General features: G+C 38.1%; 3 protein-coding genes and 1 long non-coding RNA gene across 7 annotated transcripts; 1 reads left to right on the forward strand and 3 right to left on the reverse strand.

Moving 5' to 3' along the window:
* The first annotated feature begins 617 nt into the window (after nucleotides 1-617).
* On the forward strand, nucleotides 618-118,182 carry ARHGEF26 (Rho guanine nucleotide exchange factor 26). 3 transcript variants are annotated; one of them, XM_010986550.3, is made up of 15 exons: nucleotides 618-722; nucleotides 1,135-2,263; nucleotides 3,766-3,805; nucleotides 7,554-7,699; nucleotides 26,420-26,476; nucleotides 29,511-29,671; nucleotides 65,812-65,964; nucleotides 69,041-69,170; nucleotides 72,958-73,032; nucleotides 81,184-81,273; nucleotides 87,305-87,459; nucleotides 103,520-103,729; nucleotides 114,173-114,240; nucleotides 115,488-115,592; nucleotides 116,089-118,182. In XM_010986550.3, exons 2-15 carry the CDS (start codon nucleotides 1,187-1,189, stop codon nucleotides 116,229-116,231), a joined length of 2,610 nt encoding a protein of 869 aa, XP_010984852.1. In that variant the 5' UTR covers nucleotides 618-722; nucleotides 1,135-1,186; the 3' UTR covers nucleotides 116,232-118,182. The 3 variants fall into 3 exon arrangements, with proteins under 3 accessions (XP_010984852.1, XP_010984861.1, XP_031305397.1); XM_010986559.3 differs by lacking the exon at nucleotides 618-722 and adding an exon at nucleotides 779-1,020; XM_031449537.2 differs by lacking the exon at nucleotides 618-722 and having other exon boundaries at nucleotides 1,028-2,263.
* LOC135322633 (uncharacterized) lies at nucleotides 99,733-102,404 on the reverse strand. The gene is made up of 2 exons (XR_010383306.1): nucleotides 100,301-102,404; nucleotides 99,733-100,124 (listed from the first exon to the last, which is right to left on the reverse strand). It is a non-coding gene; the product is annotated as an uncharacterized LOC135322633 (long non-coding RNA).
* Nucleotides 118,183-124,754: 6,572 nt separating the features above from the next.
* DHX36 (DEAH-box helicase 36) lies at nucleotides 124,755-167,594 on the reverse strand. Of its 2 annotated transcripts, XM_010986537.3 has the most exons (25): nucleotides 167,268-167,593; nucleotides 161,621-161,745; nucleotides 160,611-160,842; nucleotides 159,049-159,087; nucleotides 157,276-157,446; nucleotides 155,472-155,551; nucleotides 154,194-154,268; nucleotides 153,900-154,066; nucleotides 152,369-152,450; nucleotides 148,435-148,575; nucleotides 148,064-148,166; nucleotides 147,442-147,529; nucleotides 144,570-144,625; nucleotides 142,998-143,062; nucleotides 141,991-142,134; nucleotides 138,903-139,020; nucleotides 137,784-137,882; nucleotides 133,191-133,364; nucleotides 132,955-133,041; nucleotides 131,930-132,013; nucleotides 129,442-129,541; nucleotides 129,256-129,346; nucleotides 126,627-126,747; nucleotides 125,820-125,972; nucleotides 124,755-125,427 (listed from the first exon to the last, which is right to left on the reverse strand). In XM_010986537.3, exons 1-25 carry the CDS (start codon nucleotides 167,523-167,525, stop codon nucleotides 125,242-125,244), a joined length of 3,039 nt encoding a protein of 1,012 aa, XP_010984839.1. In that variant the 5' UTR covers nucleotides 167,526-167,593; the 3' UTR covers nucleotides 124,755-125,241. The 2 variants fall into 2 exon arrangements, with proteins under 2 accessions (XP_010984839.1, XP_064348205.1); XM_064492135.1 differs by lacking the exon at nucleotides 126,627-126,747 and having other exon boundaries at nucleotides 125,287-125,427; nucleotides 167,268-167,594.
* Nucleotides 167,595-174,837: 7,243 nt separating this feature from the next.
* Nucleotides 174,838-238,654, reverse strand: GPR149 (G protein-coupled receptor 149). Its single transcript, XM_010987087.3, has 4 exons — nucleotides 237,313-238,654; nucleotides 236,225-236,417; nucleotides 230,627-231,084; nucleotides 174,838-176,542 (listed from the first exon to the last, which is right to left on the reverse strand). Exons 1-4 carry the CDS (start codon nucleotides 238,327-238,329, stop codon nucleotides 175,970-175,972), a joined length of 2,241 nt encoding a protein of 746 aa, XP_010985389.2. The 5' UTR covers nucleotides 238,330-238,654; the 3' UTR covers nucleotides 174,838-175,969.
* Nucleotides 238,655-288,358: the final 49,704 nt, after the last annotated feature.

A 288,358-nucleotide genomic window follows, 5' to 3' on the forward strand; every position in this document is an offset into this window, starting at 1 on the left:
CCTATATTAAAAAGTGGGTAGGTATGAGTATGGAATCAGCCATATTTCTTTGAACCAAACTATTTGGAAAATTTCATTTTTTAGAAAAATTTCCCTCCTCCACGCTGGCTGTATGTATCCCTCCGGAAATACTCTAGGCATAAACAAGCAAATCTGTCAGTCTACAAGATATTTTAAGCAGGGGAGCAGGGCATCGGATCTGTGTTTTAAGACCACGCGAATGCTGAGAGGCACCTGGGTTTCTGCGCTCAGAGCTACGCGCTCCAGTTCACGCATTTCACAAACCCTCGTCTGCCAGGCTTTCTGGTTTCTACAGGGGAGATCCCCCGGGGGCCCAGAGTTTCGTAAATTACGTCTGGGCAGAGCTCCCACGCTGGTTCCCACGATGTACTCCCGGCAACGACTCTGTGCGCCGGCGGCTCCAACGCCGCCCCCAGCCCACAGCTCGCGGCCCGGAAGCCGGGAGTTCGGCACCCAGCCCAGGTGTGCCGGTATGTTCAACAGGGACTGAGGCGGGAAAGCTGCAGCTCCCGGATGACTGCGATAGAGGCGGGCCCGGGCGTGGCCAAGGCTAAGGGCGGAGTCAAGATTGGGGGCGGAGCCGACGCCTCAGTCCGCTGCAGAGCTCTCCAGAGCTCCCGCCGCGGCGATTCGATCCCGGACCCGGGCCACCCACGGGGAGGTGGGCGCTCTTTAGCCCTGGGCTCTGAAAAGCCCTGAAGGTAAATCCGCCTGGGAGCTGGGCAGCTAGAGCTCTAGGGGATCAACGATAGGGGCGGGCGGCTGGATGGCGGCGGAGGGGAGCGTCCTGCGGCGAGTTTCCCAAGAAAGCTGAACTCGTCCCAAGTTTCTTGTGCATCGGTTTCCACCCGGTGAATTGGTGGCGGTCTCTTTCCGTGCGGGTGGTCTTTAGGCGCGGGAGAGACGCTAAGGGGATTGGATTTATCCGCCTGAGCGCAGCCAGATTTTGTCTGGGACAGTTGCGTGCGGCGAGCACAGTTTTTGCCTAAGAAAGGGCCGGTAAGTGACACGCAGTTGTGTCTCGCGTCCCAGGCGGGTGATCCCCGGGCTCAGAGGACGCGCGTCTGCAAGGCGCGCCAGGAGGCAAAGTTCCATGACTTCTTTCCTCTTTAGGCAAGACTGACTGGATGCTGTATCCTCCGAGGCTGACCCCCGAGGCTCTACTATGGACGGCGAGAGCGAAGTGGATTTTTCCAGCAACAGTTTAACCCCTTTGTGGCGAAGGCGGTCAACCCCTCAGCCCCAGCTGCTGGGCCGAAGCAAGCCGCGGCCCCAGTCCTACCAGAGCCCCAGCGGGTTGCTGATCACGGATTTCCCGGTGGAGGATCTAGGGACGCTCCCCGCGGCGCAGACTCCTGCCCAGGTGCCCACTGCCTCCGACGGCAGGACGGTCCAGAGAAGCCCACTGCTTCTGTGCGCCCACCGAGGGGCAATAACCAATGGGAGGACCGTCTCCCCGGAATACAGAGCTGTCTCTCCTCGGCTCCGACGGCCTAAGTCACCCCAGGTCCCCAAAGCGGCGTCGGGTGGCTCCCCCAAATCTACAGCCAACGGCACGGTGACCTCGCCTGCGCCGCAGCTGCTGCACCCACTGCGGACTCAAGCGCCCGCCCCCTGCAGCCCCGAGGGGAACACAGCCGGATTCCCCGCCAGCCCCCTGCCTTCGCCTACTACAAATGGGCTTACCCCTTACATTGCCTCCTCAGGCGCCCGTTCGCTTCCCGGCCAGGTGGCTAAGGACCCTGAGCGGGGACCCTCAAGACTTTCTCCTGTGCCCCAGAACAGGTCTTTGGAACAAAAACTACTCCTCCAAAGGCTGCCCTCACAGGAGAACGAGCTCCCGGAGAATCCTTCAGTGGTTTTGAGCACAAACAGCCCCGCCGCCCTCAAAGTGGGGAAGCAGCAGATCATTCCGAAGAGCCTGGCCTCGGAGATTAAAATAAGTAAATCCAACAGTCAGAACGTGGAGCCTCACAAGAGGCTGCTCAAGGTGCGCAGCATGGTGGAGGGTCTTGGAGCGCCCCTGGGCCCCGCAGAGGACGAGGGCGAGGCGGAGAACGATGTGGACAGCCCGGGGTCTCTGCGGAGAGGTTTGCGGTCCACGTCGTATCGCAGGGCAGTGGTCAGTGGCGTTGATTTTGACAGTCCTACCACCTCGACGAAGAAGAACAGAATGTCCCAGCCTGTTCTGAAAGCAGTGATGGAAGACAAGGAGAAGTTTTCCAGCCTGGGGAGGATAAAGGTAAGAGTGGGCAAGAGTGTTGCCAAGTCACTCTCTAAGCTGGGCATTCACTAAGCCGCAAATGAAGGTGTTGGGGGTGGGGAGGAGGGGCATAAAGGAAACCCGAAGTTATTGTTCTTTTTAAATTATATTGTTTGGGAGGGAGGGTATAGCTCAAGTGGTAGAGTGCGTGCTTAGCATGCACAAGGTGTAGGCTCAATCCCCAGTACCGCCTCTAAAAATAAATAAATAAACCTAATTATACCCCTCCCCCCAAAACAACCCTATAAATTATATTGTTTGGTCATCAGAGCCGTGCACATTTCTCTTGGCCATTGTGTTGCTGGCAGGGAGGAGCTTTATGGGAGGATCTGAAACCCTTATCACTGTTTAAACTTTCTAAGGTGGGGCAAAATGTGGGGGACAAAGGGGGAAAAACACAGCAAATTAAGTATTGTCTGAGTAAGTCCTGAACACTTTTAATACAGGTAGTTGAAAAGGGAATGATGGGCAGGCAGGGTTCTGCCCTCTTGACTGTGGTCACCTGAGGCTTGTTTAGAAGTGTCAGCCATTGGTTGTTGCTGATTCATCACAGCTGATAAAGGAAAACACTGATTTCCTTTGAACCTATTGATTATTTATGTTAAGTGTTTAATTACTGAATTTCTTTCAGTGGTGATCACGTACTATATACCATTCAGCTAAAGGGTAAATTTCAAGTCAATTGATGGAATCACAAAAGACGCAAATAATTTGTCATATTTGTGGTTGCTCATTTCTGTCACCACTGCTTAGTATCTTATTCCTATTTTGTGGCTACTTAATCCTTGAGTACATTTAACAAGTTGGTAGCTCAAAACTTCAGGTTTGAGTGAACGATGGGGTGTTGCTCCCAGATAAAGGCCTAGGAGCTGACATGGTTAAAATATTACCAAATACGACATAAAGAAATAGGAAAACTAGAGGAGATTTTGGAGCGTGCATGTATTACCTTTTCCAGACACAAGACAGATCTCAGCAACAGGGCAGATACTCATTTTGGCAGCCACATCTTTTCTTGATTAATTGGATAACTGGAACCAGTCTGTATAAACGTTGCATGTGTAATACACAAGCAAGCCTGTTTTATTTTAGATCCTATGGCCTTAAAGAAATTACATAACATTTTATGTGTCCTCTCCCCCACCTCCCCAACTCTGCGAGTATACCAGAGTTCCATTTAACAATGACGGTGGGTGAATCATGAGTAGTGAAGTAAGCTGGACTACTGGTCATTTGAGGATTCTCAAGCTGTCTTGACAGAGTGTAGGGGACATTGTACGTTACATTTCACCTTTTTAGTGAATTGTTAGTCATCTGAGTAAACTACTCAGGGATCATTTGCTATGTGTTTTTGGGACTCTAATGAAAGTAACAACAAAAAAAGTACTTTTTCTTAAGATAGCTGTTATTTTCTGTTTGGCTCATTCATACATAGTTTGCTTTGCTTTCCCCCCTTATTTTTTGCTTTTCTTGTTTCTTAGAAAAAAATGCTGAAAGGACAAGGAACATTTGATGGGGAAGGTAAGCACTTGATTTTCCAGACTTTTATTGCTGTTTCAATGTGGAATATCAATTATAAGTTGAAATCCAACTGAAGTAACAAAAACACAAGGGGAGAAAAATGTACAACTTCTTCCCAAATTATATAGTGCAAAGCTCTGTGCTAAGCTCAGTTTTCATCTAGTGATACCAGCAGTGAATGAAATTAATGGCATTCTTTGTAAGCAGATGACTTTGTCAGACCAGTGTTCTGGGATTTTTACTTCTTCTCTACTCTGGCTCTGTCCCGGCTTCCCACAAAAAAATGGAGTAAGAGGGAGCTCTGGCTCTTCAGTTAAAAATTCTGGGAGTTTGGCATTTAGATCTTAAGTCATATTTCCTTAGACTTAATATTCTTTTCCCAGTATTTTTCTGCATTTTGATATCATTTGTGACTTCCTGTTTCTGAATCAAGTTTCAATTTAGGGGAAATCTAACTCTGGCTGACAGAAACATACTCCTCTAAGAATTTGGAACCCATGCAGTATTTTTGTGACGGATCTCAACACAAAAGCAGCTTCCACCAGGTGTTCAAACCCTAATCAGATTAGTGGACTTTGTGTAAGTAGATGTATTCACTGTCAATGTACTGGACGAGCATGAAGGGAGAAGGCCCAGCTGCAGCCCTAGTTGGGCTGGAAAAGCGTGGTGGAGGTGAGGGTAGTTACTTTCTTTCATGCTCTGAAATGCTAAGATTTTAAAGAATCATGAAGAAGGGTATGCCCCTCTGTAAGTAAATCTAACATGTAACCACCCAGAATTGTATCACCTTGGGTGATGGCAAACATTTCCCCATATAATTTCATAAAAATCAGTTCCCATTGGATCATTCAAACATGACCAATTTCTAAAAATCTACTTATTGTACCAATCTTAGAAAACTGTTCTCTATGGAGAAGAAACTCAGGTGTAGTTTTTTAGCTGATAGGAATAAATTCATCTTCCTGATTTTTATAACTGAGGAATCTGGAAGCTCTGAGAGGTTTGGTACCTTGTCCACTGTCACATAGCCAGTACTGAGACAGAGATCTGGTTCTCAGTCCAGTTTGCTTCCTCTTGTACCACATTGTGACCATGAATTGAGCAGGGTCTCTACCTAATATCAATTTTGAGAGACATTTTGCATCTTTTAGAATTTGATGTTGATTTGGAGACTTTTGCCTCAAAGGGTTAAAAATGTTAAGCTTTTTTTTTTTTTTTTAAGTCAGGGGACAGACCTTCATTATGGCTAGTTTTAAGTTGTTTCCTTTTATAAGGAGCTGTTTCTGTGCACCCTCTCTTCTCAAAAATGATGACCTAGAAATTCTTTTTCACATATATGTGCATGAGGAATGCAGGATTCTTACAGTTAATGACTGAGAAGAATGTAACTCAGAAAGCTGTGTGGTAGACAGGTGAGAACCTATGATAATGGAACCAGAAATCTGGGTTCCTATTCTACTGCTTCTACTCACCAGTTGAGTGACGTTGAGCAAGCATCTTAACTTCACTGAGCCTCAGGTTCATCCTGGGTAAAATGAAGCTGATAATACTATTGCCCACATTTATTTGAGAATGAATGAGACATCATATCAACAATGGATGTGTATATTTTGTGCTAAACACTGAGTACTTTGAAGGCCACTACAGAGATGGGGGACACTCAGTCTGTACCCTCAGAATCTGCTTTGCACGTGCTGAGCAATCAGAGAACAGTGAGATCCGGCACAGACTGCGGTGTTACTTAGTGATCATGCATGCATGCAGCGCATGGAGTAGTTGATGAGAGATGAGGCAGATGTTTGCTGGCTTCAGTAGATGGGAAAAGCGTTTCGAACTTACTATGTCCCAAACCAAATTCACAGTCTTTCCACTAAAGCTGAATCTCTTCTGGAGTTCTCTTTTTCCACTTTTCAGTTATGGTACTTAGCTAAGAAACGTCCTTCCCACCATATCCAGTCTGACCCGTATCCAGTCCATCCCCAGTCCTTTCTAAGTCTCATAGCCCAAGTCTCCATTGTCTTTCATTGACCACTTCAGTAGCATCCTAACTAGTCCCCTAAGTTGTTAATGTTTTTCTCTTCCAATCTAATAAAGTCTTTCCTTTCAGTGGATTCCCATTACAATCAGGATAAAATATAATCTTTACAATATGAAAGGACCTCAGTCCTGTGTACAGAATATTCAGGATAAAATCCAGTTCTTTACCACTGCTTGCAAAGCTCTGCTTGACTTGGACTGTCTGGCTCTTCTCCCTAAACTTACCCTGCACCCTTTGACCACTAGACACCCATGCTCCAGTATGTGACCTTCCTTTATTCCTCTAGGGTAATATATTTCCTCCTGCTGCAGGGCTTTTTTGCATGGGCTTTCTTTTTTTTTTTAGCTCTGTAATTTCTCAGCTTTCAAATCTTAAGATTTTTCCTCTCTGATCCCCCAGACTAGATCGTATCCTTCTGACAGTCAGTTCTCAGAGCACCTGTATATAAATCTCTCGGTGTGTAGGTATGTATTTGTGCAAGATCACTGTGTCCTCAACCCTACAGTGACATGCCTTCGCACTTGGAGTAAAAACCAAAGTCTTTTCAGTGGCGTTGAGACAAGACCATGCATGGTCTGTCCTCTCTATCACCCACCGCTATCTCCTGTACTCTCTCCCCTCCCTTAACCTGTTCCAGCCACACCGGCTTCCTTGCTGATCTTGTTCATGTGGATGCACCAAGCAGACTCCTGCCCCAGGGCCTTTGTATTTGCTGTTCTCTACGGTGGGATGTTCATTTTTTTTTTTTCTAGGGGATTTTACTGGCTTATTTGTTTATTTTATTGCAGTATAGTTGGTCTAAAATGTTGTGTTAATTTCTGGTGTACAGCATAATGATTCGGTTGTATACATGTATTCCTTTTCATATTTTTCATTACAGGCTATTACAAGATATTGAATATGGTTCCCTGTGCTGTAAAGAGGATGAGATGTTCTTTCCCCAGCTGGAAAAGTGGCTCACTTTCTCACCTGTTATTTGCTTAAATGTCGCCTTATTGAGGCTTTCCTAAACCACCCTATTTAAAATTTATATACCCTCCTCCTTTCCCTGTTTTATTTTTGTTCTATGCTACTTATCAGCATCTAATGTATTATAAAAGTTACTTGTTTATTGTCATTCTCTCATCACTCTGGTGTCAGCTCCATGAAGAATGAGATTTTTACCTTTTTTGTTCTCTTTGTATCCCCAGTGCCTAGCAGTTGTAAATGCCTAGCAGGCATTTTCTAAATAGCAGTTGAGTGAATAAATGAATGAATGACTTTGACTATTTTTCTCAGTAAATTTTTAGCTCAGAGGAGTGCAAGAAGTAGCTTTTCTTTTCCATTTACTCGAGCCCTTCTCACATTGTAAATGTACAATAAATGTTTGTTAAATAGATAAATAAAAGGGTGTACATTCAACTTGACGTAAAAAGCAATGATGTAACAGGCATGACCATTCGTCTGTGGGTGGTGGACAGAGATGTGGAAACTTTGCTTCAGTTGGCATTTCATGTGTGGGAACCCCCCTTCCCCTGCAGGTGAATTGGGGACAGAGCTGTGAGAGTGAGAAAATCACTTTTTGGTAATGACCCTTCAGTGACAAAATCCACTTGTCTCTTGTTTATTAAACTGGAGACCAAACATTGTATAGAGAGGGATGTTTATTTAGAACAAGTAGCATCGTGATAGGGAGCAATTAGTGACATGCAGGGTTTGGTTTTCTTGCAGAAAACGCTGTCCTGTATCAGAACTACAAAGAAAAGGCCCTTGACATTGACTCTGATGAAGAGTCGGAGCCCAAAGAACAGAAATCGGATGAAAGAATCGTGATTCACCATAAGCCGCTGAGATCTACGTGGAGTCAGCTCTCAGCGGTGAGTGTATATCTTCTTTTCTATCTGTGGACGTGAGAAAACTAGGTTGTGAAAATTATGCCTGGATGTGATCTTAATTTTTTCTATCAATGATCCCATAACTCTAAGGAGAAAGACCCTTCTCTTGAGATTGTAAAATAATTCTTGAAACTCTGCTGGCACTGGTGAAAACATGCGCTTTGACAGTTCTGATCAGGAAGAGTTACCAGGTTTTTATAAAATAAGGAGCCTTGAGACTGATGATGTCTTATGGACTCTGGAAACTTCCTACTCAGTATCTTTTTTTGTTTTCTGTATAGTGTATATGTAGTGGTAACTTACTATATCCTGAACTTTATCATAATTTTGGTTATATGTACACGTGTGTGTATGTGTTTATATGTACCTGTGCACAACAGGGAACTTATAGTTCTTCCTTGGAAATTTCTTTTGATGTAGACATATCTGTATATTCTCGAAGATGGTTAATGAATGGCATTCTGTTCTACCTCCCTGTGTGCGTCGTTTGTGTGCTAGTGTCTGACACTTATTTTTTGTTGATGAGTACTTTCTCCTCTCTGCATCAAACATCTTCTGTTTTTAGCCATAATTTCTTTTCCCCGTGGCTTAACAGTGTCACAGTGTGATGCTTAGTTTACTGGATGTGAGTTTGGGTACAGCATTTGTGGGCATCTGATGCATTACCACGTGGAAAGGAATTCCCGTGGCAGGCTTGGGGGAGTGGGAGCATTGTATCAGAAACCAGCCAGGGCACCTCGGTGAGTCCTTGGGCAGTGTGGGAACAGAAGTGGTTCCCTCTTAAGCTGAAGTGAGCATTGTTCAGAGTCAGGAATCTCAGGTATTAAGGGAACCCACCAATGTAAGGAAAGAAGTTGTCTAAGTTGCAGCTCACGAACTTGACCATGGAAGTGGGTGTGTGTTGATGTTGGGAATGATGTCTGGCTTAGACTCTTCCTCTCCTCTTCTGCCCTGTATTGGAATCCAGAATTCTAGAAGCCAAGCCCTTTCTTCCTGTCTTCCTCCCACCCCCTGATTTTGTGCAAAGGAGAAGTTATGCATTTCCAGTACCCCCCAAGGTGTGGCACCCTTCATGTTATGCCACAGATTAAAATGCCTGCAGGGGCAGGGCACGTAGTGTTAAAAGTGATGCCAGTGAGTGTGGGTGATGGGGAAGTGGGGACTGGGGTGCACAGGCCTGGTTTATTAACTTGAGCAGCTGCCACTTAGCTCAGACCAGCCCAGTGTTGCCAGATGTTCTGATAGTGAGAAAAGAGCGTACAGAAGTACAGACTTTTACTAATATCATCCTAATTCAAGTTTTAAAAAATGTTGTATGACATTTAACTATGGGCCAGACTTGGCCTCTCTTCTAACAGTTGGCAACTTCTGTGATACTTCTATGAATTTCACACATGGTGGGGATGGTACCATCTCTTCACAGAACTGGCATATTGGTAGCCTTATTCCCTAATCTAGGGATCTTGTGATGTTACACACCAAAGCAGATACTTGGAAAAACTGGCAGAGGCCAACGGTGGCTCTGGGGTTGGTATGGACCATTTGGTAGATGATCCTCGAGAAGAAAACTGTGGCGTTTTTGAGTTCTTTCTCTGTGGAAGCAGCTGCATTTGTTAGCACAGAACTCAATCCTGCTGTTCTCTGAATGCTAACTTCTGTGTCACTCACAGTCTCTTCCAACTCAGCTTTAGTACCAGAAACCAGGCTGCCATGTGTATGCCTCCTGGAGTTTGGCTTTCCTTTAGATTAAAATAATACTCCATATCCTTCAGTACAACTTCAAATACAGGCGTACGTTTTATTTGGCAAGGGATCAACATACCGATGTGCCTCTTGTTCACACGATGGATATCAGAAGACTATCCAGTGATTAAATGTAAACCTGTAAAGTGGGTTGTCACTGCAGCATGTGTTATCTCGGATTTGAGTGTTCCCAGGAGGCTTGTGTGTATTTATTGTGTTGCTTGGCAATTACGGTAAATCAATGTGGCGTGATCGGACTTTGCCACTTCATCTCACTTGGGCACCAGCTTGCATTTTCTTTGTGCTTTTTGTGTCCCTGCCTCGCTTTTAAAGCATTTTAATTTTTTATTATAAAGTACTTCGAACATGTGGAAAAATTCTAACATAAGTTTGGGTAGTAGATTTCCAGGTACCTGCCACCCAGCTTGAACAAATGTTAACGTTTTAACGTTATCGACCGGCGTCTGTTTTTTAAGTCAGGTCCGGTTAACCACTTTACTTTCCAGTCCTTTTCTCCTTTCTGCCTCCCTGCGGGGAATCACCTTCCTGAAGTTCTTGTCTGTCCCTTCCGCGTGAGTTTTCTTTTAATCACTGCCTTCTCTCCCAGCCAAAAAATGCAAGCAGCTCTGGCTTTTAGGAAAGTTGATGTTTTAGGAGGGAAGGGCAGCCATTATTTTTTTAGAAGCCTAGCAGTTAGTAAATATCCAGGTGGCTGTTAGGACTCCAAAGAGAGAGGCGGCTTTGTGAATTATGAAAAATGTCAGGACGTTTTCCACAAGGGGTCGGCACCTCGCTCTTTCTGTCTGACCTCGTGCCCTGACCCTGCCATGAAATGGTCTGCAGTGTTTAGGGCGGGTCTTGGGAAGCTTCTTTCATATTTTTTTGCATCATTTTTCCACATTTAACTTTGAATAATACCATGTTAGTAGGGTAGTCCCCATCGAGTCTTTAATACAAAAGTCTTCTTCGAGTAAAGCCTTGGTCCCAGGAAGAGAGTAGGACAAGGGGTTTTCTGGCAAAGGGTTAAGTCTCAACTGGGCATGGACCTTGACTCTGCTGGGGAGGGGTGTGTGCGCGCATTAGCTGCTGTTGGTTGGTTCATTTTCTAAACTTTGTTGCAAACCCCTGTCTGCCTCCAGAGACGATGTACCCTTTCTTAGTTGACTGTCGGAAGCATTCAGTGTGTGGGGGACACTTCAGAAGAGCAGCAGTTTGCAGTCATTTCTGATTGTTGCATAAGGTCTTGAAGCCTTCAGTCTGTCTGTAATGTGTCTTGGCGTGTTTGTTGATGATGTGTCTCCTGCGGTTTCATTGGACAACCACACAAGTGACAGGTGGTTCTCCATAGACAGTGTTGGGACAGGTTTCACTGTAGTGTAGTCACCTAGGGATGAGGGAGAAAGAGCTGTGTAAGAGAGGCATTTAACTGAGCCTTGTTAGGATAGTGAAAGTTGGGGCTCCCGCTGGCTTCCCCAGTAAGATTAAAGTGGATTTGTGGTGAAGGGTTGTGTAGGCATGGTGGCGCTGCCCACAGGCTCTCCGTGCAGAGGTGGGGTGCTCTCGGGTGTCATGAGCACGACCAGGGCTCCTTAATGTCATCAGATGGTGCCTGGCTTACTCTTCCTTCAGCTGATTGTCAGAATATAGAGATGTGTTCTTCGTTGGAAATACAGGATTTCTTCATTCCGGGGAACATAACTTGATGCTACTCTTCAGGCCTTGACAGACACTTCAGGCCTTGACAGGCCTTAACATTTGAGAAATAATGGAAACGATCGTGGTTCCCAGGTTTTGGTTGGTCATAATTGGAAGGGATTTGAGGTTTCAATCTGAAGTCATTTTTGTCCTCCAGAGACAAAGGAACCTGCCACACACACGCAAAGCCACATGCACAGCCACTCACCTAAAATGGCATCGTGAGGGCTAGGCCGTCAGTTCTTGGATCTCTGGGAAAAGCTTGTGGGTCTGAAGGAAATACTGACTGTGTTACTAGTGTGGGGTGGAACACGAAGCCCTGTTAGGGTGAGTGCAGGTGTGGGCAGCTGCGTCCTCCGTGCAGAGTGCACAGTGCTCTCCAGGCTCTCCCAATGCACATCCTTCAGTGGGATCCCAGAAGGACTTACAGCACTACAGAAGTTAAAAGGAAATCTTGACTGGAGTCTTTTCGCTTCTTATCATAATTGGGCCCCTCCCCCCATCACATACTATGCACTGTACTGAAAAATGACAGTTGCGAAAGCAGTGTTTGTTTTGTTAGGTTCAGTGATAGCACCAAAGCCACGCTCGCCAGCCGTGCCCTGACCCCATTTATTTGCCGTGGGGTGTGTTTGTGTAATTTCCATCACCTTGACATGCCAGGTACCTTTGACAAGGGTGTTCGGGCTCCAGAGGCGAAAACAATCATGCAGGCAAACTGTCCACTTGAATTCAACACCTAATATAGTGGATAAACACCTAATATAGCCGTCCTCTTACTGCACCCTTCCTTTGTATTGGCTGACATGTGGCTTTATCAGTAATCTTAAATCATTTTGAATATTTCTTCAGTTAGTTCAAAAATTGTGAACTCTTTATTCTGGAACTGGTATTTAAAATATTTTCTTCTTCGGCTTAGTGTGGCTCACTAGATTCATAGCAAGAATTGAGACTTTAGTGTCTTGAGTTCGGGACTCAGCTCCTGAGGCACTAATGGTTGGCTCTGGTGACTGTCTGGAAACGCCAAATGAGAAAGGATGATTTGAAAAATGGCCATTTTATTATAGATATAATTTCATTCAGTTGAAAATATAACATAGTTTGGAGTCTTAGCCATTCCATCTGGTGGGGCTTATTCTTTTTAGAATTTATACCACATTTATTTTGAGACATACTGTTTGCCTTCTAAAAAAAAATCAGAGCTTAACAGATGTAATAAACCTGAATATCATTCTGTTTGCAGAAATGCTTAATGCATTTAGAGGTCATAGAAAATTTCATTCTTTTCTCTTACATTTTCACACTTGTCTGAATTAATTTTTAGTTGTTCATTGACTTGCTGCTTAAAATAATCTCTTCAGTCATAGAATTTTCCGTTTACGTTTTTGCGACATAGCAGTCTCATAAAGTTTTTTTTTAACCTTAGATGGTGATTAATGCCTTTTATCATTATCTATCTTTTATGTTTAAAAAATAGAAAAAACATTCTCATTTTTCACGTCTGGCTTACTTTTAGTATTCACAGTGTAAACAGTCAGGGCTTCAGACTCATCCACACTGTTAAGCTGGATAGTAGGTCTCCTGGTGTGTTTGTGTTTTTATAAACAGAACTCAAGGTCCATGTGCCTGGACCTGGGACCCCCAGCAGAAATCCTGGTCCAGCTTAGAGGGCTGGAGCTGAGGCCTGCTTTAGCCTGGGGCAAGGACGGCGCTCTGTTAAGCTCTTGTCATTTCAGTACAGTTAGATTATGGTGTTCCTTTAACATTTTTGAAAAATTAATTTTGACTTATATAAGCAACACATAGCACATCCTCCATGAAAAAAAAAATTTAAATGTTTCAGATAAGACCAAAGTCTCTTGCTCATATATGCAATCCTAATCTCTTTCCCCTTCTCTGTAGGCAATGCTGGCCTCAGTTTGGTTAACACTCTTCTCAAAATCCACAAATATACATGTGAGGAAAAAATAAAGATTACATGTGTTTATGTAAATAATATGCTGGGCAGATATTACAACTTGCTTTTTGTCTGGACAGTGTGTCTTGTAAACCATTTCATGTCTCTACATGATGATCTTCACTGTTCCTTCCAATGGATGCGTTATTCTATAGGATGGGTCTGCGTCTTGCCATCTTTCTTTTCTTGGTGAGGTTAGACCTACTTTGAGAATCTGATAACAGCTGTGAGCTATGAACCTTCTCTTTAGAAAATGTTCATGTATGTGTCAATATTTGTTTATAATCTTTGCTTTTGTGTTTTCAGTTTGAGTTTGGGGGTATTTGTTTTTCTTGACTTTACCTCCAAATCCTGGGAGCTCCTTACTGGAGCTCCCTATATGTTGAGTACAGTTTCCATGTTATTCATATCACCTTTAGAAGTTTTTCTTTTTCTGAATTACAGCGATGATGGAACTTTACCTATATAACCCCTTCTGATAAATATATAGAGATTGAAACAAAAACTACTCTGGTTGGAGCTTAGTGAGTAAAAGGCAGTTGAGCGGTGGACGTGCCAATATTAATGTTATTGTTTCTCCCAAGAGAACAATGGGAGGTGACAGTGAGGGTGTGTGTGCATTAGTCCCCGAGGGGAGGTGGGGACCAGAAGCGACAGGTGCTCCAAGAAAGTGGGACGAGATGAGTGCAGGGATAGTTTTGGTTGGCATAACTACAAAAGGAGATGTTTCAACCAGATCTGGGACCCAGACAAAGAAGGTCTTATTTCATTGAGCAGAAAATCTATGAGAGAGATTGATGAATGATTTCTTCATCCACCTAGTCTTTATGGAGGGCCGCTCTCCACAGAGCCCTGTTCTAGAACCTGGAGAGGGAGCCCAAATAGACTCCATCTTGCTTTCATGTTCTTACACACAGTCTGAATGGCAGCACAGAAAACAAATAATCCCCTAAGTAGAGGCAGAATTGCTATGTTAATGCCTTGAAGGACATGCTTGTGCTGCTCTGAGATCCTGGGACAGGAGGTACCTGTTGGGGCAACATGCTGTCAGTAGAGGAAGGTGGCGGAGGAGGTGACAAGAGCTGCCATCTGAGCAGCAGCCAGATAGATGTCAGGTCAGAGTAGTTGTTGGAGGGGGGCGGGCACAGGATGAAGGAGTTCTAGGCAGAGAGAACATCACGAATGCCAGACCTTTGGGGGTGATGGAGGGTCAGAGGAGTTAAGATAAAGTCAGTGCAGCTGGAGCTTCTTTATGGAGCTCCATTGGCTCCTCCTCATTCCTTCAACCTCAAATAAATGTTGGAGGATCCCCAAGGTTCCATCCTTGGGGCTCCTCTCTTATCTGCACTCACTTGGTGATCTCATCCAATCTTGTGGCTTTAAATACATCATCTGCTCTGATGACTTCCAAGTTTCTATCTCTAGACTGGATTGTTCCTTGAGCGTCAGACAAAGATATCCAACTTAATTTCTGGTATCTAATCAGCATCTCAAAGTTAACCTGCCCCAATGTTTACTTTTAATCATTGCCTTCTATCCCACCCAAATCAGCTTCTCTCACAATCTCTTCTTTTTCTCAGCAGATAATGACTCCATTTTCCAGTTGCAGATCTCAAAAACCTTGGTATCATTCCTCACTCTTCTCTTTCTCCTGTAACCTACTTCCAATCTGGTGCAAAGCCTATTGCTTTTACATTCAGAATAAAGCTTCTCCGCCACTGCCACCGTGTCATCACAGACATGCATAGTCCCCATTGCTTCTTGGCTCAACTCCCTGCATCTCCCTGGGTGCCTTTTGGTCTCTTTTCCACATAGTAGCTGTATAGTTATATTGTTGATTTGTGATTCTGTTAAAATATACAGAGATATTGTCTCTTTATTGTGAACCCTCAGGTGATTTCTTACCTGCACTCAAAGTCAAAGGCCAAGCCTTGCAGGGGCCAGTGAGACTGTGTGTTCTGGCCCCTGGTTACCTTTCTGGACTCAGCTTCTGCTTCTCTGTCTTGCATGTTGCTCAGTCACACTGATGCTCCTCCCGTACAAGGTGCACTCTCACCTTTGCACTTGCTATCTCCTCAGTTTACTATAAATAGCTCTTCTTCCAGAGAGCTGCAAGACTTTTTCACCACTACTTCCTTGAGATTTCTTATCCTCATGACACTTACCCCTCTAATATACTGTGATTTACTTTTCTTGTTAATTGTCCTTCTATTCCCACTAGAATAAAAGCTGCATGAAGGCAGAGACTTTTGTTCACTTTGTCTCCTCTTACACCGCTAGTGCGTGAAGCAATGCCTGACTTAGACTAGGCTTGTGATAAGTATGTGATGAATTTATGAGTGACAGTGTGAATGCATGAATACAGGCAAAAACCTAATCCCGTGAGTGAAAATAACGAAGTCACTCAGTAATGAAAACAGCCAGGAAAGTTCCCATTTAGGACTCGTTTGGAGGCTGTTTTTGATTCTTATTTTAAAGGAAAAATTCTTGATGGTTGTTTGGCTACCTCCTGGATTTAATTAATGTCTTTGATGCATTGGAGAACTTGGCATCTTCATGGTTTAGAGCTGTGTTAGCCCATGGTAGATATTTGCATACTGTGAAATCAAATTGAACTACAGCCTCGTCCTCCACTTGGTATTTCTTTTGGGGAGGTGAATGGGATGCATTCAAGTACAATAGCCGTCTCTAGAAACATAGTATAATTGGGTGAAAGAAGACAAGATTCAGTTACTTGAGGAGTTCTGAATAACTCTAGGGAAGGGCTCTATAATACAGCTTTGGTTTGTGGAAATCATCAATCACATTCTTGCCTTTGCCCTCCTGACCTTAAGACGGCCCCTTGTGGTGTCTCTTCCCTCAGTCCAATGATGAAACTGTTTCTCGGAGCCACATTCACAGAGTGATTTGTCTCCATGGTGATTGGAAATGTCATCACTGTCAAAATTACTATTGAATCTTTACACATGGAACTAGTGCTTAAAAATTTCTCTCTCGAATTTTGTTGATTTATCCAGCATGCTTGTAGCCTGTTGATTTTCTCCAGGATTAGTCTGTTCTTGAATGTCTTAAGATTATTATGGCATTTTTTATCTGTGTATGTATCATTTGGGGAGATAAGGACTATAGCCAGTGCACAGCTTCTGCAGAAGGAAGTGTTGTTGCCGGTGAAAGGAAACTGTAGATTATTTTCCCCTTTGGTGTAGGAGAGGAACTCTGCCACCTATCCAACTGCAATAACATAAAAGTGGCGCAGCTCCCATTTTGGGAGGCAGGAAACCCTGCATCTGGTAGTGATGTGCAAAGGAGTGTGGTTGTTGTTTGCTCAGCTTATGCCCACCTGGGGTCAAGGTCTCAGTGTGAGTAGACAGTGCAGTAGCTGACTTGCAGGATAGCTGTAGCTCTGGGACCGAGACATTGGCATCTCGATACTAATTTGTTTACATGCAGTTAAATTATTGACCCAATATTTGCAGAGGACGTGCACCAGGGATTGTACTAGGTCAATTCACTCAGTTTATGGAGGCCTTGTGACAATACCATGAGGCCAAGTAGCATTTCTCCACTTTATGTTGATTGAAGCACCTGAGACCCTCAGATGTCAAATACTATTACTCTCCTACCACTTTCATTAGGTTCTTGAGATTACCTGGGACAGAGCCTCTCAAGTTTCCCTAAATAATGGATACAGGTGCCCAGAACTCTGGAAGAGCAGGAACCCTATTTCCCTCTGGCACTTGGCCAGCGATGTGACTCAGTCTCAGAAGTGGCCCGTTGGCTCTCTTCCTCGCATGAGTCAGCTTATTTTCCCTTTTTACCATGTCTGTCTTTTCTCCTGGGAGTTCTTGTGTGCTCACAGGTACTGAGTTCTTGTAACTTAGTCTTGAGGTTGCCTAGCACAGTCCTGACTTGCTTCATGTTATCCTTTTAGTTTCCACGTGTAACTACCCAGTTCATTTTCTTGAGAGAGAATCACACTAGCTCAGCCACTTCTCCCACTTTTACTGTTACTTAGTCAGGTGCGTAACCATCTCTCCTCCAGTCAGCCTTGGCCTCCGTGGTGCACCATGGTGTGAAATGCGGCCACCTGGGCCGCTGCATTTGCTTTTGAGCTCTTACAGCTTTTCTTGTAAGAGTCTATGGGAGTGTTGAGCAACACGACTGACATATCTAGTGTGAATTTACCCATGGTGGCATTGACATTAAAACCATGGTCTAGATCAGCGGCTTAACATAATAAGAAATACATTTGACTTGTAACCCAGTCTGTGGGTCCACATATGTGCATGTCTGTGTAGCTCAGACAAACTTCTACAAAGCAGAAGTTACCCTTAATACAGGCAGTGCACTATGGTCTTTTCTTTTTTGTCCTTTCTGTTTTGTTACCTTTAAATAGATGATAATCAGAAATTCGTAGGCTTTGTTTTGCCATTTCCTAAGAGGTTATAATTTGTAGTTTGAAAAATGCTGGTGTCTGACTCCACAATTCATTTGTATTCCCCTGCATCGTGGCGGATGGGGCCAAAAAAACAAGCCTAAAATCCAGAATGCGCGCTGTAAGAACTTAGAAGCTGGTTTAGAAGACAGTAAAAATGAAATGTCTAAGTGGTGTTTTTGAAAGAATGTAGGACAAAAGGCCAAAATGAAGTAAAGGTCAGGAAAGTGCTCTCTAGATATTGTAATTAAAACTTAGATGAGCTCAGTGGGCAGAAGAGTAGAAAATAAAACAATAGAAATATAAAATGTGGCTTGGGTGCAGTTTGACATATAGGAAATGGGAGGACAATGGTAATTCTGTAGACACATTTTTCAGATCTCCTCTCTATATAATAAGGTAACTCCTGTTTAGTGAAACCACTGCATGCTTTGAACATCTCATGAAAAATATTAGTTCACTTTAGTACCCATTGTTCTGGAACAGGTTTTACTCAGCTCAGGTTTTGTTGCAAATCTAAGAAACTAACTTCAGGGTGGGTGTTGGGCTAAGGAACTTACGTTTGGAGTCAGTCATGCCTATCCATCTGTCACTTTGTTAAAATAGCAAAGGAAAACAAAATGGCAACAAAGATGTGGGTACCACCTTTACAAGACAGGTGTCCTCTTCTGCACGAGGAGCCCCCAGACCTGCTCTGCCTTCGTTAGCCCCTTCCTGACTCATACCCTCACTACGTGTTGTTGGCGTCACTGTCAGTTACCCGACTCGAGCCCGATCCTCCTCTGCTCGCCTGTCCACACACCGGCCTGTCATCACTCATTGTCAACACTGCCTCCTAAGCCACTGCTTGGTTTGGGCTTGACTGAAATCTTTCTCGTTGCCTCCCTTTTCTTTCCCTGAGCTCCTTGCTTTCTTTTATCTGGGAGTGGTCCCCAGATAAAGTGGTCCCCACTTCTTTAGCTTTCCTGTGGGCAGCAACAAAGAAATGCAGGTGTTGTTGGCATCCTTAAAGAGTTCCATTGGCCTGCTTACTTGCTTTCTTTCTTTTTTGAGAGAGGACTGTGAAACATTTTAGTTTTTATTAAAAATGGAGCTTTCATTACAAAGACAGGCTATGTTTATTATAGAAAAGTAAAAAGTACCAAGAGATAAAAAGAAGAAAATTAAAATAGTTGAAATCCCTCCTCCATCCATCACAGATGACATTTTGATGCATAACTTTTCAGACCTTTTTTTTTCTTAATGTGTATATAGATAACAGGGTTTTTCTTTTCCTTTAAAAATATTTAATAATACAATAATACTGTCTTATTACTCATACTTTCCCTTTAACAATGTTGTAAATTTCTTCTCAGGTCATTAAACCTGCTGTTTTGTAACCCATTTTTTTTTTCTTAACAGTGTTGTGAATGACTTTCCACATCATTAAACTTTCTTCCACAACAACCTTTATAAAGCCCATACTGTATTTCATCAAATAGGTAGATGTTTGGTTCTTTTAACCAATTCCCCTTTGTTAGTCATTAGTTTGTTCCTAATATTCCGATGTAAAATTCAAAATTTAAATTAAGCTCTTTTAAAACAATTACTTTTGAATTATGAAAATAATGCAAATACATGCTCCTTATTACAAAACTAAACACAACAGTTAAGAACGAAAGTTGCTATGATTTTACCACCATTCCCAACCCCCTCCACTGTGAACCACTATTAGGCTGGTCTACTCCTCATTAAATATTCTGCTTTTTAAAACTGTTCATCTTTTATTAAATAATTGTATGGGATTGCCTTTCCCCCCCCTAAAATCAGCCTCCTTTCCATCCTCTCTACTTCTGTGTATTAGCTTTTCACGTATGTCCTAATCTCATTTTCTCCTCTCGATTGTTGATAGAAAAGAACTGGGTCTCTTGCTTATTGGGGGACAGAGAATGAATACATTTGGGTCTGGGCTCAGTAGCCCGTAGGGGAATGAAGGCCAGGGAGAGCCTCAAGTCAAAGAGAGGAATTTGTGGAGATTCCACAAATGTCAGGACTAATCAACAAGTTAAATGCCAGGCGCCCCGCTGACAGCTTAGCTCTCTCTGCAGTGGAAGCTGGGAATTCAGCTGGAGATGCGGTTTCTGGGGCATCCGGGGGAGGACCTTAGTTTAGGGGGAGAGTAGCTGCAGGTCACACCTGTAAGAAATTCACCAGCATTAGAAGGTGGTACATCGCAATCTTTGAGGGCAGCCGGCTGGCCTGGATTGAATCCCAGATTTGCCACTTATTAGGGCTAACAATGTTTTAACTTTCCTGCCTCTCTCTCTCTCTCTTTGTTTTTTTAAATTTGTAAAGCAGCAATAGTACTTCCTCCCTTGCAGGGTTGTTATAAGGTTTAGATGCATGAAAAATCAGTACCCAGTGCATGGTAAGCAGTGGATATAGCAGTAGTTTGAGAAATCCACGAGGGACCAACCAGAACTCTGAATCAAGAATTAGTTAGGGGAGGATGGGGAATAGCTCAGTGGTAGTGTGCCTAACATACATAAGGTCGTGGGTTCAATTTGCAGTACCTCCATTAAAAAAAAAAAAAATCTTAAAAAAAAAAAGAATTAGATATGGGAAGCTGGTTAGCTGGGGCTGGCTACAAATGAGTAACACACTTATCTCCTAAATCGTATAAAGCACATTTAATGACCTCTCCATTTGTGGTTTGTACTCTCAGCCTTATGTCTGTATTGAAGTAACTTGGGTTCAGTCAGGAATCCTGGCTCTGTCTGTAGAGGGTGACGCAGGCCTTGGTCCTGTGAAAATCTCAAGCCCTGGCCTGCCTTTTCTGAGTTCACCATGGTTCCAGCAGACCTGAGGTTACCTCCAGGAGGTTGGGAGTGCTTGCTGTTTCTTGAGATCCAAGAACTTTGGTGAGGATTATAGAATTAAATTTAACAACTGTAGATCAGAGAAGAGATCTGTCTTTTTGAACAAATGAATGAGGAGGTCCCTGGCAGGTTCCTTGACGTCGTTTTAAATTAAGCATGTGATTTTATTAAAGGGGCTATTGTCCTCTACCTCTTATTCTAAAAAATTGTGTTCTGTCTGTTTATCTACTTCTCCCTGGAAGTATAGCACTGTCTCTGTCTTGACCTGATTTATCTGATCTTGGGTTATGCAGATCCCTGGCCCTTTAAGGTAGATGTTCTGCCAACAGCTTGTAGCTTAGATGGAGTGATAGCTCAGTGATTTCTTGGTGGACGAGGCAGGGCTGGAGAGAGCCTGCGGGGTCTGCTTACAGAGGACGCTGTTTCCGGGCTGTGGCCTTTTTTCGTTTTAGGAACCTCCAACATTCTCTCTGAGAGCCCCGCTGTTCCCGTGTTATTTACAGTGAAAGAACTCTAGCTCATTTGTAATTCAGGGGCTGTTTGGGTTGTATTAAGTCTATAGAAAGGACCTAGGAGTGATTGTGTCCCGTGGTATAATTTTACTTTGCAATTCATTCTCTTCTCACTTGAGCTCCTGAGAACAGAAGCCCGTGAATAGTGAATCACCAGGAGGCATGAATAAACCAGCCGATTTTCTGCAAGTGGATAACTCCAGCAAGTATAAAGGTCTTAGCTCAGATGGGGATTCAGTGCATGTTAGTGCTTTATGGAGCCCGAGTGATCTTGGATTATAAATATCTGATCTGATTTTTAATTGAGTACATTTCGGAGGCTTTTTGGTTGGTCCTTCTTTTGGGGGCCTCCCATTCTGGTTTCCCTGGCAGGTGGGGAAAAATAAAAGGAATGTGCACCCATCCTATCTAGAAACAATGTCAAGTCACAGAGGGCATGAAAACATATCCCTCTCTACCACATAGAAAATGATGATTTGATTGACTGGTGTTATTAATCTTGGCTCACTCCACAGACACAGGGCTGGCTCTGTCCCGTAGAAATAGCAATCTCAGGGCTCTATTTGAGGCGTAGAGAACCTGCCTCATCACCTGTTCCAGTCAGTGGAGTCAGAGACCAAGGAATATTACACAAAGTTCATGGTTTTCTTAGCACAATTCTTTACAAGGGGAAAACATCTGTAACTATGATGAGTGTAGGAGAGGAATTACTGCCTAAAACCTGCCTGTTCCTTCATGGGAACATCTAAGAAGTGCAGACTTGCAAGGTACAAGAAGGATATCGATCAGCATCAGTTTTAGATGGTGTATCTACTGATTTACTTTTGGCTCTAAACTTTAGAGAGTTTGCCCTTTTATAAATTTTAAAACCTGTCTCTTGGGTCTAATTGGACAATATCATACCCATAGATGAAGTATCTTATACTGTTCATTATTAGTTTTAGCCAGTTGTTAATTTCTGTCTCTTTGGACATGGAAAATATATTGGTTACCAAGATCGTGGGTGAAGAATTTCAACACCAATTAGAGCAGTAAAAATATAATTTATAATTATGAATTTAGAACTATTATAACATTAGTGATTACTCTGCATTTGCTATCTTGACAAGCTGCATATATATGTTCATATTTTAGTTGTAGGCTACACTTCTGTTGTTTTATTTGAATTTTTATCCACTTAAAATGTTGACCATATTGACATATAGTTACACTTTCTCCTTAGAGTCTAGAATCTGCCATGGCAAGATTTTTGAACAGTTTTGTGAATTGGTTAGACTATACAAAACCAAGAACCCCAAACTGAATCTAATTCTTAAAGTTTCACTAAAGTAGTTTTGCAATTCTACTTATTGATAACATAGTTAAATAAAAAATTTAACCAGAAATAGAATCAGCTGGAATCTTGATCTTAGACTTCTAGCCTCTAGGACCATGAGAAAATAAATTTCTGTTGTTTAAGTGGAAAAAAAATTTCTTTTAACCAGTGAGTAATGAGAACGATCAGGTGGGGTCAGAAGGGAGCTGGAAAGGATGGTTGTTTGGCTGGCTGTGTTCCTGTCTATACTCAGCCATAGCTCCCACTACAAAAATATATATTTAAGAAATAAAAATAAAGCCTGTACAATTTAATTTCTTTCATTTTAAAAAACAAAATAAGAATCCATTTGGAAGATGATGCATTATGTTTTCTTTTCCACCTGTGGACACATGGAGAAATGTGATGAACTTGATCGTGTTTTAGATCCTCTTGGCAAAAATGTGCAAACTGCAGAAAACATGTTCATTTTAAAACTGTAGGCACATACGTATGCTTTATACACATTTGTATGTGTGTGTGTGTGTGTGTGTGTGTGCAAAAAAAAAAAAAAAAAAAAAGCCTGGGCCTTCCAGTGATTTTTACTTCAGTTTAGCCATAAGGTCACAGTTTTTGAATTAGCAAATTTCCAGACACATTTGCCATCAAAATCTTTGCACACATTCTTTCTCCTAGCTTTCTTTTCCCTTCTTTCCTTCCTTGTTTCTTTCCACTTGACCTTAAGCTGTCTGTTTTCCTTCTCCCCCGGTTGGTTTTTCTCTTGCCTGCCTTCTGCCAGTCTCTGCGGGGCCCTTGTTTATATCCTCCCTCCCCTGCTTTCTCTGGTGTCCACTCTCTAAGCTCCTCAGTCTCTAAAATCATCTTGCCTGCTCTTGACCATCTTCCTCCAGGCACCTGCTCTCAGGTACTACTTCATTTAGAGTTGAATGTGGAAGGTCTCTGGGAGACAGAAAGCTTCCTCTTGGCTCTGGAGAAGAACCAGTTCAGCCCAGCCCCAGAGCAGCCTTCCAGCAGCCAGCCAGGAGGAGCTGATTCGTTGTAACTCTCCAGAGCAAGCTTTCAGGCTCCCTGAATGTGCCGTTTTTCTTAATTGTAATCCAAGAATGCTGAATGCTTCCTGAAATCTTTTTTTTTTTTTTTTTTTTTGGTATGAGCTGCTGGTTTCTTACTGATCACTTTTTGGTTAAAGGAATATTTTATCATTTGTTTGTATTAGTGTGAGTGAAAGAGGATAATTCTGTGCATTTCAGTACTTTGCCTTTTTCAAAACTACGTCTACCTCCCCCTCCAAAGAGCAACTTTAGGTGGGGTTTTTCCTTTCTGATAGGGTGAAGTACTCTTAATCCTCAGTAAATGAGCTGCCACCTGGGTAGGTCTCTAAGTCCGCATGCTTCACTCTCTTCCCCTTAAGGCTTCTAGGTCTGAACTGGGAGCAGTTCTGGATGGGGATGCTTGGGGTGTGGAAATTCTGGCTGGTGACCTTACCTGCAGAGACTGTGGGCATTGTGCCTAGACATCGGTCTGCCAGGACTTTGTGTCAGGCAGGAAATCCTGTGAAATTCCTGCTCAGGGTTAACCAAACGGGAGCAGCTCTGAGCGGTTTCATTCTTTGGCCAGTCTCCTCCCTTATTCAAACTTACGAGGAAGCCTTTTGAGCCATGAATTCTTGCTGACAGGCTGACCCAGGGTCAGGATGGTGGGTAAGGCTAAGAACATGCCATGATATGGGTGGATGGAAGCAAACATGTGGAGAGTTGGTACAGACCTGGCATTAGAAGGGGTCGTAGTGATGATCACTAGAAGAACACCAGGTGATCATTAGAGATGGGGTGCCTCTCATACAAAACAGGGCTCCCTAACCCATGTAATTCCACAGTTAAGAGCGTGACCCCTGGAGTTGACAGGACTGGATGCAGATCCTGGCCTTGCTACCTATTGGCTGTTTGATCTTGGATCCTAAGCCTCAGTTGTCATTCACATCTGTGAAATGGGCATAGGAATAGGATCAACTTTCTAGAGCTCTTTAGAGAATTCACTGGGAACAGGGGTATAAAATGTTTTTAGCACATTTCTTGGCACTCAGTCAATGATTAGATTTTACTGCTGATTTAGGACTCTTTCTACTCTACTGCACTGCTTTCTGACTTTTCCCAAGAGTCAGGTTAAAGACAGTAACATATAGTTGTCTTCATTTCCCTGACCCCATGAGGTAGAGAACTGTGCACCTGCCCAGCGGGGTCTTCACACTAGGGTATGCATTGCACCCCTAGGTGTTCAGCAAAACTATGCTAGGTGGGTAGGGATCGTTTTAAGGAGACCATTCCAGAGCCTCAGCTCCTGGGTATTCTTTTTTTCTAAAACCAAGACTGTTCTGCACTTAAAGTGTTACTCCAGGTCTTTTTTTCCAACTGCCCCTTTCCCATTTGCCTTTTTGCCATTTTTCTAAAGAAAGCCATCTCTCTTACCCATTTCAAATCTTATCGTGGTGTCTTGTCCTCTCGTGTTAAATCAGTGGTGGCACAAGATTAAAGGGGGTCAGTTCTGGATGGAGATGCCGGGGTTGTGGAAATTCTTGCTGGTGACCTCACCGGTTTCAGCAAAGTTTCCTTTAAATTAAACCACCATGCTCCATCCCCACCCCAGGCTGCATTTCACTCAGAGTTGCATTCTTGGTAAAATTTTATCTCTAGGGTTTAATGCATTGAAATTGGACGTAATTTCATTGTTTTGATCATAGGTTATTAATGATACTTGTGATGATTATATATAATCTAGGAGAGCCTTTATACTTAAAGGTCCATGGTCACAGGAAATTTTAGAAAATTAAATTTAAAAATATATTTTTGTGTTCATTCAAGTATGGTAGGGTGACTAATAAGATATCCTAGCAAATATTAGAAAATTTAGGGAGGGAAGTTGACATAGAAATGAAATTTCAAGGAGAAAGAAGAATCATGTAAAACCTCCAACTATCAAGAAAAGCTTATTTATTTTTAAATGGATGATATTGGATATCAGATCATCAAGGTTTTTATAGTTGATTGGATACATTTAAAAGAGTATAGTAACACATGGTTAAAATGCCTAGATTTACAATTAGTAGGAAAATACATCTTTGAAGTTCTTTAAGCTTAGGAGGAAATTTTGAGATGTCAACTGAAAAATAGGTCTAGGGGAACATGGTTTTTAAATTTTTTTGAGAAATATGATAGCAGAGATGTTTGAAGACCTTGTTACATTTTATTGCTATGAATTTTTGACACAAGGGGAAGGCACTCTCCTTTCTTGAGGCTCTTCTTTCTGTTAAGCACAGGATTTAATTGTTTGGAATTTGATATATGCCTGGCCTTGTACTACTATAATTTTTAACTGTGAAACTTAAATGTTTTTCATGTGGCCAACTCAGTGCAGGTGTATCAAAAGAGACGCCAGGCCCTGCCTTCATGGAGTTCATAGTTCAGCGTCTACTCTTTGGTTTAGAAACCACCTTAGGGTAGGAACTGTAGCAGTCAAGTGTACAGGTGTGGCAGTTGAGGTAGGAACTGCAGTTATTCAACTCGGGTTCCAAGAGCATTACTCCAAGTGTGGTACTGGTGATCTTGGTTCTTGTAGGTACTGTTGCTTCTCCAAATAGTGTCAGGTTAACATCTTTATTTGTCAGAATTCAGTGTGCTTAAAGACTACTGCAGCTGGGACTTTGTTTTCTTGTTTGATTGGGTTTTTATAAAGAGCATTGGTATTCTTCTGAGTCTTTATGAAAAATAGTGTTAAAATTACTCTTCCAGTGTGATAAGGATGCCTTATTACTATCCAGGAATCCTGGACAGTAAACTCTCCAGGTGATGCCTTCATTTTCTTTATCAGATTACTTCACTTACGTATTGGGAGATTAATAACATAAGTATTTTAGGGCTGTCCAGAACTAAGACTAGAACAGAGTAACTCAGCCTGATCAAATAGTGTTCTAGACACTTTTCATTTCTTTAGTGTTGAACCATGCTGATTTATTAATGTGATTAAATGTTATTTGAGGGCTGTGAGACTCAAAAGTTATTATGGGCTGAATTTAACATTTTGCATAATTTCTCTTAATTCATTTTTGAAGGACATAGCGTTATGCCCTTACATAATAAAGAAGTTGGTTGTTAAAGTAAACGAGCTCAACTTTATTTTGCTTTTCCCCCTAGGTGAAAAGAAATGGATTATCGCACACGGTTAGCCAGGAGGAAAGAAAGAGGCAAGAGGTAGGTTTGGTACCGAGCAGATGCTTTAGAGCTCTGACTCTTAAGGGGCGCAGGTGCTTTCAGCTGCTGCATTCAGCTTTTTCCTTTGACAACGTATTAATTTTGTTCTTTTTACAAAAGAAGTATGTGATCATTGTCAAGTAAAACTACACAGGAGTCCCCAGAAAAGAAAATTTAAAATATCCCAGCGTCTTTTTAACTTAAACAAGAAAGCACCTAGTCCAGGTATTTACACTGGAGGAAATATGTGGAAAAATGAAACACGTTAGATCTGGGAACTGAAAAAGGATGTTAGTGAAAGAACTGGTGAAATCTGAATAATGTGTGTACATTTCTCTACAGACAAATGTAACGTACCCTGGTTAGGCGAAGCTAGGTGAAGGAAACACAGGAACTCAGAACCCTCTGCAAGATTTCTATAAATCTACAATTATACCAAAATGGAAGTTTACTTTCAGGTTTAGGGTTTCACAACTTGAAGTTTAATCAGTGTAGTTGAAGATTGCTCATTGTAATAATATTGCAAGTTTCTCAAAGCGCTTTCCTTCTGTCGTATGCATATTTGATGCACATATATGTATAAGTTTATGCATGTACATGCATTAAATCAGTTCTACAGAGGACACAAGGTATTCTTTTCTTACTTTATTCACATGGAATAATGCAAAAATATAAGGGCACATTAGAGTGGCATATTTTTTAGATTTTAAAAAAACCCAAAAAGTACAAACATTGGTGAACCTGTCACTGAGAATTAACAAATGTATTACATTTATAATTTTTTCTTCATTTTTTTAAAGTAAATAAGAAAATAAGACTTTCAATAAAGCAGAAGTTCTATATTTTCCTCCTCAATCCCATTCCCTTCCTCTCCTCCAGAGAGGCAGCTATAATTATGAATTGATGTGTATCCAGCCAGTCTGTGTTTTTAAAACATATATTACATGTATTCATGTATGTGTACTCGTGTGGGTGTTAAAATGGAGATAAATGATATGATTCTGAATATATTTTTGATTACTTTTTATATTCAACAATGTTTTTGAGATTTTTTATCCATATTAATGCAAATTGATCTAGATCATTCAAAACACTATATAGTATTCCATTCTATAAATACCACCCTTAAAAAACTACATATTCTCCTAATGTTGGACAGTAGATGGTATGTTTCTTTCTTTATTAACATTGCTGCATAAACAATATTTCTCTCTCCTTATGGACAAATTAAAGAGCTTCTCCAGGTTCCTAGTCCCATTTGAACATTTCTATTCTTTCAGACCTTTTCCATTTGGACTTACTCTATTTCCTTTATATTTTGAAAATTTTTATTCAGATTTGTCATATAGAAAGGTAATGACAGCAGCAAATCTAACTCTGATTCCTTTCTATTCTTATATAGCTGTTTTAGCAGATCTAAACTGATTTACTTGTAAGTAGTTGATGGCTCTATTGCAAGATGTTTTAACAGTTACTACATTATGCTTATTATATTAATAATTATTACATTACATTTATTGTATTAAATTGGCCCAATTTCATATTTTCCTGTAATCTAGTCTATATAGTTCATCACATTTTTTCGAATCTTTGCAATTTGGATTTGGTTACAAAAGCCTTTGATTTTGAAAACATCTTCAGTCATTACAAAGGACCATATCCATCAGCAACTTGAATCCATTATTTTTGGTCAGGAAGGGTGAATTTTCTTTAGTTTGCATTACATTTCCTGGGGATAATTGTATTGGTTGAATAGAATTACACAAGATACACGGGTTAACTGAGACACAATGTTCTTACTCTTTACTCAGTAGATGGTTATATCACTCAAGTCCCTGGAGTACCACAGAGGTTAGAAGGATCCATTTCATTAAGACTTCTGTAGAAGCTTATGGATGCTAAAAAGGGAGGTGAGCACTGAGACTAGCCCCACTGACCTGACTTGCAAAATATGGCCCACCTGGCAGCAGCAGGGCATCCACCTGCCTGAGCCTGCCTGCTCCCACCCAGGCTCAGCTGGAGCACGGAGACTTACGGGAAGAGTCTCCTGTGCCCCTGGGGCCAGGTGCTGAGGGGAGGAGCCCAGGAAGCCACGGTGATGATGGCAGTATTACTAGGGAGGTCTCCAGGAAGGCTGAGAATCTCAGACCTGCGAGGATGTTCACCACCCTTCCCTGAGGAGGAATTCCCCCTGCCTTGCCATTCTTGGAGAATCTGGTTTTGTTAACGAGCTAGATGAATTCCTCACACAGGGCGTTGGTGTCTCTCCACATATGTGGGTTGGTTTTTCATCATTCATGAACACTTATCAGGTAAACCACTGTGTGCCTGACACCAAGAGTTTCTGCCCAGGGTCCTTCGCTCCTACTTGAGACACTGATGAGAGCAGAGAGGGTGGCTTGTGGAATGGACAGAATTACTTTCAATTGTATGAATTTATGTAAAAGAATTCCTGTGGCTGATAAGAACCTTTTGAGGGGAGGTACAGTTAGGCTCTTTTAATACATTTAGAATATTTGCTCTTATTGACTGCAAGTTAGTCAGATTATAAAAAATAGAGAAAAGGCCCACAGGGGAGCAAAGAAACGTATTTGTGAGAATTTTTCTCTGAATCTCAAGTGATGTCCATAAATTTTCGCTGTCCCAGAGTAGCATGCTTTGAAATCAGGGTTGGGGGAGGTGACCCCAAAGGTTAGTTAATGTCACACTGAAGTTTTATGACATACCCTGGCTTCCTCTATTAATTACACCCCCTGGCAAAGCGTGACCTCAGGATGCAATCTCAAGTCATCCAAATCTTCTCATTTGTTTCCTATTTACACTCCAGGCAGTGACTCTGTTTCTTGAGATTTGGGTATACGTGCCTTATATAAAGACAGTAGTTTGGTGGTGTGTGTGTGTGGTTTTTTTTTTTTTTATACTTTTCTTTTTTGTATTTTTAAAGATACATCATTCTTATAGCAGAATTATGAGAGCTATATTTAGTTCTTTAATTAAAAGAATTAATAACACCTTTCTTCTTCCTTCTCACCAGGCTATCTTTGAAGTCATATCCTCTGAACATTCATATTTACTGAGCTTGGAGATCTTGATACGAATGTTTAAAAATTCTAAAGAACTGAGTGATACAATGACCAAGACAGAGAGTCACCATCTTTTCTCCAATATTACAGATGTCTGTGAGGCAAGCAAAAAGTAAGTTCACTTTTGTTTGCCATTGGTCGTGCCAAGACATGACTTACTGACAAACATCTGTGTTATCTCAAAAGGAAGACATTTAGAGGTATGAAGTCTCTCATTTGTTCAGTTGGCTTTGTTCTTTATTTCTTGAAATACGTTTTAAGATCTGTGTCAGGTTGTTGACATATCGGCGGAGACAAAATGTGTGATTCGTTGTGACACAGACGTTTCCATCTAAGGTCTCTTTATTCCTTCTTTTCCCTCCGCTTCGCCTTGTTCCCTTTTGTTTTTCCTTTTTAATTATGCCAGTAATATACCAACATTTAGTTGGAAGGGGAAAAAGTAACTGACAATCATTCAAAACCAAAAATTATTTCTGTTTACATTTTCATAGCCTCATCCTTGTTAAGATATGTAAATACTATTTATAAAACGCAGTCATAGTGACCCTAACAGTTTCTATAGGTTTTCCCTATTTTACTTTCCATAAGCACTATTAGAGAAGTTTTCACTATTATTTTTAATGAGTGCAGGGAGCTCAGTGTGTACATGGCTGGCGAGCTCTTACCTCCTCAGAGTGAACTACACAGCCAGGACTGGAGCCATGTGCCGGCAGGGTACTGAGCTGAGCCATCCCAGTTGCTTGTTTGGTAGGTCAGAACGACTTGAATATTGGCAGTTTTATATGGTTGGGTCCAAGGTGGGTTTACTGTACAACTAATGAAGCTTAAGCTTCAAAGCTTCTCACTTGCAAGGGCACCTTTCGAATGTTTGTTTTTCTGCCTCCTTTTTTCTTAGAGGGCCTACAAATTGTACAGGCTTCAGTGTCCACAAAAGTGGATCTGTCCCTGGGGTGAGTACTTCCTGTGAATCAGGGCATTGCTCGTTTGTCACTTGAGGGCAGAGCTGAGTAGACAGGGATGATAGCACGTTTGTGTCCCTGATACCATCGCGGTGCACAGGCACCTTTTCCTTTTGACTGAACACCCGTGCTGAACAGGTTAGCTTGTGAGTTGGGGCCTCTTCAGAGAGAGAGAATTCGTGGTCATCTCCCTTCCCCTGCGGTGAGCCCTCCAGGTACCTTCAGAAGCCAGGTTCTGCCACAGGAAAAGATCTTGGTCATCTTGTTACTGACATGGATACTTTAAAAAACCTGTTCAGAGGACCCGCTGGGCCTCAGAGAACAGGGCTGAGTAGTGTCCGGGTGATGACAGGCACTGCAGCTTGAGGTCCTCTTTCAGAACCTGGGCTATCGCTTGTGTTCAGCCTTTTTTTTTTTTTTTTTGGGTACCAGTCTTGCCCATTCGGGTAAGAGAGATGGAAAAATCTCCTTTCTCCCTTTAGTGAAGAAGGCAGAACAAGAGCCTTAGATGGTATGTCCCTGTTCAAAAGGTATTCAGATTTCAAAATGAGTCTTTCTCATTTTAACTTTTACTTCAGTTTATCTCCAAAAATAAAGCTCCATATTAGATACATCACTATAAAGAATGATTACTGTTGTGATAACTGTAAAATGTAAGTCAAGATTTTAATTAGGAGATGTTTTCTGAAAACCACAGTGGCGTGTTTTTATTCCTCTACGGAATTACTCTTGGAACCGAGTGGCCATCCGCCAGCTTCTCACAGTGTGTAAATGACTCCAGAGGAGCTGTCAGTAAATTCTGGTGGTTGAGTAACAGCAGGGCTTGAACAGAGGCTGTTTTGGGTCCTAAGCGCCTTTGGGCTTCTGTGGTGCTGCTTGTGTATCAGCGTGCTTCACAGGGAGCCCCGGCCCCAGCAATCGCTTCCTTTTCCTGTACTTTCTTAACCTTGAGAAAGTTGCTAAACCATGCCAACTCACTTCTTATCTAGAAAACAGGGATAAAAACATTCCATAATTGGTTAACCCTGAAATAAGTCATTTTGTTAATTACAGATGAAAATTTTATGATTTTAATTTCAATCAGTTACAAAATTTAAATCTCTTCTGATTTTATTGAAATGTTTTCTGTAGTAACTTATAATAAAAGGCTCTTTTGGACATTTCATTTTTAAAACAAAACTCAGGAACTTCTCAGCCTTCATTCAGTGATCAAGAAATATCCTTATTATTTACATTTTTGTTTCATTTTTATTTGAAATGCACTGTTTTGTTTTGGATAAGTGCCTGTGTAATATTTGGTCTCTGTTGTAACATGTTCAACTAAGAATGTTCAGCTTCTACATGATAATCCTACGTCTGCATCCTAATCACTTACATTACAAAAGTTTGATTAAATTTGAAACAGTCATTTCAGATACAGCCTTTTTAAAATTCGAAGTGCTCAGATTTACAAAACCTAGTTCATTATGTAGTACCTGCTTGTCGATCTTCCGGTGTGTGGTGTCCCACAGTGACTCTTAAGTGATAGATAACTCCTTAATGTGCTGCCCATGAAAGGGTTTCCAGCCTTAAGAAAATGTAAAATGTTAATTTTTTTCCTGACTAAAGCAAATGATCATCGTCTAAATGAATTACTGAAAAAACGTGGCATTGTTAAGTGTGGCATAAGCAAGACCATCTTCATGGTTTTACTTTTACCTGATGAAAAGTTGTAGCTATAGGTGATGGGATGTTTAGTGGAGGCTGAGGTCACAGTATACTCAAGGTTCAGCTTAACAATGTGATGTCTGGTCCCCTTTACAGTGCTCCAGGTTCTTCGTTGTTTGCCAGTAAATGATACCACGAAGCCCTTCTGGGTAAGATGACATTGTGTGAAGACAGCCAGGCAGGGACAAGAGCATTCTGATTCTGGGTGTGTGCATTTATCAGTGGATGTTCCTACTAAATTCTTTTCTGCTTTATAAAGAATCATTCATTTCAGTCAGCACTTGTGCAACCTCCTGTTCTGCCAGATGCCTGGGTTCTAGAGCCTTTTAGCTGGCGGCATCTGCCCTGAGGCTCTTGGTCCTTAGGGGCTGTTGGTGGCTGGTGGAACCTCCACAGTGTGTGTGCAGAGGCATCCTAGAGGAGTGTCCTGTCCCCAGGTGGGCTGGTTTGGGTGGTGCTGGAGATTATGGGCTTTGGACCCTTGGTGAGAATCACAGGCCAAGATGAGAGCAGATGGTGAAGGCCTTTGTGTGCCTGCGGAGGGTTTTTTATTGTTTCCTGAAGGCTGGATGGACACAGTGAGCAATTAAGTTGGGAACCGACATGGTGCCCTGGGAGATGACAGAAGTGGTATTTGCATTTTTGGGGTGAAGATTGTGAAATGTTTGGGGCCATTGCAGTAACACAGCCAGAGAAGATGGGAATCTGATAGGAGTCCTAAGATGAAGGACTTGAGGGGTATTTAGAACATATAATCCTAAGAACTTGGTGAGAGAGAGAGGGAGGAGTTTTGTTTGCCTCCCAGGTTTCTGCCTGGTTGACCGTGGATGGTGGTTGTGTCAGCCAGGGTGTAAGACAAGCAGGCTGGGCTTAGTGAGAAAGATGAGGAATTCAATTTGGGGCAAGTTGAAATAACTGTGATATGTGTAAGGGGAAGGTTTCTAGTTGAAAGGAGAAAAACAAAGTAGAATGCCAGAAAAATCTTGATTTGACATTGATTTGTGTCATATAGGTTCTCGACGCCGTGGGTTTGAATGAGATACTGGAGCTTGTAGCTGTGATTTTCAAGTGGCGATGCTGGTGATTGTGTTTGCCTCCTGGGGCACTGGAAGTGTGTTTTTGGTTGCCCCCGTCACCTGGGGACTGTACTGGCATTGGTAGGTGGGGGCCAGAGGTGTCAGACATCTACAATTGGTAGGACTGCCCCAGATAAGCATGAATTGTTCCGCCTGAGTGCTAGTTGTGCCCTCCTGGAGATGCATGGATAGAATAAAAAGAAAAGCAAAACCAAGGTCAGAATTTTGGCACAGAAACATTGAAGGAGCCTGGGAGTTGGGATAACTTTGAAGCCAACAGGAGAACTGCATAGACCCTTTCTCAAGCCCTGGGCTGCGGAGGGTTTGCCCCCTTCTTTAAAGATGGTATCTTTCCGGTCACCTTCTCAGTTGGTGCCAGGGGCCAGGCAACTGTTTGCTTTGTAATCCTCCTTACAGGCATATGTGGAGAGGCAGCTGGAACCCTGCTGGTCTTGTATTTGTCCCCTCCTACAAAGAGTGCTGCTCTTTTCTTTTTCTTGAGATGATTAGAGATAAATCCTGTAAGTACAGGCAGTACCAGTCTGCCTTTGGTCAGTAAGGGCAGAGCTTTGACCTCTCAGCTCTGGACCTACTTCCTTTTGCCTTTAATTGCGTTAATTTCCCTCTGACTCAGATGCATGAAATCTCCCTGGATTCATGGTCTCCCTGTCTTTTAAGGTCCAAAGATGTCCTAAAAACCTAATCACCCATGAAAAAAGGGAGTATTTCTTTTGTTTAGAAATGAATAGGCTTCATTCATAAGCAAACCCCACACATAGTATATCTTTGCATATTTGTATGTATGCTCTGATTATTCTTTTTTCTGTTCTGCCTCCACATGTCTGTGTTCATTTGGAATAATTTATAGACAATTGCCATATTAATAGAAGACCTACAAGTAAGATTAATTTGCATTAATTTGCAACAGAATATGATCTCAATTCCACTTGTTTTTAAATTTAAGATACACTGATGGCGAAAGACTGATAACAGGAAAGGAAATTGCTTTTTGTATAAGACCGAATATTAACCCTACTTCTGTGTTTAGAAACACCAAGGTCTAAGTGAGGTGTTTTGTGTTAAAAAGTTTTCGACAAAATGAAAACTAGATGATCCTCTGTTTTGATGTTTTATAAAACGATATGTTTTTACTCTTAATTCTGAGTTTTCATTCTAAATATCTAGATTACATTAACAATATTTCATTTGCATTTTTTTCAATAATAGAGTATACTGTTTGTATAAAAATATGCTGCTAAAAGAACTTTGCAAGATGCTTGTTTTTCTTTTTCCCATTACGAAGTTAAAACATCGGTATTTCTTTGGTAAGTAATTTAAAGCTAAAACTATGCTGTCTTCAATTTCTGCAGAGGAAAATAAAAATATCTATCAATGTGCTTTTGTATCCTGAGGAACTGAATTTGTTCCCAACATATAATGAGCAGCTAATACCAAATTCTCCAGTTTCTGCTTTGTGTGGAAGAGTAAATTACAGTAATAGTAAACAGACAAAATGGGACTTACCCAGAATTTGCTTCTTCAGAAGATTCCTTTCCCAAATTTTAATCAGATTATATTAAAATAGAAATATCATGGAACACTGGATACCATTTGAATATTATTTTATAAAATAACTTCATATTGCCAAAAAAATGACATTTTATTCAAATAAGGGCATAGTGTATCTGCATTGTAAAATGTTTTCTCTCTTTGGTAATTAAATTTTTTAACTTTAATTCATTGACAGTAAACTTTCAAAAGTTTGGTAGTATACATATTAGCATTTCATCTTTCCTGACTAAATCTTAAAGCTAAATTTTAAAAGAAAAACACTGAATTTAACCAGGCTACAGAGTATGGAACGCCTTATGTTGTAGAACCTGTTTAATTTTTGCCCTAAAGTAATGGCTTTTGCCATTGTTTTACATTAGCAAATGTTCTTTGCTTACATAGTATCCAGTATAAGTTTACCAAGTTTATTTGGTACCAAGTTTATTTGGTAACTAAAGCAGTTGCCCTGTTTCACTTAATGTAACAAAGAAACTTTATTCTTTTTAAAACCAAATTTCTTCAACTGACGTTTGAAAGACAATGACATTGAGAAGCTACTTTTATGACGTTCTTCCACTTCTCTGTTCTGAGATGACTAAACAAAGAAGTTCGTTTGAAATTCACCTAAAAACCTCCACGTTGTTCAGTTTTTATCTGTAACCTGTGTCTGAAGTAAGAATGAAAGAAATAACTAGTTATTTAAGTATCATTTCAAGTAGAGACATAAAGAAAAGACTACGCATGCTTTAAGAACAGATGCAGCCCTTTTAGTTAAGACTGAGGGAGAGCAGTGGGGGATCTGAAGTCTTTGTAAAGTCAGTGGAAGACAGATGACTGATTAGACACACACCCTTAACATTCACTCCCTTCTGAAATCCCATTAAAAATGATGGGATAGCCAATGCACAAAGGCACAAACATTTTTTAAAAATTAAACAAAAACAAAAGAGACAACAGCAACAATATTTTGAGACCTGAAAGATGTATGGACTGTCAGTAAATACTTCAGTCCATTGAGAAAGTTTAACTGTATGCTGGCTGTGAGGAAAGCCAATAAAGAACCAGATTTAAACCCTAGAATCTCTGGAAGGTGCAGGAATTGATGAAGTCGGGCTTTCATAGGAGTTTTGTTTGAGAAGTGTTCAGAGCCTAGACCTCCTTTTCAGCTCCACACAGGTGAATGATACCCCATTTCACCCCAGGAGCAGAGCAGAACAGATGACGTTGTATAATAACAGTATACAGCCCCAAGTGAGGGCGGGACTGTGGTACAGGAAACAAGGCTAGAGGGACAGTTGCCACCTGAAGCCTCTGGCTCCCTCTCCTTTTGGAGCACTGGTAACCAGGTGCATGGGTAACCTTCACCCTGTTTTTGTCCAATGGTGATTGACATTAGTTTGAGTTAAATAACATTTTATGATTTTCATCAATGGTATTTGTATTCAAATACATTATTATTATCAATATTAAGTTTTGTAGGAGTACAGCACAAACATGTAATGCTTCAAACTTTAAAAAAATGTATCCATTTCAGTAATATGTTAGGCAAGTACTTATTACCTCTAAATCTTCAGTTTCTCCCTCTGTTTAATGGGGATGATAGTATTATTTAACTCCCAAAGGGCTGATATAGAATTAAATGAGATAATACATGTAAATTAATTAGCACCACACTTGGTAAGCTCTCAAATAGCAATGATTTTTTTTTATTGTTACTTTCATCTAAGTCAGATATTCTGAAATATCGCTGGATTTTGTAGTTATTGACTTCTGTATGTATATATATATCCTCTTTTTTTTATTGATGTATAGTTGATTTACAGTGTTGTGTTAATTTCTGGTGTACAGCATAGTGATTAGTTTTATTCCTTTCACATTCTTTTTCATTAGAGGCTATTACGAGTTCCCTGAATTGAATATAGTTCCCTGTGCTGTACAGTAGGACCTTGTTGTTTATCTGTATTATATATAGTAGTTAGTATCTGCAAATCTTGAATTCCCAATTTATACCTTCCCACCCCCGTTCCCCCCCCCCCCCCCGGTAACCCATGATTTTATTTTCTGTCTGTGAGTCTGTCTCTGTTTCATATGTCCTCTTTATGTGAGCCTCTGCCGGCATTGGTCTAGGACTAGGTTAAAGATCAGGTTTTGTTTTATATAGACTCTCGCACAACGGTTTGCATGAGTTTGTATTTAAAGATAATTGTGGCAAGTTTTACAAAATTGTAGTGATCATCTTTATTTTGACATTGAGTGAAGTCAAAATCAATGGATTCTTCCCTAATCATAAAGCATTTTAGTCGGGACTTAGGACTCAAACCTGAGCTGTTTGCTTCCTCCCAGCCTAGTATTTGCTTGTGAGTGGTAACTGCTTGGGACCAGGGCTTCAGAGCAGGTCCTGACATGCTCCATCTGCCAATTAGGTCGTTTTCCTGGTTTTTGTTTTTGTTTTTTTTTTTGCAGACATTTGGTCTATTACGTGCTTTTTTGCCTTCTTACATTGCTTTTGCAAGCTCCATTCTGAGTTGCCACATGGAAATTTTTTAAGTTGAATAATAGTCCTGGTTGGGACAGACGCAAGTGTTACCAAGCTTAGTCATTAGCTGTTACCATTCTTAAACTAGGGTAGAACTTTGTGAGAAAAGAAACGACGACTGGGGTTTAGTTGCAGTGTTTCATTTGCACTGCATTTACAGCTGTGGATTTTGAACCATTACATGGCTTTTTGACTCTGCCAGTTATAAGTTAAACAAATGCAGGACCACACAGTTTTTCTGGCTGATGGAAAAGATTATAATGTAAACTTTGTAATTTAGCCAAGTTAAATCTAGCGCTTGATTTAAGCCCAAGGAAGATGGCTGATGAATTAAGTTTCAAAAGCAAGCTTTTTAAAGCTTTCTGATTGTTTGTTTATTGTGGTATATTGCCTCTAATCGCTATGCATTAATCTTTCACACTGGGCATCAATTTTTTGTTTTTTCAACACTTTTCTTATCTCATGATTTCATCCTTTACAGTATCCTGTAATGTTGTAATGTACCATCATTTCCTTTTTGCAGGTGAAGAGACTGAGATCCCAATTAATTATGTGAATTTAAGATCATTCACTTAAAGGGAATTGAAACTAGTGAGGTGAGGTTTTTGATTCTTCAGAATGCATTCCCCCAGACCACTTTTTCCAAAATACACATATTTTAAGTGCAGTTAAGTTTTCAGTCTAAAGAACTAAATTTCCATTTAGGCTTCTGCTAAGGATTGCTTACCTGGGAAAGTATTAGGATTTGCTCTTTTTGGTGTCCATCCCCCGTGGAGCTAGTCATAGAGAGTGATTAGACTTTTATCTAATATTTGGATGCTTTTGACCCCTTAGAATGTGGAGACCTTAAAGCAAAGAATAGCTTGTTTTCTACACGACTCCTTGGCACATCATAGGCATCATTGTCTTGTTGTTTCCCCTCGGACATGAGTCCCTAACTGAGGGATGTTTCCCAGTAGCTTTATCGTAAGCAGTCTCTGAATGTGTCTCCATGGTTGAAGTATTGCAATATTCTCTAGAAATAAGCCAAGTGATTATAAAAGTGCCCTATAGTTCCTATGTCATCAGACGTCCTCACATGCAACAGTACGATGAAATTAAGAAAGATACCCAAGTTGCGTATAGTAAACTCAAACTACTTTGACAGTGATTTAAGGAAGAGAAAAAATTCAGAAATCTGACTGAATTCTGATTATGATCTGCTTCTTTGAAAAACCTCATGTTTCTAAAATAAACTTTCGTAGAAAATGAGTTTGCAAGTCTTTCTTAGGACTTAAAAAGTGAAAGAAGTCTTTATCCCTTAGTTGGTAATGTAAATACTGAGAAACCTCACAGCAAAAAAATGTTTTAATTTTTTTAAATGTAAACTTTGTGTAAAAGCTGTGAAAATATGATTTTATTAAAAAATTCTGAAATCACTTTCTGTTATGCTAAGAAGACAGGCGAATACTGTTTTAAATATTAATTCAGTATGTTATTACCATACTCTGAGTCTAACTTTTTTTAAAGATGTGGATTAAATCGTACAAGCCTTGTGATTTTAGATTTTACAAGTATATTTATAGAAAAATATCTTGAGGAAAATGTGTGTCACGAATGGTATTTGTTAAAGAATTTAACCGATACTCTATCTATACAGTGTTTTCTTTGGATTTCAAATAGGTTTCAGGAAATGATTTGAACATGGAAAAAAATTTGGTGGAAAGGTTCCATAGAAATGTCAAGATTGGCTAAGATTGACCTTGTCACTTGTGGGGGATTTAAACAAAAGTCCCTTTGTAGCAAGAAAACTGTTTCTGTATCAGGAGTTCATTGGAATTTCTTTTCTAGCAGAGAAGTGATACGAACAACCAGAACAGGGCACAATAGCCGTGTTTGTGTTTATCTGCTTAAGTCGTCCTGCCTGTAACTCCTACTTCTCTTCCATGGTGTGTGTATTTGATGCACGACACAGTTAGATACGTATTTAGGTGTGCGTTTGTGTACGCATGTAGAGATCTTTGAAAAATCTACCAGGAAAAAGATGTTTTCCAGGACATTGTTGATAGCCATTCTCACAAGTTGAAATTTTACTTGAATCTATTCTGTTGAAAAGATATCGGAAATCATTAAACCATGAAGTCATGTTCTTGGGGGTCACTAAGTTGCATTAAGTTAAAAATCTTTAGGAGAAAGGTTTTTCCAAAACTTACGTGATAGATTTTGCTACCTTATTTTTAAATTTTGGAGCATCTGATAGTCATTTGAAAATTCCTATTTTGCGGATTTTAAAACATGTAAAATACGGGCTAAGCGCTTGATTTACCTCGTTTGTAACCGTCCTTGGGGATCTCTGTACTGCAGTGCCTTCTCATTTGAAACTTTGCTTATCCCTTTATCCCTTTTTCTTTTTTAGCCTTCCTGGCCAATGTCCAATTTGCTTCCCCAAAGCAGCTTTTGTGATCAGAATTTAATTTTATTAATTTAGAATATCAGAATATCATTTTACCAATTTATGAGTAGAGATCAGAATATCACTTTATTAATATTTCTGAGGTACACTAAATGATCTTCTGCTTTTGCTCATGAAGTATCCTTTCTGACTTAGAGAGGGAGGAGAGGGTATAGTTCCTTAGTTTCAGAACACTCTTCCTCTGCCTACTGTTGAATGAAATGTGTTCTTCTGGACTCTGAAGATCCCTCTATTTAGAAACTTAGATTTCAAACTGGAGAAACTTTGGCTTGCCTTTGCCTGTTTTATTGCAGAATTTCTTGGCATGAACGTATCCACAACTTCGAAGACTAGTTTTTATTGATCATATTTCTCTTCCCTGAGACTAGAGCAAGGAATCCTCCTAATCTCATCCTTACGCAGATCACTTTATCCCTCTGCATGTCAGCTGCTAAGTGACTTTTCCATCAGCATGGAGCTACTGGTGATCAGAGTAACTGAAGAATCTGAAAACCGGGCCCTGAGGTCCTGCCTGCTGTGAGTCTGTTATCACCCGCTCACACTGGAGAATTACTTATTCCGACCAGTGCCTTTTCTAGACAGTGGATCCTCTCTACACCATTATGAATTCAGGCAGGTTGGTCTCACAGAGGGTGGGCTTTGCAAACACCACTTTAGGCTCAGAAGTCTGACTTACATTAGGGCCTGGATATGGTAAAAGCCTTTTGGGGATGGGATGAAAAAATGTGGCTGTACACATTGCCAGTCTTTTTTTTTTTTAATGTGGGAAGGATTGGCTGGAGGAAGTAAAGATGTGAATACCCTTCTAATAGGAGGGTAATATATGAAAACAGTTTTCTGAGAATGAACATCCAAGCTATGAAAAACAGATGGGGCGAAGGGCTCTGTATGTGAAGCTGCCTTCTCCTTCCACTGGGAAGCATTGAGGGAAACGTGGCGTAACATTTCGGTAATCTCCGTGGACTTTTTTTTTTTTAATTGAAATATAGTCAGTTACAATGTGTCAGTTTCTGGTGTACAGCGTAATGTCTCAGTCATACATGTGTATATATATATTCACTTTCATATTCTTTTTCATTAAAGGTTATTACAGGATATTAAATGTAGTTCCCTGTGCTGTACAGTAGAAATTTGTTTTCTATCTATTGTTTCATATGGTAGTTAATAGCAGGTCTCAAATTTCCAAATTTATCCCTTCTCACCTTCTTTCCCCTGGTAACCATAAGATTTCTTTTAACAAGCCTGGGATTGAGTGGTAGGCAAAGTTTAACCAAGTGAAAGTTTGACTTGTCTGGAACTGCTTTTGGTCCATTTGAAATGCCTGCTGTTCCCGTATGAGCTCTGTAGCTCCTTGTTGAGGGCTGGCTCTGTGGAGGAGGCGGCCCTGCTTTTATCCAAGTTAGATAGTGGGTGAGACGTCCTGCCTACCAGCACCCAAAATAATACAGATACATAGTGAAAAATTCAAATTCTGCCGAAGGGTATGCAGTGAGAACTCCCCCAGTACAGCTGGTTTGTGGTGTAGCTTCCAGAGATGTTCTCGTACACACTGTTATGCACCCAGTACCGATTTGCTTTTCTTTCAGTCTGACAAATAGCCAGCCTTAAATGAAGAATAACAGTGGATATCCCTTTTTTCTCTTCCTCTGCTCCCCTGATAAGCCAGGGCTGCTTCTATCTAGTTACTTCTGTTCCAGAACTTTGAATAAATGGTTCCACATGAGTTGTGGAATTTATTTTCTTGGGGAAATAGTCATTGTCCTGAATGTGAGATTTTTTTTGAGCATTGCGTCTTTATTCTTTAGCAAAATATTTTAGGGTGTGTTTTTTAGCATAATTTATACAGGACCTGCTGGGTACCAGGCAGTATGCTAGGCACTGGAAATATGGCAATGAAGATGGCAGGCAGGATGCTTGTCCTGGCAATCTGGTGGGATAAACGCACATGGAACAGGTGCCTGAGAACAGAGTACCCATCAAAGCAGGACCTTGTAATGGTCTAGGGAACTGGGGAAGTGTCTTCTCTCTAACTCTTAATTACTCTTCTTTCCTTACGCTCGCTTATCAGCTTAATCTCGTAAGATTAATGATCTTTAATAGACTTTTATTTTAATTTAGATTCAATTGACATGTAACATTGTGTAGTTTCAGGAGAAAACATAATGATTCTATATTTGTATTATACTGTTGCAAAATGATCACCACAATAAGTGATATGGTGGTAAATTTTTTTCTTGAGATGAAAACGTTTAAGATCTACACTTTATCAACTTTCAAATGTACTATAAAGTATTATTAACTATAGTCCCCTTGCTGTAATTTATTAATAGATTTTTTAGTTCAAATATAATTCAAGTTAGTTTCTATGTGTAGAAATCCCACACTAGTCATTTGTTGTTAATTATTTTGTATTTGCAAGTAACTTCATTAAATGAGCAATGGGATGTACGAAATGGAGCTTAATAAACTAACATATCTGCAATATAATCAAATTGGTCATTAAACTACAATATGAAGATTTTTATTTAAAGAATAACAGAGCCTAGGTTATGTCTTGGTTAAAATACTAAATGTATTTCTAGTTTGAGTGCATAATTCTTCGATTTCTGGGGAATTTTGACACCTTTAGTTTATTTTTAAGGAAAAGTTGTCCGATTTATGCTTTAAGTTACTAGAATCTCCTTTTACATCATATTCTTAGGTAACATTTGGTTTTGTTAAAATTTCTTATGATTTCAGACATATTTTTAAAACTTCAGGTAATTTATTTGAAATAGGACATAGAAATTGTAAAACCTGCCAATCGTGTTAGACTGGCTAAGAGATAGCTGACTTGCTGTTAATTTATTTCTCATAGTAAATGCTGTGGTGCAGCTGAGCTTGGGTTACTCTGTTCCTTTGTTTTGTGACTAATAAATGATTTCCATGGAATTTAAGGATTGAGAGGGAACTTAGAGGCCATCTGTGCCGTTCTGGAATTTACACCACCCAAGGCCTCACAGCTAAGTAGAATCAGAGCTAAGGCTAGAATCTAAGACTTCTTGGTTCATTGTTTTACAGAAAAGGATATTTCATTGTGTTTTTAACAAGTTCTATATTTACATGGCTTAAGAGTGCGACCATATCAAATGGTATATACTTGGATTCTGAGACGCCTGCTCTCCCCTCCCCTTCCTCATTGACCCTGTTACCCCTTACCTCCTGTTGATGTTAGATGTCTTGGTTCTGCTTCCAGCATTTCTTCATGCACATTCGGGCAAATACAAATTGGTTCTTATTGTCCCTTTTTCCTTAAAAAGTAGCATGCTGGTGATGTACACTCTTCTGCATCCTTTTTTTTTTCTTCTCATTAAAGCTGAAATGAAAGCTTTTGAGAAGAGTGTGTGTCTTCAGAGCCCACTTCATTTGCTACAGTTAGGTCAGGAGCGGGGGGTTCTATTTTGCCTGACTCCATAGCATATGACAGATACAGGGATTTAGCTCTGTAAAGACTGTAGAGAAAAATTATGAGAAGTGGAAAAATAAAACTCAAGATAGAAAGCTACTGAAATTGCTGTCATTTGACGTGAAGAAGGGAAGGTTTGGGGCATTATCAGTTTGTAGGTGAAATAAAGAAGGCTCAGAGGGAGGTACAGTAAGCTGCCCACAGCCACCCTACCAGTGGGTGTCTGACTGGGGACTTGCACTCAGATGTTCCTGAAGTCTCTGTGCTGCTTCTGCTGCACAAGCTTGATACCTTTGTGAGTGAGTGACACATATAGTTGATATGCATTATTTGTGGTTTCCGTGTTTGGGACTTTGCCTCCCACTGAAATTTACTTGTAACCCCAAATCAATACTTCCTGTGCTTTTGTAGTCATTCACACATGTGGTCTATTTAATGCAACATTTTTTGCATTTTTGTGGGGTTTTTTTTTGCCAGTGATTTTGCCGTTTAAAATGGCCTCCAAGTGTATTGCTGAAGTGATGTCTAGGGTTCCCAAGTGCAAGAAGTCTGTGCTGAGCCCTGTGGAGAAAATGTGTGTGTTAGATAAGCTTTGTTCAGCCGTGCGTTGTAGTGTTGTTGGCATGAGTTCAGTGCTAAGGAATCAATAACAATATTAAATAAAATGCCTTTAAACAGAAACACATATAAAGCAAGGTTCTGTATTGATCAGTTGTTGAAAATGCTGTGACCAGAGGCTTGCAGAAACCTAACTCGATATTTCCACTTAGGAGTAATGGCTGAATATTTGCTAATTCAGTGTTTACAGTAACTTTATAGGACACAGCTACCTCAAATAATGAAAACGGGCTACAGAGACAAAACTTAAGCGGCCAGCTCCTTGCTAGCTCGAGTTGAGTTTATTTCTTCTCATTCTATCCAAAGGTATAGCAGGAATAATTTCAGTGAGATGTGAGAGAGAGGAAAGAAAAGTCCCAGTAATGACATAACTCAGGACTGTGAAAAACTACAGTTAAGTTTTCATTGTTTATTCTAAAACTTTGTAAAGATTGAGACTTTGAGAGTGTTGCTAAGCATGGTGTTACTGATCATATTTGCATGGTGAGTGACAGTGTCTGCCTGGGTTCCAGTCTCTGCTCTGCACCTGCCCTGTGTGCCCTCGGGCAAGCTTCCTAACATCGTTGTCTCTCAGTACACACGTGTGCAAAATGGAGATGGCTGGCAGCGGGGTACCTACTTCTTTGGGTTGTTGTGGAAGTTAAATTAGTCAATACATGAAAAACAGTTAGGATAGTTCCTAGTATACGGTAAGTGCTCTGTTAGGATAATTGCACATCCTTATTTGCCCAGGATAATTTCAGTTGTTTGGGTGTAATTATTAATTGCTCCTTTTCACACTCAAGAGGTGTCCCAATTTGAAGGATAAATTATGTGGTGCTGCTAGTCAGCTGTGAAGATGACTCAGATACCAGCTCATACCTAATCAGCGGCTACTTCTGTAAATACACTTTGGGATGATGAATTTCTTTTTCCTCTTTAAGAACTAAGTTGAAAAACTCACTCCTCTTAGTTTTGGGCAGCTGCTTGGAGAAGAGGAAGAGCAGAGAAGGGTGTTCAGATGTGGCATGAAATTGTGTGACTCTTAACTCATTCTGTGTCCTGCTCTGTGAAAGTGTGGCCTGGAGTCTGGTTCTGGCACTAGAGCAGAGAGATCATGTCTTTCCCACTGGTCAGCTTTTTCTCCAGGAGCCAGGGAAGACTTGGGGGAAACACTACTAGTCCAGGGATCTAAGAGATCACAATTTTGTTAAGAATAACAAACGTACATTTTAACCTTGTGGGAAGAGTTGGGGTGCCTGTGGACTCCATTTGATGTAAGCAAGTTTATACTGGTGACTGGGCGACTGGGACCCTCCTTTCTTCTGGAGATCTTTTGGGAGAAGCATCATGCACTTTTCTAGCTGGGATGCTATAAATACACTGACAGGGGAAAACAAATTGAGTGATAAGCCTTTAGATGTCGCTTTTCACTTTGTTCATTCACTGATGGCTTGTATTTTTTAAAATATATTTTATTTTTTAGTGCAGTTTTGGGTTACAGCAAAACTGAGTGGAAAGTGCGGAGATTTCCCATATATATTTTGACCTCCCACAAGGACAGCCTCCCTCATTTTTAACATCCCCGCCAGAGTGGCATATTTGTTTCAATGGATGAACCTACACTGACATCATTATCACCCAAAGTCCTTGCTTATGTTAGGGTTCACTCTTGGTGTTGTGCAGTCCATGGGTTTTGACAAGTGTGTAATGACATGTACCCACCATTATAGTCTCATACAGAATGGTTTTCACTGCCCTAGAAATCCTCTGTCTACTATCTGTTCATCCTTCCCTCTCCCCAAGCACCCGGCAATCACTGATCTTTACTGTCTCTGTAGTTTTGCCTTTAACTGTAGTGCTGAGTTACTTGTTCACATGCCCTGTTCCTTGGGAGATGGCTGTGAGACATCAGGAGGCACAGCTGAATAGGCAGCTTTATGTACATGTGGATTGGGGCAGTCTGAAGGGTGGAGACGTATTTGTATTTGGGAGTGGTTGGCATATAGACAGAATTTCAAGCTGTGGTGCTGGCTGAGGTTACCAGAGAAAAAACAGAGATAGAGGAGAGAGCTCCAAGCACCAAGCCCTGGGGCCTTCCAGTTCTAAGACATTGGGAAGATGGGGGAGGAGCTGGCAGAGGAGACTGAGAAGGAGCAGCCAGTATGGGTAGAAGGAAACCCAGGAGAGTGGGGCACTCTGGAAGCCAAGTGGCATCGAGATTTTGATTTTTCTTCCCATATTCATAAAGGGAAGAAAATCAGCATCCCTTAAGAATGACTTCAGTCTCTTGTGGAATTCTTCTGAGGATCTGTATTTTGCACTATATGCGATGCAAAGTTCTGCACAGGAAGCAGTTGCGGTAGATGAAGTTGCACTTACAGAGTGATCAAGGGTGCACCTTTGGAAGCCCTAAGTCTCAGCGGGGCTTTTGTGCCTGCTGTCGGAATAGTTGGCGTCACTTCTGAACAGAGGAAGGAAAGGTAGAGCGCTGCCCTCTAAATGGCAACAGCGCTGCTGTTGAGGTTTCACTCACAGCCAGACATGGCTGCTTCTTCCTGGTGTCAATTGTTTTCTGAATGCAGGAAGTGCAGGCTGTGTTCAAAGACAGGTTGGGTTAAGATCCAGACACACAGCACAGATACATTCTGAGGGGGAGCATTTCCACCCCTAGATTGCCTTTCCACCCCCCGATTGCCTTTCTTTTTGCAAAATGAACCGTCCAAGATTTTATTGGTCATGTGTAGTGATTTGATTTACAAGAAAAGATTTAGCTTTATAAAAACATCTATTGCATAAACAAGGTGCCTGTTTTTATAACTTCACATTGTTGTGTGAAGGATGGGCTGTGCTTTACTACTGTTGGCTTGGAAGTAAAATGCTTTTAGAAGGATCATAATAGCCCTTGTTTGTATCAGTTTTCATGTATACAGTAGCCCAGATCAACATTTGAGAAATTGTTAAGGCATTATAGCAGTTTACTTAACATCAGAATATAGTGTGTTCAGCCAGGTGCCATTAATACCTAACTATGCCATTGCAAGAGAATTTATTAGTAAGGTTTCCATGGATTCTTTTTCCCTCCTCCTCCAGCCTCTTTAAAAATGCATTATGGACTTTTGCCAGGGTGCTATAAATAATTGGATTTAGCTTCTCGTCTCCTTTCTTCTGGCTCAGATTACAAATATAAGTTGACAAGCCTTTTCTACTGATTTTGACTCACTGAGATTGCATTAAGATTATGAAGAGATGGCTGAGTATCATTTTTCTTCCTTTATTCCTTCTGTAATTGAACTATAAATGTTCCCAATTAATTATAGTTCTTACAAAGATATCAGTTATTGCAATTCGAAAACTCCAAAGGCTTTGTAATGAAAGACAAACATTTTAGAGCCATGCATTTGTTGAAAGTTGATGCTAATTACAGCGATTAATTCTTCCTCATGGGGTAAATAACATTTTACAGACTGATAAATGCTTGTATTCTTTCTTTTTATATTAATATGAGAAACTTATCAGGGATAAGGAATAGACTGATACGTGCATAAAAGTATTTCTAATAAACAATATGTTGCTTTTCTTGGGAATTGATTGAAAACCAAAAGTTACATTTTTCCCCCCACATATGTGGAGTCTGGGCTTGCAGGATCCTGATACATGGAAGCAAAAGTTTAATGAGTCCCTGATAACTTAAACTGTTTCTAAATTATACATAAATTTAAGGGGGTGTAAATAATGATTTCAAAAACCTTTTGACTTGGATGGAAATGAGCGTCTTCTCAAGTATCCCTTGGATGCTTTGTCATTTGATGATGATAATAATAACATCTATCACTACTTGTCCAGCCCCATGTGTCAGGTACTGTGCTAAATCCTTTGTGTTATTTAATGCTTGCCATGATCTGTACAGGAGATAGTGGAGGAGAAGCATAGAGGTTAGGTAAATTGCACCCAAGTAGTAAGTACTCAGATAATAAGGGGTGAGCCAGAATTCAGCCCCACATCTGACTCTGGAGCCCTCCCTAGGGGGGTCAAATTCAAATCTCTGTCTTGGCAGCCAGGTCAAGCAGGACGGTGTGAGGTGGTTCTGAGTGGTAGGTTCACTGGGGTCACTCTATACGGGGGTGTGAATGCAGCCCCAGCCACTGTGGCTGTTGTGGGAACATGAGCTCAGTGTCACGATCTGATATTTCAAGAAAAGTGGGAAATCTGGGTGTGTGGCTACAGTCTTGATTTTTAAGTGTTGGGAAATAATTCACATTTTTAAAATACACATATGTGGCAGTTTCAACCCATCAACCACCCGTTTGAGAGGCTCTGAAGCTCATTTTGTTGGTTTTATCATTTGTTCAGAATTAGCCTGATAAAGTCAACGGACCTTGTGCCTGTGTACGAGTTCCTCAGAGACTCTCTCTATAGCCTCAGTAAGTATTAGAGGAGGGAGGGAGGGGGAATGTGTTTTAATGTATTAGGGTGAACACTGTCACCAGGACTTAGAGAAATTAAGCATAAAGAATTTCAAATAGACCTTTGTCTCTAATAGTATGTGATTTGAGGCATTGAGAAAATAGTATTTTTAATAACACATTCTGATCTTTCCTTTATTTTTCCCTCTGTTAATATTAGATGGGCACTGGAATAATACTCCTTTGTCAAATTTTTGATGCAACTAAAGAATCAGGTCGATTTGCATTTTTTTTAATAGTGTTAACATGGGAGCAAAAACCCTTTTTTTAAAGAACAGGTTTATATACCTACACGCACTTTTTTTCCTGATTCAAAAAATTGAGAAACCTGAGTTGGCTCCTGGGTATTAATCTGGTAGAAGGTAAGGCAACTCCTGAAAACTGAGAAATGCTTAAAATTAGGAACTGTCTTGATAAGAGAAACATACTATAAGCACAGCAAAGAAAGATAATGATGGGGACGCCTGTTAGGCTGAGTCTCTGGGGGTCCTGGATGCCGTGGAAGTGCCCTTGGCGTGCAGATTGGGGCTTCCTGGGGAGGGGACTCCTGCTTACAATGCTGTCGGTGTCTATTTTTTTTTTTTTTTACAACATTGAATTTACCGCTGTGGCATAGAGTGGAGGGTGAAAGTCAAAGGAACAGTGGTGGCATCCCTTTCACCTTGTTTTCAAAGTCTCTACAGAAGGTCACGGTTAGATTTCTGACCTCTGTCCCTCACCTGCAGGTGCACTTCATTCCTATGGTTCAAGTCTGAGGTGGCCTGCAGCCCACACATAGAGCTGGGAGTGTGAGCCCTGCCCCTTCTGGGCCATGTCGACTATTGTAGAAGGGGGACAAGCGTGGTGGTGACTCTTTTTACCTAGAACCTCACATGTCCGTTAACTTTACAAGGAAATAAAATATTTCCCTCTCCTTTTTCTATTGTTTATCTTCAAGCCAACCTTAAAAACAGAATGAAACAAAACAAAACAAAAAAATGTAAGGAATTACTATACAGGAAGCCAAAGGTTTGTAAAAGAAAGGGCCTTAAACATTATATGTTTTTCAGAGGTCTTGAGTTCTTTTGAAATTCCTAGAGAGAAATTCTGTGCACTTTTTTAATAAAGTTAACTGCCCCTAGTTTATTTACGATATCACTGAATAATAATAATAATAAAACCTACAAATGATTTTTTGTTTCAGAAACCACTTCTCTATTGCTGAATTGTGGCTTTTCAGTTTGCCAAAAAAAAAAAATTTATACTGTATGTTTTGTTTCATTTTGTTTTAGAAAGGAGCCAGTGGATGCTTATTTTACCTAGCTATAACGAGTCCTAAGGAGAGCCCTTGGAAAAGGAACTACTGTTTAATAGAAAGATGTATAAAACCACTTGGAAACTGTAAAGCACTATACGAGGTCTAGTTAAGCCATCAGGTGTAATAACACAACAATTCGGTAGTTGAAACTCTGGCTGGCCTTGTTAGCACAGGTGCCAAGGCATTTTCAGTTTCTAGAGAAACCCGAGAAGCTGCTGACATCGCGAGCAGTCACGTGCCTTGGCAGGCCCTGCATCCTGCGGTCCAGTGGTCTGCTAGCACGTCCCTTCCCTCCCACAGGCATGGCCTCTTGCATTCCTTTTAAACTGGAGACCATCACCTTATTAAAGGATCACAGTGCAGTTCTCCTTTGGGTAAACCCCAGGTAGGCAGTTTCTTTAGTCTTTCTCAAATTCGTGCAAGAAGCTGGAAGCCTGCCCTGCTTCTGTGGCAGAAAATGAGGATGGAGGCGGTTGTGGGAGCTACTCTTTGGGAGAGAAGTGACCAAATGCAGGTGTATATGTATCTTGGCGAAAGTCCAGATGAGCTGCTTACAGTGGTTGTCACAACTGTTAAGATGTCAATTAGAAAAAAAAAAGAGGGGAGGGAGTAGCTCACTGGTAGTGTGTTTATCATACATGAGGTTCAATCTCCAGTACCTCCATTAAAACACACACACACACACACACACACACACACACACACACACACACACACACACACACACACACATATATATATATATAAAGAAGGAAAACTAGAGAATCACAAACTCCCTGCAAACTGAAAGTGGTCACCTCTCCACAATCTGGCCACTGTGTATCCTGGCGAATGACGTATTTGTGGTGATCTAGTGTTGTCCTTCTTAACAAGCAATAAAAGAAGGTTCTGCAGTCACGTTGTCCTTCCCCAGCGTGTAGGTGGATTCCAGCTGTAGGTTGGCTTTATGAAGGGCCTCAGAGAGCTGGTTGGGAAGGAACCAAGAGGAGAGGTGCATTGTGGGCTTTTCTTAGAGGGAGTCATATGGATAGAAGCCAGCAGTTAGAGATTTGGTTTGGACAGCTGGGTCTCATTGGCAGTTCAGAGGAACGGGTGATGGGGCCAGAGTTTTTAGTAAGGGGTTTTGGTAAATTCTTTAAAAGTGGATTGAAGCAGGGAAGAAAAATAAAAGTGGGGAATGCTATGAAGAGTAAAATACCACGGCAGAAGCTGTGTATTTAGGGACCAGGGTTTTAGTAGAGAAATAAAGAGAAGGAGGTGGTGTGTATGTAAGACAGAGCACAAACATTGGTGAAATGTGACTGCTCATGGCTTGTAGATTACTGACTGGCAGCAGGGAATGTAGACTTCAGAAGTACACTTACTATAGAAATGTTTCTAAAGGAATAGATAATGTATTTTGTAATTCAAAATTCACCATTATTAAAGAAAGTTAAAGGCTGCCAGCATCTTGGTTGTGGTTAAATGCTAGGTAAGATTTTTATATCCCATTTTGATTCTTTGGGACTCAGCTGCTATCATTGGGCCTCTTTGAAAGTCTTATGGGAGGATGTGAAAACAAACCTGTTTTAGCTTTCTACAAATGAACCTGTTACTCACCCGTCGGAGGGGATCTATGTGGTGAGGAGGTAGAAGGCTGACAGTTGTCACTTGGATCGAAGGCCTGAGCAGTGGGGCCAGGCTGCTTCGGTGTGGACACTGTCTCCAGTGCCTTGGTGTGACTGGGGAGATCCTGGCTGGGTTCCCTCTCGCTGACCCTACAGAGATGCTTAACATTCCCACGTCACTCAGCCCTTTAGATCCACAGAGTGGTTTCAGATTGCGTTCCCAGGGGCCCAGAATTCCCTGAAGGCACTTTAGGGTCAGCCAATTTGGGTGTTAGTCCAAACAACTGGACTCTGGGCCTCCTGACCCGGCCTGAATCAGAACAGCTCTCCTTTATTGTTTAAATCTTGGGAGTTTTCATAAAAGTCACTTAAAAAGAAATGAAACACACACGGAATCTGCTTTCTGGGAAAGTAGGAAAAGAGAGAGCTCTATACATGAGCAGAATGAGTGGGTATCAGCTCTGACCCCTTCTGTTCATTTCCCAGCTGCCCTTTTTCATTAAAAGAGCTTTATTAAGAGAATAATTCACATACCATGCAAATAAACCATTTATGTTATGTAATTTGGTGGTTTTAGTATATTCACAGATTGAGCAAATATCACCACAATCAACTTTACATTTTCAGCCCCTCAAAAAGAAGCCTTGTACCCAGTAGCCCTCATTTCCCCCAAAACTTCCCCAGCTCTGGACAGCCACCAGTCCACTTTCTGTTTCTATGGATTTAGCTGTTCTGGACATTTCCTATTAATGGAATCATTCAATATGTGGTCTCTTCTGACTAGCTTTTTTCATCTAGCATAGTATTCTCAAGGTTCATCCATGTTGTAACATGTACGAATCTTTATTTCTTTTTATTGCTGAATAATATTCCATTGTATGGCTAAACCACATTTTATTTACCCATTCATTAGTTGACGGACATTGGGCTGTTCCTCCTTTTTACTGGTATATTTTAAGCTGCTATGAACATTTGTGTATAGGTTTTTGTGTGAACATAGGTATTCATTTCTCTTGGGTATACACCTAGGAGTGGGCTTGCTGGGTCGTATGGTAACCCTGCGTTTAACATTCTGAGGAACTGCCAGCCTCCTCTTCTCTTAAGTGGATCATGTGCGTAGACGTGTGGTTGGCCTCCTTGCCTGCTTCTTTGCTCCTCAGTTCAGACTTCAGCCCTACATCCTGCCCTTCACCCTGCTGCCTCTAGGTTACTTTCTAAAGTAGAAGAAACCTCAGTGGTTCTCTATTACGTAGGGAAGGAATTAAAACTGCTTAACATGGCAGTCTGAGTTCTCCCAGTCTAGGCCCTGGCTACGTTTATCATTTCATCCTCCACTCATTTCTCAGTTTTTGTGTATCTTTCTGTGTTAGGTTTTTCATTCTACAAAGCCAGTGGTTCTTAAACTTCTTTGTGTCATAGACCCCTGTGAAAATATATCATGAACAAGTCCACCACCACGCTCCTTGGGCACAACCTGCGTGTTCCCATCTTTGCCGGCGTATACCCTCCCCTCCTCGCTCCCCTTCTCCTTCCTGGTAGTCACCTACTGTGAAAGTCTCTTTTTAAAGCGTCTTTTGAAGGACTTGAAAGAGAGTATTTTGTTCTATTTTTCATCAGTCATGCTAACAGCTATTTGTGCCATCTTCCACTGGGGCTCTGAGGGGGTTGAACAGGGTGGGGCTGACCTCCCTAGGAACTGGATGATAGGTGCTACCAAGGCACGGATTTTTGTTGGAATTGCCCTGGGCTGTGTGTTCTTTGTGCCTAGAGTAGAGCCTGGTATGTGGTAGGTGTTCAGTAAATAGTGAATGAGTAGAGGAGAGAGCTGGGTCTGGAACTTTGAGCTTTCTGAGATTGATGAAGCTCTGAAGTCAGGCCCCTAAGTAGTTAAGAGGCCTGCATGCAGATACTGGATGTTGGATATTGGCAAGGGAACAGGAGGTTAGAAAGAGAGAGGTTTAAAACAGATTAAGGGGGTGCATTAGTTTCCTATCACTGCTGTAACAAACTACTACAAATTTAGTGGTTTAAAATAACACATTTTTTTTTCCTTGTAATTCTGAAGATCAGAAATCTGAAGTCAGTTTCACTGGGCTAACATCAAGGTGTCACCAGGGCTGGTTCTTTCTGGAGGCTCTAGGGGAGAATCCATTGCTGTGCCTTTTCTAGCTTCCACAAGACTCCTGCTTTCCTTGGCTTATGACCATTTCTTGGATCTTCAGGGCCAAATGCATCTTGTCTTTTTTCCTCTCTGATTTCTGCTCCCATCCTTACATCTTCTGAGTCTGATCTTCCTGCCTTTCTCCTGGAAGGACCCTTGTGATTACATCAAACCCACCTGGATGATCCAGGATGCTTTCCCAGTGTCAAGACCCTTCATCATATCTGCAAGTTCCCTTTGACCATGGAAGGTAGCATGTTCACAGGACGTGGACATCTTTGGGGACCATTACTTAGCCTACCATAGGGGACTCTAAAAATAAACATGGTGCCCCCTGTGTTTTTGCCAAGAGCATCTGGGCCTTGCCTGGCTTAAAGCCTCTTAATCGTGACATGACTTCTTCCTCACAATGAGCAGGAGGCCAGGGCCAAGAATAGTATTTATATGTAAAGAAATATTCCACCGCTTCTTGTCAGCAAATTGTCAGTTTTCTCTGGTTTGTTGCTTTCCCATCTGTAACTCACTGATGAGGTACCAACACATAGGACCTATAGAGGACTAACTAAGCTAGACCCTCCTCTAATTTTATCATTGATAAGTGCCCATTACAGTTTAAAAAAAATGATGAGGAAGTGTATACCTGTGATTTTGAGCAGATTTGGTGTACGGCAGGATTGTATTACACTTGACTACCCAGACTTAAGTGATGGAAATACAGGAGCTAGAATTGGTGCTCTTGAACGGAGTGGACTGGAAAAGTAAGGAAGCCTACTGGCATTATTTAAAAGATATGAATTGTGTAAATTCATACAGGAGAGAAAGGCATTTTATTGCACTATGAATAATAATGAATGTTAATGAGCACATACCAGGTGCCAGACCATGTTCTAACCACTTAACACGTTTTAATTCATTCAGTCATCCTGAGAACCACATGAGGTCATACCATTATTATTCCCGCTTTACAAATGAGGAAGCAGAGCCTGGAGACGTTGAGTTGCCTAAGGTCACACAGCTAGTAAAAGAGCCGGGGCGGGATTTGAACCCAGGCCATCTGGCTCCAGAATCTGCGCTTGTAACCAAGAGCCTGCATGCATTTTCCAGAGGTGTGGTGTAATTACGATTAGTCTGGCCATGGTAGGTCCAGTGCAAAATGGACTTTAGTTGGAAATGTGTGCTCTTACAGGTATTGTTATCTGATAGAATTTACTCATGAGATAAGAGAGCGCCTGTAGCTAATGTTGGAGGAAAGCATAAAGGCTGAGAAAAAGAAAATGGGAAGCTTGGTCTTTGGTATAGAGGAGGTGATGTGGAGGCTTCATTGCACGTTCTCTCTTTTCATGCCTTCGTGCTCCCCTACCATTGGCCTGTAGGATCTCTTCCCCTCTTCCTGGCATGTTTCCTGCTTCCCTGTGCTGCCAGTGGTCTTTCTTGAGCTGATTACTGGTGTGGCGGCGCTGAGGGTTGACCCAGTCTTCCCCACTCCGCTTGTTCCGTCTCGGTAAATGAAGAAACAGAAATGACTCATTATCCCAGATCCACTTAAAGCCAGGATGAGGATTGTTTACCACAGATCCCGTTCTTTGGATACTGTGCTAGCCTGCGCTAATAACCATCTAAAAAGAAAGTATTTAAAAAATCCTCTGGAAGTTGAATGAGTGGGTTGTATGAAAAGGGATGGACTGGAGCTAGCTGCTGTCAAACTGGAGCACGTTTGAAAAATGTCAGAGGAGACGTGGAATTCTATTTTCCTCGTGCAGACAAGCATCCTTTTTTTGGGGATATTATGGTTTGGGAAACTGGCCTGTAGAGTTTTTCAAAATCCTATGTCCTCCTGATTCCTTTTTCTTCTTGATGAAACTAATGGGCATTTATCAGGCATATTTAATAAAGAAAAACCAAGATGCAAAGATTTAGGGCTTACTTTAAATGCTACTCTTCCTTGTGGATTGAATTTTTGTTAGAGTCCAAACTCATTCTGCTCGCCAAATGACAGGCCAATAAATCGGGAGATGAGGTTTTTGAGCAGGGAATAATGACTTTATTCAGAAAGACAGCAAACCAAGAAGATGGGAGACTAGTGTCCTGGAGAACTATTTTACCCAAGTCAGAATTAAGGCTTCTTTTATCCTAAAAAGGGAAGGGGTGTGGCTGGTTGTTGCAAACTTCTTGGTGTTGGAATCCTTTGTTCTTGGAGCTGTCCTCTTAGGTCAGGTCATGGTGTTCTTGTATACCTCCAACAAGACAAATGTTAGTCTCTGTTCTGCAGCTTTTAATCTCTGTATGAATGGAGAAGTGTTACACTGTTAGAGGTCAGAGCCTTGAGAATGGGCTATCCTGTATACTTCAGGCTATGGACAACATTTTTTTTTTTCCACAAAAGGCACAGAACCAGCATGGCTAAGCTCAGAAAACAGCAAGGGTTGAAGCCAAAGGAACAGGTTTAATATGGAGTCAGATTTGTTCTTCTCTATTACATTCTGACTTGAAATCCCAAGGGTGCTACCTAAAAAGGATCTGGAAATAGTGCCTGAAGAAAAACCTGTTCTTCCCTATGCTGAGTTTATTCCAGAATGACCAGTTCACAATAGGAAAGGGGGCTTCAGCATGAAAAGATGTGTTTGTTTTAATTGACTTTGTGCCAGTGTTCTGTAAATTCGTTCTTAGTGCTGTTCCCAAGCAGCAGTGAAGAATCCACCTCTTCCTGGTTTGTTTATAATTGATAATTTATTCTCCAACTACATCCACCAGAGGCTCAAGGCTGCTGGCAAAAAATGACACGTGCACAACAGGAAACAAGGCAAGGACAGAGAGAGCCTGCCTGCCCAGCCAGCCCTCCCAGTAGAGCTGCTGAGTGAGGGTGAAACACGGCAACACCCCTCCAGGCAGCCAGGGGGAAGAGGTCACAGAACTGGTTATGTAACTGTCATCTAATAAAAGGAAACCGTATCTCAGAAGTCATAAATCTTTTCTAGGTTTGGAGTTTTCAAAGAATTTTTGGCCAGGCAGTGGATTAGTAAAACTGTTCTTGAGGTTACAAGCCCTGTGTCTTGGATGCTGTGTAAGGAGTGTAAACACCCACCTGCCATACTTGCCAACCCACAGGGCTGTGCGAGGCCACCCCAGCCCACCCCCCTCATAAGGACCCTAATCACTTAACTGGCCTGAAGTTAAGAACTCGTGCCTGGCAGATACTTGTTTCATATTATCACTCACTGTTCCTCCCCTTGGAAGACAGCAGTTTTAACAGCAGGGCAGAGGAGGAATACCTGGTATTGATTCATTTAACACATTTTTTGAGTCCTCATTCTTTATTTGATCCTCGAAATCCAGTGGTGAACCAGCATACGTGGTCTCAGTTTTCATGTTCATATATAAAATTGGGGGGGGGGGGAGGATTTTCTACTAGATAGAAATGCATAGTTGTGCTCAAATAAAAAAAAATAATTAAAAACTACAAAACTGTCCATAATAACCCAGAGCACCCCACGCCCATGCATACACAAGCTTTCTCCTCTTCTCAGGACGTTTTGATAAGAGTGCTGGCAAATGGTTCCTGTCATTCATTAGAGTGTGGTCTTCATTTCTGGGAGAAATTAAAATGTGGATGAATGCATGTGAATAGCATTGAAGCAAAAGAATCAGGTATGCAAAAGGTTACCGTGGGAACAAGACCCTTTTCCTCCAACTTCTGTGGAGCAGATTCAGATGATAAATACTTTAAATTCTCATTTTTAAGCAAACACTCAGTCTAATGGTATTAACAATTCAAAATCTTTTCAAATACTGTTTTTCTGTATTTGTGTGGTCCCATTTCTGTTCCCTCTAGTGTGTTTGTGATCAGTGACAGGAAGGACTAGGGAAATGGGAGCCTTCATTGGTGGCAGAGAAGTCTTGGGGGCACTTGGCTCTGTATTCTCTCTTTGCTCCTCCCTTCCCTAGCCACCAGCTCCGCTTTCTTTGGGATTTGCTGGGTGCCTTGAACAGAAGGCGTGGGGAGCTGGATTTAAAACTATCGGGCTCTGTGTTACGTGGCATTAAAGGTAAGAAAACCCTTTGTTTATCTCTTTCACTCAGTCTTTTCTGTTATCTGTCCGAACTGATCTTAAAGATTTTGATAGGGTGATAAGAATCTTTCAACAAAAACCATCCTAGAGGTTTGAAGGATCAAACAAGTAGCTATTGGAATGGGAATGCGGGCTCCCAGAACATTTTTGTTGAGAACGTTTTTTTTCCCCACATTCCCAACCACTTTTAATTCAACCCTTATCCGTTTATTATCAACTCAGAGAGGAAATTTCAGAAAACATATAGTCTGCTGAGAAGGAAACCCTGTGAGACTCTGACTGGATCAGGGTGTAGGGTATTCTTACTGGGAAGCAGCAGCCCTGCATTTTTGTTGTATTACTATTTCCTGTGAGTGTGACTCTGGTGTAGGTCTCACAGATGAGCTTCATCTTGTTCATCGATTTTGATTGATTGATGATGGCTGCCTGGAGTGCAGATTCCGCATCTGGGCAGAGCACCGTAATTAGTTAATGATGCCTGCCGTGCGTTAGTGGTGATACTCTTGCCATGTTGCTCTCTCTGATCCAGTGTGTTAAAAGAAATTGATGCTGATCTTTAGTGTCAACGTGACCACCAAAAAACAAAAACAAAAACAAAAACAAAAACAAAAATAACCCCCAAACAAATAAGCCCAAAATCTCATTTACCCGCAGCAGAATATAAATTCACTTTGGTAGAGTACAGAACGTTCTGTTATTGCTCTGTTAGAAAAGTATTTCCAGCAGCACATAGTTTGCTGCCACTTATCTGGAATATTTCTTTGTTTAGTGAAGGCATTTTATTATATAACAGCAATTTAGACATGGAAAACCTGCCTGGTATGTTACACGTCTCCAGCGTAAGTGAATATGACCCTCTCTGGCGGAATACTGCCGCCACTTAGATTGACAACTCATTCAAATGAGGAAGGAGTCCAGGAATGATTTGAGTTTGCTTTCGGCAGATGGATATTAATGAAGGAAAAGTACCTTGAAAGGATGCCATTCCAAGAAGGGCACAGGAGAACGCTGATTATATCCAGAGCCCTGCTTCCCCAGCTAGAGCGCTGAGTGCTGAGCTTCTTAGCAGCCTGGAATTGTCCGTAAATCAGGTGGGGGAGGGGCCGGTCTGGCAGGGTTTTTGGTAAGTGCAGCTGCCACTGAAGAAACGTGGGCTGGGCTTGGTCTCACGTTAGTGACCGTACTTGACAGGATTGTAAAAGGGTAGGCTGGGAGTTCATGTCTTCATTGGTGGCCCTCACTGCGCCTAGCATGGCTCTGGGAACTCACTTCGTGGTCAATAAATATATACTGACTTGACTTACAAGTGAGTGAAGCACGGTAGAGACAGACCTCTTTGTAGATGTTACATTCTTGGTAAAATAGCAGTAGAGCAGAATTCCTTGAATGAATTCCATTATTATAATTTTCTGTTTAAAACACAGATTTATTCACGCATTAAATATTTGACTGTCTTTTCTCCAAAGAAGACATACAGACGGCCAATAGGTACATGAAAAGATGCTCAACATAGTTAATTATTAGAGAAATGCAAATCAGAACTACGATGAGGTATCACCTCATACCAGTCAGAATGGCCATCATTCAAAAGTCCACAAACAATAAATGCTGCAGAGGGTCTGGAGAAAAGGGAACCCTCCTACACTGCTGGTGGGAATGTAAATTGATGTAGCCACTATGGAAGGCAGTATATGGAGGTTCCTTAAAGAACTAAAAATAGAGTTGCCGTGTGATCCAGTAATCCCATTCCTAGGCATATATCCAGAGAAAACTCGAATTCAGAAAGATACCTATACCCCAGTGTTCATGGCAGCACTATTGGCAATAGCCAAGCATGGAAGCAACCTGAGTGTCCATCAACAAATGAATGAATAAAGAAGATGTGACACACACACACACACACACACACACACACAATGGAACATTACTCATCCATAAAAAGAATGAAATTATACCATTTGCAGCAACATGGATGGACCTGGAGTTAGTCATACTAAGTGAAGTAAGCCAGAAAAACAAAGACAAATACCATATGGTATCACTTCTATGTGGAATCTAAAATATGATTCAAATGAACTTATTTACAAAACAGAAAGAGACTCACATACATAGAAACCAAACTATGGTTACCACAGGGGAAAGGGGGTGAGGAGAGATAAATTAGGATTTGAGGATTAACAGATACAAGCTACTGTATATAAAATAGATAAACAATAAGGTCATACTATATATAGCACAGGGAACTATATTTAATATTCTATAATAAACCATGATGGAAAAGAATATGAAAAAGAATATATTTATGGATAACTGAATCGCTTTGTTATACACCTGTAACTAACACAACATTATAAATCAACTATACTTCAATTAAAAAACATTTGACTGTCTTTTATATTCCAGGTCCTGTGGCTAGGCCCCAAGCATACAGTGTTGAACAAATCAGGCACAGCCTGTCCTGTAGCCCTTGCTGAGAGAGACAAAGGAAGACAAAATCATAATACAATCAATTATGATCATAGTAGGTACACGAAAGGAAAAGCAGTGAGGTTTATTAAAGACATACATACAATAAAGGAGCCTAATCCAGTCCAGAAGGGTCAGAGAAGGCTTCCTGGAGGAGATGAAATTTAACCCAAGACTTGAAGGGTGAGTGGGGCAAAGGGGAGCGCAGTAGGGAACAGGGAAGGCTGAGATGAATGACTCCCAGAGGGTTTCACAGGGCACCTGTAAACCCGTATTTGCTCCTGCTATGTGGATCAGGACTGGAAAACATCACTGGTGGCCACCCTCCTGGTGGCTGCACCAAGGGAGGCTGTCGACTCTTCTGCTGTCCTGCAGCTCTTGCCACAGCATGAATCCACGTCAGAGTCTTTACCGTGTTGATGTATGTAAGTTACTTGCTGAGATGGTTCAACAGTTGGTCTTCTTGGAAAGACATTTTTTTTTTCCATTCCAGCTGCTAGCCTTCTTGCTGGATGTCTAGACTGAAGGCTGGCTGGTAGTTAACAGATCAGTGGACACCTGTGAGCAGAGACAGTAGGTGTGGTAGTTCAGTTGCTGGCTGTGAATTCAGAAAGGCTCCGGCTCTGGGTTCAAACTGAGTCTCAGCTGTTTCAAGTTTTGACTTAAGCTCTCTTAGCCTTGGTTTTCTTATCTATAGAATGGGTATAATAGCCATCTCATAAAGTAGGCTGAAGATTAAATTAAATGAAAGCAGTACATGGGAAGCACTGCGCTTGGTGCAGTGAAGAGTGGTCATGATTATCAATCGTTTGCACCTGACATCCACCAAAGGATGTCATCCTGTGCTAGATGTGGGATATTTTTTGTCTGACTGGTGATGAAACCAGATTTGTTGTCTGTATTAAATAAGCTTTAATTCTTTCTATAGATAGGTGGATTTGTTGTACAATCTTCAAGAGCTCTCAGGAATGAACACTTATCTTTGACATGACCATTACCTTACCAGTTGAATTTTAAGAAGGCTGTTGGTAATGGTATGGGGACACCTGTACCTTAAACATTTGTAGGTCTTTTCTGCTTACTGTGGAAGGGAGAAAGTGACACTCATGAAAGTATATGTGCTGAGTAGACTAGAAGTGGCTGCCCCACTGTTGACTTCGTTTTCCCCGCTAAATCCAGTGTTACATTTAAGACCATCACCTGATAAAGCAACCACAAACAGCCTAAAGAATATACCGTCCCTGCAGTTCTAGGAAATACTAGCGGAGAGGCTACAGGCCTCGAGCATCTCTTCAGACATGGCCGTGCAGTTCTCATGTTGAAGTCCCTTCTCCTGGGAGGCCTCCCTGGGGTTTCTTGGTGGTCTGACCATTCTCTGCACAGTCAAGAAGCTCACCTGGGCAGGCTGCAGTCACTGTCCACACTCGTTTGAAGTATGGGTGTGACTAGGTTGGGGGAGAAGAAGCAGGAAGCAAGTAGTTTAGTGTTGCTTTGGAGATGTCAAACAGACAGCTGAAAATGCACATCTGTGGGACCTCAGAGCCACCGGATGCTGGTGAGGGTTGAGTCAGCAGTCAAACGGGGCTAACCTGGGCTTCTGAGTTAGAGGCACTGCTTCCAGGAAGCTTTTCTGGTCCATCAGAGGTTTTTCAAAATCTCAACGTTAGTAATGAGGTTAGAATTTTGGTAGGTTGTACAGAAAGTTTGTACATGATTGGTTGTAAAACATGATCATCCTGGTAATGCTACAAAGAGGAAGTAATGAAGGTGGTATGCCAGAAAAAATAATTCATAGGGCTGAAATAGATTTCCATGAAAAAATTGTCCTTCAGGGAAGCCAAATTACTTCACAGACTCATTCAATTTCATCCAGGGAACCAGAATGCTTTTACTTTTGCTTCAGATTTCATTTGGATATCTGGCATTCTTGGTTTATTGAAATAATACCTCATTCTTTAGTAATACTTTCTTGGCTTGTTTGTTGCTCAGCTCACTTAGTAAAATATGTAAATTTACCAAAATAACCAGTAGATAATTTAACATAGAAAGCTTTGAATTATGTCAATTATGCTGCTGTCAAAATAAAAGATGGGTGGTTTGGTTTATATTATATTATAGTAAGCAGCATAAACAGATATTTCATTAGTACTTTTGTTTTTAATCTGGTACTTTGGCAAACCTTCTATAGTGATAAATGAATTTTCCTTTTCACTGGGAGAAGCCAAGTTACTGTTGTGTTTGGTTTTATAGTTGCATTCCTTCAGACTGTAACAGTTAGCTGAAGACAAGAAACTGGAAGAGATATTTGCCTCTAAGATATTTATTTCTGAGATTTACATGATAATAACTTAATGGTTTCTTATTTTTTCAGTTTTCTCTGAACATTTTTTAAATGACACTTGGAGCTAAAAGAAATTGCAAATATTTTGCATTTATATGAAAAACCAGCTAAAAATGAACTAGTCCTGACCGTATACTACCTAGAATTCCTGTGGCTCTGAATTCTCACAGATGTGTACTTTCAGCTGTCCATTTGGCTTTGCCAAGGGAAAATTAAACTGCTTTCATCTTGCTACCCACCCCCCACCACCCAAAGTCCCTGTCTTCATGAATGGTTTAATGACCCACCTTGATGCCCAGGTAGAAGCTTTGACTAGAAACCCCAGTATCTTCCTTGACTTTCCCATCTAATAAGTTTCTCCATTCTACTGATTTTCCCTCTAAACTGTTACCCTAATGTGTCCTCTTTTTGATTTCCCACTGCCAGGCTTTATTGTCACTTGCCCAGGTGAGCCATCTCACTGGCCTGTTTGTGGTCTGTCTCTCCCACCTCTCTTCTGTCTCAATTGTCTTTTGTCTGATTAGATGATTTATTGGCTTCAACACCTCCAGCAGGTTCTTGTTGTCCACAGATTAAGCTCCTCAGCCTACAGTTGAAGCTTTGCAGTCTAGCTTTGATCCACTTGCTTTTCAGCCCTCATTCTCTGCCCCATTCCTCCTGTGGTCAACACCTCACCTCACTGAACCCTACTGTTTTCTGAACGAGATTCATGCTTGTGCCCACATTGTGTCTCTGCCTGCAGTGCCCTGCTTCCGTGCTCCCCAAATTGCCACCCTCATCACCAGTGACCCCTCTCCTCACCTCACACCATCAGTCACCTGCCCCTGGACTTTTCATTGTCTTCCTCTGTTATAGGTCTTGTATCACAGTTAATTGGCTCCATGCCTCCCATGGGCCACTCAACTCTTGAGTGTCAGGAAGGGAAGGATCATTTCTTACTCAACCATCATTTAATGAGATAATCTCTCCTTAGTGTGTAACTCAGCTTCTTCTGTATTGGTCTTAGTATTATACTACCACTTCTTGAAATATACTAATAGTGGCAGAGTCAGCGAGGTTGAAATACCACCTCTGGATGCATATCCCGAAGATCTGAAAACTGACTCAGATACTTGTATGAGAATGTTAATGGCAGCATTAGTCACAACAGTCAAAAGGTGGAAACAACCCAAGTGTTCACCAACAGATGAATGGATAAACAAATTATAGTACGTACCTACGATGGAATATTATTCATCCATAAAGAGGGAAAAGTTCTGATATATCCTTCAACATGGATGAACCTAGAAAGCATCATACTAAGTGAAATAAGCCAAACAAAAAGTACAGATATTGTGTAATTCCACTTACATGAAATACCTAGAATAAGCAAATTCATAGAGAGAGAAAATAGATTAGAGGTTGTCAGAGACTGAGAAGAGGAGGAAATGGAGAATTATTGCTTTATGGGGACAGCATTTCTGTTCAGGGTGATGAAAGTATTTTGGAAATAGTGATGATGGTTGCACAATATTGTGAATGTAATTAAAGCCATTGAAAATGGTGAAAATTGCAACTTTTATGTAGTGTATATTTTACCAGAATAAAAAAATATAGTTTATATAATTAAAAAAAAAAAGATACTGCCGCCAACACCCTTATGTACATGTGTTCCAACATGTAGTTATATACAATTATATCATTTATGTTTATCATTCTTACCACGAAATAGTGCAAACTTCTTGAAGTCAGGGACCAGTCTAGATAGAAAATATTCTTTATGAAACACTGTTTTTATTTGTATGGGGTTTGAAGTTGGAGGTTTCTGAAATTCTGAAACTTTTTTGGAGAGGGTTTGATATTTTATTTGAATGTTAATGAGTTCAGTCTCGACAAAGTGACAGTGAAGCTGCCGACGGAGTTCTGAAACTTAGAGGTGTGCTTTCTGGTCTAGGAGCTGCTGTGCGCATTAACCCTGATCCCGTTGGAAGGGAAGCCAAAAACCCCAGTGGAGTGCGCTTGACGTTTCTCCTCTTGCTGATTTAAACAAGGGGCTGGATGACCAGGTCATGTGGATGGGAATCATGCTGATTATTTTCCTTAAATCTTTTTTGAAGGAAATAAAAATGTAAATGCTTTCTCGGATATAAATAAGTTCATTCTTCTAGGGAGTTAAAATATATTTCTTTGTCTTTTAAGTGCCTATGGAAACTTTAAAAAATAAAATAGATAGTGATGACAAGCTAATACAGTTTATACTAAAATGAGTTGAATGTCCACTTAAGTTTATAAAAACAAGACCTCTTAATGTCCTGATTGTTTTATTTCTGAGTGCCAGAATTTTCTTTGAAAATAACTGTTATAAATGTGAGCAAATGTTAGCCCATATTTTCTATTAATCATCCTGTCTGAATTTCTACTGCCTCATTCACTGTTAGCCTTGAATTGTGTGTGATGGACACTGGTGAGGAGAAGGGATGTGCTGAAAGCTGAAAAGCTTATGGAAAACTAACCTTCCCTTGTGCCATTCCAAAAGTCAGCACTAGAAAGTATTGTTGGTTTCATCTTCATCACACTTTTTTAGAAAATGTGTCAGTCCTTGCGTGATAGTTACTCCTGATAGATTTTCCTACCACTCCAGACGTGGTCAGGAAGTGTATTCTAGGGCCGTTCTCAAAGTTCGGTGTACATTCAGATTGCCAGGTGATCAGGATAGAATGCAGGTTCAGACTGCGGGAGGTGGGTGGTGAGATTTGGCATTAGTTCTAATAAGCTTTTAGAGGGTACCAATGCTACTGGTCTGTGGACCGACCACTTTTTAAGCAGGAACACTGTTTCAGATATCTGCTTCTGATGTTCTGTTAAAATTGATGCAATCTAGGGTTGCCAGATAAAATACAAGACGCCCAAGATGTCCTGTGCAATATTTGGGACATAATTGTATTAATTATTCATTGTTTATTTAATTTTTACTGAACTGGACACGGTATTCACGTGTGTGTGTATGCACATGTACGTGCGCACAACATACACACAAGCACACCCTGACAACCATAAAACACAATCTAAATAATTTATGAAGATGTTTAAATGCCATGCATTGTATTAGATTTAAAATAATATGATTTTTTTTTTTTTGAGAGACTGGACACATAGAATTAGGTTTATTTCAGACTTGTTTTTTAGGTACTTACGTAGGCACTCATGCTTTTCAATACAATAAAATACATAAGCATGAATCCTGCCCTCCCTAGTATTTAGGGAATTCTTGAGAAATAGTGAAATCTGTACATTCTAAAATATACCTGAAAGCACAGAAATGCCCTGGATTATCAATGTTTTAAGCCAACCATATGAAGTAATAAGGTGTTAATATGATAGATTTAAATTTAGACTCTTTGTAGTTTTTTTCTTGTTATCTTTCTGAGTCGGTACTATGTACTGTTGATATTTTCAAGCCCTGTTTAATATCATTACATGAGGATAATCTGTTGTCTATTAGAGCATACAGAAGAAAGTGTAAATGCGTTTCTTTGTATTTTCAGATTCTTCACAGAGTTGGAAGCAAGACATCAGAATAATATCTTCATAGATGACATAAGTGACATTGTGGAAAAACACACAGCATCCACATTTGACCCGTACGTGAAATACTGCACAAATGAAGTCTACCAACAGCGGACATTACAAAAATTGTTGTAAGCAACATTGAATATTAGTTTTAATTATCTAACTTTGTTTTAGCTAGATCACATTGATTGAAATTAATCAATTTCTTAAATTATATTAGAAATGCCTCCTGATGGTCTATTTCTCAGGGAGAAAGGATTGCTTTCAGGGTAAGGGTGTTTGAGTAGAAAAATCTAGTTTGTAGATAATTTTGTCTCTAAAGCAATTATGAAATCATAGTTTATTGTTGTTTTTGTTTTTTTTTAAATTACTGCAAGACACCGGGGAATGATCATCATTTCAAACTTAATCCTTATAATTATTGTTATTATTTTTTTATTGAAGTACAGTCAGTTTACAATGTTGTGTCAATTTCTGGTGTACAGCATAAAGTTTCAGTCATACCTGTACATACATATATTCCTTTTCATATTCTTTTTCATCACGGGTTACTACAAGATATTGAATATAGTTCCCTGTGCTTTACAGAATAAGCTTGTTGTTTATCTATTTTATATACAGTAGTTAATATCTGCAAATCTCGGACTTTGAGAAGGTTGTTTTCTAAGCAGTTAGCTGGCCATCAAGTAGTCTGCCTGAGGCCAAGAGAGTTGAGTAGGCTGAGCTAGTGCCTGGGGTCCAGAGTTTCCTCTCGTGTTCTGATCTTGTCCACTCCAGCGACAACTCTGTGCGGTTGTTTATAGGAATTGCTGATTTCCCTGAGGGGTCATGAAGGGTGAGGTGAGCAGGGAAATTCTAGAGGAAGGCAGTTTGTTTTTTTTAATTCTTCAAGGCTTTAATTACAAAACAAAACAGAATTAAGCTTTAAATTTCCCTCCACACCTTTTCCTGTTGTTGTCTTTAGGTTACTGAGAGTTTTGGTGTGATATATATACCATCTCTGTCCTTAAAAGAGTCAACAGTGGTTCAGTAATATCTATATTGTTTTATTTTCGGGGCCCTTGTTGATCACAAGGAGCTATTTGTTCTGCAGTACAGTTGTGCATTTGCTGTAAACTCAGTCTGGGGGCTCACTGGCTGTTAACATTCTCGTCCCCCCCTCACCCCACCATGAGGGACCATAGCATGCACCCCAGGTCAGCTTCAATGCACACGTGAGACCCCATGGAGGGGTCGGGGCTGACGATCGTTACTTCAGGACTGCTGGGAGAAACAGCCCCCTAGTTGGAGAGAAGGGCTGATTATGCCCCTTCCCTCTCCACACCCTCATCAAAATCTAGTATAAGCAGGGTGGAAAACCCACAGCTGCCCAGCCCAGATGAGATGATTCGTATGAAGCCGTATCGATTTGGGGCTGGACAAGTCTTTATTACGGGGGCTGCCCTGTGCGTTGTAGCGTGTTTGACAGCATCCCTGGCCTCTGCCCACTAGATGCTGGTGGCACCACCTCATCCCAGTTATGGTGACCAAAAATGTCTCCAGACATTGTCCGATACCCCTTGCGTGGGAGAGAGGTGGAGAATCAGACCCGTCACTTTCTCTAACTCCCTGCCCAGGATGGGAACACCTGATGTACAGGTTATTACTCTGTAACTGTTAGAAAATCCAAGTTACATATATGCCTTGAAGAAAGAAAAGCCTTCAATTAGAGCTAAATTTCATTTTGTTTTGCAGGATTGAAAAAAAATGTGAATAGGTACTGCTGCACATTTTGTGACTCTTAAGAAATAAAGGCTTTATTTCGGTTGGCTCAATGATACCATCATTTGAGCTTTCACATGGAAATTAGCAGTTGTGTTTTCATGAGCTTTGTTGCAGTTGATGTGAGTTTAAGTTTAAGGCGGTGAATTTCAGCTACACTTTGGAAACTCTAGGGAATCGAAACAAACAAACAATGCCCAGGATCTGTCCCAGACTATTTCATCAGAATCTTTGCGGGTGAGGGGTTGAGGGGAGGAGGGTACCTGGGACCTAAGTGATTTAAATATGCAGCTGGGTTGGAATTTGATTTTTTTCACCCCAACTTCCTAAGCATCTTTTCAAAGCCAGCAGGAAAGGAAACTTTAAAACTCCTCAATTTGAGAAAGTGAAATTGAAAACATTTTTATGTGCTTTCTTTTAATTTGCTATTCTGGGTATTTCCTAATTTATTTCTAGCAGCCTTGAAGGAAACCATCTAAGTTTCAAAGTTTGTTTGTTTGTTTGTTTGTTTTTTTAAAGTTACAGTTGCCACTATACCCTGCTTCTTGGCCCTCCCCTGCCCCCCATCGTGGGATTACAGAGCCCAGGGCCATCCCCTCCCCACCTTCTCCTTGCAGGTCGCACGGGGACTCTACCTCCACCTTGCCCTTGGGGTGAAGTGAGGTGAGAGATGCAGTCTCAGGTCTCCTGCTGAAAGTCGGAAGACCTTAGTTTGACTTCTGTCTTTACCGAATACTAGGCCTGTTATTTGGCAAGTTGGGGACTTTTCTGAGGCTCCATTCTTACTGGAATCCCCTCAGCCTTCCTTAAAAGTTACATGGGTGGTTCCACATGAGATCCTTTGTGCCGGTGTATCTTACAATTCCATACAAATATTGTGGCAGTATTATCACTGTTCTAATGTCACTGGGAGAGGAGGAATGTTCTGACCAACATGGTCAAAAGGTTTTCTGTCTTAGAAGCTTTGAAAGAGTCCAAAAGCCTCCTAGTAAGTAAATTCATTTTGACATTTCTTTCTTAGATTATTATCTAGAGCTGGAGAAGTGGCTTAAAACATATTTGCTGTCTTTTTTAATGAAATGTTTGTAGATGATCAGATATGAGATCTAGTCTGTATAATAATTTATAATATACACATTCACCGTTAAGATACCATTACTTCTTCATTTGTTTACTTTCTACTTCTAAAAATTTCTAGCTCACACATTTCCATCTTACTGTTCAGATTGGTACCCTAAACTCGTCTTATATTCAGTCTTGACTATAAAAGGTGGACAAGCCGTCCTTGTCTACCTACGTCATCGTGTGTTCACATTGTTTATATATTTAAAAATCATTGATAACACATGAATTTATCACAATATTTTATAATACATTTTTATTTGCTTTTTAACTTGAAGAGGAAGTGTTTTGAAGTTTTTTTCTTTCTTTCTTTTTCCTCAGAGCCACCAACCCATCTTTTAAGGAAGTTTTGTCCCGAATCGAGTCCCATGAAGACTGTAGGAACTTACCCATGATCTCTTTTCTCATTCTCCCCATGCAGAGGGTGACCCGCCTTCCCCTGCTGATGGACGTAAGATGTGATCTGGTGTCTCTTTTCTCTGGGGATAGCTGTGCTGCCAGAAATCTGATTAAGAAAATTATTCTTATTCCACTTAAATTATATCTCTTCCATAAAATTCCCCCAATTAAGTGAGAAGGTGCTGTTCGGTTAGAAAACCCTACTTGTGTCTCACTGGTATGTTTGGAAATTGTCTTCAATTTAGGCTTTTGTGGTCGCTCTAAAGAAGTTAGATTACTTCTGCCACTTACTCAACATTTTTTGAAATGGGAACAATATTGACTTGTAGAAGTCAAGAGTCCTGGATTCCTTTTCTGCCTGAGCCACTATGCGTGTGACCTTGGGCAAGAACTTAGCCTCTTTGGGCCTCAGTTTCCTCTGGTTGATCACTAAAATCCTTTTCCTGTAATGTCCCAAGATGCTGAGGTGCTTCCTCTTCACACGGGAAGGAGACCCTCTTCAGCATCACCAGGCATCCACTTGCCTTATTTTGCGTTGCTCAAAATGAGTGAGGAAGTCTGGCATCCTTCTTATGTTACAGAACGTTCATGAAGAAAACGAGTATTTGATTTAGAATAGAGACGTGGCTGGGAGAAGACGAGAGACTGCCTGGTGGGAGACACAGTTGAGAGGACAGCCAGGCGGGGGGTCAGGAGAGCTGCACACTGCCTGGGCTGGACCTGCACTGGCCGCCATGAGGGATGGGGCGGCTGACATAACCCCTGCCATCCAGCTAGTGGGCCAAAGAGTGACTTTTTTTTCAATTGAAGTATTGTTGATTTACAATGTTGTGTTAGTTTCAGGTGTACAGCAAAGTGATTCAGTTATATATATGTGTGTGTGTATATTTTCAGATTCTTTTCCATTATAGTTTATTACAAGATATTGGATATTGTTCCCTGTGTTATACAGTAAACCTTGTTGCTTATCTGTTTTATGTATAGTAGTTTGTATCTATTAATCCCAAACTCCTAACTTATCCCTCCCTCGCCTCCCTTTCCCCTTTGGTAACCATAAGTTTGTTTTCTATGTCTGTCAGTCTGTTTCTATTTTGTACATAGATTCATTTGTATTAATTTTTTCAGATTCCACATTTAAGTGATATCATATAGTATTTGTCTTTCTCTGTCTGGCTTACCTCACTTAGTATAATAATCTCTAGGTCCATCCATGTTGCTGCAAATGGCAGTGTTTCATTCGTTTTTATGTCTGAGTAATGTTTCATTGTATATCTATATCACATCTTCTTAAAGTAGTCATCTGTTGATGGGTATTTGGGTTGTTTCCATATCTTGGCTATTCTAAATAGTGCTTCTCTGAACATTAGGGTGCATATGTCTTTTCAAATTAGAGTTTTTGTCTTTTCTGGATACATGCTCAGAAATGGAAATGTTGGGTCATATGGTAGCTCAGAGAGTGTCTTTTTGGTCAAGTGAAAATATTTTGGCATAGTTCTACTTTAAAATTGGATCATAATGTTAATATAATGTCATTTTAAACATACTTGATTTTTACAAATCAAAACATAGGATAAAAAATACAGCAAAAAATTATGATTGAGTAAGTTTACAAAATGAATTTTTTTCCATCTTCCATTATAAATTCGAAGAGATACTCTAAAGAAACAGTGAAATTTTGAAATGAGTAAAATCGTGTGATCATGGTCACTTGGTTGGCTCTGCTGTAGGGTTTGGGGGAGTTTTGGTGATCATTTCAGAATTCACAGCACCTGCTGCTCCAGGTTCACCTCAGTCTACTACCTTTACACCCTTCCTTGTCCCTCACCTGTAATTTAGGAACTTCTCTCCTAGTACTGGGAAACTTGCCATTTTGAAAATCTAGCCCTGATTTATTTTTTTAATCGATATTTTATCATGTCTAAGAATAGAATGCAGCCAGGTTATAAAAGCAAAGTTTTGGCTGTAAAGTTTATTTCGTGTAACTTCAAAGACATTTGTACAAATAGTGAAGCTTCCATCCACATAGGGAAATACTAATTCAAACTTTAACTATTTTTTTTACAAGAAATGGTTGCTTTCTAAATGTAGCATTTCTTGTAAAGTTCTGAATTTTCACGGTTCTTTCTTTTTCTTCTTCTGAGAACATGTTTTCACTGTGTTTCCTTTGAATCTGTATGTGCTATGATCACTCAGCCTTTTATATAGTCTCTCCCTTTTTAGTTTTGAGGAAATCGCTTAGCTAGATCAGGACTCGCAAAATCTCACGTATGTGTCTGTGTACCATGTTGGAGGTTTATGCTGTGATGACCTAGGGGGCTGTCAACTTTTTGGGGTCAGAGACCTTTCTGAGCTTGTGAGTCAAGCTGCAGCCATTCTCCCTAGAAAATTCATTATGTGCAAAATTTTACATAAAAATTAAAATGTGCAAAGACACTGTGGACTCAGGATGCCTGCCCTCAGACAAGAGTGAGTATTTTCCCAAACTCCTTTCATACCCATGAAATTGATTTTTGAATCGTGAGCTGTGTTTTAAAAAAGTGAAATAGTGTAGAATGAGTGGTATATGATATGTACACAGTTCGTAATGTGGTTAAATAGTATTTCATTAAAAACTTGTTTCGTTTTTGTGTGCATGTGTACTGGTTGCAGTGTAAATGTATTTCTTACAGTGGGTCATGGTCAAAAAATTTTGAGAACCATCAGTATAAACTCACTGATGGTACACTCTGTGAGTCTCCTGTCACACGTAACAATCCTGACACCTGACTTTTGGATCGATAGGCTGGTGCTCGTCTGCATTTACGGTACCAGTGGTTTGCTAGTTCCCAGCCCCTTCTACCTCTGCTTGATGCCTGCTGCCCTAGTCTGTTTCCCATGTGTGCGAATCTGGCCACTCAGGCAGAATCTAAATGTACTTAAAACATGGTCTCCTTCAGTTTTACTTCATTTGGAGATTTAGTGAAATTTGTCTATGGAGGTGAACATTGTTAACAATTGAAATGGTTCTCTTGGCTTTGAGTGGGTGTAGTTTCAAAAGTTATACGTAATTGGGGGAGGGTATATCTCAAGTGGTAGAGCGCATGCTTAGCATGCATGAGGTCCTGGGTTCAATCCCCAGTACCTCCTCTAAAGCTGAATAAATAAATAAACCTAATTACCTCCCTCTCCCTCCAAAAAAAAAAAAAAAAAAAGAAAAATTTAAAAAAAGTTATAATTGGATATACCTTCATTTGGCCCTCTTTGAACTCAATTTTACCATCAGAAAAACTGCACTATAAACATATCAAAAGAAAACCCAGTAGCCATTTTTCTTGATCTTTTTATTCATATCATATCATCTACAAATATAATAACCTCTAGTAATAATGATGATGATGGTGGTAATTAAAGTAATTTTGTCATTCATTGAGGGCCTACTATATGCCAGGCACTCATAAAGAACTTTGCATGCATTACCATTGAACCCTTGCAACAGCCTTGTGACATTGTTGGCATTACCCTAATTTTACTGATGAGGAAACTGAGGCTTATAGAGGCGGGGTAGGTGGTTTGCCCGAGGTCACATAGCTAGTAAGGAACAGATACAGGATTTGAAACCAAGTTTACCCACTTGTGAAGTCTCTCCTCTTATTTAACCATCTCCTGGATTTACGTGGAACCCCTTCATTTAAAAAGACTATTTCCTAATTCTGTAATTGGATTTTAATGTCATATTTATACTCATCCGTAATACTGTGTTCAGTGTTGTTATGCTTGCTAAAGTATATGGCTGGGCATTGGTTTTATTTTACTTAGTACAACAAATCAATTGACTTTGCTCTTCTTTTACTTTATTGCAGACCATCTGTCAAAAGACACCTAAGGACTCTCCAAAGTATGAAGTCTGCAAAAGGGCCTTGAAGGAAGTAGGCAAGGTAACTGTGAACCACTCATACACCTCTGAAGAGAACATACCCGGGTTTGATGCTGAAAACTGGTAGCTTCTCACAGCTGTTTGCACACCATTCCTTAGGTGGCTGAAAAAACAAAATAATGTTTGCTGTACTCAAATGAAATTGGCATTTTTACCATTTCAGGTAGTCTTGGCTTAAGGGCCTTTAGATATCTTATTTTCTTTTGGTGTCTGAATAGCTGTTTATTTATTCTCTCATTCACCAAATATTTATTAAGTATCAACTGCAGTGCCAGCCCCTGAAAATATGGGGATGAATAAGACGGATGTGGTTACAGCCCTCATGGAATGCGCCGTGTGCAGGGGAAGGCAGACATTAAATAAGAATTACAGTAAAGGATGGTGAGTGACATGAAAGAGAAGGACATAGTAACTGCAGTTGAAACCTGCAGCAAGAGTAGCCGTGGGCCCGGGACGGGGGGAAGAGGGTCTCAGGTGTTCGTAGAGACCCAGAGGCAGAAACGCGCTGGTAGAATTGGGAGAGCTGGACTGTTGTTAACGTGACTAGAGCCCAGTCCAGGAGAGAGTGCACTAAGGAGCCGAGTTAGGGGGCTGTGGACCTTGTCCTGGGGTGATGTGGAAGCTGTGAGGATGGCCGTGGGGCTAGGGCGCAGTTACGAGGCCTGTATAATTGGTCAGGCCAGAGATGCCAGTGGTCTACGCTGATGCGATAGTAAGATGGAGGGAAGCAAAGCTGCAACTCTGGGGAGGTGGGCCTGGAGATCATCTGGATGGGCATATATGTGGACAGAATTCAAGGCAGAAAGTTTCTGGCTTGGGTGGCCAGATGGATACGCTTATTTATCTCTGGAGTAGATGCACAGGGGGAAGCTGATGGCTCCACTTTGGATGTGTTGTAACTGAGATCCCTAGAGGATACCCGGGTCAGGAGGTCAGTGGAGAGACTGGAACTGGAGACAGGGCCAGGCCCAGGGGAGCAAAGCTGATGATCGCACCAGGCGCTTCCTAAACATCTCGAAGGTGCGTACCTACCACCTCTGAGTTTGGGATGTCTTTGTACCACTTTACTGTGAAAAGTACTGTTTCTTTTAAGCAACTTTAAATGGACTATTTTACTTATCCTCATCCTTGCCAATCATAAATACAAAGTCATGGGTTTTATGAGCTAGTTGTTTATTTTTCTAACATACATTTTTATATTAAAAATAAGTTTGTCTGCATCTTGGTTCATTTGGGCTGCTAGAGCCAAACACCGCACCACAAATGGGGTGGCTTATAAACAACAGAAATTTATTCCTCACCGTCCTGGAGGCTGGAAGTCCAAGATCAAGGTGCCACCACGGTCAGCTGAGCACCCTCTTCCTGCCACGTTGCAGATTTCCCCTTGTAGCCTCACGCAGCTGAAGGGAGCAAGGGTAAAGCACTAGTCCCATTAGTGAGGGCTCCATCCTCACGGCTTTGAGCACCTCCCGAAGTCCCCACTTCCTAATACCATCAACTTTGGGGGTTAAGATTTCAACATGTATTTTGGGGTGGATACAAACACTCAAACCCATAGCAATCTGTCAACCTGTTAAATGCATCGCCTGCTCCATCAGCAGTCTGCATATCTCACTTTAGGAAACACTAAGTGAAGAAACTTAGCCCAACAGGTGTGACGTTATCTAAGGTCCTACTGCCTCTGGGTCTCTTCTCCAGGACCCCAAATCCTTTTGGGGAGGGGAGGGTCTTTAGGAGAGAAGTTTGAGCCTCGGACATGAAAGAGAGTGTGTCAAAGTTTGTTTGGTTGTTTCTGAGAAGCTGGAAAAGAATTCACAGAGAAGAGAAAGGAGGAAGGTAGTAGGAGTTGGTTGTTGAGTTGGACTGGCAATGATACTTAATTTTTTTGAGAATTTCACGTCCCAGTGACAGGAGAATGCTATGTCCCTTCAGACATCCCTGGTCCACTTGATTGGACACTGGTGCTTTTAGGTAAGGCCGCAAAAATGCACTGTAACTGCCTTAGCTTGACGCGTACTTTATGAAGGACCCTCTGTGAGGAAGTGCGTCCCAGTGACACTTTTTTGTCTCCATAGGGCAGCATCTCTTTCTCTCTCTTAAGCAGGGGTCGTGAATATCAGAATTATTCCCCAGTCTCCTAGCGTTCCAGGGAACTGAGTTCATCAAAATAGCTAGCTCAGGGATTCACCTTCTTCATTTGTGAATGTACTGATGGGTTTTTTTTTGGGGGGGGGGGTAATTAGGTTTATTTATTTTTATTTATTTATTTTTTGATAGAGATACTGGGGAGTGAACCTGGGACCTCATTCATGCTAAGCACATGCTCTACCACTGAGCTATACCCTGCCCTCCAGATGGGGTTTTATAGATTCTGTATTTGTAACAGAAAGATTGTGTATATATAGCATTTATGATTCACAATCAAAATGCAAAATTTCACTTGTTTGTTTGATCTGAAATGAAGGAAATTGAGAGTTCCTAGTATTTATTTTAGGGAGTGAAACTTTGTGTGTTGAGGCCCCAGTTTTTAGAACCAGACTGCACTTAAGGCCCTTGGGCAAGTCTGTCTAGATAATTATTCATTCTTAGAAAAAATGAGTAATATCCTTTTTGGTAATTAGGATGCTAATGAAATTTCTTTGCATAGTGTGAATAATATTTCGGTGAAATGGCTCAAATGTGATGCTGAAATGATGGTGACAACTTAGTGAATTTGGGACTTTTGGAAACTTATTGACCTAGTCAAACAAGTGAAAAACGAGAGATGTTTCTATTAACTGAAACGTGTTTGCTTCCTGATTTTCTGCTCACATGCTGGGGCGGACCCAGGGGGAGGGAAATTTCCAGGGAATCTGATAGTTCAGCTTGTGCAAAGTGGTGTCTGGTTTATAAGGAGTGGTGGACAAGAGATGGTGTCTTATGCCAATGACATCTTCCCTGCTGTGTTCTTCTGTTTACTCTCCTATGGAAAGAGAATAACTGCTTTAACTCTCACCTCATAAAAATTCTGCTTGTATTTGGAGATAGTATTAAGTTACAAGCTTTCCTTCTCATCGCCAAGTTCTCTCTGATCTTTTCCTGTAACTTATTGCTTCAGCTGTTTACGAAGAGGTAGATATAGATGTATTAGCATGAAAAGATCTCTAAGATATATATATATACATATTTTTTTTTTTAAACTGTGGTCAGTTACAGTGTGTCAGTCTCTGGTTTACAGCATAATGTCCCAGTCATGCATATACATACATATGTTTGTTTTCCTATTCTTTTTCCTTAAAAGTTATTGAAAGATTGTAATAATATAATAACTCCCTGTGCTAAACAGAAGAAATTTGTTTTTTTAATCTATTTTTATGTACAGTGGTTAGTATTTGCAAATCTTGAACTCCCAAATTCATCCCTTCTCACCCCTTTTCTCCTCCGGTAACCATAAGATTGTTTTACTGTGTCTGCGAGTCTGTATTGTTAAGTGAAGAACATGAATTTGCAGAACAGTGTGATGACATCTAGATAATGAAGTGTGTTTATATTCATGTGCACGTCATCGGTTCATAGGGAGAGTCCCAGACTCAGACACATCAAACTTTCAACCATGGTTACCGATGGTGAAGGGAGAGGAGTGTGGAAGAGAGGAATTAATTTTTTATTTTTCTCTCTAAGTCGTGCTCTGAAAGAATGCACTTCAGGTTGAAAAAAATACGTTTTTTTAAAAAAGTAGTAAGTATCCATTACAGAAAAATTTAAACAAGAGAAAATAAAATGTATCAGTAACCTTATTAAAGATAATGACTATTCTCATTTTATTGCAAGTCCTTGCAGAGGGTGTAAGTGTACACTTAAACATGGATTCACATGGTACCCATTTCATTTACTCTTCCAAATAGTGCTGCCTGGAATATTGCCTTACATAAATGGTTGTGCTTGTGTGATATTTCTGTCGATGTGTTTCTGGAAGTGGGTTTATTGGGGAAAAAAAGGTAGGGAAGTTTTAAAGGCCCCCAAGTGCCTTCAAGAAGGGTTTCCCCAGGGTTTGTCACCACCAGAAGTATTTCTAAGTGTCTATTGACTGCACACTCCCCAGCGTCAAATATTCTTTTAATCTTTATATGACAGATTGAAAATACTGTCTTTTTGTTTAAATTTATATTTCTTCATGAGAGAGATGGAGCTCTTTTTTTCCGCCATGTACATTTGGCCTAAAACAAAAAATCAGTGAGCCAAATTTAATAAAGCTTTGACAGATGCTGGAGGAAGGCACAACTTTAATATATTGAGACTGATTTTAATAAATACACCCGAGCACACATATTCAAATTACTGCTTGTCCCTTCAAAATAGTCAATAAATAGAGCCCACTGATGATCTCATTGCTTAAGACATCTTGGGAACTTTCTTGTTTTCAGTATGCCTTCTGGAGTGGTGGCTCATGGAATTGGTTTTTAGAAGTTTAGGAAATAAAGATGCTAACCCAAACTTGATAATGCCATTTTTCTCTTTCATTTTAAGGTGGGATAACTATAAAGGAATTTTCCCCCACCCCCCACTTTTTTTAATTGACTTGTTAAGTTATCTCTGAAGGCAGTTTACACAGAAACATTTGCTGAATGTTCATTGCGTCTTAGGTGCTGAGCTGGGTTCTGAGCTTACAAATTTGAAATCTCACCATCTCTGCTCTCCAGTCTTTTTAGAGAGGTCGTACCCAAGATGAGTCCCCTGAAAGACAGGAAGATAATAATGAGTCGTGGGACAGAGTAGGGTGAAGGGTGTTCAGGCAGACGGAAACTCACATGCAAACTGTGAGGGGCAGGACAGAGTGTGGTGCTTTGGCCAGAAATGTGGTAGGACTGAGGCCCCGGATAAAATCAGTGAGCGCTTAGGGATCAATTAAGTGGTCTTGCTTTGAGGGGCTTTTTCAGGATTTTAAGCTGAGGAGTTTCATGATCAGATTTGAACTTAGAAAGACTGAGAGTGTTACTTTGGAGGACGGCGGAGGGTAGGGCAGAAGTGATGGTAGGGAATTTGGAGACCAATAATCAGGGGAGAGGGGTTTGAGCCTGAGTGCAGGGGGGCAGGGCAAACTGTGAATGGATGGCAGGATAGCGACATTAAGGAGATTTTATGAACCGTTTGGACGTGGGGGACAAAGGAGAGGGAGACATCTGAGGACCTGGTGGTTTTTTGGCTTAAGGAAGTGGGTGGTGCTGGGATTGGTTACTGACAGAGAGAACGTGGGGCCGGGGAGGGGGGTGATGCAGGTGGTGTGCAGGTTTGGTCATTCCCTTTCTGAGTTTGAGGTGGCTGTGGGACAGCCAAGAAGAGACACCCTCCAGGTAGTAGGATGTAGAGCTTAGGGAGCAGACCAAGTCTGGGAGCACAGATTTGGGAACTAGGAACACATTCTTCGAGAGAAATCATAAAAATGTCCTGAACAATGGCTGCCAGATTGGATTTTGTTCTGCTCAGTCTTAATCTTTTTAGGATATTTTACGTGCAAGTTGCCCGTAAGCCCAGCCAGGATATTTCCAGCTCCTAGCTTTGATCGGGGGAGTCATCAGTCCCTGCATCAGTGAACTCTGCAGACTGTTCATACCTAAAGATATGCTGTAACCGAAGACGGGCATACCCTGCAAACCTGGAATAGCTGTTAAGCAGTTGAAAGCTGTTTAAGGATTCATCACTGAGGGACTGAATAAATACCTTGAGGAGAGCACATGGGATCATAGCGTAAATTGGGCCATATCACTCCTCTGCTGAAGCCTGCTGGTGGCTTCCCTTTGCACTGAGGGTATAATCCACAGGCCGTAAGAACTTGCATGCTTTCACCCCGGCCTGCCTGGACCACTGTTCTCCCTTGATTCCTTTGATTTGGGTGCTAACTCCCTCTTTTCCTTCAGCGTTCAGCTTCAGTGACCTCTCGGGAAAGACCTCTGGCTCCCGCCCGTCTCATCCCCGACTCCCCATGTTTTGTTGTTGTGTTTTCCCTTAAGATCTCAGTCTGTAATTACTGTGTCCGTCCTTTTATGAGGACAGGGATTCTGTATCTCTTAAGTGCTAGCAACCCTAGTACCTGACACATGCCAGGTGCAAAATAAACTTTTTTTCCCAGTGAATGTTATATTTATAAGGGGAAATATTGGTAAATAAAAAAAATCGAGTCACAGACAAGCACTGAATGATCCACTTACAAAAAAAGGAAGAATTTTTACACATTATATGTGTTTATATGTTCATATAAGCAAAGGAAAACCTGCTTCCAGTTACGACCACAGAACAGGATTAGGTCAGAGCCTTTAATGGCCTGTTTTATTTACTTATGTATCATCATTTTTTCACAGTAGGCATGTATTACCTAATAAAGCATAAATATTAAAAATATTAAAGATAATATTTAATATTGAAATAAGTCTAATCAGAATTTCCCACTTCTGTTTTTAACAACCACATTTGTCTTTATGGCCAATGATCCTTGCTATGGACATTTTTTACAGATTTTTCAGTTAATAAGAATTTGGAAATACGAAGTTTGTTTGGTTTAGGCCAGTAAACTAAGTAGGTGTTAGGTACAGTGTAAAGGAGAAACTCCATGTGTCTCCTCTGCTCTCAGCACTCTCCCAACAGAACACTTCACTTCTGACACTTCTGGTCACCAGATGTGCGGGGGCTTCCCGCACACCAAGCATTTCTGCGGTACCAGCTGGGTGTCTTGGTGTATTCAGGTCAGTTCTCTTTCCATCTGGACGTAGCATCAGATCCTACAGGCTAAGGGCTCAGTCCCACAAGACTACGTCCCTCAACTTCACTTCCGTTACTAATCACAAGTCCAGGTTTTTACCTGAGCTTCTGACCCAACCAGAGTCTCTCTTGACTCCCTCCTTGGGTTTGATTAATTTGCTAGAGGGGCTCACAGAACTCTGGGAAACAGTTTACTTACTAGATTAGCAGTTAAGGGTATTAAAGGATACGAATGAATAGCCAGATGAAGAGACAGGGTGAGGTCCAGAAGGGTTCTGAGCACACAGAGGGTTTGTCCACACGGAGTTGGAGATGCACCCCTCCAGCACGAGCATGTGCTCTTGTTCATCAACCCGGAAGCTCTCCAAATCCAAAGGTCAAAAATATTTATGGAGGCTTTGTTACGTAGGCATGATTTATTAAATCACTAGCCAGTAGAGATCAAGTCGATCACCAGCCCCTCTCCCCTCCCTGGAGGTCTGGCGGTACTGCTTTAAGTTCCAGCCTTCTCTCTCATCACTTGGTTGATTCCCCTAGCAACCAGCCCCATCCTTTGCGGCTTTTCAAAAGTCATCTCATTAACATAAACTCAGATGTGGTTGAAAGGGGCTTGTTATGAATAACAAAAGATACCCATTTCACTTTAATGCCCTGGAGCTATTTTAGGAACTGGTAACAAAATCAATTATAGCCAAAGGTGCCCTGATGGCTCTCGTATAGGAAATTGCAAGGGTTTTTAGGGGCTATGTGCCAGAAACCATGGACAAAGACAAAATACATATTTTGTTTATTATAAACCATGATACCACAGGTACTCATCAAAGGACTGTGATGCATTCTGTTTGCAGATAATTCAGTAGTTCTCATTGAACTGAATTTCCCTCAGCTTGGCCATCCTTGAAGAACTGACCGTCAAGTTCCACCAGAAGTCTTCCCTCTTCCCGGGATCCCCGTTACTGGTCTTACCCTTTGCACGTAGCCTTCTGCTAAGAGTTTGCCTTTGAAGTTGGTAGTCTGCCTTCAGCTGCTCCAGTCTGAAGTGGGGAGAGACTTGCAGCTCGCCCTGAGGGTGGTGAGGTTGCTGTGGGTGGAGGCGAGGAGGAAAGGAACAGAATGGACGCAGACCCGGACATGTGAGGAGCCTGCCTAGTGTCTGTGGAGGGCGTGTGTGATAATGTGCAGAGGATGCGTGTCCCTGAAAATTCTCAAGACATTTCTTTCCCTCTGTCTTTACATCCTGATGACAGCACTTGTAACTGGGTACAGTGTCTCAACTGTATGCAACTGTGCGTTCTCTAACTGTCTGGAATGCGTCTCTGGCGCTTCCAAAGGGCTAATTACTTCCCGCGAGAGATCTGCATTTGAAAGTGAGGTTTCTCTCCTTCACCCCTTAACCCTCCTTATTATTCTGTGCTTGCAGTTGGTTCGACTCTGCAATGAAGGAGCCCGGAAGATGGAAAGGACTGAAATGATGTACACGATTAACTCCCAGCTGGAATTCAAAATTAAGGTATTCTCTCATACTGCCCCATAAACAGATTTATTACCGCTCTTGCTTAAATCTTACATGAATAGAGAGATAGTTGAGGGCAACAGCACAGAGAGGAATTTGCTTTTCAAAGAAGGGCCATAAATTGATTACAGAGAGGCTGGCAGAGGGAGCAGCAGATGCTTCCCTCTGGGCAGTTCTGCCCCTGCTGATACCCGATAAAGTGCCCTTTCTCTAGGCTGCAGAGTAAGGGGCACTTTTTTTTCCCCCTAGGAAGACAACAAATTTGAGAAAAGGGCAGTTAAGAATAATAGAATTTTAGAATGGAAAGGAAATTTCTTCAGTATTCTCAAAGTGTCTTGTGAAACAGTGGTATCCCACGAGCTGGGCCAGGGTGTTCTCCTAAATCCAATAAGGACACTGCTTTCCCAGTTTGCAAAAAAGATTAATAGTGGATCATTCTTTTCAGGTTCGCGCTTCTCCCACAGGTCTTTTCTGTGTCCGTGCTGCCTGTTACTGCCTATCTGGCCTTGTGCAGGGGCAGATGACAGGGTGGACAAAGAAGAAAGTGACAATTGATGGCGAGGCTAGGTCTTGGTCAGCTGAGTTCTTAATGGCTGTGAGTGCTCACGGGTGCGATTCTGTTTCGTCTTTAAGCACCTTAAACTGACTGATATTTTTTTCATGGTAAAAGTGTGTCTGATGTGTGCAGTGGAATTAGAGTGCTCATGGTGTTATGCATGTAACTCTCTACCACGTCATAGAGTTCAAGGACCACTGATGCAATACAGCGATTCCCTTTTATTTTTTGTAATGAGGAAAATGCAGCCCAGAGAATAACTACTTGTTAACGGTAGTTTGGCTATTGGTGGCAGAATCAGGACTAGGGTCCAGATGTCTTCACTTGCTGATCAGCATAAACGCTTCCATTCTAACCCCTGACTGTAACAGTTTACAGAAACTAATCCATAACTCTTAGAACAGAAGACAATGGGCACTTGCTAAAATCAGCGTACACACACACACACACACACACACACACACACACACACACACACAGTTAAAAAGTTCTAATGCCCTCGTATAGAATTTACAGCAGTTTCAAAACACATTTTTCCCATCCTTCAGAAAGTATCTTATCTTTCTCTTTTATTTTAGAAAGTGTATCTGCACATCAGAAGTTTTTTATCCCCTCCTTTTAAAACATGATAAATCTCTAACCATTTCCCTTTTCAAAGTTGATAAATCCCTTCCCCAACCATTTTTCTTTTTCCTTCTTCACTGATGATCATTTGGTTTAAGAAGCCTTTTAAAGCTCTATTTCTCTAGAACCAAAATTAATTTGTAGTTGAAAAATGCTTACCCTAAGGGTTCTTAAAAATAAGTGATTAACATCAGTCGAGTTCATGAGTTTTGGGTTGTTTGTTTTCTCTTGGTTCAGTGATTAGAAGTGAAAGCTTAAAGGAAAATATTCTAAGTTTAGATTTATAATGAAGGACTAAATTCAGACCACTTAGAAATATTACTAAAATCTTAGGACTTATTTCTACAATACTTTATGGATAACAATGGACATTTTTAATTCAGTTCATTTTAAAAATGAGAAAATAGATGTTCAAAGAAGTGATTTGTCCAAGCACATACATACCATGAAAATATTTATCGAGTATTTACTATGTGCTGTTTTCACATAACTTCATTTAATTCTCACAAGAACCCCATGAAATATCTTATTGTTTTCTAGTTTAGAGATTATAGTTTCCCCATTTTATAGTTGAGGAATACAGTGCTAGAAATATTAAATTATTTACTCAAAATCATACACCAAGAAGGATTGAAGCCTGGACTGAGACCTGCGACTGATGCAGGGTCCACATTCCTCACCATGATGGTACAAAAATGCTGGTCTTTATCTCACTTGAAGGGAGTAAAAGCTTGTGTGTGTGTGTGTGTGTGTGTGTGTGTGTGTGTACATATTAGAGATATATACATATATAAAAATACATATATGTATGTATGCATAAACACATTTACATGTATTTCTCATTTTTAAGTTTGTAAGTTTCTGGGAGAATGTCATGTGCGACACATGGTTAATGTGAGGGCTGGAAAGAGTCCACTGGATTGGCACAGGGGCCAGTGTAAGTTAAACGCATGGACTATGGAAGCAGCCTGCCTGAGTTCCAGTTGTAGCTCCACCACTTACTAGCTGTATGACCTTGGGCATTACCTAACTTTCATTTCTCAGTTCTCTGAACTGTAAAATGGGGCAGATAATGATACTTTACCTCATGGAGTTATTGTAAAGTTTAAATTAATTAATAGACATAAAGGGCTTGGAATAGGCCATACCTGATTCATAATAAACAAATGGTTAATGCCACGCAGGTGCTTAATTTTTTATTTTTTTTAATTGAAATATAGTCAGTTTACAATGTTGTGTCAATTTCTGGTGTACAGCATAATAGTTCAGACATGCATATACTTACATATATTCCTTTTCATATTCTTTTTCATTATAGGTTACTACAAGATATTGAATATAGTTCCCTGTGCTGTACAGAAGAAATTTACTTTTTATCTATTTTATATATAGTAGTTAGTATTTGCAAATCTCAAACTCCCCATTTATCCCTTCCCACCCTCCTCCTCCACTGGTAACCATAAATTTGTTCTCTATGTCTGTGAATCTGTTTCTGTTTTGTAAATAAGTTCATTTATGTCTCCTTTTTTTTAAAATTCCACATGAGTGGTATCATATGGTATTTTTCTTTCTCTTTCTGGCTTACTTCACATAGAATGACAATCTCTAGGTCCATCCATGTTGCTGCAAATGGCATTATTCTATTCTTTTTTTTTTTTTTACAGCTGAGTAGTATTCCATTGTATAAGTACACAACATCATCTGATATAAGTCTTAGCAATGTTCTTCTAGGGCAGTCTACCCAGGCAGTAGAAATAAAAGCAAAAATAAACAAATGGGACTTAATTAAACTTACAAGCTTTTGCACAGCAAAGGTGATTTCATCGGAATAGTTTCATAGGCATGGTGGGCGTGTTGCAGTGAGTTGAAGAACGAATGAGGGGGTGAAATAGTTTAAACAGATTTCACTTTCCATTCAAGAAGCCTGGTGGGGAGAAAGGAAGTGAGGGTTGTACAGAAAAAGTTGGTCACTGAACTAAGATCAGAGACGGGGGGTTAGTTTGTGCCTCAAATCCAAGGGTGTTTTGTTCTGTTTTGTTTTGTTTCTCACTAGGCTACAGTTCTCCCTAAAAGTTACCTCACAGATTAGGGAAGAATTAGTTTTTGTCTTGTAATGGAGAGTTTGCCCTTGTAAATTAGCACACAGAGGAGTAGAGGATTTGGGGGCTACTCCACGAGTGGTAAATGAAGTGTGATTGAGTGGGGTGGTGTGTTGGCTGGTGGATGGGTTTGCTGATTGGTGTCTGGGGGCCTTACTAGCAAGTAGAAATCTAAGGTATAACAGACAAAATGAAGAACTTTAAGGTGTTAAAAAGTCTTTGTAGCATAGAGGACAGTTTGGTGGTTCCTCAAAAAGTTAAACATAGAATTAATGTAACACCCAGCAATTCCACTTCTGAGACTACTGAAAACTGTTGTTCAAATAAAAACGTGTGCATGAATGTTCATGGCAGCATTATTCATAATGGACAAAAAAGTGGAAACAACCCAAATGTCCATCAAGAAAATTGGTAAAGTGATAAAATGTGGTCTAGCCATGTGATAGAATAGTACGCAGCCATAAAAAGAAATACGGTTCTGATACATGCTACATGGAGGAACCTTGAAAATGTTATGCAGAGTGAAGGACATCAGACTCAGAAGGTCACATGTTGTAGAATTCCACTTGCAAGAACTGTCCAGAACAGGCAAATCCATTGAGTTAGGGAATAGAATAGTGGTTGCCTAGGCCTTGGGGGAAGGCAGAGTGGACCGTGACTGCTTAATACTTAATATGAGCTTTCTTATTAAGATAAAGAAAATGTGCTGGAATTAGGAAGTGATGATCATTGCACAACACTGTGAATGCCCTAAAAGCTGCTGAATTGTATGCATACTTTAAAATGGCTTAATGATTAATCTTATCTCAGTTGAGAAGAAACTTGCTTTCCAGCACCTCTTCCTAGTCTCACTGGCCCATAAAATTAGTTACATTTTATGCTGAGGCTGGTTTTCCAGGATGCTAAGTAACACCAAAAAGAATGGAAAAGTCTTTTCTCCATAGGAGATTATATCAGTTCCTTTAAGGATGTATTTTTGTTCATGAATTTCTTTACTGGTTTTTGATTTACACCTGGATTCTAGTCTGAGAGCTTCTGAATTATGGGAATTCACTTAGGAACATTTGGAGCTGTTGTGATTTTTTTCTATTTTGGTCATTTTTATAGTTTCTTCTAAAAAAAAATCTGAATGCTTTTAATCTTTCAACCATAAACTCTGAAACAAAAAACATTTGAACATCAGATTTTTGTTTTCAAAAGAAGCATAGACATATTGAAAGCCACTGTCAATTGTAGATATTCATTAGACATTTATTTTCGCCTAGTGGAGTAGGAGACACCCATAAAAATCAATCTATTTTAGAAACAACAAGAGTTTAGAAAACTTTCTTCCCCTAGCCCATAAACTAAGAGCAGTCATAGGGTGGAAGGTACATAATACTGTCGTTGGTCCATCCTGCAGGGGTACATGCAGTAGCGAGACAGCACTGTGTTCCCAGTCACTGCAGCCCTTCTGCAGGACCTGGCCTGACTCGGATTCTTTGTGGTGAACTCTTGTGTATGCTGCTGTAGTCCTTCTGAGTGATCTGAGCAACCTCTCTGTCTGACAGTCGCCTTTTAAGTCTCTGCCATTGTCTGATTTGAGATTTGTGGGCTGCAAACTACATGAACGCCTTTAATAGCCAGTTCTGAAATTTTGAGGTCAGCCATAATCTTACATCTTCCTTGTTAATCTTCAGAAAAACAGTGTATTAATGGATGAGCAACCTTCTTATAAACATCCTTTGTAAATAAAAAAAAAAAAATGAAATCCTTTCCTAGCCTTCTTATTTCCTCTGTAATATCCTCAATTTCCTTTGGCTATTTTTAATCATTCCTCCCTGAAATGGATGGCATTTGGTTCCACCGCATTTACTACAGTTATCTTTTGTGTGTCCAAGAACTTTTGCTCATTTTATGGATGTCATTTTTAAGTCAGATTTTTGGCAGTAAGCATTTTTGGTAACTGGAAAAAAAAAAAAAGAGCTCTCAAGGGTAAGGATTATTCTGAGGTTTTGAGAGTTTTCCAGTTGGAAACAGTTGACTTTGTAGAAAGAAAAGAGAGTATGTAATTCCTTGAATACAGTCTTTTCTATGAGATTCGGATGGGTTATTCTGGAAGAACTTCATTGTCACGGCCAGTGGCACGGTGCTTTCAGGGATGGACTTCCGTGGGGGAAACAACCGCATAAGCTTAAGAACAGGTGTTCTCCAGAATACGGTTAAGCAGCTAATCAACGGACAAAATGTACTTTTCCAGGGGTTTTTTTTTTCCTTTTGAATAAAGTCTTTTTAGTTCATGATGCCGAGGCAGACTGTTTTTTTCTCTTGTTAACTACAGTTACGTGTGTTTTCCTGTATGCTTAGATTCTGATTTGTGATATTTAAAATAACTGCAGTTGCTACCAACAGATTTCATGTTGAGGCTTTTCAGTTTTAAGTGACTCCTTATCAGTCTTTTTCAGCTGAGGGTCGATGGAAGGGAAATAATTTTTGGCTGACCCAGCAATAGTTGCTCATTGAAATTTAGTTGTCATGTAGGCAGGTTGATATTAATAGTTACTTTGTATTGGAAAACAAATAGTTCTTGCTTATTTTTCTCTTGGAGAAGGTACCATCCTTTTTAGATTAAATCTCACTATCACACACACTATTGCGTGAAACAGCGACGCACACCATGATGTGAATCATTTGTATGAATGTGTGTTTTATGTTTTACTTCGAATAATCCTAAAAGGGCTTTGGGTACTGAGTGGTTCTCTTTTTGTAGCCTTTTCCTCTAGTCTCCTCTTCCCGGTGGCTGGTAAAGAGGGGTGAGTTGACAGCCTACGTAGAGGACACTGTGCTTTTCTCAAAGAGGACGTCCAAACAGCAGGTCTACTTCTTTCTCTTTAACGACGTGCTCATCATCACCAAGAAGAAGAGGTAAGCCTTTTTGTGGTGTTGCCACTGTCCACCCAGGTTTAAAGCTCTGTGATTCTAATGCCTGTTGGAGGTGACGATCCTTTAAGAGCTCTGGAGGTTGGGTGTATGGTTTCTGCACATGGAATCATAGTGGTATCTGTGCTTCATTTTTCTGCAATTTCCTCTGCCGCGAGGACGCCGGTCATCACCGGCATCATCGCTCCAGCCAGCCTGTGCTGAGCCTGCACCGTGGGCAGGCCTCTCTTCTAAGCATTTTACCTGTTTATGTAGTTGGATTCTCATGGCATCCCTGGGGAGCCAAGCGTCTTTTTACTCTCAGTCAACAGTTTTCTAACTTCTTCTGCTGCAGAACCTTTGTGTGAAACAGATGGAAGTGGCTCCAGTCAAGAACAAGCTGGTGCGCAGCTCTCGTGCTTCTTGTAGCTTCGTTTAAAGTCCACTGCTCTTAAAGGTCCAAAAGAGTCCAAAGGAGTCTCCCCGTGACCGGGAGGATGTTAGCAACACGCCTGTACTCCCTTCCGCAGCGAGTAAAATCAGTCACGTGGTTGGCAGAGTGTTTATTCCTTTAGACTTTGGGTTGTGTAGTCATGTCCAGCTGTAGGGAAACATCCAGGAGGAAGGCTGTTCTAGTCTTTTCTTATGGCGCTTGTTCTGACTGTCCCCACTCAGAACACACACACACACACGCACACACACGCACATACACACACACTCCCCTTAGCTCTGCCTTTCTCTAGGGAACATTCTCTATTAACTGTACTCGGTATACGCAGGATTATAAAATACTTCCCTGCTGTTCCTCCATAAATAGTCCATCTTTCCTAGAATATGAACTTTGAGTGAAAATATAAATCTGGGGTGTGTTATTGTCACATCAAGGCAATGAGAGTGGGCCGAATTGCCAGCATATAACAGGAGCGGGGGTAGTTAGTTCATGGGGTACAGTTTAGACAAGGTACAGAGAATCATGGAAACGGACTTCTATCAAATCTCTGTAAGATAAATACCCAATTTTATTGTGAAATATTTAATTTCTACTTCTGGGTTGCTGGTATTTTAGCTTGGAAATCAAACTGAATTGAAACAGACGGTGAGCTTTTCCTTCTGCTCCTTTTATCAGACTGTATTATGAATGATTTCAGCTGCTTGCTGTCGAGGTGAAATGAGAACGTTGTACGGTCTGCCCTGAAAAACTGTACTGTGACGGGGATGAGTTCGTAAAGATGCTGGTGGTTATTCTTCACACTTAGGAAAATAGTGTTCCCGTAACTTCAAGAAGAAATAATTTCGCTTACCTGGGGTAGTTTAAATAGTTCAAGCAACTACGTACATTTTATAAATAAAGATGGAGGGGAATTAGGATTTTTGTATTTTTATGTTTTGTTGGTTTCCTATGAGATAGTATGTTTCTTTGGCTTTCTTCACGATGTTTTGTTTTTCGGGGAGAGTTATTATATATGACTCTTCGAATGCCAGAACTCTTGACTTTTAACATCTTCCAGCTGTTGAAATAGTCATTCTGTCTCAGTGGACAAAAAGCTTTAATTAAACTTTTGATTTTTTTGATAAAATAGATATTGATAGTACCAAGCCAGTTTTAAATATAAATGTAGCTTTGATTGTGGTGATGAAAACATTAAGGGTATTTAAAGCAGTATGGTACGCCTTTTATTCTTGACCTTGCATAAAACACAATAAACGTAGACTTCTGAAAGTTGCAATTAAGGTATATGCTACTCTGCTTAGCATTGTACTTTGCCCTGTACAGGACATTTTGTCTTGTATTTAATGTTGCACTCCTGGTTACCCCACATTTATTTCCTTAGGTATGTTTGAATTTGTATTGTTAATAAAAGAAAGAGATACAGCTTCAGTGAGGAGGGCAACCCAGAGTACCTGACTTTGCTTTTACCAAAACTAGGGTTTTCTTGCCCTTCTTAGTTAGCTCATCATATTTCTAAGGTGCTCTTGACTCTCAGAATAGCGTTGGAAGTTCAGGCTGTTGATGACGTGAATATGTGGTCAGGGTGACAAGCAGAGCAAGAGGCTTGATAAACAGGCTTGGGTAAAAATGTACAGAATGCGTAGCCGTATTTACATTGTAGCTTCAAGGAGGCAACTGCAAATGCTTCGCATGCCAGGGGCAGCCAGAGGGAGCTGCAGCGGCTCTGAGCAAGGCAAGAGTGTAGGCTTGGCTGCGAGGTGCACATAGAAGATAGCTAACTACCTGTGCCAGCTCTGTGGGACCGATCCAACCTCCTGCTGCCTAATTAGAATTCCAGGGTTCAGTCAGGGAGCTGAGCTGCTGGGGCTCCGGTGGTTTTCAGTTTCAGGGAGGCTCCCCGGCTCCTGGGAGAGACTGCTGGGGAGGACTGTTTCTCTGCCTCCTCCCCAGATCCAGTCTGGCAGATGGTTTATGCTGAGATGGTTTATGCTGGCAGACGGGGTGTGTGGCCGCCGCCTTGGCTGTACAGGGTGTGTGCGTATCTGCGCTGGGACTGGCAGCGTGGCTAGTGACTGTGAGCTGTATTCTGGGTGAGGAACTTTCACTCTTGTTTAGAATATCAAAAAGAAGTTCGAAGCAGCTCTCGGCTGCTTTTGAGTCACTGTTTTGATATGGTTCTACCAGGTATCAGAAGGCCATGTGATCACCTTGACTACTTTGGATGAGAAAGTGAATTCTTGATGCTTGAGGCTTTGTGGGTTATCTGGATGCTTCTAGAGCAGAGTTTTCAACTCCGCACTACGGAGGCCTCACGGCTTCTTGTTGTGGGGGTGCCCCGTGCTGTGTAGCATGTTTTAGTAGCAGCCCTGGCCTCTACCTGCTACTTGCTAATAGCACCTCCTTCCCAGTTGTGACAACCAAAAGGTCTCCAGACTCTGTCATATGTCCCCCAGTTCAGAACCACTGTACTAGAATGACGGCCAAGCCAACCAGCTTTGCCTTCGGAGGAATGAAGGTGTGCAAATCTATCAGACCTGACCCAGGAGTAGCAGTAATACTGTAAGTAGAAAAGGAGTCAATTACTGTGTTGTACTCAGAGGTTAACGAATAATAACTTGTTATAACACCCGGTTTGTGCCTAGTAATAACTTACTTATGATTACTTTTACATCACAGGGCACAGACTACGCCCCGTGTCCAACCTTATGGATTAAGTACTGTTGTTCCCAGTTTCAAAATGTGAAAACTTAATTGAAGACCTAAATAGGTGCCGACTCCCCACAGACTGACTTTGTAAGGTGGTTAACCGTCTTGTCCTTCTCACTCGGTGCCTTCTCTCTGGCTTCGGTCTTCCTTCCCAATTTCTTCTGAAGCTGAAAACAGTTTTCCTCCCTTTAATAGTTTCTACAGCTGCTGGAGCGAAGGACCACAGACTGGGTGGCTTTAAATAATAAGCATTTATTCTCTCACAGTTCTGGAGGCAGGAGTCCAAAGTCAAGAACCTGGTGGGGCCACAGCCCTCTGAAGGCTCTGGGAGAGAATCTGTCCTTGCCTCTTCCACACGTGGCAGCCCCGTGGCTCCTTGGCTGGTGCAGCGTAAATCCAATCTCTGCCTCTGTCTTCAGCTGTCCTTCTTCTCTCCCGTGTCTCTGTGTGTCTCAAAATCTCCTTCTCCTTATGAGAACATCACTTACTGGATTTAGGGCCCAATGTAATCCAGAATGATCTCATCTTATTTTCCAAATCAGGCCACATGCATAGGGCCCAGGAGTTAGGACCTCAGCATGTTTTCTGGAGGACACAGTTCAACCCCCTGTACTCTCCAGCCCCTCACCACCACCTCACTTAAACATAGAATGAAGAAATGTGCTGTAAGGTCTCAAGCTAGTTCTAGGACACACAGTTTTTTTCTTTTTCTTTGTTTTTTTAACATTGACTGCTGCCATTTTCCATAGATTTCTGAATGTCATCATGGTCATGTGACTTGAACATCTCTGTTTGGAGGTCTCAGAGGTTACCTTCATGTCCAAACCTGTGTCTTCTCCAGGGTCTCTTCCATCCTTAGTGAAAGGCTGTTCCATCCACTCAGTTGCTCCACAATAAACCTGAAAGCCCCCTTTGACTGTCCTTTTCCTCACCATGCTGCCCACCCCGCCAGTCCCCGGTCTCTCCTCACACATTACCACTGCCCTTGTATCAGCACCTTGAACTCACCTGGAAGACACACCTAACTGGATTCATACCACCAGCCCTCCATCCAGTTTACATTCCACAGCCAGGGTATGTTTTTTTAAAAGACAAATCGGCTCATTTTGTCCCCTGCAAACAGCCCTTCCATGGTCCCACCTTGCACTTAGCATAAATGCCTCACTGAACCCTGCTTCTAGCCACGAGGACCTGGCACATGCAGCTTTCTCTGCCTGGAATATTCTGTCTATCCCGTAACCCCATTCTACCCCAAAGCTTTTCTTGGAAAAGTCCTTTCATTCTTTAGATCTTAGATTAACTGTCACATCCACTGGGAGTTCTTATCCATCCCTCCAGAGTGGGTTTATTTCTGCTGCTCTGTGTTCCCATAAAACCCTGCACTTTCTCTGTCATAATATTTGTGTTACTATGTGTTCATGTCTGTCTCGTTTGACCTTTGCATCCTCAATGCAGAGCCTTCGCCTGGCCCATAATGACCATTTAATAAATATCTGTCAACTGTGAGTCAATCATGTAGGTGGTTATATATAAACAATTTGAGTGAATGCATTACTCAATGGGCAGCCCTCCCCCATTCCACTCCCAAGATAAAATTTCTTTGAATTCTCCTTTATTTTTAAAAAGATACGTGATTTTTGTAGTCAGCTCCGTTATATATTCATTTTAAATTAATTTTGGCAAAAAGAAATCTGGAGCTTTGTTTATCATATGGCTTCTCACATCTGGAGTTTTACCAATAAACTAAATAGCTGCACATAAATGTCATGTAACCTCCATTTGGAAACCACTTAAGATTACATTTGCAAAACTGTGCTTTATAGAGGAAGTGTTTTTTGTTTGTTTCTGTTTTGTACTATTGTCAACTAATGTTTTGGGCTGTAAGTAAAAGTATACTCATACAAAAGGGTTTAAGCAATAAAAATGTTAAATTATTCTGCACACACAGACACACACACACATACACACGAAAAGTGAGTTTGGGAAACTCTACATACTCCATTCCCCTTTGGGAGATTTTCTGTTGGGTCACTTTGGAAGGCTTTGGTTACAAATAACAGGATTCCCAAATAGCAGTGGCTCAAGCAATAAAGACATTTACTTCTCTCTCTAAACATGAAGACCGAGGGTGAGCAGGCTGGGTCCAGTGGTCACCAATAACCCACTCCTTCCCGGTCTTTGGCCACAGTGTGCCGTTTCCTTCTACCCCTGTGCACAGAGCTTCATGGTTGCACGTGGCTCCTGCAGGTCCAGGCACCAAGATTTCATTCAGGGATGTAGGAGGGAGGCAAGAGTGGGGAACAGAGGCTGACTAACGGGGCTCTTTCCTCCAGTGGATTTGCTTTTTTATCAGCAGAGGAAAACATTCCCTAGACAGTTTCAGAAGACTTGTTATATCTCATGCATTGATCTTGGGTCACAAGACTTGTCGTTATGAGAGAGGCTGGGGAAACCAGCTTATGATAAAGGGGACCAGGAGAGCCATAAGCATTTTAAGTCAGCCGTGAAGCAGGGAAGGATGGCAGCTGATGAGACAGTGCACAGTTCCAGCCACAACTGGGAAACCTTGTATTCCACAGAACACCAATTGACATGAGCAATTTGGGGAACAGGAAGAGCTCTTTAAAAGAACTAACACCTTGCCTTTAAGATAAATGGGGGCAGGGGATTAGATTTAAAAAAGACAACAGTGATTGGAGATTTAGGACCCACTTCCCTTTGGTTGGCATTGGCCATCCAGCTGTGGTTCGTGCGTGTCTCGACGGTTAATGTCCTTTTGCTCCTGCCCGCCCAGGTGTGCCCTGCAGCACATTCAGAGCAAGTGGATAGACTGGCCTGGTCTGCATGCTGGGCACAGGGCTGAAAGAAAGCGCAAATCTAGTCTTGTCTTGTTATCTATACCAGTAAATGTAATCATATCCTGATTTGTTTCTTTCATTCTCCTGGATTCTGCACCCACAAATGATCTAGCCATGAGGTTTTGGGGCATTGTGTATAGTTAGGTAAGTAGTAATAGCAATAATGATGATAAGAAGCTATGCTATCAAGCATTATAGTGTGCCAGTCCCTGTGCTCAGTGTACGTGCAACGTATCGTTGAGTTATCACAGCCACCTGGTATTATTTCCATTTTACAGATGAGGACACTGAGGCAGGGAGCGCTGAAGTCTCTTTTTCAAGGTCTCTCTGCAAAGCTAGGATTCTAATCTGAGTCTTTGACTCCAGAACCTCCTCTCTTAACAATTTATGTTCATTACCTCTTACTTTCATTTTTCTAGAATATTTTCACCTTTCCCTCATCGGAAAAATCGCCTGGAAACTTGCACTTTTTTTTGTTTCTTGTGATAAACACCTTTTCCAAAGCAAGTTTTTGTTCTGTGAGTATTTTTATACTTCTGCTGTTCGTAGGAGAGAAAGTTAGAAGTGGTACCAAACTGCATTTGTGAGCTGTCCTCTACCTTTTGCTAATCTAGCGTCAAGAGTGTGGGGAAGAGCGTTTCCTTTTCATAACATTTCCTTCCTGCAGATTTTAAGACAGAAGAGTTCCACTTCCTGATTCCCAGTTCCATAAATGCTGTGTATATTGACATAACTCGGACTCTGCGGTACATTCCACATCCTCAGGTTTTAAAGAAAGAATTCTCTGTAATAGAATATTTCCAGATCGTTATCATATGTTCAGAGATTGAAGTAAGAACTTCCATTTTCCTAAGTAGCTTGAATGCCCAGGAGCATAAAGTGGTGCAGGCTCCCTGGGAAGGGTCATGGCTGGTCTGGCCCCATTTTGAGCTTTTTCCAGTTTGGCGGCTTTTCCCATTTTAGAGGCCACCTGACATTGCCCCTCTCCCTCTGCCAAATAAACTCCTTCCTCGGGAAATTAACTTTGAGTATCTTGGATAAAGATATTGACTCTGACTCAAAGCACTTTTATTCCTGGAACATGAAACCTGGTTGTTTCTGACCACTTGGATCGGGTTCTAAAATCAAGATGGAGAGATGGAGTGGGAGAGAAATGAGAGCCCCTTTCCTCTGCCTCCTCCTCTTTTTCCCTCACCACCCCACCTACCTTTGATCCTCTGATGTCGCGAGTCGTGAGGGCATGGTTTCCTCAGTCTGCAAGAAGAGTCCGTGTTGCAGTTCTGTGTTGAAATCAGCTGCACTGGTTGAGAAGCACAGTCTCGATGTCTGCGGGCAGATACAGCTGCGCTCACATCCCAGCCGTGGACCTTGGGCAAGTTGCCGTTAACGTCTTTAGTGTTCTCATCTGTCAAATGGGGATGGCAGTGTCATCTTCTGGAGTGTCTGTGAGAGTCAGAGGAGGTGGTGCACCCAGAGCTCTTACCACAGTGAGTAGTTCCTGTTGAGGGGCTGATACTGGCTGAATATCATCAATATTCCTAGTGTTGTGTGTCTCTCTCTAAAGATTTGGCATAAATCAAGTTATTGCCCTTCTGCTTCTAGGATAGTTTACTGTTTAAAAAAACCAGTTTGAAACCTTAAGCCACTGCTACACGGCTGAAGGTTTGGTGCACTCTTAAGGCCAGACCTGGATTTATGGCCTGTGAAATACAGCCATATTTAAATAAGTTTAACTCCGTGCCTCTCCCTCTCATCAAGAGCCCTTGTGAGATTGCAGGTGAGTGAGGGTTAACCACTGGTCGACTTTCCTTCTTTCGTAAGTTGATGTGAATCACGTGTATGTGTTTGCAGTAGTGATTTTCTTGCAACATCCCTTGCATTTTGATTAGGAGACGCTGGAGAACTTTGTGGCTGAAAGAAGTGAATTTGGTATATTTTACCTTCATTCAAAGAAGCCGGTGGAGATAAACCTGGATTGGAGTGTGGGGGTGACTCCTGTAATTTGGAGTCACGAACTTCAGCGGCTGCCTGCTTTGCTGTGTTCTGGTTACACCAGAGAGAAGGCTCCAGTAATGTGGGACAGCCTCTTGGACCTGCCCAGCCCCTCTTTGTCGAGGACCATGGGTTCAGGATGTCCCCTGGCAGCCAGAAGGGCCCAGGCTGGGGAATCTGGAGCTCCATGGTGACAGGAATGAGGGCTTCCTGGGCATGCTGGGGCTTACTGGCCCATCTTTTCTGGTGCCAGTGAATCACAACAGAGCCTTATCTTACCAACGAATGCAGCCCTCCTCTCTACTATTTGTTATCTTGACAATGAATTAGGAAGCAAGTGGCGTGTTTGTTAGTCTTCAGAATTATTTTGAGGAGCTGAGCAAGTAAGGCTGTTTGAAATCAGTTTCTGGGTAAGTATCTTGCATTGTTTTGCTGGTCAGAGCCCCTGCCAAAGTATGAATTTCTTGCCACGAGTATTTAGCTCTAATTAGGCTTGGTTCACTTGCTCATTTGCAAAGCACCTATAATTATTAGGCTTTTAACAAAATGTCAGGCAATTTAAAAGCATGATGTTCTGTGGGAAGATTTAAAGTAATAGCTGATAACATTTACTGGCTATGATCCAGGCATGACTGTAAGAGCTTCACCTGCAACAAGATAGTTAATGTATTATCTCATTTCATCCTCACAATAATCCAAAGAGATTGGTACTGCTGTCTCCAATTTACCAGTGAGAAAACTGAAACACAGAGAGGATCAGTAACTTGCTGAAGATCACAAAGCGAGTGAGTGATGGACTTGAGATTCTTACCAGACATTCTAAATCAAGTCTGTACTCGTACCTGTTATACTGTACTTTGTTACTTTAAAATTAGGTATTATTCTACTAAAATTTTGTTTGTATAATTCTAAAACCAAGCTTTAAAATGGAAGTCAACTTCAGTCATGTGAAAAAAGTGTTTTGACCTCTTTAAGTCAAAGTAAATTTCAGCATAAGTCAATCCTAGGAACACTTAACTAGAGTCTTCTTATTCCAGCTAAGCACAAGGTCGAGCATGGGGGTTTAGCAATCGTGTTTTCACAACGGGAAGAGAAACGAGTTGAAATCTGCAGAGGAGAAATTCTTGTATTTGCCTTGAAGGAAAGAAGGAAGAATCTCTTTGATCTGATAAAGCCTCATGGACTCATGTGAATCCACCCACTGGGAGACTGGCAGAGTCATTATGAACCCCTGAGAGAAAAGCAAGAGGGTCTAGGAATGACCATAAAAAAGGATGACTTGGAACTATTCCAGAAGGCACTAGAAGAGGAAGATAGAGTTTCAGGATGTCACGGGTGCTCACCCACATCAGATTCTGTAGATGCCAAGAAGGGTAGTGGTGACATCAGGTCATTGGATTTGGTAGGGTGTCGGGTTGCCATGACTCTGGGGAGCAGTTTTGCTGGCATGTGGGCACAAGGGTGTGAGAAAATACAGACAGCTGCTAGCTTGGGAGACAGCTAGCAGCTGTCTTGTCCCAGCAGATTCAGGTAAAGGTTTTATTCAGGACAGGGAAGCTGCTGGGTGAGTGTTTTAAACAAAGCCAATGGAAAGGGAGCTACTAAACAGGTAAAAAAAATACCACTCAACAACAGATGCAGAAAATCACTGTTTTGTTTTGGATAATCCTTGATAGCATCTCTTTTCAGTTTAACTCTTTTACAAAAGGAATATGTGGACGTTCTCCTTGCAGTTGGTCAGATTTTGGCTCTAAAAGAAAGTTCCGGAACAATGCCAAGGTGGAAGGTGAGACAGCTCACAGTTAGGGCTGAGAAGCAGGGGGTGTGGAATTGCTGGCTTTACAGTCTAGCTGTTCCCCTCGCTTCCCCCATCTCCATCTCTGCTTTCATACCCCTGGTTCCATCGTGGTCAACTAGCCTATTTCTCATTCCTGGTCATCCTATGTACCTGAGATGTTTGCTCATAAGGGCACAGGTAGGAGCTCTTCCTAAGGTATTTGCATGTGTAGCCCTGGCCACGAGGCAGGTGCTAATGGGTCTGTGACCCCCAGAAAGACCTGTCCCATCACCACCTCTTCTTCTTGACTCTTATACCCAGAGCTTGGGTCCAAGGAAATGCCCTGGTTTACAGAGTAAGACTAGGATTCAACTTTAAAAAGATTTTTCAGACGTTTCCCCAGATGTCCCAATATTATTTGCTGACTAACCCATCAGTATCCCACAGCTCTGAAATGTCACCTATATCATGTACTACATTCTCATGTGTGTTGGAGGTCAGTGTTCTGTTCCACTAATCCATCTGTCAGCAAATGCCTATCAGTCTCAGTCTTTGAATTACTGTAGCTTTAAAATACGTTTTTAATGTATCATATGGCTAGTTCACTGTCGTTCTTTTTCACAATCTTTCTGTTCTTACGTGTTTATTTTTCTGCATATTTTAGAATCAGCTTGACCATTTCCCATTCTAGCTGCTCCCCCAAACCCTGTTTGTATTTTCAGTAAGATTGTGTTAAAATTGTATATTAATTTAGGAAGAATGGTTATCTCTATAATATCGAACTTTTCTAGCCATTCAGACCTTCTAAAGTATTTGAAGCCTGTCTTCATATAGAAGGAATTTAAATTTAATCCTAAATATTTTGTACTAAGATGACTTCTTCCACTGTATTTTCTGAGTGTTACTCATTCATGTATAGAGAAGCCTTTTTTTTTTTTTAACCCAACCATTTCAGTGAGTTCACTCACACCTTGTAGTATTCTCAGTGATGTTATCTGCCCATAATCAGTTGTTTGTAGGGCAAAAAAGATTCCATTGCCCAAGAGTCACTTCACCTGTACCCACACGCATCCACAGACACCTGGAATGATGACAGTCTTCACATCTATGCATTTATTATTTAAATTTTTTTACCTTGAATTGAGAAATATTTCAAACATACAGAAAATTATCAGACATCAGCATGCCTGTCATCCAGGTTTACCAGGTATTAATTTTTGCTACATCGCTGTCGTCAGAGCTCTTTTTAAACAAATCCCTGATGTAATACTGCAGATACACCTAAAACCTCTCCACCACCATCCCCTTCATCCCGCTCCTTCCCAGCGTGAGTCCTGTGCTGAGCTTGGCGTCTGCCATGCTGCACTCACACCTGCATGTGTCCACAGGCTGCCTTGCTGTTCTAAAAGCGTATGTATGTTGTATGCAGCTGTCAGAGTTGTCCTGATTTAAAAGTAATCAATATACGCCCATTATGAAAAATTCCAACCTTTATAGAAACTTCTGGGTGAGGAAGTCAAAAGTGTTCCATAATAATCACTTGAAGAAGTCCACTCTTCACAAAAAGGTGGACCATTTTCCAGCCCATGCTGCCAGGTTGCATGGAGGGAACCAAATGCTGGCTGAGCTGCTCAACAGAAGAATGCCTTCCAGGGACGAGTGAGCGAGGGATTTATTTATCACCATACCCTGTTCTCTGGGATAGTTTTTTGTTTTTTTTTTTTTATCTTGTTAAAAAAAGAAAAGAAAGGAATCTCAACAAATGTTACTAGGACATTAAGTGGGTTTCGACAGGGAGACCCATCGCTGTCTACACCGCAGAGCAGCTGACTGGTAGGGAGAGGAGCCGCTGGTAACTGAGCGCGCACAGGACAATCAGAGGAAGTGGACATATAAACTTCGCCGTGTGAGGAAAGGTGGCTTTTCCATTTGCCTCTTTCTGAGCAGTTTAACTTCCTAATTACATGATCCAAATTGTTCCCAAGACTATGTAAACCATATGTTTGTTAAATGGTGGAAACAAACACGGGAAAGTCTGATTAGCATCAGCTTCCCTCAGGAAAGGGGTCAGTTCCCAGCCCGGCTGAGCTTGCTTTGTGCTTACTGGGCACGGGTGGCTGGCGGAGGCAGGGACGCGGTTTGAAAGCGCTGCGTCTGACTGTGGCTTCTCCCCTTTACCTTCTGCTTAAGCATGTATTTTAACAGTTACCCTGCTGTATTAACCTGAGAGACAGAGTAGGGGCTGCTGACATTAGGAGAATGGATTTCATTCAGTATTTTGCGGATTCAGAGAGGAGAAAAATACTGTTTTGAACCTTTATGAGATTAAGCATGTAGGTGTATGTGAGTGAGTGTGTGTGTGTGTGTGTGTGTGTGTGTGTGTGTGTGTGTGTGTGTGAGCATGAACATTCTAGCAAGAGTGAGCTCCTCCTCAGTTCTATCCCATTGGGTTTGAAGAACAGCTGAAGATAATCAACATACTTGACAACGTTCAGTGAAATCAAGTTTTTTTCTATTAAATTCATTAAAGGAGTAGAGAAGTTGTAGACATTACTTATTACATAATGAAGCAGTTCACAGGTCTGCATAAAATCATGATGTTGGGTGACACTACTGAGTCAGTTAAAAAAAAAAAACACAGCAAACTTGTTTCCTGCGTCGTATTTTGGATACAGAAGTCAGAACAGTGGGAACATTCAGTGTTCAGGCAGATCCAGTGACCCAGATGTGCAGATGTGTGGAAACTGGTACCTTGAGTGAACTTACGTAGCTATAAATCAGGTAGGTGGCTGCTCTTCTTCATCCCAGCTGGACGTGTGAGAGGACAACAGGCAGGAACTGGGTCAAACGGTCACCCTCGTTCTTAATGGCGTTGTAGTTGTCATGCCTTACGAGAACAGTGAAAAAACATTCTGTTCATTTGTCTGCTTGTTCTGTCTCTAGTTACCCGCCAAAGACAAAGATTTAATGCATCACTGAAACACACTAGCTGGTATTGTTTGTATTTAGGCAAATACTGGGGGAAACATGAACTCTGAAAATTAAGAGGAAAAAAAGACTTACCTTGTTTATTCATATTCATTTACTTTAGTTTCCTGTGAACCCTTGGTCTTGAATTCCATTGGGGTAATAGAAGTGAAAACCACTTAATGGTGAAGACTTTTTGAATATGAGTCATCTTGAGTGATGGCTCTATAGCGTGTAGATTTCTTTGCCTTTTATTTCTTTGGGAATACAGAGAATACGTATGCAGTGTCACTGCTGAGAGCACTGCCTAACTACCTCATGTGCACAACATTTGGGAGCCTGGATTTCTCTGGCTGAAGCAGAATTATTTTTAACTGGAAATAGGTAACTTTAACTTAAAGTTTAACTTTAAGTAAAACTGGTGAGTTGGATCAAGAGTAACTCGGAGGTGCAGACGGAGGACAGTAACAAAGAGGTCCTCATTCATCTGGTTTTCCCTCCTGTTCTTGATGCTGAGGTTTTGCTTTTTTTTTTTTTTTTGGTTTTATCCTGAGTCCTGGGCTATTACATCTCTGTCTGAGATATCTAGACACTGTTAAAATCTTCACCTCTGTATGGTCTGGCCACGCAGGATGGCTGTCCTCTTGCTCTCTACACGGCCCCTGCTGGACCAGTCCCTGCTTCACTTCGTCTTACTCACATGAGTGTGCTCACCTCCTGCCCCAGCTGGTAACTGATCTTGTCTTAGGCCAGAACGGCTCCACCTGCTCGTTTATTAAAGGGAAACATCTGCCCTCATGATGGTTGTTAACCTGAGGGGCTGTGAGGGATGTGCCCCAGCTGCTGGTTTCCCAGATAAGACACGAGCCTGCCTGATGTCATTTCCCCCTATGAATAGCCCCTTCTTCTCGCCTTAGCACCAAAGACTGCTGTCGTGTCCTGCCTGCCGTCTGCAGTCCAGGCTGGAGTGTTGCTCCCGGACCCTTCTGAATGCTTGAGACCCCCTTGCCAATAAACCACTGACGTCTCTGGGCTCTCTCTTGGGGCTCGAGGCCGGGCCGCTACGAGGCTTGCAGGCCTGCGAGGTGCAGCCCAGTACTTGCTCTGTCAAACTCTGCTTAGCTTCTGGTAAACATGGTCTTTTAAAAATATAACATTACTTGTTTGTAAAGGGTATTACCCTGCTTCCTCCTTTTATAAAAATCTCATGGACTTTGAGCCTTATTTTGATATGAGATATATTTTATATATTCTGAATGCAGTTGTGCTGGCCTGTAGGCAGTCTGAGGAGAGCTTTGGAAATGCTCTTGCCATGAGAACTTTCAGTTAATACAGATTATTACCCTAGCAACAAATAGGCTTGACCAAAAGGCAGTATTTTGCTTTTATAGATAATATAACTGTTTCCCGGTTTGGGGAGGTGGAGGGGGGAATCTGTCAAACTAAATTTTTAAAAAGATTATATAAAGTTTTTAAAAGAGTTACAAGGGAGTGGCTGACAGGCAGATGCCACCACTGAATTTAAAAAAAAGTCTAATAAATCTTGAGTAAAATGGCCTATTCTGAAATTCCTAGTAGAAGTGAGCACAAGGATTTTTCTTTTCTCTTAGCTCCCCTGAGATCATACATTTGCATTATTATCAAGTAAGGTAATTATCCAGTACTGTTCCTAGAATATGTTAGAATGTATTGCATGGTCATTCCTTTATCCAGTGGTTACTACTGAGCTCTGCCATGTTCAGCTGTGAGGGTGCAGATGCAGAATAGAGGGGAGCTGCGTCTAACCAGGGATGGGATTTGCCAAGATGAGTATGTGTGCAAGGAGTGATTATTACTAGGTGTCAACAAATTCAAGTTGGATGATTTAGTAAGCATGAATGAGAGACATGAAGGGTTTAAGGGTGGAGAGACAGGTGGTGGAGTCCGTGGGTTGTAGGAATGGGGGTTAACGTTGTTGGGGTTGAGGTTTAGAACAGGTGAGTCAGAGAGACTGGCGGTGCTGGTTAGATGGTGGTGTTTGACGAGGATTACAGGCAGGTGGTGACGATGAGGTCAGTCACCGGAGAAGAGGGACGTCAAGGAACTGAGAGGCCAGGTAATGGAAGGATCTGCTACGTGGAAATTCAAGAAAGTAGTAGTGCTGGAGACAGTAAGCCAGCAGCTAAACTCATGAGTGAGGATAAGGCAGGATCCAGGGGTCTGGAGCTGACTGTGATGGTGGGCTGGAGACTGATGGCATCATTTCTAGCTGAGGACTGTCTGGGAGGAGGAAGCGATCATTGTCTGGAAGAAGTAATGAGACTCAAGCAGGCAGAGAGCCTTCAGCAGAGGCTGTGTTCTCTAGGAAGAGCCAAGTTTCTGTTAAGGCAAGAAGGTTTAAAGGGAGAATTTGGAGATGAGAATGTGGATTTAGAAGAGTTTGCTGGATTCCCTGAGCGAGGTGCATTTCTGGAGGATGCAGTGGAAGGACTCAGCACCCAGCCGAGGGGCTCAGGGAGATGGGGCCAGATCAGGCTCACTCACAGTGCTATGGGGTGAGCGTGCCTCCAGGGGAAGGAAGAATACCCGGGGGTCTTGGGCGGAAGCAGGTGGTGAGGCTGTGCCCGTGGGAGAGAAGGGTGGGGTGGGCATCTTGCCAGAAGCACGCAGACCTCCGGGGCTCTTCTCCCCTCTTGGGTCTGGTGGTTCGGAGGCTGGGAGTGCAGCCTCATTACCCAGAGTGTGAGGAGGTTTGAGACGCCCTCTTTACCCTGCGGACAGAGGTAAGACTGGGGAAGCGTAACTGTCCCAGCGTTACCACGATGTGTGCGTGTCTCACTTGTTATAACAATCTCAGGATGATGTAAGATGAAACCTAGAGGGTTTAATCATTGTTTTTAATACTGCTTTTATACTTAAGATACAACTTAGTGTATCACGGAAGAACAGTAATTAATAGGTTTAATTTTGGAGGGTTATATTGATTCATAATCAGATATAATTCAAAATCCAATTCCTATTTTATTTATTTTTTAAAGACTTTTTTTTGGAGGGGGGAAGGTAATTAGGTTTATTTTATTTTTACTTATTTATTATTTTATTTGTTTATTCTAACAGAGGTACTGGGAATTGAACGCAAGACCTCATGAATGCTAAGCACACACTCTACCACTGAGCTACACCCTCCCCTCTCCAATTCCTGTTTTAAAATAAATCACTCCCTCCCTGTCCTCCTTCCCTCCCTCACCACCTTCCCAAAAATGTGACTTGAAAAATGACAGTGTCACAGCCTTGACCCCTGAATTACACGTGTTCTTTCTCCCCTTCTCTTTACAGTGAAGAAAGTTACAATGTCAATGATTATTCTTTAAGAGATCAGCTACTGGTGGAGTACTGTGACAGTGAGGAGCTTAATTCTTCTCCAGGGAAGAACAGTTCGACGATGCTGTATTCCAGACAGAACTCTGCCATTCACCTCTTCACGCTGACGGTCCTTAGTAACCACGCGAACGAGAGAGTGGAGATGCTGCTGGGAGCTGAGACGCAGTAAGTAATGCCAGGAGAGGTTTCAGAATCTCTGCTCTGGGGCTTCCCTACCCAGTTACCCGTGGTCCACAGACTCCCTGAAAGCTGGAAACAGTACCTCCTACTTGGTTTTTTGTTGAATGCCTGTTACACACCAAACATAGAGTTGGGTGCTTTATACGGATGCTCGTCTTTTCCTTGTGATGCTCTCACGTCCTGAGAGGTGGACAGTGTTATTTTTGTCCCCATGAATCCTGATGGATGCATTGGACTTCAGGTAGTGTGGTTTTATGTTTAAAAGTGGCTTAAACATAATTTTATTTTAATCATTGATAAAAATATGACCCAGGAGCCCTAGGAATATGACTTACTGCTAGTTTGATTCTAGGCCATAAGTTTTCTCAGCCATGGAGTTGAAGTCATTTTTCAGTCATCTACTGTCAACCAGACAGCAAAGAGCCCAGTGATTTCTGTCCAGAGATCCTCAGTTTGGGGAAACATGTTGGTGAATCCTCTTTCCCATCCAGCGTTTATGCAGAGGCAGAACAGTCATCGTGTCTGTACTGCAAACCAGTTAGTACGCAGTCTGTCCTCACACGCGATGAACGGAAGGGGGCTTAAATTTCAAGGCCACCCTCCCGATTTTGTTGACTTAAAGATGGTTGACCAACTTGTTTGGAAACCAGAAACCTGCTCTTAGAACACTTAACATAGGCAGGTGTTATGGTGGGTCAGAGGGTGGGCAGTGGAGGGAAAGGAGAAGTTCCCTAATTCCTGGTCCTCTGAGGCTCCTACACCATCTCCCACCTGTGTCCCCGCGCTTCCCACAGGGTGTGATTAAAATAGATCAGCCGCTGGTCAGTAACAACTCTCAGACTGCAACAAAATCCTAGCGAAAGTCAACACGAAGAGAGGATCTTCACTTTTTTAAGAGTATTTTAACAGGGTCCCTGGATCATTGAAGAGAGACAGAAAAAAAGGCACCACATACAACTAAATGGTCGGTTCATGTTTTTGGCCACTAGAAGTAGCTTTTCAAAGGGGTGAAGAACACCTAGAGGGCTGGTGGATAGGAAGCTATTTGAGATTTAAAAACAGCCAAAAGGGAGTATTCCAAATGCACGTGAGAGCTCACTGATGGAATGAATAAGAAAAGGAGTGTCATCCTATGTGTCTGTTTGTAAAACAAAGAAATGCCTCTTCCTCAGGTCCCAGAATTCTTCTAGAAAGCTGACGGGAAGCCCTGCCACATTCCAAGGATGCTCCTCCTTGTTTGCCCCGGGGAGGGCACCTTAGGGGGAGGGGTGGTCTGTGCAGGAGACACACCCAGGACAGGGCTGAGGAAGGCATTTCTTCGACTCTAAAGATGATTAAACCCCTTGGCTGTGAAGACAGATAGACTTCCTCTGTTTGGGGAAGCCGCTATTGAAAAAGAGAACTGAGTGTCTCTGAGCTTTGGATCTTAAAGGATTTTAAGGATGAAAAAGTCTTAAACACTTTGGAGATTAGCACTTGCCCAGACATTCTAGACAATTCTCAGAAAGAGATTTTCTTTTGTCCTTGTTAGTAGGGGAGAAAGTGTTGTTGGTTTCACTTTGTGTTTTCTTTTTCTCGGTGTTTATCAGGATTGTTTGTTCTTTAAAACATATCAGCATAACTTTTCCTGACTGTCTCATCCATGATTTATGTAATCTCTGCCGCTGGTTTCCGAGATTATTCCAGGAGAGTAGGCAGTAAACCGGCGGGTCCAGCTCTTTCTACACTGAGGCTCCATCTGTCTTCCTGGGACGTTCTGTAGCCTTTGTTCCACCCTCTTGTTTGATCTTGCGTGGACTGAATGCATGTTCATTTCCTCAGTCAGACACGTTCTCAGAATGTCTGGTTATGTCACCCATAAACCCGTAGGGATGACTCATATTTGTCGTTCTTTAATTAATAGCAAGAGAACATTCCAGAAGGGGCAGAGGGGCAGCTGTCTCGGGTACGGAAGGAGTGACTCTGTCACTCCCCTCCCCACCACTAACTTAGTTACAGTCGGAAAGGAAATAAATGGACAAATACTTTTAAACATACAAGGCATTAAATATCACTGGTGTTGAAAGAAAATATATGACAGCCAAGATGCACTTTGCTCAAAAAAAAAAAAAACTGAGCTGTTTAAAAGTCGAGCAAATTGTTCTGTGCTGTATTTGGAAATGCGCAGGTCAGCCCTGGGCTACCTGGTTTTGAGTAATCAGTTCTGGTCCAGGTAGAATGTTTTCTTTGCTTCTGAGATTTGCAAAATGTATAGGTGACTTTTTTAGCTTTTCTCTCTTTCATGGTTTATGTGGTTAAAATGGTCTGCTAGCAATCTAGTTGAGAACAAGGTTTTTCACCATCACTCTGGCTTTGAGTAATTGCAGAATCTCAGACCAGTGGCGTACATTCTTTGGCTACATTGTGTGAAAAAGAGTGGGGTTCAAAGCTAAATATTTACCTTGTTTGAAAACCTGTTCTTAGCAGAGGCCATGTGAGGATACACGGAATGGAAAATCAGCAGTAGGAAGAGTGCAGCTGTTGTGCACAGACATGCAGCTATCACAGGGCAGTGAAACCGGAAGAGCAGAGCGGTAGCTCTGATCACATTAATGATGCAGAGACACTCACCAAAATGAAATGGGGCAAATGCTTTGTGAGCCTCTGGGACATGCCAGGCACTGAGCCAGCTACAGAACCTGAGGGAGGGACCCTGGGTGTGTCTCCAGGCAGAGCTTCAGAGCTTCAGCATCTGAGGAAGGTGACTGTACACCTTGGTTTCTTCGGGACCAATGTTGTATTTGTTGTTCTGTCAAAATAAGAATAGCACCTACAACTCTGACTCTCAAAAGCGTCTTGAGACAGTAATGTATGTGTATGACCCTAATTAGAGTGTGTAGTCCATCCAGCTCCCTCGGTTTTTCCCCAGATGTGAGATGAGACTCACGAAAGTGAAGTGATTTGCCTAAAGTCACACAGGAAGTGAGTTACTGCCAAAGGTGGGACTAAACTTGACCCTCCTGAATCCAGTGTTCTGACAGCAAATTTTAGAGCTTCTTACCGAGAAGCTGCTAGCCAGGGGACTGTTCCACCCCTACCCTGCTGCTCAACTTGGCCTGTTCTGGCTCTGGAAGGGAAACTCCAGGAAGCCACTTGCTATTAAATGTGAGAAACTACTAAAACACGCAGTTTTGTTTTTTTTTTTTAAGTCCACAGACTAAATATCTGGGGGTGATATTTAGGGCATCATATGGTTTGGAAGATTTTATAACAGAATAGGTGAACAGATGTTGCATCCCCCGAATTATTTTCCACTTGAAACTTCCTTATTTTTTGCTCCTGTGCCTGTGTTTTTCCCACTGCCTGGAATGCCATTCTCAGAACTCCCTGAATTACCAAATGTCTCATTCTCAGAGCTCTCGCTGTCTTTCCTCTGCAAGGAAACCCCTCGGTGCTGCTCCTGGTGATCTTGCCCCTGAGAATTCCGAGTGTCTGCTGTGCGTACCACTCCTGTTAGTTCACTTTTCTCCCCACGTTTGCTGTCTCCCCCGCCCTCTGCTGCACTGCTCCGAGCCCGCCCCCCACCTCTAAGTCTCTCCTTCCCTTTACAGCTGCCCTTCTCGAGAGAGTAGCTTTCACGTCTCCCTGTTAACTCCGTGAATTCTAGTTGAGTACTTGTATCCTTTCAGGTGCCGTTCTAAGTGCTGGGATGTGGCAGTGGACAGACAGTAGAGACTGGGTCCCGCCCTCTGGGGGCTTCTGTTCCAGGGAAGAACTTATGTCTGTGTGCCCAGAGTGAGCTGGGACATGGGAAAGCATTTCTTCTTCATCCAATTTTAAAAGTAAGTGCAGTGGAGACAGTAAAGCCAGGTGATGTATTCACAGTGAACGTTAAGTCCTAGAGGTGGGGATACGTTCTCTGAATTAGCTGGGGCAGGAAGACTTCTCTGAGGTTATATTTGTACTGAGCCCTGAGTGACTGACTGGAAGGAGTCCACCTGTGAAAAAGTGCGGGCAGTGGTCCAGGCAGAGGGCACAAGTGCTAAACTCCTAGGGAAACGAGTTCGAGGCCGTCAAACTTGGCTTGAGCATAGTGAGAGTGCCTACGTCAGAACAAGCCAGGGAGAGGGTATGTGATGGAGGGGCTGATGGAGCCAGAGTGTTTCAGCAGAGCTACTCCAGTGTGGTCTGTGGGCTACCAGTCCTCAACCGTTACTGGCTTGGCTTGAGGGACACAGTTAAAAATATATAGCAATTTGACATTTCTGCAGCACCAAAGCATGTGACTGTTTTAACAGTCACTCATTTTTATTTTGGAGCAGGGGTAGGAAAGGGGTGAGGACCAGTTCTTCACCCCAGATATTTTGAGGAGCACAGGTTTAGAGCCTCACAGGCCAGAGTGGGGAGTTCCATGGAAGATTGGTGTGGAGGCAGGAAGTTTCAGTGGGGAAGGCAGTTAGGGTCCTGTTGCGTCAGTCCAGGGGCATCCTGATGGTGGCGTGGGCTGTGGTCTGCTGGAGGAAACATTACATTGTGGAGGCAGAGACAATAAGACCAACTTACAGATTGGATGAGTTGAGGTGGCTGTGGGTGAGAGAAAAGAATCGATGATGCTTTGGGTTTTTGGCTTGAGCAGTGGACGCCGTCCATCGAGGTCTTCCTTAACTGTCTTCAGTATGGGCTCTTCCTCTGCCACCCAGTGGAGGGCGCTCTGTCAGAAGATGGGCAGTGGCTTCCTGGGTACCGTACCCTGCTGTCCGGTCTTCCTGTTTTTACCTCTAATGTCGTTTAATTTTCTTGGCCATCCAGCTCTCTCAGGCTAACTAACCCCCTTTGGAGATTTTATCTGTGCGCTCTTCATTTTGCTCTCACGTGGAACCATTCCTCTTCACTGTCCCTTCAGAAATGCAGCCTGCCTAGAACCAGTCATCACCATGACCCGCTGCTTTCCCTGACACACGCATTTCTGTAAATGGTACCCTCGGTGCTATTTCAAGTTATCCAGTCTGGAGAATTGGTGTCATTTCCAATGCTCCTGGATCTGAACAAATCCATCCTGGACTGGTTCTTCCCATAGGAAAGTCTTTTGCATCTTTCCACGTGTTTCCCTCCCCCTGCCTTCTTCCAGGACATCCCATATATCCTTTATCTTTTGAACCACCCTCATAGCCATCTAACCTTTCTCCTCTCCAGTCAATTCTGCACCGTTTTATTACTCATCTCCACACTCAGCTCCAGTTTTGTCCTTGTCTCACTTTCTACAAAGTAGGTTCCCAATAAGTCTTTTTGGAATTGCCTCACAGTTAATATAATTAGCTTTTCTGTATCCATGGCAAGGTAGACTAGTAGCCACATGTAGGGAAATCCTGCTTCCTGAGCCATCTCTGTTCATTGTTGTGCTGCTAGAACAAGCTTTATCTAAATTCCACTTGTTTTTCAGCCTTTCTATTAAGGATGTGGTTAAGCTTTTTCTAGGATGTAAGTCTAAGCCATGCTGTGTTATATCTATTTGTTCGTTAAAGATCTTAAGTCATTGTATTGTTAGGGAGACAGTAGTCTGTGAAAAATACAGAAGCTCATCCTTTAAAAAAGGACAAAGGAAGAATGTTTTACTGCTGTCACTTCTTTTCCCTCTGGCCTTTCAAGAGGACCGCTGGAGCCCAAGAGCCCCCTTTGTCTGCCTTCATTAAAATGAAGCCCAGACAGCTGCAGCTGGCACCGAGCGAGGCTGCGGCAAGTGGCGTCCTTGGCCTCCTGCGTCCGCCGTGGAATGTGGATGGCATTTGGGTCCAGCCTGTGCAGGGGTGAGGCATCAGGACGTGTTCAGCAATGAACTGCAGACTTTCTTCGGCCATTAGATTTAGTTTTAGGATATAATCACCTGAAACTGTAATCAAAGATCCTTTTCAAAATTTCTCTCTCCCAGAATGAACTAAAAGCCTAATGGATGTGGCTGGTCCTGTCAGCCATTCAGCGCACCCATTCCTGGGCCTCCTGATAAAGGGGCATTGTTTGCAGGCTGTCTTTTGTGCTCTTCCTGCCTCTGTTAATGATTCAATTACCAGGAAGTAAAGAGGATGGAATAAAATTGTAGATAATACATCTGACATACTCTTGAGACTTCATCCTTTAAGGAAAATCCACAATGTAGAGATGAAAATTTATGTGGAAAAAACGTATTACAGGAATCTACGTCGAATACTCTACATTTGTACAGTGCCTTTAAAAAGATTTAATCTTTTGTGATCCTCGTCACTGACTCCAATAAAAGGAGGGCAGGTGATGGAGTGGTCTTTCTTCAGGGAAACAGGTAATTACCCACTTGAGGTTAATGCCAGGTTCTGGACCAGACTAGGTCTCATGAGCTGTTGGAGATGATAAAGAAGAAACAATTGACTTAATTATGCAACGTGTCACAGAAACTCAATTCTAAAACTCTTAGTGGGCTAGGGGAACTATTTTGCTTTGGCTGGATTTTTTTAATCAGTCACTGCCGCTGGTGTTTAGCTTTCTCAGGGTTTGTCGCACAGCATCCTCCAGGACTTTTTTTTACCTTGTGGGTTTCCTTTCATGGGTCAGTTTATTGAACTGGACGTGTGAGAGAGCAAGCAAAACCCAGTGTCTCCACAATCTTAGGAAGGCTCAGAGGACTTTCTGTCCCCAGTGACCATGGGTATAGGAGTTTCAAAAGGAACCACGGGTAAATTTGCAGGCTGTGAGGAGGAGCACAGAAGGTACCTGGTCAAACGCCATTTTTAGAAGGATAAAAGGAAGGTTAAACAGCAGCTGAGATCTCTTGGCTACTATGGAAAAACCAGGGAGACCCCCTCATCGGGGAAGCCCTGGGTGGGCGTTCGTCCCCTTCAGTCTTACCCGCCGTCCTGCCTCACGGTTCCAAAGCCTGCTTTCCACTTTCTCAGTCTGTATCTATCTTTTCTAGCAGATGCCTGTAATTCAGTGAGAAGTCCGATTTGGCTGTCTCTTCGATCTGTGCGCAATTAAGTCTAAACCTCCTGTGCTTACTTACTCATTCGAGGGACGGGACAAGGTGCTATGACAGCTCGCTCCTGAGCAGGGAACTGCAGATGCAGCATTTCCTGCCACGCACAGAGAAGGCTGCGTTTCCAGCTGTTTATGTTAAAAGGGTCTCTTCTCAACCCAGCTTCCTTTCTCTCTCAGTTGAGTGGGTTTTATGTAGAGGGTCCATCCTGCACTGCACGATGTATTGGATTTTGCGTGTGTTTTCTGCTCTGTCTGCTCCTTCACAGTGAGGGCTGTGAAGAGTAAGAGACCCCGTTGTACTCACTTGGCAACCCCAGCCTAGCACGGGGCTGCCGCAGGGACTCAGTGAACGGTGGATGAGGGAAGGCGGGTCCGGAGCGCCCTGGAAGCCGATGTGCCCCGGGTCGCCGTTAGTGCCGCCTCGCTGACTCTGTCGCTTCGTTTGGGCAGAGGGAAATCTCAGTGAACTGGGCGTCGGGTGGATGGTGAATTCGTGTTGACTGTCTCATACTGTCCCTGAAGAAAATAGCTGGCTTCGCGTGAGCCCTGGGCTTGATACCTAAGTTTAATAATGGGTACGTCTACGCCCTGGTTTTGTTGTTGTTGTTCTTAGAGTTCCATTTTATGCGGAGCGAGTCTCCTCCCTGCTTTAGAGATGCCGTGCTTTCTGCCTCTCGATGGGAGGGAGCTCCTTGGCACGGCTCTCGGAAGCCCCGGGTAATGTCGTGCGGTTTTGATGGCATCTAAGAGGGGGTGGGACTGATTCAATTGAAGCCATTTCAAGAAGCGGCTCCTTTCAGCCAGGCAACAAGGAGTGTCTTGTTCTGTCCTCTGGAGTCCCTGTGAGGGGCCGCCGTGTCTAAGGGATGCTGTTAGCTTCCAGGCAGCATGCCACAGGAGCGAAAGATTTCATCTGGACTTCTGGAAGCTGGCTGCGGGGTGAGGCCCCCGCTAAAACCGGCCACTCAGTGCCAGAGACGTTCCACGGCCGGGGGGTCCCACATGCAGGACGGCGGCAGGGCCGTGTAAAGACGCCGAGGTCAGCCCAAGATGAGTCTGACGTGTTGGGTACCGCATACAGAGACGCACAGGGCTCTTGTTAGGTTACTCTCGGCAAACAGCTCTTCATCCTTAAGATACTGTTTAGTTTTCAATTGCCTCTGTGCTTTGGGAATTCTAGTTGAGCCTGAATTTAAAAAGAGATCTTACCCAACAGAGAGATATCAAAGATTTAAGTGTTTGCTTGGGATTATTTTAAAGGAGGTTGTGCTTCTTGTTCTTATAAACCATCCTAAAGCCCTTTGTCCTGTATCAGGGAGAGAGTTTTTAAAAGCAAGATGGTGTCATCAGTTTCTGTGTAAACTGTGTGTATTACTCCTTGACACACCAGCTCCACCAGGGCCCATCCCCATTTTCTTTTAAATAAGTCTGTCTTGCAGCAGACTGCAGCTTCCGCCCTTCCTGCCTTCCCTCGTTATTTTGTAAGCACCTGCTAGGGGACACTACATCACTGAGTCACTGATCTCCAGCTGCCTGGCTTATATTCTGATCTTACCACTTAGCAGTTTTACAATGAGCAGTATTCCAGACTTGAGCTTTGTCCTCTAAAAAGGGTAGAAATAATAAAGGTAATATTTTCAAGATTGTTGTAAAGATTAGATGGTACTTGCCAAATACAAAAAAGTATGGTACCTCGCACATACGTGTTCCCTAATACTATTTACAAGACCCAGTTTCTGCCCTTGGGGAGTTTATGGCCCAATCAGAGAAACAGACAAGGTGATAAAAGATTGGGGATAATGAGTGGGAATCTTATCAGAGGTCAGCATTTATTGAACTTCTGTTGTGCGCAGGCAGTGTTCTAGAGGTAGTGCGGTGAACTGAGTAGGTAAGATGCCTGCCTTCAGGAGGCCCACAGCTGCCCAGCGTGTGACAGAGCTGTGCAGAGGGGAGCGTGGGGACAGGAGCATCAGGAAGGGTTGGGGACGGCAGTGCGAGTCACGCATCAGATGCCATCTGGAGGTGAGGTTTGTGTTCTCAATACTGAGTGGATATGGTGAACAAAAGCAGCCAGGTGCAAAAGCACACAGTATTGTAGGATTCCATTTTCATCGAGTACAAGATTGGAAGAACTTGTGTATATGGTGGAAGTCAGAACAGCGGTGGCCTTGGCGGGTGGTTACTGGATGGACAGGCACAAAAGGGAACCTCCTGGCACGTCTGTATCTTGATCTGTGGCATGGGTATGTGGGTTTCCCTAAATACTCAGATCTGTATGCATTGTAGCACAGTGCTTTAAAATAAAACAATTTGAGATGGTGATGGTGAGTGGGCAGAGCTTGCTAAAAACGGAGAGAAGGTTGTCCTTGAGAGTGAGAAGAACAAATAGGAAAGATGTGAAACAGTGGGAGGCGTTCCCGACTGTAAGAAGTCTGCTTTGCCTGCGTGGAAGGACGGGTGCACGTCAGGGCGTGAAGATGGGGTGACAGAGAGACGCATCTCTCAGCTGCAGGCCGTTACCAGGGGTAAAGGCACCCCTTCTTACGGAGGTGGAGTGGCAGGGCAGACACTGACCTTGGTTTGGATAGTTAATCTCGGAACTTCCTCCTTCAGACGGGCTCCTAGGAAGCCTACAGGAAATGATGGATGTCAAGTGCTGTATGTGCCGTGTATGGGTTTAATAAATGCTTCTTTAAAGATTTAAAGTGTGTACGTGTGTGTATGGTTTAGTTAATCGCAGTCCTAATGCTTCCAAATCAGAAACTCGGGGTTACTGTATTACGGAATAGTGCTTGCTTATCTGAACCTTTAATCCTTTTGTTAAATAATTACTCTGTTTCATGTAATTATAGCTGAATATTGTATAAAAAGTCTTGGTTTTGTCCCTTAAATTTTTTTGGCTGTAGTCACTAAACCATTTTAAGTATCTGAGAACAGTCAGTCAAAGAAAGTCTGTTTCAATAAGGTTTGTATTTGGCAATACTAGTTGTATGAGTAATGAAAGAACTTTAAATGTCAGGTTTCTCTTTTCAAAAATGGTTTGAATTTGGAGGAAAGGGAAAGGAAGAAGTGGAGAGAGACTTAGGATTTTTTTTTTAAATGAAATTTACTTTTCTGAAATGTTAAACATGAGATTGTGAGTAGTAAATCTTTTTGTGATTATGTTATTGTAATCAGCTCTTTATTACATGTTAAATTGTCATATGAGAAATTCCATTTAATCCCAAGGCAAATTCATTTAGAATTGTTTGACAGTGACTCATTTGGGGCCTATTTTAGATCGCTCAGATTATCATTTTTAAGTAACTCTTACCCTTGTTTTGAAGGCCAGCCGCTTACCTCTCTAGAAACTCTCCCGTTTTGGAGGAATGCCTTGGCATTCTCAAACATACTTCATTCTGTGTCTGAGCACCTTGAGTCTCAACTGGCCGTGTCCTTTGTGTTTAGGAGTGAGCGGGCCCGCTGGATAACCGCCCTAGGACACAGCAGTGGGAAGCAGCCTCCAGATCGAACCTGTAAGTACCTGGAGGGCCATCCACTCTGGAACGTGGAGGGGCTCTGCCCCCTGCTGGACACTAGTGGACACATTATTATTAATGGTTAACCATCACCATCCCTGCTTTGTGAGTTTCCTCCAAGGTTTCCTTCCTGCTGCCCTGCAGCAGCACTGGCTGCTCCCCATCTGGAAGTCAAAGGGTCTGGCTTCCAAGGTGCAGTTCTCTGCTGTGTGAACGTGGCAGATCACTGCATAGCCTTCCTGAGCCTCAAAAATCACCTGCAAGTCAGGTGCATCCTTACCTACAACACGGGGTTATTACAGTGAAGGTTAAGTTAAATTGACATTGAAGGCCCCACTTGTTCTGGAAAGCTCTTAAATCTCCAGCTGTTTGCTCATGGGCAACAGTAGCATGTTTAAACCTCCATACTGATGGTCTGAGTCTAAGCTGAAATATACTTTTAACCTTCAAGAAAATTACCCTTTCTTTTGACCTTTTTTATTCAAGTAACATTTTAAAAAAATTGTATTAACAGTAAAGGGTGCTGTCATGTGCTGTGCACCTGAACTTTGATGTGCTGCTGCTCTGGATGATTCTAGCTGGAAGGCCAAGTCCAGAGAATCAGGGCAGCAGAACTGGATATCCTGGAAGACTCAAAAATCAGCTTTAAGTTCAGAGTCAAAGCTAAAGTGATTGGTTTGAAAGTTCCCTAGAATCAAGTTTCATATTAAAAAAAAAAAAGTAATAACTCAGGTCAGCCAGTAGCAAGTCACTGAAGTTAAGGTTGAGCATTTGGGGGAAAGTCTAAAGTGTGTGTTTTCTAACTTCCGGTTGGAGCGCCTTTTATTTCTAAACTTCTTCGACAGCTTTCACATGCTGCTGCTGTTGGGCTGGGGGAGTGCCCTGGACAAGAGCCAGGAGAACTGGATATATCATTTTTGATTTTATCCTCAGTTGCATGGCCTTGCCACATTACCAAATCTGTCTTGCCTGTTTCCCCAATGCACAAGGGCTGTTTTCGAGGGGATTCATGTATCATAAAAGGCCTCTTTTGATTCGATTCTGAGCTCCTAAAATTCTAAAGCTATTAGCCAAGTAAGGGAGTTCCTGGAAAAGATTTTCTGCTTCTTTTCAGAAACCTACCGTGTTTCTATCTGTGCCTGGCTCTGAATTGCACAGGGGGAAAAAAAAGTGAATGCAAACTATTGATTTGTACCTGTCTTGCTCTTCCTCTGCTAGTTTATCCTGTCCCTTTTCCCCCGCAGCACTGACCCAGGTGGAAATCATTAGATCGTTTACTGCCAAGCAGCCAGATGAGCTCTCCCTGCAGGTGGCAGATGTGGTCCTCATTTATCAACGTGTCAGCGATGGTGAGTGGGAGCGTTCTTAGGGGCGCTGGTGGTCCAGCGTGCAGGGCCTCATTTTGTCCTCAGTGCTCAGGTCCCTAGCCCTTCAGTTTTCTCACAGGCATCTGCCTCTCCTTTATACTTTATTGCATCTAAATATTTTTGAACAGGATGCAGCCACATGGTTTCATATTCAGAGGGACCCATGAAAAGTTTTCCTTCTTTCGCACTCTCCCAGTGACCAAGTTCTCATCTCCAGAAGCTCTTCCTTCCTCTCTTTAAAAAAAAAGTCATTGACTTGCTACCCACAGCATCATCCCTTGCGACAGCTCGGCCCCAGTTCACACGGTCTCCCAGCTGACTCACTACAGGCTCTCTCATCACTTTGCATTATCCATGGACCCAACCTGGGGCAGGATGCTGCTGTTGAAACGTGCTCATATCCTCCTCCCTTGGAGCTGGTAAGTCAAGATTCATCTAAATACTTGGTGCTCCATGAGGACTCTGCTCTTCCTTGCAGGCTGGTATGAAGGGGAGAGACTGCGAGATGGAGAAAGGGGCTGGTTTCCTATGGAATGTGCCAAGGAGATAACATGCCAAGCTACCATTGATAAGAATGTGGAAAGAATGGGACGTTTGCTGGGACTGGAGACCAACGTGTAGCCTCTCCCATGGTATTTAGTTACTGCACATTTGCACTACATGGTGGGCTGGTTGGTTCAGGGCTGTTTTTAATTTTAACACAGCCTATTTGTTAAAAGAATGGAAACACTTGCCTTTAAGCTTGCCAGGTGGTCCTGTTCTCTCAGAGGAACAGCTACTGGATCCAGGTAGCCAAACTCAGTTTGTGCACAGCGCTCCTTTTGCAGAAGGTAAACAGGACAGCTGAGCTGTCCACTTCAGGGGTCAGGCAGCCTCAGCTCCTGGTCTTACCATGTTCTGGCATAAAAACAAAACGTATGTAAGACGCTGTGTCCTGGTTTTCTCCAGCTTCACTTCACCCCTTTCAACATCGCCTTCATGTGGTTCTTCCAGTGTTACCAGGGTTTTATGTCTTTAAGGAATGCCCACTTTTGTAAATATTTTCTGCCTCATATTTCAGACCTGATCCTAATGCTGTCTTCATTTCAGGAGGAACTGGTAGAGTTCTCAAGGTGAGCTAAGTTTTTCTAAATCTTTCCCCGGGAAAGGGGAATTGACACTTGAATTTTTGCTGCCTCTTTCCTCATTAGAAGGGAAAGTATGGAGTCTTTAAGATTTTTTTTAAATCCATCTCACCCAATATTGGTCTTAGATAAGTATAGCCTAATAAAAACTAAGCTACTCTAACAACATAGAATTTAGATGGTTCATGCATGTGAGAAAATCCTAAATCTAGGACAGAGGTTCTACTTTTAAATAGTCCCCAATGAGCTGGTAAACTGACATGAGGCTGATTTGCCTTCAATAACGCAAGGTTTTTGACTGTTCTCCCATTTCCAAAAGGAAATTGGCTGAAACACACTTTTAACAATTTAATGATCTCAAGGAAGATAAATTGGGCCTTAAAAAGTATCAAGCCAGCATGGTACCTAAATGAAACATAACATTTTGACCTTAATGGAAACTCCGTATCTTAATGGCAGGTGTCTGCAGAACTTTATTTCTCCCACTAGTGCCAGGAGAGAGAAAAGTCATTGTAATAGTACGTACATTTCATAAGGAGGGAATGCGGGTTTGGGAGACTTAGGGAGATGGAGTGATGGTTCCTGGCAGCTACGTTCCCTCTCTGGCTACTCCGTTCTCTTCCACAGAGGGGGGCAAACCTGGCAGAGGAGGGTACATCAGTCAGGGACTCAGAGCCACATGTGACACGCCCCAGATGCTGTCTGCCAGCCAGTTACCTGCTTGTGAGTAACGTGGCAGAAGGGAAGTGAGTGTGCCGGGCTCGCATGCTCTGTCCCGTCACCACAGCACTGAGCCCACGAGGGGGGCACCTGTGGCCTCCTCCCTGGATTGCTCTTCTTTACCTGTGCACACATTTCTGAGCTCCTTGAGGTCTGGGTCAGTCCGTCAGTGAAGAACAGCAGTGGACACATAGCAAGCGAGGTCTCGGGGCTGGTAAAACAAGAACTCTTGTCTCCTCTTTGATGTCAGGCCTTTTAGAGGAAAGGCTAACAAGTTATAATCTGTGATGTCATTTAGGAAGGAAGGTAAATGTGTTGCTTGCAAAAGGATCATTTTGTATTATTTTTGCTAACAGCCTGTTGAAACTAAAAAGCAGTTATGCGAATCCTGTGAATTAATTTATAAGTAGAGATGTTACACAGTTCTGGAAATATGTGCATCTTATAAGTCAAAGCCTATTTGGCAAGCAGGTTAGTACTGTTGTTAGATGAAGTGTTTTACGGCAGGTATTAACACTGTGTTCCCTTCTGCCGTGAACTGTCGTTTTTACATGACACAGTATTGTTTTTCAAACCTAGTTGTTTCTATGAATAGCTTCTCTGAACTGTACAATGACTTCATTCAGTGACCTGTGGAGAACAAAAATACTCATTTGTGTCCCAATGAATTGAGACTGCTTGTACACTTTTGGCAAATATTTGAATTTATAAAGACTTTGTATATACTTGTTCTTTTGTGCTGGTGTGACTTAATTTGCTGTAGGATGTGTACATTTAAGTATATAGTTGGCTGAATTTTTGGCCAAATCAGAGCCCTACTCAAAAGGTGTCTGTAGCTAACACTGAAGGTGTCTGATCTTTCCTCTATGGATTCATGCTGGCCTTAGGAGCCTGGAGCATTTTTAAGAACTGGGCCAAGCTGTTTCTTCTCATAGTTTTCACAGAACTGCATGACTGAATAGCTTACCTCAAATAGTTCATAAGCACCTGACTGCTGCCGACCCCTGCACGACACCCCCTCACTGACCCCGGCCGCCCAGCACCTGGACCGGGTGCTCGTGCATCTTGGTGGAGGACAGAGAATGACTCCTCCTGCATTAATTTCTTTCCTGCATAACTAACACGTTTCCACACACTCAGTGGCTTAAAACAACACTCATTTATGATCTCACAGTTCTGATGGCTTGGCTGGATTCTCTGCTGAGAGTCTGAAAAGGCTGAAATCGGACTGTTGGTTTGACTGCTTTCAAGCTCACACCTGACTCGCAGAGTTCTGGCTGAGGCCCGTTTCCTTGCTGGCTGCTGTGCCAGGGGGACTGGAGGGGCTCGTGGCTTCCAGGGACTGGAATTCATCGCCATGTGGCTCCTTCCATCTTCGAGGCAGCAGTGGCATGCTGAATCCCTCTCATGCTTGGACTCTCTCACTTCACCTTATGCTACCAGCTGGAGAAAACTCTGCTTTTAAAGAACTCATGTAGTCACATTAGACCCACAGGATAACCTCCTTTATGAGCTCAATGAACTGATTTGGGTCCCTAATTAGATGTGTAAAATCCCTTCGCCATGCAATTAATGCAATCACAGATTCAACACCAAGGAAGAGATCATGGGATCATCTTAGATTTCTGCCTACCACACCCTCTGTAAAACCTTAAAATGCTATTTAGTTACCCAACATCTCTTGCAGCTAAAATAGAGCCATGTGATAGGGTACATAATCAATGGCCTCTTTGTTGGATTGTCACTCACGCCAGTGACGGAAGAGGAGAGATACAGGGACTGTCATCTCTGGAAGTAGCAGGATGCATCCTCCTCTTTGGTCCATCATCCTCCGTCCCAAATTACTGGACTTTGGGAAGCAGCAGAGAGGCAGCGTTATTTGGATCTGCAATACTAAATAACACAGGTCAGAGTTTAGTGCCTACCATAATCTTTGTGTGAGCTGAGTCCCCCAGGGCTTCCTCTCAAGTGAAGAGATGACCCTAGAGGACCTCAAGCCTCACTCTTCGCGGTTCTAGCACATCGGAGTCTAGACGGAAGGAAACAAAACCTCACTCTGGAAGAAGCTACCATCACCTTAGTTCTGTTATTTCCGAAAAACAAATTCTCAAATGAAAGGTTCAGCAAAAATACTTTGAGACACAACATCTGCATACAGAAGACAAAACAAAAAAAAAACTGATACACTTACAGGGACTCGAGAGTGAAATCATTAGACGATAAAATAATCGCTACATTTATGGAGATAAAAGCCAAACTTTAAAATGCAATATAGAACTAACAACTATAAGAAGTGACAGAAAAAAAAAAAACAAAAACCCCAACTAGAAATTATGGAAGTGGGTTTAACACCAGATTTGGTAGTTCAGAGATACTGTAAACTGGAAAAGAGGCTAGAATAAACCCACAGGAAGCATGGAGAGAAGGCAAGGACTGAACTGTGGAGTCTCAGAGGAGAGGGGGAGAGGGAGCTTTGGCAGGGGGTCTGTGTCTTTCTAACCCTGCTCTGACCAGCCGTGGATGCAGGCTGTCTCCAGAAAGTGAAGTGACCCCCTTCACCTGAGGACAAGTCCCACAGAAAGCTGATGAGTGATGGCTGTCACATGGTTACACTTCCAGTCCACTGGCCCTGATAGAAGGCCTGGGCAGAAAGTCACAACGTTCACTACATGTAGCTATGTCAATATTAGATAAAAAGAGTCTTAAAAGGCATGACTAGAGACAGAGAGAGCCTACAGAATGATGAAAGTTTCATTTAACAAGGAACACAACAATTCTAAATATATTCTTCTAATAACATAGTTTCAATATACATAAAAGTTGGCAGAAATGAAAAATTAAATCCAAAGTCATAGCATGAGACTTTAACACATCTTTCTCATTTGATAGGAAAGACAGATAAAAGTGTAGAAGTAGATAAAAATCAGAGGAAGTAGATCTGAAGGACAACAATAGGCATAAAAAAGGACATGCTGCTGCAGTTTCAGCATGTACATTCTTTTCAAGCACAGACTATTTACAACATTTGACTATTTCCTGGGTCATAAAACAAGTTTCAACAATTTTAAAGAACCGAAGTTATACAGAGTGAGATCTTTGATTACAACATAAGTTGGAAATCAATAACAAAAATTAAGAAATATCTAAACTTTAACCTAAATGTAAGGTGCAAAACTGTGAAACTATCTAAACTTAAACCTAAATGTAAGGTGCAAAACTGTGAAACTCCTAGAAGATAACACAGGAGAAAATCTAGGTGCTCTTGGGTTTGGAGATGACTTTTCAAATATAACAGCAAAGACATGATCGATGAAAAAAAATTGATAAATTGAACTTCATTAAAAGATAGGAGAATAAAATAGACAATCCACAGAGGAGAAGGAAATCTTGCAAAATGTATCTGATAACAGGATCAGCATCCACAATATACAAAGAACTTTTAAAACTCAGTAATTAGAAAACAAACAACCCAGTTAAATCACCAAGGAACTACTCTATTAAATGAAAGCTCTGCCAAAATGAATTTTATTTCCCACCAAGCTGCCTTCATTGTGTGAAGGTAACATATTCTGCACGGACTCAGAAATATATCATTCATTGTCTTAAAAAATTACTTGAAAAAAATTACTTGAAAATTCATACCAGACCATCAAGACATGAATCACATCCTACCTAGAAAATGGGCAGTCACAGTTTAAAAGACGTTCCCTTACTCTGCAGGCCCGGTGGGACCCTGACATCTGTGGGAAAGGCCGGCTCTGCGGCGCTTCCACTTCAGCCGTCCTCCTTCGCCCCCACGCCTTTACACTGAGGTGTTTTCGCTCATGCCCTGCTGTTCCCCTCATGGCGGATGTGCAGCACCTTGGCATCATGACCACCTAGAACTGGTGCTATTTATTCCCTTCTGGCACTTGATAGCAGTGGCTTAACACTTTAGCCAACTGAACTAGCCAACTGAAGAGTGGCACATTTTGCCATTTTCTAATCAATGAACTTACGATTTTCTGCACCTCTAAAATTCATAAAGAATAATCCCCTCTCTAATCAGATAAATCCTGGAAGTCCCAACTACTTGATACAAGGCGGAAAATCACAACATATAAGTAAGTATACGACCAAGGAAGACAGCAAGTAAGCACATGAATACACTCATCACTGATCATTACAGAAATACAACATAGAACCACAGTGAGCAATGACTCCACATCCACTAAAGGCCAAACTTAAACAACAAAAAATACCAAAGTAGGGGTGAGAACCTGAAACCCTTGAGACCATAATATATTGAGGATAGGTATTTAAAATGGTACACCCACTCTGGAAATCAGTTTGGCAATTTCTCATAAAGTTAAACACACTTACAATGACAACAACCCTAATCATAGGTACTTACCCAAGAGAAAAGTAAACATCTATCTACACATAGACCTGTGTACACAAGTTCATAGTAGCTTTATTTATAATAACAAAAAACCTGAAAATAACTCAAATGCCCACCAACCGGTGAACGGGAAAACTAGCTGTGGTGTAACCATACAATGCAGTACTACTCAACAAAAAACGAACTGCTGACACAGGTAGCAACGTGTACATCTCAAAAGCATTATGTTAGTGAAAGAAGCTGGACACGAAAGACTGCATATGGTTCCATTTATCCAAAATTCTACAAAAGGCAAAACTAGTGATCAAAAGCAGATCAACAGTTGCCAGTGGGTGGAAGAGGGAGCAGAGGACTGACTGCAAAGGGAAACAAGGGACATTTTTAGGTGATAAGAATGTTCTGTATCAGGATTGTGATGGTAGCAATGACATGACTATATATTTGACAAAATTCATAGAATTATACACTATAAATTGGATACTTATATATAAAACAGCATCTTAAAGCTTATTAAAAGTATGTAACAGTGGTAACATGTTTTTTTTTATTATGTAGTATTTCCAAATATTCTACAATGAGCATGTACTGTTTCTAATTCAGAAAATGCCACATAAAACTAATGAGCATATTATAAATATATGGTTATACCACATGATCACAATTACTTAAAAATAAACATACATAAACTCAGAGCTAAAAGAGGGGAATGAAAATTACCATTTACTTTGGGTAATGGAGTAATAAATAAATTCCTCCTACACTTTTCTAGGATTTCTAGCTTTTAGGGTGGATTTTGTTTTAAAAATGAAGAAGGGAAAATCACTTGCAATAATTGGTATATGTATACCTAAAGCTTTTGCCTAAGTTAATGAATTAAGGTGTCACATGAACTTACCTTTCAAAGACATTTTTTAAAGATTATTCAGTGGATATTTTATTGCTTTCGTTTTTTTCCCCCATAAGGTTCTGTTTCAGGGTTATTTTCTCAGGAGTCGTCCTTGGTATCAGAATGGTGAGGCAAATAGATTTTTCTTCTTAATGTCTTATTCTTTAAAACTACCGAATAACAAAGAGTTCTCAGACAGGGAATACATTTTTCACTAACACCCTATTCTGTAAACAAAAGAAACAACATAAATAGCACCTTCAGTTAAAATTTCCATCCTGATTAGCTGTACAGAAGACATAAATTGAGGGTGATAATAACTGCTTTAATCTCTCTGAGTAGCTCATCCATTAAACAATTATTCAGGAACAGTTTCCCCATTTATGGAGATTAAATACTGGTTTGTGAACACAGAACAAATTAACTAGTAATTTGTTTTTATAGATTCTTTAAATGCTTTCTGCCAAAACTGTTTTGGCTGACGCACTGGATTTAAACTGGATAATAAAAGCAAGCCAAAAAAAAAAAAAAACCCAAAAACATAAACATTCTTACAGAACAAATAGGACCTAATGGTCACCTTGAGTTTAAGGGCAAAACTAACATGCTACAATATGTACAATGCAAGAAGTCAGTGAGAGAAACCATTTTTAGGATGCTAGCCAAGAAAATGGACTTAGGACACACAAATACATTCAAAATCTTGGAAGGCGGTGTTAGGTTGACATGCACGCCCAGAAACAGGAGCAGTACCTGAACCAGTGCTGTTCAGACCATTGTAGCATTAGCCATCAGTCCCAGTCACTGTCTGACTGCCCTTTCCTTTGGCTTCTCTGCACTTACTGGAAGGCACAGTAAGATGTGTAGTTTGAAGGGTGCAGCAGGATGTGCTTCCTCTGTTTCTTTTTGCAGTTGTCCCAGGACTACAACTTGTACAGCTTTTCTCAGACCTACGGGTCCAACAGTCAGATCACAAAATAAATGGTAGAAACAGGCCTCAGCAAACAAAACTTGAGCGATAGTATAGGTTTCAGTTCATGTGCTTTCTGCCAGGTCTTACAAAAGACTCTACTAAAAGTGGCTAAAACAGTGATGGATTTATCAAGTCAGAGTGAAGTCCATGCACAGGGCAGTTGTAGAGATGGGTAATTTAGCAGCTCACTGGCGTCATCAAGGACTCACCTGCTCACTGGGCCAACCTCGTGATCCTCAGTTGCCTGCAACAGCTCCAAGTGCCAGATTCAGACAAGACAGTGTCCAAAGGAGGAGCGCAGCGTTTCCTCCTCCAAGTTTCTCTATCAGTGAGGAAAATCTTTCTCAGAGGCCCCTTGCAGAGCTCTTCTCAGCCACCACTGGCCAGGACAGGTTCACATATTCATGCCTCATCAGCTACTTTTAAGGGGAGTAAGACCATGCGTGACTGGTTCAGAACAATTCGCTTCACACTTGGGGAAGAGGGTCCACATCACTGAGCACAAGGCCACACAGAGAGGGGACACACGAACAAGCAAGCAGGAAGAGAGGGACAAAATGGCTGTTGTACAGCACCAACAGTATCTGTCAAAATCTAACACAGACGGCTGAAAACATACAGTCTGTGTCACACTGGCTTCCACTGGCTGAGAGGGTAAAACAGCACTTAGAGCATGGGGGAAAAAGTGTAACATAATGGACTATTATTAAAAAAAAATTCCAGAAGCCAGTAATAATTTCAATTTGTTGAGTACACAATACATGCCAGACACTAGTCCATGCAACTTTACATATGTTAATATATTCAATCCTCACAATTGTTACTTGTATTTTACAGAGGAGGAAAAGAGAAGCCAAATAATTTGCCTAAGACATCTAAGTGACAGAGCTAAAATGTGAACTTTAGGTAGTCACTAGGCTCCAGACCCATGCTCTCAAGTGCTATCTTACACAAGACAGGGCGATGTAAAAGAGCACAAATATATTCTAAAAAGATAAAAACAAAAATCAAATAAACTAAGGGATAGGTAGAGATGCAGAAACCAAGCTAAAAAACTAGCTGAGATTTACACACTGTACATTTTATTAAATACTGGGCTTTATTACAACAAATTAATTTCCTTCTGATAGAAGTTTCATTAAAAAATGTAGATGTGGTCAAATTCTGATTTGACACTGCTTTTTGGCTAACCATTCTTTTTACTGGTTCTATACTCAGGCATTATGGGTAGAAAGATCAATTTTTTATAACAGAACAAAGGCATTTCTCAAATGGTACAACATTCAAAATATATGAGAAATACTCTCAAAATGTGGACATGACCACTATAGAGTATATGATCAGAGAATGTATTGTTTTTTATGGCATATTTATAATAGCTACAGATAACACTGTTAACTCATGCACATTAAGTCTTTACTACCTACTGAAAGTTTCTACCTTACACATGAGAATGCATGTCCCAGGGTTTGGCATCTAGCCAAAAGGCAAACCAAGATGGAAAAATGGCCGTCAAACTGGGTTTTCAGGCCACCACAGGAAAGCCGTCAGCTGTAGTATCCCTCCTGGAAGCGTGGAGGCAAGTTCCTGGGAGTCGCTTTTTCCTGCGTTTTGATCAAGTCTATGATGGCTGAGAGTACCGCACAGTCTCTGGATTTAGTGTCCTTCCAGTCTACAGGGTGGGGACTTTCAATCTTCTCTTGCAGAAGGATATCGAGTTCCTTTCTTAATTCCTAAAGTTGAAAAAATTACACTTGTTCAAAAAAGGCAGATGAATACCAAACAATGTAGTAAATAAAAGTGACTTTAGCAGGTACAAGGAGTTTCATAAACTAGTATACAAAAAACTGAAACATTTAGTGAGCAGCTAACTAAAGTGTGGTTATGAACTTAGGTAAAGTCAAAAAATTCAAACTTCCATCACACTAAGCCATTTAGAATGGCTGGTCCATAACTATCTCAAAAAACAGTTCAGAAAAAGTATGAATCTACTTCTCAACACAATTTGCTCTGTTGAAATAAAGAAATGTTTAATGTAACACATATAATACTTGGAAGAACAAAACCACAAGACCACATACTAACTTGCACGTAGAATCAAAGACAATCACGTTAAGTCAGTCACCTTAACAAGATGGGCAATTCTTGCTGGAGACTGAAAGATAATCCATTCGTCAACAGCAATAGTTTCCTGATCGTTATCCTTCTGGATGGAAATATCACCTCCAAAGAACAAGAGACAGTATGGGGAGACTTCTGTGCAGTCATACAAGTATATCTATAGTGAGAATTAAGGCAAATTAATACATTAAGGAAACCGGAAGGATTATTGCCAAGTTAATGCAATAATATCACTAATATCAATCTATTAGCGCTTTCTTTCTAAAACAGGTACTATCCTATAGGCGTAATTACAGAGACTAATTTTGAAGAAATACCATTTTAAACAAGTCATTCTTTATTACTTCAGAGAACACAGGAGTTTTATGCTTTTGTTTCAATTCAAACAACAGTACTATTCTTTAAACAAAATATTTTCTGAGTGGTAAAACTAAAACACTAATGTCTCTGAAGTTATTTTTATTTATATGTAAACAGAATCCCACTTAATATTCTGACCAATATGTATAAGGTATATTGACAGGCCAATAAAATTCTTTGTACAGTGTAAACTCTTGTATACCATAAAATGCCAGTATTTCTTGAAAGCAGGCTTTGAAAGAAAAGTATCAAATAACTGTCCCAATTAAAGTACAAAGATCCATCATGACAGACCTGCACATGAATAGTACAGACCTGCCTGAAGAAGTTACAAAATTAGAAAAAAAAATTTTTTTAAGGGACAAATTTTCTTTATAATTATGAAAACTATACAATTTAAAAAGTACAAGGCTGTTTTTCAGATCCATGATTATTTTACACATTCGCTTACACTGCTTGTTCTCATCTTCAGGTGATAGATAAGCCAGTTGTAGTGAAACTCCGTTTGCTCCACATTAACAGATTTAGGATGAATAGCAACTAGTCCGTCGGTTTTTGTGTAAACCTTTACCCTTTAAAAAAGTTAAAATGTAGTTAAAAAAAAAAATTCTGGAGTATTCCAAGCCAATCCCAGAATCAACATAAACTCCACAGATGAGTTTAGTTTATTTCTGCAATATAAATTCTCAAACTTATATTTGAGGAAAGAGAATTTTTACTTTTATTAAACATGGAAAAATATCAGCTAAATATAAATATGCTAAATCATACAACAAATTCTCTTCTCACAGGTATAATTACTCAACATATTAGAGAGGTAACAGAATATTCCCTAATTTTCTTACTATATATTCCACTAAAGGACAAAGAATGAAATAAATACCTGAGGTAATTCTAAGTGATTCAGACCAAGAGAATAGTCTATACATTTTACTGTCCATCATGATACTGATAAATAGCCCTCAATTTACAGAATAGGTCAGTGAAATGATCAATTCAAAAATTTCACAGGTTATGCACCCAGGCAAATGTAAAATAAAAAATGAAGGATTTTGTTTAAAAGGGATTTTAGCTACAACTGATTCTTAAAAACTTATTCTAAAATATGTTTTAAATGGTCTCACATTCATTCAAACCCTCCAATTTCAAAACAGGAATACTTGGAATAAATGCACACAGCTCTGGTTCACTTGCTCCATTCTTAGAGGTCTTTCCTTTGACAGTCATAAAAATTTTTACCTCAATTTGCGGGAGTCTTTAATAAAAATTATCCAGCAGGCAGATGTCTGATGGTTATATAGTCAGTGGTAATTACAGCATTAAGCTGATAATCCATTCATTCTTCCTATTTGCTTTTAAGAGTATCTTTTTCATGGTTCTAGGAATCTATAATAGTTCTACCAAAATCATGAATCAGTCATGAACCATTATTCAGAATAAAATCAGCAATTATTTTTCCTCACTGCACAATTTATCCAATGCCATCCTGCAACCCTACATCACTAGAGCAGTAGGGTTTGGCACACTTTGTACAGGACCAGAGAAAAAGTATTTCAGGCTTTGTGGCTCTGTCACAATAACTCAACTCTGCTAGCGTAGCTGGAGAGCAGGCACAGACAACACGAATGAACAGGCACGGCTGTGTTCCAACAAAAATTTATACAAACAACTTTGTGGCCAGTGTGCTTATGCCAGAATGTGCTGACCCCTGGACTAGACCAAAGCAAAGCATCAATCCAAAGAAAACTACATTTTTTTTATAAGCCTTCCTAGGACAGCAGAGGGATATATAAACTGTTTGTATTTCAAGGAGTCTCCCTGTTAAGCTACCTGTAAACTTAGGGAAAGGTATGAAGGAGGATCCGACAAAGTACTGATGTCAAACAAAGTACTCAGATAACTTAAAATGCGGATAATCCAGCCACATGATTAAAATTCATTTTACCCATAATCTCATACCTGAGAACAGGGTCTCAACAGCAGCATTCTTGACTTACTGACTTCTCTGCTGGGGGGACTGTCCTGTGCACTGCAGAATGCTTAACAGCATCACTGGCCTCCATTTACTAGAGGCTAATGGTACTTACTACTCCTCCAGCTGTAAGAACCGTGCCTGCAGGCATCATCAAATGTCACCGGGGAGGCAAAATCACCCAGGCTGAGAACCACTGCACTAGAGCAATGTCTGCACCCTAATCTTTGAGGTCTTTATTTTTTTGTGTTCATAGAACATCCAACTTTTTCATTTAACATCAGTTCAAATGTTTTATACGTTAATATACAATGTTTTTATATGCCTATTTAACAGAAATGCCATATAATATGGTCTTATAAAACCATCATTTCCCATTGCTACTAGACATCTACGTTGTTTACAATATACCTTTCACAAAACATTTGGAAATTACTGCCTTAGAACATATTAAGTTAAAATGTCACGTATGAATCCACTGGGCCAGTGACTATTTTAACGACTGCGGTTACTTATTTCTAACCTAGAGTGTCTTCCAAAAGGGTGGCACCAATTCACATAGCACTAGGCATTTGTGACTTCCAGTTTTTTTCTCACTAGAATGAGTTCATTTACTGGGCAAAAAATACGCCTTATTGTTGTCTCCAACTACTGCTGAAGCTGACTCTACTTGTATATATATTTAAAAGTTACATTTTATTTCTCAAAACAGATTTCATGAAATTGCCAATTTTATTCAAAGAGCTAAAGTACAAAATTATCTGTTTTGTAAGAGGGGAAAAAAATCCTGAAATAAAATCTACTCTAAGCAGTGTCCACCCAGGCACTGGTTTTTAACAGCTGCCTTGCTCTTCTCGTATTACACTGGTGTTGTATTTTACTGACATTCTTTGTGAATAACGAATGATGGAGAGCTGACTGCAGGGATGTGCTGAGGGGAAGTGATGCCTGTGTTAAACAGTGAGCCCTCTCTTAAACGACCAAAAGTAAAGAACAACACGGCCAAAATACGACTAAGAACAAATGTACAATAGAAGTCCTGTTGCATCAGAAGATTTCAAAAGTTTGAAAGAACTAAAAGTAATTCATAATAATCTTCAATGCTTACATTTTTCTTTTTTTACCCAGATTTAGTCGGATTTTAGCAACTTTGGGATATAAACCAGCACAGATGACAGCTTTAATTATCTTCTCATTATCTATTGGGGGTGGGAAGGTAGAGGAAAAAAAAAGTAAAATACTGACACAACTGACAACAGCAGCAAGTTTACTTACACTGTATTTTCTGCTTTACCTGAATTTATATTAGATTTTGGATCTTTAGGATTTCTACTGCTTACAAATCCAGCTCCAAGAAGATGCTCAGCAAACTGCCCTTTCATGTTATGCAGCATCTAGGGAGCAATGGTAACAGACAGAACTAGAATACCTTTCACACAGATTTATAGGGGTTATAAAGCATGTACTCATAAATAAATTTAGCTATAAGCTTTCTCTGCTTTATAAAAGTTCTGCAAAAATGTGATTATCTTGGAGCAGGGGCTGGTAAACTACAAGATTTATAAAACCTTGTTTTTATCAATAAAGTTTCACTGGAACAAAGCCACTCATTCATCTATGTATTATCTACAGTTGCTTTTGCACTGTAATGACACAGGTGAGTGTTCCAACACAGACCATATTTACTGTCTGAGCTTTTATAGAAAAGGCCTGCCTGATGTAGGGACTAACTGAATATTTAATGATTTTTACTCCATTTTGCAAAAAGATTAATTTTCAAAATTGCTTACCACCTTGTATTTTGAAAAAAATACAGAAAAGCATAAAGAAAACAAACAGCATCTATATAGGTACTACTGAGAATTAACTACTCTTCCATCCTGGCACAAATACTTAAGACCTGTCTCTTGCTTTGTTTCATTTTTTAAGAAAAATCACTATTTGGGTAAAAATGACACATGGCTCATTATAGTAAGCATTCATGTAACACAGAAAAATACAAAAGAAGAAACTTCCCTACACTCAATACTGTCAGAAATTAAGTAAATAATATTGCAGACACTTATTATGCATATAGACTGACAAAACAATTAGGCAGAAATCCTATCCTAAAAATGGGATAATAGAACAGAAACTATTTTTATGAAAGTATTAAAGTTAATTTTAAAGAAGAAAGTTAAATAGAAATGAAACAGAACTAGCTGACTTATATTTTTATAATCACAAAAGATACTTAACAAAGGATCCTTATGAGCTTAAGAGATTATGAAACATAAAGTTGGTCATACTTAAGTATACACCTGTTTCACGAATTGTGACTTTAGTTTCCCCACCTAATTTCTCTTAAAACTGACTCTCTAGTCCACCTCCTGATTTTTATTACCATTATTTTACATTGTTCAGGATTAATAACCATTACAACCTATTCTGTATCTGTAATGCCCAATACTCTTTATATTTTTTCTGTATTTGAATCATCTCAGTGTACACCCCCAGCTGACTAAGCATGTGCTCTCCACTCCTGAATTCTTTTTGATTCCTTTCTCAGCAGGCCACACTTCAGTCTTAGCTTATGGGTGCGGTATTTCCAGTGCTTTCTTGAATGCCTGTCATTTTTCTTCATACTTGGAATTAATATCTTGCCTGGACATAATATTCTCAAATAACACTTGGATTTAGCTATCTTTTCATACTGTAGTTCATTTTTTTCTATTTCAGGAAAAATGTTCTTCCACATATCTCTGAATACATAGTCAATTACACTTAAATTTGCTATGCAGAGACTCCTATTAACTTCATGATGGGTCAGTCCTGTCTTCCTGCTTTGTGGCTGCATCTATAAACTGTGATTATCTCAAGCCTTTCTTCTATGGCAGTATTTTGCTTTAAAAGTCTTCTTTGGTCTTCAATTTGTCTTCTTAGCTCAGCAGTCTTTTCATTCATTCTATTGGTTTATTTTCTTTGTTTTACTGAACTCACATTCTTAAATTGTTCCTTACTATGAAGTTATATTTTCTGTTGAGGTATGTCGGGTTCTATTCTTTTTTTCCATTGTCTGTATCATCTTTCAAAGTAGTCATGACCCTTCTTTTCATTTTGTTACTGTTTGGGCACTTTTGGTTAAATATGCTAGATTCTGGATTCTTTTACCCCCCAGAGATGTGTTACGTGTCCAGTAGAGGGTTCACGCCATGTAGCTGGAGTGTACCTGTAACGGGGTAGACGGAGGATATTCTGACACCCACTGCCTTGAGATCACTTCTCCACCAGTTCAATGAGTCTGAAGTCTGGTGTGCACCTGCGCTGCTTACATTGTTTACTTTCTTCTGTTTCATCAATGCCTCCTGTTCAGTGTTTTCTTGCTATATACTAAGTCAGTTAAAGATTAAAAAAATACCTACTCAAAAGTTAAAGAAAAGACATCCGCCTTGATATTTTAAAATAGATGTTAGGAGTATTAGTGAAAAATTTCAGAATGAATCATTAAAATGGCAACTAAAGGGTGGGTACAGGAACAATAAACAAGCCTCTCTGTGTTTTCCTGCTAAACCCTGGACTCATTTCTTTTCTTAGCTATTAGTTTTTTATTATGTTATGTATCTTTTCTTATTTTGTTGTAGTTGATTTAATAAAGATTCCTTCTATTATTCTATATAATAATACAACTTCATTAGACAAACTCACATAATTAACTTTTTGCTACAGATCTGACTACACAAAATGGATACATATATCCTCTAATCCAACATATATGAGAATCACTTCAAAACATTCACCATTACCTGCAGTGTGTTTGAAGACAGAAAATACTCCCAGCAATAGTCTTTTTCATATCTGAAACCACGTTGTCTAGCTTCTTCCCAGCCCTATGGGGCAAAGAAATGAAGAACAGTATTGATTTTGTTCCGCAAAGCAAAGACGACTCAGTAGTTTGTCTTTATTTTGGTAATAATTTAATCTTCTACTGATATTTCACTCTCTTTGGTAAAAAATTAAAAGAATTTTGAAATTAGCAAACTAAAAAAACATAAACTCCTCATAATCCTAGTCATTAAGAGATAATTGAAACTGAACTTGCAGACCTTTCTTTATACAAATGAGCACAAGTTACACAGTACTATATTCTGCACTTTACATAAAATGGCATCATTCTGCATGTATTAAACAAAAAGAACTCTGTTGAACAAATCTCATTGCTATTATATATTTTCAACTTCACAAATATATTTTTGTTTTGTTTTGTTTTAAGCTAGAAGAGGAGGGAAGATGAGAAAATACCCAATAAGCTCAAAGGAAAAAAATATATACAAACTTTCCCATAATAGGTAGTAAAAAACTGAGCCTAGAACTACAGTAAAAAGATACCGTCCCTATACACCAAATTACATTTAAATGTTGCAAAGATGGATGATCAATGTTTACTTTCAATAAGCCTGACTTTAATAGATGTCTCTCTATCCTGCACAGTGTACATGAGTGTGATACTCTATCAAAACATTAAATCCAAATACAGGTATAGTTTATTGATGAACAGAAAGGGATCTTCTGTCATGAATGCCAGTTAAGACAGACACAAATGAATAATAGCAAATAAAATTTTAAACCAAGTTGTTCACTTGTTCTATTGTTATCAAAACACAAAATTGTTATCAATTTTTTCCAAAAGGGTAAATGTAATAAGCTACCACAAAATTAAAAAATGATGTGCAATTTTTTTCAAATGTTCACCTAATTTTAAACATTCTCATTTGACAGTTTATTTCTGATGATTAAACTAGTTTTAAAAAGTGAAATATATTCCTTTTACCTCAAATGCATTTACGACTGTCAGGTGGTCACTTTTAGTATCCTTTGCCAATTCCTTTCTTCTTGCATCTGCAACTTTTTCTTTTCCCTTAAAACAAATGAAGGCAGCTTAAATTGCTCTTATGGTATATAACAGAGAATTGCATTCTAATAAAAAGCTAACAAAAAATGTACCCAAGCAAACAACTATCCTGCATATCTAAAAATACCTTAGCCTTTTACGGGTATCTTTCTTACCAATGGAATCACAAAAGGGTCTTTGAAGCTGAGACTAGCAGCAATGGTGAGTACTGGGTCTAAGCAACAGAACAGAGCTCCGAAAAGAATCATTTTCCCAATGTGTGGCTCAACTGGTAATCGTGCTAAGTGGACTCCAAGAGGTGTCAATTCTTCCTGTTTATCCAGAGCATTCTGTAAAGTAAGAGTTTATATTTAAAACAGACATTGTAAGGCATCACATTTTAGTTTGTTTATAAAAAACAGGGCACTCCTCACTCTCTTAAGTCCAAATGCCCTAATATTGTTTAGCTTTGATTTTCTTCATCAAAACGTAGGTTTGGAGGTCAGCAAAGGTTAGAAACTTATTTAAACAATAACAAAATTAATCCACAACTCAGCTTTACTATAAATGCTAGGAGAGAAATGAGAGACCAACACATTATCAAGATTTCAATCAGGTAAAGAAAATCACCAAGTACAAGAGTTGTGGGAAAAATAAAACAAAAAATGAGACATCATTATACACAGGAAACTCACAATGCAGAGCCCTCAATTCTAGTACTTTAGGAGACATGGGACAGGAGGGCAAGAGACGAAAGATGTAGCTAGAACCACAACCCCCCCAATGGGGGTGACATCTGCTCTGATGACCAGGGTAATTTGATCCAGTCATCCCACTGAGCACAGCTAGAAAAGCTGCTTCTTGAAGACACTGAGGAGTTACAAAAGAATTGTAAGAACTACAAGTCTAGGATGTGGGGAGAGACAGAAGTCCAGGGAGGTGAGCCCAACGTTGGGGCTACTCTTCCCCGTAGCAGCAACACAGATCCTCTCTGGAGGACGTTATCATCACCCCAAGTTCCAGGCTTTTTATCTACAAAGACCTTTGTAAATACAATGTCCAGTACACATTCAAAATAACAAGATTTGAACAACAAAATAATAAAAAATATAACATATATATTCCATCACACACAGACTTCTAAATGTTTATGAAGGTAATAACTCCAACTTTGCAAAACCTCTTTCAGAGAACAGAAAAAGAAGAAAGTTGTTTTCTGAGCCCAGCATAATCCTGGTACTTACCTGACAGAGACATTTGGAGAAAGGAAAACTGAATCATCTTACACATGAGAAACCCAAAACAAAATAATGGCAAATCGACTCCCAGCAAGTTAGTTTCAGGAATGAAAGTTGGCTTAACATTTGAAAAATTAATGTAGTTCAATACATTATAAATTAAACATGAAAAACAGCATAATCATATACTCTCATTGGCAGCAGAGAAGGTATTTGATAAAATCAATTATTCATGCATAATAAAAAATCCCTTAGTAAACCAAGAAATTTCCTTAATATGACAGTTTCTACAAAAAACCTTCAAAAAATGCTTAATTAACTATTGACAGCCTTCTCTATGAGAATAAGAACACAAGAATACACAGTATTATATCACTTCTGCTCAACACTGTACTGGGGATCCTGGACGATAGTTGGAAAGGAATAAATAAAACTGCAATTATTTACAGATGTGACTGTGTACGAAGAAAGAGAAGTCTAAATATAGTTCTCAGAATAAGTGAGTTTCACAGCCTTGATGAATAAAAGGACAACATTCAAAACCAACTTCATTTCTGTATATCAAGACTCACAAGAAAATGAAAAATTTTTGAATTAGAATAGAATCCAAAAATACCATAACCAAGAAATAAATCTTTCAAAAAGTTTTATAAAACCCCACACAGAAAACACTGAAACATCAAGAGAGATTAAATCAATGGGAGAGATCATGTTCTTGTTTGGTAAGACTCCGTCCTGTAATTAAGGCAGTGTGGGACCAGCTCAGGACAGAAATACACACCAAGAGAACAGAGCAGAACCTACAAACAGACACAGACATCCACAGACACTTGATCTATGGCAGTGGCTGTGGAACAAAGAGAAAGGAAGAACTTTCCTATAAATGGTTTCAGTCAACTGATTACAGATCTGAAAACTGTTTCCTACCTCACCTACACACACACACACACACACACACACACACACAAATCAAGATGCAGATGGATTATATATATAAGTATAAAAAAGAAAACAATAAAGTTAAAACAATATATCTTCATGACTCCAGGGCAGACAAGTGTTACTTACTAAAGGACAAAAAGCAGTAACAATAAAGAAATTGTCTGATACATTTGATTACATTAAAATTATAAGGATTTGTCAGAACACTTTTAAAAAGTGAAAAGGTAAAAAAGTGTACACATGTGTAATACACAGTTAACAAAAGGCTCAGATCAAGAGTACACAAAAATACATAATGATCTCCTACAACATAAGGGGAAAACAGGGATCCATAATTTATAAATGAGACTATACAAATGGGCAACAAACATGGAAAGTTAACCTACAAATCCACTAGTAGTCATGATAATACAAATTTACACCACAAAACTACTACACACCGACCAGCATGCTTAGAATAAAAGACTACTAAGAGTTGCTCACACTACAGAGCAATGAGAACTCTTACCTACCCACTAGCACTGGTAGGAGTGTAAGTAGTTTTGACGACTTTGGAGAAATACTGAATACTGAAGAATATTCACACCAGCACTACATATAATAGCCTCAACATGGAAAGAACCAAAATGCCTTTCAGTAGTCATCTAACAAAATACAGAAAAGAAATGAAAACAAACGAACTATAGCTAAAAGCAATAATGCACATGAATCTCTCAATGTTCAGAGAAAGAACCCAGAACCCCATTCCTCCAAAAAAAAAAACCTACCAAAAATCAAAAAGACAACAAACAAAAAACCCCCACCACATTCTGCATGAGTTCATGTAAAGTTCACAATAGGCCAAATTAAACTTAGCTTTTCATAGATGTATACTGGTATGGCAAAACCATCAAGAAAAACAAGCAAGACAAGTCATGATAGGGATTATTTTGGGGACTGAGTAACACTGGAGTGACTGGGAGAGGGTAGGAAGTGGGCCTTTATGATACTGGAAATGATCTTTCTTCTTGACAAGAATGAAAATAAGTGGCGCTCACTTTGTGATAAATCATTAAGCTGGACATTTCTGTTCTGCTCTTTTATCTTGGATGGGCAATGCTGTATTTCACAATAAAAAGTGTTTCAAAAACATGGGCTTCAGCCCCTACTGTTGACTTGCTGGGTCTTTTCAGTTTTGTTGCCTGGAAATGGCTAAGTGAAGACTGGCTCTTTTTTTTTTTTTTTTTTTTTTCATTTATTTATTGTATTTGTTTTTTTTTGGGGGGGGGGGGAGAAATTACATTTACTTATTTATTCTTGGAGGACGTACTGGGGATTGAACCCAGGACCTTGTGAGTACTGAGCATGCATTCTACCACTGGAGCTACACCCTGCCCCCAAGACTGGCTCTTAAATTCAGCTGGGACAAAAGTCATCCAACTCAGGCTTCAGGGTCCAGCTGTCCTCTGGTCATTTGTCTACCACAAATAATGAGTTGATTTTCTGATCACCACCTAGCTTTCTACCATTATATTCTATTAGATAAAAGTCTGGAGGCAAAAAGAGGTCAGTAGTAAAACCACACTACTCCCTAAAATTCCAGTAACGTCTCTAAATCTATTCCAATTTCTAACAAAGATGGTAAGATATGTTATAATGCTTTTTCATTGGCCAAATTCTCAAAATTATCTATGTGGATGGCTCAAATAAAACTAATATATAAAATACATCTCTGGCATCCTCTAACCCAGCACTCATCAACAGAACCTGTAGTGTTGACAGAAAGTCTATTCCTGCACTGTCCACATGGGTAGCCACTAGCCACATGTGCCTATTAAACATCTAAAATGTTCGAGTATGACTGAAATACTGAATTTGCAATTTAATTAAAAATTTAAATTTAAATAGTCACATGTGGCTGGTGGTTATACACTGGACAGCACAGCTCTAACCTGTATTCCTCTCCACTCTGGGTACCAACTCACAGCCAGTCCCGTGCCTCTTCTTAACATGGTCTTGTGCAGGGATGGCTACCAAGTAAGTGGTCACTTGACTAAGACACTGAAACTAGTTTCTCAAAACACTGACTTCATAAAAGGAACTAAGGAAAAAAAGCTGTAAGAAAAAAATAACAGGCATGGGGAAATGATATTTTGGAGAAAAGCCATCTGCTAGTATTCTTTCAAAAATAAATGTTGCCTTTATATGACGTCCATACTGTCATTAAGCTACTTGGATTTGACAAAAGCTCTAAAAACATGGTTATCAGAAAGAGTGAAATAAACCAACTAAATTCATTTCAAAAATACAAATGAAGATGACCAGTAATTAAAAGATTTCAAAATCTTATATAATTTTAAATCAGGCCTACAAGGAAAACCAACTGTATGGCAAGAGCCCAGTATGATAAATATCATAAAGGTATCATTTTATAACTTTCCACTTTTTTATTCATACTCTGAGCGAACGGGCAAACAGTTAATCAAATTTGTCACTGCATACTCACTGGTCCACCTTGCAGTAATGAAAGTAAATTTTATAGCTAGCTGGCTTACATACTCTTAACCCTCTAAATCTAAGTTAGAATAAAAGAAAAAAAATCAAATTTACCAGTTCCATCAGATGATTTATGGAGAGTGACACTGCTTCATTTGATGGTGGATCCATTAGCCTACTCAGAAAGTAAGCAATCCCACCAAGCCTTAAAATCTGAGGGGAAAAAAATATAATTACACACATATACTGACATAACTGTTTGGTCCTGCCTGTGTCACTCACTCAAATAAAGCATCAAACCTATACATGATTTTCAAGTTAGCTATTTTACACAGTAAGTTAAAATTAAATTTATGATTCTATAAAAACATGTTTAAAAGCCAATATACTACCTTCTAACACCCACCAACTCTATTAATGAGAAGATAAGGTGACAGTTAAAATCTCAACAAACAAGTTGACTAACAATTATCTTCAAGGTAAGGTTAATTATAGCAAAAAACAAAAGATGCCCCAAAAATGGTAAGTAGTTTAGAATATGGGATAACATCTTAAGATGTAATAACCATAGCTAACATTGACTGAATTCTTACTATGTGCCAGGAACTGTTACAAGAATTTTATGAGGTCAATTTAAATAACTTGCCCAATGTAACAGACCTAGCTTGCCACTGGAGGAGCTGGGATTCAGACAGGAGCGTCCGGCTCCAAAGCAGTACATGTGACTAAAAACTGTTTAATAAACATATGAAGGAAGCTTAAAAACAGTTCACAATTGACGCCAGAACAGGGTTGAACTGTGTGAGTCCACTTATATGTGGATATTTTTCGATAGATATAGTACTTGTATTTTCATTTTACAGGTCTTTGTGGGGAAAAGTTTCTATCTGATTAGACATCACAACCTGTAGAATTAAAAGAACTAGGGTCTGAGTCCTTATTCTATCTTAACTGTTCCAAGTACCTCCCCTTGGGTGAATCATTTAACAATTCTTTTTGTATTCTGAGGCAGAGAAGGCAGTAAGGGGATTTTCCACTGTAGAGGGAGGGCGGGGGGGCAGTGCCCTTACTAGGACCAATGTTGCTCAAGGGTCAACTATACAGACAGACACAACAAAAACAAATGCATGGTAAAAATTCTTTCCAGAAGATTAATATACTACTTTCTTCAATAAAAGATGTTGAAAATTAGAACCCCATTCCTATTTACTTTAACTCTCCCACCTAATTTACCTTTATTTGTAAACAAAGTTCTTCCAAAGGTGTTCTCAAAATTTCCGGCAGCTGATAGTCATCTAGAAGGCTGGCTCTAAGACCATTATACAGATGATAGCAATGACCAGGTTGAACTCTTAAAAAAGAAGGGGGGGATGCAGTATTATCAGCGACTTTTTAAGAACTCCAGAGAAAAGAGCAGGTAGTGAAAGTAGCCAGTACCTATTTCTTACAAGACACATCATAAGTAATTTACTTAATTATTACTTTATTTTTATTAATGATATATTCCTTCTCCCCATCTGTTTTGAATAACCTTTAACCCGCTAAGTCTTTTTTTTTTTAACATTTTTTATTGATTTATAATCATTTTACAATGTTGTGTCAAATTCCAGTGTTCAGCACAATTTTTCAGTTATGCATGGACATATACACACTCATTGTCACATTTTTTTCTCTGTGAGTTATCATAACATTTTGTGTATATTTCCCTGTGCTATACAGTGTAGTCTATTCTACAATTTTGAAATCCCAGTCTATCCCTTCCCACCCTCCACCCCCCTGGTAACCACAAGTCTGTATTCTCTGTCTGTGAGTCTATTTCTGTCCTTTATTTACGCTTTGTTTTTGTTTGTTTGTTTTTGTTTTTGTTTTTTAGATTCCACATATGAGCAATCTCATATGGTATTTTTCTTTCTCTTTCTGGCTTACTTCACTTAGAATGACATTCTCCAGGTCCATCCATGTTCGTGCAAATGGCATTATTTTATTATTTTTTATAACTGAGTAGTATTCCATTGTATAAATATACCACATCTTCCTTATCCAGTCACCTGTTGACGGACATTTAGGCTGTTTCCATGTTTTGGCTATTGTAAATAGTGCTGCTATGAACATTGGGGTGCAGGTGTCATCCTGAAGTAGATTTCCTTCTGGATACAAGCCCAGGAGTGGGATTCCTGGGTCATATGGTAAGTGTATTCCTAGTCTTTTGAGGAATCTCCACACTGTTTTCCATAGTGGCTGCACCAAACTGCATTCCCACCAGCAGTGTAGGAGGGTTCCCCTTTCTCCACAGCCTCTCCAGCATTTGTCATTTGTGGATTTTTGAATGACGGCCATTCTGACTGGTGTGAGGTGATACCTCATTGTAGTTTTGATTTGCATTTCTCTGATAATTAGTGATATTGAGCTAAACCCGCTAAGTCTTAGTTTTAAAAATGCAATATTGCTTCCACCTACCAATAACTTGGTTCCCTATTTCTGTTTTACAGATTCCAGACTGCCATGCTCACTTAACAGCAGTAAACTTAGGTTACTCTCTGTGCCTTGTGAGCATTTTATGTAACAAATCCTGCCATTAATCTATGTTACTTAAAAAGCTTTTAGGTATGTGCTACTTATTGAGTTCTCAGAGAAATGCTGGAAACTTTTTTTACTGTTTGCATCTAGTGATCTGAATACTATTCCCTGGACAATGTTACGGACAGAAGTGAAGAGGTGAAGCATTTCATGCATTTTCAAGCAGAATAAGTATTTCTATGGGCTTCTGCTATTATAGCAGAAGGAAGAGGCCCTTTTCCTATAGGAGCAAAAATAAATTCTAGAAGTCTTAGCTATTTCTGTCATGAGTCTACAAAGGCCCATTATCTACTACAAAACATACCTGTAGAAACTAAATAAAGAGGGTAGTATATTTTGCTCTGGTCTTCAAAATAATTATCAATCTCATTAGGCTTCGCTAAAGAAATTTATATCTATGGAGCCTAAAGGGACTGTTTTCCATTTGAATTGAAACACTAACTCCACAGTCAATTTTCCCATTAGGATAGTGCAAGTAAAGCAATTAGATCCAATGTAGTATTTCATTACATTTACTTTATTTCCATGATTGTTTCAGGATCAAACCTAAGTCCTAGCGTGTTTACTATTCATATATAAAAGTGTGCCGAATCATTTACCACAGTGAATACTTTTTGAATCAGTATCCATTGGTGATAGGTCTGCGTGGGAAAACCTCAGTCTTGCTGGGTCCCCAATCAAGTTATCCCGATAACTGATTAGAAGGTACATGTCTTGGACTAAGCCACAACTTGGGCTCAACAGCACTAACTAAATAATCTAACAAACTACCCAGAAATCAAGTTATACTGGGATAATCTGCAAGGATTATAGCGAGTGAGTCAGAGCTTTACAGATAGAGCACAAACTTACAACAAAGGGTTGATAAAATGGTCTATAAAACTTTCTTTCAACTCTCCTTACCTAAGTCAGTACCTGAAGATTAATGGGAATCTTTCTGTTCTATCTTTGAGGCAAAATAAAAACTCTCTTCTACAACACTAGATGACTGGACTACTCATATGAGTAAGGGTGTAAAAATACTGCAAAGTATACACAAAATGAGTAAGCGCAATTACTTGTGTTAAAGGCAGATAATTTTTCTTACCACTAAGACAAAGATATTTTTATTTTTTTATGCCATCAACCACATCAGTGTGAAAAAAGGTACTTTCCTTGTGTTTTCATTGGTAACTGATACCGAAAAACCAGCACACCTGTAAAGTATAGTGATCAGGAGCCCAGACCGTGGAGCCAGATTTCCTGGATTCAAATCCTGACTCTGATACTTATATAGCTGTGTGACTCTGGACAGATCACTTTTAATTTCTTTATTCTTGAAATGGAGATAATAACCTGCCTCACAGCAGCACTGTGGTGAGGATTAAGCAAGTTAATGTATATGAAGTGTTTAGGAGGTGACCAGACATTAAAATATTAGTAGTTATCATCAATATTACTAACATATGGTTTTAAAAAAGAAAATTACAACAGAGCTAATGAAGATAAAGAACACAGAATATTAATTTTAATTAACTGTATTGAGGAAGTACAGGTAGAAAAATCATAAAATAGTAAACCTGGCAGCTATTTTTCCAAAGAAACTATGATTAAAACAACTTTCCCATTTAAAAATGTCCTACAACAAATTTTTTAAAATATGAAAGGTAACGCTCCTAATAAATATTTTGAAATGCCAATGACACATTTTGCTGCTCTAAATTTTTATGTGTTCTAAAGGCTTCATACAAAGGTCCCATCTTACCTTCCAGCTCGACCTTTCCTTTGCTTGGCATTAGCTTTACTAACCCACTCAGCAGACATTGTACTGATGTTGTTCTGTGTGTCAAAGTGTGTCTCCTTTATTTTTCCTCCGTCTATTACATAAACTACATCATCTATGGTAATGCTGTTCAGAAAAAGATATATAAAATATTAAAACACATCAAAAGCTATTAACCTATAACAGGTCTACAGACATGGATTTTAGAACATTTTTTATTGGGTCACATTGATTTTAGTAGTTCAAGATTTTCATCACTTTTCCCACATTTACCAACATTATGAGAATCAAGCCCCTAATCACAGGCAGCATCGGAAACTAAAGTGGCAGCAAATAGTGCCAATCCTGCAGATCACGTGCTGAATTCTTATTTGCCCACAGCCAAACTTCATAGATTGCCTGACGACTTTTGTACCTAACTTTGTGGGATAGGATGCCATGGTTCAATGTCAGCTTCCACAGAACAATCTATTGCAGTGACTATACTGGTATACAAGTATCTCCAAGGAAATACATTTTATAGGCTGTATATAACTAATTACTAAATTACCAAACGATTCCACCCCTAACCAATAAAAGACAAAAGAACAAAACTGGTGGGAAGGGAAATAGCTCAGACTGCATGCCTAACATGCACATGGTCCTGTGTTCAATCCCCAGTATCTCCGTTAAAACAAAGTAATTTTTTTTTTAAATCTTAAAAAAAAATAAATAAATAAAATTGACCTCAGGTCCATTGATTCTTTAGGAAAGCTTTGGAAAAAACCACTTAATAGATTGTTTCTGAAGAGGCTAAAACATTAGTATAAGGTTAAATAAAAAAACCCCAAACCCAAAACCTGTATTTACTACCACAACTAAAGTAAAATAGCTTTATTTTTAAGAAGTTACAAAATATTTTGTAGAAAAAAAGATTAAGGTATGTTAACAATTTATGGGGCTCAAAACTAATGTAATCCTTAGTAGTTGGTAATTAAAACAATTTTTACCTGGTCTCTGCAATATTGGTAGCAATGACTATTTTCCGAACACCAGGAGGGGTTCTTTTAAAAACCTGTAGGAATAAATACATCAAAATCCCCAAAGTGAACTAATTTCTGATTGATCATTCTTGCAATTAGAGGAATTACTTCGATATTATTTATTTTTTAGCATTTTATGTTCATTCATTGACATATGCCTCTTAATATTCATATATATATTTAAATGGTATATTTCGTTTTCAATATCACAAAACTCCCTTTTGGTAAACCAAACTAAATTTCCCACATATGTTAACCTCACCACAAACAAGATTTCAGATGAAATGTGGTAATTTAAATTTATAGAATGTTTTTAAACAAAAGCTGGAGAGTATAAACATCTTATTGTATTGCCAACTTTTAAAGGAGAGGGACGAAAGTTTAGTTTAAGGACAAGAATTATGAATTACCCAACACTGTATAGGTAAAGACACCAACCAACCAGACAGATGCCCACCTCCTCAGAACGGATGTCAGCTGGCTGTGCCACTGTATACTGGCTTTTAAGATTAGACTGGATTTTTTTTAAGAAATCCTTTTCAAATGGTGAATCCCATTAACAACATCATGTTGGCAAAGCCATTCAAGTAGAAAGAAGTCAGGTAGCCAAGTACTACTTGGTTGTAAAGCAAAAATAATAATAATAAAATGCATAAACTTATCCCCTCAGTTGTAAAAATGGTAATCAATAGAGGAAATGTTGTCAGTCTTTTCACATATGATATCTAGCAAAGGAATATATAATTTCCGGTTAGGGGTCAGAGATGGAAGAAACTCCACATTAGATACTCTTTCGTCCAGTCTTTGGAATCAAGAGTTCACTCTTTCCTCTTCTTCCCTCAAGTGTACACTCTGTATCTAATCCAGCTGGCTGAGCCTTACTCAGGATTAAGGTTCTAGCAAAAAGGTTATAAATCTCAGTAATAAATGTCTTGGTATTTTCTTATAGAAAGAGTGGAAAAACTAGAAGGAAACAGAGGTACATTTTCTGATCCATCTCATTCTACTAGGAGCTGCAAACAATGCAGTCTAGAAAATTATCCTGCCTTTGAGAATGCAGTATTCATTCTAACCAGAGAAATCCCTGAATCGGACAGAGCCAAAGCATCTAAAATCATAACACAGTATTGAAATCTCAAACATACTAAAATACCTCCAAGTATATGAATTGTCACATCAAAATTTCAAACATCAAGCAGTAGCATGTCATAGATTATTAATATCTAGGTTGAGTTATTTTTATTGGTACTCACATACCTTTTTCTTTTATTCAGGAAACCCAAACAAGTTATTGGTGAATCCAATCTTTAAACATTTCCCTAATGTTGACAAAACTAATTTGATTTGTGGACTACCCTCTCTTATTCAAGTTTTGGTGCAATCATCCCCTGGAGACTCATTTAAAAAGCTTCTCAAAGAAGTACTGTTTTATGGATTACTATTTGAAAATGTCCCTTAAGAAGTAAAAGAAAATAAAACACAATAAACAGTCCTTAAAGCTTGCCTCAATTTTAAAAACAAATAAATTTAACAACATACCTGTGTCTGGTTAACTGTAGGCATCAGTGAATGTAAAGGTATAATAAGGAATCTATCTGAAAATCAGAAAATTAAATTTTAAGATAAATAGTTGCAGAAAAGCTCCATCAGACATATATAACAATGAATTCATATACTAAACCACGTAACTCTTAATTTATATTCCTCTTTTATAATCAGACCAACTTTATTCTTTATATTGTTTTCTGAATGCTTCAACAAGTTCATGTCAACTTATTCTGTCAATTTATTTCATATTCTCCAAATTCTTAAAGAATGCTTAAAAGTTGGAAGCACTCTTTCCAAATTATACTAGAACATCACTAACTCCATTCCCACCACTAATTAAAGACCAATGGATTGTGCTTAATAAGAATGAGTATGCTTAAAATAGGATTACCCAAAGTCTATAATCATACAAAGAATGTTTACATTTTAAAAGAAAATTACTTATTAAATTTTGATGTCCTACTTAAAAATAATGAAATGGTGCTGGTTAAATGTAATACATTCCAAAAGTGACCCACATTTTAAAACATAATTCTGTTAAAAACATTAAAAAATGTATGTTTTAAGTTTCAGAATGAAGTAGCTCAAGACTATCCATGATTATAAGCCAACCAAGTTTAGTCATGGGAAGGAGGGAGAGTGTTAAGGAAGCAAGGGTAAATTTCACAGTTACAAAAAATGCAGCCTGACTTAAACCTCTAACAAGAATGTCTGAATGACCCAAGATAGCTGTATTTCCCCAGAGAAGAACTACTGTTATTCAAAGGAGATAAGATGCTCCCTAAAGACTCTCTATGACCAACCCTCCTGAACTTAAAAAGTAGTCTAAAGCCATCAAGTAACTGGTATTGCTAAAAAAAAAAAAAAAAAAAAAAGAATGCTCTGAATTACTCATCTCTGTGACACAATATGAAATACATCAACTAAAAATACTTAAGTCGAACTGAATCAAGGCTTTAGATATAATTTCCAGTTTATACGAAATACAGGCAAGAGGATCAAATGAAATAAAGATTCAGACAAATCCAGGAAGTTGCACCTAGTCTTTTCCACAAGTCATTACCACAGGCGAAGTGAGGGGAGGATGGGAGTGATGTTCCAGAAGTAGAGTAAAAGATTAACCAGTTTGATTTTTTCTATAGTTTCAACAAGCTAGATATAAAAGACACTTTGAGGGAAAATGGGAAAATTTGATTTTAGACTGGATAACCAGATGATACTAAAGACCAGGTTAGACAATGGCATTGTGGTTATATAGAAAATTGTCTTTCCTTTTAGAGATACATGCTCATACATTTAAAGATAACAAGTGACAGCTGCAATTTACTTTGAAAGTAAAAGAAATTTTGTTGAAGACAATATAATTGGGATAAAAATAGTTCATATTGCTGATACTGCACAACCAAAGTAGTCAATGGGAATAAAGTATACATTTTTATGAGAAGAAATTAAGAAAGTTGACAAGCATTCAACGGTTTCAAGATATACTTTTCAGTCAGTACAGAGTTTGGCCTATTTCCCCCACTTCTATATGGCTAGCATAATATAAGTGATTATCAAGGCCAAATTTTAAAAATATAATTTATTTGAGAAAAAACGTTCCTATTAAATTTTTGAAAGTTTCTTTTAAAAGAAAGTAAGTTGTGGTGGAAGTATAAATTAATACTTCGCTCCTTGAGAACATTTAATTTAAATTAGAAAGTTAAGGAAGTCAATTACAGTAATCTCTAATATCATACTCTTTCCCCACTCTCCCAAAAATGATCGCCACTGCACTTTTCTCAGAAAATATATACACACTCATTTTTTTTAAAACTAGAAGTAGATTATACAATAGTGTTTATCACAGGGGAAGAAGCAGCTAGAGTTGGAAGGTTAGACAAAGAAATAGTCCAGTTGTTTACAAAAGTAATTCAGTTGTATAACAGAATCACGACTATACTTTTTCTATAGAGAATGGTTATCACTGACAGGGAAAAGAGAAAGTAGCATTTCACTACAAATAAGTCATGGTAATAAGGTAAAAATATTTTTCCACCTAGAGAATAGAAAATAATTTTAATTATAGAGGGTCCTTTTAGGGCATTACCACAATGGGATTTGACAAACAAGAAAAGATATTTTAGCCAATAAAATTAGATCTAAATATTTTTTAGTGTTTTGTAAAAGTAAAATGTATAAAAAGCCCTTAGAGTATGGTTAGAAAGTATATTCAGAACCATAAAATACTAAATAGAATGCTTTGTATTTTACTGTAAAGTCATTTTAGTAATGACTTCTGAAAATGCTTTACCTGAATTTCATAGGCGAAAAACATCCCAATGCATTTCTCTAAGACATAAGTTTTATCTCTCAAAACATGCTGTTAAAAAAATCACCTGAGGAATTTTTTAAAATTTCAGATATTCAGGTCACATTCTAATATCTGGGGTTAGGACGAAATCTGGGTATCTGAATTTTAAACAAGTGCCATGGGTGACTCTGTTGTACAGTCAGAGTTGAAGAATACCAGGCTAAGGGATTAAATTCAAACTTTTTTTCTGCCCAACTAAACGCAGTTGTGAGTGAAAAAACAAAAACCTCAAATGCCAACATCCGAACTAAATTTAAGGGCTCAATTTTATTAGGCAAATTTAGGAAGACAGGAAAAACAGTCTCACCATAATACCAAATATAAAGAATTTCACCTACATACCTACAATCTTCACCTCTGACTTAGAATTTTAGGGGAGGAAAAAAAAAGCTCCAACTTTTGAAAAAATCCAACCTGGGCTAAGCTCACCAAGCTCAAGTGAAAGAAAATAAACTACATATGATTCAAGTACCACCCCTGGAATTGCAACAGAACACATTTCTCTAATACCTGATTTAAACATCACTTGTGACATCAAGAGATCATGTAAAGTGCTGATATTGTCCCAGCCTGGTAGAAAGACCAGTATTGCACCATCCTATATGGAGGGGAAATAACCATTACAAAGGATCACATGACAAAATACACTAAGAGTACAATTCTGTGCACATTTATATCTTCATTAAAATTATACTAGGTCAGGATGATTTTAGTTACTAACTATAACTAAAGAATTGATATTAACTAGCATTCATTAGAAAGATAGTGAAAATATTCTTTAGAATTTCTTTTTAAAATCCTAAATCTAAAAAGTCACAGACATTAGCTAAAACCAAAGAGTTTCAAAAAAGTGAAGCTATTAGAATTTATTATTTATTAGAAGAATTTATTTTAGGATCACTTTTTACAAACAGGATTTACAATCCAGACATTTAATTTGTTTAGTCTTTCCTTCAAATAGGTCAAGTGTCTAAATTTTTTGGTAGTTTGAAATTCCTTTTTCAGGTGACAAAAACCATTTCATCCATAGGCTATTTTTAAAAAGCATTTAAGAAAATTAGTTTTCTTTTTTCATGGCCTTAATATGAAAATAAAATTGAAATTATGTCCCTTGAAGAAAAACAAAACTAACCTCTTCTTGCAAAACAATATATCGAATAAGGGCAGCAATCAAATTCAGATCAACTTTATCATCATCCATCATTTCCATAACATCTACAGTGCTTGCAGAATACCTATCAAAGTCAAATAGAAAATCATGAAATACTTGATAGTTCCCTGAAGTTTAATTTGCTAGAAAATCTTAAATTAACTCAATCTGCAAATGGAAAACGTAATCAATAGACAGGAAAGAATGACTGGGATTATAATAGTGTTTACAAGTCAAATCAGCATAGTATTCAGCTGGAATGAAGACTTGCAATGCTATCCTTAAATATGTGCAAAGTCAAGACAATTCTGCCTTTTGTTTCAGTCTCTCACTTTCAAACAAAATAGACTTACCTTTTCCGCAGTTCTCTCACATAACCTGGCCAGCGTTCTTTATAGATTGCTTCTTTTTCTTCTTTGTCTTGTCTATTTACATGTCCTTGCATGAAACCCCTTTTAAACTGGGATCTGTGTTCTTTTTGTTCTGGAACATACCTAAAATAAAAACATTCTTAAGTAGCTTTTTTGAAACACTTTGGTTTTAGCTAATAATTTTGATTTTTTACATTTAGGATTTAAAAAAAATTTAAAGAACATATTCACTACACTTCCTAATGAACACTAGTTAAATATCAATATATCTGTAAGTATTAATTAACATATGAAATGACATTTTAGATAAGAATCATTCTTCTCTATCAAAGTATATAAACCTTTTGATCATTTTTAGCAATCAAAATTTTAAAAATAACTAGAGTTTCGTCTCTAAGTTTACATTTGCTTTTTGATTTTAACTTACAAATCAAAAGTTAACATTAATATAAGTCCAAAATAATAATGATTGCCTAGAAGGACTCAAATTTTGAATAAAGGAGATTTCCAAACCTGAGTACACACAAGAATTCCCTGAGAAGTTTGTTAAATACAGCTTCCTAAGTCCTATACCTCGTAATTTGGATTCAGTAGGTCTGGCTGGGGTCTCTAATCCAGGAATTTCAATTAGTGCCCCAGGAGATTCAGTGTAGCTATAGACCTACAGACCTATCCTGGAGAACTATTTAGTTCTGCTCAGTCCCACAGACACAGCTAATGGCAGGATCAGAATCAGCATTCAAATCTCTTACATGCCAGTCCAGTGCTATGCTATGACTCCACCATGCTGCAGTGCCTGCTAACAATAGAGGGCATCTGCCCAACAATGCCACCTACCATAAGTGGGTTCTGAGAGGCATGTGGGTGGAGACAAAGAAAAATGAGTCTACACTTTAACCCAAAAGCCCCTCAGAGGTCACCTACAGGACAGCAACTAGATGGAATAGGGGGTGTGGAGCATGGGTTTTGTGAGTCAGACAGAACGGTTCTGATGTCCTTGCTCTGCCACTGACTAGCTTTGTGACCTTGGGCAAGGTATAAACCTCTGGCCTTTAGTTTCTTATTTGAGAGATTAATACACTTAAACCAGTACTGGCATGAGAATTTTTAAAAAGTAATAAAGCACAGTGTCTGAAACATAGCAGACACCCCCAAAGTGTTCATCAATCCCCTTCCCTATTCAGTACCTGTGACCCAGGATTCCCCTAAGTCTTCGATACATATAGAGGCACCAACGTGAGGTAGGGCAACCTGAGACAGAGATTGGTCTAGTCAGCAGGATGGACCCACAGCTGGTTCCCTTCCCAGCAATTCCAAAAATAGAGGTCACCTTTAAACCCCCCCCCACCACCAAACACCCAATCACAACCCTCCATAACATCTCACCCTGCTTTCTTCCTTACTTCCCTGTAGTGCAGCTCTTCTTCTGGGAAGAAAATAGCTGAGGACCTCTGCTAAAAACTTTTTTTCAACAACCACCCTCCTTCAATTCCCCTTTTAGAGCTGACAAGTGCATAGATACCACCCCCTTGCTTCAAGAGATGCCCCCTCCTCTTTAACTACAATGCCTTGTACATTCCCTGCCTTCTAGAGAGCTTAAGAAAGCAATTCATCTTTATGTAATTTTAGATTACTGATCCCTAAAACTTTGCTTTCATTATTGCAAGCTGTTGCCTATTTCTTTTAGAGAATAATTGGTAAATGTGCTTGGTAGGAAGTGGGACACACAGTAAAAGTGGAACTGAGAAGGGAGAGCATACAAATTTATGAGCACCGATGATAAAACCAGAGCACAGAAGACCAACATACACTCTTTCACTTTTATATATTCCACCCTAACATACACACTTCCCTCTTTACTACTCTGAATTTCAAGGCTTTCCTGACTTGTCCAGCCTATCTCTGCTTTATAAATTTATTCCTCAATATACTCTTCAATTCCCAGAACTGGTCAGTCACACCTTGGAGTTAAAGTTTGTATGTCTCCCTATCTAGATATAAGCTCTGAGGGTGAGGGAATCTTTCCCTTGTTTTACCCTCACATCTTAGTGCACAGTGCAAGCCATAAAGTTCAAAAAATATCTGTTAAATAAATGTCCACTCAAAATTCAGCTGACTTTTCTCCACATAAAATATGCAGCCAGATCTTTGTTCTCACCTTCCCACTAACACTTCTTGGTTTTCTCCTTTAACAAGTAAGCTGTGGAGTCTTGAAAAATATCAGCACAAATGTTTCTTTCTACATCTGTAGATACAGTTACTCAGATGTTTACTATAGGTCAGGCACTGTGCTATGGACTACTTACAAAGATGAACAGGACAAAATCCTTGACCTTGAAAATTTGAAATCTAGTACAAGAGGCAAATATAGAGATACGTTACATGTCAATAAGGTAAGTGTTGTAAGAGATATGATAAAAGTACTCTGGAAATATTGTTGAGAAAGTAATTCACTCTGTGAGAGGTATCAGAGGAAGCTTAATGGGCAGCAAAGCTAGGATTTGTTCTTACATCACCCATAATTTCTAGGTGAAAGGAGATGGAGAAGGTGGCAAATATAACTCTAAAAGGAGGAAACAGCATGCAACAAAGCATAAAGTCATGAAAGAAAGGGCACAAGCTGGCACAGGAGGAATAGTGTATTTAGGAGTGACAGACGATGGGATGCATAAGCCTAGAAAAAGCAGGTGGGGCCAGCTGGTAAAGAGACTGGGGGTGACTGGCTAAGGAGCTGGAACCTGATTCTATGAGTCTGTACTTTCCCAGCCCCTCCTCGTCAAGGAATACAGACATAATTTTGTACAGCCTCTCGAGAAGCCTGCTAGCAGCTAACGGCCAGCGCTGAGGGGATCAATAACTTGGGCATACAGCTGAGGTGCTCTGCTCCAGGCCATGACAAACTAGTTTTTGAGGAGAAATCTCAAGAGGCTCGGCCTGAGGGAGAAAGCTCACATGACCCGATCTTTAGGGAAAACAGATGCCAGCAGTTGTGAGAATGAAGACCACAGTGCCAACAGAGGGACTATTATATTAACACAGGAGAGATTAAATTTAAAAAAAGGTCCTTAAGCAGAAGAAATGAAAATGAGACTGCTACAGAAGAAAACTCAGGGTTTTTGTGAGGGAAAGTGGGATGAGATAAGGAATGACTTAGACTAGCTTGCTTACTAAGCATGTAAAGCAGTTAACAGACCCTGGTACATAACTGCTTGATAAATACCAGCTCTTCTGATCGACAGCTCAGCCAGCTGGGTGGAGGATAACAGCAGTAACTGTTACAGGACATACTAAGCAACACACATTGTTTTACTTTTTTTGGTGGAAGCATGATGAGATTTAAATATAAGATCATGATATTTGTTTGAAACATGTGAGGTTCAAGGAATCTGTGGTACTGGAATGCTGTTGAGTACAGAGTTAGGTAGCAAGCTTAGAGTTCAGGAAGAGCTTCAGTTCTGAAAGCTGTGAAAACATGGAACTATGGTCATGGAAATAGGATTGCACAGTGAAATCATAAAAGGCTGAAAAAGTCTAATGAGAACTTTAAGGGAAAACCATACTTAAAGGGTGGGGAATGAAAGCCAGTAAAAGAGAATGAAAACCAGGTAGGAAACCAGAAGAGAGGTTCAGCACTGAAGACAGAGGTCCCCAAACTTTCCTGCCCAGGGATCTGTTAACAACACTGATGCCTGGCCACCAGCCTAGACTTTGTAAGGTAATTAAGGTATGAAGTCTGAACGTGGCATCTGGATCTTAAAAGACTCCAGGTGATTTTAATGCGCAACCAAGTTTGGGAATCCCTGATTTAAAGAAAAACAATGTTTTAGAAGAAGTGGTTTCTGAGACTAAAGTTTGACAGAGGAATGGTGACATATTAGTACATTTTAACCTTTTTTAGTTCGTAATATTTACTTACCTTATTTTCTCAATTATATCTTCCAAAAGATACTCCACAACCGGAAAGGTAAAACCAGGTATGTGTATCATTGGACAGTTTCCTATTATGGTAGATAAAACATAAATCTAGACTCAAATATTCAAAAAAAAAAAAAAACCCACCCAGAAACAAAAAACCCAAGACTTTAAATAACACAATGACTCCATTACTTTTCTTAACTTCAGAAAATGGCACTAAAACTTTTATAGCTCTACTTTGTATTTCCACTATCTAGCTGAATAAAAAGCAGCAGTCTAACCTTTACTCAGTATCAGTTTACTGCTACCGAACTTGTATGCGCATCTCACAGTTCTACAAAGTAACCCAGGATACCAAAGAATAGAACATTTTAAGTTGGCCAAGATGGTGCCATCAGAACCTAAGTTTTAGTGAAATCTACCCCGTGGTACCCAGAGTTAAGGAAAGAAAAGAATTAGAGACCTAACCAAATATTAAATTGTTGCTTACTATTTTAGAATCGCTAGTAATCATAGTAAAAAAAAAAAAAAGTCTCTTAGTACTATTATTTAAATGCTATGTGTTTTGTACCAAATAAATTGTACACACTGTAAACAATAGCCAACAACGCAGCAGAGATCAAAGTATGGCACCACATACTTTGGAGGTGGCACCACAACTGTGCCTCTGCCTTGCCTAAGTTTACTCAGTGTTAGCTCTGGATTTCATCAAAAAGGACAGAGACAAAGACAAAGCCAAGACATAATACGCTCAACTAATCTCATAAGCCTTTGAGGGTCAACTGGGCTGAACAAAATAAGCACATTAAACAAAGTTCTGTTCCATTTTAACTCCCTCCCGTTTCACAACGTTTCCTCAACAATTATTAGCAGGAGAGACAGTGAGGCATAATTTTAAAAGAATGTACTATGAAGCTAATCAAAACTAGTTTCAAATCCTCTTGATCCTGTGTTATGTATGTAACCCTGGGTAAGCCACATTTAACTGCTCTGAGGCTCCTTTCTCATCTGTAAGAATGAGAATAATAGCTCCTACCTCACAAGGTTATTATGAGGATTAATGAAGACATGCCAAATATACTACCTGGCACACTGAAGGTGTTCCAGTATGGTAGCTAGTTATTACTGTTATTAGCAAACTGCCTTCTTAGCTTGTGATATGACATAAGTCACAGAAGAATAACAAAAAAAAGTTTATAAAATTATTCAAATCTATTTTTTGACTTCATTAATATCACCTTAATTATCTGGTGGTAGCACCAAAAGGCTACATGTCTTCACCATGAGGCCAGAGACAATGCCACCATTCTTTAAACAGATCCCCCTCAAAAACAAACCAAAACAAACAAAAAGCAAGTCCAGTTCTCCAATTCGTGAGACTAGAGGGTAAGCGACTATTTAAATGAAATGAACGGCTAAACATTCATTTTGACTACACTGCACCTAGCACTGTATTAGTTTTTTTTTAATTAACTCTAAATTCAGTGGCTTTATGGTAACTTCCAAAAGTAACAATCAAAAATTTTACTCACCGAAGTATTCTGAAAATTTCTCAGCATTCAATGTTGCACTCATCAGTATTACTTTCAGGTCAGGTCGGTAACTGAGAAGATCTTTAATAACAGTCATTAAAACATCCGACTGTAGATTTCTCTCATGGATTTCATCAAGCACGATATGACTAACACTGGACAAATGCCTAAAGCAGAAGTGTAAAGTTGGTAACTCAGCACAAAATTCAAAAATGGAACCATTTTTCTTTTACATAAATTAATAAAACCCAATTTAATTATTTAACTAAATATCCTAGGATGAAACATACTCACGGGTCTGACTGAAGCCACTGAAGAATGATTCCTGTCGTACAATATAAGATAGAACCTTGTTTCCTTGGCAACCGACTATAAATGAAAAGATACGAGTTAATTCTTGGTTTTCTTTACTAGTAAATTACTAAGTACCACAGAAGTTTAAAAGAAAATCTTCAATTTAAAAAATGCTTCCCGTTTTAATGAAAACCTTCATACTTAACTTTTTACTTACAGGAATGCCTACTATGATAAGAGTAATGAGAAATACCGCATTCAAGTTCATTATACATTATTTTTGTTGTTATGATACAATGTTAGTGATTTCTTCTTTTTTTTTTTTTCAACTTGCTTGATGGTTTTATTTTGCAAATTATTTATCAGAGCAAAAGTATTCTAAATGCAATTTAAAAGAGTATTTTATAATTAGTTGGGTTAAAATATTTTAAAATTCAAACAAAACATAGGCTTTAGGGATATCTTCTACTTGGAAGATCTTTTTCTGGGCTCACCAAGCAGCAACTGTACAAAAATATTTTCTCAATTAAAGAAGTATTATGTCTCATTGAGAAGAGTCTCATAAAGAGGTAAAATTTCTATTTTACTGAACAAAATATATAACTTTGGAAATGAATGTAGAAACGTTATGGAATATTTTGATGTTAAGTCCCTACTGAAAAAGCATATACACACATTTCAGAAAGTATCAGTTATATGCTATTAAAGAAAGATATACTGACAAATCGATTAAGTTCATGAATAAATTGGGGGTTTTTTTGATGACTTATTTTAACATTTTTTATTGATTTATAATCATTTTACAATGTTGTGTCAAATTCCAGTGTTCAGCACAATTTTTCAGTCATTCATGGACATATACACACACTCATTGTCACATTTTTTTCTCTCTGAGTTATCATAACATTTTGTGTATATTTCCCTGTGCTATACAGTGTAATCTTGTTTATCTATTCTACAATTTTGAAATCCCAGTCTATCCCTTCCCACCCTCCACCCCCCTGGGTGATTTCTTCTTAAAGGCATAACCATTAACATTCCAAAAAAGACCAAAAGACTTAGGGGATTAAACTTCCGTTTAGTGACTGGGAAGTCAGTTGAGTTTGGGTTAAAAAAATGATTCTGTGGGTTGCAAGCCTCCTATGCTGCAGTTACTTAAAATGCTTATTGTAACAGTAATATCACAAAAATGGGGGAAAAATCTTCCTTTTGAATCTTTCTTTGAAACTTCGAAGTTTCACTAAAATCTACCTGTAAACAGAAGTGAACATACTTTACCTCTGTAGACGAATCTGGTATCCCGTACTATTACCATTGCCACAAGATTCTGCCCTTTCTGCAGCCACTCGTTCTGCAACCTGTAATTAAAATGCAGTCACAAAGAAATCATTTCTTTTAGAACAAATATCCTGAACATCTGTGAAAATCTGGAACTGCTGAAATACAATTTATTAGATTTTCATGTGAGTTAAATAAAATACAAACATATTAAAATCTGAGGTATCTAAAACTGTGTCCCTTAAGAACTGAAGACTACCCGCTGCTTATGTTTAATTTTCATTTCCTCTGAAATTCTCTCTCGTAATTACTTTCAAAGTTACTTTCTATAGGATCCTCTCTACCTTTCTGCCTTTTTAAAGAAACTGGGAAATCATAATCTAAACTTCTAACACTTGTGTATAATTTGAGAGTAAATACATGCTGATACTTTTTTTCATGTTTCTTTAATAGCGATTGATATGCTTAATTCCTAGTGCTTGGTTATACTCTTAAAGTTATGGCAGCCAAAGATAAGCTCTGGATAGATGAAATCTTATAATCCAATACAGATCCGTGTAACTAAAAGTAAGCAGCTGTTACCGTGTGATAGAACAGTGATTTATAACATTAGAAACAGAAAAATGACATTATTTTTAAAAAATAATATTTCAGAAGTAAAATTTACCAATCATTATATCCTGTATACTCTGACAGATCATCACTTCACCTCTTACTACTTATTAAACTGCCCATTCAAATATCAACAAATCTTTGGAAAACAAGCAAAAAAAATAAACCTAATTAGCATTTCTCTTTAACATCTATATATATATGCATATACTAGTGAAAATGGTAAGATCTGATTTTTAGCTTAAGTCTAGCTATATAATAGTGTTATGACAAAAATGCCTTATTTTTCACCGTTTTGTGAACTTACACCTTTTCCAGGAATATGATCCTCCCACAAAGATTACTGCTTTATTTTTAATAGTATCTCTTAAATTAAATTTATACTGTAGTTCTTCCAAAATACTGCCATAATTGGTAATGCAGTTCCTGACCACAGATTCTGAATTAAATCACTTAGAGGTGTAATAAATAGCACAATCATAAAACCAAATACAATCAGAAATCTTCATAATTTAAATTTACACACAGAATTATGTAACACTGAAATAAATGCACTATATACAGTGAATGTTACAAGAAACCCCAAACATCTTTAAAGAATATATAACTCATATTTAGCTAGGTCATCTAACTAAACACAATCCAAAGAATGTGATTTGTAATAAACATGTACTTATACCTTTTACATGACAAACCTGAAACAATGCCTTTTTTTTTAATGATAAATTCCCTCTTATTGAACTGCATTAAAAAATCAGATATACAGTTACTACTAGTTAGTATATTTATATATACTGAAAAAAACAAATAAACAAAAAAACCCCAGCCAGAGAGTTGAAAGAGTACTGAATGAATCAAGTAAAATGTAAAGCATCTAATAATGGAGATCATTTGAAGCATGTAATCAATTCTATAAACACTTAGCAGTTTTTCACTCTTTTAGTGTTATACTAAAAATTGTCTGGATTTATCATTTATCTTGAACTCCTAAATATCTAACATCAGTAAGATAGAGGTCATTCAATATTTTGGTTTTTACTACCAAGTATCTGTTAACCAAATTTTGCTTTCCCAGCAACGTATCCTAAACCTAAGAATCACCCCAACCTTCAAAATCAGTAAGTTCCAACAAGACTACACAAGGAAAATAAAAAAACAAGTGGGGAATTTTAAAAAGTGAGAGATTACGTACTGAAATGGCACTAATTCTTCTCGGCTGAGTACAAACTATCCTGCATGCAGATCCTTTTCCTCTTTCAATGTAGTTATCCAAAATGAACTGAGTAACTTGAGTGGTTTTTCCACAACCAGTTTCACCACTTATTACTGTTACCTGATGGTTGTTGATCATATTTACTAATTCCTGTTTCAAAAGGGAAAATAAGTAAGGGACGTCACATGTTGACACAGTCTGAAAAGACAGTTATCAAAATCTACCAAATTCAAGGTAATTGTTTTTAACAAGCATGTTAATACTTTTAAAATTCTGTTACATGCAATGCTGGCAGTTTGGATATCTGGATCAACCAGTTTTCAAGAGGTAAGCAGCACCAAATTATAAAAAGAACAGAGACAAGGCATGTTAAAGAAAACCACACTGACAAGAACAAGAAGAGACCACTTTTAAGTCCATGCATAAGAATTAACATTAATTAAAAAGAATGTTGACATATGGGGCTATTGCATACCAGGCTAATCCTCAGATACCTAAGTAACTACTGAAAACATTAGGGGGGTTATATAATTGATAAATATGGCTTTGTCTGCAGGACAAGTTTTGTATATTGTTTTTGAGAAGAAGGAAGTATGTAATTTATTTCCTTTTAAATAATTAAAGGCAAGTTTTAAATACCTAAATCAAATGGCTAAAATTCAGACAACTGGAAAACCACCTATTTGGGAAAGATCTTAAAAATTTTAGCCTGACACTAATATTTTTAAATTAATATTCACTTTATTAACAAAACCATCCCATTACTTCAAAGGGGTGTTATGGGTTATTTTTATCTTCAAAACAATTTAAGTTGAAAATCCACCATTTAAAAATTTCTTATCTATACTAACACACCACATATATCAGAACAAGTTCCAAGTTTGAACACTGAAATTATAGCTGACAGGTACTGAGTAGAATGTGATTCGTTCATTCAACAAATATTTACTGGGGGTCTACAGAACGTCAGGCACTATTCCCAGTCGAGCGGCACAGAGTGAACAACAGACTGTCCTCAAGAACTTGCTAGGAGGGGACGACACCTAGATGTCAGGTGGCAATAAGTGCTACGAAGAGCAAAGAAAACTCAAAATAAAGGAAGGTTGCAAGGTCAGAGGAAGATGGGAGATTATATTATTACATTATTCTATACAGGGTGACTGTATGAGGCAGTATCATAAGTTAATTAAAGCACTTATTTTCAGTAGTGCCCCAATTTTAATTAAGATATTTGATCTGTAACAACAGGTTCCTACTGTACAGCGCAGGGAACTATATTCAATATCTTATAGTAACTTTCGGTGAAAAAGAATATGAAAACAAATATATGTATGTTCATGTATGACTGAAGCATTATGCTGTACACCAGAAACTGACACATTGTAAACTGCCTATACTTTAATAAAAATACATACAAATATATATATATGTTTATATATATATAAAGATATTTGGTCTTGAATTAATTAACTGCAAGGATATTTACCCAAAGCAACTTACATGTGAAAATTCTATTTTTTAAACTCTAAAGAGTTTAATCATGGACATAAATATGAGAAAATTTCAGGAAAACTGTTTCACAACTGGTTTTTTTTTTTTTTTAAACCTTCAACAATTCAAAAGAATAAAATGAACTTCAAAGAATACCCTTTAGGGAAATGTTCATTAATTTGTATTTCCTCTTGATATAGAGCTAAAAAAATGTATTTAAGTATTTTGCAAATCAAATTAAATAGTATATATTCATTTTACCTTTTGCATTCCATATGAAGGCAGCTTTTCCCTGAAATGCTAAAATTAAAAAAAAAGTTTAATCTTCACAGAAGAAATGCAATTAAATTACAATCCTGGTAAATAGAATATATCATAAACAAACATGTTAAAGTCCAAAAGTATTTTTATACCTCACAGCTTATAAATGTCAAGACCTAAAAAAAAGGACTAAAAAAAAAAAAAAGAAGAACTAATGAACTTAGCAATGGGATCATAAACTGAGGACAGGGAATGTCTTATTAGTCTTTGGAAAATAGCATAATGACAGGCATCTAGTATGTGGAAAAACAATGTTTATCAAATAAATTATAACATAAAGAAAAAATATGGCATATTACCAAGCAGGATTAAAAAGTTGAGCTCTTAAACACACCTGGATTTTAGACTTGATTCCATTACTAGCTGTGCAATCATAGATATGACATTTAACCTAAGATTCTTTTCCCTCCTTTGTAACAGACATGCATAATCTCTTGTACAGGGGGTTGCTGAGAGGTTCAAATGATGTAGTACATGTGAAGCATTTATAAGTGTCTGACCAACAGGAAGACCATCAACTGTTTTATGTTTTGCACATTTCTTCTCCTTTCTCTGAACTAGATCAGTCGCTCATCTTCAATAATATTTAAGTTCTGTCCTCCATACAAAGCAGAGACAGAAGCTAACTCTTCTTGTTCCTAAGGCTATAAAACAAGCTCTGCTCTCAACTAAAACATTCTGAATTAATTCATCTTGAAATCTCCTCTGTCCTTAAATCGTATTTTCAATCAAAAGGCATCAAAGAGCTACACAATTTGGTCCCTAGACAACCTCAGCTGATCTGTTCTAAGGAGGATATCCAACCTTCTGTGACAGTCAACAGAGCCTTTCTTTCCCACAGATGTGATCCCCTGCCTTTCTCAAAAATGGCAGTACATATTTGCATACTAAAGACACAGTAGTCAGAATTCCCTCTTTTAAGAAAGAGAACGTTTTATTATATCTATCTCTAGAACATCCACAAAGTATTCAATTTTATGTTTTAACAGGAAAGGACCTCAAAATAATCTTGCCTAGCAGGGAAAGAAAATACTGGAAAAACTCAGGAGAATTTCAGCTGTCACAGTTGTGTCTTTAAAATGTTGAACACAAGCATCATATAACTTTTGAGGGATTTAATTCTAACACCTGTAAAAGGAAAAACTTGGATTGGATGTTCTAAAAGAAGAAACTTTACAATACTAACCACCTTGTCTCATGATATCTCATTAAAATGGCCTAAAGAAGTTAAACTTAAAAGAGTGATTTTTTTTTTCCATCTGTACTACCATTTCTCAAATATTTCTTCTCACTATATAAACTGTTGTAGATGAGACAGGCTACTTAGGTGTAATTCCATTCCTACAACTTTTCTGCACTGTAGGGGGAAAAAATTCCCAGAGATTGGCTTATTGAGTAATCTCACTGATCTACATACCATGCAGGTAACTCTAAACATAAATACATTTTTATCAACTGCCAGAGAGGTAAGTAAATTTTTTTCCCATCTTGCTTTCCATTACCTGCATTTCAATATACCGAAGGTCAGTTTTTTTCTTTTGTAAATCTTCCAATAACTGTTGGTCCAAAGTTACATCTGGTTCATTTTCTTGCAAAAGATATTCAGAATCACGGTCAATATATTTGTCCCTGATTCTAAATGGCCTTTTTTCTTGATTTATTAATTTTTTTTCCTGATCCTCAATTTTCTTTACTGAGTTTGGTTTATTCTCAGCAGGAGCTTCAGTACCATATCTATTTTGACACACACACAAAACAAAAGGAAGAAAAAGATAAAAGATTAAATGAAGAGACACTCAAGCCCTGAAACAAAGCAAAACAATATGTTGTTTAATAATTTCAAAGTCACCAAAATCAAAAGCCTTTATTTTTTCTTAGTAGAGCAATTTGAAAATACTTAAATTCTTATAATGAATTCAAATTTTTCCACTATACAAAGAGACCAGATATGTTGCCATATAAGTTAGTCCTTGAGGTAGTTAAAAAAATAAAAATCCACACAATTAGTCATTCCTCCACTGCAATGATTTAGTGTTTTTCTTTATCTAATTTTCTAAGCCTTGTTTCATTTCACAACTTCAGTTTCTTCACCGTTTCTGAGCTATAAATGGTATGTTACATTACACAGTCCCAGAAAAACTACTTCTAATTTTCCCCCAATGATACAGTTCCCATGATTTTCCTAAAACAGCAGCAATTTAACTTCCTGCAGACATCCCCCACAAGAGAATTTCAGAAATACAAAGATGATGGATACGAAGAACAAAAAATAATAATGCAATGAATCTCATATCTAGATAGAGATTTAGCTCTCCTGTGGGAATAAGTCACCAAATTTTTAAATTTTTCATCAAATCTTCTTAATCTACATGAGAAAAAAGATTACTCTGAGGCGAAATTTCACTTATAGAAAAGTCTAGGGATGTTATTTTTATTATCTTTTTTCTAGCCAATGATATAAAAGAAGTATCAGTCTTTGCTCATTTTTTTAAAAGAATACTTTTTGTTTTACCCGTGATCTTCAGGAGCAAACCAGGATATTTGTGCTTCCGAATCTTTATCACTCTTAGCTTGCACAGAATGTAGCAGCTGCACGATCTGCTCTTCTCGACGTTCATCCATATGTACTACAGCTCTCTATTTCGTGCAAAGGAAAAAGCATCCTTATTGACATGAGAAAGCATGTGCAAAACTATTTGACAACTAAAACAATTAAAGGCAAAGTAATATATGTTCAACAAACATATATAAAAGTTAAGCACCCCAAACTTGCCCTCTTGAACCAATTTCATCTCCTAGATCTAATTAATGTTAACATTTTTATCCTTCTGGACCATTTTCTACTGTATGTCTGTAAAATTAGCACTAATCTTACTGCCAAAGAAATTATATTTGTGTCCCTTAATAAAACTTTGGTTCTCTTACTTCCCACCCTCACATAATACTAATTGTTATGATCTTTCCCTATCTTAAATTTTAAAAGATACCTACAATTAAATGTATTAAAACCCAAATGTTCTGGTAAAAACAAAAGAAAAACTGGAAATACTATCTTGGGTGCAATGAGCATTTTAAGAGCATTTAAATGTCTTATAGCGTAAGGAGGAATAAACTGGAGAGTAAGAAGGCTGATCTCAGAATGAATAAATAAAATGATCAGTGCTCATGAAAATGATAATCCAAATGATGCAGCTGCCTCAGAGAATGAGATTTAATTAAAAAGACAGAGAAAAATATGAATTACATTGTTCTCTAGGTATTGAATACATGGAAGAGAAAATATGAGTTACACTATACACAACAAGAACTTTTAAAGACTGTTCTTTTACAATCACAAATTATAATTAGCTGAACTATAAGTAAACCCAGTAGTTGAAAGATTTTTTTTCTTCAAGAGTACAGACAGGAAAGATGGCCAAGGTACTGAATGAAAACAGCAGCTGCAGAAAGTATGTGCAATAGGATCTTGTTTTCATTACTATTAATTTTTTAAAAGGTTATTCACTTTTCAAATTGTATACTTTTTGCAAAATTTCTCCCAGATATAATTCTGGTGCATGGCAGATCCTCCAGAGAAGTCTATCAAATGGATGCATGAGTCTGTCTTTTACAATGAGCATGTATAACCTTGTGTTAAACCATTTTTGTCTTTCAAGAAATAAAACACACACAAAAAGAATGCAATGAGATCTTTGGGGAATTCCAGAAGACTTCTGCTGACAATTATTAAAGGATTTTCTAAAGACATCATTAGGCTCATACAATTGAAACGTCCAATAGAGCAAAATGCTAGCTGATAGGAAAGCATTAGGAAATTACAAACTGCAGCAAAATCTATTTAGTGACAAGACACTAAAGTCCAAATTTTTCTTTTTTTATTAACTGTACTGCATAGAAATCTTTTTAAAATGGTTAATATATTAGACTAATGTATCTTTTCTCTGTAGTACAGGCTATGCCCTCCACTAGGACTGGAACCTTGCACCTGGTTTCTCCTGGACTCTACCCTCTGCACCGTTTGCTTTTGCCAATTTTAATCTGTAATAATTTGCTGTTAATAACAGTCACTGTGAATACACCAGCTTTTCAGAGATTTGTGACCCCTTCTAGTGAATCACGGAACCTGAGGACAGTATTGGGAACCACCACAAAGGTTCATTACTAGAACATTTTTGCCCTATGCTTTAAATTCTCTAATGTCTTCAGCACATATTAATACTTGCTGCTCTGTGTACCTACAAAAGATAGTGATGGATTACTACATTCTTTCTTGGCCTTAGAAATTTAAGAATCCTCAGCAATACTTTGATTAAAGCCTCCTGAGAGGGAAGCCCCAGGACAGTCATTCTCAAGCACAGCTTCCTTAATTTTCACGCCCTTTCCGAACACCTCAAGGGCTCAAAGCCATAGTTTCTTTCATTCACTTTCAAAACGGCAAACATAAGATTAGGTAATTTTAAGAGTGATTTCTTTTCCACTGAAGCTCATTCACACTAAAGCATTTCTTCAATCAAACAGGAATTTACATTTTGAAACTTCTACCTCTACTAGCATCTTATTCTATGAATTTTAGATATCTACAAAAAGGCAGGATGACTGAAAAATGAAACAGCTCCTGAAAAATTTATACTTTTAAATTAAAACACAGTTTACATTTTTAAAAATAAATTATTTTGAATGAGGTTCTCTGCACAATGAGGTCCACAGGCTGTGGGCAGTTAATGTGGGAATGCTTAAGTTCCAAATCTGGACCTGGCCTTTCTTTGCAGGCTGCCTCTCTCCTAACGTTCCTCCAGCTCCACTGTCCTTCACTCTACCTCACCCCCTCTGCCTGAAGAATCTCAGACACACATTTTATATTTCATGGCTAATATATTTTTATCCAGGTATTTGATTTTTTTGATCAGTTCTCTGGCGTTCTGGACATCCTCAAATAATCTTTCTGCTTCTAACTATAAATTCCTGGCAAAGGCGATCTCAATGATGCCCAGCAAATTGTCCATCTCATCAGCTTCTAATTATCAGCAACTGTTTCAAACCTTCCCCATTCTCTGTACCACCCCCATGCCACTTTCCTGTTCACCCTCAATATTTCACACACAAGATTTCATGAAGAAAACAAAACCAAAAGGAAAAGTCCTTAACTGCTTGCCACCAAACCCACACCCACCTGTCTCAGAACCCATCTTTTGCTCTTTTCCTTTCTGCTAAATTGGAAGAGGAGTCCACTTTCCCACTTAAGGCTAATCTTTCTACTAAAGCCCTGCAGCCCACTCCCTTCCACCTCAAGGCTAACTCCTATTGAGATTTATCTTCTCACTCTCTAGCAGTCTTCAGGTTGTATATCAATATATACAAAATATGCTTCTTTCCAGATATAAAGTAGAAATGTATCTCTATGGCCATGTGACTGTGAATGGGAGTTTCTAAGAATTAGGGGCGATTTACTGTATTTCCTCCCTGCTGCCACCAAAAAGTTACACTCCAGATGGGTGGAGGCTCTGTGCACCTCATTCTCATAATGAGAACTCTCAAGTGAACTCCAATGGTCAAGCAATGTGAGGAGAAAGCAAACCTTTGTTGCTATAAGCCATTAAGATCTGGGGACTGTCTACAACTACGGCATCATAATTTAGTCTTCTCTGATTTACTTTTCCTCTCCACTGGCTCCTTACCATCAAGTACATCAACTTGAACACAAATCTCTCCAACTGCCTGACAGTGCCCCATGTCTCTATTTCCCCTTCACCAGCAACCCCACTGCAATCTGGCTTTTACTTGCACCAATCCACAAAAAGGGCTCTCACCAAAGTTACCAATTATCTTGCTGCTAAGTCCAGGACACTCTGACCTCTTATCTTACTTGACATCTGTGCAGTGTTTGCCACCACTACTTCTCTTCTTAATCCACTCTTTTCTCCCTAAGCAATATGCCTGGATTCCATCCATCTCCTTACTTTTCTCTTCTCTGGCTGCTTCTTCCTAGATTCTTTTGCAAGCTTCTCTTCCTTGGCTCATACCTTACATTTTCTTGTACTACACGGAACAGACTGAGTGATCTGCAGACCAGCAGCACTGACATCACCTGGGAGCCTGTTAGAATAATTGAATCTCTGGCCCCACCCCAATTCTACATTTTTACAAGATGCCAGGTGATTCAGGTTTGAGAAGCAGTGGTCTACAGAGTTCAGGCCTGCGTCCACTCCTCCTTCACTTCTATATCCCAACTACTATCCAAAGGCCCACAAACTTTCAAACGTTCACCTGAAGTCTAGATTCCTCTAGGCGTCAGGTCCACGTAGCCTTCTACCCCTTGAAATCATCAACTGTATGCTCTATACTATCAGACTCAGTATTCTTAAGCTGAGTCTGTTGTCTTTCTCCATCAAGCTTATTCTTCATATAGTCATTAAAGTGCCATTCATTCACACCTCTTTCCCCTTCCCTCCAGATAAAATCATTGACTCTGACTCTAAATCACTTCTAGCTGTCCACTTCCCTCTATCTCCACTGCCTGTGTCCTAATTCAAGCTGTCATTTTCCACCTTAACGACTGCAAGATCTACTTAACTGGTCTCCCTATTCCAGGACTGCCTCTTTTTTTATTGCTACCCAGAGTAAATTTAAACACAATGCAATTATTTCATTTTTTGCTTAAACGTTTTAATGGCCTGCTAGAGCTCTTAGGGAAAAGTCAGTAAATTTCAAAGCCTGTTTATTTTCTGGTCCAGGACCTTTCATACTGCCATCTGTAAAATTAAAGGAACATGACCAGTATTAAAAAAGAGGGCAGAAAAGTAAAACCAACAACAACAAAAGCCCCAGGGCAATGTACAGGTAATTAAGTATTAATATTATTTTATAAAACTTTTGTTCAGTTATACACCTGTGAGTACTGGGTTGCAAATTAAAATATATTCTTTTTTATGGGAAGTGGTCAAAAGTGTGAGTCACTGCTCTACCCTCCTCACTACTCTCCACACCCATGCCTTGTCTCAGTTCCCTGAACACGTTCTTCTGACCCTGATAGGGTTTTTAGAAAGTTACTCTGTACATCCTTTAACACTAATTACTCAGTTATTCTTCCAATTTTAAGATGACTTAGATGTGCTTCCAATAACGTTTAAAAAAAAAAAGTTTGCTCAATGAACAAGTTAATTTTTTGGTTGTCAAAGAAATACGCTGTTTTTTTTTTCTTTAAAGAGAAGTGTATAATAAGTTGTGAAGATAAATGGATAATGCCCTCTCCCCATTCAACAAAAATGACACAGATAAAAGAAAAGTAAAGAAATGGAACGATTTAAATGGCGATTCTACACTCTGTATCTAATATGAAAGATGCTTTTAAAGTTACTAAAGTGTTCTAAAGCTTATGTTAAGAAAACTTCGGATTAATCACATACATACACATAATAATAATTATTATTTTTATTGTAATCATCAGAACGGACCACTCAGGGAACTTTAATGTCTCCTTTACTACAACTCTTCAGGATACAAATCAAATGAACACTTACCAACCTGAAGAGAAGAGACTAAGCCAAATCACCTCTTGAAATTCCTTCCACTTCTAGGATCCTAGGTTTCCTTCTCAAAGAGAAGCTGCTAATTAGCAGAAACCTCCCAAGCCCAACGTAAAATCAAAAAACCTTAGTTTGTGCCTATTTTAATACTAAAACTGAAAGCTGGACTACTTTTCTGAAGGATCTATATTCAAAATAGTGCTTGATGGTTTCCGCGCAAGCCTGTATCTTATGTATTAAGCAGCTAGAGTTCATCAGGCAAAGAACTTCAGTTAAAGTGACATTAATTATTTTAAGGGAAAGGGTAGCCAAAGATACTATGACAGTGACACCCCAATAAAGTTACTTTCGGTTGGACCCTGAATTTAACATTTGTTTTGTCCCCGGCTCTCATGTCTTAGAAGCGAAAGTGTACACCCGGCCCGCATAAATCTCAACTGCTTCAAGTGAGATGCTCATGGCCAACGGTAACCGCTTTAATATCCGCTACAGAAAGATTTACCACCTGCAGTTCATAAAGCACATGCAGCAGATAAAAAACAAAGTTAAAAAACAAAAGAAAAAAAAAAGGGGCGGCAGGATGGAAAACAAAACCTGTCCTGCCTCATTTCCCTCCACTACCGAGTCTCAGATTACCTCCTGCCTCTCGGCCTCCTTGTTCTTCTGTCCTTGTTTCCTCGCGTACCACAAGCCGATTTCGCGGCCTTTCAGGTGCCCGGGATGTCGGCCTCGGCCGCCTCGACCACCCCCTCCTCCTCCACCGCCGCCACCTCCGGAGCCTCGGTTCCCCGAATGGCCTCCTCCATGGCCCCCTCCGTAGCTTCCTCCATAACCCCCGCCGGAGCTGCGGGGCCCGCCATCGCGGCCCCAGTTCTGATGGTAGTCATAGCTCATTGTCCCAGCGGACTTCAACCCGTGACAACCTGCAACCGCTGGAAATGGCGACCGGGCCCGGAAGCGGGTGCGCGTCCACTTCCGCTTTGCTTCCGGCGCCCAGCGCGAGGGGGAGGGACATTGAGCGTCACAAGCAGCTATTTCCGGTGACGTCAAGGGCCGCCAGCCCTGTGGGTCCCGGGATCCGCGCAGGTGAAATCCCTTTTGTTACGCCTTCAGTTGTTTACTTTTGTACCTTTGGAGGGATAGCCAGCAGGTGGCTCGCAGGTTTTCTTTCCCGATGCCCAACATGTGAGGAAACGGATTTTGGATTTTACTTTCTTATTTCTCCCGATAAGATCCAGAGTTTGCTTCCTTTAGGCCCTGTAAACGTCATAGGCACAGTAAGAGAACCTGTGGATCGAATACTTTGTCTCCTAAACTCCCTAAAGGAGTGAAATGAGTGCACTATTTTTCTTTAAATAGCTATGGCATGAAAACAGCCAAGCACCTGTTTCAAACATGTAATTTAAGTATAGAAATGTCCGTGCCTCTTTTAAAGGATTATTGTTATTTGCTACCTTTATCCAAAAGCTAAGCTGAGCCTGCCTACCCAAATTCAGTGCATAGCACTTAGGCAATTTAAATGAAACAGCAGTTGAAGATTCCTATGAAGCCATCCATTACTGATTGACCAGAACACTTTGAATGTCTAGCACACGCTGTTCTAGAATAATCAATTGACTGGGCCATACAGGTTTGAAAGTTTACAAGGGAATATCCAGTTCATTTACACATGTAACTGATTTAAAGGTGATAGGGATACTCACTGAACAAGACAAGTATGGCATCAGCTTTCATTTGCTTATAGTCTTGAGAAGATAAAGACTGAAGAACAATGTGTTATGAGTTAAGAAAGGAGAGTGCCTATAAAGGGGGTCCAGAATATATCTCTATGGCATAAAAATTATTTTGAGCAGAGGCATTTGAGTTCCTGAAGTCTCTAATCTGCCTAATAGCAGAGTCTCCCAAAACAATTCAGAACCCTATTGTCATAAATCTCTTCCTTCGGAGAGGAACTAGGCAAGATTGACTCTTACCACTGGAGACTGCAAACCAGCACCACATGTAAAAAGACATTGTAACAAAATTATCATATCTTCCATTTATTCTCATAAGAGCCCATTTATCTTTCCTAAAAGTCATTTGTTTTCCCATAAATACCTTTCTCCTTCTCCCTGTAAGATGATATATAAGCCCCAAGTTCTAACCTGTGCTTTCAGTCACATTTTTCTGTGAACTTCCATAGGAATGTGATTAAATGTTTTAGTTGTGATAAATCTGTCTTTTGTCAGTTTAATTTGCAAGTCCCGGAAAACTAAACATAGGAGGGTAGAGGAAAAGTTCTCTTCACCTAATAGCCATGATATGTTATAGCAAAAAGAATTTAATTTTGGAGTCAGGTTAGATCTCTAAAGAATGAGAGGGAAAGCAGTGACTTTTGAGATAAGTAGACTCTAGCCAAACTAAGGGGGAGGGAAGACAATTATTACAGGTGGATGTAACAATGTGTATGAAGAAGGATGATAAAACATTGAAGAGTGAGAAAATTCTACACTGAAATTTAAGCAACTGATAGTGAAGGCCAAAGAGATAGAAAGGAGTCTGATCATGAAAGACCTTATATGCCACAGAAAGAACAATAATACATTTTAAGTAGGGGAGTGATTACTTTGGCTGCTTTGAGTAGAAAGGAATGGAGGAGGCAAAAGTAGATGTTAAGAGACTGGTTAACAGGCTGTGATGTAGGGGAGACAAAATGGGATGACAGAGTAAGATAGGATACGGGAAGGGCTGGAGTTAAAAGATATCAGGAGATAAAAATTGTCAAGATTTGATGGTTCACTGGATGTGAAGAATTAGAGGGAAGGGTCAAATGATTTCCGAGTTTAAAATCTGAAAGATGACCAAATGGGAAAGTACCATATCCTGAGATGAGGAACATAGGATGAGAAGGATTGGTGGGGGGGGGGGGGAGATTTGGGAAGAGGGTTGAGTTAATGTATTTAATTAATACTTGTAGAGTTTGAGACATGTATGAAACATACAAATTGAGATGTCTAGAAAGCAGTTGGTTATATGAGTCAAAGTTGCAGAGAGCAGACTGAAATACATTTGGGAATTTTTGGCAAATATTAAGATAAGTATTAAGATGAATAGTTCCAACAAATGTACCCATTGGGCGCACCTGATATGACAAGTATGTGAATTATTCAGTAAGTAAGACTGAGTAGTCATACTGGAGTTGGTAGGGGGAAATGAGAAGGGAATATTGTGGACTGTTGGGTGAGAAGATGTAATAGACTGAATGTGTCCCCTCAAAAACCATATGTTGAAGCCCTAAGCCCCAATGTGGCTGTATTTGGAGATGGTTCCGTAAGGAAGTAATTAAATGAGGTCATAAAGGTGGGGCCCTAATCCAATAGGAGCAGTGTCCTTAAAAGAAAAGACACCAGAGAGCTCACTCTCTCTTTCCTCAGAAGAAAGGCCATCTGAGGACAGAGATTGTCTACAAGCCAGGAAGAGAGCTCTTACCAGGAGCCAAATCAGTCAGCACCGTGATCTTGGATTTCCCTGCCCCCAGAAACTTGAGAATAAATTTCTGTTCTTTATGCCGCTGAGGCTTAAGCCTGCAGTATTTTTTTACGGCAGCCTAAGCAGACTAGTACAGAGAGTAAGGCGGAGAAGAGAACTAGCATTTATTCGTCACTTAGTATTTGCTAGGTAGCGGGTTAGGTGATTCACATTTGTAGTCAGCAGAATAATGACCCCCAAAGATGTTCATGTCTTAATCCCTGGAACCTGTGAATATGTTACATTACATGACCAAGAGAAACTAAGTTTGCTGATCAACTGACCTTAAAATGAGGACATTATCCTGGATTATCTGGATGGGTCCCATGTAAGGGTCCTTCAAAGTGCAAAAGGGAGACAGAAAAGTTTATAAAGGTGTGTTATAAGGACTCAACCAACTTTTGTTGACTTTGAAGATGGAGGAAGGGGGCCATAAACCAAGGAATTCAGGTAGTCTCTTGAACTGGCAAAAAAAATGGATTCTCCCCTAGAGCCTCAGAAAGGAACACACCCTGCCAACCCCTTGATCCTTGATTTTAGCCCACTAAGGATCCTTTTCAAAAATTGTACACTAAAGAATTGTAAGGTAGTAAATTTGTGTTAGTTAAGACTGTTTTGCAGTAATTCATTGTGGCAGCAACAGGCAAGCAACTAAATTCTATATTGCACACAATCCTCATGACAATCCCAGACAGAGAGGTAGTGGTATCTCAATTTTTTTGTAAATTGTATTGTTTCTCTTAACCTTATTTTTGTTGATCCTAAACAGAATCTTAGTCATAAATTTAAAATTACTAATTTTTCCTAACTCCTTCAGCATGAAGTAGTATGGAATTGCTTGAGGCTATTGCTTTAGGCAGACGTTTTAGAACAAATGTCACTGTAGTCAAAACCTGCACAAGGAAGATTTTTCAAAGAAAGATTAGAAAAATACTGGTATGAAGAAAAGTGTCAGTTGTTACTTGGGTTTTGGCTTTTTCCCCTGCCTTGGTAGGAATCACAAGAGGAGAAAGTCTCAGCTGGTAAGGAACACTCATTTAACTGCTGTTGCTTCTACTCAACTCTGCCTTCCAAATCCTGTGCAAATGTCTCTTATTGGCAGTTGCTAAATCTGAATCTTGCTGTCAGCAGAGACTGGAACATATAGTTTTCAGTCTTATAGTTTCAGTAATACATGGAGGACTTTAGAAACATTGAGATATTCCAGAGTGTTAACAGAAAATAGATGCCAGAGGTAATTTTCTCCCCTAAAGTTACAGATTCTATAGATAGACATTTGAGAAATGTGTAGGGGGTGAAGGTGTAGCTCAGTGGTAGAGCGCATGCTTAGCACGCATAAGGTCCTGGGTTCAATCCCCAGTATCTCCTATAAACATAAATAAATAAATAAACCTAATCATCCCCTCCTCCCCAAAATAGAAATGTGAACTTTTTTTAGTTACTTAGGAAATCGTCTTTATTTACTGAATTGGAATACAATTTTGTCACCATCTCTGCTGCTAACCCTAGTCCTAGCCAACATCATCTCTAACCCAGACTATTAAGATAGCTTCCTGACTGTTCTTTCTCTAATCATGTTTGTTCCTGTACAGTCTTTCCCCACTGACAGCAGTGATTTTGAAATCAGATATGTCACTGCTTTGTTGAACCCTCCAATGGCTTTCCTCCTCATTTAGATAAGGTCCCATCCCTGGTCTACAAGGCCCAAATGATATACCTCTTCCTGCCCTTATCTGGTTATCTTTATCTCCATCCACTTTTCTCCCCCTCATTCATCTGCATTCACATTGATCTCCCTGATGGTTTCACAGAATACAAAAGGCACACTCACACTTCTGGAATCCTGCTCTTCCCTTTGCTGGGACTGATTTCCCTAAATAATTACACAGCATGTTTCCTCACTATTTGAGTCTTTAATGAACTGTTACCTTATCAGTGCAACCTTACTGACTAAAGTACTTGAAAAAGCACTCCTTCCATCTTTATCCCTTTATTCTAATTCTTCTTAGCATTTTTATTACCTTTGGTACCTATTTACTGTCAGAATACTTAGCATTATATGCGTGTGTTTGTGTGTGTAAATGTATAGTGAAGAACTTAATTCCATCCAAAGAGAGGGCTGGCCTTTGCCCTTCCAAGGAGGTCATCTGTAAACCCTTGGAATATCACTCCTGATTGGAGTGACTTTGTTTGTCTGGGGGCCTTGGACCATCCAGATAGTAACAGTATGACTTAGGATGGAGGCTTTGACTTACTCATTCCATATTAGCTTGACCTCCTGAGGAGCTGGAAATTCTTGTGAGCAGTCCGCCATGCCTCCCCTACTCCTACCATGGCGGAGCGCCTTTGATGACTGGACACCGAGACTCAGATGAGCTTCCTTGTTGGCAGTACTCCATGTGTGTGGTCACACATGGATGCCAGGAAAGTAACGCTGTCCATGACTCCTTGGGGAGAGGAAAACAGAAGCTCCACTTTTGGGCTTTTTGTGGATTCTGCTGTGTGTGCTTCTTCCCTTGGATGATTTTGATCTATATTCTTTTCTTGTAAAACACCACAAGTGTGAGTATACAGCTATCAGTGAGTTCTGTGAGTCCTTCTAGTGAATTATTAAAACTGATAGTGGTTTGGGGAACACCCTGAACTTGCAATTGATGTCAGAAGTGAGGGAAGTCTAGTGTGGGCTGTGTGCTCCACATTTGCAGCTGGCTCAAGCTCACAGTATATATATTTGTTTTGGTTTTGTTTGTGCTTATAATCCTAAGTACCTAGAACAATTTTTAGCATGAAATAGGCATTTGTTAAGTATTATGATGAATAAATGAATGAAAGTAGCGAAATAGTATAAGAAATTAAGAGAAAATCTATTTATGAAATCCAATACTACAGAACTATATTGAGAAAAAACTTCCAAATAACATGTAACCAAGTCTCTTTTTTTTTTTTTAATTATATTCTAAGTAATATTGTGATGTTTTCTGTCTGCAAAATGGTTGCCTCTGTCAGTCACAACTCTTGGAAATCTTTGGGATTATACAGTATGTGTTTATATTATTGGGGGATTTTAGGGATTATGCCTTTTCAGTTTATAGAAGCCACCACCAGATGGTGATATTTTTATGAGATAACAAGTAGTTTTTGTCTTTGGTACATCAATTTATAAAGAAAAGAGATAAACTATGTGAAATAGAGTATTTATTAATAATAAGGACAGTATAACAATGCAAGGGTAAGATATTTAAATATAACATGAGATGTCTATAAGGGTATTTCCTACACCAGAAGTACATTTTTATAATCATAATCACACTGCGAGTAAGTAGACTTTATACTGAAGTAGCCGACCCTTCCCCTCTCTTAGCAGGGATTGGGAGGAGTCATTCATGCTTAGCCATAGCCCTCTGTAGATTTTTCTTGTAGATCCAATTACTGTTGGCTTGGAGTTTGAAGCGTTACAGGTTAGTAATGTGATGCTGATTAGCCTCTTAATCTATGGCTTTGGCGAAATAATCCTGGTATTGCATCAATGTAGCAGAACTTCTAAGTGTATCCATTATATAGTTAATTCAGCAACCCAGGGCAATTAAATGCTAATATCCTAGGTTGTTTTTTTTTTTTGTATTTTGTTTTCAGTTTCTCCAGCATAGGCCCAAGTCCGGTGAAAAGAAAACAGAACACAGGGATATATATATTATATAAATATATATATATTATATAATATACATATATATATACTTTATATAATATACATATATATATACAAATATACATATATAAAATACCAGAGAAAAGGGGTATTACTGTCTTACAATTCTTGTGTTCTTTAAATCTTGATTTTCATCATCTCCTCTCCACTCAAAATCTGTGCAGTTATAAAGGATTTGTCCTCATTTTTTCCTTCAGTTTTATTATAATTCTCTTTCTCATTTCTTTGCTGCCAGGATTGTACTTTAAACAACAAAGTACCTTTTCTCTTTCATACAATTATACATCTAAATTTAACATATCAAAGCTTGTCTTTTACAAAGCATTATTAGAATAGTCAATTCAACCTTTGCTTTTGTAACAGACATTTAACGCTGTTGATTTATAACATCAGAACTGGCCATGTGTCATTATGTCAAATTAACCCTCAAGTTTGGGGATAAAAAGTACTTTTAAATTAAATATATTTATAATGAGAATACATCTGGATTTGAATTTATATGTTATGCATTATTCAAGGCTTTCTTTGCAAGTATTACTAATGACATTACATTTGCATCCCAAGTTTTGATAATGATATATTGAGAAGTTAGATAAGAGATAGGAAAAGTCTATTGCGATAATTATTTTGAAAATGACTTCTTGGTAAGCAAAACTGTCTTCTAAAGGTGAAACAATCTGAAAGCCCATGTCAAGTAATTTAGAATTTTGACTCAATATAATGAAACAGAAGCCAAAATAAAGCATTTAAAAAATAGTTCACTCAGCCTGAAAATAATAAATAATATATGTGAGTCAGGTTAGAGTGTACAAAGTTTAAAACCATGTAAAGTATCAACTCTTAATAATTTTGGAAAATAAACATTTAAGTAATACATTTAATGTATGTTAACAGAATGATTAGAATAAAGCAATTTGAGGAAAAATTGCTTCATAATTTTTCAAATATACATTACTAATACTCTGACAAGGTGATTCTTGCATTTTTGCAATATAACACATTTAAAAATTAGTCTTGAAGTGCATACCCCACAATCACTTAATAAAATACACTGAGTTATTTCTTTGCTTGAGATACACATCCTTGGAAAAGAAATGAAAAAGCACCTAAATTTGGAATAATATTTGAACTAAAATTTTCTGTGCTTCAAGAGTGGCTAAGAAAGTTTGCCATATCTGCAGCTTTAGAAACAGATGCTTTCGTGTGGAGTCAGAGGATTTTCCTCTGCTCTGCTCAGAAGTTTGTTACTCTACTTGGGTGCACCTCACAAAACTTAATCTCACAGTGTTTTCCCCTGGTTTCCGTTCAAATAAACAGAATGATTCTAGAGATGATGAGTCTACATTTAGAAGCTTTTCCAAGAAAGTTAGAGTTAAAGGCTACTTCCAGTTCTACCTGTAACATAAACATATTTGTTTTAAGGGTAGTCTTGACATATTGGAAAGGGGAAAGGAAAACACTCATGTTTAAGAGAGAAAGAAAAAATTCAGTAAACAATTTATATTTTATAGAAATGAAGGAAACAACTATTTACAGACGAGGGGCATGCATGTTTTGAATCGGGAAGCTAAATTTGCCGTTTTACACAGGAACATATTTCCTAGACGTCAGTGTAAAGCTGGAGCAATCCCTGTACTGCGCGGGCTGTGCTGGACGCATTGAGGCAAGCCTCCTCAAATACAGCCCCGAGTTTTGCTACATGTCTTCCATTCCCAAAATGTCATTTTTCCCTCCTTGAAGTCAAGACCCACATTATGAGTAGAAACACGTGCCTGGGAACAGTATGTTCATGGAGTTTATACAGCTTTCTGTTTACTCTGAGGTTGACAAACATAGGCGAAAACATCGGTAAACTAGACCAAGATCTGATTTTAAGAAGATTTTTAGAAATCGGATAAGAAACATCTTTCAGTTACCACAGTGTGTGATCTATAAGTAACACATCAAAAGCACTTAGTGTTTGCACTAGTTCCAGCTGTTTGCACTAAAAGCAATGAACTAGTATGTCTAGAAAGCTTATGTAAACCGACACGTAAAAGAGGAAATCAAATAGCCTCAGAACAGAGTGTTGTTGAGCGGTTTGAAACTGCAGGGCCGTTCTTGCCTTTATTAGGCCAAGTGACCGTTAGTTACCCTGACTTTCTTCTTCTCTTTCCCTGTAAGCTTTATTTAACAACTGGATTTCCTCCTGGTAGCCATCTCTCTCTTGGTGCTGCCTTTTACTGTTCTGCCTGTGTGCTTCCACAGTGTCTGGAATGGAGATGTTGAGATCCCCGCCAGGATTACTTGTGGGTAAGAAGAGAGAATATGAGGCTGTTTCCCCTAAGTCACATGAAACGAATCTGTTTTCTTTCCGTGAGTAGCGCAGCGACGGAGATCTGACCTGTGTGGAGGACTGGCTGATGTTGCTAATGATTGACACGGTGTCCAAGGCCTCTTCGTTATCACAGATTTCCAGGACCTCCAGGTGTATTTTCACACTGGTGTCCGCAAACGTGGAGGGAGAATCTTCTGGGTTTGGCTCGTGGCCGACACTTTTGGATCGATAGACTTCTATTTTCTTAGAGGCTGGGGTTATTTTTTGTCCTTCTGCACTCACCTCATAGGTAGAAAGAGAGAGAGTTTTCCCAGTTGGGGATTGGAGAGACACAGTCCCCTGGAAAGCACACAAGGGAATGGCCAGGGCACCACCGGAACGCTGGGGACAAAAACAAAGTGGTTATTACTGAAAACTAGTGTCTGAGCTGGGCCATTTAGAAATTCATTTTGTTCATCAAAATGGGAAAGTTTTTCTATTTCAAACCCACTTCCCTAGAAACCTCTTACAGCCACGGGACTGAGATCCTGTTGTCAAAGTACTGTAGCCTATCTTCTCCTAGGTCAAATACTACATCTAAGTGAGGGCAATCAGAAATCTTTTTTATAAAATAAGGGACATATTTCCACAGTTGAAGGCAAAATTTATGCACTGTGGCCAGCAGTAGATGGGCAGAACATGGGCATAAAATCGAATGCATATTTAAACTCTGGAATTGCTTTTATATTTTTGTTACATGTTCAGTTACATTTAAAAGTTTCCATGGGTTGAAAGAAATGTACACTGTGTTATCAAAATGCATGTTTTTTTTCCCGTTTAGTCAATTATCAGAGAAAATGATAATTGTGAGACTGTGGTTCAGATTAAGGCAAAGAATATTTCAACTCTTAGGTCTGACCACGCAGAAGAGGAACCAAATGTCACCAGCTGTACTTTTCCACAGAGAAATCACAGTCATTAAAGTAAAGCCACTCATAGAGAATTCCCTCACATCCTTGCTGTACAGCCTTCTTTATTCTGAGAGCTAGTTAACCTGAAAGCTAAATGTCCTCACATTACACTTTATTGCAAGAAGGAAAAACATCCCAACATCAGTACTTTAAAAATTGTTCATAAGTTTCCTCTTGGCATAATACACTGCATAAACAAAGTCCCATAAAGTATACTAGTTTAAAAAAAGAAAAACGTGATGATAAAACTAAGTTATCAGTGCCTAGCAGTATTGGCATATCTATTTTGAAAGAACTTTTATTACCGGATCACAGCATACTCATATCTTTGTATGTACCAACTTGCATCCCTGATGAGCAGTTAATATAAAAGCAAAAGCAAATGTGATTGTTTTGTATCTGATTTTATACATCCATATAATGCAGATTTTAATAGCTCTCCATGCTAACCTTATCTTCAAATGAAAAAGCAAGTTTTATTGAGTTATCAATGGCATCTCATTACAATTGGCATTTTAGGGCTACATAGTGCCAGAGTTTAGCCAAGTATGAAGTGTGATTGCTCTGAAATAGCACAGAGTCCTGAGTTATCAAAATTATTTTGTGAAACATTCAGAAGACTCTATGATGGAGAGTCAGCAGTAAAAACATAGAGACAGAGTATATAGAAATAGATCTGAACATACTTTAAACTCCTAATTAAAAACTGAAAGATTAGTTTCAGCAAAACAGTACTGTCACTTTACGCTAATTCAGTAATTTAAATTTTACTGGTTATGAAAGTATTCAGTGTGTAAGTTGTTTTGGTTTTAGATTTGTGTAAGAACTGTAAGTGTGAGTTTACACCAAATTTTGTTTGTATGTCTTTAAGCAAAATCATAAAAATTTGACTTGACAGTGAAGTTTATAGATTTTTTTTTCTTTTCTCTCATCTATTACTTAAATTAGAGAAACACTGCTCTAGGTTAGGGAACATGGAGCTTGAACTAATGGAGCAATAATAGAGATAGAGATTCACGGAGGGAGGGGACAGAATTTGAGTGAAATCAACAAGATTTTTCACGTCTTTTAGGATGTAGTGGGGGGGCTAAAATGGAGAGAGATTAGAAGCTAGGAGAACAGACTAACTGAACCCCTGTTACGTACTAGGACTCCTTAGCTGGTAGGTTGATAGCAATGGAATGAAGAAGCTCTCCTATCTTAAGAGCCTGTAGAATGCAGAAACACTGAAGCTCATGAGCAATTGTCTTTCCCTGTGATTCGTACTACAATAGTACCCAGGCTGGAGCATTATGAGAATATGGAATAAAAGCACCTAATCTAGGTGGAGTGAGGGAAAAAAAGATCCTGAAAAAAAAATTCGAGATGAATAGGAGACAAAAGAAACAATGTTTCCACATGGGAAAACTCTACATGATAAATATGGCAATTTTCTTCTACTTTATTGGTTTAATACAATTTTAATTAAAATTCCAGTGGAATACCAATGGAATTTTATTTTAGAACTTGAAAAGTTTCTTTTAAGATTTATTTGCAAGAGTAAATGCTTGTGGATAACCAAGAAAATTTAGAAACAGACTAATGAGATGACTTTGCAAACATATGAAGCTACATAATTAATACAGAGTGTTAAAGGCAAGATTTGATCAACCAGGCAAAGTCAAGAAACCTGATATAGTATATCATGAAGATGGCATTTCACAATAAGGATTCAAATGAACTTTTACATATTATTGGCTATTCGTTACAAAATTAAATTAGACCCCTTTTCATGTTATATACAAAAATGATTTCTTGAGTCTTAATAATTCTTTTAGAATCCTGGGTGAAGAAGACCTTTTCAAATCTGGAATGAAAATCAGAAACAACAAATCAAAAGATGGACTGATCTTGATTGCAGAAAAATTAAAAAAAGTCTGTATAGAAATATATGCTAAAAGTAATGGTAAAAGGCAAATGGCAGCCCAGGAGACAATATTTGTAGCACACATAAGACAAAGTTTAACAGTCAAAATATGGAGAGTTTCTTCCAAATCAATGAGATAAACATCCTAGTAGAAAAGTGGAGACAGGAAGAGGGCAAAGCAATTAAAGGAAGAAATATAAATTGGGAATAAACATATGAAAATGTATTTAATTTCACCAAGAATCAAAAAAGGGTGTAAGTAAAAACATTTGATCATTTTTAGCATTTCAGATTGCCCTCCACCAAAGAAAAAAGAAAAAGGAAAAAAAAAAAGATGCCATCTTTCAAGTGTATTTTGATTGTATTTGACTATAAAATAAAAACTACATATACTTCCCAGCAGTTCTATTCCTGTGAGTCAATTTAAGCACCAAATAGTCAACACATAGTAATGTTTATTTTAGCACTGTTGTAAGCTCCCAAAGTAGAAATACCTAAACGTCCACCATTCAGAAAATAGTTGAATGAATTACGGTACAGTTATCTACTGCTAAAGTATCTTGAAAGAATGAGGTAAAGCTATGAGTTCTGCCTGGATAAAATAATTTCAATACACTTTGAGTTATAAAAGCAAATTGCAAAATAATATGTATAGTATGATCCAGTTTTCTTGTAGAAAAATAACCATCAGAAATCAACCCAGAAAATTATACATGTGTAAGAAAAAAAACTGTACAGATACAAACACACCTACATATTATAGGCATAGAAAAAGGTTTGAAAAGTTATATACCAATGTTTTCTCTGTAAGTAGATGGGAGGAAGGATTCCTACTTTTATGTTTTAAATTATTTGATGTTGATGATAATTTTGCTCATGGAAATTGATTAGGTAAAAGAAGAAGCAGAGAATGCAAAATATCACTAGAAAGAAATCTAAGATACAAGGGGAGGGTAATGAGTAAGTTGCCTATGATGGTAACCAGTCTCAGGGTTCAGTTAGGAGTTGTGCTGCTTTGGGGGTTTGTGTTGCATTTGGGGTTTGTGAGTCAATGCTGTATTGCAGTTTGTGCTATTTTTTAGGTTAGAAGAGAGGAGACAAGCTGGGTGAAGGGTACTGTCTCAAAATTTTGCCCTAATAGTTGATTAGAATGAGAATCTCAATTGGGATATACCTTATTTTTCATTCACATATTAAAAGTGAGAATGACACTTACAAAAATTTTTAATTATTATAAAGGAAAAGGGTCCTCTAGTCCTAGCCAGGCACAGATTTATAGCACAAAGTGGCCAGGATCTATAATGAGTCAGATTCTCCTCACTAATTTTACTGGAAAAATTGTTATAAACATTTCAGTCCAACAAGGTGTCAATGTAAATATTACGTTCAAATAAGCAAAGAATTCCACTTCAGGAAAAAAAAAAAAGAAATACTATAGAACTTGAGTCACAAACTACAGTTCAGCCCACAGATTTGCAAATCATTCTACAAGTTCTAAAACAGAGACTAAAAGTAGAAGCAATAAAATCCTATGAGAAGATTAATTTAAAGAAAAAAGATAATGTAAAAGACTTAATATTCCATTTAATTCATCTTGATTTTTGTACTGGGTTGAATAGTGCCTCCCCCTCCCAATTCATATCCACCCATGACCTGTGAATATGACCTTATTTGGAAATAGCATCTTTGCAGGCGTGCTCAAACTAGGATGAAGTCATACTGGATTACAGTGAGCCCTAATCCCAATAACTGGTGTCCTTTTAAGAAAAGAGAAATTCAGACATAGACTCACATAGGGAAGATGGACAGGTGAAGTAGACAGCATTTGGAGTTATGCTGTCATAAACCAAGATAGACTCCTCCCCCAGAGCCTCAGAGGAGCACGGCCCTGCTGAGACCTTGATTTTGGACCTGGCCTCCAGAAATGTGAGTCAATAGGTTTCTGTTGTTTTAAGCTATCCAAGTTTGTGGTAACTTGTTACAGCTTCCCTAGGAAACTAATCCATGTTTTATGCAAAGAACTGTACAAAAATACGTATACATATAAACATACAACTGGCCATTTTCTTGTGGAGACTGGAATTATGTGGCATTTCTGTCAAATCCACATAGAATGTAATCTCCTCAAGGGAAGGGAATTTTTCTTTGTTGACCTTTATTTTCTCTGCTATCTCTAACAGTGGCTGGCACATGACAGCTCCTCAAAAAATATTTGTTGAGTGAATAAACGTGTGCATGAATAAGTGAATCTGCAGCATTGATTTCGTGGGCTTTTTAGATTCTATATTTTAACTTTCTAAAGCACAAAAAAATAAGATCAACTTTTTAAAAGTGCAAATGTCCCCTGCTATCTGAAAGTAGTGTTCCTATGAAACCTTTCCTAAGCTGAAATGGCATAAAGTGAAGAAGCAATTACTCTAGGACATATCTTGCCAATAGATGCACAAAATAAATTGAGATACAGTACAGATGCTCACAGATGCAGTTCAAAGCTATGATGGTCTGATGCTCCGATGCTGAGTGTAGTTCCCAGAGAAGGAGCTGAGCATGCTACTCTCCAGCTCCGAGGCTGCACTACTTCTATAAAGGCTTGTTGCAAAACAAACCCTGAACGTTATTTTCACTTTTCACCTTTCTTCTTAAAAGCGTAAATCCTCTTTGGATTTCCTTCACTTAGTGAAAACCTACTAATGTAAGCCTTTGGTAAAAGCAAAGCGGTGTAAAGTGAATTTTTTAAAATCAGAGGGTAACTTGTATTGCTGTTTAAAATTTATTTTTAAAAAATTTTAACAGCCCTATATAATAAGTGATAACAGTTACAAGTGCATCAGAAGGTCATATTAAAACATATTCCTTTTATAAAAGTAAAACAGAATAATATGGGACTGAATTGTGTGCAAATTTATTGCATGATAAAAAATGATAGATTCAGAGAACATAAAAGTACTCATTTCATAGTTTCTGCTTTCTTTCCATTTAAAAGTCTATGAATTAGCATATGCTGTCAGGAACAATGATAATCCATTATTGCTGTATTCCTGAGTGTAGGTGGCTGGGAGCTTTTTTTATCTGAAAATGAAAAACAGTCTCTAAACCTCAGAAATGCTTTAGAAGGCAAGATCATGCCATGTAAACACATTAGCACAAATAGTCTGCTGTGATAATTGATTCAGACTAACTGACCTTGAGCATAATGAACTTTTTATTTCTTCACCATACGCTTCTAGGTGAATTCAGGGTGAAATTATAAAAGAGTTGTTCCAAAATCTCTCTCCTAATAGGTGAAGTATTCTGTTGATTATCTGAATCACTCAATTTATGAAAGACATGTATTACAGCATGTAGGATCATAGCGATCATCAGAGACCAGGAAGTTCCAATTTCTCATTTTATAAAGGGAGAACTCACAGCCAGAGAAGTGAGATGACATGCCTGGGCTCACACAGGTAATACTAGTAGGACTGGCACCAGGACTCGGGTGTCAACTTCCAGTTCAGTGCTCTTTCCACAGCACCATGTTGTCGCTTTAAAAGAAATCTGCTTTAGTCAGGAGTGGATCATGGGTTTTCTGCCTTGGAAGCTAGAATTCTACCACTAACTCATGAATAATCCAAGTGACTTGACAATTTTAATCTAAAGTAAAATCATATGGATGATCTTTAGGCGATCTAGATGACTTTTAGGCATCTAAAAGTACAGACATTGAGGGATGAAGTAGTTTGGAGGAGAAGAGATGGGGACACACAAAAAAATAGCAGGAAGAGTGAGAACTTCGTAAGAAAAACAATGAACTAGATTTTTTAGTGATTTACTTTTGGAATTTTATTTAAAATTATGTGATTACTATATTTTCATATATTCAAGTCTCCAAATATTCCTTGTGTCATCCTGTCACATTCATTTAAATGTTTAGTAAACCAAAATGAAGAATAAGACACATGAATTGTTCAAAGAAAAGAGAGTAAGGGCAAGAAGATAAGGACCTTTACAAAGGGCCTACTATGCGGCTTGGAGAGTGTTAGGTATTTTAGCACATTTCCCATTTAATTCTCACAGCCCTTTGAGCTATAAATTATGCTTTTCCTTTTTAAAAGTCTCACAACTGAGTAACAGATTTAGGATTGATATAATCATGACAAATATTTACTGATCCTGCTGAACACAGGCCATATATCAGATCTCTTACTAAAGCACTTTCTATACATTTTCTTATTTAATTTTCACATCAACCTATAAAATAGAGACACTCATCATCCCAATTTTATAGATGACATAATTGAGTCAGAGAGAGAGAATTCAAGTTAGTAAATGGCATAGTCAAATCCAAATCCAGGATTATCTGTCTCAAACCCTCTTAGCTTTTAGCTGTTTGCTGCTTAAAGGTATAGTGTTGAGATAAAATATGAATAACACCTCACTCTCCTAATTCAGCTAGAACCTGCAATGTCTTGTGGGAACAGGGGAGAGGAGGGATTCATTCACTTTAGGAAGTGAAGGGAGTGTTTTGAGATCTTTAAGAAAATGGCTTCTAAATAGGGTTCTAAAAGATAATTTAGTTGGCAGAAAAGTGGAAAAAAGAGGAACAGTAAGACCAACGGCAACTGGAATTTTGGGGAAGTGACATAGTAGAGAGAAATGAGACTGAAAACAGAGGTTGGGCCCAGGGCTAAGAGCCCTGTCCACCAGGATAACAAGTTCTCATTGTATCCCGTAGGTAAGAGGGAACCACCAGTTTTTGTTTATGGAAAGGAAGGAAGTTAAGATACATGAAGGCTCTGCCATGTGCAGGCCCTGCATCTTGGCACTTTACATGGGAAATCTAATTTAATATGATAATCCATAAGGAAGGTAACTATTTTTATTTTATAGATAAGTAAATTGAGGTGTAAACAGGTTAATTAACTTGCTCAGGTTATGTAGGAAATTAAGTTTTGAACTGCATGATCTAAACTCATCTCAGATTCCATATGCTTTCTGCTATGCCACTTAAGGTTTACCATGATAACCTGGGTCCCTGTGAAAGATAGACTGAGGGCAGAATGTGCAGTAGAGAGACCAATTAGGGGGTTTTAAAAATAATTGTGTGTAGAAGAAAAGGGGATCTGAACTTCAATACTGGTAGTAGAAAAGACAAATGTGGGATGGACTTTAGGGAAACTGCAGAGGCAAAACTCTTGAGACTGTGGCAGGTTGTGGTGAGATTCGGCTGTGGAGTCATATATACCTGTCTGTGAACTTGGCTGAGTCACTTTCTCCTTAATCCTCACCTCTCTAAGCCTCATTTCAAATGTGAAGAATAAGTGAGTTGATGAGGGTACAATGATTAGCTGAGTGCCTCACACAAGGCAAGTGCTCCATAACTATTAGCCATTATCGGAAGGTGAATAAGAGAGAGGAATCTGTGTTTTTGATATTCAAGTGCTAGTACTGGTGGTTGAGATAAGGAGCTTAGAAGGATTTTGATAATTTAATGCTATTTTAACAATCTTCATCTCCTAATTAGGCAGCATATTCCTTTGCATTTTATTCTAACAGTCTAAATATACCAAATAGTCCACATGTACTAAAAACAAACAAACAAACAAACAAAAAACACCTAAGTGATTACCAGAGAGGATTAAAAACCTGACTCAACAATATATTGCCTAGAAAAAACTCACTTCAAATATAATGATACAGGAAGGCTGAAAGTAAAAGGATAGAAAAACATACAGCATGTAGAGATGGTGTGGAGAAAAGGGAACCCTCCTACACTGCTGATGGGAATGTAGTTTGGTGGAGCCATTATGGAAAACAGTATGGAGATTCCTCAAAAAACTAAAAACAGACTTACCATATGATCCAGCAATCCCTGGGCATATATCCAGAGGAAACTCTAATTTCAAAAGACACATGCACTCCAATGTTCATAGCAGCACTATATACAATAGCCAAGACATGGAAGCAACCTAAACGTCCATCGACAGATGACTGGATAAAGAAGTTGTTGTACATTTATATAATGGAATACTACTCAGCCATAAAAATGAATAAAATAATGCCATTTGCAGCAACATGGATGGACCTAGGGATCATCATTCTAAGTGAAGTAAGCCAGAAAGAGAAAGAAAAATACCATATGATATCACTCATATGTGTAATCTAAAAAAAAAAGAAAAAAGGAAAGAAAAGAAAAAAGAGGACACTAATTACCTCATCTACAAAACAGAAACAGACTTGCAGACATAGTAAACAATCTTTTGATTATTGGGGAAAGGAGGTGGGAAGGGATAAATTTGAAAGTTTGAGATTTACAAATGTTAGTCATATATAAAAATAGATTAAAAAACAATTTTTTTCTGTATAGCACAGGGAACCATATTCAATACCTTGTAATAACCTTTAATGAAAAAGAATATGAAAATGAATATATGTATGTGTATGCATGACTTGCACATTGTGCTGTATGCCAGAAATTGACACATTGTAACTGACTCTACTTCAATTAAAAAAAAAGAAAAAGATATAGCATGTATACCTCAATCAACGGAAAGCAAAAATGGTTATATTAATGTCAGATAAAACAGACTTCAGAGCAAAAAAATTTACTAGATTCAGGGAGGATTATTATATAATGAAAAAAGAATCAACTTATCAAAAAGACAAAGCAATTCTAACTGCATACACCAAGTAAAAGACTTACAAGAGACGTAAACTAATAAAATTGACTTCATCATCATTCTCTTGATAATTGATGGAATAGCTATATAGAAAATTAGCAAGGATATAGAAGGACACCATCAACCAACAGGATCTAATCAACTTTTATAGAAAATCTTATAGAAAGAAAAACTTTTATTTATAGAAAACTCCAACAAGAGGAGAATACAGAAGTTCCCCCTTATCTACTGTTTTGCTTCCTGTGGTTTCAGTTATCCACAGTCGACCATGGCCTTGGAATTGCAGTGCTTGTGTTCAAATAACACTTATTTTACTTACTAATGGCCCCAAAGTGGAAAAGTAGTGATTCTGGCAATTCAGAGATGCCAAAGAGAAGCCACATAGTGCTTCCTTTAAGTGAAAAGGTGAAAGTTCTCAATAAAAGAGGCTACATTCACATAAGTTGCAGCATATTGTTATAGTTTTTTAAAATCATTAGTTACTGTTGTTAATCTCTTACTGTGCCTACTTTATAAATTATATTTAATCATAGGTATGTACATATAGGAAAAAACATAGTATCTGTAGGTTTTGGTACTATTTGAGGTTTCAGGCATCCACTGGGGGTCTTAGAACACACCTCGTGAAGATAAGGGGAGACTACTGTACACATTATTTTCAAGTTCCCATGGAGCATATACCAAGAAAGATCATATTTGGGCCTCTATAACCTCAGTAAACCTTAATAAAATTAAAATAATTAAAATTATGCAGAGTGTATTCTCCAACCACATGGATTCAAGGCAGAAATAAATAACAGAAAAATAAAATAGAAAATCTCCAAACTCTTGGAAACGAAGCAAAACACTTCTAAATAATCAATGAGTCAAAGAGAACGTTTCAAGGAAAATTTAAAAAATATATTTAACTGAATGAAAATGAAAATACAACATATCAAAGTTCGTGGAATGTATCTAAAGCAGTGCTGATAGGGAAATTTAAACCACTAAATGTATACATTAGAAAAGTAGATTAGTCTCAAGTCAATAATGTAAGCTCCCACCTTAATAAGCTAGGAAAAAAGAGCAAAATAAATTCCAAGCTAGTATAAGGGAGAAAATACTAAAGTTAAGAGCAGAAATCAATACAATTGAAAATAGAAAAAGAGAATAGAGAAAATCAATGAAAGAGAGAGCTGATTTTTTGAACAGGTCAATAAGATTGACAAAACCTCTGTCAACACTGACAAAGAAAAAGAAGACACAAAATACCAATATTAGGAATGAAACTGGATATCACTATAGACTGCAGACCTCAGGATAATAGGATAATAAGAGAGTACTGTAAACAACCTCACACATTTAAATTTGACAAATTAAATGGACCTATTCCTTGAAAAACACAAACTACAATGCACTGAAAATGAAATAAATAATCTGAATAGCCTTATAACTGTTAAGGTAACTGAACTCATAATTTAAAGACTCCCCAAGAAGAAATCCCAGGCCCAGATGGTTTCACTGGAGAAATTTAACAGAGAAGTAACATAAATTCTACAATCTCTTCCTAAAAATAGAAGAGAAACACTTCTTAATTCGCTTTATGAAGACTAGTTTTGCCCTGATACTAAAACTAGACAGAGATAATACAAAAAAAAAAAAAAAGTAAAAAGAAAACTACAGAGTGATATCACTCATTAATATAATGCAAACATTCTTAAATATTAGCAAATGGAACCAAGTAACCAATAAGAAAATTGTACTTCATGACTAGGGTTTATTCCAGAATGCAAGGCTAGTTTTAATATTCAGGAATAAGTTGATATGACCCACCATATTAATAGGCTAAAGAAGGAAAATCACATGAATATATGAATAGATGCAGAAAAACTGCTTGACAAAATTCAGCATCTGTTCGTGATGAGAGAAAAGTAAGATTACGTTCCTTACCTTGATAAAGAGCATCTATAAGAACCCTATAGCTAACATTATGCTTAATGGTGAGAGACTGCTTTCCTTTAAGATCAGGAGCAAGGCAAGGATGTCAGTTCTCACCACTTCTGCTCAACACAGTGCTGGAAGTTCTAGCCAATGCGAAAGTCAAGAAAAGGAAATGAAAGGTACACAGATCAGAAAGAAAGAAGTAAAACTGTCAGTACTTACAGATTACATTGGACTAAATAGAAAATACCAAGGATTCTACAAAAACTCCTAGAACTAACAATAAATGAGCTAATCAAGGTTGTCTGCAAGTAAACATACAAAATCATTTGTATTTTTATATATTAGCAATGAACATATGGGCATCAAACTTGGAAATACAGTAAGTACCATTTACAATTGCTCAAAAAAGTGAAATACTTAGGTGTTAGTCTAACAAAACCCGTGTAGAATTTATATGCTGGAAACTACATGACTCATGAAAGAAATTAAAGAAGATCTAAATAAATGGAGAGACGTATCATGTACACGGACTAGAAGACTCAGTATAGTAAAGATGTCAGTTTTCCCCAAATAGATATATAGATTTAATGCAATCCCTAGTAAAATCCTATCAAGATTTTTTTTGCAAATACAGACATGTTTATGCTAAAATTTATATGAAAAGACAAATGAACAGAATAGTGAACTTATTTTGAAAAAAAATGAATATAGTGAGCATAATCAGTTTATCTAACTTCTATTCAGCTACAAAAATCAAGACTGTGTTATTGGTGGGGAATAGACACACAAATCACTGGGGCAGACTAGAGACCCCAGAAGTAATAGACCCACACAAATATGCCCAATTGCTGTTTGACAAAGGTGCAAAACCAATTCCATAGGCTTTTCAACAAATGCTGCAGGAGCAATTGAACATCCATAGACAAAAAATTTAACCTAGAACTAAGTTTTAGAGTTTAGTCAAAAATTGACTCAAAATGGATCACAGATGTAACTGTAAGGTGTAGAATTATAAAATTTTCATTAAAAACATGGGTAAAAATCTTTGAGACATTAGGCTAGGCAAACAGTCCTTAGACTTGGTACCAAAAGCATGATTTATAGTGGGAAGAATGATAAATTAGACTTCCTCAAAATTAAAACCTTTTGTTCTGTGCAAATGCAGATTCTGAGTCAGTAAGTCTGAGATGGTCTGAGATTCTGCACTTTATACAGTTTCTCAGGTGAAGCTGAAGCTACTGATGCTCGGACCACACCTTGTGTAGCAAAGGACATATGATCCATAAGGCTCCTTACAGTTCTAAAGTCACTTGATTTTATACAAGATACAGGTGAACAGATTTTGTTATTTTATAGTGTTAGCAGTTTAGAGAAGTAGAGGAGAGAATTCAATTTCAGTTGAAAGGATAATAGAACCCCCCCCAAAGCCAAATTTATAACTAAATAGAATGAAAAAAAACCTTACCTTTTCAAATGCCTTTAATATATTCCAAGACTTTATTGAAATGACATGTATTACAAATGATGAACCATTCTGATGAAAAATGATCAAATTTCATTTTATGTTGATTTAATGACCAAAACATAAGCTTCTGAAATGAGTATATCATTGCATTTAAATTGCTTTTTTTTTTATTTATGGGAATTGATATTCTCATACTTCCAGTTCATATGTTTTGGCTTTATCTAAGCCCATGAGCACAATCATCACAGGCTGTAAAAAATCCTGTGGGAATTTTGAATTTAAATGTGTTGTAGCTCTTGGGATTATTGGTTATATTTTCCATTCTCTGGTCAAATAGAAACTAAATCTCTTGTCATATCTCTAATAATAACATTTCAGATTAGACATAATATGTATCCAAATTTATTTTCATTTGCTACCAATTCTTTGTTTTTCTAACAAAACAGAGAATAAACTGTAGCTTGAAAGCAAGCATGCATTGATTTCATTTAGAATATACAATTTTATCAGGAATAAATGAATCCTAAGAAAAGAAATTAAAAAAAATCTAGATGGTAAACACCCATTCAATTGGGTATTGTATCAGTTAGGAATATCCTATTAAAAATTGTTGCACAAGATAATTTCCTCATACTTTATGAATCTGAATTAGATTAGGAATGAAGGTATATTTGCATTTGCAAGAAAATTTCAAAGGATAAATACAATGTTTTTGGTAAGATTATTGAACTTCAGAAAAGGTGTTAATATTCATGTTGATGGTATTTATAAAAGTATAGAAAACAAAATGTTTTTATCAGACAGCATAATAGAGTAAAAAGATAAAATCAAAAAAACAAATCTATGGAGACAGTAGATTGGGGGTATCTGGGGGCAGGGGATGGTGATGGATTACGAGTAAATGAAGGATAAATTGGGAGTTCGGGATTTGTAAATACTAACTACTATACATAAAACAGATAAACAACAAAGTCCTTCTGTAGAGCACAGGGAACTATATTCAATACCTTGTAATAGCCTATGGTGAAAAAGAATATGAAAAGGAATATATATATACATATATATATAACTGAATCACTATGCTATACAGCAGAAGTTAACACAACATTGTAAACTGACTATACTTCAATAAAAAAGTAAATGGGCATATGGGAGTTAATTAGTGAGATGAAAATGATCTAAAACAGATTTATCAGAAATCATTGAATTGTACACTTGAAATGAGAATGTTACATAATATGGAAAGAATTCCTTGGTAGAGTTTTTTTTTTTTAAAGAGCATTTGATATTCAAGAGACCCTGAAATACAGTACCTGTTCTGCCAATAAGTGAATAGCTGTGTGACTCGAGGAGAGTAGTGTATTCACTATAGACCTTCATTTCATTATCTATATAAAGAGAGGGTCAGGCAGATGAACCCCAAAGTAATTTTTGTTTCTTCCATTTCAGTAACTCTTTGACTCTATTTCAGCAAAGTTTAGCCTCAAGGAAAGAGCTTTATTACTTGAAAGTATCTAAGCAGGGATACTCTTCTGAAAGAAATAAAAATTTTAAAAATTTCTTTAAAAACTTCCTCCCAAATTATGGATCCAAGCCCCTTCAAAGACCCCCCCCTTTTTTTTTTATCAATAAGGCATTATTGGTGATGGAACACTTTGTTACTTTTAAAATACATGAAATCTAAGCCACCGTGCATTCTGCGTATTATGTATGTCATAGTTAAATTTTCCTGATGATAAAAATAATACACTGCCATGTAATTTTTGCAATTAAAATAATATCTGAAGAATACATGCCAAGCAGTCTCTAGGTTATAGCAAATTAAGGATGACGTCCATATGACTATAATTTTAAGAATTTTAATCTTTTTGAAAAAAGAATCATTCAACTCCATACAGCCTATGTGGATATTATGAGCTATCTAAATTAATGGGATTTCCTTCTAATATTTTTTGCAGATTTTTTTTTTTTTGCAAATAAAGGACAAAATTCTCTAGAAAGTTCTTTTATACTTCTTATCTAGAAAATCATTTCATAAGTCTAATATTTATACCTTAAAAAAAGATAACATATGCCATCAGACTTTGCTCTGGCTGTGTAGCTAAGCTGGGAACTACATTCCCCAGAACTCCCTTCCTTGTATGCTCCCAAGTTAGAATTGGCCAAGATGGCTTGCTCAATATCTGGAAGGTAGAAACTAGGTTGTGGCCATAACCATCTGAAACTCCTTCCACAGGGAGATATAGAGACAGACAGAAGTCATGCCTGGCACGTGCCACCTTGTCATCTTCTCCTGTTCCACGTCTAGCTTTTCTTACTGACTCCCAGCATTAAGTGGCTCAGATCCAGCCCTAGATGCTTGGCTATGGACCCACAGAGGTTGTGGCTTATTCACAGGCAACAGCTTTTCATAGACCTCTACACAGATTCCCACTTCATGTTCCTACTTTGGTGGCTAGACATACTTGGCTTCTCAATTTGAATGGTAACTCCTTCTCTGACCCTCACTTCCCCAGACGTCCCACAATCCTAAATAAGTCTCTTATCCCATAACACTCCTAGTGCTTCTGCTCCCCGACTAAGCCCTGATGGACACAAAATCCTATTCAATGGAAGAGAAACTCCAATTTTAATAGTAAAAAAAATGCAATTTTTAATTAACTCAAAATCCCAAATACACTTAATGGCTGAAGGTGGTAGAATGTAGCCTAACTACAGAATTTCTCTCAGTAATAAAATGAAGGAAAAAAAAAACAAAAAAACCCTCTGTGGGTTCAAGCTGCAACCAAATAGAGGACTGAGCCTCAAGCATAGCTTCCAAACATAATAGCCACAAAAAGAAACAAACGATTCACCCACTTCCACAAGCAGTTGTACAGAAGACGACTGGAAAATACCCTGAGAATTCTGAATATAAATTTGTTTTGGCAAGAGGTAGTTTGAAACAGTGGTTCTCAAAGTGAGGGGGTCTGTATAGTTAAAACCTATTTTCATAATAATACAAAAGCTTCATTTGCCATTTTGCCTGTACTGACATGCTCACTGCTGGTGCAAAAGCAATGATGGGTAAAACTGTTGACACTTCAACGTGAATCATGGCAGTGGCACCAAATTCTACTAGTGGTCCTTGTAATTTTCAATATTGCACACGCATGTGTACATGTACACGTGTGTACACACACATACACAATCTGATTTCACTTAATGCCATTGATGAAGGTAAGTAGTATTATTATCCCCATTATACAGTTAACTGAGTTGCAGAGATTTTAAGCATCTTTTTTTTAAAGTCAAACATTTAAGCAGCAGAACTGAGATTCTAATTTGGTCAGTATGTTTCCAGAAAAAAATTATTCATTTATTTTATTCAATTATTTGATCTAATTCATTCATTTAATACATTTTTATTAAGTTCCTACTATGAGCCAGACATTATTCCAAGGACTGGGGATATAAAATAATTTTCCACCCATCCATCCATCTTTGTCTCTGTATATATATTTAGAGAGCTGTGGTTCTTTCTGAGAAGTATAATTTTAGGCTCATTGTCTCTCTCTTCTTAGTAATTTTTTATATTGCTTGAATTTAAAAAAAAAGTGAGCATATGTTATTTTTATTAAAACAATAAAGTCATTATTCTTAAGACAAAGCCTGATGCGACTCATTTTTATTTTGAAGAAAATACAAAGCAAATTTTCAAATCTTAAACTGAAAGGAATATGAAAAGACTGCTTCGTTTTTTCTTCTCACTACATACAAAAGAATAGAACATGACATGTGGAAATTGCTTTCTCAGACTGATTTAGAAGTCAAGGTCTCCAAAATCTTTCCATCCCACACAGCAAATACTAAAGCAATTCTTTTAAAAAACATTATTACAAAGGTTCTTTAGAAAAAAATTAACTACAAATCTTAGTAATATTAGATCTCAAAGAAGGAGAATGCTAATGATGCAGTTATACATCACCCATATGAACACTCTTTGGAAATTAACCACTTGCCCTCAGAGGAAATGAGTCCTGTAAAAGTGAAAATGGCACATCTGACCAGTCTTCTTATTTCTAGGGAAAGAATAATATACCCATATATCAACATCATGGATAGATAAAAGTCCCTGTCCTAATAAAATCTACCTGTTTGTAACATACCCGATAGTGTGTTTTTAATTGATTGAGTTACTAAGCTATTTAAATTTAAACTTTTCCTGGATTTTGATTTTAAATCACATAAGTTACTAGTGTAGCGGATAATAGGACAACCATATGCACAAATGCACGTTTTAGCCTCACAGGGTGAAAACTGATGAGTCTCCAATGTCTTTTTTTTTTTTTAAATTAGGCCAATGCATAGTGTTTTTTTCCCTCTTCCCTATCAATGAAAGTTTCAGAAAAAAAAATAATTTCAGAGTAAGTTGGCTATCCTAATGTGGCAGTCCTAGGAATCTGCAATAGGGCATCTAGGTTCTTAGAACCAATGATTCTTTGTATTATCAATGTGTTTGAAGGAAATTAAATCCATTGATTGAGACTATTTGCTCTTCAATGAGTCAGGCCTTCGACCTTGCTTCTTCAGTTCTTTCGGCCAGTTGTTTCCAAATGCCAGTATGAGACTGGTGCTGATTTGGACACATAAGAATTACCAGCAGAGTTTGTTAAAAAGATTTTTGGCCTCACCATGTCAGAGTCTAACTCAGAAGGTTTAGAATTGGAACCCCAAGAATCTATAACTGTAAAGAGCTCTCCAGTTGATTCATCTATATAGCCATATTTGGGAACCACTGACAGGAGCTAGAAAATGAAGATAGAGCTGTGATATCACACAGAGTAAATAATTTCCTGGTAATTTACTGAACATTTCAGAAAAGGACATTAAGAAATATCTTGCTACATGCCCCTATTGTCTGATTTCACAAGCTTCAGTCAGAGTTAAAACTAAAAAAAGCAAATGGGTATTTACATTAGCTAGGATGCTTAAAAAACTATTTAAAAATATCAGAACTTCTAGGAGGTTTATCATGAAGGTAAAGTTCCATGAGCTACTTTGAGTACTGATGATTAATGGAAGTTGTAGTGTCCTGAGTGGGAAGGGGGAATGAGGTTACGAGGTTACAATCAGAAAGCAACTAGGCAAGTGTATCTGGGAAACAACCTAAAGAGATCTCAGAAGAGAAATACCCAAATCTCCAAGGTACCAATCCATTTGAGGTGGTTTCTTTTCTTGTTCTAAATAAATATTCATTTTCATACTGAATTTTTTATTCATGATTTGTATACATTTTTAAAAAGATGTCTCCCTAAAAGAGATAATATTCAAGTTTCACATAACCTGTATACATGCCTGTCTTAAGGGTCAGTAGTAAAAAATCATAGCAGGAATATCAGGCTTATTTAGAGACACACCATTGGTGAAGCATTGGACATGAGATCACATAACAGTACACAGTACCAGGTAGTCTTTGAAGAATCCTCTAAGAATAGGGCTCAAAGATCTGAAAGAAAAATCATGGTATATTCAAGAATAAAATTATTAATAGTTAGAAAAACTGAAGGACAGAGTTCAAAAGGAGGTTGAGGAGAGATGAAATCACAAAACCAACTGCTTAAGCCACATTAAGGTCTTTCAACCCTGTCCTGAATGACAAACGAACCAGAAAGTGTTCTAAACAGGGGATTGATATAATGAAAATTACATTTTTGCAAATTTATTCTGGGTTGGGGGTTGTCAGTAAAATACATTGAAAGAGTTTATGACCATAGGCAGAAGGGCCGGCCAGCAAAGAAACCACTGAGAGAGAGAGAGAATGATGATTTAAATTAGGGGGAAAACAATGGCTATGGTGAGACATGGGGATAACATGACATACTTAAGATGTAGGACTTGGTGACTGATTTGATGTGAACTGTGACAGAGAAAGAGGCATCAAGGAGGTTGACCAAGTGTCTGGCTTGGGCAACCAGATGAGTGGTGGTGTGATTTCCAGAAAGAAGGAACACAGAGGAGAAGCAAGTTTGGAGGGATCGAGTCAGGAGAAGATTAGGAGTTCAGTGTTGGAAAGTTGAAATTGAGGTGACTGATGGGTGCCCAACTGGAGAAATTCAGTAGGAATTTGGATATTGGGGCTTAAGGTTCACGGGAGATTTGACCTGAAATCTATATTTGAATAGATATTTAGGTATACATTTGAGATGAAACTGAGTCAGGAGAGTGTGTGAAATGAGAGGAGGATCCTGAAGAATATGAACAATTAAGAAATAGGAAGAGATGGGGGAGATCATAAAGGAGTCTACAAAGGAGTGAACCAAAGGGATAGGACAGTAATCAGAAATGCAAAATGTAAGATGAAATGGAAGCCAAAGAAAGAGTAGAAGAGAAATATCACAGTGTCAAATGCTACTGAGATATCAGGTAGGATAAAGACTGAAAAGTTGATCCCTGGACAGGTAGGAAATACAAGATGGGGAATCAGGCTACCACAAATGCAGCCAATGCAAAGATGCACATACACACTTTCTTCTCAGGGCCCAATATGGGGGCAGTGGCTGATGAAATGTACACTGAGAAGCCTTTGGGAAATTTTAAAATAAGTCCACGACACTTCATCACTGAATGCCACATACCTTAATCAAATAGCCTGGGTTTTATCTGACAGTTCCAGTTTATAAAATCCATTCTTGTCTTACGTGTTTACATTAGCCAGAATTTGTAATCAGATTCTTTGTTATTGCTTATGGAAATATGGTCACTGTATATTTTACGACTAGACATGATGAGAACAAGAGATGCAGTTTATCCCGCTTTCCATCTTCTTGTATACTAAAGGCCTAAAGAGAAGGTACACCACCCGGTACCAGAATTCAGATGCTTTCCTAGTTTGCTCAGGACCCCTTTTTTCAGGTATCTACACATCAACTTTTCTGAACCAGTGGGATGTGTGGGGTTTTGGGTAATGAGTATATGCCACAAAAAGAAGTAGGTGACTATTCATTGCTACATTCTCAGAGCCTAAGACAGTGCCTAGCACATAGCTGGCCCTAAATAAGTACTTACCAAATTCATGAATAAAAGGAAAGTGGATGAAGCAATTTTAATCTTTATGTCTAATAGAAGAGTGGCAAAAATGGGGAAAAATAACTGCTGCAGAAAATATCTTTTGGATGCTTAGAGTTGTCTGTCTGACCAGTTTGAAAAAATTATGAGCTCTTTGAGAGCTTGACCACATCTAAAGTAGCTCACACAAGTCCTAACATTCTCCAAGAGCCCCCAAATGACAAGACGTTGAGGGCGAAAAGTCCAGTCTGTCACAATACCCAAGAACAAAGGGATATTTCAGGCTCAAACCAGGCTTGGCCAAAATGTCCAAAAATGAATATCCCAATATTTTTAATAGCAAAGGTGAGGAACACAGACATGTCAAATTCATTTGGCTAAGTGTATGCAGCTCAGGGATCATGTTTTAGTAGAAGAAACCTTTCTTGGCAAATCTTAGGAAGCAAGGAAAGGATTACAAAGCAGTTGTCTGTTGGCCCATCTCTTGCTTTTTTGGATACCATCATTGAGATGCACTTTGGTCCTCAGAGAAGCTCTTGGAATGTGCTGAGCAAACTTACTGGCATTTCCAAAACCCACTCATCCTTTTGAACAGAATGCTACAGCAGAGGCGCTTAATAGCCTTATTCTCTCTGGCTAGCCTTCCAAGTCTTAAATGATGTGGTACAGTTTGAACAAAGAGAAATATTTAGAACTAGCTCTATAGCAGCTTTTGAAGAGGTTTGTTTCTGAAAGTTCTAATATCCTATGCTCCTTAGGAGATATTCAGTATGAAATTTTAATTCAAATGTTCACCCAAGAGCCACTTCTTAATATTGCTTTCTTTCTTTTCCTTTCCTGGTAGAGGTATGCTCTCTGTGTTAATATGCAAGTTTGCATTAAGTAGGAAACATTACCTTAAAAAATTTAACAAATGGTTTGAAAACATTTTGTCCTCAATAGTTTCATGCCAAAATATTACATTGTGTAAATACTGTATTTTTTCAAATGACTTTCATCTTTTCAAAAGTTTTTTTCTCCCCAGTGAACTCTCTTCAATACCATCATCAAAGCTCACCACAGGGCATCTTTGTCAGTATTAAATCTGTATAAATTTCTGTCCAAAATACCTTTAGGCTATTTTGTCAACTTGAAACTAGGATGTTATTTTCGCCAGAGGACTAGATGTGCCAGAATGTTAATTTTTAACATGCTGATGGATTTTAATACTGAAAGTTATTATGAATTAAATTATATTTTCTTATAACTCATAACCCACAGTAGCAGTCAGTATAAAAATTGTAAAAAATGAGTAATACTGAAATTGGGTGTATGTTCTTATCCTTGATTATGAAAAGTATAAAACAATTTCCTTGTTTTTATCATTTGCTCCTTAATTATTCAACCTTTAGTTGCTGGAAGAGGCATTTTTCACGATAACCATCTCATTGTTTATAAAGAAGTCTTATAGTCAGGCCTTCAATTTTCTTAGAGACTTATTTCCTCTGCTACAACTGAAGTTTCTAAAAATGCATTATAGCAGCTTTGGGCTTTTGTAAACCAATCATCTCTGTTCAAGTTGTTTCTCCTTGTACACATTATACATGTCAGGATGAAGCAATGTGTATAAAGAGATTAGTTATTGGGGTTAAATTCAAAGTTCTACCAGGAGGTCAACTAAACGAGTGTGTGCTATTCATGTTGTATGTATGTATATGTATTTATTAATTTGCCCAATTACTAGAACCAAACAAATGCTACTTTGGAAGAGTGGATAATAAATTTATATAAAGTGCCCACACATTTCATGGTTTGTCTTAGGGGACCAGGAGGGAAGCAACAGAATACATATCACAGGGCATTCCTGTTTTAGAGAGCTTTATGTAATGATACACAAGGCAACAAAGCCCTTGAAACAGAAATGGAAGAGAAAATGCAAAACACTCCCTCTCTCTCAATGCTCTTGAGAGGCCTTTCAGCTCACCGGTTAAAGAGGTTGGACTCTGGAGTCACATCTCAGCTCTACCACTCTGGGTATGGGTAATGTTGGGCAACTTCCCTGTGCCTCCAGCCCCTTTAACATGATATAGGAGTAACAATAATGCTTATTTCATGGAGTTATTTTGAGAATAAAATGAAGTAAGGTGAGAAGTAAATAAAACAGACGTGTAAAGTATTTAGAAGAGGGTATGTTTTAAGAAATGCTGATCATTATTTTAAGTCCTCATCACCAGTAGTCTTGAATTTTTAAAAAATCCAGCAGAAGTTACTAATAAAATCCACAGGGTGAAGGGGGATGGTAAATTGTGACAGGTATTTCAAAAATAATGTGATTGTGATGTGAATTGGCAGTGAAACATAATTTTAAAGTGAGTGGGAAGAAAATATGTTGTGTCATTACTTAAAATCTATTTGATAGTATGGCCCTTGAACAAGAATAAAGTATTCAAAGAAAAGAGAGATTTTAGGTAAAGGATGTTTGGGTTTTAAATTTATAAAGCATGTCTGTGTAAGTCAATATAAGCAGTGTGCTCTGGGCTAGAACATCTTCTTGCTCTGCAATTTTTTTTTTTTTTTTTACAAATAGTTTTACTAAGGTATAATTTACATAGTGCTAAACCTACCATTGTAAATGGACAATGCAATGATTCCTAGTAAATTTAGAGTTGTGCACTCACCACCACAGCCCAGGTTTAGAACATTTCCATCACTGCCCCCCAAAAAGTTTCCTCAGGCCATTCCCTGGTAATCCCTTTTCTGTCTTTCAGCCCCTGGCGACCACTGATCTGCTTGCTGTCTATATAGATTTAAATCTCATGAACATTTCATATAAATGGGATCATACACTATGTAGTCTTTTGGGTCTGGCTTCCCTCACTTGGTATACTATTTTTGAATTTTTTTCACGTGGTAGGTAGTATGTAGTAGTAGTTCATTCCTTTTCATTGCTGAACAGAATCCTGTTGTATGGTTATACCACATCTTTTATCCATTGTCTGCTTGATGGACATTTGGATTGCTTGCAGTTTGGGGCTATTATAAATACTGCTGCTATAAACATTCATGTACCTGTCTTTGCGCATATGTATTCATTTCTCTTGTGTACAATCCTAGGAGTGCTGGGTTGTGCATGTTTATCTTTTTAAGAAATCATCACATTTTTTCCAAAGTGGGTGTACAATTTTACATTTCTACCAGCAGTGTATGAATGTTCCAGGTTCTTTACATCTTCACCAACATTTATTACTGTCTTTTTTTAAAACTGCAAAGCCATTTGAGTGAGTGTGTAGTGGTATCTGGTTGTGGTTTGAATTTGCATTTCTCTGTAATGTTGAGGATATTTTCATGTGCTCATCAATCAATTGGTATCTTTGGCCATATATCTTTTTAGATATTATGCTCATTTAAAAAATTGAGTCATTCTTCTTATAATTGTTTGTAAAAATTCTTCATATATTATGGATATAAGTCTTTAACCAGAAGTATAATTGATAAATTTTCTCCTACTTTGTGGCTTTTTTATTAATCTTCTTAATTGCGTCTTTTGGAATACACATTTATTTACTTTCTTTTATAAATTGAAGTTATTTACTTACTTTCATGTTCAACTTTATCAATTCATTAAGAATTATGCTTTTGATGTCATAGTCATATCTAAGAATTCTTTGCCTAACCCAAAGTTATAAAAGTTTTTTCCTGTTACCCTTTACAAGTTTTGTAGTTTAAGTTCTTGCATTTATATATTTGACCTGTTTTGAGTTAACTTTTGTTTATGGTGTAACATAAGGGTCTAAGTTCTTTTCTTTTCTTTTTTTTTAAAAACATATCAATATCCAATTGTCAGCACCATTTGTTGAAAAGTCTATCTTTTACCCAATGAATTGTTTGGTTTCTTTGTTAAAAACCAATTGAACTCTAATTCAAAAAGATGCATGATCCTCAATGTTCTGTTCATAGCAGCACTATTTACAATAGCCAAAGACATGGAAGCAACCTACATGTCCATCGACAGATGACTGGATAAAAAAGTTATGGTGTATTTATACAATGGAATACTACTCAGCCATAAAAAAGAATAAAATAATGCCATTTGTAGCAACATGGATGGACCTAGAGATTGTCATTCTAAGTGGAGTAAGCCAGAAGGAGAAATAAAAATACCATATGATATCACTCATATGTGGAATCTGAAAAGAAAAAAAAGAAAAAAAAAAAAGGACACTATGAACTCATCTACAAAACAGAAGCAGACTCATAGACATAGTAAACAATCTTATGCTTACCAGGGAAAGGGGGTGGGAAGGGATAAATTTGGGAGTTTGAGATTTACAAATGCTAGTCACTATATATAAAAATAGATTTTAAAAAGTTTCTTCTGTATAGCACAGGGAATTATGCTCAATATCTTGTAATAACCTTTAATAAAAATATGAAAATGAATATATGTACGTATATGCATGACTGGGACATTGTGCTGTACACAAGAAATTGACACATTGTAACTGATGGTTCTTCACTAAAAATAAATAAAAATCAATTTCCCACTAATGTAAAGATTTTTTTCTGGACTCTAATACTGTTTAATTTATCTTTATGTTTATCCTTATGCCAGTACCGCACTGTCTTGATTACTGTGTCTTTACAGTAAGTTTTGAAATCAGGTAGTATAAGACCTTCAACACTGTTCTTCTTCCTTTTGTGCCACTATTCATAACATTCTTTACATTTAAAAAATACAAAAAGGAAACATGAAATCAACCTTGGGATGTGTGTGTGCATCTGTATGTGTCTGCGTGTGTTTTCAGTTCATCTTTTTGGTTGAAACACTCAAAGGAAAAAACAACAAAAACCAAAATACTCCCAACCCTCTTCTATTTCAAAAATCAATCTATTTTGAAAATCAAAAGATTAGGACCACATGGTAAATGAATACAAATGTTTTTGTTCTGGCACACAGTTATTACATTAGCTAGCGCTTTTCAATAACACCTCTGATAAAGTGTGTTCGTGTGTTTTCCTATTGGCTAAACTTGTAAGCATCAATGATGTGCAGTTCCTTATGGAACTGAACTTTTATTCTGACATCTACTTCCAGGGAGCTAACTGTATGCATTACATTCTGCCACAGAAACCCAAATAATTATTGCAAAATTATTGTTTGGTGGAAAAATTTTTTCTACCATTTGAACTGATGCCCATCTCCCCAAACCTCTACTGTTGCCACAGTCATTTAACACAAATAGGGAACAAAGCAAAATAAAATTAAATAAGCAGGAAAACTGTCCTTTTTGCAAGGGAACTGCTTCTACACTATTTACTTCTACATTTATGTGATCATATTAAATTGCTCATTTATGTGTTTTATAAAAATAAACAATATTTTTTAATCTAAGGCCACATTTAAGCTCCCTTTTACATGAAAAAATAATTAAAAGATTACTATGACACATTCTTTGACTTAAACTATGGTGCTCTCCTCCACCTCTCATCTGAGTTCCATCTATATACAGCATGCTATGCTCAGTTTACTGTTATAGGATCACACATGAGCAAAGTACTGCTCTCATAGAATGGAAATATTAAAGCATGAATAACTCAAAAGATAACTCATAAAGGTAATGATCTTATTATCTAGATGCCTGGCATCAGTATTATTAGGTGTGTCCAGAGAACTATGACTAATTCATTGGCTGAAATGTCACAAAGCATTTTGTGATTCTCTTTGTACTGTAATTTAACTAAAATGTAGAGACAATTGTTCATTAATGATAAACATTTATACTGATGAGAATCATGTGGGTCCTAGCATAGCTGAGAAAAATAAAGGTCATTCCTTCCTCAGGTTCTTGTTCACATAGGCTCTTTTATTCTGCAAATAGCACTTTAAGCCCTCCCGAGATTAATTTCTCTCTTTCCCATCCTTCTTTTAGAAATAAAAGTGTCTCAAATTTAATACTTAAACTAATAATTAACCATAATTATTTCAAGGTCAAAATTGTTGTGCCTAAGCAAATTAAATCAAAACTGCCAATATCCAATTCTATAAAAGCACCTAAGGGTTAGATTATTCATACAGAGTTTTTTGGGTTTTTTTTTTTAAAGCCTGTTAGCTTAACTACTTGCTGTTAGGGCGTGTATCCAAGTAAATCCCAAGCAAACCCAAGCCCACCATCTACTGAGATAAGGCAATGTCAGACAAAGGATTTTAAAAGGAGGAACATTAAAGCCAGTGACCAAATCCCAGGGGCAGAAAAAGCAGAAAGAGAATTCCTACAGGTATTTTACTTTTTGAGTCTGGCAGATATTATGCTCTAAACCAGTGGTTCCCAGAAGTCTATACAATCACCGGAATTTTTTCAGGCACATTTTTTCAAAATACAAATACTCAGAAATTTTGATTTAATTAGCCTAGACGCTGACTAGGCATCATCAGGTAATTTTAATATGCAGTTAGGTTTAAGAACTGCCATTCTAAATAAAACCTCAGAAAGGCAGCTAAGACTGACATCATGACTAATGCAAGTGAGACTTTTTTCCAGGTTAAAATATATTGAAAAGAACATGGATGCACATGGGAGAAGGTCACTGCAGATCTTCAAGGTGTATTCACTAGACCTTAACGCCTGTTGCTATTCATGTGAGCTTATCTCTTCCATTCACATTGCCGCGATCTGACAGGAAATAATCTGAAGACTTGGTGTTCTTGTTGCTCATTGTATACTTGTTTTTCAGATAACTATACATTACAAATGCTGCAGATCAACAATCACTACATCATTTTGACTTGAGAAGTCAAGATTTTTCAGCTAGCATTTTTCAAGAGTGCCAGCAAAATAAGGTTTTACTCTTTGAATTGCTATATTTTAAAAATTAATTCAGTTCTGTTGGCCTCCAAATGTTTGTAGAGTTCAGTTTTTCTTATAACTAATAATTGTTTTGAAATGTTCCCTAAAATAACAGAAATGTCTACTTGCTCCACGATATTTAATATAAAGTCATTGTATTTGGTGGTGGTGGGAGTGAGGAACTTCAAGATAAAATAGACTTTAAAATGTTTGATATAGAACTAACTTAATGACTTACTAAGATCTAATTCGAGAAATAATGGTAATGATTTGAAGGCCTTGTATACAAGAGCATGGAAGTTATATCTTGTTAAGTCATAGCTCTCAAAATTGAACTTGCTGATAGGCACTATTTTTTAAAAGATATGATTAGTTCCTAGAATAAGTTTCTTAGGAAGATGCATTTGTCTTTAGGAAAGAGTAAGGGGTAATATTATTTTCAGCCTAAATGAATCAAATTGATGCCAAAATTGCCTATTTTGTGCCCAACTACCTCTATCATCCAAACAATAAGACACCTTCCAACAGAGGTTATTCTGCTAAAAGCCAGAAAGTGTTTTTCAACAGAGGGAGTTAATATGCCCCTGTGGGTTTCCAGGTTTCTGATAACTTTGGCATTACTATAAGAGACTAGTAAACATTTAAAAGCTGTGTGTTTTCAAAAGAAAAACAGGACAGGCATTTGGCTCTGTTGTATCTTGAGATTTGTCAGTGAGGCTAAGCAGGAGGGAGTGAGGAGAGGAGGAGTTGAGTCCATTTGGGTAAGACAAGATAGCCAGCAATGGCACTTCAGTCACATGGGTAAATTCCGGCTATTTCAGGAAGTGGCATTTATTCATCCTGGGGCCAGATGCAGCAGAGTTCAGTCAGGGGTGGGTAGTGTAGGAAATACTCAGAGATCTGGAAGACTGACTATTGGTATAGGAATCTGTTCATGGAAGCATGGACACAGAACTCTGGTGACTCTAGATCCCATTAACAAAAATCATTTTATAGAAAGCCAATTTATTAGAAGATCAATTTGTCAAATGGCCATTTGATCAAATTTTCCAATTATTAAAAGCTCATACTGAGAAACAGTCTTCTTGAATATATTAAATTAATATATTTTAATCTAGCTATATTTTAAATAATCAATGTATTAAATGCTGAGGATCATAAGGGTCATTAAGCTTTCTTATGAGTATTTTCATGAAGAACAAGTTTATAAGAAGAATACTTATATATAATATATTCAAGAATAGGCTTAATTTCCAGAATATACAAACAGCTCACACAACTTAAAAACAAAAAAAACAAACAACCCAATCCAAAAATGGGCAGAAGACCTGAACAAGCAATTCTCCAATGAAGACATACAAATGACCAATAGGCACATGAAAAAAAGCTCAATATCACTAACTATCAGAGAAATGCAAATAAAAACTACAATGAAGTATCACCTCACACCAGTCAGAATGGCCATCACTCAAAAGTCCATGAATGATAAATACTGGAGAGGATGTGGAAAAAAGGGAGCCCTCCTACACTGCTGGTGGGAATGTAGTTTGCTGCAGCCATTATGGAAAACAGTATGCAGAGTCATCAAAAAAATAAAAATAGACTTACCATATGATCCAGCAATCCCAGTCCTAGGTTAATATCCAGAGGAAACTCTAATTTGAAAAGATACATGCACCCCAATTTTCATAGCAGCACTATATACAATAGCCAAGACATGGAAGCAACCTAAATGTCCATCAACAGATGACTGGATAAAGAAGTTGTGGTATATTTATACAATGGAATACTACTCAGCCATAAAAAAGAATAAATAATGCCATTTTCGGATGACTGGATAAAGAAAATGTGATATGTTTATATAATGGAATACTATTCAGACATAAAAATAATAAAATAATGCCGTTTGCTGCAACATGGATGGACCTAGAGATCATCATTCTAAGTGAGGTAAACCAGAAAGAGAAATAAAAATACCACATAGTATCACTCATATGTGGAATCTAAAAAAAAAGAAAAAAGAAAAAAAAAGGACACTATGAACTCATATACAAAACAGAAGCAGACTCACAGACATAGTAAACAATTTTATGGTTACCAGGGAAAGGGGGTAGGAAGGGATAAATTTGGATGCTTGAGATTTGCAAATGTTAGCCACTATATACAAAAATAGATCAAAAAAACAAATTTGTTCTGTATAGCACAGGGAACTATGTTCAATATCTTGTAATAACCTTTAATGAAAAAGAATATGAAAATGAATATATGTATGTATACCTATGACTGGGACATTGTGCTGTACACCAGAAATTCACAGATTGTAACTGACTATACTTCAATAAAAAAAGAAAAAATATATATTCTTGGTTATATTCAAGTAAAATCTATTTTTGAATATATGGTCAATAAGAATATATCCAAATTCATGTAATATATTAAAAAAGAATGTTGATAAGTTGACAAAATTATTAAATTCATGAATTAGTTATTCAGAAAATTGCTACTTCAGGGAATTGATTTTTGGTGAATTGCTGAAACTGGGGGTAGGATTAGGGCTGACATGGGGATGTCAAGATCTGGAAGAGTGGAAAATGGCTCTAGTTTAGATTGTAGCGAGGGTAGCCCAGGACACAGTTCCCATGCCCCATATCTAGAAAAAGGCTGCTATCGGAGGCCTGGATGAATGGAGGCGTTGGGCCTGAGGCTACTTATTTATAGCCGCTAAACGTCAAATTGCTCTGAAAATAAATAGGCCGGATCTGGAGAAGACGAAGTGAGTTGACCCAGCTGTGGAAGAACTGGGGCGTGGGGAAAGTGTGAAAACAGACATGGGGCTGAGAAGTTTTACTGGGCAGGTGAGATCTCAGGCCACACACCCATCTCTGCTCCCTTTAAGTCATGGGTGGTCCCAAGATAGAAGACAACTCAAGCAGAGTTTGGCTGAGGCTGCAGGCACCCCTTCTATATAGATTTCTTTCCTTGAAAGGAAGCAGTATTTTCGATTCTTATTTTGTTGCAATCCCTGGCAGTGAATATGGAGCACTGCACCGGGCACACCGAAGTAGATTAAAAATATCCCTTAACGTGATGTAGTTACCTGTGGACTTGAAAATGCTTGTCAAATTATTTCTGGCCTTTTCTCATGACAAAGTTCTAATTTATGCTTTGTATGGCAAATTCCCCATTAATTAGAGTCCCACAGGCAAATGCTTGAGAAACAGAGGTGCTATAGTTGTACCCTGACCTTTGAGGAAGAAAGAAAGTTACACAAATACTGGATTGAAACCAAGTCCTCTGTACTTGAAAGTTCAGAGGGGGTTTAGTAATCTGTGAAGGTTTAAAAGATCCAGGCATTTTCCTGAAGCCTTAGGTGAGATTTTATTGCCAATAAACTAAATTTAAAAGAAGCAAAGTTATAAATAGCTACTACTTGTAAAGCAAAGGTCTAGCCATTTTCTCACATGGAAACATTTCCGCTCTCTAGTTATTATGAAGTAATTAGGAACACCTAAAACAGAAAAAGATTTATTAAAACCAAAGTCTGTTTGCCTCATCAGTAACTGCCTCAAGGTGCACAGCTCAGTAGTAGATATAAACATCTTCAATAAGAAACACCAACTGAGATGACTACATAGTTGCCATGGAAGCCTGAAATTTGGGCTTACATAACTGGGATAGAGAAAACCCTAATACTTTGGAGAGAAGCTTTTTGAAGTGAAATTCGAGGACAGGGCAATGTGTGAAAGAATTATAGACCACAGCATTTTAGGGCTGGAAAAGACCTGAGGTTACCTAGGTCCGATCTTTTCATATTTCTCAAACGTCTCATTTTTCAGGTGAGAAAAAAAGGGAAAGAGCCTGCCCAGTGTCATATAATCAGTCCCTGAGCCAGAGCTAGAGTCCAAACAAGAAACCCAACCGAGATCCTGGGACTTGTATGGCTGTATGTATAATTACTCTGTGTTGGGGTACAGCTAACTTAGGGTTCGTGGTTGGAATTCCATCATCAGGCTGACTACTCTTCCTGGCTGTAGAATGACTTTAGAACAGTTATTAGTACTTCTCAGCAGAAGAGGGTGATGTGTGAGTCACTGCCGATTCTTCACCTTCTCCCTTACCAACTTCTCTTATGGCCTTCCCCCAAATGGATATGTAAGGAAGCTATAGCCATGAATGCATATCATTTGTTTTGTGACTATGGTTGTGTGCATATCTATGTTTTAAAAAATACTATGTCTTAAATGATACGTGTGTATAGTGTATATCTGAACTTACGATTTGTATACGAGTCAGGCTGTGTCTGGGGTCTTGGTGTTTGGATGTTGTTAGGTAGAAGAGTTATTTGCTGAAAGGAAACTTGACGTATGCCTGCTATAGAGTAGGCAAGGACAATGAGTTTGGAAATTATTTGACTTGGTTATCATCCCCAATTGCTGGGGACACTTTGGAGATGGAAAATCCAGAGTAGGCACTCATATTTTTGTTCTGAACTGGTGGTGAGTACTAAGAAGCTTAAAACTCAGAAGAGGAATTCTTACCACAGGCATGACACCCCTGGGTACAAACTCTTTGTAAAATTCCAATAAACCAATCATTGTCCTCTTGTGGAAGACTGCCTAGTCCTCTCAAGGCTACCACGGGAAATGAGCAGGGCAAGAAGAGACATAAAAGAGAACCCTGGAGTCTGACATTCTGAGTAGAATCTTAACCAGCTTGCTTATGCGATATGATTTTTAAGGGAGCTCCTTTTTAGTTAGTTTGTTTGTCATCAAGTCTACACATGGACTTAGAAACTGGTTGAGGGACAGGCATAAATCCAAAGATCTCCAATGCAATAACTTTCACAAATTTCTGTAACTCTCTGACTCTTTGGTGCAGATAAGGGGAATGACTAATGGTTCATAACAAATATTATTTGGGTGAATACGTGAGTAAATGCATATTTAATGAACAGTCAACACCTAGTATTTGAAAGATGCTTCATACTTTTAGCTTGTTTCACCTCAATACCCTGTTAGGTGAATATTTTTATTTCTCTTCACAGCTGAGGGAATTGATGGTCAAATAGAGGTTGAAAATGGTCATAAATCAGAACTAGAAAGTGCCAGCTTTGAAGCTGCAATTACAATTTACGCGACTGCAAAGAGCTAGACATCATTTCTGAAGACCCAAGAGCATGCATTTACCTTTGTTTGCAACAGTATAGGATCCGCCTGACAAATTCTCCCTAAAAGAGTCAGACCTGGCATCAAGGGAATACTCTTCCGGGAGGAGGATGATACTGTCTCACAGTGAGACTCTGCAATCATAGGAAAGGGCTGTTTGTACAGATGTTTCAAAACAAAATAGATTTCCACAGTCAAGTCTGAATCCATCTCACTGACTAAATAGGAAGCCCTTTATAGTGTAAACCAGTTCCTTAAGGCGACATTCATTATATCCTCAGAAGGGACCACCTCTCACTCTTTGATTCCACCTAGGGGCTTGCCTGAGAGAGACTGTGCATTCTGTATGGGCAAGATAGCTCTGTGAAAGCTGTTGCTGAAGAAAACACAGGATTAGGGAGAAAAGAAAGAGAGAAAGAAAGAAAGAGAGAAAGAAAGAAAGAAAGAGAGAAAGAGAGAAAGAAAGAGAGAAAGAGAGAAAGAAAGAAAGAAAGAAAGAAAGAAAGAAAGAAAGAAAGAAAGAAAGAAAGAAAGAAAGAAAGAAAGAGGAAGGAAGGAAGGAAGGAAGGAAGGAAGGAAGAAAGAGAGAAAGAAAGAAAGAAAGAAAGAGAGAGAGAAAGAGAGAGAGAAAGAAAGAAAGAAAGAGAGAGAGAAAGAAAGAAAGAGAGAGAGAGAAAGAGAGAGAGAAAGAGAGAGAGAAAGAGAGAGAGAAAGAGAGAAAGAGAGAAAGAGAGAGAGAAAGAGAGAAAGAGAGAAAGAGAGAAAGAAAGAGAGAGAGAGAGAGAGAAAGAGAGAGAGAGAGAAAGAGAGAGAGAGAGAAAGAGAGAAAGAGAGAGAGAAAGAGAGAGAGAGAGAAAGAGAGAGAGAGAGAAAGAGAGAAAGAGAGAAAGAGAGAAAGAGAGAAAGAAAGAAAGAAAGAAAGAAAGAAAGAAAGAAAGAAAGAAAGAAAGAAAGAAAGAGAAAGAAAAAGAAACATAGCTACTGAAGATTTAATCCTTGTGGAGCTGACACTAAGACTTGGTCATTTAAAAAATATTAATTTATATTTTTCTTGCAAAGGCATTTCTAATGAATAAAGTTAGGAACGTCTGAATAAGAGAGATAGTATTTTAAAAATATTCTAGTAATCTATGTATTTCCCTTCTATTCATCTAGGATAAATTCAGCTTTTCTCTTTTGGAAGAAGGGTTGAAGTGTATTTTTCTTTTCTTTTTCCCTTTAAAAGAAATATCCAAGAAAATCTCAGGATTATGCTCACTACATGTTAAATTTCAAAATGTATAACTGAATATATATAAACAATACCTATTATTGCAATTTTTGAATAGAAATTTTGTACTGATACAAAATGCGGAAAGTTCCTGGACTTCTCATGCCTCTGTGCGTTGAAATGCACTCTCTACCTCCCACTCATTCTGCAGGGTGAACTAGTATTCCTTTCAAAGCTCACAGTGAAAGCTGTGATTATTTTAGTTCTGTCTTCAGCAGACTTAAGTGTGCCTGTAGCATTTTTGCACAAACCACAGTAATTAATTATCTTGAGATACTGTAATTATCTGTGCCCTTCAGCCTTGGTGATTCCTGGGTTACTTGAGAGCAGGGGCTCTATCTTATTGCCTTTGAATATTAGTACCTAAGCTCTGGGCTCAATGAATGCTTTTTGAGTGAATAATACATACCCAGTCAAAAGTACCCACATATTCTCTCCATACTACCTAAGACTGAGATGCAGTGATCTGACATAAACCCAAACCTTAGTGGGCCTAGGCATAGGTCAGATCTCATGCCTTCTTTAATTCTGGAATAGTAGGAGTCATTGAGCCTTAATTATTTCCTTGGTTCAATCATCTACTATCTCTGGACGTCTTATTAAACTTCAAAAAGCTATACCTTCTCCTACCTCATGGGAACAGTGGAAAATAAATAAGATCACATATAGAGAACCAGGATTTCTTATTAGAGAGCACATTATTATCATCACATCAAGCAAGCTCCTGGCGCTCTCTAGAGTGCTGAAAATTTTACTCTGAGAAGAAAAAAACAACTTGGAAAGATTTGCATTGTACCTGTGCTTTCTATTATTAAACAGTACACATCCTGTGAACCCCTGTGGTATGATTCTAGAAAAATGAAGCAAAAGATAAGACAAACAGTGAGAAAAATAAGCCTGAGCATTGTTTCTGTGGGGGACCAATGGTTTTTTTTTTTAAATAACTTGCCTCAAGGGGCAGAGGCATTTAAAATAAAGAAATAATATTGTTTTCCTATTTTGAGTTGGAGGAAAGTATGCTGATGTGTGAACCACATACATTTTCTAATGACATGTACTTTTAAAAATACCACTGGTTTTTCAGGTTGTTTTGGAAAATTATGTGTCAGTTCATAACTTATTTGGAAAATCCCAATAATCCTATGTTATTTTACATTTTAAGGTATATTTTCATTTAGTTTTTCTTATCTATAAAATGAGTTGGAGAAAATAGCAACATTTCAAAATCTATGGACTCTTATGAACTGTAATATGTGGGGAAAGTACCAACTTAGAATCCAAGTTTCCTTTTGTTTTTCCTGAGTGTGTATCAGGAGAATTTCAAACAGCCTCTCTCTGTCTTTGTCCCCATCTCTCTCTTTCTCTCCATTTTCCCACTGACTCAAAGCTCTTATTGCTGAGTTTTCTGAGTTTCTAAAGACTAGCGCATCCAACTAAATGTCTTACCTGAGGACTGATTGAGGAATGGCTTTCCAGTGACTTGGAAGCAGCGTTCAGAAAATTAACCATAGCAAGACCTGTGGAGCTGACAGGCAGGAACAGGGGCAGTGGGCCATAATTCATTACTTACTATCCCCTGACTCTATTCCACTCAACGTTATTGCCCTGAACTTGACTCCAAGCCATGTGACCTGCAGGTTGACTCTACTAGCACAGAACAATGTCATTCATGGCCCAGAGGGGGAAGAGCAGAATTCTTCCGGATGAATTGGCCACTGTAAGGAAAACCAGGGCCACTGTTGAGCTAAACACTTCACAAATATAAATATACATTCCAATAAGGTGAAGGAACCACTTTGTATGAGGGCACTTCCTAGTGAGTGGGAGTGAGAGTTAACACAGGAGAGGAGGAAAAACAAATGAGTTTCCTCAGAGTTTCAAGAAAAGGTAACCACGAATAAAAAAATCTGGGAGTGTCTGAGCCTCAGATTCATTCAGTTAATTAATTATTATGGAGTATTAAGCTCATACTGGCCACTATACAAGATTCTGGGAGATAATAAACAGTTCAGTCATAATCTAGCAGAGATGACACATAATTACAAAAACACACGATTAGAGACAGGGTAAATGCATTTAAAAGGGCAAAAATTATAGAACAATTGCCTATGCTGGGGACAGAGTCCATCCAAACTTACTGAAGTCACTTGGGAAATGGGTCCAAATCATCTTTGGAAAAGACCCTATTTCCTATGAGTCTTCCAGATCAGAGGTGAACATTGGGTCTGCTGGGATTATTATATATAAAAATCAAATATTTTGTAGATGTTTTAGTGCAGGCTGCAGCTCCCTAAGTTTGGGTTGGCACTAATCTTGGATTGGGAATGGGTAGGATGAAATTTGAGTTCTGAGTCTCTCTGATTTCTTCTTTATAATAACCTGATTTTGGCACTAATGGATGAGGGAAAAAATAAACTCTAGCTATTTAGATAAGCTTTAAAATATAGATGCTATAGAGCAGTTCCATCCAATAGAACTGTTTGCAATGGTAGAAATGTTCAGTGACTTCACTCTCCAATGAAGTAGCCACTAGACACATGCAGTATTGAGCATTTGAGATGTGGCTGTTGACACGAGAAAATGATTTTTAAATTTTATCTGATTTTAATTAATTTAAGTCTAAGTTTAGCTACATTTGGCTAGTGGCCACATTACTAGTGCATTTTTAGACAACAGAAGATGTCCCAGAAAACAGATGAAATGGCCAATTTAGATTAACAACTAAATTCACAAATATGAGTTACTCTAGAATACAACTGGAAGAACGTTTTACATACTGTAAAGCTTATGCCCAAATCTAAATGTTTTAAACATTCCAATTATACAGAAATGCTGATGTTCATTGATTAGCATTAACTAGTCACCTGCCAGAGGCCTTATGGTAACTGTCTTCTAACTAATATTCCAAATCTCCAATAAGCAGTTTCTGTCTATTTTTCAAGCTGACTCCTCCATTTTCGCTTTGTAAAATAAGTAAGTACTTTTTCACACGTTGCAAGTCTGAAATATATTATCTTAGATCAGTAAGTCTATAATTCACATATGTCAAACTATAATAAGGAAGAAATTCTAAAAGTTGGAATATTTTAGAGGAAAAGTGAGTGCTGGGAGACTAGCCTGCTAGGAAGCTAAAATGGACCTAAAGATACTGACCTAAAAAAGCAAGTAAAGAATACTCTCAAAGAACTGACTTATTCTTAAGAAGCGAATAGAAAAGTATATATATATAGATAGGAGGTAGGTATTTGGGGAAATACCTTTAAAATCAGATTGCTTAGTAATTTCTAGAGCAAGACTAAAACCATGGATACCCCCAAAATTATATACTCTGTCAAGTAAAGGTAACATTCTCCAAACTTTGATGAAAATAGCCAAAAAACCAGAGTAGGAAAGCAGGAAATCATGTAAAAGTAATTTTTTGATAGGAAAACACAGCCAAGGGCTTCAAAATACTCATTTGATATTTGAAAGTTGTATATTTCTTGACTATTAATACTTTTCCCGTCCTTGGGCTCAGATAGGGGCAGCAACTATCAAGAATTATAAATGTGCTAACGTGTGTCTAGTTTTGAGGAATTCTATAATGTTCTCACTAGAACATTTCATTCCAAGCAGATTTTTTAAAAGTGTTGCCCAGATGATTTTCAACTTATAAATTAAATTTAATTTTTTAGTTCAGATTAACCTCTAGTTCTTATTAGGGAATCTTTTAGTGTGAGACCAATGTAGCTTATTGTTACCTTTATTATATATTATTACACATTATATTATACATATATATTTATAAATCAGGTAACAAACACTAAAAAACAAAATCAAGGAGCTAATAAACTGTCAAAGAGTGGAGGCCACATGTTATTGTTTCCATTTAGGAATTTATATTTTTATGATATAACTAAAAAAGTGTTCTTAATTATAAATATCTATGCTCAAATATATATGTGTGTATATATATATTCTCTTGTTTTGTGACTTTTTGAGAAATAGATTTTTTTAATTTAAAAAATTTTATACAATTTTTAAAGGTTAGTTTCCATTTACATTTATTACAAAATATTGGCTATATTCCCCATCCTTGAGCTTATCTTACATCCCAAACTCACCACTTCCCATTTATTTTATTACATTTTGTTATCATATATGCTTTTGAGGTTATTTATATCTATTGTATCTGTACGTTGGAAATACTATACAGTGTGCTACTGCACATCTCCTCCTAACTCTGCATTCAGTGATGTTGCATTGGTATCTTGAAATCAGCCACAGTGTGAGTATTCATACCATGTAAGTTAGCAAATGCTACAAATCAGTGATTGATTTTTTTGTTTTATTAATTGCCTGGACTTAAGAAAGTCATGTAGAAAATATTAATAAACCATATTAGAATTAAAAATGTGTCTTGTCCATAACCATTATGAAGATCACAGAAAATTGAAAACTATTATCTCATTCAATAAGGTTTCTTATATCATTGACAAACAAAAGATAACATATGTTTTTGTTGTTTCACTTTCATCTTACTCATTAATGTATGAGAATATTAACCAATATTCATATTAGGAATACATCTATTTGTCAATTGCAACTATAGGTTGGCTATGGATTTTAAATTTTGGCAAAAATCAGTGAAAGTGTTCTGTGAAAATCAAGTGGTTGTATGGGATTTACAATAAAGAGTAGTGTCCATTTTAGTATTACTTGTAACAAGATTGTATGCTACATATCCTTTATATCAGTAAAATTTATTATAAACCTGTATAGTTATATATCTAGGTTTATATTCACACCACTGGAATGTTAATCTCATTTCAATTTATTTATCCTTCAAAGCAGATGAAGACATCTTCTGTGACTGTCTAGAGGTAAGATAAGATTTGGCAATATATGTGAAAGTTCTTTATACATTGTGAAGTGATATAAAATAACAATTAAGATTATGATTAGGGAAGTTAAAGCACCTTTTTTCTTTTCATCCAGATTTTCTCAAAGGATTTAAAAAGGAAGAATTTTTACTTTCTGAATTAAAGACTCACTGGGGAAGAAAGCTGCTTAATGGGGTTAGGTAAAATTGTGTCCATTTCATCCATCTATGATATTTTTCTTGTTTATTTTTATGGCCTTTTACCCTAACCTAAAAAATATATCATTTAGAATGTTTATTTCTATTTGTATCTGAATTGAAATCATGGTTTCCCAGTATACACAACTGAGAACAGGAAGCCTTGGGTGTAATTTAAAAAGAAAAAGAAAAAAGAACAGACAGGAAGAAAGTAGAAAGGAAGGAAGGAAGGAAGGAAAGAAGAAAGAAAGAAAGAAAGAATAACCTTGAAGTATCATGGGGAAATGAGGTAAGCAGAACATAATTACTAAAATTGAAATTTGGCTGAAATGACAAGTTCAAAGGCCCAGGTATTTCCCTATATGCTCTTGGATCTTAAATAATTAAAAGTGGCCGTGATTCATCTCATCAATGTACGAACTGACTCAGAGGAAGCAATGTCATTTGTCCAGAGATACAGTTATTAGCACTTCACTGACTTGGCCAACTGAAGAATGACTGGATCAAGTCAGTCCTGTTTAGTTCTCACCATTTCTTCAGATTAAAGAATGAAATGATGTCTCATCCCACTTACAGAGCTGAACGTTATTCCAGTGGAAGTAAGAGGCAGAGGAAGGGATTAATTACAACTGGGGCAGTTCTCATTACTTTCTGAATTTGGTTTGTAAAATGAAAGTGGTGCTCAACCTAAGCTGCTCATTGGAATCAACATTTTAAAATACATTGAATACTAGAGCCAACCAGCTGAGATCCTCTTTTGGTTGGTTTGAAGTGGGGACTGAGTATTGATATTTCTTTAAAACATCTCATGTAGTTTTTATGTCCAGATGGAGTTGAGAATCACTGGCTGGATTTAGGATATTTTTCTTTATTAGGTACTTCTCCAGAGATTAGGCTTATTAAACATAAGTCAAAGTTTGTATTTATAATGTAAATATCTTGTCAAATATTCAGGCTACAATGGTTTTTTTTCTCACCTTTGTACAAAACTATAATTCTCATGTAAAAGTGGAGTTTAAGTAACATTAAAAAGTGAATAAATGTGGTAGCTCACAGAGAAAAAGAATGTGACAATGAATATATGTATGTTCATGTATAACTGAAAAATTGTGCTCTACACTGGAAATTGACACAACATTGTAAACTGATTATAACTCAATAAAAAATGTAAAAAAAAATAAAAAGAATAAATGCTACTATAAAGTTTATATTTTGAAGACTAAAAAAAGTAAGCTATAACCTATCTTCTCCCATAAATGTTTAAAAATTGCCAATTATCACTTAGTGTAATAAATATCGTCTTTATAAACCAAAGGCTAGTTTTGAATTCCTCGTTTCTAATCATCCTGGAGCCTGTCTTGATCCTAAATCCCTCCTGAAACCTAACTTTCCATGTTGGAATCAAAATCCCCATAGAGTGTTTCCAGACTTGTTGGCAGCTTTCCTCTGGTCCAGAGTTAGACGGTCTCTTTGCTCAGGAAGACTGTTAGAGGTATTTGAAGGCATTGCCTGAGGTATATTTGTGGCACTATTGTTAAGAAGTCCTTGCCATTTGACACTCTGAGTTCTCTTTAGCAGAAAACAGGAAAGTAACTCCATCACAAACACCTAAGTCACCTCCACAATCCAACTGGAAACACAATTACTGTCACTGACATTTGTTCATTAATTCAACAGTACATCAGAGTCCCTACTATATGACATACATACATATCCAGAAGTTTCTCTGCTTGATGTTTTTATATTACTATAATCATATTCATGTGTAAATGGTTTCATGTATTTGAAATTAATTATATCACAATATTAAATTCTCGTAGTGCTCCTATAAGCTTACTAAGGGCAAGAAAAGTTATAATACTTGTCTTAGATGATTTCATGAAATCTACAGTGGTTGTGCAAACGGACAATCTAGGGGATGGTCTTCATAGTCTCCCCAGTATTCTTCACTGATGCTTCCAAAGCCATGTCAATAAATCTGCTCTCCAGTGGAAACCAGTGAGCTTACCACCGCTTAACACAACCAGTGAGTTAAGCACCACATTAAAGTCCTCTAGATGTCCCTCTTATAAGATTGTCATTCTGATGCTCTATCTATATAAAAATCCTGGAGTGTTTTACAGATAATCTTGAATGCCTTTGAGAGAAATTTAAAACTACTCAGTAGATTTGGGGAATCTATTTAGGATGTCTGTCTATCTTCCTCCTTCCTTTATTGTAAGATTATAGAGATGAGGGAATTATGCAAAGAAGATAGCCCTCGGAGTCTGACAGATCTTTTCCTGGACCTGTTCTCTCCCATTTTGCATGGCTGAATCCTGCTTGTTCTTCAGGTCTCTATTTAAATAAATGCCTTACATTCTGGCAAGCCTTTCCCAGGTTTTCAGTTAGACATTCTTCTTATACCCTCTACACATTAAATACTCATTTATTTAATTTTTGTCTTCTATGTTAGGAATTAACGCCATGATGACAGAGAGGATGCCTGTTTTGTTAAATGTTCTGTCACCAGCACCAAGCATAGTGCCTGACACCTGGTATGCATTCATTGAATAGCTGCTGAATGAATCAACGAATGAATAACATAATAGTATCAAATGAGTGTGCTTATTGTGCATCACACACTGAAATTAGTACTTGGTATGCACTATCTTATCTAACCTTCACAGCATCAGTTTTATTATTTTCCTGTATTATCTGTGAGGATACAGGAGGACAGAAAGGTAGAGGCAAGGCAACTTGGACGTGCCTGTTTCCCAAGCCCTTGCTCTACCCACAGCATCCCTTAGAAACTAATCAGCGGTAGAGTGAAAACACGCTATAATCCATGATAAAAACAAAGAATATTAAATGTCATTGTGTTTAGAGTGATGCCTGCTCCAAAATGAATGGATGTTGGTAAGATACTTCCTGGACTTTTACACTAAAATACTACTGAATTTCTGTTTCTTCACAGGATGATCCACATGTTTGAGCCCTCGTTTCACCACATAGAGCTGTCTGATTCATGGGAAGAGAGGGCTGGTTCAAAAGTTATCTTTCTTCGAAGGATGAAATGCAAACAGCAATTAGTTATTTTCTAAAATTCTTAAAAGTTTTTCCCCTTTTATTCCTATATGGCTTAGAACAGGTAACTATCACACATTGGTGACTTGATAGTAAGTGGTTTTAATTTAGTGGTTGTTTCAAAACTGTTCTGGCTCTGCAGATAGTGCCAGTAAACGGGATTTAGGTTTCTAAATCATGGCTTAAGATACAGGAAAAATGGCTCTTGAATGGAGGGATATTCATGAAGGCAGAGTGTCTATGTTTGCCCAGAGGCAAGGCAGTGCTTTCCGATGATTCTCCTTGAAGGTATTTTTAAATATAAAGCAGATCATCTAGCGCATTTTTGCCTTGCTTTGCCAATAGTTTCACCTCACAGAGAGTACAGGGGGTAAAAAGGTTCAGTTTCTTAGATTCTAATTCTGACCAACAAGGGGAAATTATTGGCAAAATTGGAAGAGCTGGACATATAAAGAGAAAAATGATTGTTAATTCCTAGAATACATACTATCTGGGAGAGAAAACTTGGACATAGTCATCTGTGTACCTTGAAACTTTCACAAGCCTAATTTGAAAAAATAAAACCACCAAAAAATAAACCCAGATATGAGCATCAGAATTACATTTCTGGCTATGTAATCATAAGTGATGCAGTTAAAGAAGAAAAGATTGCATCTTAAAAATTTAGTGCAGGTCAGGCTTAAGAGGACCTATAGAATAAATAACTCATCACCAAAGATGGAAAGATCAGTAGTTGGAAGGATAAATGAAGAAAATGATCTGCAGCTTGTGAAAATGCTCAGGGCAACAAAAAAGGCCTTTGGAAACATGTTCAGGTCAGAAAATCAAAGAAAGGAGTGGGCCACTGCTTACAGCCAATGCCATCAAGTGAAGGGATGATGCAGAAAAAGCAGATATCCTCAGATCCTAATTTGCTTGTGTCCTTTGTAAAATAATTTTAAAATATATAAAAAAATACTTGAGAGGATAAAGGAAATACAATTTAAAGCAAGACATAAGAGAGAAACATGCTACTGCAGTAGTGTAATATTTCTCCCTCAAAAGAATCACACTCAGAGTTACTAGGGAAAGGTGCTGTATAAACATGGCTTAAGCAAATGGGAAATTGAACATTGGAAATGTGCAAATGTTTCTCATTTTTCAAATGAGAAGAAATGAAATTAACAAACTAGACAAGTGAAATTTATACCAATTCCTGGGAAGTTTCTAAGATTTACTGATGAAAGGAGAGTTTGAGAGCCAAGGGGGAAAAAAAAAGAAAAAAAGATTTAAGATGAAACAGTATGAGTTCACTAAGATGTCTTATGAGACAAACTCCTTTCTTCCTCAGGGTTACTGGACTTAACTGCACATCCTACATGGTCTAAAAATGCATTGTCTGTATTCTCTCCCCTTTTTTCTTACTGAGGTGCAGCTGTTTGAAAGTCTGCTTCCTACATTTGGCTCTGAATAACCTGAAGGCAGGGAGCTTATATCTTTACATCCATAGTGTTTCTATTAGTAATATTTATTGCATAAATTAACTAATTAATGGCATCACATAATATCTTAATAATATCCATGTGAACAAGAGAGGGTAAAGATATACTGATTGCAAGGGTAACTAAGGAGATTAATAACTATTGCAACCACAATGCTAAAGATATTTTTAAATAAACCAAACTAAATGAGGGGTTTGTTTCTAGTAGTGTACAGCAGGCCTCTTTCTTTGGCTCTGTCTTGCTTCACATTTTTAATCAACAGTTTGAATAAAAACATGAAGGATGACTTGTTAAGTCCATGGGTGATACAAATTTGGGAATTACAATTTAGAAGTCAGATCTTAAAATCAGCATCTGAAAGCATTTTTTATAGCATTAGAAAAGGTTACTGAAAGTAATGGAAGAGTGGACTAAATGGAACAAGACAAAACTGAACAGGGATGGCGAAATAATTGGGTCTAGACAACAGACAACAAAGGTGTAAAATGGCTAAGCAGCAGCATGAGCAGAAAGGGCTTAAGGGTGTCAGCTGATGTTAAAATCAGAGCAGGGTGATATGGCTGCTGAGTCAGTGAGTAACCTTCAGATGCATTAAGTGAAGTGTACTCATGGGGGAGGCTATAGTGCAAGTGGTAGAGCACATGCTTAGCATGCACAAGGTCCTGGGTTCAATCCCCAGTGTCTCCTCTAAAGATAAGTAAATGTAATTACCTCTCCCCTGCCAAAATAAATAAATAAATAAATAATAAGCTGAATAATTAAAGGAAAAAAGAATCAGCATTAAAAAAAAGAGAGAGAAGTATACTCATAGAGTGAAGAAGAAAGGACAACTTGAACGTCTGTTTGATTCTAGGCTTTACATGATTAAAGGGCTATGAGCTACTGTAAATTAATTTATCACGGGGAAAGCATAGATAAGGAAGGATGGCAATGTGAAGAACTGGATAACCACATTTCATTAGCTTAACAGCAAGTGGGAGACGTAACAGAATGGTTCTGGGTGTGCCCAAGAGGCAGAAGCAGGGTGTGAGGAGAGGCCTCAGGCAATGGATGCTCATCAGAATCATCTAGACAAACTTTACTTACTTTTAACTTCTTTAAAATTGTGAAATGTAGCACATGTTCAAGACAGCATGAAGAATAAACAGAGAGTATAAAAGAGCATAATCACTCCCTAAGATCAGAAATGAACATTTCCAGCACCCAAGGGGACCCCGTGTGTACTTTGATGCTTACCCTCTTTCTAAAGACAAACACTGCTCAGACTTCTGTGATAATCACCTCCCAACTCTTCTTTGGGAGGAAGAGTTTGTATGTATCTTTAGTAAAAATGGCAAACCATTTTTGTATGTAACCCTAAACCATTTAATTTAGTTGTATCTGCTTTCAAGCTTTATTAAATGCAATCATTGAGTGTGTTCTCATTTTCTGTTATATTTCTTTCATTATATTTGCAAAACTCATTCACATTTTATGCAGCTCTAATATGTTAAATTGCATTTTCTTTTTCTTGGTTAGGGATTGAAAAAGTTTTTGAGGGGCTTGAAGCTTATATTATTTGTGTTCGTTAAGAAAAAGGACAGAAAAGTCTTGTGTTCATTAATTTTATAAAAAACATATGTCCATATGAGTACATTGCTAGGGCTCCTCCCAGCCTAGGAAGAGATCAGGGCAAGCAAAGTGCCTGAAGTTTAAGCGTCTTTGGCTTCATGAAAAATACACTCTGATTGTGGTATTTTATTGTAAAAATATTCAGCAATTTATTTATCATTCTAATGTTGATGGACTTTTGGTGTATCCCTAAATACTGGTGCTATTACAAAAAGAGCTCCAGGAATATAAACATGTTCTAGGATAGCACTGTTCAATAGCACCACAGTGATGGAAATCTTTGATATTTGTACTGTCTAATATGGTAGCCACTAGTAAAATCTGGATATTGAGCACTTTGAATGGGTAGTGCAACTGAGGAACTGAATTTTAAATTTAAAAAATTTAGAACTTAATTTAGATTTAAATAGCTACATGCAACTAGTGACTACTGTATTGGACAGTGCAATTCTAGGGTGTATATCCAAGAATGGCATTGCTGGGGCCTAAGGCACGCAAATATTTAACTTTTTTAGCTACTGCCAAGCTGTTTTTAAAGTGGTTTTAACAGCTTACTCCACCGGCAATTACTCATATAGAGTTACTATTGTTCTATATTCCCCTCAATTCTTGGCATTGTCAGATTTTTTTAATTTTAGCTGTTCCTGTGGGTGTGCAGTGGTCTCTGATTGCTATTTTTAAAAAGATTTCCATATTCTTAATGATGTGGTATACCTTTATATATGTTTATGGCTATTTGGATTTTCTCTTATGTAAAGTACCCGTTTAAACCTTTGCTCATATACTATTTGGCTGTCTGTCATTTTCTTATTGATTCATTGGTGTTCTTTATAAATTTCATATTTTAAGTATAAGATCTTTGTTGATGATGTGTTTTGCAAATGTCCACACACAGAAAGTTTTACAAAACATTGATACCCGAATCTTAACTCCAAACCAATTAAATCAGAATTGCTGTGAGTGGGTTAAGGCATTTTTAAAGATTCCCCAGGTGATATTAATCTGCCTGTGTGAGGAGAATAGATTACAATATAGTGGAAGAAATGATTTGATAACCATCAAAACAGTCTCTCTGAAGCAGTTATGGTGGTGAATATGTGGACTGTCTCTGGAGTCTGATGGCCTGAGTTTGCTCCCAGGCTCTAATAGACTTTAGGCTTCATTTCTCTGTTCTTCATTTTTTTTCATCTGTAAAACTGGGTAATAATATCTACTAGATAGTCCTTGTGAATACTAAGTGAGCAATGATACGTACTATGTGTGACACGTAGCAAGTGCTCTATAAGTATTAGATATTATAGTCATCATCATAATCATCATCATCAAAAGATTAAATTAGCTGCTTTTATAAAGTAGTGAGAGTGAGAACCAGCATTTTCCTTAATGGGAAAGCATCAGAAACTTTTCAGTAAGATAAGAACAAAGCAAGATTGCCCTGTCTCTTCCACTATTCAACACTGTCCTGGAGGTATTGGCCAATGCAAGCAGAAAGAAGAAATTAAACAGAGGCATAAGAATTGATAAAGAGGCAAAACTACCTCTATTTGTTGCTGATCTGATAGTATATCTAGGAAGCCCTAGATAATTAATGATAATCAATGGTTTTATTTAAATAATAAAATAATTCAGTAGTGTAGCAGATATAGTATTAATAGGCAGAAATCAGTATCTTTAATATATACAAACAATAACCAGTTAGAGGACATGATGGTAGAGAAAAACCTCATTTACAATGAAAACAATGAAGATCAAATACTCAGGAATAAACCTAATAAAAATGTGTAAAGCTTATAGGGAAATTTTTAAAAAAATCTTTCAGGAGAAAGGTACAAGAATAGGCTAGAACAAATGGGAAGACACCCCCTGTTTGTGGATAGGACAAATTAACATTACAAAGATGTCAGTTCTTGCTGAACTAACATACTAACATAAACTTAACACAATCTTGATAAAGATTTTTTTTTACAGAGTTAGACAAGTTGAAAACAAATTGGAGATGGAAAAGCAAACATGCAAGAATAGCAAGAAAAATCCTGAAAAAGAAAAAAAAAATACGGGGAGTGGGGAGACTGGGACTATCAGATATTAAAATTCATGATAATATACTAGCCTCTCTAATTAATGTAGTGAGATACCAGTGCATGAATAGACAAATAGTGGAAAAGAACAGAAAATCCAGACATAGACCCAGGTAAATATGGAAATTTAGCATAAGATAAAAATTATATCTCAAAACACTGAGGGTAATAATTGACTTAGAAAGAATTCTTTTAAAAAATAATACATAAACTTTTGGAAAAAGATAAAATTATATTCATATCTTACACCAAATACAAAAATAAATTCCAAATGGATCTGGGAATCTAAATGTAAAAATTGAAACCATACAAGTACTAGAAGAAGACTTGGGCGAACTCCATTTAAAGCTGACTTTCCAACTGTGACTCAAAATCCAGAGGCAAGTAAATAAAAGATTGATAGATTTTACTATAAACAATTTTTAAAACTGTGCTTGCCAAAAAATATTACACATAAAGTTAAAAGACAAATGACAAACTGGGAAAAATATTTGCAATATATACCACAGAGATCTATTTTTCCTAATAGATAAAGAACTTTTAAAAATTGAAGAATAAAGGGACAAAAACACTATAGAAAAATGGGAAAAAGATAAAAATAGACAATTTACAAAAAATAAAGAGGTAAGGCCCTTAAACAAATGAAAATTATTCATACTCACTTATAATTACATAAATATAATTTAAAACAATCCTCAGATAGCAATTCTCTTTTATCAGACTGGTGAAAATTAAAAAGCATGATAATATATTTTATTACTGAGGTGGGAGGGAAAAGAATCTTCTATTATACATTGCTGGAGGCAGTGCAAACTGTTATGATTATTTTTCACAAAATTACATTTTTGACCCAGAAATTCTAATTCTAGGAATTTATCCTAAAAATGTACTTCCAACAACATGAAAATATATATGCATAAGGTTATTCACTGCAATAATGTTTTTAATTGCAAAATATTAGAAATAATTTAAAGGTCCATATAAGAGTGGTTGAATTAACAATAGTATTCACACTATGGGTTATTGTGCAGCTATAAAAAGAATGAGAAAGATCTCTATGAGCTGATATAGAGTGACTTCTAGGATATATTATTTAGTGAAAAAAGCAAAATGTCAAAGAGTATATGTAAGGAAGAAGAAGATATAAGAAGATATGCATGTATCTACTCATTGTGCAAAAAGAAATACAGTAAGATTAAACCAGACACTACAAGGTTGGCTACTTACAGGGGATAGGTGAGAACAGGGTAGTAAGAATGGGAAAATGGGAACAGGAAAAAAGGAATGAGGGAGGAAAATATACTTTTCTGTAGTTCTGACTCTTGGAAGCATGATCATATTTCACATATTTAAACATAAATAATCAAAATGAAAAAGCATGTGAGAGGAACTCAAAATGTAATACAAAATGAAGGGAATAGAAATGAAAATAACTAACCTAACTAAATGTGGAAGGTTGTATTGTGACTATAAATGATAAAGTTAAAGATAAAAAGAACTATACATAACTACTATATTTTAGTTAGTATTCTTTCCCACAGTGATGTGGGTTAGCAATGCTAGAACTACTTTATATGTATACTAGGATTGAGCAGATAAGTACATATATTTGTAGAGAATGAGAACCAGTTTTCTCACTGTCAGAAGAAGTAACAAGTAAAAAAAAGGGAAGGGCATGAATGAATCCTGAAGTATTTGATTAGACTTGCAGGTTTCAGTATAAACTCATGGTTTTAAATGATTCATACAGAGAAAGTGACAGATGTATACATGAGCATACATATATGTATTTCCTAGATCTGTCCAATGATGGGGTCTAGAAACAAGACACCTCAGTAGCAATCATGTACCTAGTACCTGAATATTGGTTTCTAAATCCTATTCTCCAATAAAAGAAACCACAGCTGCTTAGGAAGATGATTGATTCTAGGGATGGATCAGGGAAAATACAAGATGAGGGTGGAATATCTTGTACTGCTAAAAAGTAAGGAAATGCTAAAAAAGATGAGGCTGGAATGTTGAATGGATAAAGGCATCAATCTGAAGAGGCTCCCAATGGCCAGATTTAAGGTAACTGAAGTAATAAAATAAAAATAGTATGGCTTACAACCTATAGATTCAAATAAATATTTATGATCTCACACTGATATAAATAAACAGGTAAACAGAAGAAAGAACTTTTTCTTATAGGAGAATTCCAATAATAAACACAGAAGGAATTATAGAAATGGAAAATCACCTTCACAAAATAATTGCTGCAGGCAAGATTCATCAATTAATGATAAAATTAGTGGGCAAAAAAGTATGATAGGAAACAGAATATTTGCATAGCCTCAAAATATCTCCCTACAAGATACTTATAAATTACAAAGGAAAAAATAGTTAACTGTTGATAGAGAAATCTGGCAGACATCATCTTTACCAAGTGATCAAAGTTTACATTACCATCGTAAGACAGATCAACATCACGTACCACTTGCTATGATGTGCTGGGAAGGGCAAACATCACTTCTGTGTTATTCTTGTCAAAAATGCCTAATTTCAATTTAATCAACAGAAAACATATGACAATTACAAACTGAAGGATATACTAGAAACAAGCAAAACAAACTGGCTGACTGTCTTCAAAAGTGCCAGTCATGTAAGACACAGAAAGACTGTGGAACTGCTATAGATTGGAAGAGTCTGAGGAGACATGTCAACAAAAACAGTATGGGATCGGGGATTAGATTCTGGACCAGAAAGAGGACATCAGCAGGACAACTGGCAAAACTGAAATAAGGTTTACAAGTTAATTATTAGTTTCCTATTATCATCATGTAACATGTTAACATTAGTGAAGGCTGGATGGAGGATATATTAGAACTCCACATACTATTTTTAAAACTCTTCTGTAACTCTAAAATTAGTTCACAGTAAAAATTGTAAAAGTGTAGTAAGTTTCCAGCTAGCTGATTTCAAGTAAGGGATAACACTCAGTAGGAGTTGTAGAAGAGATTAAAGCCATAACTAGGCGGTTCCAATACATAGCCCTTAAAGCCGCCTTAAACCATGAAGCTTTTTGGAGAAAATTGACAGAATCCTTATCTTAAAGAGTGAATTATAGGATTCTACACAAGCTTTGATCCAATGCTAATCCCCTTGAATCCGTGGCGAGTGAACAGTTCAAAAGCTCAGTTTTACTTCATTTCAGCAAATAACATGTGCTGTGAGGATTACAAAATGTGTTACAAAATATTCAAATTAGTTCACAATAAAATTCCCTTAGTCTGAACTTTCAAGAATTTAAATACTTGAGAACAACTTTACATCCGTAAATGAGTTTTAAGCCACACTCTACATAGCCATCCTAAACTATACCAGATAATTACACAAATGGATCAAACAATTTAAATCAGGTGAAAATTATACTCTTAAGTGGAGAAAAGCAGATTTCAAAACAGTGCTTGCAATATGATCTCATTTTTGTCAAAAGTGAAAATACATGCTTAGGAAAGAGCCTAAAGTTTTATATGATAAAATGTAAACAGTGGTTAACAATGTGTGGTTGCAAGTGGGTGTTTTTTCTTCACTTATCAGCAATTTCTAAATTTTCTACAATAATTATATTGCCTTACAATCATAAAACAATAAAGATTATAAATGTTTTTTAAAAGACAGAAATGTAACAATTTCTTAGGTCTCTGAATAGTGAGTAATGAACTATCCACTCCAAACAAATGGATGTAGCTAAATATAAAATATCTAGACAGTCATTTTGTGTTAGGATGAGGCTGCCTCTTTGCCTTAAGGCTGCAAATAGGAGATGAAAAGTGAGTTTTTCTCCTATGTCACTTCAGTTAACAATGTCAAAAATTACTCAGAGAGCAGGTTTAAGCATTTGCAATTATCAAGCTGACAATGTCATAGGAAACACTAACATCTCATGCCAGACTTAAATTTTTAACAGTTTATTTTTTTAAATGAAAAGAGAAGGTGCACTCTTTCAGGGAGAGGAAAGAGGTATGTGTATTCTTTATGGGGCATATATATTAAATGGAAATAATTAATTTTGCCCTGCTCTTTAAACTAGTCTCCATCTCCTAGTGGTTAGATGCTAAAGCAGTACTTCTTACATTTTAAAAAGTAATACTTAAAAAGAAGTACTTAATTTAAGTGGGGTTGGTTCAGATGCACATTACTGATTCTGTAGGTCTCAGATGGAACTCGATGCTGCACCAGAGTCATCTAGGGGTTTGTTAGAAATGCAGAATCTTGGGTCCCACCTCAGATCCACTCAGTCACAATCTACATTTTGATAATATCCCCATTTGACTTATTTGTACACATTAAAGTTTGAGAAGCTCAAACTAAAGAACTCAAAATAGTCTAGATTGACATTTGATTTCTATAGTTTTCTATGAAAATGATTTAAAGAAATAATTTTTAACAAGATTATAGAAACCAATGTTGCTGCTGAATTCTGTGAGCAAACAACATAATTTTGATTTGTAAAGCTATTTTTAAGTAGCTAAAACATTTTCCTTAAAATAAAAATAAAATTTCTTTGATTCTCAGGTGACTTAAAGCTAGTTCTTACTGGTTTACCTATTCTTATACTGAGTGGTTTGTGCAGCTAATTCAAAAGCTATCACTTTCAAGTAAGCCAGAAAGAGAAAGAAAAATACCATATGATATCACTCATATGCGGAATCGAAAAAAGAAAATAAAAAGGACACAAATGAACTTATTTACAGAACAGAGACAGATTCTCAGAAAATAAATGTATGATTACGGGGTTGGTGGTGAAAGGGGTGGGGAGGAATAGATTGGGAGTTCAGGATTTGCAGATGCTGATTACTGTATGTAAAATAGGTAAACAACAAGGTCCTACTGGATAGTACAGAGAACTGTATTCAAGACCTTGTCATTGTCTATAATGAAAAAGAATATGAAAAGGAATATATATATATGTATAACTGAATCACTATGCTGTACACCAGAAATTAACACAGCATTGTAAATCAACTATTCTTCAATATAAAATATACAAAAACAACAAAAAAGAAAATAATGCAAAATCTATCACTTTCTTCTACTTTGACTCTCATTTGAGAAGGATAGTTTCAGAATCTGTTTTTCTATATTCTACTGGCATATTGGAGGACTTTTCATCTTTCAAATAATATGATGATAGGATTATAAATGGGACTAAGTGGCATAATGACAACATAACTTTGTTTCAGATTTACAGTAATAAATAAGTGACTATCGAGAGCTCTAAGACAACACATTAAAAGAAAAGGAAATGGAATCAGTGGGTAATTTAATGAGCTTAATACTAAAAGAGAAAATTAGAGTAATTACCTACAAGCCACTAAATCATTTTATAAGTACAATTTCCTAAAGAAGACAAAACTTCGGGGTTCTGGAAAATCACTGCTTCATGTGAGGAACACTCATACCATGGCAACATTAAAACTCTGTAATTGAAGAACTCTTACATTTCTAACTTTTTTTTGGGGGGGGGAACATTCTACCTTCTAGGGGTCCAAGAAGAAGTGATTGTGTGGCTAAGTGTAACACTGAATTTCAGTCTTACAAACACTCAACCTCTGATAAATTTCATTGGATCATACTTAAACCTACTGAAGCCATTCTACTACCATTTTCTTTATAATTTAACCTTGACCTGACACTCTGATTCCTATCAGGATTTCCAAAAAGATATACTGAGAATTTGTTTACTCACATAAACTCTAAAAAACAATTAAGCAATGTGTATTGTAGTAACACAGTAGAACTCATTAAATATATTTTAACTCAAATCTGCTTTTTTAAAAGCTCAAGAACAGAGAACACACACTATTTAAAGTAGTACCATTACATATGAGTTGATAAATTGAGCCTAAGTATTTGAAAGTACAACCATAGAAATTAAAGAGACAGTGCTTTCATAGAGCCACTGCAGTGTATACCACAGTTGAATGTATCACTATAAGATACCTAAGTTAACCTTGCTTTCAGAGCAAGGAAGGAACTTGGAAGAAAAGGATAAAATGAACATGCTTTCAAAGTTACCATCTACTCCCATCAAATATCTGCTGATGAAGAGCAGGGCAAGAGTTAAAAAACCAGCCTTTGGTCATAGGAAAAATGCTCATAAGCTTTTCGAGCCTAAATGTATTTTGGTTATAATGTTAATCTTAAAGTCCATAGGCGATTTTGCTAAGAGAACGTCATACCAATAATAGCCCATGGGTTAACGATTTCTTACTGTTGTTTTTATGTTTAAATTTATGATGGTATTTCATTTAATTTCAATTAGTTTCTGAAAATATAAATTTTACCTTTCCTGAATATTATATTATCTATTTTACCACTAATCATTTTTTTCACAACCATCATTTTAGATTAGTTTCCTGAATTCCTTGTTCTTTGCAGGAACAGTATTAATATTAATGGAGTTAATTGATCATACTCTCTAAACTATAACAAAAATTTTTGAGTAAGAGCTATAAAGTTGTGATCATTCAAATGGTAATTCCCAATGTTTTGACAAAATGCACTAGAAAATTAAGTCATTTAAAGTAATGTTGAGTGGGAAAAAAGCAAGTCCCAGAGATGATACCATCTCCAGAAGCTCAAAATAAGCAAAACTAAACAATATATTGTGTTAGAAAAACATTCTTTTGTGACAAAATAGTAAAACAAAAAACCATGAGCAAGACTCAAGATAGACTGCTTAATTTTTAAGTGCAAGAAAACCAGGAGGTTTAGATTATTCAGGAACAAATTGATAATGATATTGTAGGGATTCCCATCTAAGCTGGGGCACCACATTGTTCGAATTTTTTAAAATCACTATTTTTAAAAAATCACTATTTAGTGATTTTTCTGAAATGCTTCATCACTAAACACTATGAATAATTATTTTAGTAATATATTTTATTACCCAACTTTTAAAACCAGTAATATCAAAATAAAACTAACAGTTTTAATTAACTGAGGAGAACAAAGCAAATCTCAGATTATTCTGCTCATATTCATAGTGTTATATGGTCATATTTTTGATCACTGAATGCATTGTTACTAGCAGATATTTGTTGAATTAGATTTTTGATTCTAGAAGCTAGGTGCAAGTGGACTTTGATTTCCATTAAATTATGTAGGAAAAGGCTTTTCTTGCTAGTAAATCAATAGTGTGAAAAGCAAGAGCAACTAATTATTAGATATGAGTCTGGAGGAAAGAAGAATCTTATATCAATATCACACTACAGTTTCAATAAAATAAGAAGTACCTGTCATCATTCTAGGCAGGCTGGAATCTAGGAAAGAAAGGGGTGAGATTAAAGTGCAAGTGCTTTCACTTACATAAAACATTATAAAACCATTCTTCCACCCTTAAAAGGACAGAACATTTAGCAGGGATTTTGCAAAGCTTCACTTGAGTGTATTCTAGAACACATCTTTTTTTCCTTGCTGGGTAACAGAGAGACTAGTTCCAGCAAGACAAATAGGCAAGCTCTCCATTATAGTTGCAACAGGACTACCTCTTCACCACTAGTTGTATAAATATTTGCCCTCAAACATCTTTTGAGGACTGTGGAATATTTTTCAGGCAAAGAAAAAAATAAAACCTACAAGTTAATTAACTTGAAATAAGTTCTGAGAGTCTAGTCTGAATTTACACAGATTACTTGAGGTTAAAATAGAATGCTGTACCCTTCTGAAAGAGCCTATGTAACTCTGCCAATCCCAAAATATATAGATTTTTGAATGAATGAAAGTATAACTAATTTAAAAAATTCAGAAGTCCTTCAAGGACACTGAAATAAAATTTAATATTATGGAAAGTAATTGAGATAAGTGGAAACAACCTTGGACTTGACTGAATGAAATAAGCAACTGATAATTTTTTTTTCATGCTGTCATATTTGGTCTCACTTTTAATTTTACAGGCAGAACAACCTTTACTGTACCTGACGAGGGGTTCTTTCTGATTTACTCCTACACCATTCCCAGTCTGAAAGGTCTGGTTTCTGACTCTCTTCGTGAGACAGTCTTCTTTCTGGCCCTTCTAAAAAGGTGGTTTCTTCATATTTAATATCACCTTCTGTTTTTTCAGAAAGCAGTGGATCAACACTCTTTTCATTGTGGAAATCCTGTTTAGCCTCTGTAATATCAGTGTTTGTGCATTTGTTGATGCCTTTTAGTGTGGAGCTGTCCAGAGAGGTTGTGGTGCTGACTTCCACTTTAATGGCATTGAAGATATTATGAGTGTCTTTCTGAGAGTCTTCTGAAGTTTTGCACTCATAGTTCATGAGGTTGTGATAGGATATAGAATTTTCATCATCCTCATAGTAATCTTCACGTCCTATTTTATAAATTCCATAACTTTGTTGGAATGATAGATTGAATTCAAAGCATCTTCTTTTGGCTATAAGAAAACAAAAGCAAAATTCCAAGGTTAGAAAGGTAAATATAAACAGCAGTTGGATATACAAAGTTGATAAAAATAGGAAGGTACATTCAACTTGATTAGTATAAATTTTAAAACTATCTTTATTTACTTCTTGTCAATTATACAAAGCAATTATGCCTCATGAATTCAAGCCATCTCATCACTCTGGGCCTAACTTACACAATGAAAGGTTTGAAATACATACAACCCCAAGACTTTGATGTCTTTAAAGAAATTTTTGTAAGAAAAATTTAACCCTAAATTAGAAAAGTCTCATGTATATTCGGTTTTAGTTTAAGCTCCTTCAGTTTACCAATTATCTGTACATTTCTTTATTTGGGGATAAAATACATTGTTTATAAATTTTATTTTGCCAGAAATTAATTATTAAGAAGCTCTTAATATTATATGAGCTATTCAGCTGACAATGCCAACAAGATATAACTGCTTTAAATATTTTGATGTTTATCATTCCTGACATTTATATGCTTATAAATGCAAACATTAAAAATTAGACATTGCTGCAATACAGTTTTAAAACTTCAAAAATAACATGTATATTGCTGAATCAATTTGTAATGAATTGTAAAAAAGAGTGTATAGATTCATGTTTCTGTGAACTGAAGCACTTTACAACATGTCTATAAACCTGATTAATTACAAAATGAGTGTAGCAGGAATGCATAAAACTTTCTATGGTTTAAATCAGGTGAACTATGATGGTATCCAACACATTGCACTATTATTTGGTGTATATGGTATAAAGTCTTAGTAGGATAACAAGTGAGAATGTGAAAGAAGTGATACAACTGTGTATAAATGTCATTAAATACTAGATAATTTTTGTGTATTAAAAATGAAGCTATTAGACAAAATGCAATACATGTTTTGGTTTTCATCTTTCAAACATGGCTCATTTCAAAAACTTTTTTTACTTGGGTAGCTCTGTGTTTCATAGCACACATTTAGCTATCCTTGGTGGAAAAATGTATTATAAACTAAAATTTCTATGAGAACAACAGGTAAAATTTGATTCATTTTATAATATAATCCTAGTGTTATTCACATGCTGATTCTACTACCAAAATTTTCTCAGAACTGAAAATTTACAAACCAATTCTGACTGAAAGATAGAATTAATAGATGTCATTCATTATTTGAGTCAAAATATTCATTGTTTGAGCCAGGATACAAACAAAAATGTATATGCAAAGAAAATGGAAAAGTAGAAACAGATATTAATGTTTTATACACTGTCTCTTTTATAGTACCACACTTTTTCTAATAAGGTAGTCCAGTTAAGTTAAATTAGGATTTTTAATTTACTGTAATAGTGTGAAAGCTGAAGGAGTGTTTTCATTATTGATGGGTTCCCCTTTTCTGCTAAAAAAGAAAGATATAAAGTGACAAGTGGTCAATTCAAGGATAGGAAGTAAACAAAAACTGTCATAAAAATCCTAATTTTATCATATTATATGATGTCATACAATATGATAAAATTGGTATCTGTGGCTATATATTTTATTAGCTGCATATTATAACTATGAAATACATAAAGCAAAAATGAATCAAATTTTTGAAGGATTGAGCAGAATGTGTCAGTGAGAACCTGTCTCCATGTTACCAGGTGCAAGAGGCAGTCAGAGGTAGGCTATGAGAAGGGAGTGGAATTGCTATAGATACAGTAGGAGACTGGAGCATTCCTTGGTCAGGTACGCACATAGGTTATGTCATTTAACACAACAACCCTGCATAATAAAAGGCATATGGATTCTATTTTGTACTTGAGAAAACTGAGTCTGATAGAAGAAACCTACCTAAGATTACTTACCTGGTAAACAGATTTGAATTTAAAGCTAACTGACTCAAGAATTGAAGCTACTAACGTCTATGTGAAATTGCTTTATTGCTAATCAGACTCATGAGAGAAATGTGCTTATGGAAGTAGAATGTCCTGGATGTGCTAAAAATTAGAGGAAGTGCATTAATTGTGAAACCAATAGAAACATTTCTTGTTAATGACTTTCCCTTAACACTGGAGGTAAATTCTGACTAACTAATGAAGATAACAGGTTATAACAACATAACAGAGCTGAAAATATTTGACTAATAACTTACAAGAAACTTAGAGACCATTAGGATAGAGTCAGGAACCTTTGAAGTCTATTCTACACTTATGAAAAATAAATAAAATTTTATATCTGTTCTGAAAAGCAAAACTCTGGAAGAAACATGAATTAGCTCTAGTCTTTTGCCTTTAATCACATCTTGCTAATGACAATTTTAGACATAAGTAATTATATCAGCTTATAAATATACATAATTCTTCAGAGTACCATGACATCTGATTCTCTGATTTTGTCAAAAAATTAAATCTGAAAATCTCATTTTTATAGAACATATTTTAACTGTTTATTTAATTGAAAAAGAAAGCATCATGTCATGCAAACAAAATGGGCTTGAAAGCCACATCCAATCCATGTTTGCTACTTGAGGCCTCTGTGTAAAACCATCTTTTTTAAAACCATTTTTGTTTTGAGACACTAGTAATACAGATTATTGTTGGAAACAGGAGAATATCATTATTTCTGCAAATTATTTTTCATTAGTGACATTCATTTTCTGGTTGCATGTCTTGGTTTCCATACAATGAAGATGAGATACAGAATTATGTCTTCATCAACAAAAAGAACCTGTCGTAAATATGAGTTATGAAAAAATGATTTTCCCTTCCTTGCTTCTGGAGTTCCCTGAAGAAGAATGTAAAAGGGGGAAATATTAGTTTGTTAAAGAGAAAAAGCTTAAATATGAAACTGGAGCCATACTTCCAAAGAATCAAAGTACCATAATGGATCAGTACCTGCCCACCTGAAGATGAACCATCTTTGGGGTTTCAAAATTCTGTTTTTTAGGTTTTTATTACTTTTACGGGGGTAATTAGATTTGTTTATTTTTTAATGGGGGTACTGGGGATTGAACCCAGGATCTCATGCATGCTAGGCAGGCACTCTACCACTAAGCTATACCCTCCCCCTCAAAATTCTGTTTTTGTGTCATCCTAGCAATAGGAAAATATATGGTGGGTCCTCACACGGTGAAAACACATCATTCTTATCCTTAGAATTTCCCTGTGGCACAGCCTGGTATCAAAAGAGAATGGAGCCATTTTAAACTAATGTTCCTCACAATATTTTATTTTTGAAGCCATGCCTTTCTGAGCTTACAGTTCAGCACCTTCCCTGGAATTGTAAAGTAAATACAAATAATGGCAATGGTAATTTTAGAGGAAAAATATTATGATCTTGAAACGCATGGTTCTAATTTCAAACATGAGATATTACTGCGATTGTTGATTCTGCTGGCCTGCTGTAGGTTCTTCCACCTTGTGCAGCACAAGATAGAATGCTTCCTATGACAGTGATAGAGCCGTTGCATTGCTTTGTTTTCAGCTCTCACACAGGTGCCCTTTAGTTCTTAAAAATGACTGCACAGGGAACTATATTCAATACCTTGTAGTAACCTATAATGTAAAAGAACATGAAAACAAATATATGTGTGTATATATATGACTGAAACATTATGCTGTACACCAGAAATTGACATAAGATTGTGAACTGACTACACTACAATAAAAAAAAAAAAAAGACTGCCCTAAACTCTCCTTGTATCTCTTACAATCTTAAATATTATAAGATGGTGCTGGTTCATTAATTTAGTGACAATTATTAACATTTGATAGAATGGTAGAACTTTCAGGCTTGTAGGTGATTTTTATATATTCTATTTCTTTAATGTGTCTCAAAAAGATTTATTATTAATTTTCTGTGTCACTGTTGCTCTGGTTATTAGTCTCTAGAAGCACATACTTATTGTAAGCTCCATGGTTGTTTTGTTTTAAAGGCATAGATAAACTTGGCATCTATTAACAGTAAAACTTTATGGCATCCTTAACACTAAAAAGAATCTGGTCACTTGAAAAATATCTGGACATTAAGTGTCATCAATACATGGAAAAGAACCAGTTCATGACTAATTAATATTTATTATAATCACCTTGTTGAAGAATTGATTACAGAATATACTTTAATATTTGCCAGTTTTTACAGCCCTCAAATATTCTGAGATGAACTGTTTTTATTTACTCCTTCTTTTCTGTTAAAGAATAATATCCTTGCATATTCTGAGAAAAAGACAATTAATTGAGCAGTCAATTCAGCATACAATAATGCAATCTTGGATTTATTAAAGGGTAGAACATTCTATCTTTTGTCTGGAATGACAGAAAAAATATATCCTTTTCCTTCCTGGCAGAGTCAAAATATACAGGGTATTCCTCAACTTTTCCTGTCTCCACACAGAAACAATTACACTCCAATGAGTTTTATATTTGACCCCACTTCTGTTCTAGGTATACGCTTTAGAACATAGGTGTTTTGCTTTTTTTCCCCCATGGCATGGCTAGATTCAGAGATGAACATACACTAACAAACTCTGCCACTTTCGTCTTTTCTTGAAACTAAAGGTGTTTTGGAGGTTGTTGGTTTGTGTGTATATGTAGATATTTTCTAAAAGCAAAGGCATACACTTGAAATTGTTTTGGAACTTTTTTTTGGCCACTCCTATTGCTTACTTTAAACTTTCCAAAACCCTGGAAGAATACAAGCAGCAAAATAATGAAAATGCTTTTCTTTACTGTTTCACTAAATAACAATAGGCTATAATATAATGAGTTCTTAACTTTTCAAAGATGCTGGCTTCTCATATGTGGACTTGGAGGGGGGTTACTTTCTGTTCTGGTTTAAGGGCTGTGGAGGACATAACATCTAAGGGCCTCTGCTGACTTTATGCTGTGTTGAATGAATTCTCTCCTTTTCTTACCTAACATAACTATGCGATGCACAGGCACTTCATAGAGTTGTTTTCAACCTGCCTCGTTTAAAAATTACCCCAATATTGTGCTAATAATTGTTTCACATTATAATTTATTCCCTTTATTTACCATTTCATTTGTCCTTGGACTCTTGATTCACTACCCAGGCAACTTTCTCAATAGACCACCTTTCTGTATTGGACTGTATGTGTACTGGTCCCAGCCACCTCACTGCCTAGGACTCACGTTTTTTCCCGTCAGATGCCACCGTGTATTTGCTCTGCTTGCAGTTGATGATGCAGCCACAGGGCAAGTGTGTCCAGCGTTTGGACAAGACAAACACTGGAGTTACAGTGGTGGCCAGTAGGGTTAGGAGAAAGCTGAATGTCTCGAAGGGAAGGCTCTGAAACCCCAGGATGTGCTGGACCACCATGTGGATCTGCAAAAGTACAGAGCTTCAATCTTATCCCAAGACAACATTTTCCACTGTGCCAAGCCTTCCCCCAAGCATGCTGCCCACCTCCCTTCTCCACGCCCCTTTCCTGCCTGAGAGCCAGAAGCTCTGCTCCTGGACTGGCATTCCTGGTTTTGGTGGTGAACTACTGGGATCCCTTGGGAGGAAGCCCGCTGCTCCAGACTACTCAGGGCTTTGAGGGTTTCCACTCTTGAGTGCTTGGTCTGTGCCAGCTGCCAGCTCAAGTCTCCATCAAGGAAACATAGTTCACAATGTGAGCAATGGTACCCCGGAAAACAGGCAAGAAATCTGCACTGGGCACTCCGGGTGGCCTTTGTCGTATCTTTGGCCCCTCACTTCAGCCAAGCCAAACTTGTCACAGCAGGGTGCCACCCATTTGCCTCTCAGCTGGGCTTCCTCCTGGAGGCTTGAAAAAAAGCCTGTTTTGTCCCCTCACCTCTCTCCCTGCTGGGGATAGGCGGCGTCCTTACGAGGCAGGAATGGAGCAGAGAGAAGGGCACGACAAGGTTGGGGAAAAACAAACCAGCCAACCTTCTTACTACCTCTCTTTCTGAATACTCCCAGACAGAACACCCTTGACCACGACAGATCTAGGAAAACGAAGTCTCCCTTACTTGAAAGCGCTCCCCGCCCTCCTCCCTAATTTTGAAACCATAAGTAAAGGCTTCACGGCTACTAGTCCAACCCGTGAACTGCCTTCCTCCAAGCGCTTCTCTAAAACCAAGCGAGACACATTTGGAAGCGGACTTAACTGCGCGTCTCTGGGTTACCCTCCAAACCGGAGATGCTGGTCCCCAAATGCACTCATACGTATGTCTTGCACACACACCCGCGCACCCGTGAGCAACCGCAGTTTTACCATCATGGGCAGCCAAAGGATGACTTTTGTCAGAGCAAGGATCAAAGAGAAGCGCTTCTGCGCTACGCTCACGGTGAAGCTCCTGGTGCCATAGAGAGTCCCCCGTTTTTCACGCCTGCAGGCTCCAGCCACAGCGCCAGCACCGCTCCCGGGCTCCTGCCCCAGCCGGGTCCTCGCAGGCAGACCTGGTCCAAACACGGTGTCTGATGTCGGGGAGCATCCCCCAGAGCACCGCAGGGCGGGGCCCGGAGCGTCATCTAGGGACAGGGAAAGCACTCTTCCTCCAGTTGGAGGGGTCCCTGGAGTGGAAGCTGCACGGGAAATTTCCTGATAGTTGGCGTGAAGTCTCGGCGGCTCCTCCGAACACAGCAACTGGTGAGTGAGCGGGACGGAGAGGCCGGCGAGGAGTCCGAAGGCCGAAGTGTACACAGCGAAGAGCAGCAGCACGTAGGAGCTGGAGCAGTCGGCCAGGCAGCCCCAGGGCGTGCGCACGAAGGCGCCCCAGCCGCACAGCGGGAGCGCGGAGAGCAGCAGACTGGCTGCCCACACTGTCAACGCCACGCCGAGCACCTGGCCGGATCTTCTGGAGGTTGCCTGGCTCCCTACAGCCCTGTGCATTGTGTAAAAGTTGTAGGAGACCACGAGAGTCGCCTTCAAGTTGCTCGAGAGGCCCTGGCATAAATATAGTAAGGCAGAGGTGGTGCACAGAGACTGGAAGTAGTCAGGGACCTCGTTTGGCCACTGCAAAAAGATGAAGATGGTCACCGACAAGACGCTCATGAGATCATCCCCGGACCAGGAAGCCACCAGCATGGACACAACAGTTCTGTTCTGCATTTTCAGTAGGGAAACTAGTGAATAAATGCTGCCGGCCAGGGCTGCAACAGTCATTAAGCATGTCAGGCAAAAAAGATAGATATTCACGGTTCCTGGCGGATTTAAAAGGTCCGTCGAATTATGACTTTCTTTCCACAGGCTAGAGTCATTTGTTGATAAATTACTGAGAAATACAGACATTGTCCTTGGTCAATATTTAATTTCTTTTTCAATGAATCTGTAAATATTCTCAAAATTAAGCATGGCTGTTAGTTGCAAATCAGATCTCATTTTCTCCTACCAAGTTTCCCTCAAGATGTTCCCCCATCAGTCCAGCAGAAAATGGTCAGACAAGTCTCCTTTAAATCAGACTCAACTCATATTTTAAAATTGGGTTCCACTTAGAGCATCAATAAGAAAGTTTTCAACATTCCAATTAAGAACAAACAAACAAAAACTTCCTCCTGAAACTATCAAGTTTCAGGCATGAAAGCAAAAGCTGCTCAAGTAGATTGAAAAATAATGATGTCTGGGTCCTTTTGGGTCCTTCTAATGGAGCAAAGCGGCTGGTAGCTTGAAGTAATCAAACTCTGTTCAATTTTTAAGAGCAGTAAAATGATGCATTTGGTTCCAGAGCTGAATTCAAAGGCAGAGAAATTATCAGGTAGTCTTCAGCTTTGCCGGATCAGAGAGAGAGAGAGAATGAAAGAGAGAGGGAGAGAGAGACAGACACTGAGCACAGCTCCCCATCTGAACTGCTGTGTTCTTCAATCAGCCTGTGATCCTCTGAGCTGCAGGAAGGAGGAGTCAGCTCCAAGCAGGAGAGGAGCAGGAACAAAAGGGAGGGGAGTTCAGTGTATGAGCGAAATGATGTATTTCTTCTCAGCCTGCCTTATTCGAAGCAAGAGACAATGTCTTTGCTAAGCCTTCCCCTTTGGTTTTGACATATAAAACTAGCCCAGATACTTGCCCAGGCTTGATGTGAATGATAATTAGCATCTTCAAGAGGTCCACTCTTCTCCACTAACGGGCTGTTTTTATTCTTATCTAGACCTCTCTGATTCATAATCCATTGGAGGAAGAATATTACCAATGCCATTTTTAAGTGAATAGGAGGTACCAGCTTTGTTTTTTAAAATACATGTTGTACTTAATAATAAGAATGTTATTATGGTCCTCATTACACTAAACAAGATTTTGCAGAATCTTTGGGTGGAGCCACTCTAGCTTTAGGTAGGTAGCTATTTTCTGTTGATGTCATAAAGTAAGCAAGCTGCCATTCGAATAAATAATATTTCTAGTTGTTAAAGTCAGATGACATTATATAGGGTTACCTCACCAAAAAAAAAAACATTTTTAGCTAGAGTACTTGGGTATTTTGTACGATGATTTAATCCCTGAACTCATTTTAAGAATTGTCAGTTTGGCTTAGCAAAGAAGTAACTGACATCAGTAGTCCAGGTCTAGCATTTCCCAGGATGCTTTAGGGCAGTATTCCTCCTCAGCTCAGCTTCATGACCTGAGGGCCTCTCCACACACAGTCCTGGGTCTGAAGGAAAGCAGCGGAAGGGAAAGAAGAAAGCTCACATGGTAATGATCTAAATGCATGGAACAGAATTCTAATCATTCCTTTCATTTTAGAGATAACCGAGGCTACATTTTGAACCTTAATCTGTTCAAGTAGAAAGTGATTGTATTAGTCACTGCCAGCCATACCCTTCAATAAACACAGGAGGCGCTTCACTGATCTTGACATGTTTGATTTCCCTTTCACTCAGCAAATGGAAACAAAAGCACCTGTGACACCTAACTCAGCACTCTAGCTCTCCCTACAGATAATGACAGACCTTGCAGAGTAGTGTAAGAAGGGTCTGGGTTAATTCTTCAGTATGGTATTTAATCCTGGATTTTCAATTAGGTGGGACAATAACTATCACATTGTTAAAATACAATGAATAGAACTTAATAATAGCTATTGCAGTACTATTTGAGGTCTGGGGACATTCCTTCAAGGATTATCATAGTTTCTGGGTTTTCCATTAAATATAAATTTGGAAAAGGGACAGGATACCTAACCACAGTCCCTAGGATATGACAGAAGAGGCAAGGGTGTTAGCACATTTCCAAAGGTTGTTGGTACAATTACAGCCAGTAGAGAACTAGGAGAGAAATCTGAATTTTACTTCAGACTCTGCTATTCCTGGCTATGTATCCTTGGACAAAAATTTTTATACTTTCTCTGGGTGTCTGTTTCCATATCTGTAAAACAAGGGGGCTTGACTAGATTAGTTTTAGGCCCTTTCAAGTTCTAAAATTGGATGATACAATTTTTAAATTGTTCATGTTAACTTTGTATTAATTTTCTTTTCTGCCTACTTCAAAATAATCAATATTGTCATCAAATAAAAAGTGGAGGTTGTAGGAGCTGATGCTTGGATTCTTCAGGCTTTCTCTTTCCCTGCTCTGATGGTATGAAGGTCCTTATCAATATGAAGATGGTATAAGATTCAAGCAGCCTGTGGTGGGAATGTAGTTTGGTGCAGCCATTATGGAAAACAGTATGGAGACTCCTCAAAAAAATAAAAATAGACTTACCATATGATCCATCAATCCCACTCCTGGGTATACATCCAGAGGAAACTCTAATTTGAAAAGATACATGTACCCCAATGTTCATAGCAGCACTATATACAATAGCCAAGACATGGAAGCAACCTAAATGTCCATCAACAGATGACTGGATAAAGAAGTTGTGGTATATTTATACAATGGAATATTATCCAGCTATTAAAAAAAGAATAAAATAATGCCATTTGCAGCAGCATGGATAGACCTAGAGATCATCATTCTAAGTGAAGTAAGCCAGAAAGAGAAAGAAAAGTAACATATGACATCACTCATGTGTGGAATCTAAAAAAAAAAAGAAAAAAAAGGACACTATGAACTCATCTACAAAACAGAAACAGACTTGCAGACATAGAAACAATCTTATGGTTATGGGGGAAAGGGGATGGGAAGGGATAAATTTGGGAGTTTGAGATTTACAAGTGTCAGCCACTATATATAAAAATAGATTTAAAAAACAACAAATTTCTTCTGTATAGCACAGGGAACTATATTCAATATTTTGTAATAACCTTTAATGAAAAATAATATTAAAATGAATATATGTATGTATATGCATGACTAGGATATTGTGCTCTACACCAGAAATTGACACATTGTAACTGAATGTACTTCAATTAAAAAAAAAAGGTTCAAGCAGCCTGGAATGTTGGGCCAACGGAAGGATCATGGCTGCCCTGGAGGTCTGTGGGAACCTAGAGTAAGCTTTGTATGAATAAGAAGTAAGGTTTGTCATGTAAGTCACTAGTTTTGGGGGTTGATTGTTCTTAGATGGTAGTCTTAATATGGTTAGGTATACCATTGCTCCCACACAGTTAATAAGTGGTAAGGCCAGTTTTTAAAATTGTGGCCTGGCTCTGCAATCTTAATTACAACATATACACAGTTTCTAATAATTCTCTCTTAGCACTGCTTGGGAACACTCCCAATGGATGCGATAATTATACAGTTTTGTTTTTGTTTTCTTTCTCAGCAAGCATGTTCGAAACGTATCATTGTCTAAGTTTTAATTTATAAACAAAGTTTTACCAAGCTTTATGTTTTATAATACATATATATAATGTATATATACACATAATACATATATATTATAGATATGAGTTTCTTGAAAGTTTTAAGCCTCCCCCTTAGCCATAATCTCATTTTCTTTACAATATCCTCCTAAGCATGAGAAAAAAAATCACTCTAAATGCCTTTCAAATAACCAGGAGGCCAGGAAGAAAGATTTCTAAGCCCTTTTGTATCTTAAATTTACCCAGTTCTTGTGAGTGAAACTTGTTCCTCTGTCTCACTTATCATAAAGCTCTGTATCTTCAATTATTTAAAATTCCATCTTCAAATTACTTAATACTGAAAATTTACATTGATTTAAATTGAAATTATGATTATCAGAACAGTTTAGGCGAAGATTTATTTACTGTTTTCCCACAGCTGTTTTGGTTACTTTAAAACATATACCAAATAAAGTATTATACATTATGAAACAAACTAGAGAGAATTACATCGCAAAAATTTCATCAGGCTTTTATGAAGTCCTTGATGTAATTATACCTTTGCAAAGCACTGTAGGCATTTTTCTAAAAGTGTATATTATATCTGAAAATCCTCAAAAAGTAGGAAACGGCATAAAAAATTCTGGTTGAATATGGTAAAATAACGTCCTTAGCAATATGGATAATTGGCAATAATCATCTGGCATGGAACACTGGCATGGAAACATTCAGTTTTGTTTTATAAAAAAATTTTTAAAAGCATCAAAGATAAAGTTACTCATGAAGCTGTAATATTTCCCTGCTTCTAAAAATATAGGGTGCAGCTAAAACACTTTAAAGAACTGGCCCAGCTTAAGACTCTTACTATTCCGTAGGTTGTCTTCTTGTTTTACTTATGGTTTCCTTTGCTGTGCAGAAGCTTGTAAGTTTCATTAGGTCCCATTTGTTTATTCTTGCTTTTATTTCTTCTAGGAGAAAATTTTTGAAATGTATGTCAGATAATGTTTTGCCTATGTTTTCCTCTAGGAGGTTTATTGTATCTTGTCTTATGTTTAAGTCTTTGATCCATTTTGAGTTGATTTTTGTGTATGGTGTAAGGGAGTGTTCTAGCTTCACTGCTTTACATGCTGCTGTCCAGTTTTCCCAACACCATTTGCTGAAGAGACTGTCTTTATTCCAATGTATATTCTTGCCTCCTTTGTCAAAGATTAGTTGACCAAAGTTTGTGGGTTCATTTCTGGGCTCTCTATTCTGTTCCATTGGTCTATATGTCTGTTTTTGTACCAATACCATGCTGTCTTGAAGACTGTAGCTCTATAGTATTGTCTGAAGTCTGGGAGAGTTATTCCTCCAGCCTCTTTCTTTCTCTTCAGTAATGCTTTGGCAATTCTAGGTCTTTGAATGGTTCCATATAAATTTTATTATGATTTGTTCTAGTTCTGTGAAATATGTCCTGGGTAATTTGATAGGGATTGCATTAAATCTGTAGATTGCCTTGGGCAGTGTGACCATTTTAACAATATTGATTCTTCCAATCCAAGAGCATGGGATATCTTTCCATTTTTTAAAGTCTTCTTTAATTTCCCTCATCAATGGTTTATAGTTTTCTGTGTATAATTCTTTCACCTCCTTGGTTAGATTTATTCCCAGATATTTTATGACTTTGGGTGCTATTTTAAAGGGGATTGTTTCTTTATTTTCTTTTTCTGTTGATTCATCGTTAGTGTAAAGAAATGCAACTGATTTTTGAACGTTAATTTTGTAACCTGCTACCTTGCTGAATTCTTCAATCAGCTCTAGTAGTTTCTGTGTGGACCTTTTAGGGTTTTCTATATATAGTAACATGTCATCGGCATATAGTGACACTTTTACCTCTTCTTTTCCAATTTGGATCCCTTTTATTTCTCTCTCTTGCCTGATTGCTGTGGCTAGGACTTCCAGGACTATGTTGAATAGGAGTGGTGATAGTGGGCATCCTTGTCTTGTCCCAGATTTTAGTGGGAAGGAAGCCATAAGTAAAACAAGAAGACAACCTACGCAATGGGAGAAAATTTTTGCAAATGAAACCGACAAAGGCTTGATCTCCAGAATATATAAGCAGCTCATATGACTCAATAAGAAAAAAATAAACAACCCAATCCAAAAATGGGCAGAAGACCTAAACAAGCAATTCTCCAAGGAAGACATACAAATGATCAAAAGGCACATGAAAAAATGCTCAATATCACTAATTATCAGAGAAATGCAAATCAAAACTACAATGAGGTATCACCTCACACCAGTCAGAATGGCCGTCATTCAAAAATCCACAAATGACAAATGCTGGAGAGGCTGTGGAGAAAAGGGAACCCTCCTACACTGCTGGTAGGAATGTAGTTTGGTGCAGCCACTATGGAAAACAGTGTGGAGATTCCTCAAAAGACTAGGAATAGACTTACCGTATGACCCAGGAATCCCACTCCTGGGCTTGTATCCAGAAGGAACCCTACTTCAGGATGACACCTGCACCCCAATGTTCATAGCAGCACTATTTACAATAGCCAAAACATGGAAACAGCCTAAATGTCCATCAACAGGTGACTGGATAAAGAAGGTGTGGAATATTTATACCATGGAATACTACTCAGCCATAAAAACCGACAACATTATGCCATTTGCAGCAACATGAATGCTCCTGGAGAATGTCATTCTAAGTGAAGTAAGCCAGAAAGAGAAAGAAAAATACCGTATGAGATCGCTCATTATGTGGAATCTAAAAAACAAAAACAAAAACAAACAAACAAACAAAAACAAAGTGTAAATACAGGACAGAAATAGACTCATAGACAGAGAATACAGACTTGTGGTTGCCAGGGGGGGCGGAGGGTGGGAAGGGATAGACTGGGATTTCAAAATTGTAGAATAGATAAACAAGATTATACTGTATAGCACAGGGAAATATACACAAAATGTTATGGTAGCTCACAGAGAAAAAAATGTGACAATGAGTATGTATATGTCCACGTATGACTGCAAAATTGTGCTGAACACTGGAATTTGACACAACATTGTAAAATGATTATAAATCAATAAAAAATTGTTAAAAAAAAAGACTCTTACTAATTTATCATCAAAGCTCAAGGTTCACTTTAAGTACCAAAACTTCACCAATCATTTTCTCAAAGATGATTACTCTTTCCAGTCCTCTGAAAAATGAATGCCACTCATTTCTCTAGGAGTGGCTTCTCTCTTTGCTCAGTGCTATGGCTTGGCTCTCTAATCTGAACTCTCTGTCCTATAGGAGTATCATTGCCTTGCCTTGAGGTGATTTCTGGAGCATAGTGATGGGGAATATGCTTTATCTCATGTCTTTTGACAGGAAGGGTAGTTTCCTTATTATTCACTAAGTAAAACAATAACTGAAAGATTCCTTGGTTTATTTTAGCAGTTGGCAGACTATGGTCTGATTTTGTAAATAAAATTTTATTGGAACATAGCCATACCCATTTAAGTTTTTTTTATGGCTGCTTTCAAGCTACAACAACAGAGTTGAGCCCTGAGTAGTTGTGACAGAGACTGCCAAAAATATTTACTATCCAGCACTTTACAGAAAAAAATTGTTGATCCTTGGTTTATCTAAAACAGGAGCATTTCAATGCAAGGTAACTTTGGTAGAATGTTTGGGTCATTTGTGAGATTTAGACAAATCCATATCTTATGTATTCCAACATATATATATATATGTATATAATATATAATACATTTTATATTTATATGTAAATTATATAATTAACAATAATATAAATAACAACAATAATAACAAGAGCTAACACATATTTAGTTCTTATAATGTGTTGGACAGTTTTCTAAGTTATCTATATGTATTAACTAATTTAATTTCACAATTCTATGATGCAAGTATTAGTTTTAGTCTCATTTTTCAAACAAAGGAACTGTGGCACAGAGAGTAAATAACCCACCCACCTAAAATTTCATTGCCTGTAAAGAAGAGGTTAGGATTTGAACCCAGGTTATTCCAAGACACAACAATGGCTTATAGAGGCAAGATGGTAGTGGCTTATTTTTCTGCCCTATTCTCTACATTTCTTGCCTTTGCAAACATCCTGTGAGCTTTAATAAATCAGAGGAATTGCTGGGGAAGAGAACTTCTCAGGGCAATACAAATTTCTGAGGTTCTAACTCAGTAATAGAATGATGCAGATGGCCGCCTATTCTTTCTTTTCATTTAGTATCATTGAGCTCCAAGGGTTTTAAAGAAATTATCTCAGTAGATCTTACTTCCCTAAGGAGAAGTGAAGTTTTTCCAAACTCAGCTGAGAAGTGCGAGCATAAAAGCAAAATCACTTGTCCAAGACGATGCTGTAATTGAGTGACTGAGGTGGAAATTAAATCGACCTTCCTCCTTTTTCTCATTTATTGTCTACTCACTAGGGCAGCAATGTCTTTGGGCTATGTAGTGAGAAATACCCCAGAGTATCTGAAATGAAAAGGTTATATGTTTATAAAGAGATTTTAAAATCTTGCATGAAAGAGAGACCTGATAGAAACAGGAGTCCTGCAGAGGTGAAAAGTGGTATCGACCCTCTGGTCACTGTGGTGAAGTTGCAATCTGACAACCTGAATGATTTCTAACTCTCATCAGGCTTGCTTTGATTCCTTCAACAAGCCACTCAGTCTCGCCTATGGCTCAGTTCCTGTATCTTCATAGACAGGAAAACAATACTTATTATGAAGAAATTTAAAGGCTCATATGAAAAGCATCATAAAAGTTTAGAATAAATAATGATGAGTTTCTGGTATACTTTTCTCCACAACTGGCAATTTCTTTTGAACTGAAACACCGCCCCATCACCAGCTCTGGGTTCTCTGGTAGACGACAATAAAGGGGAAGGAGGTGTGGTGAGGCATTTATCTCCTTCCTTTCCTTCCATGTCCCATGCATATCAGAACCACAGAAGTCCCCAGGCTTCTATGTATCAATTCCATCATAGATGGATATTCGTGTTATTATCAGTTTGGGGCTATTACAAACAAATGCTTGTAGATATTACCCTACTTGCAAGCTGATAAGTTTGCTTGCTCAGTTTCATGGTGGAAAACAGAAGGTTCTTGGTTCAGAAATAAAGGACTTTATTACTTACAGCAGTAGCAGTAGAATATCAGTATTTTCCTGTACCAAGCCCAAATTCCCACGAGGTCACACGGGAGAACCAGGTGACACCTGTACATACAACGGAGGTTGTGTTACAAGAGAGAAACCCTGAACTAGCTTAGGGAGTGCAAATGGTTTACCATGGGCAGTAAGCATGCCTGCCGTTCACCATGGAGGGAAATACTTCCCTTTCTTCTAAGGTTGTAAGTAAACCTGCCTTTTACTTTGTTTACAGACATCACTGAAAAGAGAATATAGAAGGACAATCAGAGATTCTGCATGTAAGACAAGCAGAAACACGAGCTGTGCATGAATAATTACCTCCCAGTAGGAACAGGACAAGAATAACTACTATCACTATTACTGTTTAACATACCGCTGCGGGTCCTAGCCAATGCTGTGAGGGAAAAACGCAGAGACTGAATGGGATGGAAATTAAGAAAGAAAATGATCATTATGTGCAGATGATATAAATATAAACCTAGGAAGCAAAAGAACTTACAGACAAATTATTACAACTAAAAAGAGAATTCAATTGTTGGACAAAATACCAATATTTAAAAATCAATAGTAACAACAAACAACTAGAAAATGTAAGAAATACTTATTTTCATAATTTCAATCCTTTAAACAGTAAAAATCATGAAACATCTGAGGAATTAATTTAACCCTATTTAATTAATTTAAGCCCTATTTAAAGAAAACTTGAAAACTTTAATAAAAGGCCATAGAAGATGATCTAAATAAATGGAGAGATATTCTATGATTCTGGATAAAATGAGTTAGTATCAAAGTGATACAAATTCTTTCTAAATTTCTAAATATATTTAATGCAATCCCAATTAAATTTCTAATTAAATTTCTTGAAGAACTCAATAAACTTAAAATTTATTTGAAAAAACAGAGGTCATGAAGATCTAAGTCACTGTTATAAAAAAGAAGTAAAACATACAATGAAGCCATTGTTCTAAAGGTAGCATGACATGAGTACAAGAACACATGAACTACCAGTCAATAGAACAGAGTTCAGAGACAAGTCTTTGTATATATGACAATTTATGTCACAAACATGGCCCCATGAAAGACGAGCTGTAGAATAGGTGATGGCTTATTTTATGGAGAAAAATAAAAATGGATTCTGACATTGTACCATATGTAAAGGTAATTTTAGATGGGTCAAAGATCTAAATATAAAAGACAAACTATTAACTTCTTTGTAATCCAGGGCAGTGAAGGTCTTATTAATTAAAACTGAAAACATACAAATTATAATGTAAAAATATTGATGAAGCTTTTTTACATCAAAATTAAGAATTTCTGCTAAAAAAACCCCAAATATCATGGACAAAGTTTGTGGAGAGATAACAAAAGGAAAGAATATTTTTGAAATTACTAAAACTAAAGAAAAACAGTAGAAGCTTAATATCTATTAAAAGAAATAGCTTTAACTGTAACTGATGTATTTCACTTAACATAAAGTTTCATCTAAATTGTCACATATTGTAAAGATTTCTTTTTTAAGGCTGAATAACATTCCATTGTGTATATATATGTGTGTGTGCGTGTGTATGTGTATATATATGTGTATCATATTTTCTTTATCTGTTTCTCTTCCAATAAACATTTAGTTTGTTTCTACATATTGGCTATTGTGAATAGTGCTTCAGTGAACATGGGAGTGCTAACATCGCTTCAAAATCGCTAACAATACTGTATTACACACTTAAACATTTGTTAAGGGGATAAATTTCATGTTAAGTGTTTTTTACTGCAATAAAATAAAATTTAAAAAACAAAGAGAAAAGGAATAGCTCTAATTCAACAGTCAGAGGACAGCCATCTCAGTGGAAAACTGGGTAAGAGATATGAACAGGCAGTTTATCAAAAAGGAAATCCTAAAAATACAAAGAATTGCAAAAAAAAAAAAAAGAAATTTAAAACTGATATTTCACCCCTATTGAAGTGACAAAAATAAGAAAGTTGAATGATGCCAAAGTTTAGCAGAGATATGGAAATACAAAAACATTTCTGCATTGCTGGTGAAAGTATACAATGGTGCAAACATTCTGGAAAAACACTCCTCAGTAGATTAAGGAAATTCATACCCATAATCTGGTAATTGTATGAAGTGTTCACAACTAGTCATATGTGGACATATAACAGTGTGTTCATTATAGTCTTAGCTGTTCGAGTGCTAAGTTGGAGATAACCTGAGTGCCCCAAACTAGAAGAGAAGATATGTAGAATATGGTGGATGCACATGTGCAGCAGTGATAGGTACTGGTGAGTTTGTACACAGAGCAGTATGGATAGATCTTAGGAACTTTGGTATGAAAAAATTAAGAAACAAAAGGGAAATATATGGTAAAATATTACTTACATATGTTAGAAATAAATGCATGTAAATCATTGCCTCACATTTTGTAAGAACATATACAAATAAAAGTGTAAATATTAAAGCAATAGGTTGGATCCCTAAGGGGTAAGGGAAATGGGAATGGGGTATAGAAATAAAGGGAAAAAAAAAGAAAAAATATTTTATCTGGGTTTCCAAATATATTGGCATGGAGTTGAGCAAATCATTCTCTAATAATTCCTACAACTTTCCTTTATCTTGGCTACTTCTCTTAATCTAAGTTCCATTTTGAATATTCGTGTTTTGGCATTTTTCTATTTTAATTTGATTGCATTAAGCAATCTATTTTATTGCTTTATTCAAAGTACCAGCTTCCGGATTTGTTTACCAATTCACTGTTTTTCTTCTTTTTAACTCATTCAATTAAAAAATTTATTTGTATTTTTTAACTTTTTGGGTTGCATAATTAGTTAATTCCCTTTATTCTTGTTTTAGCAATGTGAATGCTTAAGGATATATATATAATTTAGCTATAACAGAGTATAGGTTACATATTATTATTATTATTATTATTATTATTATTGTTTATTTTTATGAGCGAACATCCAGATATAAAATTTTTAATGAGCCAACATCAGTATTTTTGATTTTTTTTCTTTTGCCTCAGGCTCCAGGCTCCTCTGGGCACTTCCTTTTTTTTTTTTTAATTTCTTTTTGGCAGGGGGAGGTAATTAGGTTTATTTATATTTAGAGGAGATACTGGGGATTGAACCCATGACCTCGTGCATGCTAAGCTGTGCTCTACTGCTTGAGCTATACCTTCCCCCAAGGCTTTGTATTATTAAAATATAATGTATAATATATATTATTATTATCTATACTCCATTATAGGTAAATCTCTTAGGTTCTAAACTGGAGTGAGAACAGAAGTATTAGACTGTATGTGCTAGAACAAGATGATATTTTCCATCTGTGAATATATTGTTGTCTGTGGGACAATAGTTCTGGAGTAAAGTAGCACCTCCTCTTTTGGGCTCAGATGAATGTTGCTCCTCCATTTCCAACTATGTGGATGTGCTTATATCACTGAATGACCATCAAATTAGAATCTTATTCTAATTTCAATGACAAATCCTATTACGGCACTCATAGGATTTGTCTGCTTCTTGAAAATGAGTAACTTCCTGTTTTGGGTTTTGATCATTTCCTTGGCGTTTTCCCTGGCTACGGGGAACACTAAAGTCTTCTTAGATGCCTCCTCATAAAACAGACAGCAGATTTGCATGTAATGTAATGAGCAACACAGGAGAGGAAGTTGAAGGTGAACACAGGGGTTCATATTACTTTCATTATCATTATTTTCTAAATTATATGCAATTTGGACTGTTTTTCACCTAGAGTTTTCATTTTAATTTCCAGGTGGGAGAATTTTAAAAATATTTTTTAACATACTTTCTAGGTTTATAATATTGGATGAGGGAAAATGACCAATATTATTTTTAAATTTTGGAGTGAATTTAAGTTTTCTTAGTGGTATAATGTTTGGTTCATTTTCACAAAAACTCCATGGGTACATAAAAAGAAGATACATCCTCTGTTTGAAGATACAACACTTAAGGCTTTCATATAACTCTGCTATGGACCACAATGTTAAAAGATAAACTGAGGCATATTAAAATTTTTGAATTTGAGTAAAATAATTTCTTTCTTTTTTCCTTTTAACAGAGGCACTGAGGATTGAATCGAGTGAAAATTATCTGAATTTGGCAGTGCCAAACCAGAAGTAGTGAGGAGTGCTTCATTAGCAGGAGCAGGGGGAACTATTTATACAGAGAAAGTGCAGAAGCAAAGAAAGGAAATTATTGATAGGCTATAGCTTAAAGCCTAGTTGACTGCTTGAGATTGGTTGTCCTTAGGTATCAATTTTGCAACCTTGAGGCACTTACAGGCTTAGATCTTGGTTTGCTTATGTAGACCACCATGGCATTAGAGCCGTTTCCATCTAATGCCTCTTTGTTTAATTGATTTAACAACAGACGTGTGTTTGCTCTTGTCACCCTCCCACTACCTCCAGTACAAAATTCCCTGCACTGGACAACTTCATTAAAGATGGAGTTTCATTCCCTATTTTTTCATTCCCCTTTCCTGAGGAAGGAGTAGTTGGTTTTGTAAAGGAGAGCTGAGTAGAAATACATTTTCACCACTATCATTGATTGGAAGTCCTTCTAATAAACACTTTAAAGAACAGTTTGAAGATAATAATGATCACGAAACACAACTTAAATATACAGAACTCAAGGATTTACTTGCTTCAAGTGAAAGGAAAGAGCCTATGTTGTTCTCATGTCCTAGAGTAAAAATTTTAAAATACTTGACAGGATTTCTACCAATTCTGTCTTTATACTGGAATTCTTGGAATATTCTTAGAGGATTGTCAGAATGAAGCCTGAAATATTACTTTATAGAGTTTAGTTTTAATGGGATTTGGCCTATTAAAAAAACTAATATTTGTGTTTCATAAATACTTATAATATAGCCAATGAATAGTATCAGTTGGTAAGAGAACTGATTAATATTAAGCATAAAAATGGATTTTAATATGCACTGGTAATGAATAAATAGTTCTATAAATAATGATTATAAAAGAGCAAAGGAAAATCTTCATGATGACTTTCTCTTCTCTCAGGACCACCTGGTAAGAAGACTTCAGATTGTATTTTGTCATGCATAGAGTAGGCACTCAATAAATATTTATTTTACTGAGTTGAACTAAGATGCCCTTGTATACAAAGAAAAAAAGATGAAAAAACAAAGGTAGAGTCACAGCATCCTGTCACATTAGATCAGATCCTCAATCTCTCTGAGAAGAATGTGAGTATCCTGCATGCAGCTTGAAGGTGACATTGAGAGGGGTCTTTAATACATTCTAAATAAAAGAATCTTGAAGAAACTAGGTATGGAAAGTCTGGGAAAGAAACATTTTTAGGGTTTTGATGATAAAAATTGTAATAGCTTGCACTTATTAAATGGTTATTATGTGCTAGAGTGTCTTCCAAGTGCTTTACTTATGATAGCCATCTCTGAACATTTATGGGGTTTTCATGTGGAACTGGGATTAGATTTATCTTTGATTCTCTATATGGAGAAATAGGACTTAGCTGTAGAAATTAGAAAGAGACAGATTTAAAGTGAATATATGAATTTTTTAAAGAACCCATGGGAACTCCTTGAAATTCAAATGAAGCTCTCCTGAAGCAGTGAGATTCCTTATCTTGGGAAGTGTCCAAAGAGCATCTGGGTTCCCACTGGCCTGGAACATTTTAGAGACAATTCATAATTTCAGTTGAAGGTTAGACTGAATGACACAGAAAGCCTCTTCCAATTCTGAAAAAAATCTATGATTCTAGAATCCATTTCTTGGATTTCATTAAAGAAAGCAATGCATCTTTAGACATAGAAATACAAGCTTTCAGCTGAGGTGTTGATGTTATCAGTAAATTTACACTTATTTTACAAGATTCTGGGACACATGTTACAGTAATAAAGTTTCAGGCTGGTTAACATTTGATGAATATAAGCCCCAAAATACACTTGTCTCTCTCAAATACATCTTTAGAAGAGAGTTTTACCATACTGCTAGCATAGCCATTAACTAACATACAACTCCCATCAGTTTATTGAAAAGACAGCAAACATACTATATGGCTATGAAGTGTTATTTCTATAGCTCCACTTGTCTACAATTAAATACATGCAATATACAAAACTTCTAGATCTTTAGGGTGTTTCTCTCTCTATCTCCCTGTCTTTCTCTCTCTTTTTGTTTCTCATGTAGCTCTTCCAAACACAAAATTCCCTTTTAGGAACTTATGGAAATATGAATGACACAGAGGCAAAAATATAACTAGAACTTTTTGTTTTCTCTGAAGGATTACAGAAATGGTCTCTTTATCTTTTTGTTACACTCCAGCACCCTTAAACGATGATGCGCCTCAGTATTTTTCTCTACATAGCTCTTAATTTTTTTTTATTTGTAAAGTGACTTACAGGTTACTAACCAATTTCACTACATTGTGAACATGTTTACTCTTGTGTTAGTACAGTCAATTTAACAGTTACCAATGTTCACTATCATTTGCCTTTTGCATGTGAAACAGACCCTTAACATTTGCAGTACCTACATTTCAAAATTTTCAATATGTACACAACAGTAATTTACTAAGACATATACTAAGATAATTCCCCCAAAGAAATGTTTTCTGGACAGGAACTATGTATCTCTTTTTGAGAAGATTATGATTCTCTCCACTTGAATCACCATCATGAGCATCTGATTCTCTTTCAGAGGACATTTTTAATAGAGAACAATGTTTTTAAGATTATGAGTAGGTAACAACAAAACTGTTGTAGAGCTTGAGATGCTGTGTGTTCAACTAGATTTATTTACTAGCTTAATGTCTCACTCCTACACAAAAGACTCATGTACCAACTGGGCAAAACTATCAGCAAATTAGTATGTGGCATAAACCTTCTGGATTGCTTAGAAATACTCAGTATGATAAATGTTGCATTGAGAATGACAAGCCCCAGCTCTATGTGAAGCAAGAACTGGCTTACAGTTGCTGGAAACTAGTTTCATGTTTGCAGTGTTTATCTGAAGTCGATGTTGACAGCAGACACATGATATTTTGTGGGGCATTAGAGATCTTGATAACATGGATAACATCCCTTTTGGAGTTAGCAGAATAAAGAACTGGTTTCTACCTTAACTCTGTGGTTCTGAGGCTATACCTTTTATGGCCCAATAGTAGCTGGGCTGTAAGTAATTTTTGACGGAGACTCTGGATGCTTGCCTGTGCTTTGGAAGTATGGCTTGAGCGCTTTAGAATCTAATGAAGTATTTCTCTGAAGCAATCAAGAGCTCTAGTATGAAGAACTTTTCTGCCAACTGAGACTTCATTTAACAATCAGAGATAGCACACTGGGGACATAGTAGGTTTTGTGGTAAAAATCTCAAATAACTGATGTCTTTCTGCAAAGAGCTAGATTGATCGCCTGGAGGCACTGAGCCTTTGTGAACCAAATAAATAGATAAATCAGTTCTCACCATTTAAACCTGAGTTTGACACAAATTCCTAGGTGTACTTTGTGCAATTTGCATTGAAAGATGCAAGTCATAGAACTGTGACTCATTCTTCTTACCTACCCACTTCAGAGTTAGTGGTTGAGCTTTGTGTTTGTTCTGTTTTGTTTTTTGTAAGTCTAGAGAGCAACTATAACTCAGATGAAAGGTACAGCCTTATAAGTTTTACTAATAAATTGCTCAAGAACTAAATAGGTGTTATAATGTTTTCAAGCTAGTTTCTACAAAGACTTTAGACAGCGTTAGGATTTTCATAGCATGTTGCTATTACAGCGCTGTGATGGGTGACTCAAAGTTAAAAATAAATTTGGTCTAGTGCATTAAGCTCTATTTTTTAGTGATTATCCTAAACTGGGTGTCAGTCCATGTCACTACAAATGAAAATCTAAAACACAGAATGAATTTCAGGAGTAGATAGTATTTTTGCACACAGAAAGGAGATACAGTATCCCCACAAAATAGCTCCATGAATTGAAAAGAGAGTATTTTATTTTTCCTTGGACGAGCTTAAATTTTCAGTCTGCTGTTAGAATCAAAGAACTACAGAACTGCAAATGACCTTTCAGATCATTAGTCAGTGTCTTACTTTGGAGAGGAGGAAACTGAGGCTTCGAAAAGCTAGGTGACTCATTCAAAGATAGGAGCTAGCTAATGGCAGAGCTGGCCCTGATTCCAAGTCCATCAAGCCTTAAATAATGCTTTAATTTTTTGGCAGCATTTCTGAGATTTTGAAATTGCCCTATTCTTCTGCTAGGCTAATGAAAGCTGTCTCACAATGACTTTCTGGTTGTCCAAGTTTTTTTCCCTCTTCCACTCCAAATGTCAGTCCCAACCTCGTTTCCCTGCCTCTGCCCCTCCCAGAATCTGACAGATCCTTCTGTAGGCCCAGACCCACCTGATTTTCTGGCTAGAGCTGAATGAAGTAAGATGTGTAGTATAGTCTCGTTTATCTTCTACCATCATTTAGCGACTTGTTGGCTTAAACCATGATCCCAAAAGGTTATTTCCTCCTGGAAGATACCATATGAGATCTTATTTTCTATATAAAGTAAAAATTAATAAATGAAATGAAGAATTCATCATTATTTCATTTATTCAATGAATATTTATTGAGTAATTACCATGGGTTAGGCATTGTGCTAGAAAGTGAGAATACAAAGATGAGTACATGTCTTGAAGACCTTGGCAGTCTAGTTACAGGGGTTGCAATGTTGCAGATGTCTCCTAGAGGCACAAGGGAGGCTCACCTGATGCAAATTATCTTCCTCATACTAGGAAGCCCTTGACTTGCCTCTTGGTTTACACCAAATGTTCTATGCAAATCTTTAAAAAAATTTTATTTGACACTTACATGGCACTTACCATGTGCCAGGCACTGTTCCAAGAACTTTACAATTATTAATGCATTCAATCCTCAGTCAGTCCTAAGAGGTAGCTTCTATTATTATTCCCACTAAAAGACGGGGAAGCTGAGGCACAGAGAAGTTAAGTAAGTTGCCTAAGTCCAACAGAGCTAGCAAGTGGTGAAGCTAGGATTTGAAACCAGGTAGCCTGTGTACTTAACCACTACATGAAGGATGTGGGCTAAACAAAGAGGGAGCACTGATGAATTCAGAGATATAGTTAGTCTGGGAAAATGGTAACAAGACTTTTCCTCAAATCTTCCCCTTTCCTTGGTGAGTATCAGCTCTATCCACTCAGCCTCCCCACCAGAACCAGCAGGCGACCACAGTGCACACACACTGAAATCACCTCGGAAAACGTTTAAGAATCCTGTTATTTGGGTCATAGGCTGGCCCAACGAAACCAGCATCGCTGGGGTGGGAGTTTTCCTTTTCTAAGCGTCCCAGGCAATTCTCACGTGCAGCTATTTTTGAGAACCAATAAGCTGCAGGTGTTTTCCAAACTTCAGCATGCATCAGAATCACCTGGGGTGGGGGGCTTCTTAAACACGGAGCACTGGGCCTAATATCCAGGATTTCTTATTCAGAACGGCTGGAGTCAGGTCTGAGAATTTATATTTCTTAAAAGTTCCCAGGAGATGTTGATGCTGCATTTCCGTTAGCCACTTCTCTTACTCCATCCCCCTGTTTTTGCTCACTCAGTCTCCTGAATCCTGCCTTCCAAATGTCCTCACATCTGACTTTCCTCTCCGTTTACCTGTCTGTCCTAATTCTCCCCTCTTAGAGGTATCTTTCTTCCTGTGTTCTCGCTTCCAGTCTCACCAACTCCAACCCATTTGCACACTGCTGCCAGAGTAATCTTTCTAAAAATACGTGTATTATGTGGCCATGACTCTACAAGTTTGAATTATTAATTTGCAGTGTGTAATCTAATGGCTCTCTTTTACAGGCAACTGTGCTTCTCCTACTTACTCTCTATTCTCCTCAACTCTCCTTACTCCTGCCCCCTGAGAAAATCTCAGCACCTCTTTTCCACCTTGCACGGTATTGAGTATGTGCCTTTGTCAACACGTTTATTATATCATCCAGTGGTTCTGTGGTCAGAGGTCTTCTCTTCTTCACTGTGCACTCTAGGAGGGGAACGGTACTGTGTCTTGTTTGTCATTGTATACTGAGGATCTAGAACAGTGCTTGGAGAAGGGAAGAGTCTGATGAGTATCTGCCAAGTCAGTGGGTTGCAACTTTTAACTAATTTACTCCAAGTTCCTCCTATACATTTTGAACAATTTTTTTAGTGAGGCCTTCAGTAAATAGAAATTTGTATTTAATCATTACCTATATAATTATCACTGTAGTGATGTCTTCTGACACAGACTGACTTCTGGAAGAAATCAAGAGCTTCTGAAATCTTAACCATCTAAAAAGTCAACTTTTTCTTTCCAGAACAGAATATTGTAAGTTCAAATTATATGAACATAATTTAAAATATTTAGTTTTTTGTTTTCTTCATTGTAGTTACTTTTTATGTGTGTAACAAATTGTGGTCTCTCTCTCTCTATATATATGACTACAGACACATCATTAAAAGTTATCCTATAGTTTTGATGGTGAAAATTTTACTGTTTATATATGTTGTGAGAAGTTGACACATCCTCAAATTGACAGAAGGAAGATAATGATGTGTATCTTTAAGAACTCAACTTAAAATTCTAAATAAACTGTGCAATCTGACTAAAATTAGTCACCATTATATGTACTCTAAATCTTTACATAAAGATTTAGTTTGTGACGGGTATATAGGATAGATAAATAAGTTTATACTGTATATATAGCACAGGGAAATATATTCAAAATCTTGTAGTAGTAGCTCACAGTGAAAAAGAATATGAATGAATATATGTATATTCATGTATGACTGAAAAATTGTGCTGTACACCAGAAATTGACACAACATTGCAAACTGACTATAACTAAATAAAAAAATAAATTCGTTTTAAAAAGGAATTGATTTAAAAGAAAATCTTTAATTTTCTGATTATTCTCCAATTAAGTTATTTGAATGAAAAAGAAAGATTTAGTTTGGATTTAGGATGTAACTTAAATATTACTAATGGTACCCTGTCAATACAGAATCCTTAGTTTATATAAAGGCAGGTCCTAGGCTCACAACAGAAGTTCCCTGTTTCCTTTGTATGGTGGATGTTTGTTTTTTTGCTACCGAGCATCTGTTCTCCTACCTGTGGTGAAACACACCAGTTTTCCTTCTCCTTTTGGGGAATTGCTTCTCCTCTATTTTGTGAAGGGATGCTCTTCTGGCATAATCTCAGTTTACCACATTTCCAGGAAGATTCTGCTTTGTCTTTTCAGTAGCACTTGTTTTGGTTGCTACAATGGTCAAACATATAATAATAATAACCATTATTTATTGGGCAACTTTGATTTGCAAGTTAATGACTAGGCACTTTTGTGTACTATTTGTAACCTCATATCAAAACTGTAAGGCAGGGGTCATAGCAACATTCTTTCCTCTTAATACTTTTGAATATGTTCAGAATTGTGATCTAACTCTAAAAATTCATCCAAAAAGAATGTCATCAAGGTCACTATATAAAAAATTTTATGGAAATATTTCTACATTACAAATAGAGAAAATAGAATAATTAATCTCCATCATCCACCTTCAACAAAGATCAATTTATGGCCAAACTTGTTTGATCTATGCTCCACCAGTTCCTTCAACATTATTTTGAAAGAGATTCCAAATATCATGTCTTTCTATCTGTAAATAATTTAGTATGTATCTCTCAAACATAAAGATTGCTCTTTTAAACATAACCTCAATACCATGATTACACCTAAAATATTATAAAAGTCCTATTGCATCAAGTATATAGACTGGATTTATATTTTTCCGATTGCCTAATCCTCTCTCTATCTTTATCTCCATTTAATCTCTCTCTCTCCTTTTCTTTCTCTTTAGCAGATTGTTTAATCAGGATCCAGAAAGACTAGGCTAGCATTTAGATTAGTTGCTGTCTGTTAAATCTCTTTTTTTTATGCCATAAGTTTATTTACAAACATATCTAGTACGTTGAGTTCAAGAGTTTAATCATTTTTTTCAAAGGGATTGCACAGTGGTTTTAAAAAAAGTAACAATGTTTCTAATCTTGTGTTATGAATATGATTATAGTACTGTATGCCATAAAATTTTTATAATTCACCCATTATTGCATACCTAGGTTACAGTGAAACAATTATATTAATTATATAGGCTACCATAAAACAATCATATTGCTGCTTCTTCATTATCAATCAGTCGCTATACCTGTAAATAAATAAGAATTTCTTTATCACATCATCCTTTCATTTTTAATGTTTAGTGTTAGGAGTATGTATAACATATACAATGTTTTGTATCCTATAAGACAATATTGAAATGGGTACTGATGGGTGATATATTGTAAATAGATGATGTAAACTTATGGCATCTATAAATACAGCAGAGTGCTGTAAATGAATTTTTCTCTTCCTGATGATTTTCTTAATAAAATTCCTTTCTCTAGCTCACTTTATTGTAAGAATACAGTATATAATACATATAACATATAAAATAAGTATTAATTGATGATTTATATTATCAGTAACGCTTCCAGTCTACAGTAGGGTATTAGTAGTTAAGTTTTGGGAGAGTCAAAAGTTATTTGCTAATTTTCAACTGTGTTGGGAGGCAGCATTATTACCCCTGCATTATCCAAGGGTCAACTGTGTATCAGTCTTCATTTATTATGGATCCATATCTCTTAAGTGAGTTTGGTTGCTTAAAAACATTAAAAAGCCACATGATAATGATACAGTCAGTTGTACAAGACACCTCAAGGTTGTGATTAATTCTCTGTAATAGAACCTATAAGCAATTAGGTAAATTTGCAAAGAAACGGTAGCAGAATCTGAGAAGAGAGGTTGAGAAATGATATCATATCTAAGAAGATTCCCAAATCATGCAATTGTCCTGTCAACATTTCAGATTCTAAAGGTAGATTCAACAACAGCAGCAGTAATAACATCAACCATGTAATGATTATTTGCCACCTGTCAGTCACTATTAGCTGCCCTACTCACTTACTACATTCAATTTTCATAGTGGCCCAGAAGCTAGTAAGTACTTTCCCATTATGCAGATAAGAATAAAAAGTCTCATAGAGATCAATTACTATATGCTCTATCATTCAGTTAGTTAGTAGTGGAGCAAAAACTGAAAATCATATCTGTTTGAGTAGAAGGTTCATAGTCTTTCCATTAACACCATACTACCTTAAAATTATCTTGAGGGTAAAAATGTACTTCTTTTTCATGCACAAATCCCATCTCCTATTTTTTTTTTATTTTATGTTGCATTAAAATATATCTAATTTCTGATATTTATCTCACTACTTGTTGGATACTAGCATAACATGACTAACCTTCAAAATAAATAATTCCTTTTATATTTGCTATAATGTGTGTGTGTTGCTAGCAAAGAAAACATCAATTTTAATACTATCTGCACTTCGCTTGAAGCATTGTTAACTAAATTAATGCAGTCACATTTATCCTACGAATGTTTTCAGACTACTATGAATAATGTACTTTTCAAATACAATGTAGCAAGCTATAAAATAGGGCATAATTATGCTGAGTGAGTTATGGTGTTTAAAATCAGGATTTGTCATGATGTCAAATAGTAAAAGGGAATGAAGTCACATATCAAAATTATTTATCCTTTATGAATTTGGTAAAAGAGTAATGTGAATTCTCTAAATGACCTCTGAAGCAGAATATGTATTATCTTTGGTGCCCCAACAATGAAAACATATTGACATAGAAAAAGAAGTTATAATTACAATAAACTTGAAAATTAAAAATGGAGTTTCTCCCCTTAATATGCTAGAAATCTTAAATTGAACTAACTGGGAAAATATTGGTTGGAGATCACCACTTACTCCTTCTTAATTTGGATTACCAACATGCTTTCTAGTAGTAAAACTAAAGTCAGTTTTATATGATGCTACAATATCTCAATGTTGTTGAATAAATGATGTTTCTTGAAAAAAATCTGGTTAAACGTGATTTAAAAAGACATAGTTGATTACTGCTGTAAAGTACTAAAATTTTAAAAGAAAATATTGTTTTTCTGAAACATCTGTTATTAATTATAATCAAAAGCTTTAGTTGAAAGCCATTGTTTTGATGGTTCATTATGAGGTTTAGCTATACCAATGATACTAAGTTCAAATGATAAAATGCCTTTGATCCTCTAAAAATGTGCATAGTAATCAAGATTTACTTTAAAAATGGTTCATTTCCTTAATCTAATTCCTTTTTCCTTGGAATGACTCTTTCTTCTAAAATGTGGCTACCCCCCAAAAAAACCCCAAAAAACCCAAAACAGCAGCAACAACAAAAAACACCTTTACCAATTATTATAGATCGAAAATTTGTATCTTCCCAAAATAAATATGTTAAAATCCTACACCAAGTGGGATGGTATTAGGAGATAGAGAGCCTTTAGAAAATGATAAGGTTATGAGAGTGGAGCCATCATGAGTGGGGTTAGTGTCCTTATAGAAGAGATTCTGGAAGAGGGCTCTCACCAGAACCAGATCAGGCTGGCACCATGATCTTAGACTTGCACCCTTCACAACTGAGAGAAAATGAGTTCCTGTTGTTGATAAGGCAGACAGTTGATGGTATTTTATTATTGCAGCTCAAGCTAAGACACCAACTATGTAACAGTTGACCCTTGAGAAACATGGGTTTGAATTGCAGATTTTTTTCAGTAAACACTACAGTACTACACAGTTCATGGCTGGTTGATTCCGGGGATGCAGAGCTGAGGTACAGAGGTCAGACTATAAAGTTATACTTGGATTTTCAACTGAGTGAGGTGTCAGTTCCCCCTACCTCCTGAATTGCTGAAAGGTCAACTGTAGTTTCCTAAGGCTGCCATAGTAAATTATCACATACTTGGTGGTTTAAAACAACAGAAATTTATTCTCACAGTTCTGGACGCTCAAAATATGAAATCAAAGTGCAGACTGGGCTGTGCTCCTAAGTGGTCTAGGAGAGACTCCTTCTGTGCCTCTTCCAGATGCTGGTGGCCCCAGGCATTACCTACTGCGTGGCTGCATCACTCCAGTTTCAGCCCCTGTCTTCACACGGCCCTCTCCTCTTCTCCTTGAGGATCTCTTCCTTGTGCATTTCCTATAAAAATGGCTTTAATGGATTTAAGACCCACCTGGATAATACTGAATGATTTCATCTTGAGATTCTTTACTTAATTACATCCACAAAGACCCTTTTTCCAAATAAGGTCACATTCACAGATTCCAAGGGTTAGGATGTAGACATGTCATTCGAGAGGCCATAATTTAAATCACAATACCAATTTTACCTAAACTTTAGTTTCTGTTCAGGGTTCAAGAGTGAGCTTTACGGTCTGAAAACTGGGATCAACATTGGCTACATGGTCCACTAGCTGTGTGATATTTGGCAAGTTACCAGTCCAGTGTACATCTGGAAAGTAAGCAAAATAGTACTGATCATAGAAGTCTGATGGACTTAACAATTGTGGTATAAATTGATAATTGACATTTTCCTTTCTGCCTCCTAAGTTGGATTCCTTTTGAACGTCTACATTTTGCTTGGTCTCTCTTCCTTGCTCTTTCCATGTCATTTGGCACTGTTGACCACTCCCTATGTCTTGAACATTTTTGCTCCTTTAGCTCCTAAAGACATCATGCTTTCCTGATTGTTTCACTCTTCTGACTGTTCTTTCTTTTTCCTGTGCCTTTATCTTTCCCTTTAAATATTGTTTTTTTCCTAAGGTTCCTAATACAAGCCCATTCTGTAATTATTCTACACACTTTCTGCAGGAAACTTAACCTATTTCTAGGATTTCAATTAACACCCAATTGCTGATAATTCTGAAGACTACTTCTCCAACTCAAAAACCCCCCTTAAGCTAGAAACCTGTATGTAACTTCCCTGTCTACACCTAGATGTCCTATCTCTAAGTCTTCATATTCACATTATAAGCTAAACCCTAATTTTCTCACATCCAGAAAGCTATACTTTCTTTGAAGACTTAACATATTGCTCCTCTCCAGCCATACAGCTCAACCAGTAGTTCCCCAAACATGTCACGCTCTTTTGTCTGTTCTTATCTTTATCCATGGCATTCTCTCTCCTTGCAATGCTCTTTTCACAGTCTTGTGAACACTTTTCCATATTGTTCAGAACTTAGCTCAAACATCACTTCAATTTTTATGACCATTCACTCTCTTCTTTGTAGCCCCACTAAAATGTACACCTACTTTCATCACACCAAATGACTTTTTTGAGATTTTTCTCCCCAACTAGACCATTCACTCCTTAAAGGGTAAGTATCCATGCTCCACTTATCTTTGTATCCTTACTTTTCAGCATAGTGTCTGGCACATAGTATTCAATAAATATTTATTAAACTTGTTTCTTAGGCCTACCAAAAGCCATCTTGCTATTATTATTTTTTGTGTGTGCTTAGCTTATTATTAAAAGCAGTTAAATATAGCAATAATGGCTAAAGTTTGTTGTTGGCTATTGTTTCAAGCACGTGAGGGTAGCCAGCCTTCTTTTTTTTTATTTTTTTATTTTTTTAATGGAGATACTAGGGATTGAACCCTGGACCTTGCACGTACTAAGCATGTGCTGTATCACTGAGCTATACCCACATTCCAGGCAGCCTTCAAAAATGGCTTTTAATGATTCTTGCCTCCTGGTATTCATGCCGTTGTGTAATCCCCCCCTTTGATTGTGGGTTGGACTTTGTAACTTACTTCTAGTGAATAGAATACAGCAAACGTGACTGACTTCCACTTCTGAGATTAGGTTATGACGACATTGTGACTTCTGTGACTTGCTCACACTCCATCTTGCTCATACTCTCTCACTTGCTTTCTCTGGTGAAGCAAGCTGCTGTGTTGTGAGCTGTTGTGTGGAAAGTCCCATGGGATAAGGAACTAGAGGTAACTTCTGTCAAACCGCCAACATTGAACAGAGGTCTTCAGTTCAACAATCTGAGAGGAACTGAATCTTGTCAACAACTACATGAATGAACTTGACAGCTGTTTCTTCCCCAGTCAAGCCTTGACTGTAGCCCCCAATACCTTGATTGCAGTGTTTGAAAAGACCCTAAGCTAGAGGACGCAGGTAACTGTATTGGGATTTCTGACTCAGAAACCATGAGATGATAAAGGTTTGTTGTTTTAAGCTGCTAAACTTTGGGGTAATTTGTTATATAACTGAAACACTGTTTCAAGAAATTCACATGAATCAACTCATTAATCCTTGAAACAACACTATGAGGTAAACTCCACTTTACAGATGAGAAAACTGAAGCACAGTTTGGGGTCTTGGCATAACTTAGCTGCATCTCTGTTCCTGTCTCAGAAGGCTACAATCAAGGTTTTGTCCAGGGCTGCAGTTCTCATCTTGGGCTCAAGGTCCCCTTCCAAGCTTTTTAAGATTGTTGTCAGAATTCAGTTCACTGTGGTTATATGATGAAGGTCCTCATTTTCTAAGTGTCATCCAGGAACCATTCTCAGCTGCTGGAGGCTGCCCACAGTGTCTTGCCGCATGGCTTACACAGGTGTTCACAACACAGATGTTTGCTTTCTTCCAGGTCACCAGGAGCATCTCTTCCATCTTCAGAGCCTCTTTTGAAAACTCATCTAATTAGAATTAATTAGAATAGTCTTCCTTTTGATTAACTCAACTGCTTAGGAACCTTAATTATATTTGCAAAAATTCTTTTGCCATGTAACATAATATAATCATAGGAGTGAAATTCTATCCTATTCAGTTTTCACCAAGAGCAATGGTCATCAGAGATCACTTTAGAATTCTGCCTACCACAAGATTTCTTCTTTTAGTCTTTCATTAAGTCTCTTTTTATATAGTTGTAATAATGTAGTTCATTTAAACATGTATACCTTCCTTTCAACTCTATCATATCACAAGCATTTTCCATTATTATATAGGCTTCATAAATAAAATTTTAATGGGTTTATAATGCACTATATAAAGTTAAATTTGACAAGCTTTTCTACACATTTTCATGTCTAATCCTGAGGAGATTAAGATATGTAACTCTGAAATGAGATATGTTTCTTAACTCTTTTTTTGCCTCTATAAAATGGAGATAGTAAAATTACTTATTTTATCTGATATTCTTAAGGTTAAGTGAAATGATATGAAGTGCTTAATATAATGCCTGGCACATGGTAAGCTTTTATTTTTTTATTTTTTTATTTTTTTAACATTTTTTATTGATTTATAATCATTTTACAATGTGTCAAATTCCAGTGTTCAGCACAATTTTTCAGTTATTCATGGACATATACACACTCATTGTCACATTTTTTTCTCTGTGAGTTATCATAACATTTTGTGTATATTTCCCTGTGCTATACAGGGTAAGCTTTTAAATAACATTAACAATCATTATAATCTTTATCATTTATTCTGAACCGTATTCTCATTTTACTCCAGGTTCTTATAGATCTATTTGATACAAAGATTATTTCTTGATGTCAGTGAGAATGTAGAAATATTTGGGATATGAAGAATCAAGCAGTAATTTGATATTTTATTTACTAGCTGTGTAATTGGAGAGGTCACCTAGCTTCCTCATCTGTAAAATGGAGATAATATGCATTTCACAGCTTCTTTGATAATGTATAAAAAGGACAAATAGTGTGATTATTATATAGCTGGTGCTCAATAATTTAGTTTATTGATCTTGAAAGCTCGTTAAAATATTTCAGGTACTTTGTACACATACTTACAGACAAAATTCTTACTAAATAATCTATATTTCTCTTACATCCAGAGTTTATGGGAATAACAAAACCATTTGTAAAAGACGGATTATAAAATTAAAGACAGTTTATAAAGAAAAGATAATGAGCTTTATTATTTTATTATTATTTACTATGTATAAATCAACTAATTGCTGTATTTTCAGTACATTCATCTTTGTTTTTCATTGAGCTTTTGTCATTTTCCAGTCTGAAACATTCACATAGAAACTATGTAGGGTGAAATGTTGAAATGTTCTGTAAATCACTGTGTGCTAATTAAATTCAATGTTATTGGGATGTTTTAGTTTCCTTTTTAAAGGAAGATATCTAAAGATGATTGATGGAAATGGTACATTTGGAGAAACATTTAGGCTTATGTGCTTTATAAAAATAAAACAAAACAATGTACGTTTCTGCTAGCACTAAGGCTGAATTTGTGAGAAATTTGATAAGTACGTTAATTTAATTAGAAATATTTTATTTTAGTAAAACCATTCATAAAACAGGAATGTCTGCAACAATGTTTTGCCCTGATCATAATGTTCTTTTACATCAGACAAGTGATGACTTCAGAAGCCAGGATTCTGTGGGTTGCTGAGCACACAGCATGGTGGGGTGCCATCCCGTGTGGTGGCTGAAAGCAGAGGGTCAGACGGGCCCGGTGAGAATCTGCCTCTTGGTGCCTCAGCTTCCTCATCTATAAAATGGGGGATACACTGGCACTTATCATAAAAGAATTTTGTGAGGAAACAATGAGATTATCTGCATAGAGTGCTGAGGCCTAGTACATTGTAAATATTCAATCAAGTTAACTTTTATTCCATTACTATAATTTATGATCCCATTTCCGTGGACAGTTTCTGAAATGCTAACCCATGACTTTTTAATGCCTCCCTAATGGCATTTCTTTGAAGAAAACCTGATAATATTTAGGCATTAAATTGAACTGTGGCTGCCAGGCTTCAGTTCTGATGGGATTTCTCTGTGTTTTAGTGCCAGTCCTCATTCCAGATGAGCACGGGCAAGGACTTAGTTGGCCAGGGAGGGGAATTTAAAGCTGTTTCCTTTTAAAAGTTAACGAATCTAAATTTTCCCAAACCATTCATGAAAAATTTTAAAGACGATTGTGATGTCCATTATGTAGAGGAAACTATGGGAACACAGACATGTTTTCTCTTCCAACCTCTGCCCCATAAAACTAGATGAAACACATTCAACTTAGACCCAAATCCTATTGTTCCAATGTGCAGAGTACTTATAACAACTTCTTCTTCTCCCACAGCAAAGGTGTCTGGCAACCCATACAGTCCTGTAGTTACCTTCCTATACCTCTGGGAATCACTCCGGGCTCTGCCTTCCCCTTTCCATCAGTCATATACGTGCCCTGCTTTATGGTTACAGTGTCTTCTCTACCTAGCCAGGGCATTTGTACTAGGCAGTCTTCCTGATTCTGGTTTTGCCCTTAGACGGTTCCTCTTTCAGTTCTTCCTCCTCGGTTCTGTGTTCTACAGTCCGTGGACCAGCACTGTTCTACTCCATCCCCAGTCCCTAAATTATACCTGACCCTTGCCTGTCCAGAGAGAGGCAGTCAGTAAGTGCCCCAAATCTTGAGCATTCCAGTCTAGATTCTCCTGGAGAATCAGGAACTCATGTTTGTTTTTATGCAGAGACCCAAGGTTGTGTGAATGAGGCTTTCAGGGTCAACTTAGCTTCCCACCACTGTGAGAAAATGAGATGACCCTGGAATGCTGGATACCTTCAACTGATGGTAAAAAGATTGTAACAAATTCCATGATTGTCCCAAGTGAACCCAGAGACACTCTGGACCCTTGGTTTGGAATATCATAAGCTTCTTGATATGGTGAGATGAAATTTTGATGGATATTTCTGAAGATCATACTCTCAAGAGCTGAGGAACTATCCAAAGATGATGCCCTTGCCTAGAGTTGTTTTTCCCCCTAAAACTTTAGATGAGTTTTTTTTTTTTTTGAGCCATGCAATTCCTGTGACTCAGCCCTCTTGCATCCAAAAGTACTCATGGCTTAGAGGTACACTTTTTAGAGAATTTTCCAGCCCAATGGAAGCTGGCTTCTGCAGGATATGAAACTATGCCCCCTAAGGCAGTATCAGTGCCATAGTTAACAATTCTGTAGCCCCAATCTAAATTACCAGCAACAATTTCTAAACTGGCAGATTCTTTTGGAATACATTTGACTTCTTACTCCATATATTTCACTGTTAGGTTTTGTGGGAAATACAAAAGATGTAGGCATATAATTATTATTCTTGAGCAGATTATGACCTATGAAAAGTGACAGAAACAATTAAATGATAAGACATATTTTGTGCTCTAAGATATCAGAAAAGGAAGTGATCACTTCAGATTGGTGATGTAGATTCACGCTGAGGCTTGAACAATGTTGAGGGTTTGCAGGTATGGAAAATATTGGATGGAGGATATTCAGAAAGAGCCACGTTGTAGCTGGAACAAAGCCCGTTATGTCATTCTCATGCTTAAAACCTTTCAGTGTTTTCCAGTTGTGCTTCTCAAACTTGAATGTGCACATACAATTAAATTAAATGATTTAGATTCAGTAGGTCTGCAGTGAAGTCTGACATTCCGCATTTATAACAAAATTTCAGCTGCTACTGTTGGACCTCAGCTAAAACTCTGAGAAGCAAGAATCTATACTGGGAGTTCAGGTGAGGCAAACTACAGCCCATGTACCAAATCTAGCCCATCACCTGTTTTTAAATACAGTTTTATTGGAACACAAGCACATCCATTTGTTTACCAACTGTCCATGGATGTTTGTGTTGTACAATGGCAAAATTAAGTGGTTGTAACAGAGACCATAGGACCCACAAAGCATAAAATGTTTTTTACTATCTTACTCTTTAGAGAAAAAGTTTGCCGATCTCAGGTCTATACTCTAACATAAAATCCATATTCTTTAGGAATGAATGCTAGGACCAGCAAGATTTGCCTTCAGTCTGTCTAAGATAGCTGCTCTGCACTTGCCTTCTTAGGGTACATTACTGCCATGTGACCAACTTACTGGGACCCAGTTCTACATGGTCCTTCTCAGTTCTTTGCACATACCCTTTGCCTGCAACAACGCTTCCAGTTATCTCTGCTCCTCTTGCTCACTCACTCATCTTTCTTCATTTCCGAATATACCTCTTCTGGGCAAGCTTTCTCAAGGCTGGGCTAGATGTTTGCCTGTGCTTGCCATTGGAGCCAGGACTCCCTCTGTCAGAGCACTTGTCATTAAGGATGGATCTTGCCTGTTTGTCCTTCTCTCTCACTGGAAGGCAGGGATTGCATTTCATGATTCGCAGTATATAACAGATATTCAATAAATATTTAGTGAATGAATAAAGCAGTAATCAGTATAGCACATTTGGTGTAGAGTGAGGAGACAGGTTGAATGCAGGATTTATTTAAGAGAGTGTTGGGAAATAAGGTTGTCCAGAGCAGGATGCAGCCAAACAATAAGGACCTCAAAACCAGGCACAATAATCTTCTTTTCTTATTCTGGGCCAGCATTTCTCCAAATGACGTCTAAGAAATTCTGGGACTTAGGAGATGATAACAGGTCTTTATGGTCAAATGGGTTCCAGAAACTCTGCACAATATGCCCTCCTTTTACAGATTCACAGTTCACAGGATTCTACAGTGAAGAAACCAGTTTAACTTTGTTTAATCCAGGACAATTTAAATTTTCTTGCTTGAAATCTTTCCCTCTCTTAGAAAGAGGAGCTCATACTCTGCTGAGGCCACTTTGGGAGATGCTGACTTGGCAACACAGAGCCTGACAGCTCACAATCAATGTGGTATTCTAGGAAGATTCTCCTGGCAGATGCTGAGTGGATGCACTGGGGAGGAAGGGAATGAGGCACATAGACCTGCTCTGCAGTTCGACATGGGATGATAAAGGTTTGGGTGAAAGTGAGAAGAGAAAGGCAGGATTTATACAAACCAACACAGGAGAAAGAATCTCTGCACTGGTAGGATGTGAAAAGTTATCTTCCACAACCTAACTCTGCATTCCTTCCTATGGAGCACTGCTTACAGGGGGATCACCTTTTCTGGACCACTTCTTGCAACAGGAAGCTCTCTAATGCAAACGGAGGAAGGTTTACTTTGTAAAGCTATTTATTTTTTCCTTATTTTCTTTATCAGCAGCAATTCATAGGTTAGAGTAAGCTGATATGAAATAGTAGTAGATAGAGGGTATCCAAAAGCCTGGAAATACCAAGAAATAGTATATTTATTATATTTTTCTAGATTAACCATTAGACTCTTTAATTTCAGAAGTATGCCACCTGAAAATACATTGAGCATATTATTTGAAAATTAAACTAACATTATTTAACAACAAGTTTGTCCTATGTTTCCTAATTTTGAAGACATCCTGTAGAATTATTACATATTCACATGCCTAGCATGCTGGTAAGTGGGAAGTGGGTGATGTAGGGACAATAGCTGTGGGCGAAAAACAGTTGGAAGTTTTCTACAGTTTTTTTTTAATGGCAAGCTTTGGATCATGCTCACATGGATTTGAATATTTATCCTGAGTCTATCTGAATATACTTAGACATTGGTAAAAAAAAAAAAAAAAAAATCTAAGTGTTGTGTTTTCCAGATTGTGTTCCACTAGGATTTCATGAAATGTTATCACACACACACACACTTTGGAAAAAGCTGGTGAAACAGATTTCTTTGCTGCAGGAATTCTCTAATCCTTTATAAAATCATGTGCATTGTGAATCTGCAAGAAGAGGGTCTGATATTAAATGCTGGGGAGGGTATGGAGAAAAAGGAACCCTCCTACATTGTTGGTGGGAGTGTAAGTTGGTGCAGCCACTATGGAAAACAGTATGGAGATTCCTTAAAAAACTAGAAATAGAGTTGCCATATGATTCAGCAATCTATTCACAGAAAACTAACTTGAAAAGATACATGCACCCCCAACGTTCATAGCAGCACTACTTACAACAGCCAAGACATGGAAGCAACCTAAATGACCATTGACAGATGAATGGATAAAAATGTGGTATATTTATACAATGGAATATTATTCGGCCATAAAAATGAAATAATGCCATTTGCAGCATAATGGATGAATCTAGATTTACTAAGTGAAGTAAATCAAAAAGAGAAAGACAAATGTATTACTTATATGTGGAATCTAAAATATGATATAAATGAACATATTTCAAAACAGAAACAGACTCACAAACATAGAAAACAAACTTGTGGCTACCAGGGGGAGAAAGAGGGTGTGGGAGGGATAAATTAAAAGTTTAGGATTAGCATATACTAACTATTATATATAAAATAAACAACAAGGTCCTACTGTATAGCTCACGGAACTATATTTAATATCTTATAATAAACCATAATGGAAAAGGATGCAGAAAAGACTATACATATGTATAACTGATCACTCTGCTATACACCATAAACTAACACAACATTGTAAATCAACTATACGTCAATTAAAAAAAGAAAAAAACCCCAATGCTAGTGACATCAGAAACACATGCATACAATTTCCCATTACTTTAGATTATGAATCTATATTTGTCTTTTGAAATAGAAAAGAAAGTAAAAATTGAAACTTACACCAAAAAAAAGGATATGGTATGCAGGACTTCTGAAGATCATCTGATCATGGAATCTTTTTGACATGAGCTGTCATTTACCTTGCACCAGTATTTTGTGGGATACTAGTTGAACAATGCTGTACTAGTATATAAACACATATTATTTTATAGAATCATAATTCTATTCTATATGATTACTATAGAGGATAGCTTCAGAGTCAGACACCCCTGGGTAGTATTCTGGCTCTATTGTTCAATTAATATATGATCTTGGGCAGGTTGCTTAATCTTCTGCAAGTCAGTTGCTTCATGTGTAAAATGGACACAATAATTCTGGTAGTCCCTATATTACAGGGTTGTTGTTAGGATTAAATAAGATAGTCTAAGTAAAGGGCTTAGCCTGGCACCTGGCACATTGCAACCGCTAGTAGATAACTGTTGTTTATTAAAAGACTATGCTTATGACAACTTGCATCTACTGTTGACTTTAATCACCATTAATGCTTGTTATCCCTTTATTTTCTTGCCTTGTTCTGTGACTTTCTGTGCCTAGAAAAAACATCCTGGTTTATTAGGTACCCATAAAAATCACTGTGGCAAAATGAGTTTTAATGTTAAGTAGGATAACATTTTATCCTATAATTTCAAAATATTATGTTTCAGTAAATTTTAGAAATTCTTCTCATACAATTGTGGTGCATAGTAGCTGAACTTATTATTGCAGTCTTCTGAGTTCCATGAGACAAAGAAGGAATTTTTCATCTCATGAAAAGATGACAAGAATATTTCTTAAATATGTTCTCTGAAATTTATCATTGTAAAATGACAGAGAACTGAATACTTCCAGAAGAGGTAAAAAAATTTTCATATTATGTATACTTAATGTTGAAAGAATGCTAGGTAACAAAAGGATTCTTGGAAAACTGCAGTCTTCCCTGTGGTACAGTACTCTAGGAATTGAAGAAAAACTTCCCTTTGTACAAATCTTCATACTAATATTAATAATTGAGTATAATTGTTTGTATTTATATTTTAAAGCTCTTTTAATGATGTCATTTGATAATCAAGTATATCCTTGCCCTAGTAACCCTAGATTTGGAAATTGTACATAGATTTATTCTGTAAATCTGTGCACATGAGGAATGTGTAAACTCAAAATGTAGCAGAAATCTGTGAAGGCTACATCTTTACATGTCTATTATTGTTAAAATTAGAAGGAAATGCAAATCAAGACTTAGCAGAAGAGATCACTATCACTCAAACCTAGATGGCCCAAACTAAACCTCTTAAATGAAAAAAGGAGCAATTAAAATCTATGGCAAAAAATTACAGGTGAATTATACTTTATCATTTACAAACAGCTGAAACCTAAATACAATTTTTTTTTTGTCCTCTATGTGACATTTCATTGGTGTTTCTCAGCTTGAAAATATTCATTTTCTTTGGAATCACAATAGCACAAACTGGGTCAGGAAGGAATGCCTGCCAATGCCCATCTACTAATCTTGCCTTTGGCAGGCTTTTAGACCTCTTGGAAACCTAGTTACTCATCTGCAAAATAGGTCAAGTAATAGCAACTGTATATTTCCCACTGTATCTATTGTGAGGATACAAAAGAAATCCATGTATATCAAACAGAAGTGAAAACTGTAGATCACAATATAAATGTTAAAGGTTATTGTGGATCATAAACCATATACATTGTTCTTGGCCCCCGGATCTTTGCAAGGCTGGCTTCTTCTCATCATTTAGTTTTGAACTTAAATGTCACCTCCTCAGAGAAGGCTTTCGTAAGCAATTAATCTCAAGCAGAAATCCACAGACTCTATCAGTCACTCCTTGTCCTGCTATCTTCTCCAAACCACTCATAACTATCTGAAATTAGCCTGTTTATTGTTTAGGTGTTTTCTGCATCCCTCTCCAGTAATGTGAGCTCCACATGGCAGGGACTGTTGTCTGCTGCACTCACTGCAGACCTGCAGACCACCCCCCACCCGAAGTGCCTGCCATGGTGTACAATGAAGAAATGACTTCTCTATAATCACTTCTGGCTCCAGGCACATCTGTTCTAATGGATTCAGCTCTTAGACCTGTGTCAAGCTGAGTATTGTCAAGTAACTATAACTTTTCATGTACTTAGTAACAAGAGGTTTCAGAAGCAATTCATGTATCCTCTCAACTCTATGACAAATTCTATCCTGAAGAGAATTGCTTTCTTTGTGGAGTCATCTTCACCCCCAGATAAAGTCACTTTCCTCAAAGTGCTGCACAGAATTTGTCTATCTCCGGAGAACCAGAGGGGTTTATTTTTTGACTCTCTCTGTTAAAGTGGTTGGGATCTTTTAGACTGCTCTCTTGGTATTCCCCTCTCCGAGGCCAGTTTGGAATTACGATCGCAAAGCAGCATTATCAAATGGCACAACTGTACTTCACATGTTGGTTATAAGGCAATTTATTCCTATCAAGTAAAGAATCCCAAAGTTCCTGTGATTGGAGAAATAAATTATCCATGCCTTACAAAACTTATGAATAAACTCTCAAGTCTTCACAATCACTTGTAAAGTCCTAAAACCATCCAGCCTCTGGCTAGTTTCTCTGGCTTTATGCCTAGCGCTCTTCCCATCACTCCTTCAGCTCCAGCCACTCCAGGTCTCCTTGCCGCTATTATACTTCTCTAAGATCTCCCTTCCCCCAGGGATCCACAAGGCTTGCTTCCGAACAGCCTTCAGGTGCTTGCTCAAATGGCATTAGAGATGCCTTCCGGTCTACCCTATTTAAAATGACAAAGCCCTCTCTACTCCACGGCTTTCCTTGCCTCTTTTTTTATTTTTCTCATAGCACTTATCACCATCTGACACAAGCCTACTTTATTTAACTGTTTATTGTCTCTTTCCTCTCGCCTTAATCTAAGTTCTATGAAGGCAGGGACTTTTGCATGTTCATTGCTATGTACTGTGTGGCACATGGTAAGCAGTTAATAAATATGTATTGAATTAATGAACGAATGAAAGAAGAAATTAATATGCAAAAGTAGCATAATTTGAATAATTAAAGTTCAAACAATTCATTAAAATTTATGATATACAGTTCTCCTGCACTTGAAGCTGTGTTAATCAGATTGCTGCAAGGAGCAGAAACTGCAGGGTTACTCCAGGATGAGGGCTTTTATTTTAAAGGATTCAGGGGAAGTAAGGAATTGAAATGTCATTCTGACCACCATTCAGGGCGCAGTCACTGACCAAGTTCCGTGGTTCTTGAACTTTCTGGAGCATCAGAGTCATCTGGGATGCTTATTAAAAACACAGTTTGCTGGGCTTCACCCCATTTTGGATCTAGTAAGTCTGTGTGGGGCCTGAGAATTTGCACTTCTAACCAGTTCCCAAATGAGTCTGATGCTACCAGACCAGTCAGCATTTTCAGCACCCTAACCTAGTGGTTTAAAAGTCAGTGCTGACCTCAGGGTGATCCAGGGCTAGTGACTTGGTCCCTTCAATTTTGCTTCCATATTCCTGTTGGCTCTTATTCTGATATCAGTTCTCATTTTTATCTCAAGTCCCTTTGCCAAGCACTCAAAGAATCTAGTGCTTCATGACTTCTGTTTTTTGTTTTTTCTCTCTGTGACCCTCTGCATTTGTACCTGCCAACCATGTCTGTGTCTCCCACTTAAAGTCCTGGGGGAATTAATGGTTTGATTGAGTACTCCAGTCACTTTTCAGTAGAGGGTGGCTCTATAGGGCACAGCTCTTGTAATGGACACCTCACACACCACTTTGGTCATGCAAAGATTCTGGTCTAGCAAGGTCACATGGATAAAGCATAATCACCCATGTATGAGGCATTTTGTCTATTTTTATTCAGAAGGGGTCTGTGAGAATTCATGAGCTTGAAGATTTTCATAAAAGGGCTCTGGACACAACAGATAACTTGCATTGAGGCTCTGCTTCAAGGTGATTAAGAATATTTTGAAATACTGTCAGAGAAATTACCTGTATTTTACTGCCAAATCAGCCATAAATTAACTTAGTAATACTGGCCAGTTTTGTGTTTTTCCCTGGGCCTCATTTCCCTCAGTGATAAAGTAAGGGAATTTGACAAGATGAGCAGCAAGTTCCTTTCCGTATGCAGTGAATCTAATTCATTATTGTACATACACAGGTGTATGACTAGGTCATCCTCAATCTCCTGGTTGTTATGATCCAAACTATCATGGTTGAATATTATAGTCTGTTTTCTTGTTTTTCTTAAAAGAATGAATACAAGACAAACCTGCCTGCATTTGAGTCCTGGTTCTGACACTTACTAGCTTTCTGCCATGGGCAAATTACTTTGTCTGAGCCCCAATTTCCTCATCCATGAAATTGGGATCATAATAATTTCCTTATAGTTTTGTTGAATTAAATGAGTTATTACCTGTAAAATTATTTATGGTAATTGGGGATGAAATGGTTTAATATATGTTAAGGTATTTAGATAGGTATCTGGCACATAGAAGAGACTGTATGAGTATTCTTAAAATTATTTTTATATGTTTTCATTTGTGCATGTTTTGTCTGCTTTAATCCATGTGACTATACTGTGCATGGGATTTTTAGTTAGTTAGAATTGTGGTTAGAATATGAAGTTGTTAGAAATGCCTATCATAAAATGCTATAATTATGGGTAAACTTGGAAGTGTTTTAGAAATATTACATTCTTTTAAAATCTATTTCTGGAAGAAAAGAGGCATGTGACATTCTGTAAAAGACAAAACTCTAAGAACATACAATATATAAATCTTTGCCAAAGGCCAGAGGGGAGGGGACGGGACTGACTACAAATAGGCACAAGGGAACTTTTGGGGGTGACACTAATATTCTCTATCTCAATTGTGGTAGTGGTTACATGACTGAATGTGTGTCGAAACTCAAATACAGAAGGAGTTGATTTTATCGTATCTATGTTGCAGCTAAATAAACCTGACTTTATTTTAAGAAATTCTTAGCCTAATCTTTTGATCTGGGAGATCCTGTAGAACATACAGTTGTGTTCTACTCTTGCAAACTGATTTCCTAAACTTGCATTCATTTTTATTTCAAGTACCTGAAATACAACATAAAATGTCAGTAGAAACACTGCCACAGCTGCTACCATCTTTGTGGCACCTGCTTCCTCGTGTTAGGTTAGTCAGCCTGTACCATTTTCTCATTAAATGGCTCCAAACTACTTCTCACATCTTTGCCTTAAACACCATTGGCACTCCACTTCCATATCCTCCTCCTCATTTCTCCTGGGTGCCTTAGGCTTTCCAGCAAATTGGAGCAAAGATGCCTATTTGATATTTGTTGATGTTATGTTGAATAATACTATTTTATAAAGGTCATTTTCCAAATTGTTGCTGCTGGTATTCTGAAAAAATGGCTTTTCAAAATATACTCATTAATGAAGCTAAATTTATTTAATATCTTATAGATTATTTTCATTTAAAAAAATCACATTAAATAAGCTCCTAGTTTGCTGAGTATTTTTAATTATTATAAGTGGATATCAAATTTTATCACACCTTTTTTCCTGTATCTTCTGAGATCCCATGCTTTTTCTTCTTCTTTTTGTTAATTTGGTGAATTATGCTAATTGATTTTAAAGTGTTAAAACAACCTTGTTTTCCTGGAATAAATCATATTGATCACTATATTTTATTCATTTTTCATTTGTTGAATATGATTTGCTAACGAACAACTTGCTTAGGATTTTTCTGCTCATGTTTATGGGTGGGATTGCACTTAATTTTCCTTCCCAGCAGTTTCCTTATCAGGTTTTGATATTAAGATTATGATAGCTTCACAAAACAAACTGAGCAATGTTCAGTCTTCCCCTACTTTCTGAGGGATTTTGTAAAACTGGGGACAGCTCTTTTTAGAATGCTTGGAAAATTTCACCAGGGAAGCCATCTTGCCCTAGAATTTTCTTTCAGAAAAAGTTGTAGTTATGGATCTATTTTTTTTTAAATAAAGGACTATTTGTATTTTTATTTCTTCTTTGTTCATATTATTAAGTGTTCTTTATTAGAATTTTATCCACATTACTTCAATTTTCAATATTTTATCAACATACTGTTGCTTATAACATGCTCGTACATATTTTCAGTATCTATAGAATCTGTAGTGATATTCCTTGGGTTATATGTGTTGCCTCTTGTATTTCTTGGTCATTCTTCCAAGAATTTTACAAAGATTCTTTTCAAAGAATCAATCTGTGACTTTGTTGATGCCCACTAATGTATATTAATTTATTTCATTAATTTCTGTTCTTATCTTTTTTTAAAATTTTCTTTGGGTTTCTTTTTCTTTTTCTTACTTCTTAAGATGGATACTTAACTCATTAATGTTCAACACTTCTTTTCAAATTTATGCATTTAATTTTAAAGGCTATAATTCCTTTAACACTTCTTTAACTGTACCATAAAAATGTTGATATTTAATCCTTTGTGATAATTTTATTATAATTCAGATAAAAATACTTTTCTAATTTTTAATTTGTTATTTGACATATTGGGTACTTTATATTTCTTAATTTCCAAATAACAAGAAAATATGTTTTTATTATTGATTTCTAGTTTAACTTCACTGATGTCTGGTTTTAATCCCTTGAAATTTGCTTTTGGTTCAGCATATGGTCAATTTTTATAAAAGTGGATGAACTGACTTTATCTAGGATTTTAAATCTGGTATCCATCGACTTCCAAGAAGCCCATAGATAGAATTCAGAAGGTTTGTGAGCTTGAATGGGCAAAAAACTACATTCTTATTTTTACTAATCTCGATTGAAATTTAATATTTCTTTCAATAATGTATGTAATCAATAAATCAGAATTGGCTACTAATACAGATATTTTCAAGTCACATCATAACTGTTGGAAATATCTTGAAATATAATTTTCTCTCCTTGAATATACAGTTATTAGACCACCTGCTAGATCATCTTATACAGTGCATTAACAAAAAAGTACATATATTACTATACCATAAGTTTTTAAACATTTTTATAGTTGAATTTTAATTTTTTTTATATTTCTAGACATTTTATTTTATGTGTTTAATAATACTATTCTGAAAAAGGGCTCTGGGCTTCACCAGATGGCTAAAAGTTCTCACAACACACAGAAGAAGGTTAAGAATACATATTGTAACCAGAGGGAAAGCAGAGTATATGGGTAAAGAAGCAGGAGTTTAGCAGATGTGGTATTGGAAATTGGAGATTTTTTGTTAGAAGACTTTTGCTCCTAATTTTCTGAGTAATACAGGGGTCAAGGTCATCAGGAGAGAGTGAGAAAGGAGGGAGGAGATAATGGGAATTTGAGTATAGGAAAGAAGGTGTGAATTAGTTTCCTAAGAGAAGAAGAAAGTTAATCTACCCGGAGAATGCAGCCAGATTGCAGAGCAGTGCCAAGTGCCCACTTGTATTTTTAAATATAAAGAGAGACCACAATTATATGTCTTTCTCCTGCTTTGTATTCAGCTGCAGAATTAGTAAAGAGCTGAGTTAACCAGAGTTAGAATTTTCCAGAAGAGTAAGGTGAAGGGAGAGAGAAGCAAGGGAATGAATGATCTATACAGGAGAGTAATACTAGAGATGAATTCCCAGGACCCAGCTGGACAAAGCGGGAAGTGAGAACATGAAGGGCTTTATGGTCAGTGGTAAGGTCAATGGAGAGAAGGCTTCCAGGTGGTAGATGAATTTGTAGAGTTAGGACCCCATAGTAAATAAACTGAAGAGGGAGTAGATGGACTAGAAAGAGAGAATGAAAAAAACGTTCTGAAACATACTAACAAATTATCATTTAAGGGAGTGAGAAGCAAGTGAATATTTTAGGGAGGTTTATAAGCTTACAACCCTAAATTTTTGACGTTGAAATCAGCTTCTTTTTGCTTAGTTTCCTTGGTTTCTCCTCCCTAGGTTCCACGCCTAACACACCATACATACTCTCATCATCTCCTCTGCTTCTGATTCCCCTTGAAGAGACAAAGCTGGCTTTCCCCTCAGTATTCAACAGACTCATGCTGTCACGGAGTAGCAGTTGTGCCAATGAGTAAGACAACGGCTGAGAACTGACATACACTTTGTGTTGGCTATGTGCTCTGCTCCATTAGGCACCTTTTGTGTGTCTTTCACATATAATCCTATGAAATATACTGAAGCTTGATAAATAAACTAAAGCTTGAGAAGGTAAATTAGCAAGATGAATGTAATATAGGTAGCACCTGATAGAGCTGGCATTTAAAAAAGTTCTGACTGTAAACCCTGGATTTTCTCATGCTGTTACCTTGGCCAAGAGTATTGTTTTACCGCCATTTGTAGGATATGTTTGAATACAAGCCTAACTATGGTCATTGTTTATGACTCCCTGGAGAAATCCATTCATGCTGTCAAATAACATGAACACATAAATCTCATTTAATTTTGCCATAGCTAATTAAATCAGCCCACACTTAATTTTTCTTTTCTTTTTTTCCTTCAGTGTCTATCTTCCCTGAACCAGTGATCTCAGTTTCAAGCAAATTTGAGACTATTTAAATAAAATATTCCCCAAATTCTCCTGAATTTGGAAGTTATTTGTGTCTTCCTTTTTCTCTCTGCCATTATATTATTCTCAGTGTTATAATTTCTGTAAGTTGTGTTGACCTAAAATAAATAAGACTGCCAGTTACTTCTCCAGAAAAAAAAAAAGTTTATTCAGGATCAACAAAGAATTGCAGTTCAGGGTCTGCAACAATGATGAGCCACTTGCAAGTCCCCACACAACAAGAAGAGGAAAACTCTTTTAAAAAGGGGAAAGGGAGGTTGAGAGGGCTGTAGTAAACAAACAGTCCACTGGAGGAAATGAGAGTTTGAAGTATTGTGGGTTTCTATTGGCTGAGTTGTGACTACCTCATTGGCTGAGCTCTTGCCCAGCAAGAACAAGGAAATGGGCTTTGCTATTGTCATAGAGTGTGAGAGCTCCCCCTCCTGGCTTCCTAATTCTATTTTAATTTAGGTTTCTGTTTATTAATTTTTACAGTTTTGTCTATTCAATGCCAAAATGACCAACTATGAACTCCTTGGAGAGAAAATCAAGTTATTTGTTTAATATTAATGTATCTAGTATGTTGATAGAGTCACTAGGTTTTTAAAGCATCCTTGGGCTGATTTTGTGCTGCCTAAATTTAACCCATCTATTATGAGAATAAAGCAGCTTAGTACAAACCCTCTGAGTCAGATGAACATATTCATTCATTCATTTGTGCATCTACCCACCCATATATCCATTCATATATACATTCACTCAGAAATGTTTACTGAATCCATGCCAGGAACCGTGCTAGACAGTGTGGACACAATGCAGGACAGACCTAATTTTGTCCTTCTGGTGTATACTATACTCTTCATGACAGAAAAAGGCAACAGAGACAACCAAAATGGAAGGGGCTTCAGGCAACACTGAACTTGGAAGACATCTCTCACAACCAACACTAATTCCTATTGAAAGGATGTTGTACAAGAAATAGAGCTATTTCTAAAACTGCCATCAGCCATGCAGAGTCCATAGGAATCACTATGGGATTAAAAAAATAAAAAGCAATGGGAGCTCACTCCTATACATTTTCATTTAGTAGTTCTAGGTTATAGGTGCATTCCCTTTGTGGCCATAGGAAAAGACACTCCTCTGAGGGTGCTGCCAGTTGGAGGCATGGCTTGTCTATCAGAAGACATACTGAGGTAGGCAGTCCTATGCCAAGGTGTGGGGCTCTGTGAGTAGAGTACAGGATGGATTTTTAGCTTTCTTTATCTCGTTGGTCATTCAATTGTGCAGGGCTCGAAATAGCAGCACTGGGGCGGAGGGGTTAGCATCTGAAAATGCTCTCCTTCTGCCACTGTTATGGGTGCCATTGTACTAAATGCTCTCTTTAAGTGAACTGAATGTTGTCTGTTGGCCTCTGTCTCTCTGATCATTGTGCACATTTGCACTGGGTAACTAGAACTTCTGAGTTACTTTTTCCATTGGATATGTTCTAATGTATACAGAATTGACTCCTCTCCATCATCTGTGTCTATAGGATTCCCTATATTAAAACAAAGTGAAATATATTATCTACTTATAAACTATTTGCATGTTTCTAAATTCCAGATTTATCTAAAGTTTTCATGGTTGAATAAAATTATTAGCTTTAATTTTAATGCTAATAATTATGAAGTTGGTAAATGTGTTGCCTATTCTGAATTGACCACTATTTACTGAGTTCTGCATGGGATGATATTCTATTATCACAAACCCAAAGATGTGACAAAAATGATCATGCTGGCAAAATTAGCACCCAGGACTAGAAAAGTTTATAATTAAAAACTTAAACTTTAACGCACCTTTGTATTTTTGGAATTTGCCAAGCTATTTCTAGGAGGGATGGTATAAATTTGCCAACTCTTAGAAGCAAATAATGCCAGAAACAGCAAAATTGAATTGATCACATTATCTAGGGCATAGGATAAAAATGGCTTTGAATTCTCAAGGAAAAAATCGAGGATAATTACTTTTTAGATACGCTGGCTAGTTTGAAGTTTCTCTGTCCAAGACAAAGGTAATGATTTTCAAAGGTAAACGCAACAGCTCAAAATAGCTCTCCTTTAAAAAAGATCTAAGTGTAATTGTCATATTTAGGAAATAGAGATTGATTTTGCACTTTAAAAAAATGAAATCAGAGTTCTAAAGAGAAGGAATAAAGGAAAAAATTAGTGTAGAAAGTAGTTAAAATAACCATTATGAAAGTTAGTAAGAGACTCACTGGTCATAATTAAAAATGAATCTATACCTGAAATTGATCCTAAGGTTTGAACACCAAAGTAAATAACCATAAGTACACATTATTTTTCCTGAAAGCTTCAGACTGGTTATCATTTATCTACTTTATAAAATCTTGATGTGCATTTTCTGTTGATAAGTGGAAGGTTACTCCTACTGTCCCTATTCTCCAACTAAAATTTAATTTTTTTTAATGTCAAGTGTCATGGGCATTATATTTATATAATGCTACCCATCATTCCTTTACTTTCCCATTTATATTTTTAAAGGGATTACAAAATAAAGTAAGTTAATGTTGTTTCTCTAGGAAAATTTTCACATAAGAAAACAAGATTCATACTTCTTATTCAAATGATTAGGATTTCCTGTTAAAAAATACAACCGTCCTCAGATTAATGGTGAGACTACAAAGAATGAGCTGGCTTTATGATACTGTAGGGGTGTTCTCTGATGATGTTAAAAGATATTAATGCCCAGTGATCTTCAAGTTGCTTCTTTTGACATGACCCTAGAAATTTTTTTATAGCTTTTTCACTATATGCTCGGACACGCTTTCTAGGTTCATCATGTACATTTCCTGTCTCAGGCCTGAATCAGCCATTTCTCCAGGAAACTCTTTTTCTTTACTAGAGAATAGCATTTGAAGACCACAATCTGGATCCTAGGAATGCTCATGGCTACTGTTTCTGGGCTCCTTAGTGAACAGAAAATGCGATTTTTCTACCCACCATGGTGGCTTCATTACAAAAGTTAAATACTCAAAATAACAAAATATGTTCTTTTCTCCTAGCTCAGTTACATGTAATACTGGAATTTTTACAAAACCACTTTATTTAAAAGTAAAACACAAACACAGAAAATCTTTACAAACAGATGGATACCTTATTGATGTAATTAAAGGTGAACACTCATGTAATCACTAGCAGGTCAAGAAACAGAACTTTGCTAGCTTTCCCAGAAGTCCTTCTTTGTATGCAGTACCCTAAAAGTGACCACTATCCCAAATTCTGTGCCTTTGAGAACTAGAAATACAAATAATATACATGGGGTTATGTTAAAATATTTTTACATATGCTCTCCTCACTCTCAACCATCTTTTATAGCTATACTATATCTACCTTGTCTCAGCTTATCACCATAACATACTGTACTCTCTCTTTTCTAACTCTTACTTAATCATTGTTCTAAAAGCGACTACATATTTATTATACATATTTAATTCTCTTTAGTAATTTTGGTTGTCTGATGCTCATTCTCTAGTAAATTCCTTAGGTAATTCTCATGAGAACAACATTTCCTGTACTTTTACATCTTGATAATAGTTTGTATCTAAAATCCTTGGCTCATTTTCTTTTCTTAAATGCTTTCTATTTTATTATGAAAGAAAGTGTGACTGTTAACAATTTAATATTTAATAAGTCTTAACAATATAATATCTACAAGTCATTTGTATTTTTATATTTGCCTAGCTGGTTAAAGGATTTTTTTGTTTTTACTTAAATCCAACAGTTTTAATAACATATGATTTGGCATTGGTTTTTCTAAGTTGATAATCTGAAGCACATGGACTGATCTTTCAATATACAGATTCAAAAAAAATTTTTTTTTTGAGCAGAGGTTTATTGCAGGATCAAGCAAGGAGAACAGGTGGTGGCTCATGCTCAAAAAACCTGAACTCAAATGAAAGGTTTTTTGACATATGTAATTTTAGTATTTGTTCTGTACTCTTACTTTCTTTTTTTTTTTTTCTGCAAGGATTTCTTTTATTCATACACTGGATTTTTTTTAACCTATCTTAAACATTTATCATTTTTTTCCAAATCCTTTTGTTTCTTCTTAATTATTTCTATTTGATTTAAAAATTTTCCCTTCTTTTCACCATGCATTTTTCTTGAAGAGATTTTCTCATCATCTCTGGTATTTACTCACATATGTGTTTTGTTTGGTTTAATCTTCATTTCCTTTTAAATCTTTCTTTCCCCTGAGCTCTGTCATTTAATTTCTAAGTTTTTCTAATGTTGATTCATATTATTCTTTCATTGTTCATATATCATTTTCTTAACATCTTTTAGCTCTGTCTAAAGTAGAAGCTTACTCTTTTGGTCTATTCTGTGAGCATCTTCCTAGCATTAAAAAAAAATCTTATAAGGACATTAGCCTGCTACTTATTTTATTTTCTGGTATGTAATAACTTTGTGTGGGACTTGATCTCATTACTTACTCTTTGCTCCTTTTTGTGTGAAATTTGTTTTCCCTCAATTTTTGAAGGAGGGTTGGCTCAGGCAGTGTTTCTCCTTTTACAGTGCTCTCTCCTCTCTTGATTTTTGGTAATGTTCAAAAAGATGGCAACTTAACTTTCTGAGACCTCCTGGCTCTCTTCTCCTTCATCACTTTTATCTGGACCTCCCATTTCCTTCATCTCTGTTTCACATGCCCTGCTTGATTTTGATTCTGCTCCTAGCAGTTTCTCCTGAGTGTGGGCTCTGTCCTAAAAGAGAACTATGGCAGTTGGTTTCAAGAGCACATGGAGTCTTAGGGCTAGACTCAATTTCTTTTAGGTCCTCTAGTGGATTCCTTTCATTCATCCTATATTGAATTGAGCAAAACCTCTCTTGATTTTGGCTGCTGCTTCCATATCAGTCTGATGCACTTAACAGTGATTAGCTATTGCCTCCTTTGGGGTTTTCCTATTCTCATATCCATCAGACTCCCTCTTTATTCCCTCTGCTTTCTCCTGCTCAAATGCTAATACTATCAAGTCTTCTGGCTATAGTTTGTCTTCACCTGCTTGTGTTTTAAGGTTCACGAGGGTAGTCTATCACCTAATGTTGCCCAAGGTTTATTCTATGTGGTTGTCCTGTCTGTTTTTATGTTGGAATTAGAGGCTTGTTGGTGCCAACATCTTCCCAGAATCCTCTTACACTAGATTTTGATACAGATAATTTTGTAGAAGGTATCAAATTTTAATAAATATGTATGGAAGAAAAGTAAGATTGGGAAGATTCCATCTATTACTCATTAGTAGTAGTATTTTGAAAACTTGGGAAGATAGAATTTCATTAAATTCATATCAGCAAGCAACTTCTGATACTAGATACTGGTTTCAGAAAACCTCCGTGGTGCTGAGACAGTATTACAAAGAGAATAGCTACAAAAATAAAATAATACATTAAAACTGCCATGGTAAATAATCTACTATAGTCAGAAAAGTAGACTCTATGATATTTTTGTCATGCAAACATTATAAGAATATGATGATTTGATCTGAGAAAGGTCTACTTCTGAATGTTTAACTATTACTTTCGAAACAAATTTTTTTTCAAACTTAGTTGTGAAATACTTTTAAGGGAAAGATAGAAGAACTATTTCAAGGTTGTTCTTTTTTAAAAATAAGATCCCAGTAAAGACAGTAAGCTCTGGGGGATTGAAATTGCCTTGCTGGGTGAGTGGATTGAATAGCACATCATCTCTTTCAGGTCATCAGAACATCATTTAGAAAATCACTGATAATACTTCTAAAGATATTATCCCTGTGGCTCATAGGAGCTAATGTAGCTTCCAGGGAAGGGAGGCAGAGAGCAATAAGCAATGGTATTAGAAACATAAGATCTTGTTCCAGTCCTGGTGTCACCATTTATGACCTGTGTTATCTTGGGCAAGTCATTTAATTTCTTAAAGCCTTGAATTTTTCACCTGTAAAATGTATATTCCATGTAACTGGTGGCAAAGTAAATGACCTTGAAATAACTTTAAGCAACTATAGATGTTGTTATTATGAAAATACCAATTTTATTTCCAGGGAGTGGCTGATACACATGAAAACTGCATCTTTTTCTTGGTTTCCAGTCTTCAGTAGGTGTACAACACCTACCCAGTTGCCCAAGCCAGAAGTCCTGATTATTCCTTGTCCTTCCTGCTGGCAGCCAATCAATCACCAGACCCTATAAAGTTTACTTCTCAAATCGATCCATTTTTCACTATACTTATCACCACTACTCTAGTTTAGGTCACCATTGTCTTTTGTCTGACTCATTGCTAGGGCATCTTTATGGATTTCCCTGCCTTTGAGCCTTACATTTTCCAAGAGTAGTCTCCACGTATAGCCAGAAGAATTGTTCAAAAGTGCACAAGATTATGACACTTTCTTCCTAAAGCCTCCTTAATGAATTACTGTATTTTGACAGGTTTCCAACTCTAACATGATTTGTGAGACCCTCACCTTTCCAGCCTCATTTGTTAGCAGTCTGTAGTCTTTGCTCATTACTGCACAGCCCATCAGAACTAGCTTCAGTTCCCCAAAGGTGCTATACTTTCCTTTGCCTCTGCAACAGTGTCCTTGCCTGGAATATACTTTTAGCTCCTCCAAGTCTCACAAAGCCAACTGCTAGCCTTCCCTAAATCCCCAAAACTGGGTTGGCTGTCCGTCCCATGTATTCTCACATTACCCGGATTTCTACTTATTTTGCGTTATACTTATTGGTTTAGTTACCTGCCTTCCACATTTGAATTCAATCTTCAAGAGGTCAGAGACCATGAAATTTTAACTTTTATATCCCTTTGCCTCACAACCATATTCGTTGGATAGATGATTTACCATGTTGTTAGCAGAAAACTCATGCTCTGTAGCCATAATGGTGAGCTGTCATTCTCTATGTGGGCTTGGTTAGGAGATCATTCTGAATTAAACCACAAAAACAGCTTCAATTTTGAAGGATAGAAACACATTTTTCCCACTCATATATAGTTGTTCAAGTTGTTTTCTAATATTTTAAGATCTCTTACAGACATAATGATGATCTTCCCAGTAATTGTTTATTTCCTTCCTAGATATGAGATGGAGTCTGTATACATTAATATACATTGCCCCAAAGGTCTCTGTGATGCTTGTTGTCTTTCCTACAGACGCATAATGACTGAAGCTCTTGAAAATGTATACCCATCCATGAATGATTCTCTTGTGTCCCATTGTTACTAAACAACTATAGATCATGATTAAATTGGTCTAAGTGGAATACCTAAAAGAAATCAAATGTTTACAAATGTAAAGCTAATTTGAGCCCTTGATACTTCTAAGGTGAAAAAACTCCAAAAATTCAAAAATAAAAACCAGGACTCTAAAGGGGCAAAAAAATCAGTTGAGGTAATCATTTATTCAAAACCTCAGTGCTGGCTCTTTGCAAAGGAAAACTACCACTTATGAGGGAAATTTTTACTGATATAGCAGGGTCATAGTCTGGGCCTTTTCTCCATTTTCCACATCCCTAAATTTTCCTTTTCAGGAACAGAGGAATCTGCCTGATCAGAAGAAAGCCCTCCTAATGCATTCACTCTTGTGTGGCTCTTAATACAGATAGTGTTTTTCTATTTGCTTCATAACACTATTTCTTTCCACTATCTGGGAATATAGAAAATAAAAAGAATTTTTTTGTCTTTTATATTGCCAAAGAGGGCTCTGAAACCCACTCTGAAAATATAATGGATATTTTTGGTACTACATGTTTTGAAGAAACTTAGGACACAATTCATCTAAGCATGTGGGTCTCCCTCTCCCAGTTCATCCTAGCATGTCCAAGGTTGTACAGATGTATTGTTAAGTAGAGATATCAAATGAACATCAGTGTGACAAGAAAATCAGTATCATCATATTCAAGGTAACAGCAATATATTGATGTTAGTGTAGTCAAAACGTCCATGGATTCTCAATAATGTTTAAAATTGAATGTCCAGCAAAGTGAAAAGATAACCTACTGAATAAGAGAAAATATTTTCAAATGATATGATTGATAAGGGGTTAATATCCAACATATATAAACCACTCATACAACTCAGTATCAGAAAAACAAACAACCCGATTTTTAAAATGGGCAGAAGTCTTTGAATAGATATTTTTCCAAAGAGGAAATGCAGATGGCCAACAGGCACATGAAAAGGTGCTCAGCATCACTAATCATCAGAGAAATGCAGATCAAAATCACAATGAGATATCACCTCACATCTGTCAGAATGGCTATCATCAAAAAGAACACAAATAACAAGTGTTAGGGAGGATGTGGAGAAAAGGGAACGCTTGTACACTGTTGGTGAGAATGTAAATTGGTGCAGCCACTGTGGTAAATAGTATGGAGGTTTCTCAAAAAACTAAAACTAGAACTACCATATGACCTAGCAATTTCACTCTGTGATATGTATTCCCCTCACCTCAAAAAACCCCAAAGACAAAAACAGTAATTTGAAAAGATATATGCACCCCAATGTTCA

The sequence above is a fragment of the Camelus dromedarius genome, chromosome 2 (assembly GCF_036321535.1).
Source record: "Camelus dromedarius isolate mCamDro1 chromosome 2, mCamDro1.pat, whole genome shotgun sequence".
Classification (NCBI taxonomy): domain Eukaryota; kingdom Metazoa; phylum Chordata; class Mammalia; order Artiodactyla; family Camelidae; genus Camelus; species Camelus dromedarius.

Excerpts from the sequence above, each read along its gene's own strand:
- GPR149 (XM_010987087.3), bottom strand. The coding sequence starts at position 238,329 with ATGTCTGTATTTCTCAGTAATTTATCAACAAATGACTCTAGCCTGTGG. Across the intron at positions 236,418-237,312 it reads TCCTTTGGCTGCCCATGATG|ATCCACATGGTGGTCCAGCA; the intron begins GTAAAACTGCGG and ends GTACTTTTGCAG. Across the intron at positions 231,085-236,224 it reads GGCATCTGACGGGAAAAAAC|CCAAAAGAAGATGCTTTGAA; the intron begins GTGAGTCCTAGG and ends GTTTTCTTATAG.
- DHX36 (XM_010986537.3), bottom strand. The coding sequence starts at position 167,525 with ATGAGCTATGACTACCATCAGAACTGGGGCCGCGATGGCGGGCCCCGC. Across the intron at positions 157,447-159,048 it reads CTTCATATGGAATGCAAAAG|GAATTAGTAAATATGATCAA; the intron begins GTAAAATGAATA and ends CTTTTGAAACAG. Across the intron at positions 154,269-155,471 it reads TACCAGATTCGTCTACAGAG|TCGGTTGCCAAGGAAACAAG; the intron begins GTAAAGTATGTT and ends TTTCATTTATAG.
- ARHGEF26 (XM_010986550.3), top strand. The coding sequence starts at position 1,187 with ATGGACGGCGAGAGCGAAGTGGATTTTTCCAGCAACAGTTTAACCCCT. Across the intron at positions 114,241-115,487 it reads GCAGCCTCCAGATCGAACCT|CACTGACCCAGGTGGAAATC; the intron begins GTAAGTACCTGG and ends TTTCCCCCGCAG. Across the intron at positions 115,593-116,088 it reads TTATCAACGTGTCAGCGATG|GCTGGTATGAAGGGGAGAGA; the intron begins GTGAGTGGGAGC and ends TCTTCCTTGCAG.